The sequence below is a fragment of the Ranitomeya variabilis genome, chromosome 4 (assembly GCF_051348905.1).
Source record: "Ranitomeya variabilis isolate aRanVar5 chromosome 4, aRanVar5.hap1, whole genome shotgun sequence".
NCBI lineage: Eukaryota > Metazoa > Chordata > Amphibia > Anura > Dendrobatidae > Ranitomeya > Ranitomeya variabilis.
The window spans coordinates 219,347,895-219,597,746 of NC_135235.1; the positions used below are offsets into that span (position 1 = coordinate 219,347,895).

General features: G+C 45.0%; 5 protein-coding genes across 6 annotated transcripts; 3 read left to right on the forward strand and 2 right to left on the reverse strand.

Moving 5' to 3' along the window:
* Positions 1-29,354: 29,354 nt before the first annotated feature.
* On the reverse strand, positions 29,355-78,245 carry LOC143768665 (phospholipase A2 inhibitor and Ly6/PLAUR domain-containing protein-like). The gene is made up of 6 exons (XM_077257308.1): positions 78,102-78,245; positions 71,220-71,336; positions 69,004-69,159; positions 68,722-68,865; positions 32,647-32,774; positions 29,355-29,805 (listed from the first exon to the last, which is right to left on the reverse strand). Exons 1-6 carry the CDS (start codon positions 78,148-78,150, stop codon positions 29,785-29,787), a joined length of 615 nt encoding a protein of 204 aa, XP_077113423.1. The 5' UTR covers positions 78,151-78,245; the 3' UTR covers positions 29,355-29,784.
* A 1,241-nt stretch (positions 78,246-79,486) lies between these two features.
* On the forward strand, positions 79,487-90,096 carry LOC143768666 (phospholipase A2 inhibitor and Ly6/PLAUR domain-containing protein-like). Its single transcript, XM_077257309.1, has 5 exons — positions 79,487-79,511; positions 86,294-86,413; positions 87,765-87,920; positions 88,558-88,704; positions 89,608-90,096. The coding sequence occupies exons 3-5, from the start codon at positions 87,836-87,838 to the stop codon at positions 89,745-89,747; spliced, it is 372 nt and encodes a 123-aa protein (XP_077113424.1). The 5' UTR covers positions 79,487-79,511; positions 86,294-86,413; positions 87,765-87,835; the 3' UTR covers positions 89,748-90,096.
* Positions 90,097-104,389: 14,293 nt separating this feature from the next.
* On the reverse strand, positions 104,390-121,360 carry LOC143770406 (phospholipase A2 inhibitor gamma subunit A-like). 2 transcript variants are annotated; one of them, XM_077260017.1, is made up of 6 exons: positions 121,264-121,360; positions 115,147-115,263; positions 113,384-113,536; positions 109,210-109,362; positions 105,462-105,598; positions 104,390-104,736 (listed from the first exon to the last, which is right to left on the reverse strand). In XM_077260017.1, the coding sequence occupies exons 1-5, from the start codon at positions 121,355-121,357 to the stop codon at positions 105,465-105,467; spliced, it is 651 nt and encodes a 216-aa protein (XP_077116132.1). In that variant the 5' UTR covers positions 121,358-121,360; the 3' UTR covers positions 104,390-104,736; positions 105,462-105,464. The 2 variants fall into 2 exon arrangements, with proteins under 2 accessions (XP_077116132.1, XP_077116131.1); XM_077260016.1 differs by lacking the exon at positions 104,390-104,736 and having other exon boundaries at positions 104,921-105,598.
* LOC143770407 (phospholipase A2 inhibitor and Ly6/PLAUR domain-containing protein-like) lies at positions 114,648-170,821 on the forward strand. The gene is made up of 6 exons (XM_077260018.1): positions 114,648-114,899; positions 160,406-160,593; positions 161,630-161,749; positions 163,570-163,719; positions 163,860-164,006; positions 170,495-170,821. The coding sequence occupies exons 2-6, from the start codon at positions 160,542-160,544 to the stop codon at positions 170,635-170,637; spliced, it is 612 nt and encodes a 203-aa protein (XP_077116133.1). The 5' UTR covers positions 114,648-114,899; positions 160,406-160,541; the 3' UTR covers positions 170,638-170,821.
* A 23,398-nt stretch (positions 170,822-194,219) lies between these two features.
* Positions 194,220-211,931, forward strand: LOC143768667 (phospholipase A2 inhibitor and Ly6/PLAUR domain-containing protein-like). The gene is made up of 5 exons (XM_077257311.1): positions 194,220-194,388; positions 198,287-198,406; positions 199,870-200,019; positions 200,175-200,321; positions 211,674-211,931. Exons 1-5 carry the CDS (start codon positions 194,334-194,336, stop codon positions 211,796-211,798), a joined length of 597 nt encoding a protein of 198 aa, XP_077113426.1. The 5' UTR covers positions 194,220-194,333; the 3' UTR covers positions 211,799-211,931.
* The last annotated feature ends 37,921 nt before the right edge of the window (positions 211,932-249,852 follow it).

Consider the following 249,852-nt stretch of genomic DNA (forward strand, 5'->3'; position numbering starts at 1 on the left):
TGGATATAGCTATCCCTCTAAAAAAACAATTACAAGTACGTTCTGCGCATGTCTCATCCTGGTAATATGGCCGAGGCACCAAATTAGAATGTATACTGCAGCTTCAGGACTACAGTTATGCGCAGGCGCGGATGTAATGTGTCCACACAGCCATCCGTAGTTGATATTTGTTCTGCGCATGTCAGGCTGTGTGAATGCGGCTGTAGCGCTAGATAGCTATATATTCTTATTTGCCCGATTGGCGCGACTTGCGCTATGCGTACGCAATATGATCACATGGCTACTCACTCCCCCTGTTCCCGATCACATGGCGCTGTCTCCTATGCGACGCATGGGGCCCCATGTGTTCTTTTAGGAGCGGCGCTCAGGTGTGCTGGGTGCAGGGTGATTGGGCGCTGTGAGGTGATTGGCTAGCCCATTGCTCACACACCCACCAGAGTGTGCTGTTTTTTAGTATTTAGTGAACCCAGCGCTATGCTTATGCACCCCTTGAGAAAGGCGATAGCCGAAAAACGCGTCGGGGGATACAGGGGGGAAGTGCCAATCCACGCTGTGACTTTTTTCCACATTATCTGGTATGTATAATATTATATACTTAGTATGAAGTGTACTTGTTAGCTATTTTTGACGGACCTATGTGTCCAATGCAGGCTCCTTTGAATCTTATGCACAGTCACTTGAATCTGTTGTTATACCAGTCTCGGTTATAATGTGGACATATGTATGCTGCCCTGTTCTTGCAGGTGCGTGCTGAGTACAGCACGGGGACCATTTCCCTTTGTTCATTTTAAACCTGGAATAAATGTTAATAAAGTTTGTTTATATATTTATCCGGACTCTATGCTGCTTCTTTTTTTCTTTTGGTTTTTGATCAATTTAAGGCAGTGGTCCTATATGTTCCTGCTTTTGGTCCCAGTCTTTTTGTACTGAATATACCCTATCTGGGTTTTACATACTATGTTGGTGACCTTCCATTGTTCCACCTTTGTGCTTTACTGGTACACTTTATAGTTCACTTCACCAACTCTTTCCATGACCTCAAAGGGGCCCTGCCATTTCGCCAGAAATTTACTATCCACTGTAGGGATTAGGACCAACACCCTATCCCCGGATGCAAATGTACGGACCTTAGCGCCTCTATCATAACTTTGCCTCTGGGCTCCCTGGGCCCGTAACATATGGTCCCTAACCATGGGCATGACAGCGGCAATACGGTCCTGCATTTGTGTTACATGGTCGATCACCGTTTTAAAGGGAGTGACTTGACCTTCCCAGGTTTTTTTGCAACGTCCAACAGTCCCCGGGGACGTCTGGCGTATAACAGTTCGAAAGGCGAAAACCCCGTGGAAGACTGGGGAACCTCCCTAATGGCAAACAGTAAATAGGGTAGCAAGTAATCCCAGTTCTTCCCATCTTTGTCTATCGCCTTCCGGAGCATCTGTTTTAAGGTTTTGTTGAACCGCTCAACCAGGCCATCTGTTTGAGGGTGATAGACAGACGTACGCAACTGGTCTATTTATAAGAGCCTGCAGAGCTCCTTCATCACCCTTGACATAAAGGGAGTCCCCTGGTCGGTGAGTATCTGTTTTGGAATTCCCACCCGACTAAACACTTGTACCAACTCTTTGGCGATCGTTTTGGTAGCAGTGTTACGCAAAGGGATGGCTTCTGGGTAACGAGTGGCATAGTCCATGATGACGAGGATATGTTGATGCCCACGTGCGGACCGGGGAAGGGGCCCAACCAGATCCATCCCAATTCTCTCAAAAGGGACCCCAATGATAGGGAGGGGTACCAAAGGGCTACAGAACTGAGTTTTAGGCGCAGAGATTTGGCACTCTGGACAGGACTCACAATAGTTACGCACATCGTTATGTATTCCGGGCCACACAAAACAATGCGATATCCTTTCTGTGGTTTTCTGTACCCCCAGATGTCCCCCCATTATATGTCCGTGGGCCAGGTCCAGTACCTTCCACCGATAAGGTTTGGGTACCACTAACTGATGTACAATATCTTCCCCTTTTTTCTCTACCTGGTAGAGCAAATCATTTTCAAGAACCATGTACGGGTACGCTAGCCTAGTGTCAGGTTCTACGGGTACCTCATCTATCATTTTTACATTTTTCCTAGCCGGAGTCAGGGTAGGATCTCTCATTTGCTCGCTGTGGAAGTCATCCAACTGGACTCCCAAATCTGGTAGGCAGGGTGCTGGATGGCTGTCTGCCTCCGCCTCTCACTGAGTTTCCTCAGTTTCCTCAGTTTCCCCCGCCATAACTGAGAAGGGGAACTGAAGGTTAGATTCAATAACCTCCCCAGCAACGTCTGCCTGTGGGACCTCCTCTAGGAGTTCGGGACCTCCAGATGGTATGGGGGAAGGTTCACAGCTACCGTGAAGGAGCAACTGATTCTCCCATAACTGCCAGAAATGGGGGAAATCCCTACCCAGGATTATATCATGTAACAATGCGGGAACGAGTCCCACTTTGTGTTGCACAGACCCATAGGGAGTGGAGATCGGTATGACCGCTGTTAGGTTCCTTCACCCGTAGTCGCTGGAACAGTCTTACCGGTTCCACGAAGAGAAGGCACAGACCTGGTGCCAGTGGTTTCGTCGGGAAGTCCTTCTGCCACGGAATAACGCTCGACCAACTCCACAAGTTGATCCGCTGTCGTGGGATTTCCTTGGCTTACCCACCTTTTCAGCGCTGGAGGTAGCACTCTCAGATACTTGTCCAAGACAACCCGCTGAATTATTTCTGGGGTTGTCAGTACCTCGGGTTGCAGCCATATCTTTGTCAAGTAGATCAGGTCGAACATCTGAGACCGCGGCGGTTTATCCGGCTGGTAGGTCCACTGGTGTACCCTCTGCGCACGGACAGCCGTCGTCACACCTAGCCGGACCAGGATCTCAACTTTCAGCTTCTCAAAGTCCTGAGCGACTTCCGGGTCTAAGTCATGGTAAGCTTTTTGGGCCTCGCCGGAGAGAAACGGAGCAATCAAATCGGCCCATCGTGCCTTCGGCTACTTCTCCCTCAACGCCGTCCCCTCGAACGTTGTCAGGTATGCTTCGACGTCATCTTCTGCAGTTAACTTTTGCCAGTACCGACTCACATGGATCCTTCTGGACTCTGCTTCCGGGTCTACCTCAGGCATGCTCACCAGGCGCTGCGCCACCTGTTGGAGAAGCTGGCGGTCTGCAACCGTCATGTCCAATAACTCCTTCAGCTGTGCGGCCATCAAGCGATTAGCTTCATGCTGTGCAGCAGTGGCCTGCTGCTGTACAGCAGTGGACTGTACTAGGGCTTTCACCACGTCTTCCATACTGTCGCCTGTGCCACGCGATGCCCGCGTTCTCCACCACAATGTAACAAAACACTCCGGGATCGCCTTTGCTGGGGTCAAAGGTCACGTGGTTTGTGCATTGAACTCTGAGGCGTACAGCAGGTTTCTGAGTAGACTGACCTCCGGTCAGATTTATTAAAGTGAAAGCAATACAAATGAAAACAAAACATAAAAATAAGTCCTAGCCTGTCCGGCGCTAACTAAACAAATACGTTCCTATCTAACAACTGGGGGGGCTTCTCCCTCCCAGCTAACATTACACAGATCATGAGCTCAGCTCTCACTCACGTTTGTCTCACACAGACAGGCATTCTGTGTGCCCCAGGCTGACACCTGAAACCTCCAGCTGGTCAGCCTTTATTCCTGCACTTATTAACCCCTCGGTATCCTGAAGATACTGAGCGGCCTAATTCACATAGGACAAATACCTGGGCGAGATATACCTGCCCCCGACTACCAGACCGACATGACTCTTACAATATGTTGGAACGGTTATGTGAGCAGCAGCAAGCTGTAATGGAGTACCAGCTGCATCAGGCGCAAAGAAGTCGCACTACGCGCCGTTCAGACTTCACAACCACAGAGTGGGCCACTATGAAGGACGTCTGCCAGGTTTTGCGACCCTTCGATTATTCCACGCGGATGGCGAGTGCAGATGATGCACTAGTCAGCATGACTGTCCCCCTTATCTGCCTGCTTGAAAAATCACTGCAAGCGCTAAGGGATGATGTTGTGGAAGAGGTGGAGGATGAGGATTCACCATTTCCATCATCTTCTGGACAGTCAGCGCCACGTGGTTCCTCACAAATGCGTAGGCAGGGGACACTTTGTGAGGAGGATGAGGAGGAGTCAATGGAGGAGGAAGACATCTGTCCAGAGGAGGGAGTTACACAATTGTCCAGTACTCAGTGTGTACAGCGAGGGTGGGGTGATGATGAGCGGGCAGAGATCACGCCTCCAGCAGGGGACAGCGTTTCTTGGCCAGTTGGCAGTCTGCAGCACATGGTGGATTACATGCTGCAGTGCCTGAGAAACGACTGCCGCATCGCCCACATTCTCAACATGTCTGATTATTGGGTGTTCACCCTCCTCGATCCTCGCTACCGGGACAACGTAGAAAGCCTCATCACACCGTTGAACCGGGAGCGAAAAATGCGGGAGTACCAAGACACACTGGTGAATTCCATCATCTTCTCCAGTCCAACTGAGAGAAGTGCTGCTAGTGCATTACAAAGCAGCTCATTGCGTCCAGGCAGTGGAGGAGGCTCTGCAAAAAGAGGGAGCAGAAGCAGTGCCTCTGCCCAAGGCAAGACCAGTATGGCCCAACTGTGGCACAGTTTTTTGTGCCCGCCACAAAAGTCTACACCATCACAGACGGCTCCAGTCAGCAGGAGGCAACGGTTCCGTCAGATGGTGACAGACTACATGTCCTGCCCTCTTGCTGTACTCCCAGACGGCTCTTCCCCTTTCAAGTTTTGGGTCTCAAAGCTGGATACATGGCCAGAGCTAAGCCAGTATGCATTGGAGGTGCTGGCTTGCCCTGCGGCTAGTGTATTATCGGAACGCCTCTTTAGTGCTGCAGGTGGTGTACTAACTGACCGTCGCATGCGACTATCCTCCGATAACGTTGACCGGCTTACTTTCCTGAAAATGAACAAGGCCTGGATCTCGCAGGAATTTGCCACTCCTCTTCCTGATTAAATAATTAGGTGACTGTCTACTGTATCCAGGTCTCCTGTTGTGTTCATCTTTCTACCACCTGAACTTTAATTCCTGGGCTCCAACACCGCCAGTTGAGGCTCAGAAGTGCCGTCTGCACAGTCAAAACATACGACCCAGTGTTATTGGGTTTCAGTAACGTCAGCTGATCCCCAGCTGTGTAGCCGGCAATGTGTCCTGCGACCGACACGCTGACACAACTGAAATGTAAGGGAACCTGTCCCCCCCCCAAGGCTTTTGTTACTGAAAGAGCCACCTTGTGCAGCAGTAATGCTGCACAAGGAAAAGGTAGCTATTTTTGTTTAGCTCCTTGCACACGCAGAACTTTTCACTTATAAAATGTGTCCACTGATACCGTAAAACCGTCCCGGAGGTGGGACTTTCCTTCGTAATATGACGCAGCACAGCTGTCATTCCTACCCCCTTGGCGCCGTTCCCCGGCTCCTCAGCGTTGTTTGATTCCGTCCCGGAGCCTGCGCTGTTATGTTATCCCTTGGCCAGGCACACTTAGCGCTGCCCCTCATCTCACATCATTTGGTGTCAAGCTGACTGCGCCTGTGCGGCCGCGCTGGCCGAGAGCCCGCCTCGCAGTGTCTTCTGATTTAATCCAACTAGGGGCCTGAGATCCATGGACATGCGCAGTGCATATCTGAACCTCCGCCTCTCACTCATCTCCCTATGCCTTCTTTAGACTGTGCACCGTCAGCTGATCCCTAATAGCATGCCACGGCCGTGACGCCGCACAGTCTGAAGAAGCCGTAGGGAGGGTAGTGAGAGGCGAGGATATGCACTGCGCATGGCCACAGATCCCAGGACCGCGGTGGGATTACATTTGACGTCACTGCGAGGCGGGCTCTCGGCCAGCGCGGCCGCACAGGCGCAGCCAGCCTGACACCAAATGATGTCAGAAGATGGGCAGCGCTAAGTGTGCCTGGCCAAGGGATAACATAACAGCGCAGGCTCCGGGACGGAATCAAACAACGCTGAGGAGCCGGGGCACGGCGCCAAGGGGGTAGGAATGACAGCTGTGCTGCGTCATATTACGAAGGAAAGTCCCACCTCCGGGACGGTCTCACGGTATCAGGGGACACATTTTATAAGTGTTTAGTTCTGTGTTTGCAAGGAGCATAATGAAAAGAGCCACCTTTTCCTTTTGCATCCTTTGTGCTGCACAACCTGGCTCTTTCAGCTACAAACGCCTTGGGGGGGTTAAAGGTTCCCTTTCGACTTTCTCCAATCAGGCTTCGGCCTACACTGTGTTCCTCTGCTCCTCCTGCTGTCCCTGGGCTCCAACACCGCTAGTTGTTGCCTGGTAGTGCTGTACGCACAGTCAACAGTCGCTCCTGTGTTCTTGGGGTTCAGTAACGTCAGCTGTTCCCCAGCTGTGTGTGTGGCAATCCCTCCTATCTCCTCCACCTCCTCCTCCTGCTGTCCCTGGGCTCCAACACCGCTAGTTGTTGCCTGGTAGTGCTGTACGCACAGTCAACAGTCGCTCCTCTGTTCTTGGGGTTCAGTAACGTCAGCTGTTCCCCAGCTGTGTGTGTGGCAATCCCTCCTCTCTCCTCCACCTCCTCCTCCTGCTGTCCCTGGGCTCCAACACTGCTAGTTGTTTCCTGGTAGTGCTGTACGCACAGTCAACAGTCGCTCCTCTGTTCTTGGGGTTCAGTAACGTCAGCTGTTCCCCAGCTGTGTGTGTGGCAATCCCTCCTATCTCCTCCACCTCCTCCTCCTGCTGTCCCTGGGCTACAACACTGCTAGTTGTTGCCTGGTAGTGCTGTACTCACAGTCAACAGTCGCTCCTCTGTTCTTGGGGTTCAGTAACGTCAGCTGTTCCCCAGCTGTGTGTGTGGCAATCCCTCCTATCTCCTCCACCTCCTCCTCCTGCTGTCCCTGGGCTCCAACACCGCTAGTTGTTGCCTGGTAGTGCTGTACGCACAGTCAACAGTCGCTCCTCTGTTCTTGGGGTTCAGTAACGTCAGCTGTTCCCCAGCTGTGTGTGTGGCAATCCCTCCTATCTCCTCCTCCTCCTGCTGTCCCTGGGCTACAACACCGCTAGTTGTTGCCTGGTAGTGCTGTACGCACAGTCAACAGTCGCTCCTCTGTTCTTGGGGTTCAGTAACGTCAGCTGTTCCCCAGCTGTGTGTGTGGCAATCCCTCCTATCTCCTCCACCTCTTCCTCCTGCTGTCCCTGGGCTCCAACACCGCTAGTTGTTGCCTGGTAGTGCTGTACGCACAGTCAACAGTCGCTCCTCTGTTCTTGGGGTTCAGTAACGTCAGCTGTTCCCCAGCTGTGTGTGTGGCAATCCATCCTATCTCCTCCACCTCCTCCTCCTGCTGTCCCTGGGCTACAACACCGCTAGTTGTTGTCCAGAAGTGCTGTCCGCACAGAGCCAAACACCTCGCCAATGTGTTAGTGGGGTTCAGTAATGCCTGCTGCTCCCCTGCTGTGTATACGGCAACGTGTCATGCGACCGCCACGCAGGCACAACAACTTAAATTTAAGGGAACCTGTCCCCACCCCAAGGCGTTTGTTACTGAAAGAGCCACCTTGTGCAGCAGTAATGATGCAAAAGGAAAAAGTGCCTCTTTTCGTGGTGCTACTTGCACATGCTGAACCTAACACTTATGAAATGTGTCCCCTCACACCGTTAAACCGTCCGGTAGGTGGAACTTTCCTTTGTCATTTGACGCAGCACAGCCGTCATTCTTACCCCCTTGGCGTCGTGCACCGCCTCCTCAGCGTTGTTTGAATCTGTCCCAGAGCCTGCGCTGTTAGGTTACCCCTTGGCCATGCACACATTTTGCGCTGCCAGTCTTCTGACATCATTTGGTGTCAGGCTGGCTGCGCCTGTGCGGCCGCGCTGGCCGAGAGCCCGCCTCGCAGTGTCTTCTGATTTAATCACACTGGGGGCCTGAGATCCATGGACATGCGCAGTGCATATCTGAACCTCCACCTCTCACTCATCTCCCTACGGCTTCTTCAGACTGTGCGGTGTCAGCTGATCCCTAATAGCATGCCACGGCCGTGACACCGCACAGTCTGAAGAAGCCGTAGGGAGGGGAGTGAGAGGCGAGGATATGCACTGCGCATGGCCACGTATCCCAGGCCCGCGGTTGGATTACATTAGACAACACTGCGAGGCGGACTCTCGGCCAGCGCGGCCGCACAGGCGCAGCCAGCCTGACACCAAATGATGTCAGAAGACGGGCAGCGCAAAATGTGTGCATGGCCAAGGGCTAACCTAACAGCGCAGGCTCCGGGACAGATTCAAACAACGCTGAGGAGGCGGCGCACAGCGCCAAGGGGGTATGAATGATGGCTGTGCTGCGTCACATGACAAAGGAAAGTTCCACCGACCAGACGGTTTAACGGTGTGAGGGGACACATTTCATAAGTGTTCAGCATGTGCAAGGACCATAATTAAAAGAGCTAAGTTTACCTTTTCCGGCATTAGTGCTGTACAAGATGGCTCTTTCAGCTACAAACGCCTGGGGGGGGGGTTAAAGCTTCCCTTTCAACTTGCTCCAGCGCAGGCTTCGGCCTACACTATGCTCCTCCTGCTGACCCTGGGCTCTAACACCGCCAGTTGGCGCCCAGATGTGCTAGCTGCACAGAGAAAAACACCAGCCAATGTGTCAGTGGGGTTCAGCAACGCCAGCTGTACCCCTGCTGTGTAGCCGGCAACGTGTCCTGCAACAGCCACGCAGACACAACAGACCTAAAGCTGCCGCCTGTGCAGGCTTCGGCCTACACTCTGCTCCCTCTCCTCCTGCTGACCCTGGGCTCTAACAACGCCAGTTGGGGCCCAGAAGTGCTAGCTGCACAGAGAAAAACACCAGCCAATGTGTCAGTGGGGTTCAGCACCGCCAGCTGTTCCCCTGCTGTGTAGCCGGCATCGTGTTCTGCAACAGCCACGCAGACACAAGAACTGAAATTGAAGGGAACCTGTCCCCCCTCCCCCAGGCGTTTGTATGTTTCACAGCCACCTTGTACAGTAGTAATGCTGCATGTGTGCAAGGTGGCTCATAAACTTATTCCCCTTGCACATGTGGAACTGAACACGTCTAAAATGTGTCCTCTGTGACCATTAAACCGTCCCTGAGGTGTGACTTTCCTTTGTAATGACATGCTGCAACCCCCTTGGTAGCGCTGCCCGTCTTCTGGCATCACTGTTTGGCTGGCTGCGCCTCTGCGGCCGCCCTGCCCCACACAACGCCCCTCGGTGTCTTATTTATTTTGACTGCGAGGGTGTGATTGACGGGCATGAGCAGTGCATATCTTCGCCAGGCTGTCCCTCATCTCCTTCCGCCTTCTTCAGACTGTGCGGCTTCATGGCCGTGGCATGCGATAAGGGATCAGCTGACGCCGCAGTCTGTGGCAGGTGTAAGGACACGAGCGAGAGGCGAACATATATACTGCGCCAGGCCATGAATCCCAGCCCCGCAGTGTGAAACACTGTAAAGACACTGCGGGGCTGGGATTCATGGGCATCGCGAACCGCACCAGCCGACATGAAATGATGTCAGAAGACGGGCAGCGCATGGCCAAGGGATAACGCAACAACGCAGACTCCTGTACAGCAAAATGCGATGCTCAGGAGGCCGCGCCAAGCACCAAGGTGGTATTTTTGCCAGCTGTGCTGCGTCTCATTACAAAGGGAACTCCCGCCTCCAAGACAGATTGACTGTATAAGGGCCAAAATGTTGTACGTGTTTCATTCAGCTTGTGCAAGGAACAAAATTAAAAGAGCAACCTTTGACTTGTGCAGCACTACTGCTGCATAAGGCGTGGCTCTTCTAGTTTGTAACACCTGAGGGGGGGTTAAAGGTTACCTTTAAAATTGGTTCAATTAGGCTTCGGCCTACACTCTGCTCCCTCTCCTCCTGCTGACCCTGGGCTCTAACACCGCCAGTTGGGGCCCGGTACTGCTAGCTGCACAGAGAAAAACACCAGCCAATGTGTCAGTGGGGTTCAGCACCGCCAGCTGTTCCCCTGCTGTTTAGCCGGCAACGTGTCCTGCAACAGCCACGCAGACACAAAGCTGCTGCCGGTGCAGGCTTCGGCCTACACTCTGCTCCCTCTCCTCCTGCTGACCCTGGGCTCTAACAACGCCAGTTGGGGCCCAGAAGTGCTGGCTGCACAGAGCCAAACACCTCGCCAATGTGTCAGTGGGGTTCAGCACCGCCAGCTGTTCCCCTGCTGTGTAGCCAGCATCGTGTTCTGCAACAGCCACGCAGACACAAGAACTGAAATTGAAGGGAACCTGTCCCCCCTCCCCCAGGCGTTTGTATGTTTCACAGCCACCTTGTACAGCAGTAATGCTGCATGTGTGCAAGGTGGCTCATAAACTTATTCCCCTTGCACATGTGGAACTGAACACGTCTAAAATGTGTCCTCTGTGACCATTAAACCGTCCCTGAGGTGTGACTTTCCTTTGTAATGACACGCTGCAACCCCCTTGGTAGCGCTGCCCGTCTTCTGGCATCATTGTTTGGCTGGCTGCGCCTCTGCGGCCGCCCTGCCCCACACAACGCCCCTCAGTGTCTTATTTATTTTGACTGCGAGGGTGTGATTGATGGGCATGAGCAGTGCATATGTTCGCCTGTCCCTCATCTCCTTCCGCCTTCTTCAGACTGTGCGGCTTCATGGCCGTGGCATGCGATAAGGGATCAGCTGACGCCGCACAGTCTGAAGCAGGTGTAAGGACCCGAGTGTGAGAGGCGCCAGGCCAGGAATCCCAGCCCCGCAGTGTTTTAACAATGTAAAGACACTGCGGGGCTGGGATTCATGGTCATCGCGAACCGCACCGGCCAACATTAAATTATATCAGAAGATGGGCAGCGCTAACAGCGCAAGGCCAAGGGATAACACAACAGCGCAGACTCCTGTGCAGGAAATAACGACGCTCAGGAGGCCGCGACCAGCACCAAGGTGGGATTTTTGACAGCTGTGCTGCGTCACATTACGAAGGGAACTCACGCCTCCAAAACAGTTTGACTGCTTAAATGTTATACGTGTTTCTTTCTGCGTGTGCAAGGAGCAAAATTAAAAGAGCAACCTTAGACTTGTGCAGCATTACTGCTGCCCAAGCTGTGGCTCTTGTAGTTTGTAACCCCTGAGGGGGGGTTAAAGGTTACCTTTGAAATCGGTTCAATTAGGCTTCGGCCTACACTCTGCTCCGCCTGCAGAGCCCGGGCTCCAACAACGCTAGTTGCTGTCCGGAAGTGCTGGCTGCACAGAGCAAAACACCCGCCACTCTGTCAGTGGGGTTCAGCACCGCCAGCTGTTCCCCTGCTGTGTAGCCGGCAACATGTCCTGCAACAGCCACGCAGACACAACAGACCCAAAGCTGCCGCCAGTGCAGGCTTCGGCCTACACTCTGCTCCCCCTGCTGACCCTTTGCTCCAACACTGCTAGTTGGGGCTCTAGGAAGACAAGCTTGAATAGGTCCCCATCCTGGTTCCAGTACCGTCAGCTGGTTCTCGGCAGTGTCTTTTGCTCTTTTACCTTCTGCTCCCCATCCTGGTTCCAGTACCGTCAGCTGGTTCCGGGCAGAGCCTTTGGCTTAGGTGCCTCCCTCTGGGTATCCGAGTTCCACCAACGTCAGGTGGTCCTTGGTAGTGCTTTCAGGCACGGGTACCTCCTGCTTAGTAACCGGGTTCCAGTAACGTCAGCTGGTCCTCGGTAGTTCCATTGGCTCTTGGACCTTCGGCTACCCATCCGGGTTCCAGTACCGTCAGCTGTTTCTCGGCATTTTCTCAGCCTTCTTGTACCTTCTGCTACATTTCCAAGTTCAAGAGACTAAAGACGATGACCCGGAAGACAACCCCTAAGATGACGACGACACCAGAGACGAAAACCACTGAGATTACGACGACCCTGGAGACGATGACCCTGAAGACCACCCCGATGACGACGACCCCGGAGACGACGACCCTGGAGACGACGACGACCTGGAAGACCGAGAAGCAGAAGAACTAGAGGCTGCAGAACAAAGAGCAGAAGAACATTAAGCATAAGACTAAATATCAGAGCAAAAGATATTATCTAAATTATAAGCAGAAGAAGACTAAGCAGTGTATGGGGGTGAGTCCGTTCCTCCTCGTGGTGCCCCTGGATAAAGCCTGATGCTGCAGGCCAAACTGAACGCGGACAAATGTAACTCTTTTGTGACAGGCAGAACGGAAGGTGTAATCTTCAAACTTTTATAGATAACAACTACGGGAATGCCTGTCACAAATAAGAATATGATGAAGAAGTTGAATATGGAGAAGATAATAGTAAAATAAAAAGAATATGAACAATGTAACAAAAAAAATAATAGGTAGAAGATGAAGAAGAAGATGAATAAGGTGAAGAAGTTGATGTCAAAGAAGCTGATGATGAGGATAATGAAGAAGAAAGTGTGGGAGAAGTAAAAAAGAAGGTGAAGGGCGTGGAGGTAGTGAAACATCAATATCTGACAAAATAAAAAAAAAATTAACATAGTCAAAATCTTTCTAACGCCGAACGTCATAAAAAAAAATAAAATTCCTGCTATTCTATTTGATTGGGCTAAACCTCTGTGACTTTAATGTCTCCGCCACCTCCCCCAATACATCCTACATTATTCTTAGTTGTTTTCCTTCATGTAGAATGAACCTACAAGGAAAGAAAGGGGAAAGGGTTTATTTTAATTCCGATATTTTCGTCCCATTGACTTGCATTGGGATCGGGTATCGGTATCGGATTAGATCCGATACTTTGACGGTATCGGCCGATACTTTCCGATACCGATACTTTCCGATATCGGAAGGTATCGCTCAACACTACCCAGAAGACATACAAAAGGTTACAAAAATTTTTTTTTTTTACTGTTGGGCGAGTATGCACATTTAGGGAAAAAGAGCAAAAAGGCAAAATACACGGTAACTGTATAGACATCACCCCTAGAAAACAGATCAGGAAAATCTCTCCGCTAAAATGCGTTGATCCAAAACCTGTCAGCCTAACCAGAAATCTGCTCCTTATCTCTGTCTACCACCCTACCTATCCTCTCCACAGCACTGCACAACCCTCCATCTCTTCATTCATCTCTGCCTCTATCAGATTACTCAATCTTTCCACAGTGATGCACTTCCCTATATCTCCTCCGCTTTTCTCTCTAGAACCCTTCTGAAACTTTTCATGGTTCTACACAACCTTACATCTTGCAGGCATCATTGTATAAGAAAAATGAGTTCTCCACTCAATGATATCTGTGAAAGCGCCACCTATGCCGATGACAACGTCATTTTATATGCTGACCAACACCAACTGGGAATTCAATCTGTACTCACGCCACCCATGACAATAATGATGCTGGTGCAAGATTTGAACCAGACCAGGCAGGTCAATGAAGAAGCAGTTGCCTGCCATTCAAAGACCGGAGGTAGGTGGAGGGTAGGGGAATCACAGACACTGATGAGAAGATCCAGCGCACTGTCCAGCCCCTGTGCACCAAAGTCTAATTAGCAGAAATCTTCAAATTATGAAAAAAAAATAACAAAGTGGATTTCTTCCCCAAACATATTAATTTAATGAGTATTAAAGCGTCATTACTGCCATATCATTATTATACACTATAAAATTGTACTGACATGATTTCTTAAAGTTAATTAGCACCAATTAACACAGCATAACAGGGCTGAGCAAGAAAGAGACCATGCATTTATTTTCTTCTACGTGATAGGAGACATGGTTGCATTTTACCACTACAATTATGGATCGTTTATACACAAGCTTCTTGTGTCCCTCACTTCCGTGTAGCCTTGCTATTGCATGGCTTCTTTAGTGTGTAGCATCTTGCCACTAGAATTGAGCTAATATGTGTTAGGAGTCAAGTTCCTGCCTCTGCACAGGGGGAATCTCGGGCCATCTCCGCTGCGGTCTCCCATTCTGCTCCTGCCGCAGTGGAGTCTGCTCAGCGGAGATGTCGGTCCCAGCGTCTCGCTCAGTCTGACTCTGCGCAAAGGGTTACTGCTGCCTTTCCAGCTTCTGCCATAGTAGCCAGTACTGGGCAACGGCGAGCAGATGTTTTTGGGACTAAGTCCTACTTTTCCCCTTCTAAGCATGCCCAAGGTAAGATCTCTCGTTGAAGATCAAGGGTCACATGCTTACATACTGCAGCTAATCCCATTGGTCCTCTAGGAAGTTCCTGAAGATGCTCAACTTCTGTGGCAGCCTCCCATTGGTCCTTCTGGGAAGGTCCTGTACTTGCTGCAGCTATAAAAGCTTTGCATGACCGCAAGGCCATGCGCTAGTATCAATCCAAGTTATGTGCTTTGCACCAGTGTGGTTATGTGTGATTGTATTCAGGGACCCAGCTGAAATAAACCCCTAGAATACCGGCACCTCCAGTGAGGAGATTGTGTGATTGTATTCAGGGACCCAGCTGAAATAAGCCTCTAGAATACCGGCTCCTCCGGTGAGGAGATTGTGTGCTTGCATGACCACTGACTGCTATCAGTTCGGCAGTTAGCTTTTGCTCCTGTGAGTCTAACAGGGCGCAGTGCTTTCCTTTCATGGCTACTCTGTGAAGTAACAGAGCTAGCCTATACCACCAAATAGTGCCACCATTCACTAGCAGCAGGTTCCTCCTGCACGGTGGACCCCGGGCAGCGAACGTACCAATAATAATAAACATCTATATCTACTCGGTGCGTTCCGCTAGCCCTAACAGAATACTAGCACCAGGGTCTGGCTAGTAAATGGCGGACAATCAGCGTCTACAGCGGTACATCCAGCAGCTGGAGGGTAGGTTGGCGGCTCTAGAATGCACAACCTCAGCTGTGGATGTTACCACAGTCGCTGTTCAGGCTGCAAGTGTAGCTGCAGCCAGATTGTCCTCTGCCACCCCTGCTCAGACTTTATCCCGTCTCCCGCTTCCAGACAAGTTTGCTGGTGACAGTAAGCTATGTTGGGGATTCGTGAGTCAGTGCTCAATACATCTAGAGCTCCTGGCTGCACGTTTTCCTACGGAACAGGCGAAAGTGGGATTTATAGTATCCCTGTTGTCGGGCAGCGCGCTTGAAAGGGCAACGCCGCTGTGGGTGCATGATGATCGTGTGGTGCAGAGTGCTCCTCTCTTCCTGGACGCTCTGAAACAGGTTTCTTTAGGACCTCGTGTCACCCTCGATACTGCGCTCCAGTTGTTGGCAATTACACAGGGTTCGTCCATGGTCAGCCAGTTCGCCGTCCAATTCCGGACTCTGAGCTGGAGTGGCCAGATAAAGTCCTTATTCTGGTGTTCTGGAAAAGACTGGCAGAACATGTGAAGGACGCCTTGGCCAGCAGGGAGATTCCCGCCACACTGGAAGAGCTCATTTCAATATCCACCCGCATCGACCTCCGTTTTAACGAGTGGAGGTTAGAGCGGACCCAGTGTAGGCAGAGGTTTCGGCTGGCTCCCACCTTCGCCAGACCTCTAGAATCTTCCGTTCAGGTATCCGACTCCCATGAGGCCATGGAGGTTTCTCGAGCGGGACCAAAGTCTCGGACCGCTCGAGTACCCGTAATTTGTAAAAATTGCCAACAGCTAGGACATTATGCCAATAAATGTCCACGGCGGTCAAGAAAACGATCGCGTCTAGTAACCATTGGAGGAGGTTCACTAGACACAGCCGCATTTTCCTCCAAGCTGTCCTTTAAAGGGACAATCACGTTAGGCTCATCCACTCTTACAGTTGAGCTTTGTGTGGACTCTGGAGCAGAGGGGAATTTCATGTCCTCTGCTTTTGCTCTGCGCCATGCAATACCTCTGGTGATGCTCGCCAAACCGATGACTGTTAGAGTAGCGAATGGGTCGACACTTCCCTCACAAATCACACACCAGACTGTCCCTTTCACGTTATCCATGTTCCCTTCCCACCAGGAGATTATTTCCCTTCTTGTCCTTCCCGAGGGAATGAACGAGATTCTGCTGGGAATACCCTGGCTCCGTTTCCACTCCCCACATATTGAGTGGACCTCTGGGAGGATATTGGGTTGGAGTGAATTATGTAAGGGCAGATGTGTGAGGGAGTGCATTCAGGTTTCCACTACCGAGATACCCACAGATCTTTCTTCCTTTCCCAAGTGCTATTGGTCGTATGCAGATGTGTTCTCCAAAAAGGCTGCGGAGACCCTTCCGCCTCACTGCCCCTATGACTGTCCTATTGATCGCATGCCTGGAGCAGAACCTCCTCGGGGATGGGTCTATCCCCTCTCTCTCCCGGAAATGGAGGCTTTGTCCCAATACATCCAGGAGAATTTGGCAAGAGGGTTCATTAGGAAGTCAGTGTCACCTGCAGGGGCGGGGTTCTTCTTCATGCAGAAGAAGAATGGAGAATTACGTCCATGCATAGATTACAGGGGTCTTAACGCCATCACAGTTAAGAATAAGTACCCGTTGCCCCTGATTTCTGAGCTCTTTGATAGGCTATGGGGAGCAAGTGTATTTACCAAATTAGATCTGCAGGGTGCTTATTACCTGATTCGCATCCGTGAGGGAAGCAAATGGAAGATGGCTTTTAATAACAAGGAGGGGCACTATGAGTATCTGGTGATGCCCTTCGGGCTCTGTAATGCCCCAGCCATTTTCCAAGACTTTGTTAACGATATCTTCCGGGATATGCTTCCACCTCGGTCATAGTCTATCTGGATGATATTCTCATCTTCTCTCCAGATATTGACTCCCACCGGAGAGATGTTGGCAGAGTCTTCGACCTCTTACGGGCAAATTCCCTCTATGAAAAGTTGGAGAAGTGTGTGTTTGAGCAGGATTCTTTACCTGTCCTGGGCTATATCATCTCCGCCCAGGGATTGGCTATGGATCCTGCCAAACTACAGGCTGTGATGGACTGGCAAGAACCCTGTTGTGAATTCCGTTCTCGGGCTCCCTCCTGTGGTCATGAGTGGTACTGTGTGAGTTTGTTCTTGGGCTCCCTCTGGTGGCCTTTAGCGATATGGCTGGTCTGTGACTGGGCTCAGCTGCTTCATTTCCTGCTATGCTGTTCCTATTTAACTCACCTGGACCTTCACTTGTTGCCTGCTGTCGTTGTACTCAGTCCAGATTTTGATCTCTCCTGGATCTCCCTTGTGACCTGTCTCCTGCTGGAGAAGCTAAGTCTTGCTTGTTCATTTTGCTCATTATTTCCTTGAAAACGTTTCTCAGTATATGATGAGTTCAGTCCAGCTTGCTTTAATGTGATTTTTCGCTTGCTGGTTAGTTCTGGGGTGCAGAGTGCGCCCCTCACATCGTGAGTCGGTGTGGGGGTTCTTGTCTTCTCTGCGTGGTTCGTTTTTGATAGTTTTGTACTGACTGCATAGATTCCTATCTATCTTCTGTCTATCTAGTGTAAGCGGGCCTCATTTGCTAAACCTGTTTCATTTCTACATTTGTATTTTCCCCTTAACTCACCGTTATTATTTGTGGGGGGCTGTCTTAAACTTTGGGGTTATTTCTCTGAGGCAAGTGAGGTCTTTGCTTTCTCTCTAGGGGTAGTGTTGTGAATTGGATTTTTTGGCTCCCTCTTGTGGTCACTAGCAACATGACACTTTGAGTTTCTTTCCTCAGCTTGGTACCCACCTGGCTCGTTAGTCCAGGGGTGTTGCTATTTAAGCTTCCTGGATTTTCAGTCTGGTGCCTGGCATCGTTGTAATCAGTTCCTTTCTGTTTGCTCCTGTCTGCTGGTCCTGGTTCTTGCAAAATAAGCTAAGTCCTGCTTCCTTATTTTTTGGTTATTTGCATTGCTCTTATTTTTGTCCAGCTTGTACTAAATGTGATTCCTGATTTTGCTGGAAGCTCTAGGGGGCTGATATTCTCCCCCCGGGCCGTTAGACGGTTCGGGGGTTCTTGAATATTCAGCGTGGAAATTTTGATAGGGTTTTTGCTGACCGTATAAGTCATCTTCCTATATTCTGCTATTAGTCAGTGGGCCTCTCTTTGCTAAAAACCTAGTTCATTCTTACGTTTGTCTTTTCTTCTTACCTCACCGTTATTATTTGTTGGGGGCTTGTATCCAACTTTTGGGGTCTTTTCTCTGGAGGCAAGAAAGGTCTATCTTTTCTCTTCTAGGGTTAGTTAGTTCTCCGGCTGGCGCGAGACGTCTAGAACCAACGTAGGTACGTTCCCCGGCTGCTGCTATTTGTGGTGCTAGGATCAGGTATACGGTCAGCCTAGTTACCACTGCCCTATGAGCTGGTTTTTGTGTTTGCAGACTTGGTAATAACTTCTGAGACCCTCTGCCATTGGGGTCATAACATTGTAGCCAGTTTCTCAGGCTGTGATGAGGCGTCTAGGTTTTTAGGAACGCTCCACGGCTGCCTTTAGTGTGTTTGGATAGGATCAGGATTGCGGTCAGTATAGCTTCCACATCCCCAGAACTTGTCCTCATACTCTGGTTATATGACAGGTCAGTTTTGTAATCCTACCACCGGATCATAACAGTACAGCAGGCCCACAAAGTGTTAATGCACCGCCGAAAAGGGAGAAGAGCAGTCCTGAGATCATTTTTTTTTCCTCTGCTGTGTGTCTAGCCTCTCTCCTCCCCTTAATCTCTGGGTGGTTCTGAATTCAGCTGCAGATATGGACATTCAGAGTCTGTCTTCTAGTGTGGATCATCTCACTGCAAGGGTACAAGGCATTCAGGATTATGTAGTTCGCAGTCCTATGTCAGAGCCTAAAATACCAATTCCTGAGCTGTTCTCCGGAGACAGATCTAGGTTTTTAAACTTTAAGAATAATTGCAAGTTATTCCTTTCTCTGAGACCTCGCTCCTCTGGTGACTCTGTTCAGCAAGTTAAAATTGTTATTTCTTTGTTGCGTGGCGACCCTCAAGATTGGGCATTCTCTCTGGCGCCAGGAGATCCTGCATTGCTAAATGTGGATGCGTTTTTTCTGGCGCTCGGATTGCTCTATGAGGAACCTAATTTAGTAGACCAGGCAGAAAAGATTTTGCTGGCTCTCTCTCAGGGTCAGGATGAAGCAGAGGTTTATTGTCAGAAGTTTAGGAAGTGGTCTGTGCTCACTCAATGGAATGAATGCGCCCTGGCAGCGATTTTCAGAAAGGGTCTTTCTGAAGCCCTTAAGGATGTTATGGTGGGGTTCCCCACGCCTGCGGGTCTGAATGAGTCAATGTCTTTGGCCATTCAGATTGATCGGCGTTTGCGGGAGCGCAAACCTGTGCACCATCTGGCGGTATTTTCTGAGCAGAAACCTGAGCCTATGCAATGTGACAGGATTCTGACCAGAACTGAACGGCAAAATCACAGACGTCAGAATGGGTTGTGCTTTTACTGTGGTGATTCTGCTCATGTTATCTCAGAGTGTCCTAAGCGCACAAAGAGGTTCGCCAAGTCTGTCACCATTGGTACTGTACAACCTAAATTCATTTTGTCTGTTACTTTGATTTGCTCTCTGTCATCCTACTCAGTTATGGCTTTTATGGATTCAGGTGCTGCCCTGAATTTGATGGATTTGTCATTTGCCAGGTGCTGTGGTTTCATCTTGGAGCCTTTACAATTCCCTATCCCACTAAAGGGAATTGATGCTACACCATTGGCCAAGAATAAACCTCAGTACTGGACTCAAGTGACCATGTGCATGACTCCTGCACATCAGGAAGTGATTCGCTTTCTTGTGCTACATAATTTGCATGATGTTGTTGTGTTGGGTCTGCCATGGCTGCAGGTTCATAATCCAGTCCTGGATTGGAAAGCAATGTCTGTGTCAAGTTGGGGTTGCCAGGGGATTCATGGCGATGCTCCTTTGGTGTCAATTGCTTCTTCTACTCCTTCTGAAGTCCCTGAATTTTTGTCGGACTACCAGGATGTATTTGATGAGCCCAAATCCAGTGCCCTACCTCCTCATAGGGATTGTGATTGCGCTATAAATTTGATTCCTGGTAGTAAGTTCCCTAAGGGATGACTTTTTCATTTATCTGTACAAGAACATGCCGCTATGCGGAGTTATATAAAGGAGTCTTTGGAGAAAGGGCATATTCGTCCATCCTCGTCCCCTTTGGGTGCGGGGTTCTTTTTTGTGGCCAAGAAGGATGGTTCTCTGAGACCCTGTATAGATTATCGCCTTCTAAATAACATCACGGTCAAATTTCAGTATCCCTTGCCACTGTTGTCCGATCTGTTTGCTCGGATTAGGGGGGCCAGTTGGTTCACCAAGATAGATCTTCGAGGAGCGTATAATCTTGTGCGCATAAAGCAGGGCGATGAATGGAAAACTGCATTTAATACGCCCGAAGGCCATTTTAAGTACTTGGTGATGCCTTTTGGGCTTTCTAATGCCCCCTCTGTGTTTCAGTCCTTCATGCACGACATCTTCCGAGAGTATCTGGATAGATTTATGATTGTGTACCTGGATGATATTTTGGTCTTTTCTGATGATTGGGAATCTCATGTGAAGCAGGTCAGGATGGTATTTCAGGTCCTGCGTGCCAATGTCTTGTTTGTGAAGGGCTCTAAATGTCTCTTCGGAGTCCAGAAGGTTTCCTTTTTGGGCTTTATTTTTTCTCCTTCTACTATTGAGATGGATCCAGTCAAGGTCCAGGCTATTTATGACTGGACTCAACCTACATCTGTGAAGAGTCTTCAGAAGTTCTTGGGTTTTGCTAATTTTTACCGTCGCTTCATCACTAATTTTTCTAGTGTGGTTAAGCCTTTGACGGATTTGACCAAGAAGGGTTCTGATGTGACGAATTGGTCTCCTGCGGCCGTGGAGGCCTTTCAGGAGCTGAAACGTTGGTTTTCTTTGGCTCCTGTTTTGTGCCAGCCGGATGTTTCTCTTCCCTTTCAGGTCGAGGTTGATGCTTCTGAGATTGGAGCAGGGGCTGTCTTGTCGCAGAAAAGCTCTGATGGCTCTGTGATGAGACCATGTGCTTTCTTTTCTAGAAAGTTTTCGCCTGCCGAGCGGAATTATGATGTTGGTAATCGAGAGTTGTTGGCAATGAAGTGGGCATTTGAGGAGTGGCGACATTAGCTTGAGGGAGCCAAGCATCGTGTGGTGGTCTTGACGGATCACAAGAATTTGACTTATCTCAAATAATTTGACGGTTGAGTCCTAGACAGGCTCGATGGTCGCTGTTTTTCTCTCGTTTTGATTTCGTGGTTTCATATATTCCGGGTTCGAAAAACGTGAAGGCTGATGCTCTTTCTAGGAGTTTTGTACCTGACTCCCCGGAAGTTTCTGAACCGGCTGGTGTCCTCGGAGAGGGGGTGGTTTTGTCTGCTATCTCTCCTGATCTGCGACGAGTGCTGCAGGAGTTTCAGGCCAATAGACCTGACCGTTGTCCACCAGAGAGACTGTTTGTCCTGGACAGATGGACCAGTAGCATTATTTCTGAGGTTCATTCTTCGGTGTTGGCGGGTCATCCTGGAATTTTTGGCACCAGGGATTTGGTGGCGAGGTCCTTTTGGTGGCCTTCCTTGTCACGGGATGTGCGTTCCTTTGTGCAGTCCTGTGGGATTTGTGCTCGGGCCAAGCCTTGCTGTTCTCGTGCCAGTGGATTGCTTTTGCCTTTGCCTGTCCCAAAGAGGCCTTGGACGCATATTTCCATGGATTTTATTTCGGATCTTCCTGTCTCTCAGAGGATGTCTGTCATCTGGGTGGTTTGTGATCGTTTTTCTAAAATGGTCCATTTGGTGCCTTTGCCTAAGTTGCCTTCCTCCTCCGATTTGGTGCCGCTGTTTTTTCAGAATGTGGTTCGTTTGCATGGTATTCCAGAGAACATTGTGTCTGACAGAGGATCCCAGTTTGTGTCCAGATTTTGGCGGTCCTTTTGTGCTAAGATGGGCATTGAATTGTCTTTTTCGTCGGCCTTCCATCCTCAGACGAATGGCCAAACCGAACAAACTAATCAGACCTTGGAAACTTATTTGAGATGTTTTATTTCTGCTGATCAGGATGATTGGGTGACCTTTTTGCCATTGGCTGAGTTCGCCCTCAATAATCGGGCTAGTTCTGCTACTTTGGTTTCACCTTTCTTTTGCAATTCTGGTTTTCATCCTCGTTTTTCCTCAGGTCAGGTTGAGCCCTCTGACTGTCCTGGGGTGGATTCTGTGGTGGATAGGTTGCAGCAGATTTGGAACCACGTGGTGGACAATTTGACATTGTCACAAGAGAAGGCTCAGCGCTTTGCTAACCGCCGTCGCTGTGTGGGTCCCCGATTTCGTGTGGGGGATTTGGTATGGTTGTCTTCTCGTTATGTCCCGATGAAGGTTTCCTCTCCTAAGTTCAAGCCTCATTTCATCCGTCCTTATAAGATTTTGGAAATCCTCAACCCTGTGTCATTTCGTTTGGACCTCCCAACATCGTTTGCCATTTATAATGTGTTCCATAGGTCATTGTTGCGGAGATATGTGGTGCCTGTGGTCCCTTCTGTTGATCCTCCTGCTCCAGTCTTGGTTGAGGAGGAGTTGAGTATGTGGTGGAGAAGATCTTGGATTCTCGTATTTCGAGACGGAAGCTTCAGTACTTAGTTAAATGGAAGGGCTATGGTCAGGAGGATAATTCCTGGGTTGTCGCCTCCGATGTCCATGCGGCCGATTTGGTTCGTGCCTTTCATTCGGCTCATCCTGATCGGCCTGGGAGCTCTGGTGAGGGTTCGGTGACCCCTCCTCAAGGGGGGGTACTGTTGTGAATTCCGTTCTCGGGCTCCCTCCTGTGGTCATGAGTGGTACTGTGTGAGTTTGTTCTTGGGCTCCCTCTGGTGGCCTTTAGCGATATGGCTGGTCTGTGACTGGGCTCAGCTGCTTCATTTCCTGCTATGCCGTTCCTATTTAACTCACCTGGACCTTCACTTGTTGCCTGCTGTCGTTGTACTCAGTCCAGATTTTGATCTCTCCTGGATCTCCCTTGTGACCTGTCTCCTGCTGGAGAAGCTAAGTCTTGCTTGTTCATTTTGCTCATTATTTCCTTGAAAACGTTTCTCAGTATATGATGAGTTCAGTCCAGCTTGCTTTAATGTGATTTTTCACTTGCTGGTTAGTTCTGGGGTGCAGAGTGCGCCCCTCACATCGTGAGTCGGTGTGGGGGTTCTTGTCTTCTCTGCGTGGTTCGTTTTTGATAGTTTTGTACTGACTGCATAGATTCCTATCTATCTTCTGTCTATCTAGTGTAAGCGGGCCTCATTTGCTAAACCTGTTTCATTTCTACGTTTGTATTTTCCCCTTAACTCACCGTTATTATTTGTGGGGGGCTGTCTAAAACTTTGGGGTTATTTCTCTGAGGCAAGTGAGGTCTTTGCTTTCTCTCTAGGGGTAGCCAGTTTCTCAGGCTGTGATGAGGCGTCTAGGTTTTTAGGAACGCTCCACGGCTGCCTTTAGTGTGTTTGGATAGGATCAGGATTGCGGTCAGTATAGCTTCCACATCCCCAGAACTTGTCCTTATACTCTGGTTATATGACAGGTCAGTTTTGTGATCCTACCACCGGATCATAACAGAACCCCATTCTCTTAAAGCGGTGCAGCGCTTTATGGGGTTCATTAATTACTATCGCCAGTTCATTCCCCACTTCTCAACTTTGGTAGCTCCCTTGGTAGCCCTCACCAAGAAGGAAGCAAATCCCAAATTGTGGTTTGAGGAGGTCTCCAAGGCTTTCTCTTCTATTAAGTCTCATTTTGCTAGCGCTCCCATCCTACATTGTCCCGATGTTGATAAGCCATTTATAATGGAAGTGGATGCCTCATCCATGGGTGCTGGAGCATCCCTCTTCCAAAAGGATGCTCAAGGTCAGAAGCATCCTTGCTTCTTCTTCTCCAAGACCTTCACACCAGCGGAGAGGAATTATTCCATCAGGGACAGAGAGTTACTAGTAGTGTTGAGCATTCCGATACCGCAAGTATCGGGTATCGGCCGATACTTGCGGGTATCGGAATTCCGATACCGAGATCCGATACTTTTGTGGTATCGGGTATCGGTATCGAAACAACATTAATGTGTAAAATAAAGAATTAAAATAAAAAATATTGCTATACTCACCTCTCCGACGCAGCCAGGACCTCACCGAGGGAACCGGCAGCGTTCTTTGCTTAAAATGCGCGTGTTTCCTGCCTCCCGTGACGTCACGGCTTGTGATTGGTCGCGTGCCGCCCATGTGGCCGCGACGCGACCAATCACAGCAAGCCGTGACGTAATTTTCAGGTCCTGAATGCCTAATTCTAGGCATTCAGGATTTTAAAATTACGTTCCGGCTTGTGATTGGTCGCGTCGCGGCCACATGGGCGGCACGTGACCAATCACAAGCCATGACGTCACGGGAGGCAGGAAACGCGCGCATTTTAAGCAAAGAACGCTGCCGGTTCCCTCGGTGAGGTCCTGGCTGCACATTAATATGGATCCCAGGGCCTGAAGGAGAGTTTCCTCTCCTTCAGACCCTGGGAACCATCAGGGATACCGTCCGATACTTGAGTCCCATTGACTTGTATTGGTATCGTGTATCGGTATCGGATTAGATCCGATACTTTGCCGGTATCGGCCGATACTTTCCGATACCGATACTTTCAAGTATCGGACGGTATCGCTCAACACTAGTTACTAGCAATGAAGTTGGCCTTCTCGGAGTGGAGACATCTTTTGGAGGAGGCTCGCTTTCCCTTCCAAGTCTTCACGGACCACAAAAATTTGGTTTATTTACAAACAGCCCAGCGGCTAAATTCTCGTCAGGCCAGATAGTCCTTGTTCTTCTCCCGGTTCCACTTCAACCTCCATTATCTCGTTGGGGAGAAGAACATTTGTGCTGACGCCCTCTCTCGCTCCGTTGTGTCTTCTGAGGAGGAGGAAGGGGAGCCTCGACTTATTGTCCCTTCTGAGAGCCTGAGAACCGTAGCTCCGGTTTCACTAGAGTCAGTGCCTCCGGGCAAGACGTTTGTACCTATTAACTTGCGACCGGAGGTTCTCTCTTGGGCTCATTCGTCCAGGGTGGGTGGACATTTTGGGACAAAGAGGACATCTGAGCTGCTGGCGAGGACGTACTGGTGGCCGCATATGGTCCGTGACATTGGAGATTATATTTGGGCGTGTGTCTCCTGCGCTAAAAATAAGTTTCCTTGACAACGGCCAGCTGAGTTACTTTATCCCTTGCTGGTGGCAGACAGGCCCTGGGAGATGGTCGGGATGGACTTTGTGGTGGGCTTGCCCAAGTCTCGTGGCTGTACCATCATTTGGGTTATCACCGATCATTTTTCTAAAATGGTGCACTTTTTGCCGCTTCCACGGCTACCTTCTGCACGGGCCTTGGCAGCATTGTTTATAAAACACATCTTTCGCTTACACGGTATGCCAGACAAAATAATCAGTGACCGGGGTCCTCAGTTTGCGTCTCGGTTCTGCAGAGAGCTTTGTCGTCTTCTCAGCATTGAGTTGAATCTCTCTTCTGCATATCATCCCGAGACGAATGGGTTGGTAGAGAGGGCCAACCAGACCTTGGTCACATATCTGTGACATTTTGTCTCAGCCATTCATGATGACTGGGCATCCTTGCTATCGTGGGTGGAGTTTGCGCTGAACAACGCCGTAGCCGACTCCACTAGACAGACCCCATTCCTCCTTAACTATGGTCAGCATCCGCGGATGCCTGTGCCTATGACTGTGTCTTCCGCCGACTCTAGGGTGGCAGACTGGGCTGTGGAGGCACGGGACATTTGGGACCGCACTCAGGATGCCATTCGGGCCTCTAAGGAGAGAATGAGGTCCTCCGCCGATGCACATCGGTGCCCCGCTCCGACCTTTGCTCCTGGCGACTTAGTGTGGCTCTCCGCCGGTAACATCAGGCTGCGAGTTGAGTCCACTAAGTTTGCACCTCTCTACTTGGGCCCTTTCCAGGTCCTCGAACAGGTTAACCCTGTGGTCTACTGTTTAGCCCTTCCGCCATGCCTGGGTATCACCGACACCTTTCATGTGTCCCTCTTGAAACCCGTATACATGTCCCAATTTTCCGAGTCATCCGGGACATCGGGTTCATCTATGAATGATTACGAGGTGAACGCTATTTTGGGGTGCAAGGTTGTACGCGGCAAAAAATGTATTTGGTGGACTGGAAGGGTTATGGTCCTGAGGACAGGTCCTGGGAGCCTGCTGAGCACATTCAGGCTCCGCAGCTCATTGCTGCCATCGAGCGTAGCGAGGTCCAAGGAGGGGGGCCATGTTAGGGGTTGAGGTCCTGCCTCTGCACAGAAGGAATCTCAGGCCATCTCCACTGCGGTCTCCCATTCCTCTCCTGCCGCAGTGGAGTCTGCTCAGCAGAGACGTCGGTCCCAGCGTCTCGCTCAGTCTGACTGTGCAAAGGGTTACTGCTGCCTTTCCAGCTTCTGCCATTGTAGCCAGTACTGGGCAGCGGTGAGCAGACATTTTTGGGACTAAGTCCTGCTTTTCCCCTTCTGAGCATGCCTAGGGTAAGATCTCTCGTTGGAGATCAAGGGTCACATGCTTAGATATTGCAGCTAATCCCATTGGTCCTCTAGGAAGGTATTGAAGGTGCTCAACTTCTGTGGCAGCCTCCCATTGGTCCTTCTGGGAAGGTCCTGTACTTGCTGCAGCTATAAAAGTTTTGCATGACCGCACGGCCATGCGCTAGTATCAATCCAAGTTATGTGCTTTGCGCCAGTGTGGTTATGTGTGATTGTATTCAGGGTCCCGGCTGAAATAAGCCCCTAGAATACCGGCACCTCCGGTGAGGAGATTGTGTGCTTGCATGACCACTGACTGCTATCTGTTCGGCAGTTAGCTTTTGCTCCTGTGAGTCTAACAGGGCGCAGTGCTTTCCTTTCACGGCTACTCTGTGAAGTAACAAAGCTAGCCTGTACCACCAAATAGTGCCACCATTCACTAGCAGCAGGTTCCTCCTGCACGGTGGACCCCGGGCTGCGAGCGCACCAATAATAATAAACATCTATATTTACTCAGTGCGTTCCGCTAGCCCTAACAATATGTTTCGACACAATCGCCGAATCCAAATTTGCCATATTCGTGCCATTTTTGTACCCTATTTATGCTGAATTTATGTTTGATGATTGGTTCCAACCAATTCGCAATTCCAGTCCCAATGACTCTATTGACATTCGGCTGTCATTGAAAATACAACATTCTCCATCGATCGTAATCCGAACCAAATTTTACAAAATTCACTCAACTTTACTAGGCACACACCAATTTTGTTCTTCTATATTAACTTCGTTCTCTAGTGCCTGTTAGGCTGTCATCCTGGAAATTTCACTAAAGTTGCGTGGGCTCATGAGTTTTTGGCCTTGCTTAGTGAATGATTTCTCCTCTATCCAGTGCTTACTTGCCGGGCAACAGATTCTTCAGATCTTTGAGTTAGTCTTCTTTAGACGTAGGGTGTTTCTTCTTCAGACTGGCTACAGTTTATGAGTCTTTACTTAAAGAGGTTGTCCACTACTTTAGCATTGATGACCTATCCTTGGGATTTCTAGCTCCCAAAAACTCAAGAAGTCCAGGCACAAGATTTTTGATACCTTTCAGAAAATCACAAATGCAAGTCTATGGGTTTCTGAGAAAATTGAACAGTGCTTGGATGCCATCTGTAAACAGTATGTTTACCATGGACTATTTAATGGGGGAAGCACCATCAGTTTTTTTTAATCTAAGAAAATTTGATGAAAGTCTGACCAAACTCCAAAGGTAAAAACTGACCAAGAGAAAAAAAAAGAGACAAAAATCATCAGTTCACCAAAATGCTGCAAAGGACGTATAAATTCTGAGATGATCGATGCTCAGTTCCTCAGGGGCAGTATCCACGAATAAATTATGTCCTTTCTCATCTCACTGTCCGAAACGCGTAAGGATTTTCTTCTGTCCTGGAGTTTTCCATTTTATTCCATGTAATGAATAAAAGTTAGCACTTTTAATATTTTTCAGGGCTGGATTGCAAACTTCTCACTTCACTTTGGTAAAGACTGACGCTAACTGAACTCTGATGACATCGGTCGAAAACCCTGATGGAACCTGGACCGGTTTTTGGCTTCTTATAAAATTTCTGAATGAAACCTTAATAAATTCCTATTGCTGCTCTTTTATGCCGTGTTAATTGGTGCTGACTAACTTAATTGGCATGTAAAGTATGTGTTTTATGACTTCTTAGTAATATTTCTTTTATCAAAAGTATTTGTCTACCGTCAACCCATTATGTGCTACCCGCGGACTCCAGGAAATAAAAATATCATGTAAGTAAATTCTATTCTTTCAGTGGAGACGATTCTCATATCTGTAAAACTGAGAGCCAGATCACCTCCATGGATCATCCATAGTGAGAAAGAATAATTAATGCCATTATGGGAGGACATATAATTATTAGTAGTGATGAGGGAGTATACTCGTTGCTCGGGTGACCTCCGAGTATTTATGACTGCTCGGAGATTAAGTTTTCATTGCCTCAGCTGAATGATTTACAGCTACTAGCCTGCTTGATTACATGTGGGGATTCCCTAGCAACCAGGCAACTTCCACATGTACTCAGCCTGGCTAGTAGCCATAAATCATTCAGCTGCCATGATGAAAACTAAATCTCCGAGCAGTCATACTCGGAGGTCACCCGAGCGTGCTCGGGAAAACCCGAGCAACGAGTACACTCGCTCATCACTAATAATTAGTAATATTATCTTAGAAAAAGATAATTTATTTATATTTTTAATTATAATTCTGTAATGTAAGATATGTGTAACACCCCTTTAACCCCTTCACCCCAAGCTACATTCGGACTATAAGATGCACCCCCATTTTTCTCCCAAATTTGGAGGAAAAAAATCTCTTATGGTCCGGCGCATCATATAGTTCGCAAAATATGGTAAGTAAGTTTTTGTCTTTGAGTGGTCTAAGTGGTCTAACCAGACGACCAAGGTTTCTACACCTTCTAGGTCATTCTAATAGGCAAATTGTCAATATCGACTCTTTAATGAGCCTTGTCATATGACTTAGGATAAAAGCCAAATCAGAATCTTAATTTGCAGACATGGTGTTTTTAGGATCGCTGCTTTCAATAGGTGGCTCTAGAGTTCTAGTACTCTTCCTCTGTGAAGAGACAATTTCTATATTTATTTTCCCAGAGGAGCATGCATGGCTTAAGTCTCCTCACTCTGAGATGCCAGGCTTGGCTTGTCACTCTCCACAAGGAGAAACGTTACCCCTTATACCCTAGGTCAGTCTGACAAAGACATCTTTTTTTATAAGACAGAAAAATGAAGACATGTAAATGAAAATATATACTAATAAGAATATAATATTGTAATTCATCAATTGGAAAAAAAAAATGATAAGCTAGTGGACCCTTTAAAAACATTTTCTTAAACATGACCTGTATGACAGGACAACATTGCCATGGTCAACATGAAAGGAAATAAAAAAAATATTTTAATGATGTATTTGAAGGAGGGTTCAACGTTTTGTCCCCCGACTACTTGGTTGAACATAACGATGGGGGTCTCCACCCAGTACAGGGAGAAAACTATAAAATTCAGCAAAAATCCCTAAATTTTTAAACTTTAATATGTAAATTAAAAAAAAATTATAATTTGCTTTATATTTCATTGCAATATTAAATGAATGGAAGATTTACAAATAATACATCAGGAAAAGTCACTAATAAATCTAACAGTCTCAAATAAAAAAATCAAGATGATATTTTTCTCCAAAATATTATTTAATTTACACACTGGAATATATCTGTGAATATCTTCATTATCTTTCCTTCAGGTCTTCAATTTTTGCCCTCGTTGTTCTGTAAAAAAGACAAAAATAATATGATATTGTAATGTCCAAAAAGTAACGTATTCTCATTAATTAATTGGAAAAAGATGAAAAAAAAGTGGCTGTAGCAGAGCTGGGATTATCACTTGACAATATTTTTTGATATTCATTTGCCCCTCTCCCTGAAGATTTAGGGTTGTACAACATTATTTTTTTTGTTTATGCACTGAAACATAAAATAGTAACTGAAGGAATTGCAAGCTGCACAAATAATTTAATGGGCAATATATTTTTTTATTATTAATATTATAATTTATATTATTATTATTATTATCTGCATAATAGTAGTACTATTAGTAGATTGATCATATATTTATTTTTAACTATTATTTATATTATAATAATTTTATATTAAATTTATTATTATTAACTACTACTAACAATAATAATAATAATAATTGTTATTTTTATTATTACATTTAGTTTACTATTATTATCTATATAATAATAGTTCAGGCATACATTTATTTTCAATTTTTATTTTATATATTAATAAATATGCTATTTTATAAGTATTTAATTGCCATCCATATTACATATTTATAAGTATTATAAGTATGTGTAATATTATTATCTGCATAATAGCAGTACTAATAATAGTTAGATCATACATTTATTTTTTACTATTATTTATATTATAATAATTTTCTATAATACTACTACTACTAACAATAATAATAATTATTATTACATTTAGTTTACTATTATTATTATTATCTATATAATAATAGTTCAAGCATACATTTATTTTACATTTTTATTTAATATATAAATAATAAATATGTTATTTTATAAGTATTTAATTAGCATCCATAAAACATATTCATAAGTATGTGTATTATTATTATTATTATTATTTTATATTACTCTGTAGATCATATTGGTTCTGGTTTTCATCCCTCCCCCACCCTTCAGATTTGATTGTGCAGCAATGATTTTTTTTTTTTTTCATGTGTTGGAATATTAAGCTTTAACTGAAGGTATCAAAACCTATAAAAGTAACAGGTTGATGCCCAAATTTATTCTTATTCTTATTACTATTATCTGAATAATAATAGTTTGATCATTAATTTATTTTAATTTGTAAATAAATATTCAGTTTTATACTATTTTTATTACTGCATATGATACAAATTAATGCCAAATTTGCCACAACTATATATCCCTATCATTAAAAGTTGTGAAATTTCTATGAAAAGTTGCATCTTGATATAGAGATAGATTTACTTACAATTTATCTTAGTCAATTATGTTAGTGCACGATAGAAATTGTTAGATGACAAACACAACTCTTCCACATTTATATGTTCTTAGAGCTCTTGAAAAACCTGTTGGGTCACTGCTGGGAGTTCATCATTTTTTGGGAGGACACATTTGTAATTCCAGAAGGAATCAATGTTTCCTCAGGCATGAGGAATCACAATGAGTCTAATGTACGTGATATATGTGGTTTTGTGCCACTGCCTCCAGTAATAAAAAATAAGGAAATTATAGGGAAGAAAACTTTTCTGACATTGGATAAAAAGATTCCTTTAAGAGGAAAAATAGCAAAAACATCTAAATTATTTTAATTATTTATATTTGAAATAGCAACTTTAATATATGGAAGCATAAAACAGCCTTGTAAATTTTTATCTCATAGTTTATTAGTCATATAAACATATTCTAAGTAAGTCCAACTGAGAAATGGGAGAGGTTAAAGAGAATGTACAACCATAATGCATGAACTAATCTGTCCTCCAGATTCTAAGTGTTGATAAACAGGATCTACATGCAGAATAAAAACCACTTCGTACATTTCTAGCATTTAGCATTGCCCAATTTTATTTTAGTTGCAATACCATATCTGACCACAAGGTGTACCATAACTTAGCATGCGCTACAGCACACCATGAGGTCGCGATTAGTATTGCAATCATAAAATTTGTTGGAGTGTGAAATAATTTAACTGAAGAGTAAAAAGGACTAAAATAAATTGTGTTCAGAGACAAATAGTGATAGAGCAGAATGGAATTTACAGAATAAAGGAGGATCTGTTATAATGAATAATAACTATAGAATGGCCAATTACAAAAAATCCACCCAAAACTAGTGGGTTTTTATTTATATAGAAAAGGACCACAAAAAGCAGAAAATCGTAGAATCATAGAATGTTAGAGTTGGAAGAGACCCCAAGGGTCATCGTGTTCACTAAACCATCTCAGACAGATGTTCTGTCCAGCCTGTGATTGAAGACTTCCATTGAAGATGAACTCACCACCACTTGTGGCCTGTTCCAAAAGCAGTATACTTGAATAAATTAATTACCGTATATACCTGAGTATAAGACGAGTTTTTCAGCACTTTTTTTGTGCTGAAAACGCCCCCTCGGATTATAATCAAGTAAGTGTCTCAGAAGATGGAGAGGAAGCGGCAGTGGGTCACAGGAGGCAGAAGCCAGCTGCGGCACTGGCAGTGAATACTCATTTCTCTGTAATAGTGGGCACAGTAGTCACAGTCGCTGGCTTCCTGCAGTGGTCAGGCGATCACGTGTGCCCACTACTTAAGAGAAATGAATATTCACTTCTCTCCACTCAAGTGATCACCCGGCCACTACAGGAAGTTGGCGGCTGTGGCTGACACTGTGCGTCCTACTAAATAGCAATGAATTCTTACTGCCCTCCATGCACATAGTTCTGGCGTGGGGAGCAGTAGGTATTCCGGCAGCTGAGCTCTGCTTGTAAGCAGCGCATGACATCATTGTAGAGACGGTAAGTAGAATGGTTAATTTTTTTAATGTTTTTTATGGGGGCCATGCATACTTACGAGTCACCATGGCATTACTGCATTCATAGCTTATCTTCATTTGACCAGTGGTGCTTGTTGTGGCATGGCCATCGTAGTTGGAGCACATGTTTTCGGTAGCACATCCTGCCATGGCCAAGATTGGTTCTGAAGGGTCTAAAAAGAAAACACAAAGAAATTTAGTATTTACATTTCATGCTTATAAATTTCTTTAAGGAGAACCTGTCAGCAGGATTTTGCTACGTAAGGTACAAACATGGTCATATTGGATGCGAGTGAGCATGCGCCAACCACAGTACTATTGTATTGGAGACCTAATGCAAATTGTCATATTATTTGAGAAAAACTCAGTTCCACTCAGATACAGTGATGAGCAAAAGGATAACAGGTTCCATATCTCACCATCCACTTCTGCTTTGATCGTGACACTACCATCATTTTATAGACAATCATCTTGGATATATCATACATGGCTTCGGGCCATTGTCCTGCTGGAACACTATGTCGTCCTTTTCATACCCATAGTACTTGAGTGTACAAAGTAACTCATCTTGTAGGATACTCACATATAGTTTAGCATTGAGACCACCGTCGATCCTGGTCAGGTATCCAACGCCTTTAGCTGTGAAACAACCCCATATCATCAGTCTTCCTAAAGATAAACTTGACAGGTCCTTCAATTTCTCAATCCATTAGACTCTTTTCCCTTGTTTCTTCCAGACCCATTTGCACCCATCAGAGCCTAGTCTATCGACTTTTATCTCATTGCTCCAAATCACCAGTTTCCAGTCTTCAACTGTCCACTTTTTGCACTTTTTTTCAAACTTGAGCTTACATTTCTTATGACGATATTGAAGTCGAGACTTCACCTCTTTTCAGGCCACCATTCCAGACTTGTGTAATGTGTCTCACACAGTGCTTGCATGGACGTCTGTGATCTCATTATTATGAAGCATACAAACCTTTTCCAGAACTGATAGACCTAGTGATGAGGCAACTTGTTGACTCCGATATTTTGTCTGGATGTCCACCTCTTGGCTTTTGAATGGATTGATGGACTTCATTTCGTATTCTTCCAACTGAGATGGCACTAACAAGATGCAGTTTGGCAATTTTCTTGGCTGAAAGATGGCTATCGATGAGCTGAATGATACTCTGACTCTTTTTTTGTTAAATCTTCTTGGCTCCCCCCTTCAAACTAGTGACCTTTCACTTGGGAATCAACCTAATAACACACTGAGCTATTAGGCAATGTGAGACCAAACTAGTGTAAAGTAAAGTAAAGTAAAGTAGTAAAGTAGTTTCTTGTAGTATATAGGAAGAAAAATATTTTTCCACCACCAGGATCAAAACAGTAACAATACAGTGACATGACGAGAATCTGCATAACTAATCATATGCTAAATAGGTGCAAGTCAATTTTATGTATGGGATATTCAAGATAATTGTCTATAAAATGATGGCAGTCTCATGTTCAAATCCATAGTAGTTGGTGAGATATGGAGCCTGAAAGTCAAAAGTTTAAAACATTGTTACCCTTTTGCTTCTCACTATATTCCCTCAACTGTAGAAGACAGATATTAAAGATTTGACACCACTCAACTGAAGACAACACTCAACTGAAACTGCCCTAACTAAAGTGACCAATGACCTACTAACCACCAAGAGCAAGCGACATTACTCTGTCGTCCTCCTCCTCCTGGACCTGTCTTCTGCCTTCGACACTGTGGACCACTCCCTCCTGTTACAGATTCCCTCATCTCTTGGCATCACAGACTTGGCCCTATCCTGGATCTCATCATATCTAACAGACCGGACATTCAGTGTCTCCCTCTCCCACACCACCTCCTCATCTCACCCTCTCTCTGTCGGTGTTCCCCAAGGCTCAGTTCTAAGACCCTGGGTTCTGGGACAGCTCATAGAATCCCACGGTCTACAATATTATCTCTATGATGATGACATGCAGATCTACCTATCTGGACCTGATTTCACTACCTTACTGACCAAAATCCCACAATGTCTGTCTGCTATTTCATCTTTCTTTTCTGCTCGCTTTCTAAATCTGAACACGACAAAACAGAATTCATCATCTTTCCCCCACCTCACTCTACCCCTCCACCCGATCTATCCATTAATGTCAGTGGCTGCTCACTTTCCCTGGTCCCGCACGCTCGCTGCCTCGGGGTGATCCTTGACTCTACCCTGTCTTTCAAGCCACATATCCAAACCCTTGCCTCCTCTTGCTGGTTCCAAAACATTTCCCAGATCCCTGCATTCCTTGACCATGAAACCACAAAAACACTAGTGCATGCCCTTATCATCTCTCGCCTCGACTACTGCAACCTCCTACTCTCTGGCCTCCCCTCTAACACACTGGCATCACTCCTATTCATCCAAAACTCTGCTGCCTGACTATTCCACCTGTCTCCCCATTATTCCCCAGCCTCTCCTCTCTGCCAGGCCCTTCATTGGCTTCCTATTGCCCAGAGGCTACAGTTCAAAACTAGTGTTGAGCATTCCGATACCGCAAGTATCGGGTATCGGCCGATACTTGCGGTATCGGAATTCCGATACCGGGATTCCGATACTTGCCGCGTATCGGATACCGGAATCGGAAGTTCCAAGATTCAAAATGCAGAAATTCAGCCAATGAGAATGATTCCAAGTGTGGGCACATCCTGTTTAGCATGGAGGGCATGAAACTACTGGCAAGGCTGTGATTGGCTGCTGAAATGATGTAATGATGCAGTTTAAAAGTCGCTGGCGCCATTTTGCGATCACTCTGCTGTGAATTCAGTTAGTGACAGGACGCTGTTTGCTGACTGAGGGACAGTTTAGAGATAGCGATTTGCTTCTTTGTGCTTTCCAAAGGCTAATTTAGCAACCGCTGTGTTCACCTACTATTCACCTTGCTTTTGCCTTGTAGCGCTGTTTTCACAGCGATCTGCAAGGTCTGTGTGTGTGTGTGTGTGAGTGCAGCCCACTCTCTAGTCTGAGTGCAGCCACATAGGCCATCCATAGCTGGTTGTATTCAGTTCAGGGAGGGTGGTTCATTGCCTCATACTGTTCTTTTTTTTTTTTTTTTTCAAGTAGTGTAGTCTGCTGCTAATTTATTCAAAAAAATCCTATTAGTGTCTTTCCACCCGTCTCCAGCTAATTTGTGGAAAAACACTACATAGGATAACGTAGAGGAGGGTTTTTGGGCCTTGCAGCGCCGTTTACGGCTGTCTGCACAGTCTCCGTGTGATTGCAGCTCGCCCTGTAGTCTGTGAGCAGCCATAGCCTGGTTGTCTCCAGCTCAGGGTTGTTCACTGCGTCATACCGCCAAATCAATTTTCATTTTGTTTTAAGTAGTGCAGGCTGCTGCACATTTTTTCAAAAAATTCCTATTAGTGTCTTTCCACCCGTCTCCAGCTAATTTGTGGAAAAACACTACATAGGATAACGTAGAGGAGGGTTTTTGGGCCTTGCAGCGCCGTTTACGGCTGTCTGCATGGTCTCCGTGTGACTGCAGCTCGCCCTGTAGTCTGTGAGCAGCCATAGCCTGGTTGTCTCCAGCTCAGAGTTGTTCACTGCGTCATACCGCCAAATCAATTTTCATTTTGTTTTAAGTAGTGCAGGCTGCTGCACATTTTTTCAAAAAATTCCTATTAGTGTCTTTCCACCCGTCTCCAGCTAATTTGTGGAAAAACACTACATAGGATAACGTAGAGGAGGGTTTTTGGGCCTTGCAGCGCCGTTTACGGCTGTCTGCACGGTCTCCGTGTGACTGCAGCTCGCCCTGTAGTCTGTGAGCAGCCATAGCCTGGTTGTCTCCAGCTCAGGGTTCTTCACTGCGTCATACCGCCAAATCAATTTTCATTTTGTTTTAAGTAGTGCAGGCTGCTGCACATTTTTTCAAAAAAATCCTATTAGTGTCTTTCCACCCGTCTCCAGCTAACTTGTGGAAAAACACTACATAGGATAACGTAGAGGAGGGTTTTTGGGCCTTGCAGCGCCGTTTACGTCTGTCTGCACGGTCTCCGTGTGACTGCAGCTCTATCCGTTGTCAGTTCAGCCCCCCAAAAATAAATAAATAATAAAGTTCACCAAACACACCAGTTACACCACTTTACATTTGTGTAGGCCACATTAGCTCATATTAAAGTCTAGTCCACACTTTAGAAAATTAGTTTCTTATACCTGTTAGGAGGAGTTGCTCAGGAATAAGCACACAAAGCCGTTAGTACTTTTCTGCTTATCTTTATCAGTCAACCAAGATGAAGAAGGCAGTGAGTAAGGCACGTGGGCGTGGGCGTGGGCGCGGAGCAGGGAGGGGACGTGGGGATTCTGTGCCTGCTGCGGGCACCGGTGACTCATCAGCACCCACTTTCACCAGGCAACAGTCATTCATGCGCAGCTTTGTGTCAGAGCGCCGTACACCGCTGCTGCGTGAAGAACAAATTGAAGCCGTTGTCGGATGGATGGCAGCTAATGCATCAACTTCAATTAGTGCCACATCCTCTCAGACACAGAGCACTGGAGAGCAGCCATCTGTCTCTTCACCACCTGCCAAATTGCCCAGGCAGACAGAGAGCCCAGGACAGGAGCCGTCTCTACTTCTGTTCTCTGAATCTCTTGGCTTGGAAACAGGGGGCCAGCCAAGCAGCATTGGAGAAATGGAAGAAGAGGCAGGGTGCAGTGATGCCCAACAGCTTTTTCTCTCTTCCTCTGAAGAGGCGGGTGGGCCAGTGGCTCCGGTCACCACATCGCAGGCCGCATCAGCTGATGATGACACTCAGGTGCCACTTACTGGTGCGTGCTCTGCTGCTGAGACTACCCAGGAGGAGCAGTTGGGGGCAGAGGGTAGTGTAGATGATGAGGTCCTTGACCCATCTTGGCGTGAGGGACAGGAAGGTGGTGGGAGCAGCTCTGAGGAAGAGATTCCCCGTACGGCCCAAAGAGGGAGAGGGAGGGGGAAGACTGCGGATCCTGCAGCCTCCGCTTTGGCACCCGTTAGGAGCATGTCTCTTCCAAAAGCCAAAAAGGGCGCTCCCAAGACTTGCAGTGCCTGGTCCTTTTTTGACACAGTTGCAGATGACATTTGCTATGTCAGATGCAAGGTGTGTCATCAAAAAGTCAAAAGAGGTCGAAATGTTAGCAACCTCAATACCTCCAACATGTGGAAACATGTGCGCAACAGGCACCCGGCGGAGTTAGAAAAACACACTGAAGAGCTAGGCCAACCAACAGCGGCAGCTACCACCTCTTCAGCTCGTGTTGCCTCTTCCTCTAGCTCACACCCAGCTGGTTCGGCTTCCTCCCAGGATCGCCGTGGAAGAACCTCTGGCCCTGTTGTCCAGAGACCCGCTGTAATTCCACCCGCAGCACCACTTTCCCAGTCATCCACACACTCCCAGCCCAGTCTACAGCCATCGGTAGTACAGGCATGGGAGAAAAGGAGGCCTTTCTCGTCAAACCACCCACGAGCACAGGCTCTGACTGCAGGCATTGCCAAACTTCTGTCACTGGAAATGCTGTCATTCAGGCTGGTGGAGACTGACAGCTTCCGTGACTTGATGTCATTGGCAGTCCCACAGTACAATGTGCCCAGCCGCTTTTACTTCAGCAGGCAAGCCGTCCCTGCCCTGCACAAGCATGTGGAGGGACACATAAAACACGCGCTACTGAACGCCGTCAGTAGCAAGGTCCACCTCACCACCGATGCGTGGACCAGTCAACATGGACAGGGGCGATACCTTTCCCTCACTGCCCATTGGGTTAATGTCGTTGAGCCGGGTACAGACCGTGCGAGTGGCGCAGGACGTGTCCTGCCCACTCCAAGGATTGCAGGAATCCATTCTGTACGCATTGACTCCTCCTCTTACACCAGTTCCTCAGAATCATCGCTGCAGGAGCCGTCACAGTCCACCTCCACATGGACCCGTGATGAACGTGTACCTGTTACGACCGACATGAGCACAGCCGTGGCCAAACGTCAACAGGCCGTCTTGAAATTAATTTTTTTGGGGAATCGTAGCCACACAGCGCAGGAGCTCTGGAATGCCATCAAGCAGGAGAGCGATGTGTGGTTTGTGCCAGCGAATCTCCAGCCAGGCATGGTAGTGTGTGATAATGGCCGAAATCTGGTGGCAGCTCTGGGCCTCGGCAACCTCACTCACATCCCATGTCTGGCACATGTACTCAATTTGGTCGTGCAGAGCTTTTTGAGGGACTATCCGGATCTTGATGCAGTGCTGCACAAGGTCCGCCTAGAGTGTGCTCACTTGCGGCGTTCCAGCACGGCAAAAGCGCGCATTGCGGCTCTGCAGCGCCGACACCGCCTGCCGGAACATCGCATCATATGTGACCTACCTACCAGGTGGAATTCCACGTTACATATGTTGGAGCGGTTGTGTGAGCAGCAGCAAGCTGTAATGGAGTACCAGCTGCTTCAGGCGCAAAGAAGTCGCAGTCAGCGCCGTACAGACTTCACAACCACAGAGTGGGCCACTATGAATGACGTCTGCCAGGTTTTGCGTCCCTTTGATTATTCCACGCGGATGGCGAGTGCAGATGATGCACTAGTCAGCATGACTGTCCCCCTTATCTGCCTGCTTGAAAAATCACTGCAAGCGCTAAGGGATGATGTTGTGGAAGAGGTGGAGGATGAGGATTCACCATTTCCATCATCTTCTGGACAGTCAGCGCCACGTGGTTCCTCACAAACGGCAGGGGACAGTTTGTGAGGAGGATGAGGAGGAGTCAATGGAGGAGGAAGACATCCGTCCAGAGGAGGGAGTTACCGAATTGTCCAGTACTCAGTGTGTACAGCGAGGGTGGGGTGATGACGAGCGGGCAGATATCACGCCTCCAGCAGGGGACAGCGTTTCTTGGGCAGTTGGCAGTCTGCAGCACATGGTGGATTACATGCTGCAGTGCCTGAGAAACGACCGCCGCATCGCCCACATTCTCAACATGTCTGATTATTGGGTGTTCACCCTCCTCGATCCTCGCTACCGGGACAACGTAGAAAGCCTCATCACACCGTTGAACCGGGAGCGAAAAATGCGGGAGTACCAAGACACACTGGTCGATTCCATCATCTTCTCCATTCCAACTGAGAGAAGTGCTGCTAGTGCATTCCAAAGCAGCTCAGTGCGTCCAGGCAGTGGTGGAGGCTCTGCACAAAGAGGGAGCAGAAGCAGTGCCTCTGCCCAAGGCAAGACCAGTATGGCCCAACTGTGGCACAGTTTTCTGTGCCCCCCACAAAAGTCTACACCATCACAGACGGCTCCAGTCAGCAGGAGGCAACGGTTCCGTCAGATGGTGACAGACTACATGTCTTGCCCTCTTGCTGTACTCCCAGACGGCTCTTCCCCTTTCAAGTTTTGGGTCTCAAAGCTGGATACATGGCCAGAGCTAAGCCAGTATGCATTGGAGGTGCTGTCTTGCCCTGCGGCCAGTGTATTATCGGAATGTGTCTTTAGTGCTGCAGGTGGTGTACTAACTGACCGTCGCATGCGACTATCCTCCGATAACGTTGACCGGCTTACTTTCCTGAAAATGAACAAGGCCTGGATCTCGCAGGAATTTGCCATTCCTCCTCCTGATTAAATAATTAGGTCACTGTATACGTTATCCAGGTCTCCTGTTGTGTTCATCTTTCTACCACCTGAACTTAAATTCCTGGGCTCCAACACCGCCAGTTGAGGCTCAGAAGTGCCGTCTGCACAGTCAAAACATACGACCCAGTGTTATTGGGTTTCAGTGATGTCAGCTGATCCCCAGCTGTGTAGCCGGCAATGTGTCATGCGACCGCCACGCTGACACAACAACTGAAATGTAAGGGAATCTGTCCCCCCCCCCCCAAGGCGTTTGTTACTGAAAGAGCCTCCTTGTGCAGCAGTAATGCTGCACAAGGAAAAGGTAGCTATTTTGGTTTAGCTCCTTGCACACGCAGAACTTAACACTTATAAAATGTGTCCACTGATACCGTAAAACCGTCCCGGAGGTGGGACTTTCCTTCGTAATATGACGCAGCACAGCCGTCATTCCTCCCCCCCCGGCGCCGCGCCCCGGCTCCTCAGCGTTGTTTGATTCCGTCCCGGAGCCTGCGCTGTTATGTTATCCCGTGGCCAGGCACACTTAGCGCTGCCCGTCTTCTGGCATCATTTGGTGTCAGGATGGCTGCGCCTGTGCGGCCGCGCTGGCCGAGAGCCCGCCTCGCAGTGTCTTCTGATTTAATCCCACTGGGGGCCTGGGATCCATGGACATGCGCAGTGCATATCTGAACCTCCACCTCTCACTCATCTCCCTATGGCTTCTTCAGACTGTTCGGTGTCAGCTGGTCCCTAATAGCATGCCACGGCCGTGACACTGCACAGTCTTAAGAAGCCGTAGGGAGGGGAGTGAGAGGCGAGGATATGCACTGCGCATGGCCAGCGCGGCCGCACAGGCGCAGCCAGCCTGACACCAAATGATGTCAGAAGATGGGCAGCGCTAAGTGTGCCTGGCCAAGGGATAACATAACAGCGCAGGCTCCGGGACGGAATCAAACTACGCTGAGGAGCCGGGGCGCGGCGCCGGGGGGGGTAGGAATGACGGCTGTGCTGCGTCATATTACGAAGGAAAGTCCCACCTCCGGGACGGTTTCACGGTTTCAGGGGACACATTTTATAAGTGTTTAGTTCTGTGTTTGCAAGGAGCATGATGAAAAGAGCCACCTTTTCCTTTTGCATCTTTTGTGCTGCACAAGCTGGCTCTTTCAGCTACAAACGCCTTGGGAGGGGGGTTAAAGGTTCCCTTTCGACTTTCCCAGGCTTCGGCCTACATTGTGTTCCTCTGCTTTTCCACCTGTCCCTGGGCTCCAACACCGCTAGTTGCCGTCCAGAAGTGCTGTCCGCACAGTCCCAACAGTCGCTCCTCTGTTATTGGGGTTCAGTAACGTCAGCTGTTCCCCTGCTGTGTGTGTGGCAATCCCTCCTACCTCCTCCACCTCCTCCTCCTCCACCTGTCCCTGGGCTCCAACACCGCTAGTTGTTGCCTGGTAGTGCTGTACGCACAGTCCCAACAGTCCCTCCTCTGTTATTGGGGTTCAGTAACGTCAGCTGTTCCCCTGCTGTGTGTGTGGCAATCCCTCCTACCTCCTCCACCTCCTCCTCCTCCACCTGTCCCTGGGCTCCAACACCGCTAGTTGTTGCCTGGTAGTGCTGTACGCACAGTCCCAACAGTCCCTCCTCTGTTATTGGGGTTCAGTAACGTCAGCTGTTCCCCTGCTGTGTGTGTGGCAATCCCTCCTACCTCCTCCACCTCCTCCTCCTCCACCTGTCCCTGGGCTCCAACACCGCTAGTTGTTGCCTGGTAGTGCTGTACGCACAGTCCCAACAGTCCCTCCTCTGTTATTGGGGTTCAGTAACGTCAGCTGTTCCCCTGCTGTGTGTGTGGCAATCCCTCCTACCTCCTCCACCTCCTCCTCCTCCACCTGTCCCTGGGCTCCAACACCGCTAGTTGTTGCCTGGTAGTGCTGTACGCACAGTCCCAACAGTCCCTCCTCTGTTATTGGGGTTCAGTAACGTCAGCTGTTCCCCTGCTGTGTGTGTGGCAATCCCTCCTACCTCCTCCACCTCCTCCTCCTCCACCTGTCCCTGGGCTCCAACACCGCTAGTTGCCGTCCAGAAGTGCTGTCCGCACAGAGCCAAACACCTCGCCAATGTGTTAGTGGGGTTCAGCACCGCCAGCTGTTCCCCTGCTGTGCAGCCGGCAACGTGTACTGCGACCGCCACGCAGGCACAACAAGTTAAATTTAAGGGAACCTGTACCCCCCCCCCCAGGCGTTTGTTACTGAAGGAGCCACCTTGTGCAGCAGTAATGATGCAAAGGGAAAAAGTGCCTCTTTTCGTGGTGCTCCTTGCACATGCTGATCCTAACACTTATGAAAAGTGTCCCCTCCTACCGTGATACCGTACGGTTGGTGGAACTTTCCTTTGTGATGTGACGCAGCACAGCCGTCATTCTTACCCCCTTGGAGCCGTGCGCCGCCTCCTCAGCGTTGTTTGAATCAGTCCCGGAGCCTGCGCTGTTAGGTTAGCCCTTGGCCATGCACACATTTTGCGCTGCCCGTCTTCTGACATCATTTGGTGTCAGGCTGGCTGCGCCTGTGCGGCCGCGCTGGCCGAGAGCCCGCCTCGTACTGTCTTCTGATTTAATCCCACTGGGGGCCTGAGATCCATGGACATGCGCAGTGCATATCTGAACCTCCACCTCTCACTCATCTCCCTATGGCTTCTTCAGACTGTTCGGTGTCAGCTGGTCCCTAATAGCATGCCACGGCCGTGACACCGCACAGTCAGAAGAAGCCGTAGGGAGATGAGTGAGAGGTGGAGGTTCAGATATGCACTGCGCATGTCCATGGATCTCAGGCCCCCAGTGGGATTAAATCAGAAGACAGTACGAGGCGGGCTCTCGGCCAGCGCGGCCGCACAGGCGCAGCCAGCCTGACACCAAATGATGTCAGAAGACGGGCAGCGCAAAATGTGTGCATGGCCAAGGGCTAACCTAACAGCGCAGGCTCCGGGACTGATTCAAACAACGCTGAGGAGGCGGCGCACGGCGCCAAGGGGGTAAGAATGACGGCTGTGCTGCGTCACATCACAAAGGAAAGTTCCACCTACCGGACGGTATCACGGTAGGAGAGGACACTTTTTATAAGTGTTAGGTTCAGCATGTGCAAGGACCATAATTAAAAGAGCTAAGTTTACCTTTTCCAGCATTAGTGCTGTACACGATGGCTCTTTCAGCTACAAACGCCTGGGGGGGGGGTTAAAGTTTCCCTTTCAACTTGCTCCAGTGCAGGCTTCGGCCTACACTCTGCTCCCTCTCCTCCTCCTGCTGACCCTGGGCTCTAACACCGCCAGTTGGGGCCCAGATGTGCTAGCTGCACAGAGCCAAACACCAGCCAATGTGTCAGTGGGGTTCAGCACCGCCAGCTGTTCCCCTGCTGTGTAGCCGGCAACGTGTCCTGCAACAGCCACGCAGACACAAGAACTGAAATTGAAGGAAACCTGTCCCCCCTCCCCCCAGGCGTTTTTACGTTTTACAGCCACCTTGTACGACAGTAATGCTGCATGTGTGCAAGGTGGCTCAGAAACTTAATCTCCTTGCCCATGTTCAAGTGAACACGTCTAAAAATGAGTCCTCTGCGACCATTAAAACGTCCCTCAGGTGTGATTTTCCTTTGTATTGACACGCAACAAGCTCCTTGGTAGCGCTGCCCGTCTTCTGATATCATTGTTTGGCTGCCTGCGCCTCTGCGGCCGCCCTGACCCACACAACGCCCCTCGGTGTCTTATTTCTTGGGACTGCGAGGGTGTGATTGATGGGCATGAGCGGTGCATCACTTCGCCTGTCCCTCATCTCCTTCCGCCTTCTTCAGACTGTGCGGCTTCATGGCCGCGGCATGCGATAAGGGATCAGCTGACGCCGCACAGTCTGAAGCGGGTGTAAGGACCCGAGTGCGAGAGGCGAACATATGTGCTGCGCCAGGCCATGAATCCCAGCCCCGCAGTGTTTTAACAATGTTAAGACACTGCGGGGCTGGGATTCATGGTCATCGCGAACCGCACCGGCCGACATTAAATGAGGTCAGAAGATGGGCAGCGCTAACAGCGCTAGGCCAGGGGATAACACGACAGCGCAGACTCCTGTACAGCAAATAACAACGCTCAGGAGGCTGCACCCAGCACCAAGGTGGGATTCTTGACATCTGTGCTGCGTCTCATTACAAAGGGAACTCGCGCCTCCAACACAGTTTGACTGTATAAAGGGCTAAATGTTATACGTGTTTCATTCAGCGTGTGCAAGGAGCAAAATTAAAAGAGCAACCTTTGACTTGTGCAGCACTACTGCTGCATAAGCTGTGGCTCTTCTACTTTGTAACCCCTGAGGAGGGGTTAAAGGTTACCTTTGAAATTGGTTCAAGTAGGCTTCGGCCTACACTCTGCTCCCCCTGCAGAGCCCGGGCTCCAACACCGCCAGTTGGGGCCCGGTACTGCTAGCTGCACAGAGCCAAACACCAGCCAATGTGTCAGTGGGGTTCAGCACCGCCAGCTGTTCCCCTGCTGTGCAGCCGGCAACGTGTCCTGCAACTGCCACGCAGGCACAACAGACCCAAAGCTGCCGCCAGTGCAGGCTTCGGCCTACACTCTGCTCCATCTCCTCCTCCTGCTGACCCCGGGCTCTAACACCGCCAGTTGGGGCCCGGTACTGCTAGCTGCACAGAGAAAAACACCAGCCAATGTGTCAGTGGGGTTCAGCACCGCCAGCTGTTCCCCTGCTGTGCAGCCGGCATCGTGTCCTGCAAAAGCCACGCAGACACAAGAACTGAAATTGAAGGGAACCTGTCCCCCCTCCCCCAGGCGTTTGTACGTTTTTAAGGCCACCTTGTACAGCGGTAATGCTGCATGTGTGCAAGGTGGCTCATAAACGTATTCTCCTCGCACATGTGGAACTGAAAACACGTCTAAAATGTGTCCTCTGTGTGACCATTTAACCGTCCCGGTGGTGTGACTTTCCTTTGTAATGACACGCTGCAACCCCCTTGGTAGCGCTGCCCGTCTTCTGGCATCATTGTTTGGCTGCCTGCGCCTCTGCGGCCGCCCTGACCCACACAACGCCCCTCGGTGTCTTATTTCTTGGGACTGCGAGGGTGTGATTGATGGGCATGAGCGGTGCATCACTTCGCCTGTCCCTCATCTCCTTCCGCCTTCTTCAGACTGTGCGGCTTCAAGGCCGCGGCATGCGATAAGGGATCAGCTGACGCCGCACAGTCTGAAGCGGGTGTAAGGACCCGAGTGCGAGAGGCGAACATATGTGCTGCGCCAGGCCATGAATCCCAGCCCCGCAGTGTTTTAACAATGTTAAGACACTGCGGGGCTGGGATTCATGGTCATCGCGAACCGCACCGGCCGACATTAAATGAGGTCAGAAGATGGGCAGCGCTAACAGCGCTAGGCCAGGGGATAACACGACAGCGCAGACTCCTGTACAGCAAATAACAACGCTCAGGAGGCTGCACCCAGCACCAAGGTGGGATTCTTGACATCTGTGCTGCATCTCATTACAAAGGGAACTCGCGCCTCCAACACAGTTTGACTGTATAAAGGGCTAAATGTTATACGTGTTTCATTCAGCGTGTGCAAGGAGCAAAATTAAAAGAGCAACCTTTGACTTGTGCAGCACTACTGCTGCATAAGCTGTGGCTCTTCTACTTTGTAACCCCTGAGGGGGGGTTAAAGGTTACCTTTGAAATTGGTTCAAGTAGGCTTCGGCCTACACTCTGCTCCCCCTGCAGAGCCCGGGCTCCAACACCGCCAGTTGGGGCCCGGTACTGCTAGCTGCACAGAGCCAAACACCAGCCAATGTGTCAGTGGGGTTCAGCACCGCCAGCTGTTCCCCTGCTGTGCAGCCGGCAACGTGTCCTGCAACTGCCACGCAGGCACAACAGACCCAAAGCTGCCGCCAGTGCAGGCTTCGGCCTACACTCTGCTCCATCTCCTCCTCCTGCTGACCCCGGGCTCTAACACCGCCAGTTGGGGCCCGGTACTGCTAGCTGCACAGAGAAAAACACCAGCCAATGTGTCAGTGGGGTTCAGCACCGCCAGCTGTTCCCCTGCTGTGCAGCCGGCATCATGTCCTGCAAAAGCCACGCAGACACAAGAACTGAAATTGAAGGGAACCTGTTCCCCCTCCCCCAGGCGTTTGTACGTTTTTAAGGCCACCTTGTACAGCGGTAATGCTGCATGTGTGCAAGGTGGCTCATAAACGTATTCTCCTCGCACATGTGGAACTGAAAACACGTCTAAAATGTGTCCTCTGTGTGACCATTTAACCGTCCCGGTGGTGTGACTTTCCTTTGTAATGACATGCTGCAACCCCCTTGGTAGCGCTGCCCATCTTCTGGCATCATTGTTTGGCTGCCTGCGCCTCTGCGGCCGCCCTGACCCACACAACGCCCCTCGGTGTCTTATTTCTTGGGACTGCGAGGGTGTGATTGATGGGCATGAGCGGTGCATCACTTCGCCTGTCCCTCATCTCCTTCCGCCTTCTTCAGACTGTGCGGCTTCATGGCCGCGGCATGCGATAAGGGATCAGCTGACGCCGCACAGTCTGAAGCGGGTGTAAGGACCCGAGTGCGAGAGGCGAACATATGTGCTGCGCCAGGCCATGAATCCCAGCCCCGCAGTGTTTTAACAATGTTAAGACACTGCGGGGCTGGGATTCATGGTCATCGCGAACCGCACCGGCCGACATTAAATGAGGTCAGAAGATGGGCAGCGCTAACAGCGCTAGGCCAGGGGATAACACGACAGCGCAGACTCCTGTACAGCAAATAACAACGCTCAGGAGGCTGCACCCAGCACCAAGGTGGGATTCTTGACATCTGTGCTGCGTCTCATTACAAAGGGAACTCGCGCCTCCAACACAGTTTGACTGTATAAAGGGCTAAATGTTATACGTGTTTCATTCAGCGTGTGCAAGGAGCAAAATTAAAAGAGCAACCTTTGACTTGTGCAGCACTACTGCTGCATAAGCTGTGGCTCTTCTACTTTGTAACCCCTGAGGGGGGGGTTAAAGGTTACCTTTGAAATTGGTTCAAGTAGGCTTCGGCCTACACTCTGCTCCCCCTGCAGAGCCCGGGCTCCAACACCGCCAGTTGGGGCCCGGTACTGCTAGCTGCACAGAGCCAAACACCAGCCAATGTGTCAGTGGGGTTCAGCACCGCCAGCTGATAGAATTAATAATATTCAAAGATTTTTCCATCGGGAAAGATAGAATTAATAATATTCAAAGATTTTTCCATCGGGAAAGATAGAATTAATAATATTCAAAGATTTTTCCATCGGGCATACCAACCAATAACCCCTAAATCAACCAAGGAGAATATCACTCCCATTAGAGAATCACTAAAAATTCTTGAACAACTATTACTTAAAGAAATGCGTGATTTGTGGGAAGTGGCTACGCTAGAGAGATACATTGCTTTTGACTGTATCCCAAGAGGTTTGGAGGTTCATAAAGCTCTCTCAGGAGACATTGGAGATCCCGAGACACTATTCCAATGGAACAACATGTTCAAAGCTTTTTCGAAACAAGCGGTGGAATTTATTATAGAAAAAAGAAAACAACAATTGGTAGCTAGTAAACAGAAAATTTCAAAATTATTTGACACTATTAGACCATATAAGGAACATCCTGAGATTATCAAACTATCTACCAGTATCCGAATGAGAATTAAAAATAAAGAACTAGAAATCATTAATAAAAAAAAGAAGAAATTTGGTAGAGACGCAGTACCAGAGTGTGCATTTGGAGATAGTTCTCAAGTTGAGTCTACGTTTGAAACTATTGATCAAGTGGAAAATAGTAATTTAGATTGCTCCGCTGTTTCTGAAATATTCTCCATATATCCTACTTCCCCCTCTCTGTCTCAACCAGATGTACAACCAAATGACCTTAACGTAGAGGGGGATGCTAATCCACCCGTACCAGTGACACCGCAGACACCATGTGCCAATACCCAGAATCGTTTTCAAGCTTTGAGTAATTATCCTGAGTCACCTATGGAGGGAACAAGTCATTCTAGAAGGGGTTATACTAAAAAATTCCCAAATAAGTCGTTGCCCCCCACAGGAAATCAAGGAGCTGAATCTAGGATGGGGGCAAAATGTACCAAAAAACCATCTGCCAAACCAACTAAACATCCTTTTTTTCACATGGCCCCAAAAAAATCCGTAAAAGGGGGTGCAGAGGTGGGAAATTCACCCAAAAAACGAAAAGGTCATTAAAAAATTCAAAAAATATTGATGTGTCGATGATCTTTAACTTGAGCAAACGCAAATTAAATAAGGACCAGTTATCCCTACTGTCCAAAGGCCTAAAATATGCCCCGGCTAGTAAATTTAATACATTTGAATCATATATTGGCATTAAACTCTTTATGAGGAAATTGGCCATTCGGAGACATTTTTTAAAAAATCCAATCAATAAGGATCAGGATGCTATATCCGACAAAACCTATGTGCATACTAACCTTAGGAATAAATCCCATTTCCATCCATATAATGAGTATTCCGAACAGATGGAGACTTTTCAAACTAACGTAATAGAAGATTTACGTAAAATTAATGAGAAGCGATGTCACAAATTTAAATATAATCTGACACGTAGGGAAAAGAATGCTCTAAAAGTTTTACAGAAGAAAAATAATCTTGTTATCCGTCCAGCTGACAAGGGGGGGGGGGATTGTGATTTTAGATCACGATACTTACCACAAGGAATCAATACGTTTGTTAAGTGATTCCCGGACGTATAAAAAATTAAAAAATGACCCCACCAAAGAATATATGAGAGAAATGAAACTATTGACCACTAGAAGTCTCGATATTGGATATATAAACCAACAGGAGTTTGAGTTTATCAATGATGGGCCTCCCAGGTTGGCGGTATTTTACCACCTACCTAAGATGCACAAAAACAGAAATGATCCACCTGGGAGACCCATAATATCAGGTATCCAATGCTTGACAGCGAATCTGTCCAAACTAGTGGATTGTCACCTTCAAAAGGTGGTACCACTTTTACCGGCATATTTAACTCCTTAAGCCCCGAGGGTGGTTTGCACGTTAATGACCAGGCCAATTTTTACAATTCTGACCACTGTCCCTTTATGAGGTTATAACTCTGGAACGCTTCAACGGATCTTGGCGATTCTGACATTGTTTTCTCGTGACATATTGTACTTCATGTTAGTGGTAAAATTTCTTCGATATAACTTGCGTTTATTTGTGAAAAAAACGAATATTTGGCAAAAATTTGGAAAATTTCGCAATTTTCCAACTTTGAATTTTTATGCCCTTAAATCACAGACATATGTCACACAAAATACTTAATAAATAACATTTCCCACATGTCTACTTTACATCAGCACAATTTTGGAACCAAAATTTTTTTTTGTGACGGAGTTATAAGGGTTAAAAGTTGACCAGCAATTTCTCATTTTTACAGCACCATTTTTTTTTAGGGACCACATCTCATTTGAAGTCATTTTGACGGGTCTATATGATAGAAAATACCCAAGTGTGACACCATTCTAAAAACTGCACCCCTCAAGGTACTCAAAAACACTTTCAAGAAGTTTATTAACCCTTCTGGTGTTTCACAGGAATTTTTGGAATGTTTAAATAAAAATGAACATTTAACTTTTTTTCACACAAAATTTATTTCAGCTCCAATTTGTTTTATTTTACCAAGGGTAACAGGAGAAAATAGACCCCAAAAGTTGTACAATTTGTCCTGAGTACGCTGATACCCCATATGTGGGGGTAAACCACAGTTTGGGCGCATGGCAGAGCTTGTAAGCAAAGGAGCGCCATTTGACTTTTCAATGCAAAATTGACTGGAATTGAGATGGGACGCCATGTTGCATTTGGAGAGCCCCTGATGTGCCTAAACATTGAAACCCCTAACAAGTGACACCATTTTGGAAAGTAGACCCCCTAAGGAACTTATCTAGATGTGTGGTGAGCACTTTGACCCAACAAGTGCTTTACAGAAGTTTATAATGCAGAGCCGTAAAAATAAAAAATCATATTTTTTCACAAAAATGATCTTTTCACCCCCAATTTTTTATTTTCCCAAGGGTGAGAGAAGAAATTGGACCCCAAAAATTGTTGTGCAATTTGTCCTGAGTACGCTGATACCCCATATGTGGGTGTAAACCATTGTTTGGGCGCAGGGCAGAGCTCGGAAGGGAAGGAGCGCCATTTGACTTTTCAATGCAAAATTGACTGGAATTGAGATGGGACGCCATGTTGCATTTAGAGAGCCCTTGATGTGCCTAAACATTGAAACCCCTAACAAGTGACACCATTTTGGAAAGTAGACCCCCTAAGGAACTTATCTAGATGTGTGGTGAGCACTTTGACCCAACAAGTGCTTTACAGAAGTTTATAATGCAGAGCCGTAAAAATAAAAAATCATATTTTTTCACAAAAATGATCTTTTCACCCCCAATTTTTTATTTTCCCAAGGGTAAGAGAAGAAATTGGACCCCAAAAATTGTTGTGCAATTTGTCCTGAGTACACTGATACCCCATATGTGGGTGTAAACCATTGTTTGGGCGCAGGGCAGAGCTCAGAAGGGAAGGAGCGCCATTTGACTTTTCAATGCAAAATTGACTGGAATTGAGATGGGACGCCATGTTGCGTTTGGAGAGCCCCTAATGTGCCTAAACATTGAAACCCCCCACGAGTGACACCATTTTGGAAAGTAGACCCCTTAAGGAACTTATCTAGATGTGTGTTGAGCACTTTGACCCAACAAGTGCTTCACAGAAGTTTATAATGCAGAGCCGTAAAAATAAAAAATCATATTTTTTCACAAAAATGATCTTTTCACCCCCATTTTTTTATTTCCCCAAGGGTAAGAGAAGAAATTAGACCACAATAGTTGTTGTGCAATTTGTCCTGAGTACGAGGATACCCCATATGTGGGGGTAAACCATTGTTTGGGCGCATAGCAGAGCTCAGAAGGGAAGAAGCGCTATTTTACTTTTCAATGCAAAATTGACTGGAATTAAGATGGGATGCCATGTTGCGTTTGGAGAGCCCCTGATGTGCCTAAACATTAAACCCCCCCACAAGTGACACCATTTTGGAAAGTAGACCCCCTAAGGAACTTATCTAGATGTGTTTTGAGAGCTTTGAACCCCCAAGTGTTTCACTACAGTTTATAACGCAGAGCCGTGAAAATAAAAATTATTTTTTTTTTTCACAAAAATGATTTTTTAGCCCCCAGTTTTGTATTTTCACAAGGGTATCAGGATAAATTGGACCCCAAAAGTTGTTGTCCAGTTTGTCTGGAGTACGCTGATACCCCATTTGTGGGGGGGGGACCACTGTTTGGGCGCATGACAGAGCTCGGAAGGGAAGGAGCGCCATTTGGAATGCAGACTTAAATGGATTGGTCTGCAGGCGTCACATTGCATTTGCAGAGCCCCTGATGTACCCAAACAGTACAAACCCCCCACAAGTGACCCCATATTGGAAACTAGACCTCCCAAGGAACTTATCTAGATGTGTTGTGAGAACTTTGAACCCCCAAGTGTTTCACTACAGTTTATAACGCAGAGCCGTGAAAATAATTTTTTTTTTTTTCACAAAAATGAAATTTAGCCCCCAGTTTTGTATTTTCACAAGGGTATCAGGATAAATTGGACCCTAAAAGTTGTTGTCCAATTTGTCCTGAGTACGCTGATACCCCCTATGTGGGGGGGAACCACTGTTTGGGCGCATGACAGAGCTCGGAAGGGAAGGAGCGCCATTTGGAATGCAGACTTAAATGGATTGGTCTGCAGGCGTCAAGTTGCATTCGCAGAGCCCCTGATGTACCCAAACAGTACAAACCCCCCACAAGTGACCCCATATTGGAAACTAGACCTCCCAAGGAACTTATCTAGATGTGTTGTGAGAACTTTGAACCCCCAAGTGTTTCACTACAGTTTATAACGCAGAGCCGTGAAAATAAAACATATTTTTTTTCCCACAAAAATGATTTTTAGCCCCCCAAATTTTTATTTTCCCAAGGATAACAAGAGAACTTGGACCCCAGAAGTTGTTGTTCAATTTGTCCCTAGTACGCTGATACCCCATATGTTGGGGTAAACCCCTTTTTGGACGCACGGGAGAGCTCGGAAGGGAAGGAGCACTGTTTTACTTTTTCAACGCAGAATTGGCTGGAATTGAGATTGGACGCCATGTCGCGTTTGGAGAGCCCCTGATGTGCCTGAACAGTGGAAACTCCCCAATTCTACCTGAAACCCTACCCCTAACCTCACCCCTAACCGTTTACTGAACATTTTCTGACAGTCATAAGTGCCACGTATATAAGTGCCACGTATATAAGTGCCACGTATTTAAGAGCCACGTATTTAAGTGCCACGTATTTAAGTGCCACGTATTTAAGTGCCACGTATTTAAGTGCCACGATATTTCAGTGCCACGTATTTCAGTGCCACGTATTTCAGTGCCACGTATTTCAGGCACTGAAAAATACGTGGCACGTAAATACTTCAGTGCCACGATATTTCAGTGCCACGATATTTCAGTGCCACGTATTTCAGTGCCACGTATTTCAGGCACTGAAAAATACGTGGCACGTAAATACGTGGCACGTAAATACGTGGCACGTAAATACGTGGCACGTAAATACGTGGCACTTAAATACGTGGCACTTAAATACGTGGCACTTAAATACGTGGCACTTAAATACGTGGCACTTAAATACGTGGCACTTATATACGTGGCCACTGAAATATCGTGGCACTTATATACGTATATACGTATATAAACGTATATTTCAGTGCCACGTATTTCAGTGCCACGTATTTCAGGTTAGGGGTAGGGTTAGGGGTAGGGTTAGGGTTTTTTGTTTTTTTCTTGTTTTCTTGTGTTTTTCTATAAAAACGCATGCGTTTTACCGCGTTTACATGCATTTTTTCACACATGCGGTTTTTTTAAAAAACGCATGCAGATAAAAACGCAAGTGTGAAACCAGACTAAAAGACGCTTTTTATAGCAAAAAAGTTTTTGCGTCTCCACATTTTGAGACCTATAATTTTTCCACATTTTGGTCCACAGAGTCATGTGAGGTCTTGTTTTTTGCGGGACGAGTTGACGTTTTTATTGGTAACATTTTCGGACACGTGACCATTTTTTATCACTTTTTATTCCGATTTTTGTGAGGCAGAATAACCAAAAACCAGCTATTCATGAATTTCTTTTGGGAGAGGCGTTTATACCGTTCTGCGCTTGGTAAAATTGATAAAGCAGTTTTATTCGTCGGGTCAGTACGATTACAGCGATACCTCATTTATATCATTTTTTTATGTTTTGACGCTTTTATACGATAAAAACTATTTTATAGAAAAAATAATTATTTTGGCATCGCTTTATTCTGAGGACTATAACTTTTTTATTTTTTTGCTGATGATGCTGTATGGTGGCTCGTTTTTTGCGGGACAAGATGACGTTTTCAGCGGTAACATGGTTATTTATATCCGTCTTTTTGATCGCGTGTTATTCCACTTTTTGTTCGGCGGTATGGTAATAAAGCGTTGTTTTATGCCTCGTTTTTTTTTTTTTTTTCTTACGGTGTTTACTGAAGGGGTTAACTAGTGGGCCAGTTTTATAGGTTGGGTCGTTACGGACGCGGCGATACTAAATATGTGTACTTTTATTGTTTTTGTTTGGTTTTTTTAGATAAAGAAATGTATTTATGGGAATAATATTTTTTTTTTATTATTATTTATTTAGGAATTTTTTTTTTTTTTTTTACACATGTGGAAATTTTTTTTTTTACTTTTTTACTTTGTCCCAGGGGGGGACATCACAGATCGCAGATCTGATAGTGTGCACAGCACTCTATCAGATCCGCGATCATACTTTAATCGGAGCAGGCTGCAGCTTTCATCTGCAGCCTGCTCCGACCCGGAAGTGCTCCCTGCAGGACCCGGATACAGCCCCTCGGCCATTTTGGATCCGGGGCCTGCAGGGAGAAGACGTTCGGTACGAGGTGAGTACATCACCTTGTACCGATCGTCTCAGGGAAGCCCGCAGGGAGCCCCCTCCCTGCGCGATGCTTCCCTGTACCGCCGGTACACCGCGATCATGTTTGATCGCGGTGTGCCGGGGGTTAATGTGCCGGGGGCGGTCCGTGACCGCTCCTGGCACATAGTGCCGGATGTCAGCTGCGATATGCAGCCGACACCCGGCCGCGATCGGCCGCGCTCCCCCCGTGAGCGCGGCCGATCGCGTATGACGTACTATCCCGTCACCGGGAATTAAGGCCCACCCCACCTCGACGGCATAGTACGTCATACGGGCTTAAGGGGTTAAAGGACAGTGCCCATATTTTAAAATGTTTGGAAACAATCAAATGGGAAGATCATTATATCCTTGGTACACTGGATATTGCTTCCCTTTATACAGTGATTGACCACAGCAAGGGCTGTGATGCTGCTAAATATTTTTTAAATAAATATTCAAACATTCCTGGAGAACAAATTAATTTTTTAGGTGAATGTATGCACTTTATTTTAACCCACAATTATTTTATGTACCAGGATAACTACTACTCCCAGCAGTGGGGTACTGCTATGGGGACCAGGTTCGCGCCCAGTTACGCTAACCTGTATGTTGGCAGGTGGGAGGAAACCGCCATATACCAGCAGGGGGGTGTGCTGCGCGCGGACCTGGTCCTCTGGCAACGTTTCATTGATGATGTGATTTTTATTTGGTCGGGGGGTCAGGAGTCCCTAAACCAGTTTTTAATTAATTTAAATAAAAATGAATTCTTTTTAAATTTTACAAATAACATCAGTGCACATCAGATCAATTTTTTAGATTTAACTATTTTTATTGAGGAAGGCACTATCCAAACTCGAACCTTCAATAAACCAACAGACACTAATAGTTTTATCCCCCTAAATAGTTGTCACCTCCCACAATGGCTTTTAAATATTCCTAAAAGCCAATACATGCGACTTAACAGGAACTGCTCTAAATCGCAGGATTTTGAGGTTGAAGCGGAGGCTCTCACTACAAAATTTGTGGAAAAAGGGTATAGCTTAAACGTGTTGAAGGAATCTAGGGATGCAGCTCTCTTGAAACCACGTCATGAATTGATATACCCTACTCCTAAAATAAAAAATAACAATTTGGACTGTATCCCAATAATTACCCAGTATAATGCTAATTCAAACATACTGCGCAGAATAGTGAGAAAACACTGGGATCTATTGAAAAAAGATAAAATCCTGGGGGGCAGCATTACGGAGGTACCTCGCTTTATTTATAAGAAAAGTCGTAATTTAGGTACGTATATTGCTCCCACAGTACAAAATAGATCAGTATCTATTCAAACTACCCTCTCACAGAGTGTTCTAAAAGGTTTTTTTCCCTGCAAAAAATGCAATATGTGTAAAAAAACTCAAACACATAAACAAACGAAAATTGGCAATACCGAATTGGGGATTGAAGAATTTATAACGTGTTCATCTACAGGGGTGATTTACACCATTACTTGCCCCTGCAACAAAATGTACGTTGGACGTACTAAGAGACCTCTACAGGTTCGAATAAACGAACACACTCGTAATATCAATAATAAATTCCTGGGTCACCCACTCTCGAAGCATTTTATTGAAATACATGAGGGAAAGGCAAAATGTATGAAGGTTGTGGGAATTGAAAGGGTACACCCACATTGGAGAGGAGGAAATTTCATCAAATCCATGTCAAGATCAGAAACCAAATGGATCTTCACTCTAGACACCCTTATTCCTAAGGGTTTGAATTGTGGGATAGAACTTTTCGGGTTTCAATAATTAATGGTACGGCTGGCGTCTATATAAGGACTACTATTTGGAGGTATGGACCATACCTGAAGAAGGAGACAGGCGTCTCCGAAACGCGTTGTACTTTTTTGGTCCATATCGCCACCCGTACCTTACCCTCTGTCACGTGTGCGGTCACATTGCGTACTACGGCTCACAGGTCCTGCGCAGGCGCCGATCGCACTAACCGCACCGAGGGGGTTCGTGACTTCTCCTCTGAAACTTTTGCCGTGTTACCTATAAGGACATTATGCATTGTTACCTGTACGGCCAGTGAAGCGACATCCTGGGACTTTCTCTGACAGCAGATCCTCATCCAGGATCGCCCACATCCTTCCCACGGATTTGCGGTAAGGATGAGAACGAACTTTCTTTTTTTCTGACCAGGAAAGCCGGTTGGTCTGTTTATCTGCAATATTGGACATTGCAGTTTGCCAATACAGTTCTCTATGTATATTATCTCAGAGTGGTTGTCAGTGTAGGAGATGTTTGCCGACAGGCAGTTATACCAGCGCAGGTTCCTGATGTAATCATTTTTATGTGATCATCTCTTTACTTCATTTTTACTACTACAATCCCTTGTGGTGATTGTTTTCACCTGCGGCAGGCAAACTGCTTTGTGCTCCATAGCGCCACTCATATTGATTTATTAACCTTTGACTTGTGCAGCACTACTGCTGCATAAGCTGTGGCTCTTCTACTTTGTAACCCCTGAGGGGGGGTTAAAGGTTACCTTTGAAATTGGTTCAAGTAGGCTTCGGCCTACACTCTGCTCCCCCTGCAGAGCCCGGGCTCCAACACCGCCAGTTGGGGCCCGGTACTGCTAGCTGCACAGAGCCAAACACCAGCCAATGTGTCAGTGGGGTTCAGCACCGCCAGCTGTTCCCCTGCTGTGCAGCCGGCAACGTGTCCTGCAACTGCCACGCAGGCACAACAGACCCAAAGCTGCCACCAGTGCAGGCTTCGGCCTACACTCTGCTCCATCTCCTCCTCCTGCTGACCCCGGGCTCTAACACCGCCAGTTGGGGCCCGGTACTGCTAGCTGCACAGAGAAAAACACCAGCCAATGTGTCAGTGGGGTTCAGCACCGCCAGCTGTTCCCCTGCTGTGCAGCCGGCATCGTGTCCTGCAAAAGCCACGCAGACACAAGAACTGAAATTGAAGGGAACCTGTCCCCCCTCCCCCAGGCGTTTGTACGTTTTTAAGGCCACCTTGTACAGCGGTAATGCTGCATGTGTGCAAGGTGGCTCATAAACGTATTCTCCTCGCACATGTGGAACTGAAAACACGTCTAAAATGTGTCCTCTGTGTGACCATTTAACCGTCCCGGTGGTGTGACTTTCCTTTGTAATGACACGCTGCAACCCCCTTGGTAGCGCTGCCCGTCTTCTGGCATCATTGTTTGGCTGCCTGCGCCTCTGCGGCCGCCCTGACCCACACAACGCCCCTCGGTGTCTTATTTCTTGGGACTGCGAGGGTGTGATTGATGGGCATGAGCGGTGCATCACTTCGCCTGTCCCTCATCTCCTTCCGCCTTCTTCAGACTGTGCGGCTTCATGGCCGCGGCATGCGATAAGGGATCAGCTGACGCCGCACAGTCTGAAGCGGGTGTAAGGACCCGAGTGCGAGAGGCGAACATATGTGCTGCGCTAGGCCATGAATCCCAGCCCCGCAGTGTTTTAACAATGTTAAGACACTGCGGGGCTGGGATTCATGGTCATCGCGAACCGCACCGGCCGACATTAAATGAGGTCAGAAGATGGGCAGCGCTAACAGCGCTAGGCCAGGGGATAACACGACAGCGCAGACTCCTGTACAGCAAATAACAATGCTCAGGAGGCTGCACCCAGCACCAAGGTGGGATTCTTGACATCTGTGCTGCGTCTCATTACAAAGGGAACTCGCGCCTCCAACACAGTTTGACTGTATAAAGGGCTAAATGTTATACGTGTTTCATTCAGCGTGTGCAAGGAGCAAAATTAAAAGAGCAACCTTTGACTTGTGCAGCACTACTGCTGCATAAGCTGTGGCTCTTCTACTTTGTAACCCCTGAGGGGGGGTTAAAGGTTACCTTTGAAATTGGTTCAAGTAGGCTTCGGCCTACACTCTGCTCCCCCTGCAGAGCCCGGGCTCCAACACCGCCAGTTGGGGCCCGGTACTGCTAGCTGCACAGAGCCAAACACCAGCCAATGTGTCAGTGGGGTTCAGCACCGCCAGCTGTTCCCCTGCTGTGCAGCCGGCAACGTGTCCTGCAACTGCCACGCAGGCACAACAGACCCAAAGCTGCCGCCAGTGCAGGCTTCGGCCTACACTCTGCTCCATCTCCTCCTCCTGCTGACCCCGGGCTCTAACACCGCCAGTTGGGGCCCGGTACTGCTAGCTGCACAGAGAAAAACACCAGCCAATGTGTCAGTGGGGTTCAGCACCGCCAGCTGTTCCCCTGCTGTGCAGCCGGCATCGTGTCCTGCAAAAGCCACGCAGACACTTGCTCTTGTACCTTCTGCTCCCCATCCTGGTTCCAGTACCGTCAGCTGGTTCTGGGCAGAGCCTTTGGCTTAGGTGCCTCCCTCTGGGTATCCGAGTTCCACCAACGTCAGGTGGTCCTTGGTAGTGCTTTCAGGCACGGGTACCTCCTGCTTAGTAACCGGGTTCCAGTAACGTCAGCTGGTCCTCGGTAGTTCCATTGGCTCTTGGACCTTCGGCTACCCATCCGGGTTCCAGCACCGTCAGCTGGTTCTCGGCAGTGTCTTTTGCTCTTGTACCTTCTGCTCCCCATCCTGGTTCCAGTACCGTCAGCTGGTTCCGGGCAGAGCCTTTGGCTTAGGTGCCTCCCTCTGGGTATCCGAGTTCCACCAACGTCAGGTGGTCCTTGGTAGTGCTTTCAGGCACGGGTACCTCCTGCTTAGTAACCGGGTTCCAGTAACGTCAGCTGGTCCTCGGTAGTTCCATTGGCTCTTGGACCTTCGGGTAGCCATCCGAGTTCCAGTTCCATCAGCTGGTTCTCGGCATTTTCTCAGCCTTCTTGTACCTTCTGCTACATTTCCAAGTTCAAGAGACTAAACACGATGACCCGGAAGACCACCCCTAAGATGACGACGACACCAGAGACGACAACCACCGTGATGACGACGACCCTGGAGACGATGACCCTGAAGACCACCCCGATGACGACGACCCCGGAGACGACGACCCTGAAGACCACCCCGATGACGACGACCCCGGAGACGACGACCCTGGAGACGACGACGACCTGGAAGACCGAGAAGCAGAAGAACAAGAGGCTGCAGAACAAAGAGCAGAAGAACATTAAGCATAACACTAAATATCAGAGCAAAAAATATTATCTAAATTATAAGCAGAAGAAGACTAAGCAGTGTATGGGGGTGAGTCCGTTCCTCCTCGTGGTGCCCCTGGATAAAGCCTGATGCTGCAGGCCAAACTGAACGCGGACAAATGTAACTCTTTTGTGACAGGCAGAACGGAAGGTGTAATCTTCAAACTTTTATAGATAACAACTACGGGAATGCCTGTCGCAAATAAGAATATGATGAAGAAGTAGAATATGATGAAGATAATAGTAAAATAAAAAGAATATGAACAATGTAACCAAAAAAATAATAGGTAGAAGATGAAGAAGAAGATGAATAAGGTGAAGAAGTTGATGTCAAAGAAGCTGATGATGAGGATAATGAAGAAGAAAGTGTGGGAGAAGTAAAAAAGAAGGTGAAGGGCGTGGAAGTAGTGAAACATCAATATCTGACAAAATAAAAAAAAAATTAACATAGTCAAAATCTTTCTACCGCCGAACGTCATAAAAAAAAACAAAATCCTGCTATTCTATTACATTGGGCTAAACCTCTGTGCCTTTAATGTCTCCGCCACGTCCCCCAATACATCCTACATTATTCTTAGTTGTTTTCCTTCATGTAGAATGAACCTACAAGTTTATAAAGGGTTTATTTTAATTCCGATATTTTCGTCCCATTGACTTGCATTGGGATCGGGTATCGGTATCGGATTAGATCCGATATTTTGACGGTATCGGCCGATACTTTCCGATACCGATACTTTCCGATATCGGAAAGTATCGCTCAACACTATTCAAAACACTAACAATGACATACAAAGCCATTCACAACCTGACTCCTCCATACATCTGGGACATGGTATCCCGGTACCTACCTTCACGCAACCTTCGATCATCTCATGATCTCCTTCTCTACTCCTTTCTCATTTCTTCCTCCCACAACCGCATCCAAGACTTCTCCCGTGCTTTCCCTATACTCTGGAACTCTCTACCCCAAAACATCAGGCTCTCGCCTACCACGGAAACCTTCAAAAAGAACCTGTAGACTCACCTCTTCCAACAAGCCTACAACCTGCAGTTATCCTCAGTCTACTGAACCCCCGCATGACCAGCTCTAGCCTCTCCGAGTGTATCCTCACCTATCCCCTGCAGACTGTGAGCCCTCGTGGCAGGGTCCTCTCTCCTCCTGTACTTGTGTGTGCCTTGTTTTACTCATGTTTATTGTACTTGGATCGCCCCCACTGTCGCAGGGCCGAGGGGTACCCGGTACCGGGCCTCTCTGTCTCGATTTGGGGATTGTCACGGTGGCTAGACCCGGTCCGTGACCCTGCTGGGGGGCGTCCAGTAAAAGTTGAGAATGATGTGGTGTGGTGCAGGTCGCGATGAATAACGAGGGCACCAGTGTTATGACCCCAGTGGACAGGGTCTCAGAGGAACGTGTAAGTCTGCAAGATACAAAAATCCAGCTCATAGGGCTGTGGTAACTGGGTTGACCAAATAGCTACTCCTAACGCCAACACTAGAAGTAGCCGGGGATCATGCCTACGGTGATCGCTAGATGACTCGCGCCAGCCGGAGAATCTAACTACCCCTAGGAGAAGAAAACAAAGACCTCTCTTGCCTCCAGAGAAAGGGACCCCAAAGCAAGATACAAGCCCCCCACAAATAATAACGGTGAGGTAAGAGGAAATGACAAACACAGAAATGAACCAGGTTCAGCAAAGAGAGGCCAGCTTACTAATAGCAGAATATAGCAAGATAACTTATCTGGTCAACAAAAACCCTATAAAAATCCACGCTGGAGATTCAAGAACCCCCGAACCGTCTAACGGTCCGGGGGGAGAACACCAGCCCCCTAGAGCTTCCAGCAAAGGTCAGGATACAGATAGGAACAAGCTGGACAAAAATACCAAACAAAACAAAAGCAAAAAGCAAAGAAGCAGACTTAGCTTGAAAAACAGGAACCAGGATCAGAGGACAAGAGCACAACAGATTAGCTCTGATTTCAACGATGCCAGGCATTGAACTGAAGGTCCAGGGAGCTTATATAGCAACGCCCCTGAACTAACGGCCCAGGTGAGGATATAGGAAAAGACAGACGCTCCAGAGTCAAATCACTAATGACCACTAGAGGGAGCAAAAAGCAAAATCACAACAGTACCCCCCCCTTAGTGAGGGGTCACCGAACCCTCACCACGACCACCAGGGCGATCAGGATGAGCGGCGTGAAAGGCACGAACTAAATCGGCCGCATGAACATCAGAGGCGACCACCCAGGAATTATCTTCCTGACCATAGCCCTTCCACTTGACCAGGTACTGAAGCCTCCGCCTGGAGAGACGAGAATCCAAGATCTTCTCCACCACGTACTCCAACTCGCCCTCAACCAACACCGGAGCAGGAGGCTCAGCAGAAGGAACCACAGGCACAACGTACCGCCGCAACAAGGACCTATGAAACACGTTGTGGATAGCAAACGACACAGGTAGATCCAGGCGAAAGGATACAGGATTAAGAATTTCCAATATCTTGTAAGGACCAATAAAACGAGGTTTAAATTTGGGAGAGGAAACCTTCATAGGAACAAAGCGGGAAGAAAGCCACACCAAATCCCCAACACGTAGTCGGGGACCCACACCGCGGCGGCGGTTGGCAAAGCGCTGAGCCCTCTCCTGTGACAACTTCAAGTTGTCCACCACAAGATTCCAGATCCGCTGCAACCTATCCACCACAGAATCCACCCCAGGGCAGTCAGAAGGTTCCACATGACCCGAAGAAAAACGAGGGTGGAAACCAGAGTTGCAGAAAAACGGCGAAACCAAGGTGGCGGAACTAGCCCGATTATTAAGGGCAATCTCAGCTAACGGCAAGAAGGTCACCCAATCGTCCCGATCAGGAGAGACAAAACACCTCAAATAAGCCTCCAAAGTCTGATTAGTTCGCTCCGTCTGTCCATTAGTCTGAGGATGGAAAGCAGACGAAAACGACAAGTCAATGCCCATCCTACTACAAAAGGATCGCCAGAATCTGGAAACGAACTGGGATCCTCTGTCTGACACAATATTCTCAGGGATGCCGTGCAAACGAACCACGTTCTGGAAAAACACAGGAACCAGATCGGAAGAGGAAGGCAGTTTAGGCAAAGGAACCAAATGGACCATCTTGGAGAAGCGATCACATATCACCCAGATAACAGACATGCCCTGAGACACCGGAAGATCAGAAATGAATTCCATGGAGATATGTGTCCAAGGTCTCTTAGGGACAGGCAAGGGCAAGAGCAACCCGCTGACACGAGAACAGCAAGGCTTAGCTCGAGCACAAGTCCCACAGGACTGTACAAATGACCGCACATCCCTAGACAAGGAAGGCCACCAAAAGGATCTGGCCACCAGATCTCTGGTGCCAAAAATTCCTGGGTGACCTGCCAACACCGAGGAATGAACCTCGGAAATGACTCTGCTGGTCCACTTATCAGGCACAAACAGTCTGTCAGGTGGACAAGAATCAGGCCTATCAGCCTGAAATCTCTGCAACACACGTCGCAGATCAGGAGAAATAGCTGACAAGATAATACCATCCTTAAGAATACCAACAGGTTCAGCGACTCCAGGAGCATCAGGCACAAAGCTCCTGGAAAGAGCATCGGCCTTCACATTCTTTGAACCTGGTAAATACGAGACAACAAAGTCAAATCGGGAGAAAAACAATGACCAGCGGGCCTGTCTAGGATTCAGGCGTTTAGCAGACTCGAGATACATCAGATTTTTGTGATCAGTCAAGACCACCACACGATGCTTAGCACCCTCGAGCCAATGACGCCACTCCTCAAATGCCCATTTCATGGCCAACAACTCCCGATTGCCCACATCATAATTTCGCTCCGCAGGCGAAAACTTCCTAGAGAAAAAGGCGCAAGGTCTCATAACAGAGCAACCAGGGCCTCTCTGCGACAAAACGGCCCCTGCTCCAATCTCTGAAGCATCCACCTCAACTTGAAAGGGAAGCGAGACATCAGGCTGGCACAAAACAGGCGCCGAAGTAAACCGACGTTTCAACTCCTGGAAAGCCTCCACGGCAGCAGGAGCCCAATTAACCACATCGGAGCCCTTCTTGGTCATATCCGTCAAAGGTTTCACAATGCTAGAAAAGTTAGCGATAAAACAACGGTAGAAGTTAGCGAAACCCAAGAACTTCTGAAGACTCTTAACTGACGAGGGCTGAGTCCAATCAAGAATAGCTCGGACCTTGACTGGGTCCATCTCCACAGCAGAAGGGGAAAAAATGAACCCCAAAAAGGGAACCTTCTGTACACCAAAAAGACACTTTGAGCCCTTGACAAACAAAGAATTTTCACGCAAAATTTTAAAGACCATCCTGACCTGCTCCACATGCGAGTCCCAATTATCAGAAAAAACCAGAATATCATCCAGATAAACGATCAGAAATTTATCCAGATAGTTCCGGAAAATGTCATGCATAAAGGACTGAAAAACTGAAGGGGCATTAGAGAGCCCAAAAGGCATCACCAAGTACTCAAAATGACCTTCGGGCGTATTGAATGCGGTTTTCCATTCATCCCCTTGCTTAATGCGCACAAGGTTGTACGCACCACGAAGGTCTATCTTGGTAAACCACTTGGCACCTTTAATCCGGGCAAACAAGTCAGACAACAGCGGCAAAGGATACTGAAATTTGACAGTGATCTTATTTAAAAGCCGATAGTCAATACAAGGCCTCAAAGATCCGTCCTTTTTAGCCACAAAAAAGAATCCCGCACCAAGAGGGGAAGAAGACGGACGGATGTGTCCTTTCTCCAGAGACTCCTTGATATATGAACGCATATCGGTATGTTCAGGTATCGACAGATTAAACAGTCTTCCCTTAGGAAATTTACTGCCTGGAATCAAATCTATTGCACAGTCACATTCCCTATGAGGAGGCAATGCACTGGACCTGGACTCGCTAAAGACATCCTGATAATCAGACAAGTACTCCGGAACTTCCGAAGGCGTAGAAGAAGCAATAGACACAGGCAGGGAATCCTCATGAATACCACGACAGCCCCAACTAGACACTGACATAGCCTTCCAGTCAAGGACTGGATTATGGGTCTGTAACCATGGCAGCCCCAAAACAACCAAATCATGCATTTTATGTAGAACGAGAAAACGTATCACCTCGCGGTGTTCAGGAGTCATGCACATGGTAACCTGTGTCCAATACTGCAGCTTATTTTCTGCCAATGGCGTAGCATCAATACCCCTAAGAGGGATAGGATTTTCTAATGGTTCAAGAATAAAACCACAGCGCTTAGCAAATGAGAGATCCATAAGACTCAGGGCAGCACCCGAATCTACAAACGCCATGACAGGATAAGATGACAGTGAGCAAATCAAAGTTACAGACAGAATAAACTTAGGATGCAAATTACCAACGGTGACAGGACTAACAACCTTAGATATACGTTTAGAGCATGCTGAGATAACATGTGTAGAATCACCACAATAGTAGCACAAGCCATTTCGGCGTCTATGAATCTTCCTCTCATTTCTAGTCAGGATTCTATCACATTGCATCAAATCAGGTGTCCGTTCAGACAACACCATGAGGGAATTTGCGGTTTTTCTATCACATTGCATCACATCAGGTGTCTGTTCAGACAACAACATGAGGGAATTTGCGGTTTTGCGCTCCCGCAACCGCCGGTCAATTTGAATAGCCAGGGACATGGTATCATTCAGACCTGTGGGAATGGGAAAACCCACCATAACATTCTTAATGGCCTCAGAAAGGCCATTTCTAAAATTAGCGGCCAGTGCACACTCGTTCCAATGTGTCAGCACGGACCATTTCCGAAATTTTTGGCAATACACCTCAGCCTCGTCCTGGCCCTGAGACATAGCCAGCAAGGCTTTCTCTGCCTGAATCTCAAGATTGGGTTCCTCATAAAGTAAACCGAGCGCCAGAAAAAACGCATCAATATCAGCCAATGCCGGATCTCCTGGCGCCAACGAAAAAGCCCAATCCTGAGGGTCACCCCGTAAGAATGAAATAACAATTTTTACTTGTTGAGCAGAGTCTCCAGACGAACAAGGTTTCAGGGACAAAAATAATTTACAATTATTCCTGAAATTCCTAAACTTAAATCGGTCTCCTGAAAACAGTTCAGGAATCGGAATCTTGGGTTCAGACCTAGGATTTCTGGTAACATAATCTTGTATACCCTGCACACAAGCGGCAAGCTGGTCCACACTTGTAATCAAGGTCTGGACATTCATGTCTGCAGCAAGCTTAAGCCACTCTGAGGTAAAGGGGAAAAGAAAAAAAAAAATGAGAGAGGGAAAAAAAAAAAACTCAAAATTTTCTTTCTTATAATCCCACTTCTGCAATGCATTAAACATTTAATACTGGCCTGGCATACTGTTATGACCCCAGTGGACAGGGTCTCAGAGGAACGTGTAAGTCTGCAAGATACAAAAATCCAGCTCATAGGGCTGTGGTAACTGGGTTGACCAAATAGCTACTCCTAACGCCAACACTAGAAGTAGCCGGGGATCATGCCTACGGTGATCGCTAGATGACTCGCGCCAGCCGGAGAATCTAACTACCCCTAGGAGAAGAAAACAAAGACCTCTCTTGCCTCCAGAGAAAGGGACCCCAAAGCAAGATACAAGCCCCCCACAAATAATAATGGTGAGGTAAGAGGAAATGACAAACACAGAAATGAACCAGGTTCAGCAAAGAGAGGCCAGCTTACTAATAGCAGAATATAGCAAGATAACTTATCTGGTCAACAAAAACCCTATAAAAATCCACGCTGGAGATTCAAGAACCCCCGAACCGTCTAACGGTCCGGGGGGAGAACACCAGCCCCCTAGAGCTTCCAGCAAAGGTCAGGATACAGATAGGAACAAGCTGGACAAAAATACCAAACAAAACAAAAGCAAAAAGCAAAGAAGCAGACTTAGCTTGAAAAACAGGAACCAGGATCAGAGGACAAGAGCACAACAGATTAGCTCTGATTTCAACGATGCCAGGCATTGAACTGAAGGTCCAGGGAGCTTATATAGCAACGCCCCTGAACTAACGGCCCAGGTGAGGATATAGGAAAAGACAGACGCTCCAGAGTCAAATCACTAATGACCACTAGAGGGAGCAAAAAGCAAAATCACAACACACCAGGTTGCAGTCTCTTTACCTCTTTACTGAAGGCTTCAGGATCCTCAATCCGGAGTACGGTTAACAGGGCTGTCTGAGACCGGCCGGTCCGATGGCACCTCCAGAGTTCCCTTTGCAGGTGGAAATCTGTGCCTACCTTCTAGCTCTTGTGTGTTGTAGTCCTTCCCTGCTTAGCACCACGGGATAGTCCTCACAACTGTTGTGTCTGTTTCTGAAGTTCCCTCACAACTGATTCTGATGTTCTTCTCCGTCCCCCCAGATGATATGGCTAGGACGCACCCGTATGACGGGTAGGCCTGGAGTTCTTCCGGGACCCTAGAGTCGCCCCTCTCCAACTGTTGCCCCCTATGTCTGCTTAGGTGATTTAGGTGAGACAGCCCGCCTATAACTGACTGTCCTGTCGTAGGTTTGAAGTAAGGCTTGGAGCTCAATACTTCCTCGGCGTTTCCGGCCACCGGCTACGCGCCTCAGTAGGATGTTGCCTCGGTCTTACAGCACGACTCCTAGTGGTGTTATCTCCTTGTTGCATTGATCTCGTTTCTCACTCTTCACAATAAACCTCGCTTCTTGTCCTTTCTTGGGGTACCGCCGCAATGAAGTGCAGGCGCGGTCCCGTAACGTTCTTTCTGTTCGCTAGGCCTCTGTCAGGATCCCACCCCTGACAGGGACCCCCCTGAATCTTCCCCTGCAACACCCTCTGCCACAGAATGTTGCCTGGTTCCAACCCAGTCAGCTTCTCTGTCTAACTTCCTATCTAACCCCCAGTTTTACCAGATTGTGAGGAGTGGCCTAATACATAGCACCCTTAGCTCCCCCTGGAGACCAGACTGTGAAGTGTATTGGTGTCTGTGATACCTGGTCAGGTGAACTCCTTCAGTGCCATCAGACGTACCAACACCCCCCTTAGCGGCGGAGCATCAGTACTGCAACAACCAGGACTCTGGGGCGCTGCATACTTGTCTAAATTTGCCCCATTCACATGTAAAGCACCATGGAATAAATGGCGCTATAAAAAATGTATAATAATAATAATAATTTGTGGGTACCTTAATACTTATCAGATAAAGGTTTTGCATGTGGATCACCCCCAGGTTAGGGCAATGGGGTACTCGGTGCCGGGTACTTGCGGTTCGGGAGATGTCACGGTGGCTGACCCGGTCCGTGGCCCTCAGGGGTGTCCAGTAAAAGAGTATATATATGGGCAAGGTGCAGTAAAGAACGAGGAGACAGGTTTGCAGTCTTTTACCTTGTTTACTGAAGCCTTCAGATGGTATCCTCAGCCCGGAGCGCCAGATGACAGGGCAGGCAGAGTCCGATCGGTCTGAAGGCAATTCCAGAGTCCCCATATCCAGGTGGAAATCAGTAGCCTTCCTCTAGTGCCTGTGTGTTGTAGTACCTCCCTGCTGAGCTTCTCGGTAAGGTCCTCACAACTCTTGTAGATGTTCTAGATGTTGTTTCTTTCTCTCTGCCCCCCAGATGGTATGGATAGGACAAACCCGTATGACTGATGGCCTGAGGCTTGTTTATAGGGACCCTAGAGACGCCCCGACCCCCACAAGTTGCCACTGTGTCTTCCTAGGTATTAAGGTCGGGCAGCCATCTTGGAATTGACTGTCCTGCCGGTCTCTGGAGCAAGGCTTAGAGACAGTTGCTCCCCCGGTGTTCCTGGCTACCGGCTTCTGCGCCCCAGAAAGGAGCAGCTTGTTCCTGGCTTATCTCCCTCTGATATTCCTCTCCTGTGCTCTGCTTTCCTGCACACTCTCTGCAATAGGCTCACTGTTTAGTGTCTTTTCCCAGGAGTTGCAGCACTTCGTGCCAGCAGAGCTCCTCTTCTTCTGTCTGCCTCACAGGAACTGAACTCTTTTCTCTCCAGATCAGGATGTTAAATAGGGGAGTTCACCCTAAACAGGCTTAGAGATCCCCCTTCTGGTCTGGAGTGTGAACATGTTGCATGTGTGTGATACCTGAATGTGGTTGTCTTTCATTGCCTTCAGACTTGACATCACTTCTCCCCTGAAAGGATAATGACATCACTGCGACGACCAGGACACTGGGGCGCCGCACATGCCTCATTAAATAATGTAGAGTAATGGACTCTGTTGAATTTTAGTTGTAATACCGCATATGCCCATTGTATTTGCTGCTTTTAGAAAGTATACATATCATTTTTGTTAGTACTTACCAGTGGCAGTGCTGATTGAGTATGATGTGCACCGGTTTTCATTTCCAGTGCACTGAATTTGGGTATCTGGTTTACATGTTGAAGATGTTATTGTAAAACAAGAAGGGCAAGCCAGACCATTTGTATCCTTTTTTTCAGATAATACTAAAATGAGAGTGAAAATATAGAGATTAATCATTTTTTTAATTTAAATATTAACTATAAAATTACAAAATATTAAATTGCATAGTATAAAGTTAATACAAGTACTGGATTAAAAATTCTGAAAAAAATGTGAAATACCTATTGGTGCAGTCGGGGTACATTCATCAGTTTGGCAGCAGAGAGTATTTAGATCTATGGAAATAAACTGATTACTCAGACTCTTCGGATTATTGCAGTCGGACGACTGTCCACATCCTCTCACATGGGAGTAAGTTGCTAGTCCCAACATGGTCACTAAGGAAAATAAAAGATTTTTAATAAATTAATACAAAAATATCTCTAATTAGAACTTCCAACTTTCTGTAAGAAGTTCAAAACATAAGATAAAAATAAAAAGAAGAAAGAGTGATAGAATGGAGTGAGAGAAAAAGGAAAAAAGAGTATAAGAGGGGAAACTAAAAAGGGAAGGAAAGGAAAGGAAAGGGGGAGGGAATGGGTAGGAAGAAAATTATAGGGAAGGGATGGAATGGAAAATAAACGGAAAAGAAGGGAATGAAAAAGAAATATGGAATGAAAGGAATTGAAAATTAAATAAAAAGGAAAGGACATGTGAGAGAATGGTAGGATACAAATGAAATATAGAGGAAGTGGTCTGGTAGGAAAGGAAATAAAAGACGAGAAGGAAAGTCAAGGGATAGACACTGATAAGGATGGAATGCAATGTTAGGAAAGGTAAGTAAAGGGAATGAATGAAGGAAAGAATAGGAAAAAAAGGATTGGAAAGGAAAGGGAGAAGGCTAGGAAAATAATAGGGAACGGATAGAAAGGAAATAATGAAATTAAATGGGGAAGATGGAAAGGAAATTAATTAAATAAAGTTAGGAGAAAAGGAAAGGATAGGAAAGAAAATGAAAGAAAATGATAGGAAAGCAAAGAAAAGGAAAGCTAGCAAAGGGAAGGATAGGAAAGGAAATGAAAGGATAGGAAAAAATGGAAAGGATTGGAAAAGAAAGAAAAGGAAAGAATAGGTAAGGAAATGAAAGGAAAAAAGGAAAGGATAGGAAAAAAAAGGAATTATAGGAAAGGAAAGGAAAGGAAAGGAAAGGAAAGGAAAGAAAAGGATAGGAAAGGAAAGGAAAGAAAAGGAAAGGAAAGATAAGGAAGGGAAATGAAAAGAAAGGGAAGCAAAGGAAAGGGAGAAGTCTAGGAAGATAATAGGGAAGGGATAGAAAGGAAATAAGGAAATTAAATGGGGAAGAAGGGAAGGAAATTAATTAATTAAAGTTAGGAGAAAAGGAATGGATAGGAAAGAAAATCAAAGGAAAGGATAGGAAAGGGAAAAAAAAGAAAGGATAGAATAGGAAATGAAAGGAAAGAAAATGAAAGGATAGGAAAGGAAAGGAAATGAAAGGAAAGGAAGTAAAGGAAAGGATAGGAAATGAAAGGAAATAAAAAGAAAGGATAGGAAAGGAAAGAAAAAAGGAAAGGAAAGATAAGGAAGGGAAATGAAAAGAAAGGAAAGCAAATGAAAGGGGGAAGGCTAGGAAGATAATAGGGAAGGCATAGAACGGAAATAAGGAAATTAAATGGGGAAGAAGGGAAGGAAATTAATTAATAAAAGTTAGGAGAAAAGGAAAGGAAGCCTAATGGGTGTTGCAAAAGGAATTGAAAAGGAAGAATGGATAAGAAAAACATAGCAGAAAAAGAAAGAAAAGAAAAGGCAAAAAAAAGTAGAAATAGACAAGGGATGGAAAGAGATACATTTAAAAAAATAAAAGGAGAAGAGGAGCAGCAAGAAAAAGATTTACATTAAATTGAGTGGAATACAAAAAGATGGATTAGAGAGAGCATAGAGCAAACACATAGGAAAGAGAAGGGGAAGCAGAAAGATCAATAACATGGGAGAGGATAACAAGAAAAGGGAAAGCAAAAGAGAAGAGAGGAGAAGTAAGGAGACAGAGGAGGATTGAAAGGAAACGTAAAGAGATTCCAAGGAGTGCAGGAGGGGAGAGAAAAAAAAATGAAAGAGCAAGAAGAGGAGGAGAAAGTAAAACGTGAGCTTATTAAGAGAACAGCGTTAATGTGCGAGGGATAGCAAAAAGAAGAGGAAAAGCTAAAACATGGCAAGTGAGGGAGAAGGAAGGAAGAAAGGGAAATTAGATGACAAGGAAGAGAAAGAGAAAGGGAGAAAAAGAGAGACAGAAGAATAGAGAGAACAGTGAGGAGAAGAAAATAAGATCACATGAATTTCGGAGAGAGAAATAGGGAACGAAATGAGGAAGTATTCCCATTAGGAGTAGTGGTCCTGTGTGACCAATCACTTAGGAGTTGATTACAAGATGCATGACTCGTACTTTTGGTTTCGGTGTAGATGGAGGTGCAGACGTCTTCGTTGGCCGCACATGTGACTGCAGTCCCAGTGCATGGAGCTTGATCTGCGCCGGTACAACTTATACATGAGAGAGAATAGCCTGCAAAACATTCAGAAGAACAGTAACAAGACATCACTTGGCTACTCGATAAATTAATCTCGAAAGTTAACAGCTCCAATTCTCAATCTTCAGAAGCTGATAACACTGAGCTTATAATACACTGCTCACACATCCAGTGTCGGAGAGGGGTACCTAGGGCTCACCAGTAACCAACTTCAGGACCCCACTTTTCAGCTACATGTAAATATGACATGTGCCAAGTACTGCTCATATAAGAATGTGGTGGCCCACCAGAGGTTTCTCCTGTTCTCCAGTGGGCCAGTCTGTCATGAATCCCCAATGGCTAGGGATAGCACAGGACAAGCAAAGTACAAATAATTAACGGACGAGCTCTAGGGTGATGGAACCTGGGCTGACCGCTGCCCTACGCCTGACAAACGCAACTAGAGATAGCCAGGGAGCGTGCCTACGTTGGTTCTAGACGCCACGCACCAGCCTAAGAGCTAACTAGTACTGCAGAGAGAATAAGACCTCACTTGCCTCCAGAGGAATGAACCCCAAAAGATATAGTTGCCCCCTCACATGTATTGACGGTGAAATGAGAGGAAGGCACACACATAGAGATGATATATATAGCTTTAGCAAATTGAGGCCCGCTGTAAACTAGAAAGCAGAAAGATACAAAAGGGGACTGAGCGGTCAGCAAAAAACCCTAATCAAAAATACCATCCTGAGATTACAAGAACCCATGTGCCAACTCATGGCACATGGGGAGAACCTCAGTCCACTAGAGCTACCAGCTAGCATAGAGACATAATAAGCCAGCTGGACAAAAAAACAAACAACTGAAAATCAGCACTTAGCTTATCCTGAAAGATCTGGGAGCAGGTAGGCAGGAACCAAACAGAGCACATCTGAATACATTGATAGCCGGCAAGGGAATGACAGAAAGGCCAGGTAAAATAGGAAACACCCAGCCTCTGATGGACAGGTGGAAACCAAAGGCCGCAACCCACCAAAGTCACCCAGTACCAGCAGCAACCACCAGAGGGAGCCCACAAACAGAATCCACAACAGTACCCCCCCCTTGAGGAGGGGTCACCGAACCCTCACGAGAACCCCCAGGGCGATCAGGGTGAGCTCTATGGAAGGCGCGGACCAAATCAGTCGCATGAACATCGGAGGCGACCACCCAGGAATTATCCTCCTGACCATAACCCTTCCACTTAACCAAATACTGGAGTTTGCGTCTGGAAACACGAGAATCCAAGATCTTCTCAACAACATACTCCAATTCTCCCTCCACCAGCACAGGAGCAGGAGGCTCAACCGAAGGAACAACGGGTACCTCATACCTCCGCAACAACGACCGATGGAACACATTATGAATAGCAAACGATGCTGGGAGATCCAAACGAAAAGATACAGGGTTAAGAATCTCCGAGATCCTATAAGGACCGATGAACCGAGGCTTGAACTTAGGAGAAGAGACCTTCATAGGGACAAAACGAGAAGACAACCACACCAAATCCCCAACAAGAAGTCGGGGACCCACGCGGCGACGGCGATTAGCAAACTGCTGAGTCTTCTCCTGAGATAACTTCAAATTGTCCACCACCTGATTCCAAATCTGATGTAGCCTGTCCACCACCACGTCCACTCCAGGACAATCCGAAGACTCCACCTGACCAGAGGAAAAACGAGGATGAAACCCCGAATTACAAAAAAAAGGAGAGACCAACGTGGCAGAACTAGCCCGATTATTAAGAGCAAATTCGGCCAGTGGCAAAAAAGCAACCCAGTCATCTTGATCAGCAGAAACAAAACACCTCAAATAAGTTTCCAAGGTCTGATTAGTTCGCTCCGTCTGGCCATTCGTCTGAGGATGGAATGCAGACGAAAAAGACAAATCAATGCCCATCTTGGCACAAAACGTCCGCCAAAATCTAGACACAAACTGGGATCCCCTGTCAGAAACGATATTCTCCGGAATCCCATGCAAACGAACCACGTTCTGAAAAAATAAAGGGACCAACTCAGAGGAGGAGGGCAACTTAGGCAAGGGCACCAAATGAACCATCTTAGAAAAGCGGTCACACACAACCCAGATAACAGACATTTTCTGTGAAACCGGGAGATCAGAAATAAAATCCATGGAAATGTGCGTCCAAGGCCTCTTCGGGATGGGCAAGGATAACAACAACCCACTGGCCCGAGAACAGCAAGGCTTAGCTCGAGCACACACTTCACAAGACTGCACAAAGGTACGCACATCCCTAGACAAGGAAGGCCACCAAAAAGACCTGGCCACCAAGTCTCTAGTACCAAATATTCCAGGATGACCAGCCAACACAGAAGAATGGACCTCGGAGATGACTCTACTGGTCCAATCATCCGGGACAAACAGTCTTTCTGGTGGACAACGATCCGGTTTATCCACCTGAAACTCCTGCAATGCACGTCGCAAGTCTGGGGATACGGCGGACAATATTACCCCATCCCTAAGGATACCAGTAGGCCCAGAGTCTCCAGGAGAGTCAGGCACAAAACTCCTGGAAAGAGCATCTGCCTTTACATTCTTTGAACCTGGCAGGTATGAAACCACGAAATTGAAACGAGAAAAAAACAACGACCAACGAGCCTGTCTAGGATTCAAACGCCTGGCAGACTCAAGGTAAATGAGATTCTTGTGATCAGTCAAGACCACCACACGATGTTTAGCACCCTCAAGCCAATGACGCCACTCCTCAAATGCCCACTTCATGGCCAAAAGCTCCCGATTACCCACATCATAATTGCGCTCGGCGGGCGAGAATTTTCTAGAGAAGAATGCACATGGCTTCATCACCGAGCCATTAGAACTTCTCTGCGACAAAACCGCCCCCGCTCCAATCTCGGAAGCATCAACCTCAACCTGAAAAGGAAGTGAAACATCTGGTTGACACAACACAGGAGCAGAAGAAAACCGGCGCTTAAGTTCCTGATAGGCCTCCACAGCCGCAGGAGACCAATCAGCAACATCAGCACCCTTTTTAGTCAAATCAGTCAAAGGTTTAACAATACTGGAAAAATTAGCAATGAACCGACGATAAAAATTAGCAAACCCCAAGAACTTCTGAAGGCTCTTAACAGATGTAGGTTTTGTCCAGTCACAAATAGCCTGAACCTTGACGGGATCCATCTCAATAGTAGAAGGAGAAAAAATGTACCCCAAAAAAGAAATCTTCTGGACTCCGAAGAGACACTTTGAGCCCTTCACAAACAGAGAATTGGCCCGCAGAACCTGAAACACCTTCCTGACCTGTAGAACATGAGACTCCCAGTCATCAGAAAACACCAAAATATCATCCAAATACACAATCATAAACTTATCCAGATATTCACGGAAAATATTGTGCATAAAGGACTGAAAGATTGATGGAGCATTGGAGAGTCCAAAAGGCATTACCAAATACTCAAAATGGCCCTCAGGCGTATTAAATGCGGTTTTCCACTCATCACCCTGTTTTATCCGCACCAGATTATACGCACCGCGAAGATCTATCTTAGTGAACCACCTAGCCCCCTTAATGCGAGCAAACAAATCAGTTAATAATGGCAATGGATACTGATATTTGACTGTAATCTTATTCAGAAGGCGATAATCTATACAAGGCCTCAGGGAACCATCTTTTTTAGCCACGAAAAAAAAACCTGCTCCCAGAGGGGACGAAGATGGACGAATATGTCCCTTTTCCAAGGACTCCTTAATATAATTCCGCATAGCAGTATGCTCTGGCACTGACAGATTAAATAAACGACCCTTAGGGAACTTACTGCCAGGGATTAATTCTATAGCACAGTCACACTCTCTATGAGGAGGGAGCGAATTGAGCTTAGGCTCCTCAAAAACATCCCTATAGTCAGACAAAAACGCAGGGATCTCAGAAGGAGTAGATGAAGCAATTGAAATCGGAGGTGCATCACCATGAACCCCCTGACATCCCCAGCTTAACACAGACATTGTTTTCCAGTCCAGGACAGGATTATGAGTTTGTAACCATGGCAGACCAAGCACTAGTACATCATGTAAATTATACAGTACAAGGAAGCGAATCACCTCCTGATGAACGGGAGTCATGCGCATGGTCACTTGTGTCCAGTACTGCGGTTTATTCATAGCCAATGGTGTAGAGTCAATTCCCTTCAGAGGAATAGGAACTTCCAGAGGCTCCAGACTAAAACCGCAGCGTTTAGCAAATGACCAATCCATAAGACTCAGGGCAGCGCTCGAATCCACATAGGCATCGACGGAAATGGAAGACAGTGAAAAAATCAGTCACAGACAAAATGAACTTAGGCTGCAGAGTACCAATGGCAAAAGATTTATCAACCCTTTTTGTGCGTTTAGAGCATGCTGATATAACATGAGCTGAATCACCACAATAAAAACACAATCCATTTTTCCGCCTATAATTTTGCCGTTCACTTCTGGACTGAATTCTATCACATTGCATAGTCTCAGGTGCCTGTTCAGAAGACACCGCCAACTGGTGCACGGGTTTGCGCTCCCGTAAACGCCGATCAATCTGAATGGCCATAGCCATAGACTCATTCAGACCTGTAGGCGTAGGGAACCCCACCATAATATCCTTAATGGCCTCAGAAAGACCATTTCTGAAGTTTGCAGCCAGGGCGCACTCATTCCACTGAGTAAGCACCGACCATTTCCGAAATTTTTGACAATATATTTCCGCTTCATCATGCCCCTGAGAGAGGGCTAATAAAGCCTTTTCAGCCTGAATCTCCAGGTTAGGTTCCTCATAGAGCAATCCCAATGCCAGAAAAAACGCATCCACACTGAGCAATGCAGGATCCCCTGGTGCCAATGCAAATGCCCAATTCTGAGGGTCGCCCCGCAGGAAAGATATTACAATCTTGACCTGTTGAGCAGGGTCTCCAGAGGAGCGAGATTTTAAAGAAAGAAACAATTTACAATTGTTCCTGAAATTCAGGAAGGTAGATCTATCTCCAGAAAAGAACTCTGGAATAGGAATTCTAGGTTCAGACATGGGAGTGTGAACAACAAAATCCTGTATGTTTTGAACTTTTGCTGCGAGATTACTCAGGCTGGAAGCCAAACTCTGGACATCCATGTTAAACAGCTAAGATCAGAGCCATTCAAGGGTTAAGAGGAGGTAAGAAGCAGCTAGACAGCAATTAAGGGCTAGGCAGCAAAACTCTGAAGGGAAAAAAAAAAAAAAAATTTTTCCCTTAAACACTTCTATTTCTCCTGCTTCAGCCCAAAATATTAACACTTTGTGGGCCGGCTATACTGTCATGAATCCCCAATGGCTAGGGATAGCACAGGACAAGCAAAGTACAAATAATTAACGGACGAGCTCTAGGGTGATGGAACCTGGGCTGACCGCTGCCCTACGCCTGACAAACGCAACTAGAGATAGCCAGGGAGCGTGCCTACGTTGGTTCTAGACGCCACGCACCAGCCTAAGAGCTAACTAGTACTGCAGAGAGAATAAGACCTCACTTGCCTCCAGAGGAATGAACCCCAAAAGATATAGTTGCCCCCTCACATGTATTGACGGTGAAATGAGAGGAAGGCACACACATAGAGATGATATATATAGCTTTAGCAAATTGAGGCCCGCTGTAAACTAGAAAGCAGAAAGATACAAAAGGGGACTGAGCGGTCAGCAAAAAACCCTAATCAAAAATACCATCCTGAGATTACAAGAACCCATGTGCCAACTCATGGCACATGGGGAGAACCTCAGTCCACTAGAGCTACCAGCTAGCATAGAGACATAATAAGCCAGCTGGACAAAAAAACAAACAACTGAAAATCAGCACTTAGCTTATCCTGAAAGATCTGGGAGCAGGTAGGCAGGAACCAAACAGAGCACATCTGAATACATTGATAGCCGGCAAGGGAATGACAGAAAGGCCAGGTAAAATAGGAAACACCCAGCCTCTGATGGACAGGTGGAAACCAAAGGCCGCAACCCACCAAAGTCACCCAGTACCAGCAGCAACCACCAGAGGGAGCCCACAAACAGAATCCACAACACCAGTCCAAGCCTGCACAAAGCTCACCAGAAATCACTCCTGTTTAGCACTAATCTAATGAGCCAGGGGTGGCAAATAGTGCTTTAAAACCAGATGCAAATAAGCCTGGATTGTCATTGGGGGTGTCTCGAACCACTATCCATAAACTCCTATTACAGCTGCATGATGGATATTCATGGGATGTTCTGACAATGCGCAAGCTGGATGGAAATTGTTTGCTAAGGATATATTTTTGATATTTTTGCCTGTTTCATTGTCACACTGTATCTTACGTCGGTGATCTGATATTGCTTAGGTTACCACAATGGTCATACTATGCTGTACTCTAAGTGCTGCCGATGTATATATATGGATTCATTATACCTGCCTTTCCTGCAAACAAAGAAGGGGCAATGTTATTACACTGATGTCTATGTGTCATGTAACCTCAGATAACTCAACCGGGTTACACACCTGGGCACAAACATGTTATTTCTGACCCCTCCGAAAAATAGTACATTTTAAAAATATATCTTGGCATTTCTCTTTGAGATATACCTCTACTCTACTCTCCACTTATGGAAAAACAAGTTTACAAAAAACTAAAAATGTCCCACTGCCTATGTGCAGACCACTACAATACAGATCTACAGACCTAAGGGATTACAAGGTTGTAGACTACAAAAAATAAACGTCTGACAGTCACAAATCTATCTATCTATCTATCATGAAGAGTTAAAATGAAATTAGGATTCTTACCTTTTGATATTGTGGATAGAAGGAAGATGATGGCTAAGAAGAACTTCATGGTTGAAGACCAAGTTACACAAGACGCTGACAGGTGTGAGGCTTATGAATGATATGGGACGGACTGTATAGAAATATGTTTTAATCTCAGAAAAAGGTGCAGCAGAGTCTAAAGGTTGAACTCTATTCTTTAAATACAAGGGTGTGAGCAATATGTGTAAGTCATATGTATCTGGAAATAAATACTGAAGTCATAGTATGGAGCCACAATAGCTTGAAGTCACTTTTTAGGAAACTATGGAAGCCACTACATAGCATTATGACTAGTGACGGGTGGACCCGAGGATGTTCGAATCCGTTGGGTTCAGCCAAACTTTTAACAAAGTTTGGTTTGGGTGACTGAACGGTACCAAAAATCAAACCCAAACCCAGACCCCATTAAAATGAATGGGAAGCCCAAACAACTGGTGGTTCCCATTATGTCATCTTTGTGATTCACCATTTCTGAGGCGACTGAGAGTTGATGTTATTAGTCTGGGAGGGGGACAAGATCTCCTTCCTAGGCTATTAATATCAGCCTGCAGCAGTCTATTTATCCTTTGCTAGTTAGTAAATATAGACGGGACCCAACGTCATTTTTGGTGGGTCTCCTTGACAATTACCAGTAAAGGTTACTCAGACAGCTATAGGCTGATATTAATAGCCTAGAAACATTCATAGTATAGTATAAAATAGTGGCCCCTTCCCAGAATAATAATACCAGTGCCCAGCTGTCCACTTTTCCTCAGCTGGTTAATAAAAATATCGGTGTGACAGCATAGGAACCGCAGCTCTCTGACCGATGGTAACATGGAAGCTTATCATCTGTCAGACCACCGGACAGTTGTGTGGTGCCTGTATGGTCCGCAGTCTGGTAATGACCGATAACAACAACATCCCACAGCAGAGAGCCAGCTGTAAATCAGCATGACATCAGCAGTGATATCCCATCGACAGAGCAAAGCAGAAAAGAATGAGCTACTCTGTCAAAGACATCATAGGAAGCAGGAGAATCGCTGGTGGGCGCAAGTCTGTGGCTGCTATGATCTGCGAGAGGTAGTGACAGGGCAGGAGAGGCAGGTAGTTAGCAACTAACTGCCGATAAGTGCTTAGCTCTCTATGGTGAAAAAAATGTCCCACAGTAAATCTTTTATGGGAATACACCTTATACATATTAGACCATCACAAAATACAACAAACGATAAAATATAGTAATTGGCTTTGAAATATATAGTATGTGATATATAGTCTGACATTTGACCATACTTCTTAGTCATACAGGGTGTGCTACTAAATCAACATTCTTTACTATTATTTTTCTAACAATAGCCTAATTCTATAGAGGTGAGAAACTGGTGAGTCACTTCTGGACATCAAATCACAGTAAGTACCGTAGGTGTTTTTCCTTTATTATTATGATTCCATTCATAAATTTACAAGTTTATGGTAAAAAAAAGAGCTACATCTGATGTCAGTGATGTCAGGGGTGAAGGTATAGAAGGTGTGGCGATAGCAGTGTCACTGGGCCCCTGTCACCATGTAGAGCTGAAATCCAATCTAGCTTAAAAGAAGATTCCAGTATTCTAAATTCTTCATAGTAGGTGAATGGCTCAGTTACTGACCTTTTGTTAGGGTCCAGGTTCTGTTAAGCCTCCATACACTTTTCATAGCTGTTGGCTGAACCATCATTCGCCCGGTAGCTATCTTGTCAGACTCTCCCATACAGAGGAACACTTGGTCTATCGTGGGCAAACTTCCAGGACCTCCACAATCCAGAGAAGCAAAACCTCCAAGTCAGCAACTGATGTAGAAAGTCCATCACAACCTCTTTCTCTTGATCAGAGTGGTGGCCTTTTCATTCTGAGGATAGGTTGGTGACCTGCTGAAGAAATTTACAGTCGGGAACAGACTGCGATATAAATACACTTGGAGAGTGTTAGGAATCTTACCAGCATGTTGTGCTTCTAAAGATACATAAAACCTTGAAATTTGAGTTTGAAGGAATCCTAAAAATTGTAGATATGTGAAAGATTCAAAGAAAAAAATATTTTTAAGGAAAAATTTGGCCACGTATGATACATGTAAGTCAGAAGTTCTCGTAATCACAAGTTTGTGACAAGATCACCGTGGAGTTCCTCTACTATTGGCAGTCATTTTTCATTAAGTTTAATGAAAAGTAAGTATGGGGTTAACATCATGTTGGAGTCATTTCAGCTTTTTTTTAATACTGTGAAAATGTTAACGGCTAGATATAGAATTTTCTGTACAGTAAATTTAATTTTGGCAATGAGCCCAGAAGACCGGTTTAACATGCATGCCTTTTTGTGCCGTCACCTGTAGTAACCTATCCTTATGAAAAGAACTCCTAATGTGCTCATGTTGAAAGCACCTCAGCTATTCCAAGTCAAGATCTTCACAGACTTTAGACTTTTTTTGTTCGATTAGGTCAATTATCGTATCTGGTTCTACCAATTGTTGCACCAATCACAATCAAATTAGCTCGCTGGATCATCGTAATGGACAAAACCATGCATGACTAGTCAGGGACACTAAAATGGATCAATTTCGTTGCACGCAGATTTAGAAGAAGAGTGCAGTCAACTGGATATTTCAGCTCAGGTCCTTCAGTGAAGCGATATCAGGTATTAGAGACTCAGATGAATGGATAGTTTAAAATTCAAATTTGCCATCTTTATCAAATTCACCAAAACGGCACCCAACTGTCCCACACTGGGACCTGCTGATCTCTGATAACCCAGGAACTGGCCAACAAATTACAAGGTATGATAATTTGGTCGAGAAACTAGTATAAACCATGTGATGTCATAGCTGTGGGATATTTTTGGGTAAAACGTCGTTAGACTGTTCTGTGATGGTTCAGAAGTGTGGAAAACAGTTCCTAGCAAGTTTTTCTTTTTAAGATTCTTACAAAGCGAATCTCAAAGTGTTTGGATACATGTGGAACCACATATTTGAGGAAATTCAACTCAAAGTCGATCCTCCTCGTATTGATCTGTTCATCTCTAGATATATTAAGTCAGTTAAAGCTTAAATTAGATTCAAGTGCTTGGTTCTGCCTATTCCTTTATACATATCAACACAGGTTTAATAAAAATAAGACAGAGAATTCTGTAGTAAGACCAGACTCTAACACAATTTTGGGCTCCAAAAGATTTATCCATAGACAACCCCATTTGGAGATGAGTTTGGAGGCAACCACTCATATATATCCTACTAGATTTTTATCTCATAAAGGTAGAAATGAGAGCTCATGTGTTAGGGCTGGCGGAATGCACCAAATAATATTAAGGAAGTTATAAGGTGCGTTCACAGCGATGTGCAGAGATGACACCTGCTGCTTGGTAATGGCGGACAGTATATGGCGGTATAATGTGAACACACACGGGTTAGCTTCACCTGGTATGTAAGGAGGTGAACCCTGTTGCGTTACAGGGCCACAATACCGCAGAGTGAAAGATAGTGTTTTGGTCACAGGACTCTGCCCCAAGGACACGGGGTTAGAGTCCCTCTAGACCCACTAGCGTTCAGCACCACAACTGCGGTGCCAGGGAGAGCTAAGCTAAAGATTTACTGCATCAGGTGCGAGCAGCACCCCTCTGGTGGACGCCACTAACCACCCTAACTTGGGCCTGGAAAGCGCACTAGTTGTGCACAGCGCTGCACTGGCGAACGCTGCTTTATTGATGCTGTCTGCTCGTGCCTAGTGCTGAATGGCCCAATGTGGCGCTAGTCAGGTCAAACACCAAACACTCAACCACATGCAACAACACTAGGGAGGGGGTTGATTAGGAGCTTTCACCAGATATCTAACACACATCCACACATACACGATATTAGTTTATACTAGCGCATGGCCGAGCAGTCATGCAAACCTTTTATACTTGCAGCCTTTTGGGACCTTCCAGGTGGTCCAATCAGAGCCACTACAGGATCTGTGCATGTGACTCCTGACCTCCAATGAGAGGCCGTCCCATGGGCATGCTCAGTAGACGAAAAGCAGGACTTAGTCCCTAGAGCATCTGCTCACCGCTGATCAATGCTGGTTAGAATGGCTGAACCTGGGACAGCAGCAGTAACCAGTCGCACAGTATCAACTTGAGCAAGACGCTGGGACCGAAGTCTCTGCTTAGTAGGCTCCTCTGTGGCTGGGGAAGTATGGGAAACCACAGAGGACATGGTTCGAGGTTCCCCTGGTTCCCCTGTGCAGCAGCGGGAACTCGACCCCTAACATCATGTCTCAGAATTATTTTCTTTGGTAGGACCAGAGTAGACACCAGTTATGTTGAACCGTGTAAAAGGAATTCCACCATTGATAGAGCTATTAGTCATGTGGTTACCCAAGCAAATTACGGTGGTTACCTAAGCAAAATAGGGAGAACTTAGTGTTACTAGTTGTTACAGTGGATATCCCATGCCATACACAATCAGTGGGTGAAGTTAAAGTAAATCTCCAGTTTTCAAAAAAAAGTTAACACAACATATATTGTAGAAAGTGTAGTTGAAGTACCGGTTACCCTAATCTTTAGTCCATTTGTGACAGATCTGATAATTTTTTAATCCCACTTCAATAATTTACAATGACTGTCAGGTTCCTAGCTTGTGCTTTAGTTACTTCGGAAGTCTAAGACAATCCCCCCTGTTGCCGAATTGACCAGCACTCACTTATAAACTGACTCTGTTTTACTCTCTGGAGTTCTAAGGAAAGTAGACATTTTAGGTGGTAGCTGCAGTAAATATAATTGTTTTTTGGGGATGATATAAAGGCAGGAATAAAAAAGGATTTGCCCGAAACTTATACGTAACCTATGATGATACATGGCACAAATATAACAAGGTTTGAGATTTGTACCCAATTATTCTTCGAAGGAACACATCATTACAATTTTTATCTAAGGAACCAGTGATAAAACTTGACTTTGAAGAAGCTAAAGTCTAAAATTGAAAGACAACCCAAAGTTACTTCTGGCAATATGTAATATACAACAGTGAGTAATATCTACAAGTATTTTCTTTTTTACTCAAACATTGGCAGCAGCTACAAAACCTCATGCCAGGTAACTCACATAAAGATTAATATTCAGCCCAATTTAAAGAATTTTTGTAGTTGCTATCCAAAAACCCTCCCCCGAATAAAAGCCACAACCTGGGGAAATTACCATTGTAAGACAGAAGAAGCTTACAGATTGTCAACATGGCACGGTCCGCACCTGTTCTCACCATTCTCTTTGTTTTCATTGTTACAGGTGAGGTTTATTTTAGTATATTTTTGGGAGTAAATATTTTTGAATATTTTAGTTAATTTTAGGATTTATTGGGCTCAACAATATTTTAAAGACCATATAATTTTAAATTTGTAAATTAACAAATTATTGAAAATACTGATTCTGCTTGTACCGGGGCTATCACTGTCGGAGTCCAGGTTCTGCATTGGATCTCTGTTTGCAAAAAAAAACAATTGTGTTGGTCTTCTGGACATCACATAAAGCCACTTTAATTTTAGTCATAGTTTAGAAAGGACAAACTTACAACACCTGCATTTAATTCATCCTAAATGGAACAAAATAACAATCCATCCATAAAAAAAATGTTTTTTGATGATTTAACCCATGTGATTAAAAAGCACAAGAAAGACATAAGAAATTAGGACACAGACGCGTTTCGGAATGAAACTTTGAAAAAGGATATATACCGTATTTCGCGGACTATAAGACGCACCGGACCATAAGGCGCACCCCAAATTTGGGGTGAAAATTGCAGAAAAAAAGATTTTTTATAAGATGGGGGTCCGTCTTATTGTCCGAATTTACAGTATCTTACCTGAGGGCTGGTGGTGGCAGAGCAGGGTCACAGGAGGCATGGTGTCGGCAGAGGTGGGGTGATGCGGTACGGCGTGCACCTGAGCAGGGTCCCTTCCTGCTTAGGTGGGCGACGCCACGGCCTGGTGTCCATGGGAGGGTGGCAGCAGTGGTTACCGACAGGAGCTGGGATGAGGAGGCACAGTGAGAGGTATGGCGTGGGCAGGGTCCCTTTCCCCGGTGAGGTGATGGAAGGATCTCGTGGGCACATGGACTGGAGATGATGGAGGTAGTGGTGTACATTGTGAAGCGAGTATTCCACAGGAGCTCAGATGTCTGAGTCCTTGCCGCTTCCCGGCGATCCTCAGCGCAATAATTATTTCAGAAGCCGGTAATAAGTGAGGAGCTCCGCTACCGAGACACAGCCGCCATGACCGGACACTGCGGGAAAAGCGCCTCTGTACTGCTGGAGGCAGAGAGCCGGCTGTGCCATGCGGTGCTGAGGAGCGCCGGGAAGCGGCAAGGACTCAGACATCTGAGCGCCTGTGGAATACTCGCTTCACAATGTACACCACTACCTCCATCATCTCCAGTCCATGTGCCCACGAGATCCTTCCTGAACCTTGCTGCACCCATCCTGGGAAGCAAAAGGATGGAGTATACAGAGTCCAAAGTCCCGGTGAGGTGATGCAATAGTCGCAATGCAGGCTTACCGTGGCGGCAGAGGTGCGGCGGCAGAGGTGTGGCGGCAGAGGTACGGAGATGAGGAGGCGCAGTGAGCGGGGTCCCTTTTCCTGGTGAGGTAATGCAGCAGCCCGGTAATGCAGCAGAGCCGGGTGAATCCTGTTGATATCGGTGGGCGCGGCCATCTTCCTGAGGCCGCGCGTTCGCAGATGGAGCTCTGCTGCCCGGGGCTTCAGGAAAATGGCCGCCGCGATCCCCATCTGCGCACGCGCGGCATCCCGCGGCCATTTTCCTGAAGCCCCGGGCAGCAGAGCTCCATCTGCAAACGCGCGGCCTCAGGAAGATGGCCGCGCCCACCGATAACATCAGGATTCACCCGGCTCTGCTGCCTTACCGGGCTGCTGCATCACCTCACCAGGAAAAGGGACCCCGCTCACTGCGCCTCCTCATCTCCGTACCTCTGCCGCCACACCTCTGCCGCCGCACCTCTGCCACCGCACCTCTGCCGCCACGGTAAGCCTGCATTGCGACTATTAGACGCACCCCCCATTTTCCCCCCTTTTTTTGGGGGGAAAAAGTGCGTCTTGTAGTCCGAAAAATACGGTAATTCTGACACGCGACAGTTGTCTGAATATCTGATTTTTTGGTGTTTTTAAGCACACAGATTACTTAAATAATATACTTTTAAAGGAGGATGTAGTGCCATTTTTTCCATTTAGTTTTACTCTTAGATAAAGTCATCATTAGTCTCGAAGAACAGACTTGGAAGGGTCTCATACTTGCTCTGGGAACAAATAATGTCTTAAGGTTTTATACTACTTCCCGTAACTGTCCTATAGAGAGACATTGATATATTGTTGAGAAAAGGGAAGTAGTTGCTTATAAGGACCAGTAATATTGAAGTTCTTATTGAGGCCTCTCCTGCTGCACAGCACGCCGGCATTTTGTAACAGCATGTCTCAAGGTAAGTTAGGACTTCTTTAAATGATGCACACACTCATTGTAGTTGCTTGGACCTGTTACATCTGCTTTGTATGTCCATTTTTTCTGGTTTAATACTTAAGCGCTTAATGTCATATTCACTGACTACAATTTTATGGATTGATCATGCTCTTGTACCATGCAGCTTTTTGCCCTAATCAGTTTTATTCAGTTATGATCAAATCCATTATGAGTATATAACACCTGCCAGTGTGCTGTCCCAGCAGGGCTCCCTTATCCGGATTCATTTGTGTCCTGTTCCAGTATTACTTTTTACCATCTGTTCATACTGGACGTTTTCTATTGTTGTTCTTCACTCACCACCATGTGTCTGTATATGTCATATACGTACTTTTTTGATATGCTTTGATACCCTAATAAATTATATTACTATTTATGATACCTCTATTTGTTGGCGTGGATTTTTGGTTATAGTTTATTCGTGAATATTATATAACTAGATCCTTTGGACATTCATCATTGTCCTTTAGCCATACGTAGCTTTATAGGTTTACATACTTCCCGTAACTGTCCTATAGAGAGACATTGATATATTGTTGAGAAAAGGAAGTAGTTGCTTATAAGGACCAGTAATATTGAAGTTCTTATTGTCAAAAGGATCTCGTTGGCTAACATTGAAGTGTTATCCTGGCTGTATTTCTGCAATACTTTTTTTTCCAACAGGGAATTCTCTTAAGTGTCGAGAATGTACCACTACCTCCAAAGGCTTTTGTAGGGGTAAACTCCTCGAATGTCCATCCAGATCAAAAAGTTGCATACAATCTCTCGGACTAACAGTCATTGGTGAGTTTGCGCTTTTTATTTGTTTTCCTGGGGAATATTTGATCCACCTTTAATCTATATAGCATAATAAATATTTGTTAGTAAGTATGCATTAATTGGAAAAAAAATTACAACAGAATTTTTTTTGTGAAATGCAAATTACATGTCTAATAAAAGTTGTTCCCATCTTCAATGAATGAAAGCACATAAAATAGTAGACCAAACAAAATATTTGATTATATTGACCAAACAATCAGGTTCGATCATGGTCAGCCTTGTTTCTAGAAATCAAGACACCACAAAGTGGTAACAAAGACAAGATGTGGCAATGTAATTCTAGATGAAAAATTTAAATATATTCGAATGGAAAAAGCTAAGAAGATATTTCAAGGATTATGGACAACATGGAACCCCAACAAAAACCATCATTGCAATATTGGAGAATATTTGAAACATTTTCCAAATTTTGAAAGTTTGGTTAACCTCACATAATGATTAAAAGTGGTGAAAAATCAACAAGAATGTTGCAACATATCTTAATAGAACCACAGAAGAACTAAAAGCATCCTATCATTAGAGAATCTTTAGAAAAATAATGGATGGACAATATGATTATATGGACCAAACAATCAGTTTCGATCAAGATTAGCCTTGTTACTATAAATCAAGAACCGCCACAGAGTCGTAGCAAAGACATAATGTAGAAAATGACATTCTAGAAGAAACATTGACTGATATTCGAATAGAAAGAGTTATCAAGACATTTCAAGCACTTTGGATCACATGGAACCACAACAAGAACCATCATCCCTACATTTGAGAATTCTTGTAACATTGGTCAAGACACAAAAATTTGGCCAAGTGCCCAAAATTATTAAAATTGTTAAAAAAAATCATCAAAATATCCCAATAGAATCATAGAAGAACTAAAGACATCCAATCTTAAGAGAATCTTTTGAAAAATAATTGCTGAAAATAATGGCATAAAAGATAAGTAAAGTGGCCACCATATTTATTCAAAAGTAACATCTCTTCACTTCTTAAACCCACCCTTAAAAACTATCTACATTTTCTGCAGGATAGAATATAGACAGCCTAGACAAAAGTGGAACTTTGTGGTCATTTATGTTTAAGGTACTCATGTAGATCCATAGGCTTCTATATTCCAAGCAGACATCAATATGTGTCTTCTGGGATAAATCTGGATGAAATGGGTATGCTTACCTTTTTATATGAATGTGTTTGAAAGTTCGAGATGCAAGGGGTCACGTTTTTATTTCAAGTCAGTAAGTACACTAACTGCAGAAATGTTTGGCTTAGAAAAACCAAAGCAGCTCAAAAGTGATTATTTTTTTAACCTTTCTTCATGTAGGTAATGATGTTTACAAATCGTTTTCACGTGACTGCAACGACGACGACCATTTATGTAACCAGGATTTTGTCATGAATAGTGGCCATGGGAATAAACAGGCGTGCATTATAACCGAGTGCTGTGCGTCAGATGACTGTAATAGATGCAAGATGAAGAGTAAGTGCTCAATCTCATGGAAAAATTGCTTAAAAATAATAAGAAGGAGAAATTCTGTAGCATCTACGGTCATACCACCGTGTTTTCTCTCATCTGATAGAATGGGAACGATTATGAGAATCACACTCTAATCAGATTTTGATCAGAGTGTGATCAGAGTGTCTTTAAGGCTGGGTTCACATTGCGTTAATGTGTGCACGCTAACGGACAGCGTTGCACGGCGAAAATGTCGCAATTAACGCCGTGCAACGGGGCCGTTAGCGTGCCCATTGACAGCAATGTCAATTTCTCCTGCAGCGCATCACTAGCGCGTGCCTTTTTCGGCTCGCGCTAGTGATGTGCCGTTCTTCTGTGACGCGCCTCGGACGCTGCTTGCAGCGTCCGCGGCGCGCCCGAGGTCCGTTCCCCGCTCTCGCAGATCGGGGATCTGCGAGAGTGGGGACGTTAACGCGACCCCTAACACGGCCCCTAAATAAACATTGCGTTAGCGCAATCCGCTAGCGCTAGCGCTAAACGGATTGCCCTAACGCAATGTGAACCTAGCCTAAGAGGGTAAAACTTTGATGGGAGGAGTGGGTCTTTAGTAGAAATATTACTTATTGTACTTGTGCTCACGTGATACTGTCTTTACTCTTAGTACCTCCATATAATTCAACACTAAACGGTTTCATCTGCCCTGTCTGCTACTCATACAATTCCTACGACTGTATGCACAAAGGCTACATTGAATGTAGAGGAAACGAACTGGAATGTATTGACTTTGCGGCAACACTTCATAAAGAAGGTAACAACCTCCAATATGTAGATAATATAGCAAAACCAATGCATTACAGACAAGATGCTCCCTCAATTGAGTCGTGGTTATGGGCCAAGACATGTTCATGTTCAAGACATAGTCATGTCTACTTAGTGGTCTATTTCATCCAAACCCTCAAAAACTTGATGTTTTAGTTGACCCCTTTTGGGATTTTGCAACTTAGGTGTTATAACATAGGACCCTTTTTCTGTATCACATTGTTCTTAAAGGGAATCTGACCGGTCCCCCATGCCCTCCAACCAACCAGCATTAGACTATTTGTAGATAAATACCTTGCTTAACCAATATATTGTTTAACACCCATATTTTAAAAAAGGCTTTATAAACTTTGTATCCCATAAGCTAATAAGGCCATTGACAAGTTGTCGGATCCTTTGTTTTCCCCAGACTAGTTGTCTATCTCTGCATGTAATCACAACTTTCTTCTCCTACATAATTGCTCCTCTGAAGCTGGGTGTTCGCTTCCCGGCTTCGGAGGTGTATTGGAAGTGTCTTCCTAACAAGCTGGTAATTCTCCTGCTTCCTGTGATGTCACGTTGAGCAGTTTCTTCTCTTCTGATCTGCTCTTCTGCACTGTCAACGTCATGTTGATTGAAAATCAGCTTAGCCTAACACAATATTTCTTTGATGCTTCTTTAGGTCACTCCCTTAGAGGGAATATGAACTCCATAGAGTTGAGTTTCACAGTTGGGATTCCCTCTATGTGCCGATAACATCAGCTTATATGGTATTGTCCATGTACAACACCGTTGACCTTTCATCTGAATGACCAGCATGTACTATTACATTTACGGTCCAATGATATACCAAATAGTGTTCTTTAACTTTAAGATTCTCACTAATTGTATTATTTTTATTATTATTTGACAGGCTATCCAAATTTCAAGTTTGCTCTCATGGGATGCATCACTCAAGGAGGTTGTTCTTTGGGATCAAAAATTATACCTGGGACCAAAATAGTAGATGTAAAACGTTTGTCGTGTAAAAGCGCAAGACCAATTACCCACTAGTAGGAGTTTCTGCTTTGACTCCAACCTCAGCTTGTTCCAATTAAAGACTAGGCCACTTCTTACTGTAGACAGAGGAGTTGTCTGATAATTTTCGCATTATACTCTGAGTAGCATCAAAACCAACAGGATGGATTTATAGCTGGGCAATGTGGAATAACAATGTCTATTCTGTTATAAATTGCTAGTACAAAATCAAGGAACCCATGATCACATAGGGACCGAAGAGCTTAAAGGTACAGTACCACTGCAAAGTTATACCTACCCATCTAAATGTGATATACACTTGTTGATTGTTATAAGCACAAAATGTCTATCTATCTATTATCTAGCTATATATTATCTATATATTATCTATCTATTATCGGAGAGGTGGGGATAGCGATGTTTTTTGTTTTGGTTCTTTCTTTTACACATTTATATGGTTCCCAGGGCCTGAAGGAGAGTTTCCTCTCCTTCAGACCCTGGGAACCATCAGGAATACCGTCCGATACATGAGTCCCATTGACTTGCATTGGGATCGGGTATCGGTATCGGATTGGATTCCGATACTGTGACGGTATCGGCCGATACTTTCCGATACCGATACTTTCCGATATCGGAAAGTATCGCTCAACACTACTCACGAGCAGGGTCGTCTTATTTTGCTTTATTGCTGTATTGTTAACATTGTTACCTATGACTGTTGTGTTTGAAACTGTTAAACTGTAAAGCGCTGCGGAATATGTTGGCGCTATATAAATAAAGATTATTATTATTATTATTATTATTATCTATTATCTATCTATACAGAAAAAATGTTCTTAGTGCATAAATTGGCCAATTCATGTGTGCCAAACAACCACGGCAAGGTGACCTCCCTCTGATGGGTCCTATTTCTTCTGTACATGCCACTCTTGAGCTATCAGCCCACAGTTAAATGCACAAACCTGTCTCTCTAGCCATGAGCCTGCAGTTCAAATGGGCAAGTAGAACTGATTCCGATCACCTGCAGGTCAATAGGAGGAGTGCAGAGTCAGGCTGGAGGCAGTCACACGTCCCATTGACCTGCAGGTGATTGAAATCAGTTCTACTTGCCTACTTGAACTGCAGGCTCATGGCTCAAGAGAGACAGGTTTGTACATTTAACTGAAGGCTGATAACTCAAGAATGGCATCTATTCTCTATCTATTATCTATCATCTATCTATTTAACTCTGCAATAGTAAGATTTGCTCGGGCTCATGGAAAAGTCCATCCTAAATTCCCATCTGTAACCTCCAAATGTTCTAATATGGAACAAGGCTGTGACCCTATAACGATTTTTAAGGATGTACAATGTACAATCCTTTTTTACTTACATCTACTCTTACTTTTGTCCACCAAAAAGAAAGCATAGCTTAAAAAAAGTAGATAACAGTCACCTAGGCAAGTTTCCCAGCTCAGACTGGCCCACTGGGGAACATATAAAATTCCCTGGTGGGCCCTACAATGACTACATGAGCAGTTGTAGGCACAACTTCACTTTATACAGACATGGGAAGCATCTCATCATTAATTTAAAAAAACAACCTCGTTTATACAGAAGCTGAGATAAATTTGTGAATGAGGGTAATGTAATATTTGCATGTAGCTGAACAGTGGGCCACCAGACTCAATATTTTTGGTGGGCCATTGGCATCCCAGTCCATCTCTGGAGTGACCTATCAATGAAACCGAGCTTAGCAGTGTGAGGCTGGCAAAGAGTCTAAGACCCATATGGCTATATGACTTTTCTTGATGTGCCTGATAGGTTCCTTCTCAGTTATTCTATGTGGAGGAGAAACAACCTAGATGCATCAAAAACAAGGCAAGCCATAGATAATGTAACTTTATTTTTTTCCTAATTATCATTATTGTTATTGTGTTTCTCCAAAAATAAGACAGGGTCTAATACTATGTTTTGTGTCCAGAAATGGGTTAGAGCTTATTTTCAGAGGATGTCTTATTTTTTTTCCATGAACAACTATCCACATTTATTATTCAACTATAATCACACACCACACATACGTGAATATATATATATAAACACACTACATACTAGCCTCTTTCCTCTTCAGTTTCTCTAGACTCTCACATTTAAAAGGACCTTTGGTGATATCATGGTCACATGACCATGATGTCACCAAAGGTCCTGACATCATGGTCACATGACCATGATGTCACCAAAGGTCCTTAAGCAGTCCTAACCTCTGGGAGGCCATAAGAGAGCGGGGGCCCTAAGTAATTATCCAGTTTCCCACCAATGCCGTCTCTAATTGTAACTATGGCTTATTTTTTATAGTATTGATTATATTTCAAGCATACTCCAAAAATCCTGTAAAATCATGCTAGTGCTTGATTTCGGGGTAGGTCTTATTTTTGGGGAAAATAAGAGTGATGGTAATGCTGACGCAGCCGTGCACATTTTATTCCAAATTTCCATGTGTATTCATAGATCCTGACCATAAATATTCATTTACACTGGGTGTTAGGCCAACAATCTTGTTGAATAATCTTGTAATGATTGTTCATGGATAAACAATCTTTCATATGATTTTCCTAAAAGAATCAAACACGGTCGACCTAATTTCAATTGATGACTGACTGTGGTCAGTCTGTTAAGGCAATCATTGATTCTAAAATTGGATTTTGGGGGGGATTGCGTTCCTGTTATTTATATTTTGCATAACCAAATTTAGTGTGTGTGCTTATAACAATCAATGATCGTAGATGTTGCATTTAACGTTTAGGGCCATGGTGTCATAAAATCCATCCGTATTTAACTTGACATAAACTGAAACAATCAAGAATGTATTGGCTGCATTTGTAGTTCTCTTATTCAGAAGCAGAAAATAAAAAATCAAGCATTCAGCGGTCCTAGGCCACTTTTCTTTCCTATGCAGTGTTACCGCCTCCAATGAGGTCACTTTGCTTAGATATTAGACGTAAAAGCTGAATATTTGTGTTCTGATAACTGATTTAGGAGAAGGCAGAGTTCCTTTGCAGGAAATATGTACACGATGAGTGTTTTCTGTATTTGTAACTTGGTGCGATGAGTTGGCATTGATGTGGAAAGCTTAAGCAGAAGCTCGAAAGGTTTCACATGCTTGCCAGTCGATAGGACACAAGGGCACACAACCAGCGTGTGTTAGTGTATGGGCTTGTCTGGTCTCAAATGCCCGGTTAAAAGTTTTTCTTACAACTTTAAAGATATGAAAAGGAGTATGGCTCTACATTATCTAAGGAAGAAGGTATTTTAATTGGGAAATTATAGATTCTGCAGAAGTCCTTGAAACTTCTTCCTATGCCTTCTTTAACAAACAAAGCTTAACCTCTAAGACACCTCTATATCGGAGGCAATGCCCTGTGTTATTGCTTTTATGAAAAACACTTATAAAGCTAATTTAAAAAAATATTAAATTATCAAAGAAATGTAAATTGTCTGAATGATAATCAAAGCAAAGTATAAATATTTACCGTAACAGCATCAATCAGCTTCCCGAAGAATAAGCCAATTCTATGACATCAAAAGGAGCAAACTAATTACTTTTTTATTAAAAAGTCAATATACTTCAATGAAGCCATTAAATTTGTCATTGATTAGCAATGTTTTGTGTTGCCAAAATCGTAGTTCATCTCTTAGCTTCCAAGGACTCATGTTGGATGGATTGTTCCTTTTTTTACGTGGATGATATTTCAGAATTTGGCAAATCTTCGGCACCTGGCAATCATTCAATGACAAAACCGTCTCTCCAGTACATTCTTAAATATTCCGAACAGAGCATTAATGGAAATACAACATAATTTACCCTTTGCATTGAATATTGCAAATTTAGATGGGAAAGTATTTACAGGTCAAAGGCTCCCCAAGTACAGGTAGGGGTACTATCCATTTAAAAGAATAAGGACAAGTTTTAAAAGGAAGTAAGTTGCAAAGGAAAAACCCCCAAAAATTGATGTATGAAGGCTACTTTAATTTTTTAGCATAATTGGTGCTATTCAAATGTTCAAAATGTTGTCTATTTTGCTCCCATACCTAAAAATGGTTTTCTTTATTTAGTCTTCAAAGCTCCTGTACTACCACCCTGAAATGCCTGATATCTGTCATGCCGCAACAATGCAGGTAGATGCACACTCCACTAGATGGCAGTAGAGTGGAGGGAAGACTGCAACACTTGCCAGAGCAGACCTGCAGCACTGCAGCGAGGCCACCACCAGGTGGCAACAAGGTAGTCAAATAAGCTGCATCAAAACCTGGAGAGTAATGTAGTACAAAGGGGAAAATCAACTCAGAGTCAGAGACGTGCCCGAGGGTCAATACCAGACAGAAGCAGAAGTACCAGGAGCAAAAGACAGAGTCAGGTCAGAGACAAAGCCGAGTCAAATACCAGAGAGTCCAAACATGAAGGGAAAACACTGAGTCGGAATGGGGGAAGGGGAATGAACAAACACGGGAACAGTCAGGAATCGCAGCAGGACAAATCAGGATATACACAGAGTCAGCTACTCACGCCATAGGCAGAAGCTATAATTGACACCGCCTGCAGGATGCAGAAGAGATAAATAGAAAACCTGAGACCAGACAGAGGCTGAGAAAAGTTAACCCCTGACATGATCATAGCAGGAAAATGGAAGACAGGACTCAAAACCCGGTCTGGATCATGCCAATATCATTATTGTCTTTCAAAGCTTTCCTAAATTCTTCTTCCATCACTTATTCTGGAATGTTTCTCATTATTTATTCAAGCTTCTCTTGCGCTGCACTTGGGTAACGGAATTCTTCTTGCTGTGCATGTCTTTAATTCTTTCCTGTTCCGCTTCTATAAAATTGACTTGCATTGATAATTTCAAGAGTGTAACCAGCAATAGTGTGGCCCATTAGCAAAACATTAAAATGATTGTCTGCTACTTGGACAACTCCTTCTTTAATACTATAATCCCCAGTGTAAAATAAAAAAAAAACAGATACTTATGTCCAGAACCCTAAGTTATAGCCGTATCTCCAGGGGCTTGCTGGACATCATTATGTCACATGAGCACTGCATCCAATGAGATGTTGCTAATGAGCTTCTTTGCTCACTCCTCCTTTGCGCAAACCTCAGATGTCTTAAGAATGTTTGAGAACTTCAGCCAATTAGAGATCCCTGATTGGCTGCAGTGCTTGTTGCATAATCATCAAAGTCAGCATATGGCGGTCATGTAGGAGCACTGAGGAGGCAGCCCAAAGGATGAAAAAAGTGTCGAGTACGGCTGCAGCTCCAGCCGAACACCTCCAAGGGAGGAAGGAAGCAGGATCTGGGGATGGGAATCGGTCACAGGAGCGCTGAAAGGAAACTCTGACACAGGATAGAGTTTAGCCACAACGCGTTTTTGACGGACGTGCCATCTTCATCAGTTGGGAGTTTTAGTTTCAAAACTCCCACCTGATGAAGACGGCACGTCTGTTGAAACGTGTTGTGGCTAAACTCTATCCTGTGTCAGAGTTTCCTTTCAGCGCTCCTGTGACCGATTCCCATCACCAGATCCTGTTGCATAATCATGTCACACAAGACCCAAGGAGTCCTGACATTAACATCGCTAGGTTCGGGAGGCGAGTATATGTTGCTTTATGTTACACTGGGGAATAGGGTATTTAAGAAGGGGTTGTCAAAGTGGTAAAACTCCTCTAGGACCCCAATTTTTAATTAATATTGTCTGCCATTTTATTCAGTTTGCTGCAAAGTCTATAATCCAAATCTGAAAGATATTATAAAAAATAATTAAAAGAAGGCAGCAGATCAGCTCTTATATGTATTTTGAAGAAAAAGGTTTCAGATCATTCAAGTCTGTTCTGGTTTTCCTCCAACCCATTTTGATCTCAGGTCTTTCACGGTATGAGCTAGAAATGGCTCCATAAAGATCAATACTTGGCGGTTTGTAAGTGGAGCACCGGCAATAGTCCCAGGAAGGGGAAGGTAGATGGCTGTGTCCCCGCAGCTCCAGCCGGGCACCCCCGATGGAGGATATAATGACAGGTTATAGAAGAGAAAGCCAGTCCTAGGAGCGCAGAATGAAGGACTCTGACACCAGGTTAAGTTGAGCCACTCCCCGTTTCAACGGCATACACCGTCTTCTTCAGGTGGTCCACCTAAAGAAGATGGTGTATGCCGTTGAAACGCGTAGTGGCTCAACTTAACCTGGTGTCAGAGTCCTTTATTCTGCGCTCCTAGGACCGGCTTTCTCTTCTACAACCAGAAATGGCTCCATGACCTTCTATTCCATTAGTTATGCCCAGGCACCACTCACGTTCGGTGTATGGGAAAGTCTTGACACTCCTTGACAGAGATAAGGTAGTTGGGGTGGTACAAATAAGCTACTGCCAGAGTTGTCTATCAGAAGCTTGGCAAAAAATAAATATGGCTGGACTTTGGTGATGACTCACACTTATAATATGGCTGGACTTTGGTGATGACTCACACTTAGTCCTATTACTGGAGATAATGGGCGTCACTGCACATTGAATTATTAGCAGTGTCGGGAGAGGTTCCTTCTCACACACTTATTGTGTTTGCGGTAATATTGACTTTTTAGATTAAGTAAATTAAAACTAAAACTTTTAAATAAAATTAATTGCTTCTTAGGTTGTTGCTGCCAAATGGTAAATACATAGTTCCGCATGTTCTTGTAATACAGGAACTGAGATACCTCATCATCATCTTGTACAATACAATACAAAATAGAGAACAAAGGGTATATCCATCATTACGTCCATGATAGGTAATTAAAAGCAGAACTCTTTATTAGGCCGTTTTAAAAATTCAATAGATAAAATTCCATGGAAAAAAAAGAGTAAGGTATGAACAGAGAAGGACCTTACGCATTTCGGACACACATGTTCTTAGTCATAGAACAATTCCCTCTGTTGAATGACTCGATTTTACAACAAAGTAAGAGGAAATGACATTTGTGGTCCAAAATCTGGAGAATGAATGGCATAATTAAAAATAATAACTTAATGAATATACATGAGGTCAGAGCTAATATTCATCTAATATTCACTACATACCGCCGGCCAATCAGAGGCCGGCAGCCAACGACATCGTTCCTGTGACTGGTGGTGCATGACAGTGACATCATGCGCTTCCCATCGCTTGCACTCTCAAATCAAATCAGCTGCCGGCTATAGAAGAGGACACCACGTGGTGTTGGAGTGGGGGCAAGGTGAGTAGAATCTTTCATTTTTTTATGCGGTAAAAATCAGCGGAAGAATGGGGGACATGTATACCAGGATGGGCCCAGGATGTGGAACATATATACCAGGATGGGGGGGCATACTGTATATACCAAGATGGGGACGTATATACCAGGATAGGGAACATATATATTGGGATGAGGCCATAAACATCAGGATGGTCCCAGAATGGGGAACATATACTGTATACCAGGATGGCCCAGGATAAAGAACATAAATAAAAGTATAGGGGACATAAATACCAGGATGGGGGGATATTTATACCAGGATGGACCTAGGGTGGGAGACAGATATAGCAAAATGGGGGACATACTGTATATACCAGGATGAGGGGCATATATACCAGGAAGGGGCCCAGGATGGGGGACATGCAGCGCCCCAGAGTCCTGGTCGTTGCAGTAATGTCGCTCTTCCACCAGGGGGAGTGATGTTACGTCTGATGGTACTAAAGAGTTCACCTGACCAGGTATCACAGTCACACACTACACTTCACACTCTGGCCACCAGGGGGAGCAAAATGTCCTATCTATTAGGCCACTCCTCACACACGGGTAAAACTGGGGGTTGGATAGGAAGTTAGGAGAGAAGCAGACTGGGCTTCGACCAGACAGCATCGAGTCAGGAGCCGCCTGGGTTAGACCCAGAGAGGTCCTGTCAGGGATGGGATCCTGACAGCGGCCTAGCACGAGATAGAGTGTTACGGAGCTGCGCCTGCACTTCATTGCGGCAGCATCCTAAGAAAGGACACGAAGCGAAGTATGTTGTGGACAGTGAGAACCGAGATCACAGCACAAGGAGATAACACCAGAGGGAGTTCTGCCTTAAGATCGGCAACATCCTTCTGAGGCACGTAGCCGGTGGCCGGAACACCGAGGGAGTACTGACTCTACGCATTACTCCAAGCAGGACAGTTAATTCCAAGTTAGCTGCCCAACCAAAATACCTAAGAAGACACGGAGGCAATTGTGGGAGAGGGGCGTCTCTAGGGTCCCTATAAATTAACTCCAGGCCTACCCTGTCATACGGGTTGTCCTATCCATACCATCTGGGGGACAGAGAGAGAGAACATCAGAAACATCTACAAAGGTTGTGAGGACTTTCCCGTGGTGCTCAGCAGGGAGGTTCTACAACACACAGACGCTAGTAGGAAGGCTACTGATTTCTTCCTGGATAAGGGAACCCTGGATGTACCTTTGGACCGGCCGGACTCAGCCAGCCCTGTGAACAGTGCTCTGGACCAGAGGTGTCAAACTGCATTCCTCGAGGGCTGCAAACAGGTCATGTTTTCAGGATTTCCTTGTATTGCAATTGACAATTTAATCACCTGCACAGAATGATTCCAGCACCTTGTCCAATGCTAAGGAAATCTTGAAAACATGCATGGTTTGAGGCCCTCGAGGAATGCAGTTTGACACCTCTGCTCTGGACTGTGGACGCTGAAGTCTTCAGTAAAAGGTAAAGAGACTGCAACCTTGTGTCCTCCTTATTCACCGTACCTTACATCGTCCACCATCATCACCTACACATCTGGGAAGCCCTGGGGATATACTTCACCTGTGGGAAGGTATACCATCTAGCTGCTATAACATCACCCCAGTGGACCCCTAGGCAGCGTCAGTCACCCTGACCGAATGCCACAGGTGGCGTCACGAACACCGTACAAACTACTCCTTTAATTTGGGCGCCCCTCAAAGGGCCACGGACCGGGTCGGGCCACCGTCACATCCCCAGAAGAGAGACAGAGGGACCCGGTACCGAGTACCCCATTGCCCTTACGCGTGGGGGGCGCTCCAGACATATATACCAGGATAGGAACATATATACCAGATAGGGGGGACAAGTATACTAGGAAGGGGGACATGTGTACCAGGATGAGAGACATATATACAAGGAAGTGTATCAGAATGGGAGACATATATATGAAGGGAACCAGAGGAACATATGTATCAAAAAGGAGGACACATATACCATTATAGGGGACAAATACACCAGGAATGGGTCCTACATGGGAGACATACAGCATGAACCAAATTTTGCATCAAGGCTCTCCGGACTCTAGTTATGCTACTGGTTACAGGTTCTCCTCTTGCCCTTTTTAGTTTAGCCTTTCTCATTAACTGCTCGGTGCTCCTGTCCTCACAATGGCTGCTCATAGATGAGTATTTGATCAGTTCTGTCCATCAGCCTCCTGGAACCAAAATAATTGAAAATGAACACATAAAATCTAATTTTCAGTTGGAAAAGGCCAGGCACAAATTTGGTCACATATTCCTCCAGCATTGTGTTATTCTTTTAAGCCATGAAGAAGCTGAAAGTCAAAATTTTAAATATTATGTATGCTTTAAGTGACCTTGTAGGGTCAATCTCAGAAGTTCACCAGGTCTCATGGTCATCACACCTCCCTAAAAAGATTTGTAAAAAGTTATTAAAACATCATATGTACCCTAAATTGGTATCAATAAAACCACCAGCTTGTCCTGAAAAAAGCCGTCACACAGCTCCATTGATGGAAAACTAAACATGTTGCAGATCTCGGTAAAAGGCAACATAAACCCCAATTTTATATTAGTTTTTTTTTTTTAACAAAATTCCAATTTTTTCCCCACTATTTAAAAGAAAAAATCTGTACAAGTTTGGTATTCTTGTAATCATACTGACCTGGCAAATCATGCTGCCAGGTAATTTTTACTATACAATGAAGGCTATAAAAAAATCTGTTGCAGCATTGCATATTTTTCATTATTCCATCCCACTTGGAATTTGTTTCAAATTTTTTTTATACATCATATGGTAAAATGGATGCAGTCATTTGAAACGACAACTCGATCGACAAAAAAAGGGCTTTGGCTTTATAGACAGAAAAATGGAAAAAATAATTACAGCTCCCGAAACAATGGTAGAGAAAACTGGAAACGGAAAAAAAGGAAAATTTGCTGCGGAGTCGAGCAGTTTAAGAAATTTTTCATGATCAGAATATTAATGACAAAGACAGGTTATCATTCAATGTTAGTTTAGCTGAGGAATGAGTGTTGTCATCACTGCTGATCAACAGTTGGAAGGGGTAGAAGAATACCCTTTCTGAGGGCTTGAGCAGACAACCAAAGTTTTGGTCTAAGTGCGATCTGTTAAAACATCGGCTTGCACTCGGACCAATGTTATGCAATCAGGCAGTGCACATGTCCAAATTTTTTCTTGGACAGAGTGGTCCAAGGAAAAAAAATCACAGCATTCCCGATTAGCTTCCGATAATTAGGTGGCACCAACCCACCCATGTCTACGAGTCCGCAGAAAACGTTGGACCGCACTTGAATGATGTCTGATCTTCACGGATAGAATTAATGGAGAACATGGTGAAACATCTTTTTTAAGTCTTTGCGTCCAAGAAAGTTGGATCTCACTCCGACCAGGACCGTTATTCTTTGATGGAGAACATATGGTCACCTGCACCTGCCCTTACATCAGGCATGGATGTACAATGTCTGTTTGGTGTTGTTGTATGGAGGATCTGAGCCAACACCACACATGGCAGATGGCAGATACTTTATATTTCACGGCACGTTGGGTGCCTGCTTCATACACCTGCACCCAACACATCATGTACTGTAATGGGTACCATGGTGGCTTAGTGGTTTGTACTCTTGCTCTGAAACACTGGGGTCCTGGCTTCAAATCTCACCAAGAAGTTTTCATGGTTTTCCTTCGGGTTCTCAACTGTGCAAAAATGTCAGTCTAGTCTATAAAAATATGCCACCTTTTTGCCCTATCTGTAAACATTTTTTTAGGCACCTGTGATTTTTTGTTCAAGCTGAAGAAACTTCTATAGATTATTTTGACTGTAATTATCATCACATTACATATCACAATTATGGACTGTAGCCATGTATCACTTATAATCATAACGATTTATTATAGTTTTCCAATGTGTCTGTAAAAAATATTGTGTCAATGATTTTTACTGTCCAGAAAAAATAAAAAGTAAAATTTGCAAATCTGAATCCAGATTCCTTCCAAACTCCAAAGACACACTGATAGGAGAATTTAGATTGTGAGCCCCCTAATAAAGATAGTGTACTTACTTTAAATATCCATGTTATTGCATGATATACTGCTCAACGTTGAAATTTTAACACAAAGAAGAAAAAGTCATAGAATTATAGAAATCACAGGCTGAAGACATTACTGGGTTACAAATGATGAAAAAAATGGAAGCAAAATTTTGAAATCCTCTCAATTTATTCAGCCTGGAGTATGAGTCGCGTGCAGGAATCCCCGCACATATAGCCTCGACTGCTATCAATGAGGTTATTAATGGTCATCTGTGGAAGGTTATAAATGCCCGCAATGCACGGACTGGTCATGGACCTCCTGACTAGAGAGTGACAGCCTCATAGAAATTTATGAAGCTGCCATGCTCCGGTTGGTAGACACGCAGCTATTCCGTCCATTGCGGTTCATGATCAGACTGAGATTCATGGATATCTGCATCAACCCTAAGGTAAACTGTTTCTCATACACATTTTTTATGTCAGAGGCAGATTAAGAGTAACCAGGGCCCCGGTCAGTTTAGAATGTGTGGCCCTCCTAGTCCCCGATGTATCATATGGCTTGTCACATGATCTCCTTTGATAGATCATATGACAGGTCATGTGATTAGCACACTGGCGCTCTTGTGTACGCCTGTAGATTTAAAATGACAGAGACATCTCCACACACCTAGCGCTATACATAATAGAAAAGGGGTGGGATATTCGTTTTCCAAAGGGGCCACATGAGAGACTGTGGCTGTTGTGAGGGCTGAACCAATGGGATGAAATTAATTATGTTCAATATTAATATTAACATATTAATTCTAACTATTATTTTATAATAATAATTGAGCAGAATTAAATATGTTGACATTTTCGTGTATACCATATGAGCCAACACATACCCCCTCTATATACAGTATGAGCCCTCACATAGCACCACTATATAAAGTATGAACTACAACATAGCATTGTACATACAGTATTTGCACTCACATAGCCCCCATGTACAGAATGAGCCTCTATATAACCTTGTATATACAGTTTGATCCCTCACATAGCCCCCTATATAAAGCATGATGAATCACATAGCCTTTATTAATGCAGTTTGAGCCCCTACATAGCCCCAATATACAAAATGAGCCCTTGCATAGCCCCAATATACAGTATGAGTCCCCACATAGCATCCCAATATACAGTATGAGCCCCCACATTGCTTCATATATACAGTGTGAGCCCCCACGTCACCACACCATATGCAATATGAGCCCCACATAGCCTCTTTATAAAGTACTAGACTGTGGCCCGATTCTAATGCATCGGGTATTCTAGAATATGCATGTCCCCGTAGTATATTGACAATGATGATTCCAGAATTCGCGGCAGACTGAGCCCGTTGCTGATTGGTCGAGGCAACCTTTATGACATCATCATCGCCATGGCAACCATTATGACATCTACGTCGATACTGTGCCCGTCGCTGATTGGTCGAGGCCTGGCGGCCTCGACCAATCAGAGACGCGGGACTTCCATTATGACATCATCGTCGCCATGCTGTGCCCGTCTCTGATTGGTCGAGGCCTGGTGGCCTCGACCAATCAGAGATGTGGGATTTCCAGGACAGACAGACAGACAGACAGACAGACAGACAGACGGAAAAACCCTTAGACAATTATATATATAGATGAGCCCTCATATTGCCTCCTTATATACAGTATTAACCTTCACATAGTTCTTAAATGCAGTATGACCTACCATATAGCTTACTATATACAGTATGTGCTCCACAAAGCTTCTTAAATACAGTATGAGGTATGAGCCCTCACATAATCCCCTATATACAGTGTGAGCCCCCACATTTCACCCTATATACAGTATGAGCCCCCTCATTGCTTCTATATATACAATGTGAGCCTCATATAGCCTCTATATATGTGCTGTGAGCCCCTCCATAGCCTACTATATACATTATGTGCCTCCAACATAGCCTCCTATATAAAGTATGAGCCCTCATAAAGCCTTCTAAATACAGTATAAGCCCTCACATGGCTTTTTCTGTATACAGTACAAGATCCCACATAGCTTCTTTCTATGCATTGTGAGGCCCATATAGCCTCACTGCATATGATGTGAGCCCTCACATACCACCTATATACAGCGTGAGCCCCCACATAGCTGCCTACATACAGTATGAGCCCTAACATAGCCTCCTATATAGTGTGAGCCCCCACATAGCTTCCTATATTCAGTATGAGCCCTCACATAACCTCCTATATACAGTGTGAGCCCCCACATAGCTTCCTGCATACAGTATGAGCCCTCACATAGCCTCCTATATACAGTGTGAGCCCCCACATAGCTTCCTATATACAGTATGAGCCCTCACATAGCCTCCTATATACAGTATGAGCCCCCACAATAGCTTCTTATATACAGTGAGAGCCCCCACATAGCTTCCTATATACAGTATGAGCCCCCATATAGCCTCCTATATAGTGTGAGCTCCCACATACCCTTCTTTATATACACTGTGAGCCCCCACATATTATCTCTAGATACAATGTGAACCCTCAAATAGCCGACTGTATACAAAATGAGCCCTCAAATTGCCTACTATATGCAGCAAAAGCCCCTACATAGCCTCTTATATAAAGCATGAGCCTCCATATATCTCCTATAGACAATATGAGCCCTCATAGCCTCTCTATATACAGGGATCTATTTCTTCTTGTGGCTAGCTTGTGTGCATGCTGGCACCAGCACGATGACGTCTTTGCGCCGACACATCATAGAAAATACGGTGGGGGCTCCCCTGGAGTTGCACTGCCATTCTGTATTGTCAGCAGCAGAGCTTCAGGAAAGCTCTATGCCCAAAGATTAGCGCACAAGCCATTATAGTGAGGGTACTCTGGCCATGGACCCTCCCGGAGTCACGTGCCCCAGGCGGTAGCCCAGATTGCCTTTATAGTAATTTACGTTTGATAACATCATCCACCAATCACCACCTTCAACATCTTCTTCGATGCAGTCTTCAGTGCTGCAAATCTTGCATAAGTGAAAGCTTAGTGTATGATTTGTGAGAGTACACAGTATAGGAAGCTTTGATGATCAAAGAGGACATCACCTTTGAAAATCCAGTTATGGTCCTAAAGATGATGTGCAGGTCACAATTTCTGTGTAATGTAAACCTTGCCCAACACAGGCCTTCAGTAGTGTGAAATCCATTTTCTGACTGTCAAACTCAGCAAATAATACTGCTCTGTCACTTTCCCGTGTTTTAACCTACAGATCAGTTTTTTCTTATTTGCTGCTAAATATTAACAGGTGCCCTCCAAAACCGAACCAGATTTATTGAAGGTTTTTAATGGAACCATACATGAATTTGATCTTTTCCACTCCATGAAATTTTAAGAAATTAATGAAATACACAATGCTGTTAAACACTTTATTAATAAGCAGTAGACGATTCATGGCACTAAAGCTGTTCATATGTTACTAATATTACTGAAATCATTATCAGGCTATGTTCACACTGAGTTTTTTGATGACCAGAAACCGCTTCAGAATACTTTTCCTTATTTTAAGAGGGAATTTTTGAGGAGTTTTTTTTTTCAGAAGATTTTCCTTGGGAAGTATTGAAAAGTTTTGGAAGACTTTTTTCCTTCATTGTGTCGTTTATTTTTTGCATTAATTTGATTGGACAGTGTCTGTCTTGAAGAGTTTTCCTTCAGGATCTCCTTTAAAGAAGTGACATGAATGTTCATTTTTTTTCTACCATACATTTTTCAAAGCCAACTAAATAATGTTGAAACGTACGTCGGGGTCTGAGAAGAAGGCTTATGTGACACATTCTACTATTATGTAACTTTATCTCTTCACTATTGATATTATTTTTGTACATTAAATTGAACCAAAGCTCTATATATCTAACTCACTGAATTGCATTATAGTTACCTTTGTGGATATTCATTATATCTCTGTTATCATCCCTGTTATCATCATTTCTTGGCTGCATTCTGCAATCTATTGCCTACCCTTTCTATTGTTTTCTTGCTTTAATTATTTTATGTCTCTCATTGGCCTCCCCCTGCTTTCATTGTAACTTGTTTTTATTTTTAACTTTTAGATTTTTTTTTACTGTGTAGTTGAGCATTTTAATAAAATATTTATTGCATGTATCCTTTTGTCTAATTTGTGATTAAATTGGAGTAACACATATATTTTTCAAAGCCTCTTCTGAAATTAATGCTAAAAAACCTCATCTGAGCAGCAAATTGGATTTCCCATAATAAATGAATAAGAAGAGTTTTCAAAAAAGATTTTGAATGGATCCACTACAAATACTCTTCAAAAACTGTGTGTCCACTTAGCCTTATGCTACTTAAAGTTACCAAAGCCACTCTTATAATTAACCTCCATGCATCAATTAAAGGGATATTGCACGTATTTGTTGAGTGATTACATTCTAAATGGTCTTTGCTTTTTCACAGATGAAGTGATCTCTGTCAATTTCACGAACTCCTGGAACAGGCTTATATTCATATTTGCAGCCAAGTTCTGTAATGCAACCTTGTACAGACATCCCCACAGTCTGTCCATCTATAAGACACAGTAAAAAAAATAAAAACTCCATTAAATGACTCAGTGAAGTAGGGTATGTCATAAAACTCCACAATAATAATCATCTAGAAGTGTGAAGATTAATGTAGAGTTAAAACCAGAATTGACCAGAAGGGAACTGAAGATAAACTGGCCAGTTACTGTAAACAATGTTTCTGTTTATTTTCACTTTCACCCCTATAATCCTTCACTTTCTGCTAACTCCTCTAATCCCTACACCAAGTAAGGAACTGTTAATCTCCTCTTCAATCCTCCCCATCCATCTCACCTCCTCCTCAGAACTGCTCCTTAACATACAATCCTCTGTCTCCAAGCACAGACAGCCACCTCATGCCCTCTCCTGCTCCCACCTGCTAACACTTTCTCTGCTCCTTCTCACTGCTGGTAATATCTCTCCAAATGCTGGTCCTCCTCACCACATCCCCACAGTCAGTTATACCTCCCATCCACGCTCTATCACAAATTTCCGTAACCTCTCTAACCTTATACCCATTCGCCCAGCCCCCACCTCCCCAGTCCCACTAAGAGGAGCTTTATGGAATGCTCGCTCTGTCTGCAACAAGCTTTCCTACATCCATGATCTTTTTATTACTAACAAACTTTCCTTCTCGCCATCATCGACACCTGGCTCACCCCTTTTGACAAAGCCTCTCCTGCTGCACTTTTGTATGGTGGCTTTCACCTTTCTCACACACCCCAACCCAGCAGCAAGCATGGCGGAGGAGTTGGTTTTCTCCTGTCAGATAACTGCTCCTTCACCCCAATCCCACTGCCACCCTCTGTTACCCTCCCTTTCTTTGAGGTGCACTCTGTGTGCATCTACTCCCCTTTCAACCTTCAACTGGCTGTCATTTACCGCCCCCCAGGGCCAGCCACCACCTTCTTTGACCACTTCACCACCTGGCTACTTAATTTCCTTTCTGCGGACATCCCCACTATCATCATGGGCGACTTCAACATACCCATTGACACTTCCCTCTCAGCAGCCACTGAACTTCTATCTCTCACTTCCTCCTTCAACCTCACTCAATGGTCTTCTGCAGCCACTCACAAAGATGGTCACACACTGCACCTCATCTTCACCCGCCTCTGCTCCCTATCTAACCTCTCTAACCCACTTCTTCCTCTTTATGACCACAATCTACTTACATTCTCTTCCCTCTCCACTCCTTGTCTACAATCCCCACCCCACAAACTTGCACACCCTCACAGAAATCTTAAACACCTTGATCTACACTCACTCTCTAAATCCCTCCTCCCTCTCACAGACATAAATTCCCTACATAATGCGGATGACGCTGCCGCTCTATATAACACCACAATAGCTGTAGCTTTACAATCTCTTGCCCCTCTCACACATACCAAAGCTCGCAAAATCAACAGACAGCCCTGGCACACCAGCCTGATCAAAGAACTGAGGCGAGCTTCCAGGGCTGCTGAGTGGAGATGGAAAAGATCCCACTCCAACGAGCACTTCATCGCATTCAAACAGTCCCTCACTACTTTCAAGACCACACTCGCCACAGCAAAACAAACCTACTTCTCATCTCTCATATCCTCCATGTCTCACAACCCTAAACAGTTATTCAACACCTTCAACTCTCTCCTCCATCCCCCAGCACCTCCTCCCTCCCCACTCATCTCATCTGAAAACTTTGCCTCATTTTTCAAGCAGAAAATTGACAACATCAGAGACAGTTTTAGTCAACAACCCCCAGAGCCCTTCCTCCCAAATACCCAGCCCTCAACCTCCAAAACCAACTTCTCCACCATTACAGAAGATCGACTCTCCACTCTACTCTCAAGATCGCATCTCAACACCTGTGCACTTGACCCAATCCCTTCCCACTTCATCCCAAACCTTGCCACAGTCTTCATCCCAACCTTAACCCATCTCTTCAACCTATCACTAACAACTGGTGTTTTCCCCTTAAGGTTTAAACATGCCTCAATCACACCTATCCTCAAAAAGCCCTCTCTTGACCTAACCTCTGTATCTAGCTATCGCCCTATATCACTTCTCCCCTATGCCTCAAAACTACTGGAACAACATGTCCATCTTGAACTGTCCTCCCATCTATCTTCCTGCTCCCTCTTCGACCGCTTACAATCAGGCTTCTGGTCACACCACTCCACTGAAACTGCCCTAACTAAGGTCACCAATGACCTATTAACTGCCAAGAGCAAGCGACACTACTCTATCCTCTTCCTCCTGGACCTGTCCTCTGTCTTTGACACAGTGGACCATTCCCTGTTGCTGCGGACCCTCTCATCCCTTGGCATCACAGATTTGGCCCTATCCTGGATCTCATCATACCTAACTGACCGGACATTCAGCATCTCCCACTCACACACCACCTCCTCAGCTTGCCACCTATCTGTCGGAGTCCCGCAAGGTTCAGTTCTAGGGCCCCTGCTCTTCTCCATTTACACTTTTGGCCTGGGACAGCTCATAGAATCTCATGGTTTTCAGTATCATCTCTATGCTGACGACACACAGATCTACATCTCTGGACCAGATATCACCACCCTACTAACCAGAATCCCTCAATGTCTATCCTCTATTTCATCCTTCTTCACTGCTAGATTTCTAAAACTTAACATGGACAAAACAGAATTCATCATCTTTCCCCCATCTGATGCGACCCCCCAACGAACCTATCCATTACAGTAAATGGTTGCCCACTCTCCCCAGTCCCACAAGCTCGCTGTCTCGGGGTAATCCTTGACACTGATCTCTCCTTCAAAACGCATATCCAAGCCCTTTCCACTTCCTGCCGCCTTCAACTCAAAAATATTTCATGGATCTGTACATTCCTAAACCAAGAATCTGCAAAAACCCTAGTCCATACCCTCATCATCTCCCGCATCGACTACTGTAACCTCCTGCTCTGTGGCCTCCCCTCTAACACTCTCGCAACCCTCCAATCAATTCTAAACTCAGCTGCCCGACTAATCCACCTGTCCCCCCGCTATTCCCCGGCCTCTCCCCTCTGTCAATCCCTTCACTGGCTCCCCATTACCCAGAGACTCCAGTACAAAAGCCTAACCATAACATACAAAGCCATCCACAACCTGTATCCTCTATACATTTGTGACCTCATCTCCCAGTACTTTCCTGCACACAACCTCCGATCCTCATAAGATCTCCTTCTCTACTCCCCTCTTATCTCCTCTTCCCACAATCGCATACAAGATTTGTCTCACGCATCACCCCTACTCTGGAACTCTCTACCCCAACATATCAGACTCTCGCCTACCATCGAAACCTTCAAAAAGAACCTGAAGACCTACCTCTTCCGGCAAGCCTACAACCTGCAGTAACCACCGATCGACCAAACCACTGCACGACCAGCTCTATCCTCACCTACTGTATCCTCACCCATCCCTTGTAGATTGTGAGTCCTCGTGGGCAGGGTCCTCTCTCCTCCTGTACCAGTTGTGACTTGTATTGTTCAAGATTATTGTACTTATTTTTATTATGTATACCCCTCCTCACATGTAAAGCGCTATGGAATAAATGGCGCTATAATAATAAATAATAATGATAATCTAAGGCAAAACTTAAAAAGAAAACAAAAATGTCTTACTCGACAGTTGAAGAGTTCCGCCATATCTAAAACACTTGGTTTCGGTTCCGCCGCAGATCATCTCTCCTTCGGCTGTACATCCTTTGGTAGTGTTGGTAAGAAAACAGCTTGGACACTTATATTTATTTAGTGGCAACGGATCCTCGCAAATTTCTTGTAAAAAAACAAATAATACAATAATAAGCCCTTAACAAGTACCGTATTTCGCGGACTATAAGACGCACCGGACCATAAGACGCACCCCAAATTTGGGGTGAAAATTGCAGAAAAAAAGATTTTTTATAAGATGGGGGTCCGTCTTATTGTCCGAATTTACAGTATCTTACCTGTGGGCTGGTGGTGGCAGAGCAGGGTCACAGGAGGCATGGTGTCGGCAGAGGTGGGGTGAGGCGGTACGGCATGCACCTGAGCAGGGTCCCTTCCTGCTTAGGTGGGCGACGCCACGGCCTGGTGTCCATGGGAGGGTGGCAGCAGTGGTTACCGGCAGAGGTGTTGGGATGAGGAGGCACAGTGAGAGGTATGGCGTTAGAGGGGTCCCTTTCCCCGGTGAGGTGATGCAGCAGCCCGGTAATGCAGCAGAGCCGGGTGAATCCTGTTGTTACCGCGGTGGCAGAGGTGTGGAGACGAGGAGGCGCAGTGAGCGGGGTCCCTTTCCCCGGTGAGGTGATGCAGCAGCCCCGGTAATGCAGCAGGGCCGGGTGAATCCTGTTGTTACCGTGGTGGCAGAGGTGTGGAGATGAGGAGGCGCAGTGAGCGGGGTCCCTTTCCCCGGTGAGGTGATGCAGCAGCCCCGGTAATGCAGCAGGGCCGGGTGAATCCTGTTGTTATCGGTGCGCGCGGCCATCTTCCTGAGGCCGCACGTTCGCAGATGGAGCTCTGCTGCCCGGGGCTTCAGGAAAATGGCCGCCGCGATCCCCATCTGCGCACGCGCGGCATCCCGCGGCCATTTTCCTGAAGCCCCGGGCAGCAGAGCTCCATCTGCGAACGCGCGGCCTCAGGAAGATGGCCGCGCGCACCGATAACAACAGGATTCACCCGACCCTGCTGCATTACCGGGGCTGCTGCATCACCTCACCGGGGAAAGGGACCCCGCTCACTGCGCCTCCTCATCTCCACACCTCTGCCACCACACCTCTGCCGCCGCACCTCTGCCGCCACGGTCCACGGTAAGCCTGCATTGCGAATATAAGACGCACCCCCCATTTTCCCCCCTTTTTTGGGGGGGAAAAAGTGCGTCTTATATGCCAAAAAATACGGTAATTATTAATACATAAAAGAAATAAAGACATAAACTGTATCATAAATAACAAAATAAATAATCAAGGAAATTAATAAATAAGGTCTAAAGAAATGAAAAATGTAATGATTAATTAGTTGAAGGAGTACATGAAAAATGAGAAAATGGAAGCAAACAAAACAATGAATGAACAAATAAATGAAAAAAGTAAATAAATTAATTAAGTAATTAATTTAAATAATTTGTTGAAATGACATAATTAGATCCATGCATTGAAATACTAGTGGAGTATCTAAAGATGACACGACTACAAATGGTGCACACAACAAAATGATTTCCACCATGTTCCTGCAATCTGCATTACATGTATATAAAGCCTCAATCAGAAGTCCCTTCTTCACGTATGTGTTCTACCATGGTTTTCACAGATAGAACATGTACATGTTAGTTTATATGGCAGTGTTCCCCAACCCCAGTCCTCAAGGCCCACCAATAGATCACGTTTTCAGGTTTTCCTTAGTACTCCACAATATCTCTTAGTTAATACTAAGGGAATCATGAAAACACAACCTGTTGGTGGTCTTTGAGGACTTGGATTGAGGAACACTGGTCTATGTTCCTGTTAACATGTATTTTTTTTTGCATTTTTTTCAGTCTAGAAAGACTTCTGTGAACTAAGTAATGAAGTAATCTAAGACTTAATTCTGTGTTGCCGTATGGAAGAATAGAAGAGAGCAATATTCAGGAAAGCAGATTATTGGTCAAAGCTTTTCGAAGTTCCAAACTTCTTTATCAAGACAAACTACAGTAACACTGTGGTTTGTCCTGATGAAGAAGCTTGGAACTTTGGTCTCCCCATTGTGACTCGGATAAAACCTTATTTGCCCTTTATTTTTACTCCAGATTTTCCTTATGATTAAGTACAGCAGTAACATGAACATGTTCCCTATCTAGCACTCAGATAACCCGCACTCAGGTTGACTTCACATGCCCTACATTCATTTTCTGAGAGCAGATGAGGTCTCGTGAATAGGGATGAGCAAATAAATGTTTAGTGGAATTGAATTTTCCTTTTATTTTACAAAGATCTGCTTTCTCCGCTGGCAGCCATTGTTCTGAACCATTATAAATTGCCAAAAGGTTGAAAAAAAAAATTAAATCCACCTCACCACTCACCTTTTTGTCCCCTTCTCTATTCATCCATCCTGTCCTCTTCTGATCTCCACCGCTCATGATGAAATCTTCGGTTCTCTTGCACTGTGAAGGATTTCAGGGTGTCCAAAAGGGTTATGAGTAGTGTTGAGCGATACCGTCCGATACTTGAAAGTATCGGTATCGGAAAGTATCGGCCGATACCGGCAAAGTATCGGATCCAATCCGATACCGATACCCGATACCAATACAAGTCAATGGGACTCATGTATCGGACGGTATCCCTGATGGTTCCCAGGGTCTGAAGGAGAGGAAACTCTCCTTCAGGCCCTGGGATCCATATTAATGTGTAAAATAAAGAATTAAAATAAAAAATATTGCTATACTCACCTGTCCGACGCAGCCTGGACCTCAGCGAGGGAACCGGCAGCGTTGTTTGTTTAAAATTTGCGCTTTTACTTGGTTACGTGAAGTCCCGGCTTGTGATTGGTCAGGGCGGCCATGTTGCCGGGACGCGGACCAATCACAGCAAGCCGTGACGTAATTTCGTCACGGCTTGCTGTGATTGGTCCGCGTCCCGGCAACATGGCCGCCATTAACCAATCACAAGCCGTGACGTCACTGGAGGCTGGACACGCGCGCTTTTTAAAATACGCGCATGTCCAGCCTCCCGTGACGTCACGGCTTTTGATTGGTTAATGGCGGCCATGTTGCCGGGATGCGGACCAATCACAGCAAGCCGTGACGTAATTTCGTCACGGCTTGCTGTGATTGGTCCGCGTCCCGGCAACATGGCCGCCCTGACCAATCACAAGCCGGGACTTCACGTAACCAAGTAAAAGCGCGAAATTTAAACAAACAACGCTGCCGGTTCCCTCGCTGAGGTCCAGGCTGCGTCGGAGAGGTGAGTATAGCAATATTTTTTATTTTAATTCTCTCTTTTACACATTATTACATTAATGTTGTTGCGATACCCGATACCCGATACCACAAAAGTATCGGATCTCGGTATCGGAAATTCCGATACAGCAAGTATCGGCCGATACCCGATACTTGCAGTATCGGAATGCTCAACACTAGTTATGAGCAAGTGCATGAAAGGTCAGAGCGCATGTCATGTTGTCATGATGCTGCTAACCTCTCATGCTTCCATGCAGAAACCTCCCAGACGCCATGAATCCCAAAGTCCAGAACAGTGCGAGAAGACCAAAGACTTCAACATGAGGGTATCAGAAGATGCGATGAGGACTTGATGAGTGATAGTGAGTTGCGGAGGGGCCAAGCTGAGCGATAAGATGGGTATAATGAAATTCCTTTCTATTCAAATATTACCTTTATTATGCTCTGGGGTCTTGAGAGATCTTAGAGTATAATTAAGGACATTCAATTCGCAAAGAATAACTCGAATTTCCCAGGAAAACTAGTGGGAACTTTGACTTATGCTCTCACTCTTGACCCAAATTCAACCGCCTCTTATATGTTTAAGAGGCTGTTGAGCTTTGTTCAGGAGATCTATGGCCAGCATGGACATTGTGGTCTGTACTTACAATATTTCTATAAAGCCGACTCCACGTATCTGACATTAATAGTTTGAGTACAGACCACAATGTCCATGCCGGCCATGACTGTCCTGAACAAAACTCAACGACCTCAATCCGATCAGAAGGACTCGATCAGCCATCATTCTCAATGGCAGGATATTATTTAGAAAATAACTCAAAATATTTATTGGTAAATGTAGAAACTGGGAGAAAGAAGAGAAAATAGAGAAATATTTATACTCACTTTTGAAATTCAGATCAGCATTGCTACGTTCTCCGTCTCCACATTCATTACTGACTCGCAGCTGGAATCCATGGATGTTGGATGCAGAGTAGCAGACACCGCAAAGCTCTTCTATTGCACAGGTTTTCTGCATTGTGTTGAATTCTACACCCTCTTAATTTAAATGTATAAAAGTTGATTTAAAGAATAATTAATTTAAAGGCTTCATAAATAAATTGCATGTGGGGATATACAAAAAATATATGTGAATAAAGTAAATTTGCTATGATGTCTTCCATACACTGCACACAAAGACATAAGTGATTCCTACTCTACTGTATCTGTGATCTGAAACAGCAGCAGCATTAGTAACATTATGGAGCAGAACTGAACAGAGTAGCTGTGAATCCAGCATAAATAGATGTCTGATTGGCTCTAGATTTGTTCTGCAGCATGAAAATGATCCCAACCATCCAGCCAATGTCATTAAGAACTATTTTAATTGTAAAGAAGAAAAATAAGCGATTCCTACTCTATTGTCTCTGTGATCTGAAACGACAACAGCATTGGTAACAGTATAGAGCAGAACTGAACAGAGTAGCTGTGAATCCAGCATAAAGAGATGTCTGATTGGCTCCAGATTTATTCTGCAGGAGGAAAATGACCCCAACCATCCAGCCAATGTCATTAAGAACTATTTTTAGTGTTAAAAAGAACAAGAATTCCTGGAAGTGATGATATGGCCCTACAGAGCCCTGATCTCACATCATCCAGTCTGTGTCATGTCGGACACTGTTCACACTAGGGCGTCCGACAGATAGCGGTAATTCCTTGTTCATCCACTATATGCTCAGTGGCGCCGGCTAGATTGATCCAGATTTTCCGGTGTTAATCTGGCTGGTACTCGGGTTGGAGGCTTAGTCACGCCCACTGCCTTTAAATAGTTTTGCTGGGCTTTAGGCGTCGCCGATTATAGCTTGTGTCTTGTGCCTGGTGATCTCGGTTCGGAGTGGTGGTCTTGGAGAGGAAATATCATATCTGGTGGTGTATTATCCTTTGTCATATTTCTCCTTCCTATATTTGTGTTTTGTTTTGCCCTGTGCACATTATATTGTGTTCCTTAGTGTGTATGCCGCATGTTGCGTATTTACTTTTCCCTGTCTATGCTTTCTGTAGGGGTTGGTGTGAGGTCTAATTACAGGGAGGTGGGTGGAGGTTTCAGCTTAGTTCTGAAGCAGGAATCAGGGAGAGGCCTGGCGGCCCAGACATGCACACCTTCAGTGTAAACTCTGGGAGAGGGACAGACAGGGTTTCCCTAGCCTGAGGGATATTGCAGGGGACCGGGTAATTAGTTGTAGTGTACCCAGATTCCCCGTGACAGTCTGTCTGGGATCACATGAAGAGACAGAAGGATCAGAACAAGCCTCATACACAGAAGATCTGTGGTCTGTTCTCCAAGATATTTGGAACAATGTCCCTGCTGAGCTCCTCCAAAATCTGTATGCAAGTGCAAGAGTACCTAAAAGACCTGAAGAAGGTAAAGAGCAGCCATCAAATATTGATTTGATTTAGATTTATCTTTTGTGAATTTACATTTTGTTAATTCATTAAATTAAACAATTAGCACTTCTAATTTTGGAAGCATTCTTTGCAGTTTTTTTCAACACCTGCCTAACATTTGTATAAAATAGGGTACATTCTTTTAGTCTGTTAATAGATTTTTAGAGTGAGCCACTGATGCTCTATTACATAACCATGACTTATTTTGTAGAAGTCACACTTACTGCATTTACAATATTCAGAAACCGTCATACACTTAGATCCAGGGCAGTCAATTTCTTTTTCGTTGCAACATTGCGTGTAGTCATTAACCCAGCATCTTTTGCACTTGATGCCGTGAGCTGAAATAGAGGTAACATTTTTAGACAGAAGGATAGATAATAGATAGATAACAGATATACAGATAATAGATATAGATGATAGAGAAACAGATCGATAGATTGATAATAAATAGATTATAGATAATAGATAGATAGATAGATAGATAGATAGTATATAGATGGATATATAGATGGATAATAGATAGATAAAAGAAAGATAGATAGATAATAGATAGATGATAGATAGATAGATAGATAGATAGATAGATAGATAGATAGATAGATAGATAATAGATAGATAGACAATAGATAAATAGAGAATAGATAGATAATAGATAGATGGATAGATAGATAATAAACAGATAGATAGATAATAGTTAGATAATAGATAGATAATGGATAGATTAGATAGATAATAGATAGATGACAGATAATAGATAGAGATGGATGATAGATAATAGATCTATTGATAGATAGATAGATAGATAGATAGATAGATAGATAATAGATAAATTGATAGATAGATAATAGATAGATAGATAGATAGATAGATAGATAGATAATAGGTAGATAATGGACACATGATAGATAATAGATAGATAATATATAGATGATAATAGATAGATGATAGATAGATGGATAATAAATAGATAATAGATAGATAATAAATAGATAATAGATAGATAATAGATAGATGATAGATAATAGATAGATATACAATAGATAAATAGATAATAGATATATACCAGTTAGGTCCATATATATTTGGACAGAGACAACATTTTTCTAATTTTGGTTATAGACATTATCACAATGAATTTTAACCAAAACAATTCCGATGCAGTTGAAGTTCAGACTTTCAGCTTTCATTTGAGGGTATCCACATTAAAATCGGATGAAGGGTTTAGGAGTCTCAGCTCCTTAACATGTGCCACCCTGTTTTTAAAGGGACCAAAAGTAATTGGACAGATTCAATAATTTTAAATAAAATGTTCATTTCTAGTACTTGGTTGAAAACCCTCTGTTGGCAATGACTGCCTGAAGTCTTGAACTGATGGACATCACCAGACGCTGTGTTTAATCCTTTTGGATGCTCTGCCAGGCCTTCACTGCAGTGGTTTTCAGTTGCTGTTTGTTTGAGGGCCTTTCTGTCTGAAGTTTAGTCTTTAACAAGTGAAATGCTGCTCAATTGGGTTGAGATCAGGTGACTGACTTGGCCTTTCAAGAATATTCCACTTCTTTGCTTTAATAAACTCCTGGGTTTCTTTGGCTTTATGTTTTGGGCCATTGTCCATCTGTAGTATGAAGCAACGACCAATCAGCTTGGCTGTATTTGGCTGGATCTGAGCACACAATATGTCTATGAATACCTCAGAATTCATTCGGCTGCTTCTGTCCTGTGTGACATCATCAATAAACACTAGTGACCCAGTGCCACTGGCAGCCATGCATGCCCAAGCCATCACACTGCCTCCGCCGTGTTTTACAGATGATGTGGTATGCTTTGGGTCATGAGCTGTACCAAGCCTTCGCCATACTTTTCTCTTTCCATCATTCTGGTAGAGGATGATCTTGGTTTCATCTGTCCAAAGAATGTTCTTCCAGAACTGTGCTGGCTTTTTTAGATGTTTTTTAGTAAAGTCCAGTCTAGCCTTTTTATTCTTGATGCTTATGAGTGGCTTGCACCGTGCAGTGAACCCTCTGTAGTTACTTTCATGCAGTCTTCTCTTTATGGTAGATTTGGATATTGATACGCCGACCTCCTGGAGAGTGTTGGTCACTTGGTTGGCTGTTGTGAAGGGGTTTCTCTTCACCATGGAGATTATTCTGCGATCATCCACCACTGTTGTCTTCCGTGGGCGCTCAGGTCTTTTTGCATTGATGAGTTCACCAGTGCTTTCTTTCTTTCTCAGGATGTACCAAACTGTAGATTTTGCCACTCCTAATATTGTAGCAATTTGTCAGATGGGTTTTTTCTGTTTTCGCAGCTTAAGGATGGCTTGTTTCACCTGCATGGAGAGCTCCTTTGACCGCATGTTTACTTCACAGCAAAACCTTCCAAATGCAAGCACCACACCTCAAATCAACTCCAGGCCTTTTATCCGCTTAATTGAGAATGATATAACGAAGGGATTGCCCACACCCGTCCATGAAATAGCCTTGGAGTCAATTGTCCAATTACTTTTGGTCCCTTTAAAAACAGGGTGGCACATGTTAAAGAGCTGAAACTCCTAAACCTTTCATCCAATTTTAATATGGATATCCTCAAATGAAAGCAGAAAGTCTGAACTTCAACTGTATCTGAATTGTTTTGTTTAAAATTCATTGTGGTAATGTCTATAACCAAAATTAGAAAAATGTTGTCTCTGTCCAAATATATATGGACCTAACTGTAATAGATAGATGAATAGATAGATAATAGATAGATAATAAACAGATAGATAGACAGATAGATAGATAATAGTTAGATAATGGATAGAAAGATAGATAGATAGATAGATAGATAGATAGATAGATAGATAGATAGATAATAGATATATTTATATAGATGGATAATAGATAGATAATAGATTTATAAATAGATAGATAATAGATAAATGGATAGATAGATAATAGATAGATAATAAATAGATAATAGATACATGATAGATAGATAATAGATAGATAATATATAGATGGATAATAGATAGATAGATGATAGATAGATGGATAATAAATAGATAATAGATAGATAGATAGATAGATAGATAGATAGATAGATAATAGATAGATAATAAAGAGATAATATATAGATAGATAATAGATAGATATGCAATAGATAAATAGATAATAGATAGATAATAGTTAGATAATAGATAGATAATGGATAGATAGATAGATAATAGATAGATAGATAGATAATAGATAGATAATATATAGATGGATAATAGATAGATAATAGTTCTATAGATAGATAGATAATAGATAAATGGATAGATAGATAATAGATAGATAATAAATAGATGAAATATAGATAGATTAATAGATAGATAATGGATAGATAAATAATACATAGATAATAGATAGATAATAGATACATGATAGATAATAGATAGATAATATACAGATGGATAATAGATAGATACATGATAGATAGATAGATAGATAGATAGATGGATAATATATAGATAATAGATACGATAGATAGATAATAGGTAGATATATATTTGATAGATAATCTACTATATAATTGTCTAAGGGTCACTTCCGTCTGTCTGCCTGTCTGTCAGTCTGTCACGGAAATCCCGCGTCGCTGATTGGTCGCGGCCCGAGGCCGCGGCCAATCAGCGACGGGCACAGTCCGGTCACGAATTGGCCACTCCCTCCTCCCCTGCTGTCAGTGCCCCCTCCCTATTCCCCCCCAGTCAGTCATGTAAGGCAGTCCATTAACGCTGCCATTAACCCTGTGTGTGACCAACTTTTTACTATTGATGCTGCCTATGCAGCATCAATAGTAAAAACATATAATGTTAAAAATAATTAAAAAAATAAAAAAATCATTATATACTCACCCTCTGACGGCCCCCGGATCCAGCCCAGGCCTTTCCCACTCCTTGCGCGCCGCTCTGGTCCCCAGAATGCATTGTGGCAATGACCGGAGATGAAGTAGCAGTCTCGCGAGACCGCTACATCATCACGTGTTATTGCCGCTTGGGACCGGAGTGGCGCGCGAGGAGCGGGAAAGGCCTAGGCTGGATCCGGGGGCCATTGGAGGGTGAGTATATAACTATTTTTTAAATTCTTTTTTTTAACAGGGATATGGTGCCCACATTGCTATATACTGCGTGGGCTGTGTAAAATACTAAGTGAGCAGTGTTATATACTGCGTGGGCTGTGTTATATACTACATTGGCTGTGCAATATAATACGTGGCTGTGCTATATACTACGTGGGCTGTGTAATATACTACATGGCTGTGCTATATACTGCGTGGGCTGTGCTATATACTGCGTGGGCTGTGTTATATACTGTGTCAGCTCTGCAATATACTGCATTGGCTATGCAATATACTACGTGGCTGTGCTATATACTACATGGGCTGTGCTATATACTACGTGGACTTTGCAATATACTATGTGGCTGTGCAATATACTACGTGGCTGTGCAATATACTACGTGGGCTGTGCTACATACTACATGGCTGTGCAATATACTACGTCGGCTGTGTTATATACTACGTGGCTGTGTTATACACTATGTGGGCTGTGTTATATACTGCATGGGCTGTTATATACCACGTGGGCTGTGTAATATACTATGTGTGTGTGTAATATACTGCGTGGGCTGTGCAATATACTACGTGGCTGTGCTATATACTACGTGGGCTGTGTTATACACTACGTGGCTGTGTTATACACTGCGTGGGCTGTGTTATATACTACGTGGTTGTGTTATATGCTATGTGGGCTGCTATATACTACGTGGCTTTGCTATATACTACGTGGCTGTGCTAAATACTACTTGGCCGGTCGTGAACAATCAGCAACAGGCACACTCCGGCCACGAATTGGCGCAGGATTTGAACCACGCTTCGATAATTGGTCATGCCCGGCCAGCTGAATTCTATGCATTCATTCTATTATTTTAAAATCTTCATAAATAAACTACATATATATTCTAGAATACCCGATGCGTTAGAATCGGGTCACCATCTTGTAGATAGATAATAGATAATAGATAACAGATAGATAGATAATAGCTAGATAATAGCTAGATAGATAATAGATAGATAGATAATAGTTAGATAGATAATAGCTAGATATGTGATAGATAGAAAATAGATAGATAATAGAAAGATGATAGATTGATAGATAACAGATAGATCGATAATAGATAGATAGATAGATAGATAGATAGATAGATAATAGATAGATTGATCAGCATCTACATTGCTAGTAGAGATATTCAAAACTATTCCAACCACCCTGGACTGGTATTTAGTTCAATTGTTGAAGGCAGTTGGACCAGGGCAGTGTTCAGTTGCGCCTAGTAATCAGCAAAGGCAGCCAAGATGCCGAGCAAAAATTTGTCGGTGCAGAAGTGAACATTGCCCTGATCCAACTGCTACGGAGAATCCAAATGAATGCCGCTTGAGAGTAATTTAAATAATTTTGATCATCTCTATTAGATATACAGTTGGTTTCAGTAGAGTATACACATACATCAGCAAATTCCCTTGGATATATTGTTCGTTAAATCTGAACTATGTTGTTGGCTTTAAAAAAATTGCAGTATGACCACGATGTTTAGCTCATAGGTTTTCCATTCGGGAAGGGCATGATTTACCATGGTGGACAGATCTATCGGTGTATATAGCTGCACTTTTATTGGCCACACAATGGCCCCAATTAATCAAAATCTTAATCAAATCTTGCATAAAACATTGAAAAATTGCAAAATTTTGGAGTAGTGCAATGTTCTGAAAAATATTTCAACTTGCCATTTTTGCATCTGTTTAGGCTTGTTTTGCCAAAATAGGTGTAGCTGGTGAGGGAAGGGAGAAAACTCATCTAATTTAAGATAAGTTGTGGTGTAACTTAATGACTGGAGTAAGATTGTTGATAAAGTGCACAGAGTAGCTGCCACCTTTAAGACACGCTTGATTCTTTAAGCGGCATGCACCTCTTAATAAATCAGGTGTCTCAGGCTCTACTATGCCCCCTCATATATACTGGCATAAGCAACACCGGTCTTGATGAATTGGGGCCAATTTGTCACATTTTACTATAGGAAATATACTTTATAAAGGAATCTAACAAAATCAAATCTGTAGAGTCTATAATTAATATAGAATGGGTGTCTATCAGTAAAATGAGTAATGGGAGGCTAATGGTGATTGTGGTGGAGGATTGGATGGCTACATGTCACTATACATGAGTAGCCAGCTAACTTTCTTCTATTTCTAAGGCTTTTAGAAATCTTTAAGGCTATTTTGCAAAATATCATAAAATTATGTACTTGTTAGTCTATGGATCAACTCACCAGCACCAATAAGAGCAATGAAGAAAAGAGTCAAGTAAGTTTTCATTTTCATGGAATTACTCTTGGTCTTTGGGTTTTCTCCTGTCCTTCTCATCCTTATATCTAGCATGCTGCTAATCTCCATCCTATGACATGATGCTTTGGGGAAATAACAACATTATGTCCCATCCAAACCTCATTAGTGAAGAAACTGGCTATGTGCCTGGATACCTGGGAGGCTTAGATGCCAAATATTTGACATTTGGACCAAAATAACTTTGGCAATGTAGACAGATAAAAATATGTTAATATTTAGAATTCAGATTAGTCCACAAGCTAATTAGATAACAATCATTTGAGCGTTTTTTTCATTTACCTTGGGTTAAACCTTATATTTAGTTTGGGAAATTGAGTTTTGGAACATTAATTATTAATCATTCTTTCCAATTAGTGGCCATCAAGATAGAGATGGCTTCAATTTTGCCATTAGATCAGTCTTTTCTCCTCTTGAAGGACTTTCCACTAGATACTGGAACATGGCTCTGGTCATGCTGGCTTATTGGTGCTAAGGATATGTATTTGATTCAAGATATCCAAAATGAATCCATATATATAAAATGCATTATGAATCAAAGAGACTGATGATGTGTCTATGTACTACAACAAATCATACCTGTCAGTAGTTGTAGAACACTTATGTGGACTTTGATATGATAGCGTGTCCACTTTATATTAATAGAGAATTAAGTAATGCTTAGGAAAAGAACAGAATCATAAAGCCAATGAATATTGACTACAGTCCTCCCGAGTGAGGAAAAATTAGGGGTTTTTACTAATGATCGGTATGATAAGTGATAATCTATTCTGTACCTTTTCCAGAATAATAAATCAGATTTTCTGCTTGTGACTGTGTGTTTAATCCCTTGTAGTTTTTCTCTGTGTACACTTAAATCTCTCTGATATACAATTTGGCCACAAACAATTAAGCTTAGTGTGACTCTAAGGCCATGTGCACACGTTGCGGATTTCTTGCAGAAATTTCCTGAAGAAAACCGGAAATTTTCTGCAAGAAATCCGCATTTTTTTTTTGCGTTTTTTTTCCGTTTTTTTCGCGTTTTTTTAGCATTATGCAAGCGTAATTAGCTTGCAGAATGCTAAAGTTTTCCAAGCGATCTGTAGCATCGCTTGGAAAACTGACTGACAAGTTGGTCACACTTGTCAAACATACTGTTTGACAAGTGTGACCAACTTTTTACTATAGATGCAGCTTATGCAGCATCTATAGTAAAAGATAGAATGTTTAAAAATAATAAAAAAAATAAAAAAATGCTTATACTCACCCAGACATCTCATAAGCGGCGTCCGTTCGTCTTCCTATAGCTGGTCTGTGCGCACAGGGCCTTCCGTGACGTCACGGTCACGTGAGCGGTCACATGACCGCTCACGACCAATCACAGGACAGTGACGTCATCGGCAAGGTCCTTCGCCGCACACCAGCTACAGGAACCGAACGGCAGCGTGCAGCGGTGAGGCGGGAACACTGCGCGGGACATCGAGGGTGAGTATAGGACTATTTTTTATTTTATTTCTTATTTTTTGACCAGTTATATGGTGCCCAGTGCGTGGAGGAGAGTCTCCTCTCCTCCACCCTGGGTACCAACCGCACATAATCTGCTTACTTCCCGCATGGTGTGCACAGCCCCGTGCGGGAAGTAAGCAGATCAATGGACTCCTAGGTGTGCGGAATCCCTGCAATTCCGCATTTTTAATGAACATGTTGCTTTTTTTTCCGCTATGCGATTTTTTCGCGGAAAAAATCGCAACATTTGCACAAAAAATGCGGAATACCTTGTAAATAATAGGAGGCATATGTTAGCGTTTTTTTCGCGTTTTTATCACGTTTTTATAGCGAAAAAACGCGAAAAAAACGCTAAAAATCCTGAACGTGTGCACATGGCCTAACAATATAATATGCACATGTTGGACCAATGTCCGTTCATCTCTGGGACACAGAACCAGTCTCCTTCCTGAGCTGTATGATGGCTAGACATTCCCATCTTGTTTGTACTTGTGTGTAATTGTTTGTAAAGATGAAAGAGGAACCTTCAGGTATCTTGAAATTGTGCCCAATGATGAGACCGACTTGTACCCAAGGATGAGTCAGACTTGTACCCAAGGATGAGCCAGACTTGTACCCAAGGATGAACCAGACTTGTACCCAAGGATGAGCCACACTTGTGCAAATCCACAATTCTCTTCCTGATATCTTGGCTGATTTCTTTACACTTTCCCATGATGCTACACAAAGAAGCTGTGTGTTTCATTAAAATACATCCACAGGTGTGACTCTAACTAACTCAAATGTTGCCAAAAAACCTACCAGAATCTTCCAAGCAGATGACATCATCATATGGGCAGACCAGAATTGTTTAAAGGCATAGTAATCTTAGTGTATGTAAACTTTTGACTTTGCAGTAAGTAATAAAAATGCTTAACCCCTTCCCGACTTGTGACACAGCGTATGCGTCATGAAAGTCGGTGCCAATCCGACCTGTGACGCATATGCTGTGTCACAGAATGATCGCGTCCCTGCAGATCGGGTGAAGGGGTTAACTCCCATTTTACCCGATCTGCAGAGACAGGGGGAGTGGTACTTCAGCCCAGGGGGGGTGGCTTCATCCCCCCGTGGCTACGATCGCTCTGATTGGCTGTTGAAAGTGAAACTGCCAATCAGAGCGATTTGTAATATTTCACCTATGAAAATGGTGAAATATTACAATCCAGCCATGGCCGATGCTGCAATAGCATCTGCCATGGCTGGAGACCCCGATCTGCCCCCACCCCACCGATCGCCTCCCCAGTCGTCCTTTTTGCCCCGATCTCCGTTCCGCTCCCCTCCTCCCTCCTGTCGGCTCCCCCGGTCCTCCTGTCCGCTCCCCAGGTCCTCCGATCCCCCCCCGTGTTCCGGTCCCACCCCCCCATACTTACCTAGCTCCGATGTCCCTCCCTGTGTCCGGCCGTCTGCTTCATGGGCGCCGCCATCTTGGAAAATGGCGGGCGCATGCGCAGTGCGCCCGCCGAATCTGCCAGACGGCAGATTCGTTCCTGCACATTTTGGTCGCTGTGATAAGTTCTATCACAGCGATCAAAATAAAAAAAATAGTAAATAAATCACCCCCTTTATCACCCCCATAGGTAGGGACAATAATAAAATACAGAAAATATAATTATTTTTGTTTTTCCATTAGGGTTAGGGTTAGGGGTAGGGTTAGGGGTACGGTTAGGGGTACGGTTAGGGGTAGGGTTGCACTTAGGGTTGCACTTAGGGTTGCACTTAGGGCTAGGGTTGCACTTAGGGTTGCACTTAGGGTTGCACTTAGGGCTAGGGTTGCACTTAGGGCTAGGGTTGCACTTAGGGTTGCACTTAGGGTTGCACTTAGGGTTGCACTTAGGGCTAGGGTTGCACTTAGGGTTGCACTTAGGGTTGCACTTAGGGCTAGGGTTGCACTTAGGGTTGCACTTAGGGTTGCACTTAGGGCTAGGGTTGCACTTAGGGTTGCACTTAGGGTTGCACTTAGGGCTAGGATTGCACTTAGGGTTGCACTTAGGGTTGCACTTAGGGCTAGGGTTGCACTTAGGGTTGCACTTGGGGCTAGGGTTGCACTTAGGGCTAGGGTTGCACTTAGGGCTAGGGTTGCACTTAGGGCTAGGGTTAGAATTAGGGTTAGAATTAGGGTTAGAATTAGGGTTAGGGATGGAATTAGGGTTAGAATTAGGCTATGTGCACACGGTGCGGATTTGGCTGCGGATTCGTATCAGTTTTCCATCACGTTTACAGTACCACGTAAACCTATGGAAAACCAAATCCGCTGTGCCCATGGTGCGGAAAATACAGCGCGGAAACGCTGCGTTGTATTTTCCGCAGCATGTCAATTCTTTGTGCAATTCCGCAGCGTTTTACACCTGCTCCATAATAGGAATCCGCAAGTGAAATCCACACAAAAAACACTGGAAATCCGCGGTAAATCCGCAGGTAAAGCGCAGTGCGTTTTACCTGCAGATTTTTCAAAAACTGCGGAAAAATCCACACAAATCCGCAACGTGAGCACATAGCCTTAGGGTTGGAATTAGGGGTAAGACTAGGGTTAGGGGTGTGTTGGGGTTAGGTGTTGTGAATTTGGATTTTGGGCTCCCCCGGTGGCTACTGGTGGAATTGAACTGGTGTCTTCATCTTCTCTGTTCACCTGTTCCCATCAAGATGTGGGAGTCGCTATATAACCTTGCTGCTCTGTTAGTTGCTTGCCGGTCAACAATGTTATCAGAAGCCTCTCTGTGCTTGTTCCTGCTCCTAGACAACTACTAGATAAGTTGGACTCTTGTCCATGTTTGTTTTTGCATTTTGTTCCAGTTCACAGCTGTAGTTTCGTTACTGTGTCTGGAAAGCTCTTGTGAACGGGAATTGCCACTCTGGTGTTATGAGTTAATGCCAGAGTTTTAAAGTAATTTCTGGATGGTGTTTTTGATAGGGTTTTCAGCTGACCATGAAAGTGTCCTTTCTGTCTTCTGCTATGTAGTAAGTGGACCTCAAATTTGCTAAACCTATTTTCATACTACGTTTGTTATTTCATCTCAACTCACCGCCAATACATGTGGGGGGCCTCTGTCTCCTTTCGGGGTATTTCTCTAGAGGTGAGCTAGGACTAATATTTTCCTCTGCTAGCTTTATTTAGTCCTCCGGCTGGGCTGGGCATCTAGAATCAACGTAGGCATGCTACCCGGCCACTGCTAGTTGTGCGTTAGGTTTAGTTCATGGTCAGCTCAGTTCCCATCTTCCAAGAGCTAGTTCCTATATATATGCTGATGCTATGTTCTCTTGCCATTGAGATCATGACAGTTTGACCGGCCCACAAAGTGTTAATTGTTTGGGCTGAAGCAGGAGAAAAAGAAGTGTTGAAGGGAAATTTATTTTTTTTTTTTCCCCTCAGAGTTTTGCTGCCTAGCCCTTAATTGCTGTCTAGCTGCTTCTTACCTCCTCTTAACCCTTGAATGGCTCTGTGTCCACCTGTTTGTAATGGATCTTCAGAGTGTAACTGCAGGTTTGAATAATCTCGCCACGAAGGTACAAAATTTGCAAGATTTTGTTTGTCATGCACCTGTATCTGAGCCGAGAATTCCTTTGCCGGAATTTTTCTCGGGGAATAGATCCGGGTTTCAGAATTTTCGAAATAATTGCAAATTATTTTTGTCTCTGAAATCTCGCTCTGCCGGAGACCCTGCACAGCAGGTCAGGATTGTGATTTCCTTGCTCCGGGGCGACCCTCAAGACTGGGCTTTTTCATTGACACCAGGGGATCCTGCGTTGCTCAATGTGGATGCGTTTTTTCTGGCCTTGGGGTTGCTTTATGACGAACCTCATTTGGAGCTTCAGGCAGAAAAAACTTTGATGTCCCTATCTCAGGGGCAAGATGAAGCGGAAATTTACTGCCAAAGATTCCGTAAATGGTCTGTGCTTACTCAGTGGAATGAATGCGCCCTGGCGGCGACTTTCAGAGAGGGTCTCTCTGATGCCATTAAGGATGTTATGGTGGGGTTCCCTGTGCCTGCGGGTCTGAATGAGTCCATGACAATGGCTATTCAGATCGATAGGCGTTTGCGGGAGCGCAAACCAGTGCACCATCTGGCGGTGTCCACTGAGAAGTCGCCAGAGAGTATGCAGTGTGATAGAATTCTGTCCCGAAGCGAGCGGCAGAATTTTAGACGGAAAAATGGCTTGTGTTTCTATTGTGGTGATTCTACTCATGTTATATCAGCATGCTCTAAGCGCACTAAAAAGCTTGGTAAATCTGTTTCCATTTGCACCTTACCGTCTAAATTTATTCTATCTGTGACCCTGATTTGCTCTTTGTCATCTATTACCACGGACGCCTATGTCGACTCTGGCGCCGCTTTGAGTCTTATGGATTGGTCCTTTGCCAAACGCTGTGGGTATGATTTAGAGCCTTTGGAGACTCCTATTCCTCTGAAGGGGATTGACTCCACTCCATTGGCTAATAATAAACCACAATACTGGACACAAGTAACTATGCGTATTAATCCGGATCACCAGGAGATTATTCGCTTTCTGGTGCTGTATAATCTACATGATGATTTGGTGCTAGGATTGCCTTGGCTGCAATCTCACAACCCAGTCCTCGACTGGAGAGCTATGTCTGTGTTGAGCTGGGGATGTAAGGGGGCTCATGGGGATGTACCTGTGGTTTCCATTTCATCATCCATTCCCTCTGAAATTCCTGAGTTCCTGTCTGACTATCGTGATGTCTTTGAAGAATCCAAGCTTGGTTCGTTACCTCCGCACCGAGAGTGCGATTGTGCCATAGATTTAATCCCGGGTAGTAAATACCCAAAGGGTCGTTTATTTAATCTGTCTGTGCCTGAACATGCTGCTATGCGAGATTATATAAAGGAGTCCTTGGAAAAGGGACATATTCGTCCATCGTCATCTCCCTTAGGAGCCGGTTTTTTCTTTGTGTCAAAAAAAGACGGCTCTTTGAGACCATGTATTGATTATCGGCTTTTGAATAAAATCACTGTTAAATATCAATACCCATTGCCGTTGCTGACTGATTTGTTTGCTCGCATAAAGGGGGCCAAGTGGTTCTCTAAGATTGACCTTCGTGGGGCGTATAATTTGGTGCGAATCAGGCAGGGGGATGAGTGGAAAACCGCATTTAATACGCCCGAGGGCCACTTTGAGTATTTAGTGATGCCTTTTGGTCTTTCTAATGCTCCGTCAGTTTTCCAGTCCTTTATGCATGATATTTTTCGCGATTATTTGGATAAATTTATGATTGTGTATCTGGATGATATTCTGATTTTTTCGGATGACTGGGACTCTCATGTCCAGCAAGTCAGGAGGGTTTTTCAGGTTTTGCGGTCTAATTCTTTGTGTGTGAAGGGTTCTAAGTGTGTTTTTGGGGTACAGAGGATTTCCTTTTTGGGATATATTTTTTCCCCCTCTTCCATTGAAATGGATCCTGTCAAGGTTCAAGCTATTTGTGATTGGACGCAGCCCTCTTCTCTTAAGAGTCTTCAGAAATTTTTGGGCTTTGCTAACTTTTATCGTCGATTTATTGCTGGTTTTTCGGATATTGCTAAGCCATTGACCGATTTGACTAAGAAGGGTGCTGATGTTGCTGATTGGTCCCCTGATGCTGTGGATGCCTTTCGGGAGCTTAAGCGCCGTTTTTCCTCTGCCCCTGTGTTGCGTCAGCCTGATGTTGCTCTACCTTTTCAGGTTGAGGTCGACGCTTCTGAGATCGGAGCTGGGGCAGTGTTGTCGCAGAAAAGTTCTGACTGCTCCGTGATGAGGCCTTGTGCCTTCTTTTCCCGTAAATTTTCGCCCGCTGAGCGGAATTATGATGTTGGGAATCGGGAGCTTTTGGCCATGAAGTGGGCTTTTGAGGAGTGGCGCCATTGGCTTGAAGGGGCCAGACATCAGGTGGTGGTATTGACTGACCACAAAAATTTGATTTATCTTGAGACCGCCAGGCGCCTGAATCCTAGACAGGCGCGCTGGTCATTATTTTTCTCTCGGTTTAATTTTGTGGTGTCATACCTACCGGGTTCTAAGAATGTTAAGGCGGATGCCCTTTCTAGGAGTTTTGAGCCTGACTCGCCTGGTAATTCTGAGCCCACAGGTATCCTTAAGGATGGAGTGGTATTGTCAGCCGTTTCTCCAGACCTGCGGCGGGCCTTGCAGGAGTTTCAGGCGGAGAGACCTGATCGTTGCCCACCTGATAAACTGTTTGTTCCTGATGATTGGACCAGTAGAGTCATCTCTGAGGTTCATTCTTCTGCGTTGGCAGGTCATCCTGGCATTTTTGGTACCAGGGATTTGGTGGCAAGGTCCTTCTGGTGGCCTTCCCTGTCACGAGATGTGCGAGGCTTTGTGCAGTCTTGTGACGTTTGTGCTCGGGCCAAGCCTTGTTGTTCTCGGGCTAGTGGATTATTGTTGCCCTTGCCTATTCCTAAGAGGCCTTGGACGCACATCTCGATGGATTTTATTTCAGATCTGCCTGTTTCTCAGAGGATGTCTGTCATCTGGGTGGTGTGTGACCGTTTTTCTAAGATGGTCCATTTGGTTCCTCTGCCCAAGTTGCCTTCTTCTTCCGAGTTGGTTCCTCTGTTTTTTCAAAATGTTGTTCGTTTGCATGGTATTCCTGAGAATATCGTTTCTGACAGAGGGACCCAATTCGTGTCTAGATTTTGGCGGGCATTCTGTGCTAGGATGGGCATAGATTTATCTTTTTCGTCCGCTTTCCATCCTCAGACGAATGGCCAGACCGAGCGGATTAATCAGACCCTGGAGACATATCTGAGGTGTTTTGTGTCTGCTGACCAGGATGATTGGGTTGCTTTTTTGCCATTGGCGGAGTTCGCTCTCAATAATCGGGCCAGCTCTGCCACTTTGGTGTCCCCGTTTTTCTGTAATTCGGGGTTTCATCCTCGATTTTCCTCTGGTCAGGTGGAATCTTCGGATTGTCCTGGAGTGGATGCTGTGGTGGAGAGATTGCATCAGATCTGGGGGCAGGTGGTGGACAATTTGAGGTTGTCCCAGGAGAAGACTCAGCTTTTTGCCAACCGCCACCGTCGTGTTGGTCCTCGGCTTTCTGTTGGGGATTTGGTGTGGTTGTCTTCTCGTTTTGTCCCTATGAGGGTCTCTTCTCCTAAGTTTAAGCCTCGGTTTATCGGCCCGTATAAGATATTGGAGATTCTTAACCCTGTTTCCTTCCGTTTGGACCTCCCTGCATCCTTTTCTATTCATAACGTTTTTCATCGGTCATTATTGCGCAGGTATGAGGTACCGGTTGTGCCTTCCGTTGAGCCTCCTGCTCCGGTGTTGGTTGAGGGTGAGTTGGAGTACGTTGTGGAGAAAATCTTGGACTCTCGTGTTTCCAGACGGAGACTCCAGTATCTGGTCAAGTGGAAGGGATACGGCCAGGAGGATAATTCTTGGGTGAATGCATCTGATGTTCATGCCTCCGATCTGGTTCGTGCCTTTCATAGGGCCCATCCTGATCGCCCTGGTGGTTCTGGTGAGGGTTCGGTGCCCCCTCCTTGAGGGGGGGGTACTGTTGTGAATTTGGATTTTGGGCTCCCCCGGTGGCTACTGGTGGAATTGAACTGGTGTCTTCATCTTCTCTGTTCACCTGTTCCCATCAAGATGTGGGAGTCGCTATATAACCTTGCTGCTCTGTTAGTTGCTTGCCGGTCAACAATGTTATCAGAAGCCTCTCTGTGCTTGTTCCTGCTCCTAGACAACTACTAGATAAGTTGGACTCTTGTCCATGTTTGTTTTTGCATTTTGTTCCAGTTCACAGCTGTAGTTTCGTTACTGTGTCTGGAAAGCTCTTGTGAACGGGAATTGCCACTCTGGTGTTATGAGTTAATGCCAGAGTTTTAAAGTAATTTCTGGATGGTGTTTTTGATAGGGTTTTCAGCTGACCATGAAAGTGTCCTTTCTGTCTTCTGCTATGTAGTAAGTGGACCTCAAATTTGCTAAACCTATTTTCATACTACGTTTGTTATTTCATCTCAACTCACCGCCAATACATGTGGGGGGCCTCTGTCTCCTTTCGGGGTATTTCTCTAGAGGTGAGCTAGGACTAATATTTTCCTCTGCTAGCTTTATTTAGTCCTCCGGCTGGGCTGGGCATCTAGAATCAACGTAGGCATGCTACCCGGCCACTGCTAGTTGTGCGTTAGGTTTAGTTCATGGTCAGCTCAGTTCCCATCTTCCAAGAGCTAGTTCCTATATATATGCTGATGCTATGTTCTCTTGCCATTGAGATCATGACAGTTAGGGTTGTGGTTAGGGTTGGGATTAGAGTTAGGGGTGTGTTGGGGTTAGTGTTGGAGTTAGAATTGAGGGGTTTCCACTTTTTAGACACATCAGGGGGTCTCCAAAAGCGACACGGCGCCACCATTGATTCCAGCCAATCTTGCGTTGAAAAAGTAAAATGGTGCTCTCTCCCTTCCGAGCCCCTACGTGTGCCCAAACAGTGCTTTACCCCAACATATGGGGTGCCAGCGTACTCAGGAGAAACTGATCAACAACTTTTGGGGTCCAATTTCTCCTGTAACCCTTGGGAAAATAAAAAATTGCGGGCTAAAAAATTATTTTTGAGGAAAGAAAAATGATTTTTTATTTTCACGGCTCTGCGTTATAAACTTCTGTGAAGCACTTGGGGGTTCAAAGTGCTCACCACACATCTAGATAAGTTCCCTTGGGGGTTTAGTTTCCAAAATGGGGTCACTTGTGGGGAGTTTCTACTGTTTAGGCACATCAGGGGCTCTGCAAACGCAACGTGATGCCCGCAGAGCATTCCATCAAAGTCTGCATTTCAAAACGTCACTACTTCAATTCCGAGCTCCGGCATGTGCCCAAACAGTGGTTTACCCCCACATATGGGGTATCACCGTACTCAGGAGAAACTGGACAACAACTCTTGGGGTCAAATTTCTCCTGTTACCCTTGGGAAAATAAAAAAATCAGGGCTAAAAAATTTTTTTTTGAGGAAAGAAAACTTATTTATTATTTTCACGGCTCTGCGTTATAAACTTCTGTGAAACACTTAGGGGTTCAAAGTGCTCACCACACATCTAGATAAGTTCATTTGGGGGTCTAGTTTCCAAAATGGGGTCACTTGTGGGGGGTTTCTACTGTTTAGGCACATCAGGGGCTCTGCAAACGCAACGTGACGCCCGCAGAGCATTCCATCAAAGTCTGCATTTCAAAACGTCACTACTTCCCTTCCGAACCCCGAAGGGGTTCAAAGTGCTCACCACACATCTAGATTAGTTCCTTGGGAGGTCTAGTTTCCAAAATGGGGTCACTTATGGGGAAGCTCCAATGTTTAGGCACACAGGGGCTCTCCAAACGCGACATGGTGTCCGCTAATGATTGGAGCTAATTTTCCATTCAAAAAGCCAAATGGCGTGCCTTCCCTTCCAAGCCCTGCCGTGCACCCAAACAGTGGTTTACCCCCACATATGGGGTATCATCGTACTCAGGACAAACTGGACAACAACATTTGGGGTCCAATTTCTCCTGTTACCCCTGGGAAAATAAAAAATTCTGGGCTAAAACTCATTTTTGAGGAAAGAAAAATTATTTTTTATTTTCACGGCTCTGCGTTATAAACTTCTGTGAAGCACTTGTTGGTTTAAAGTGCTCACTATGCATCTAGATAAGTTCCTTGGGGGGTCTAGTTTCCAAAATGGGGTCACTTGTGGGGGAGCTCCAATGTTTAGGCACACAGGGGCTCTCCAAACGCGACATGGTGTCCGCTAATGATTGGAGCTAATTTTCCATTCAAAAAGCCAAATGGCGTGCCTTCCCTTCCAAGCCCTGCCGTGCACCCAAACAGTGGTTTACCCCCACATATGGGGTATCATCGTACTCAGGACAAACTGGACAACAACATTTGGGGTCCAATTTCTCCTGTTACCCTTGGGAAAATAAAAAATTCTGGGCTAAAACTCATTTTTGAGGAAAGAAAAATTATTTTTTATTTTCACGGCTCTGCGTTATAAACTTCTGTGAAGCACTTGTTGGTTTAAAGTGCTCACTATGCATCTAGATAAGTTCCTTGGGGGGTCTAGTTTCCAAAATGGGGTAACTTGTAGGGGAGCTCCAATGTTTAGGCACACAGGGGCTCTCCAAACGCGACATGGTGTCTGCTAGCGATGGAGATAATTTTTCATTCAAAAAGTCAAATGGCGCTCCTTCCCTTCCGAGACTTACCATGTGCCCAAACAGTGGTTTACCCCCACATGTGAGGTATCAGTGTACTCAGAAGAAATTGCCCAACAAATTTTAGGATCCATTTTATCCTGTTGCCCATGTGAAAATTAAAAAATTGAGGCTAAAATAATTTTTTTGTGAAAAAAAAAGTACTTTTTCATTTTTACGGATCAATTTGTGAAGCACCTGGGGGTTTAAAGTGCTCACTATGCATCTAGATAAGTTCCTTGGTGTGTCTAGTTTCCAAAATGGGGTCACTTGTGGGGGAGCTCCAATGTTTAGGCACACGGGGGCTCTCCAAACGCGACATGGTGTCCGCTAAAGATTGGAGCCAATTTTTCATTCAAAAAGTCAAATGGCGCTCCTTCCCTTCCGAGTTCTGCCGTGCGCCCAAACAGTGGTTTACCCCCACATATGAGGTATCAGCATACTCAGAACAAATAGGACAACAACTTTCGTTGTCCAGTTTCTCCTTTTACCCTTGGGAAAATAAAAAAATTGTTGCTAAAAGATCATTTTTGTGACTAAAAAGTTAAATGTTCATTTTTTCCTTCCATGTTGCTTCTGCTGCTGTGAAACACCTGAAGGGTTAATAAACTTCTTGAATGTGGTTTTGAGCACCTTGAGGGGTGCAGTTTTTAGAATGGTGTCACTTTTGGGTATTTTCAGCCATATAGAACCCTCAAATTGACTTCAAATGTGAGGTGGTCCCTAAAAAAAATGGTTTTGTAAATTTTGTTGTAAAAATGAGAAATCACTGGTCAAATTTTAACCCTTATAACTTCCTAGCAAACAAAATGTTGTTTCCAAAATTGTGCTGATGTAAAGTAGACATGTGGGAAATGTTATTTATTAACTATTTTGTGTCACATAACTCTCTGCTTTAACAGAATAAAAATTCAAAATGTGAAAATTGCAAAATTTTCAAAATTTTCGCCAAATTTCCATTTTTTTCACAAATAAACGCAGAAATTATCGACCTAAATTTACCACTAACATGAAGCCCAATATGTCACGAAAAAACAATCTCAGAATCGCTACGATCCGTTGAAGCGTTCCCGAGTTATTACCTCATAAAGGGACACTGGTCAGAATTGCAAAAAACGGCAAGGTCATTAAGGCCAAAATAGGCTGGGTCATGAAGGGGTTAAAACATTCTCTCTCATTATTCTGGAATTTGGCAAATATTAATAATTATGGTAATACTAATTGACTTAAAATGGGAAAGGTTTATTCTAATTTCATGTCAGATATTGATAAAAACATGCAGATGTGTCTTTTTATTTAGTGGATGAAAACTTCTGGTTTCAACTGTACATATTTGATCATAAAAGAAAGTACTACACAGATATAGTAAAACAATTGGATGTCGGAAACATAGGTGAGTGGCTTGAAAGTTGCATGATATCCTCAAAGGTTTTGCCTTATTCAAACTGAATATTTTCACACTCACCACGCTCGTCCCATGACCACTCCATGTATGCTGCACACTTATAATGACAAGCTTATAGTTTACATAATGTGCATATCCATGTCTGCCATATCTTCAGAAATGGATGGGATTGACCCCATGTGTTATGATTCGGTGACCTAGGAGCTGCATGGAACTTTCTCAGGAGAAGTGGAATCTGTACTGACCGCAAACCCTGAACTTAACACCGCAACTAGAAGTAGCCGTGGAGTGTACCTAACCAACCTAGACACCTCGACACAGCCGGAGAACTACATAACCCTGTAGATGGAAATGGGAAAACTAACTCGCCTCAGAGCAGACCCCCAAAGGATAGGCAGCCCCCCACAAATATTGACTTTGAATAGGAGAGAAACGACACACATAGGCAGAAAACAGATTTCAGCAAAAGAGGCCACTCTAACTAAACAGGGAAAGATAGAACAGAATACTAAGTGGTCAGTATTAAAAACACTCCAAAAAATACCCACAGCAGAAAATACAAAAAGGTTCCACAAACTAACTAAAGTCATGGAATGTACATCTGCATCTCCTGAGAATCCAACAAGACTGTGAAAACACTGACACAATCAAAGCTGGACAGAAAAACACTGAAAAGCACTGAATCATAAAGCATACAAAATGTATGCAGAAAAGAAACCAGAACTTATCTTTGCAGACTTGGCAGTAAGACAGAAGGGACCAGGCATGGATGAAACCTCCAAAAACAATGGACAACTGGCATGGACTAATGAATCCTGCAAACCTAAATACTCCAGTCAGGACTGCAATTAGTAGATTCAGCTGCCCAGGGCTGCAAACCAGGAACCACTGCATTACCATCTACAACCACCGGAGGGAGCCAAAAAGCAGAATTCACAACAGTACCCCCCCCCCCCTTGAGGAGTGGTCACCGAACCCTCACCAGAGCCCCCAGGCCGATCAGGACGAGCCAGATGAAAAGCATGAACCAAATCAGCAGCATGGAGATCGGAGGCAAAAACCCAAGAATTATCCTCCTGGCCATAACCCTTCCATTTGACAAGATACTGAAGCCTCCGCCTCGAAAAACGAGAATCCAAAATCTTCTCAACCACATACTCCAACTCCCCATCAACCAACACAGGGGCCGGATGATCAACAGAGGGAACAACAGGTACCACATATTTCCGCAATAAAGATCTATGGAAGACATTATGAATAGAAAAAGAGGCAGGAAGCGCCAAACGAAAAGACACCGGATTAATAATCTCAGAAATCCTATGAGGACCAATAAACCGAGGTTTAAACTTAGGAGAAGAAACCGTCATAGGGACATGACGGGAAGACAACCAGACCAGATCCCCAACCCGAAGCCGGGAACGAACACCCCGACGATGGTTAGCAAAACGTTGAGCCTTCTCCTGAGACAACACCAAATTGTCTACCACTTGAGTCCAAATGTGCTGCAACCTGTCCACCACAGAATCAACACCAGGACAGTCAGAAGGCTCAACCTGCCCAGAAGAAAAATGAGGATGAAAACCAAAATTACAAAAAAAGGCGAAACCAAAGTAGCCGAACTAGCCCGATTATTAAGGGCAAACTCGGCCAATGGCAAAAAGGTCACCCAATCATCCTGATCAGTAGACACAAAGCATCTCAAATAAGTCTCCAAGGTCTGATTAGTTCGCTCGGTCTGGCCATTTGTCTGAGGATGAAATGCAGAGGAAAGGGATAAATCAATGTCCAGCCTAGCACAAAAGGCCCGCCAAAACCTAGAAACAAACTGGGAACCTCTGTCAGACACAATATTCTCCGGAATACCATGCAAACGAACCACATGCTGAAAAAACAACGGAACCAAATCTGAGGAGGAAGGCAATTTAGGCAAAGGCACCAAATGAACCATCTTAGAGAACCGGTCACAAACAACCCAGATAACCGACATCTTCTGGGAAATGGGAAGATCAGAAATAAAATCCATAGAAATATGCGTCCAAGGCCTCTCAGGGACCGGCAAAGGCAAAAGCAACCCAAAGGGAACAACAAGGCTTGGCCCGAGCACAAGTCCCACAGGACTGCACAAAAGAACGCACATCACGCGACAAAGAAGGCCACCAAAAGGACCTACCAACCAAGTCTCTGGTACCAAAAATACCAGGATGACCAGCCAACACAGAACAATGAACCTCAGAAATCACTCTACTAGTCCATCTGTCAGGAACAAACAATTTCCCCACTGGACAGCGGTCAGGTCTGTCAGCCTGAAATTCCTGAAGAACCCGTCGTAAATCAGGGGAAATGGCAGAAAGAACAACCCCCTCTTTCAGAATGCCGACCGGTTCAAGGACCTCAGGGGAATCAGGCAAAAAATTCCTAGAAAGGGCATCAGCCTTAACATTCTTAGAACACGGAAGATACGAGACCACAAAATCAAAATGAGAAAAAAACAAAGACCATCGAGCATGTCTAGGATTCAACCGTTTGGCAGACTCGAGGTAAATCAGATTCTTATGATCAGTCAGAACCACAAAACGGTGCTTAGATCCCTCAAGCCAATGTCGCCACTCCTCAAACGCCCACATCATAGCCAACAACTCACGATTGCCGACATCATAATTGCGTTCAGCAGGTGAAAATTTACGGGTAAAGAAGGCGCATGGTTTCATCAAGGAACCACTAGGATCCCTCTGAGACAAAACGGCCCCTGTGCCAATCTCAGAAGCGTCAACCTCAACCTGAAATGGAAGAGAAACATCTGGTTGACGCAACACAGGAGCGGAAGTAAATTGACGCTTAAGCTCTTGAAAGGCAAATACCGCCGCAGAGGAACAATTCGCCACATCAGCGCCTTTCTTTGTCAAATCGGTCAAGGGTTTAACCACGCTAGAAAAGTTAGCAATGAAACGGCGATAAAAACTTGCAAAACCCAAAAATTTCTGAAGGCTCGTTACGGACGTAGGTTGAATCCAATCATGAATGGCCTGAACCTTAACTGGATCCATCTCAATAGATGAAGGAGAAAAAACAAAACCCAAAAAAGAAACCTTCTGCACCCCAAAGAGACACTTAGACCCCTTCACAAACAAAGCATTGTCACGAAGGATCTGGAACACCAACCTGACCTGCTGCACATGAGACTCCCAATCATCAGAAAAAAATCAAAATATCGTCCAGATACAGTATATAATCAAGAATTTATCAATATAATTCCGGAAGATATCATGCATGAAAGATTGAAAAACAGATGGAGCATTACAGAGCCCGCACGGCATCACAAGGTATTCACAATGAATTCACAACACCCATGTGCAGTGAGTAGGAAATAGGAGAATGCTGTGTTACTACAAGGGACAGTACAGTCAGGCAGGTCGCTCACCTCGTGGCTACTTACTGTAGGGGTGGAAGACTCTAAGTCTGGGGCGAAGCAGATGGGAGTAAGCCAAAACGTGGCAGAGCTGAACAGGGAGAACGCTGAGGAACTGAGTGAGGCAGTTCATCCCGGGGACGTGCTGTGTAATAGCTAAGAGAGTGTAGAAAAGTAAAAAAGAGCATGTACGTGAAAACTGCTGTTGATGATGTGACCACTAAAGATGTGCTGTGTAACAAAGCCAGTAATGAAGTTATGATGAAAATTAATATGGACTGTGTGTCATTCTGTATAAAACCATGGGGAGAGATTCCTCAGCAAAGCAGAGAAAATCCGGATGATGCAGAATCGTGGACACAGGTGTGCTGAACCATGGACATGTTTTTCATGTATTGGGAGACCAGGGCACAGATATATCTGGGTGGCGATGACTACTGCCCTGGTCCAGACCCCTATATTTGTAATGCGGAGAAACCGTGAAAAGAGAAGATGATGATTTGTATGCCACTGTTGTGACCAGAGAGAACAGTGATGAAGAATTTGTGGATGCTTTTGAAATATCGGATGCGATTCACGAACTGGACTTGTCTTATACCGTGAAAGAGACTGACATTGTGGTGGCCAAGATGGCTGCCATGAAGATGGTGGGAAATGACGCCAAAGAAGAGGTTCACAACGTGGACCTCACCCTTTGTGGGCGTTTCAGTGCAGTAAAGGTGCCAAGATCCACCGAGAGAACCCGACCCGGCAGACCATGGGAGGGCATCGCAGGGGTCTCAACTTACCAGCTTGCAGAGAGACCTTTGGCGCAAGTGCAGCATCCAGAGCTAGAAGGGCATGCGGAACCAGAGGAGCCAAAACAGCGGGCGGAAACCGTGTCTCGGCGCCAGGAGGAGGAACCTCATCAACCGGAAACAAAGTTGTTTGCTCAGTGGGAGCTGGAAGGGGCGACCGCCCCAGAGGAACCACTACCAAACACCGAGGATGGGCTGGAACTACATCTTGCAGCCGCACCTGCGGATGGATTCAGTGTTTCCGGGACTGGCTCAGCTCCTGGATGGGTGAGTGCACCTCAACCCTCGATAACGGAGGGATGGTACTTACCCTGGGCAATCATTCACCCCGTGTACAGGAAGGGGGGTCTGCTAATCATTCCTGTCCCTTGGAGGCCCAGCCCATCTCCAGCTCTGCTATGGCCCTTTCCCTACTCCCGGGTAGGCGGCCTGGAATGAGGGCATCATAAAGCTGAAGAAACAGTGGGAGCAAGAGGTCTGGGCTGAGTTGCGCCAACCTGGAGGGGGTGCTATGGCCGGCCGACGCACCCCCGTGCAGTTGGTTTAAACTGATATAGGAAGAGGATACAGATTTATCCGTGAAGACGTGATGGATGCTAAGATATACGTCAATGTAGCATCTGTGAAATTCGGGAAGCCTTTGTGGGAGGGTGACCGAGCCACATTTTTTAAGAACTGCCTCCAGGGGTATTATGCCGTTGTAGTCACCCTTGAGGCGGTGGGTGACCAGGGACACTGTCCGGGCCCGGAGCTGGCTCAACCTGCACCTGACACCCAGGCTGCTGCAAGGCTTGGTCAGTTCTCCACTACTTCATGGCCATCCATGACCCCTGCGGCTGCAGGGTCATCTTCAGCCCAATACCAGGCATGGCATTCAGCAATGTGTGCAGTGGCACAAGATACACGCTGCTGATTTTGTGTTTTGCTTAATAAGAGTAACAAGTGTGCCCTTTGGAATCCACGGTCTGTATGTAACAAGCTTCCTTTCCTGCACAACTACTTTCTGAACAACTCTCTCAATCTGTTGGCCCTCACTGAGACCTGGATCCAGGACTCTGACACTGTCTCCCCTGCTGCCATTTCCCATGGTGGCTTACAATTCTCCCATTCCCCAAGACCCACAAACAGACCTGGTGGTGGAGTTGGCATACTCTTGTCCCCACAATGCACATTCCAGGTTATACCCCCAGTTCCATCACTCTCATTCCCTTCTTTTGAGGTCCACACCATCAGGCTCTTTCGTCCCCTCTCCCTCAGAGTAGCGGTCATATACCGGCTCCCAGGCTCACCCACCCACTTCCTGGATCACTTCTCAGCCTGGCTGCCGCACTTCATGTCCTCAGATCTCCCAACCCTTATCCTGGGAGACTTCAACATTCCCATTAACAGCCCCACTTCCACTTCTGCATCCCAGCTTCTATCACTAACCACTTCCCTAGGCCTCTCACAGCTCTCAACCTCTGAAACACACAAAGACGGTAACACCCTGGACCTGGTCTTTGTCCGGCTCTGTTCAATCTCCTACCTAGACAACTCACCGCTTCCCCTCTCTGACCACAACATTCTCTCCTTCACACTCACAATTCCTCGCCCACCCCAGCACCCTCCTACCTACCATTCAGCCAGAAATCTACAAGCCATTAACCCTCAAACACTTTCAGACTCCTTACACTCATCACTGTCCCCAATCTCTTCTTTTTCCTGTCCTGATCTGGCTGTACACCACTACAATGACACTCTTAGAAGCACCCTAAACCAAGTAGCTCCCCTCACCCGCAGAACCTCCAAACACAGAGTGAAACAGCCCTGGCTCACATCGCAAACCCGATTTCTCCAGCGATGCTCTAGGTGTGCTGAACGCTTATGGAGGAAAACTCGCAGACCAGAAGACTTCATCCACTTCAAATTTATGTTAAGGACCTATAACTCTGCACTTCACTTCACCAAACAGTCCTACTACACCACCCTGATCTCCTCACTATCCAACAACCCCAAGAAACTTTTTAACACCTTTCACTCCCTCCTCAGGCCAAAAGCACAAGACCCTATCACAGACATTTGTGCTGATAACTTGGCCTCCCACTTTATAGAGAATATAGACAATATCCGTCAGGATATCCGCTCCCAGACACCCAGTGCAATGACTCCCATTCCTCCCTGCATCTCCCCTGGCTCACTCTGCATTCGATCCCATCACAGAAGAAGAAGTCTCAAAGCTCCTCTCCTCTTCTCGTCCGACTACATGCACCACCGACGCCATTCCCTCACACCTCCTCCAGTCTCTCTCTCCAGTTGTCACAACTCACCTAACCACAATCTTTAATCTCTCCCTTTCCTCTGGCATTTTTCCCTCCTCCTTCAAACACTCTATCATTACTCCATTACTAAAAAAACCTACCCTTGACCCATCATGCACAAACAACTACAGACCGGTCTCCAATCTCCCCTTCATCTCAAAACTTCTGGAGCGCCTAGTCTACTCCCGCCTTACCCGTTACCTCTCCACTCATTCCCTCCTAGACCCTTCACAGTCTGGGTTCCGCCCCCTACATTCGACAGAAACTGCACTCATCAAGGTGACCAATGACCTACTGACAGCAAAATGTAATGGTGACCACTCTCTGCTCATTCTCCTCGACCTTTCTGCAGCCTTCGACACTGTTGACCACCCTCTCCTACTCTCTAGGCTCCAGTCAGTAGGCATTAAAGGGAACCTGTCACCCCTTTTTTCCATATGAGATAAAAATACTGTTAAATAGGGCCTGAGCTGTGCATTACAATAGTGTATTTTGTGGACCCCGGTTCCCCACCTATGCTGCCGAAATACGTTACCAAAGTAGTCGTTTTCGACTGTCAATCAGGCTGGTCTGGTCAAAAGGACGTGGTGTCTTCCCCCAGATCTTGCTTAGTTTTCCGTTGGTGGCGTAGTGGTGTGCGCATGCCCAAGTCCAGAATCCACTGCACAGGGGATGGAAAATAGCGCGACCTGCAATATTCCCCTGTTGATCGGTGGGCGCGGCCATCTTCCTGTGGCCGCGCGTTCGCAGATCGAGCGCTCTGCTGCCCGGGGCTTCAGGAAAATGGCGCATGCGCAGATAGAGATTGCGGCGGCCATTTTCCTGAAGCAGAGTTCGCATCTCTGCTTCAGGAAAATGGCCGCCGCGATCTCCATCTGCGCACGCGCGGCATCCCGCGGCCATTTTCCTTTCTTCGCCAGTCGTTACACTGGCTGCCCATTCACTACAGGATACAATTCAATAAAAATCTAATATAATAATAAACTAATTCTCCAGTAAATGTGCAATAAATGTAATCAGTTTTGGTTGGTTTGGTTATGTCAAATTTGGCATCTACCTATACTTCACAAATGTAATGTGCCTTATCTAAAAAATTGGAACCCTTTGTTTTTAAAATGTTGTTGTTTAATAAAAATTTTTTCTAAGTTTTCTACCCTGCTTCAAAGAACAAATTTATACCATACCATATTTATTTGTTTGTCAGATCGCCGTGTATCGTTGTTTTTGACAGCAAAAGCAACGATACCAGCGATGTTTTACAATGGTAACCAGGGTAAATATCGGGTTACTAAGCGTAGGGCGGCGCTTAGTAACCAGATATTTACCCTGGTTACCAGTGTTAAATGTAAAAAAAACCCCAGTACATATACTCATGTTCGCGTCCCCCGGCGTCCGCTTCCTGCAGTGACTGAGCGCCGGCCGTAAAGTGAATGCACAGCACAGCGGTGATGTGACCGCTCTGCTGTTAGGGCCGTCACTCAGTCAGTGCAGGGAAGCGGATGCCGGGGGACGCGATTGTGAGTATATGTACTGTTTTTTTTTTACATTTAACACTGGTAACCAGGGTAAACATCGGAAGCGCGGCCCTGCGCTTAGCAACCCAATGTTTACCCTGGTTACCCAGGGACCTCGGCATCGTTGGGCGCTGGAGAGCTGTCACACAGACAGCTCTCCAGCGACCAAATAGCGACGCTGCAGTGATCTGCATCATTGTCTGTTTCGCTGCAGCGTTGCTTAAGTGTGAAGGTACCTTTAGGGTATGTGTTCACGTTCAGGATTGCATCCGGATTTTGTCAGGATTTTCCATCAGTATTTGTAAGCCAAAACCAGGAGTGGAAAAATTAGAGGAAAAGTAGAATAGAAACATATGCTCCACTTCTGTATTTATCACCCACTCCTGGTTTTAGCTTACAAATACTGAATCAAGACCAAATCCTGATGCAATCCTGAGCGTGGACACATACCCTTAGTGTTTGTAAACACCTCATACAGCAATGAGAGACACCCAAAAAAAGGCAAAATAAAAATTGTAAAAATAGTGTCTGACATTGCATATATGAGGTGTTTGAGGCACAAAATATGTGTATACGGCGCACGGCGTTAATTGCCGAGAAGTATACTGGAAAATAAGAACAAATATTTTTGTTTTATATCAAACAATTTTTATTGGGGGGAAACAGAAAAAAAAAAGGGGAAAGAAACTTAGGGGGTATCAACCTCCGCTACCAGCGGTGAATGGAAAGTCTCTGGTGTTTGGGAATGGGGAGAGGAAGAGGATGCTGAGCCAGAGTCCAGGAGGCTAGATGGCAGGTCCAAACCCTCCTCTGGGTATACTGGGGATGACACCGCCACATCTGTAGGGGAGGGAGGAGGCAACACAAGCCTTTGAAAGGTTCTTGGTTGGCCCTGGCTGCTCCTGCTGCGGCTAGAGCCCCGACGCGCACTTGGTGTCTGTATTGGAGCAGCCAGAGCCTCCGTGTGTGTCCTCTTGCGTTTTCTTTTCCTCTTCTCTCCCGCGGCAGCTCCCCCAGAATGACGGCTACGGGAGGATGAGGGCCTGGCAGGAGCAGGAGTCGGCGGCACACTGCTATGGTGCCTGTGGTGGCGTCGCTCGGCACTTGGACCTCGGTGGGGTGGCTGGAGTGGCTCTGCAGCAGGAGTCGGAGTCATGCTAGCCAGCGACGGCACTACGGGCATTGTCGCTGACTGCATGACCCGAGCCTGCTGCAGAGCCCTCACGTAAGCAGTGTTGCAGGCCTGCATCACCGAAATCTGGAGTTCCGGCGTAAGGTGTTCCACCATGCCCTTAGCAATGGTACTAAAAAAATGTTTGGCCGGACTCGAGAGCTCGGATTCCATAGTTTCAAGGCGCTGGTCGATATTGGACAGACGAGTGTCCATTTTATCGCTCAACGCCTTGAAACAGTTCTGGAAAAACGTGCTCAAATGCAAAAATTCGGGCATGGCTGGCCTGTCCGAGGCCCGCTGGCGCTGTCGGTAATTCCCGAACGAAGGTGCGCCAGAGGCCTCGGGCAGGGGAACACCTGATGGACCGGCTGCCGGTTCTCCAGATGGTGGTGCAAGCCTGCTGTCGCTGTGGGAGGGCTGTGACGGGTCAGATGGTGATTCATGAAGGTCCGCTCCTGCGGGGCAAACTCGCTCGAGGGTGCTGCTGTGTGTCCTGTGAAAAGATAAGGGAAAAATTAGTCTTCAATTAATAACCTATCACATACGCCAACTCCTGTAATAAAATTAACATTACATTACACAACAATACAAATCCTCTGTCTCTCAGTCTGTGTGGCCTATAATAAATTGCTGATTGTTATCGCCAGCTGACCGTTATGGCTGACGATAACAATCATGGACATACCAACGGCTGAAAATTAATGTTCATTCCCGCTGCCAAAGCCTTTTGACCGCATACCACTGTCATGGGTAAAAATATTTTTTGTCTAAAACTCTTTCTTGACGCTGCCTATGCCGCAAAAATAGTCTAAAATTTAACGTCAAGATAAAAAGTAAAAAAAAAAAAAAAAATTACACAGTGACTTTGCTGATCTGATCGCAGGAACGGGCATGACGTTAGGATCATGTGATCGAGACGTCATCATTATTCCTGCGATCAGAACTACCCTGACTCCGAACATAACCTGTCATGGACTACAAGGACTCACGCTAGAAACACAAAAAATTACTAATGAGCTATATACCATTCCACTAGGGAAAAAGTTACGTGGATTGTCAAAATGCTACGCTGACTACATGGATGGCCAATACACTATGTGCATGGGAAATATACTATGTTGATACGTGGCTAGAACGTGTACTATGTGGCTGCGATATAGTGGCCTGGCAATATACTATGTGGATGCACAATGTACGTGGCTGGGCAATGTACTATGTGGCTGTGCAATATGCTATGTGGCTGGGCAATGTACGATGTGGCTGTGCAATATGGTATGTGTGCAAAATACTTACTGTCGGCGGCCAAGGACCGGTCTTAAAAACTGTAGTGCCCTGTGGTACTTGTATGGCACAGACTTGGCCGCAGCAGCACCACTGCGAGCTTGCTCTTCCTCAGCACGGATCCCCTTATAGAAACGGTCCTTCATGGATCGCCATCTGGTCCTCAACTTTTTAACTGTGAATGCAAAGAAAAAAACAAGGTTACATATTTAGCATTTTAAAAGGATAAAACAACCGTGTGCGATACAAAGTTTAGGCGTTGATCGCATCACACACGGTTGTGTTTATCCTGGCAAGATGGGTCATAGCAGCGTATCAGCAATACTCACGAAAGTTGCCTTTGTCTGTGCTTGAAGCGCTGTCAAAGCCATCCCACAGCGACTTTTCCACCTCTACCCACAAACGCCTCAACACCACCTGGTCCATGCGCGGGTCACGGCTGTCCCACAACGGGCCACGCTCCTGGATGCTGGAGATCAGGAGGTCCACATCAATTCCGGTATCTCCTTGGTCACGTTGTGAAACCTAGAAGAATTAGAAAACAAAAAGGTTACAAATATGCAAATATTAACAACCACCAGCACCTGTTATGATATGTTCCTTTGCCCTATCCTTTGCCATCTGATGTATGTATATTGATGGTTTCTACACCTGTATTTTCGAATTTTTTTGTGCAGGGAGTTCAACTTTATGTTACCTTCCCCCAATACTTGCTGCCCTGAAAAGCTATAAAGCTAACATCCCTAGTGAAAGCAGGATGCTACTCAAATGTAATGTTCCTCACAGCAGGATGCTACTCAAAAAAAAAAATGTAAAAAAAAAAATAAAAAATACTCACTCGCCGGCCTGACGCCACACCTTGGCCCCGACCTCTCTGCTCCCGCTGTGTGCCTTCTCCCTCACTTGAAGAAGCCTGTAAAAATTGTATAGAAAAATTATTGTCAATGCTACAAATGGCAGTGAATAGTAAGCAACTGGGCATAATTACTCACCGCACTCCCCCGCGCCGATTGGCCAGATGCTGATGAACTTGGCATTCTTGCAAGTTTGTTCTGCAATGAAAAAATGAGCAAAAAATCACATCCAACGCTAACAATGACACATACAATAAAATAGGCCAAAAAAATTAAAACAACCACAATTGACTGTTGACTGATAGGACAATGCAAACTCAACAAGCGACACCACAACGCCATACATTGCAAGAGAAGACAATAGAAGAAACAATACAAGAATAGACCCAAACAAAATTAAGCAAAAATAGACACCTATGTCCAAATTTTTAAATATAAAAACTTACAAAAAAAACATTACAGGAAAAAAAAAGGCACAATGAAATAGCAAACTAATGAACGCCATAATTTACAAACAAGACATGATCCAAAACAACACCATCTGGTGACATCTAACCACAGAAATACATCAGAAAAAGGCGATAAATACCATTCTAGATAATAAGCAATAAACATTACGGGACAACCTCTGTTACAAAATACAGCAACCCAAAAGATAAACCATAGTCAAATAGAAAAGAAAACACATGAAATAAAAAAAAAAGGGCCCCACCAAAAAAAAAAAAAAAAACCCATTATACTACACACTTGGCAATGCAAACAGTCAAGGAAGGAAGATATATGCCATACGGAAAACGACGTAAAACCATCAGAGATAAAAAAAAAAAATTAAAAAAAAGGGAAAATACAATTGAAAATAGAATGGCATAGCAGCACGGAACAATACAATACAAATGAAACATCATAAATGTAGCCCCCCCACCAGCAAGAAAAGACACTCAAGGAAAGAAAAAAAAATGCCAACAGCATAATAAAACACAGCAAGACATGAGCCAAGAAAACGCCATACGGTTACCCCCAACAATAGAAACCAGAAAAAGACATGCACCAGAAATTTAACAAGAAAAAATCAGCCAAAAAAAAGACATTGAACAACCGCATGACACCAGAACAACCCAAAACCAATCCAATACCAAGCAAGGCCGAAGACAATAAATGCCATCATAACGCCAGAAGTACATCAGAACCAGATTAAAAAAAACAATTTTTCAATAACAACCCACAGTGCCATAACCGTAACATAGCACAGACCAAACATTGCACAAATTAAATAAAAATCAAGAAATAAAACACAGAATAAAAAATATGCAAAGAGAAATATATACTTACAGGTTTGGAAAGCAGATTCTCCTCTCAGTCTTTTCTCTCTGGAATAGCCTTGTGAAAGACAATGCCAAACCCCCTTTTTTATATATATATATATATATATATATATATATATATATATATATATATATATATATATATATATATATAGTGTTTTTTTAGTGTCTAGACAAAGTGTAGACAATGTTTTGCATTTTTTATTGGAAAACGCATGCGTCGTACAACGCACCACGACGCAAGTACTTGCGTCGTCTGCGTTGTCAATACAAGTCAATGGGGAAAAAGGCGCATCGACGACGCAAACACGACGCAAACACGACGCATGCGTTTTTTAAAAGGTCGGCGCCACCCGAAAAATGCAACATGTTGCGTTTACCGCGCCCTGACAGGTGCGCCCTAACGCCGCATGCGGCGTACAACGCAACACAACGCATGACAATGCATGTACATGCGGCCCCATGCGGCGCCAATGTTAAAGATAGGGCCGCACGACGCATGCGTTTTGTTGCGGCGACAATGCTGCGGCGCACACCGTAAATGTGAACGTAGCCTTAACCCATGACTGTTGTGTTTGAAACTGTTAAACTGTAAAGCGCTGCGGAATATGTTGGCGCTATATAAATAAAGACTATTATTATTATTATTATAATAAGAGTAGTGCACGTTGCACCTTGAAAGATGGGACTGTTCTGCGTCCCTAAAAAATGGGACTGTTCTTCATCCCTGCGGGCGATGGAGCCCTGGAGCACCGTAAGAAATGGATGTAGTACGGCCAGACGGCTTGAGAAAATAATAATTTAATTTTTGTTGCGCTTGTTGCGCCCTTTGTGCTGGAAAGCAGGAACTGTCTTCCTTTGACTCTGATATTCCCAGATGGGAAAAATGGCTGGACTCAATGAAACAGGACTGTGCGCTCCTTAAGGGAAGGAGAGAACATCTACAGAATCTGCAGACCCAATATAAGGGGTCACACTTTAAAGAATGTGTGTTTTTAATCCCACCTGGAGGGACCGTGCTCTCTTCAAGGTAAGGGGGAGCTCATCCCCAAGGACTACAGACCTCTCTTAGGGGTCATGCTGTGAATAAATGTTTTATTGCGCAGCATAAAACTGTATTCGGTAGACTTCACCTGGAGGACTGTGAGCCAGGATTATGTTCTTACTGCACGGACTGTGGTGCATCATTTAATGGACACAGCTCGCGTTGAGTCAGTTGCAGTCAGTAGTGAATGGACTACCTCATGTTGCCTCCCTGTGTGTAGTATTATGTGCAAAAATAAAAAAAAAGTTATTGCGGTACTAGGTCGGGACGAACAAGTTAAAGGGAAGGGGGAATATAAGGGGATTGAAAAAATGTTGCTGTTTTACCTTTCCTCCTTAATATATCCCGCTACCGTATGTTCTAGGGTAATTTAAGTTAGTGTGTATTTGCTGTAATATTTTGGTACTGCTGCATGATTCTATATATTACCGCTTATAAATAATGGTACTGCTACACTAATATGTGTATTGCCATTCCCTGCAAAATGTATATATATTCTAATTTCTTATATACTGTAATGCATATGCATTTGTACTCATTATAGGGAAAGTGTAGTGGCCATGTTTGGCCACTAGATGGGAGGCATTATAGTGGGAAGAGCTTTCACCTAGTGTGAAGTATAGGGAACAGTTACTGTAACAGAGGGGGGGTTTACTGGAGTAAGTCAGGAGTAGCTTCCTGGATCCAGTCAGTTGGGACAAGAGCGCTCATACAGCTCGGGTGGGCATCTGAGCCAAAGTTCCCCAGGGGCCCCACAACACTTATCAAGTGGGAGCCCAGTCATCCTTAGAAGAAAGGATAAGGCAGCATACACAAGCAGCGGTGTTGAGACTAAGGACACACAGCTATATTCAGAATGTGGCAGCTTGTGGCATGGGCTGACATCTTTCTGTGAAAGCAACACTGATTGACAATCAATTTCACATGCTGTTGTGCAAATGGAATAGACAAGATGGTAATTATTGGCAATTATCAAGACACCCTCAATAAAGGAGTGGTTCTGCAGGTGGGGACCACATCTCAGTACCAATGCTTTTTGGCTGATGTTTTGGTCACTTTTGAATGTTGCTTGTGCTTTCACATTAGTGGTGGCATGGGATGGACTCTATAAACGACACAAGTGGCTCAGGTAGTGCAGCTCATCCAGGATGGCACATCAATGTGAGATGTGCCAAGAAGGTTTGCTGTGTCTGTCAGCGTAGTGTCCAGAGGCTGGAGGCACTGCCAGGAGATAGACCAGTACACCAGGAGATGAGGAGGGGGCCGTAGGAGGGCAACAACCAAGCAGCATGACCACTACCTCTGCCTTTGTGCAAGGAGGAACAGGAGGAGCACTGCCAGAGCCCTGCAAAATGACCTCTAGCAGGCCACAAATGTGCATTTGTCTAGACAAACAATTAGAAACTGACTCCATGAGGATGTTCTGAGTGCCCGACGTCCACAGATGGGGGTTGTGTTCACAGCCCAAAACTGTGCAGGACATATGGCATTTGCCACAGAACACCAGGATTGGCAAATTCGCCACTGGCGCCCTGTGGTCTTCTCAGATGAAGGCAAGTTCACACTGAGCACATGTGACAGATGTGACAGAATCTAGAGATGCCATGGAGAGTGATCTACTGCCTGCAACATCCTTCAGCATGACCGGTTTGGCAGTAGGTCAGTAATAGTGTGGGGTGGCATTTCTTTAGAGGGCCACACAGCCCTCCATGTGCTCGCCGGAGGTAACCTGACTGCCATTAGGTACCGAGATGAGATACTCAGACCCCTTGTGAGACCATATGCTGGTGCAGTTGGCCCTGGGTTCCTCCTAATGCAGGACAATGCCAGACCTCATGTGGCTGGAGTGTGCCAGCAGTTCCTGCAAGTTCCTGGCTCACATGAGGACCGCCCCAGGAAAGGAAGACCAAGAGCCGCCTCCGTTTCTGAGGATAAGTTTATCCGAGTCACCAGCCTCAGAAATCGCAGGTTAACAGCAGCTTAGATTAGAAACCAGGTCAATGCCACACAGAGTTCTAGCAGCAGACACATCTCTACAACAACTGTTAAGATGAGACTTTGTGCAGCAGGCCTTCATGGTAAAATAGCTGCTAGGAAACCACTGCTAAGGACAGGCAACAAGCAGAAGAGACTTGTTTGGGCTAAAGAACACAAGGAATGGACATTAGACCAGTGGAAATCTGTGCTTTGGTCTGATGAGTCCATATTTGAGATCTTTTGTTCCAACCACCGTGTCTTTGTGCGACGCAGAAAAGGTGAACGGATGGACTCTACATGCCTGGTTCCCACCGTGAAGCATGGAGGAGGAGGTGTGATGGTGTGGGGGTGCTTTGCTGGTGACACTGTTGGGGATTTATTCAAAATTGAAGGCATACTGCACCAGCATGGCTACCACAGCATCTTGCAGCGGCATGCTATTCCATCCAGTTTGCGTTTATTTGGACCATAATTTATTTTTCAACAGGACAATGACCCCAAACATACCTCCAGGCTGTGTAAGGGCTACTTGAGCTTGACTGCAGAGTGAAGGCAAAAGGGCAAACAAGTGTAAGCATCTCTGGGAACTTCTTCAAGATTGTTGGAAGACCATTCCCGGTGACTACCTCTTGAAGCTCATCAAGAGAATGCCAAGAGTGTGCAAAGCAGTCATCAAAGCAAAAGGTGGCTTTTGAAGAACCTAGAATATAAGACATAATTTCAGTTGTTTCACACTTTTTTGTTAAGTATATAATTCCACATGTGTTAATTCATAGTTTTGATGCCTTCAGTGTGAATGTACAGCTTTCATATTTATGAAAATACACAATACACAAAAATCTATAAATGAGAAGGTGTGTCCAAAATTTTGGTCTGTACTGTATATATATATATATATATATATATATATATATATATATATATATATATACAGTAGATGATTTTTAGATTCTTGGTGCCAAGACAAATTATACGTATATCGTAAAGTTTTTATATGTGTAAACTAGTGTTACCTAACTTCAGTCCTCATGGCCACCAACAGATCATGTTTTCAGAATTTCCTTAGTATTGAACAGGTGAGGCATTATTAAAGAAAAACTATACCACCTCGCCACTCACTTGTCCTACTGCCGCCCAAACTTCCAATTCAGTTTTCTGCAAATCTCCATCAAACCTCCTTTTTCGTATGCATCTGATGTCCCCTTACGCCATCTTCACCCTTTGCTGGGGCTTATGGCACTGAGGAAGCTTGATGTCCTGGTACAGAATAAAGATATCAGAAGAGGACAAGGTGCATCGATGAGAAAAAAGGCTGAATGGAGCTTTAGTGGACATCTAATCGAAGGACTCTGGCAGTGAGCTGGGAGGTTTTTATTTAACGGCTTTCCTGGCCATCTGCAAATCAGTAAAATGGTGGTAGGCGGGCTCAATTTTTACTTTATTTGTATAAAGAGAATGACAAAAATATTGAGATTAAAGTGAATCCATTTTTTTTTTTTTTAATTCCGAGCATATTCAATTCTCCTTGTACCGATTTTCTCATCTTTACTAATGAGGCACAGGGTTCATATTCAACAAAAAAAAGTAATGTTTTAAAAGTGTCAGGCTTTTATCGACATTAATACTCAATGTGGAGTCTAAAGTGGAGCTGATGACCACAAATTTTAGGAAAAATTAATAATTTTGATTTTTTACTCATGAGATCATTCATTTGAGCCACAACAACCCCTCGGGTAGTTTCATAGCACCTGCGATGTAAAAAAACAATATTGTATGTTCTGTTGACTTCCAGCAAATATTTCTGCACCTGGTAAATGTTAGTGTTTCATACAGTACTGCCAATGATAAAATAGCAGATAATATCATAAACCAATGTTTTCCAACCTTTTGGGCATCCTTAGTAAAAACAAATCTAAACTTGGAGAATCAGTAAAAATATTTTTTTTGCAAACGTCCAAAAACACCTAAAAACATAACACACAACGCCTATTATTCACTCTTAGAATAAAAATGTGACATTAAAATTGAAAAAAGTAGGTTTCCCTCTTCAGTGACACCTGGGCTTCCTTCATCTTCCACAAGACTTGAAACTGAGACTTGAACACGGAATAATACGTGTACAGGGTGAGACCTGATAGTCAATGGCAGTGGGCGGGAATAGGCTTCCGGGGGCCCAACTATTGGACTAGTAATAATAATAATAATAATAATAATAATAATTTTTATTTATATAGCGCCAACATATTCCGCAGCGCTTTACAACTTATAGAGGGGACTTGTACAGACAATAGACATTACAGCATATCAGAAATCACAGTTCAAAACAGATACCAGGAGGAATGAGGGCCCTGCTGCTCGCAAGCTTACAAACTATGAGGAAAAGGGGAGACACGAGAGGTGGATGGTAACAATTGCTTTAGTTATTTGGACCAGCCATAGTGTAAGGCTCGGGTGTTCATGTAAAGCTGCATGAACCAGTTAACTGCCTAAGTATGTAGCAGTACAGACACAGAGTGCTATTAACTGCATAAAGTGTATGAGAACACGATGCGAGGAACCTGATTATGTGTTTTGTTGTTTTTTTTTCTATTTTTAATAGGCCACACAGGGATAGTTAGGTTAATGCGTTGAGGCGGTAGGCCAGTCTGAACAAATGCGTTTTTAGGGCACGCTTAAAACTGTGGGGATTGGGGATTAATCGTATTAACCTAGGTAGTGCATTCCAAAGAATCGGCGCAGCACGTGTAAAGTCTACTACGTGACTATTTCCAACTTTTATAGTATGTCTCTGAAATGCTGCAGCATTTCCTTTAATATAATGTGCTCCCTGAATCTAAAATTGAACATATTCCTCTGACTGAATATATAATTTATATATTGTGCCTCTTGAACATTAAAAAAAAAACCATAAAATAAGTAAATATATGTATATTTAGAGTGGACAACACATTTGTTTTATTATTATTTATTTATATAGCACCATTATGGTGCTGTACATGAGAAAGGGGTAACGTACAGAGTTATAGATATCATTTACAGTAAACAAATTTACAATGACAGACTGGTACAGAGGGGAGAGGACCCTGTCCTTGCGGACTTACATTCTATGGGATAATGGGGAAGAGACAGAAGGTCAGGGGAGCAGCAGCTCTGGTGGTGGTGAGGCGGCAGCTCTGGTGGTGGTGAGGCGGAAGCTCTGGTGGTGGTGAGGTGGCAGCTCTGGTGGTGATGAGGCGGCAGTTCTGGTGGTGGTGAGGTGGCAGCTCTGGTGGTGGTGAGGCAGCAGCTTTGGTGGTGGTGAGGTGGCAGCTCTGGTGGTGGTGAGGTGGCAGCTCTGGTGGTGGTGACACAGCAGCTCTGGTGGTGGTGAGGTGGCAGCTCTGGTGGTGGTGAGGTGGCAGCTTGGGTGGTGGTGAGGCAGCAGCTCGGGTGGTGGTGATGCGGCAGAATAGTTATTGCAAGCTGTAGGCTTTCCTGAAGAGATGGGTTTTCAGGTTCCGTCTGAAGGATCCGAGGGTAGTGAATAATCGGATGTTTTGAGGCGTGGAATTCCAGTGGATGGGGGATATTTGGGAGAAATCTTGGAGGCGGTTGTGTGAGGAACGAATAAGTGTGGAAGAGAGTAGGAGGTCTTGGGAGGATTGAAGATTACATGAGGGAAGATAATGGGAGATTAGTTCAGAGATATAGGGAGGAAATAGGTTGTGGGTGGCTTTGTAGATCAGTGTTAAGGTACCGTCACACATAACGATATCGTTAATGATATCGTTGCAACGCCACGCTTTTTGTGACGTAGCAACGATCCCGCTAACGATCTCGTTATGTGTGACAGTGACCAACGATCAGGCCCCTGCTGGGAGATCATTGGTCGTAGCCGTAGGGAATGATCAGGACCTTTTTTTGGTCGCTGATCACCCACTGTCATCGCTGGATTGGCGCGTGTGACGCCGATCCAGCGATGTGTTCACTTGTAGCCAGGGTAAATATCGGGTTACTAAGCGCAGGGCCGTGCTTAGTAACCCGATATTTACCCTGGTTACCATTGTAAAAGTTAAAAAAAAAACGCTACATACTCACATTCCGATGTCTGTCACGTCCCCCGCCGTCAGCTTCCCTGCACTGACTGTCAGCGGCAGCCATAAAGCAGAGCACAGCGGTGACGTCACCGCTGTGCTCTGCTTTACGGCCGGCGCTCACACAGTCAGTGCGGGAAGCTGACGGCGGGAGACGTGACAGACATCAGAATGTGAGTATGTAGTGGTTCTTTTTTTTAACTTTTACAATGGTAACCAGGGTAAATATAGGGTTACTAAGCGTGGCCCTGCACTTAGTAACCCGATGTTTACCCTGGTTACCCGGGGACTTCGGCATCGTTGAAGACAGTTTCAACGATGCCGAATTCGTTCCCCTGATCGTTGGTCGCTGGAGAGAGCTGTCTGTGTGACAGCTCCCCAGTGACCACACAACGACTTACCAACGATCACGGCCAGGTCGTATCGCTGGTTGTGATCGTTGGTAAGTCGTTTAGTGTAACGGTACCTTTAGTAGGGAGCACAATATGTTAATATATGTACAGTACAGACTAAAAGTTTGGACACACCTTCTCATTTAAAGATTTTTCTGTATTTTCATGACTATAAAAATTGTACATTCACACTGAAGGCATCAAAACTATGAGTTAACACATGTGGAATTATATACTTAACAAAAAAGTGTGAAACAACTGAAAATGTCTTATATTCTAGATTCTTCAAAGTAGTCACCTTTTGCTGTCATGACTGCTTTGCACACTCTTGGCATTCTCTTGATGATCTTCAAGAGGTCATCACCGGAAATGGTTTTCACTTCACAGGTGTGCTCTGTCAGGTTTAATAATTGGGATTTCTTGCCTTATAAATGGGGTTGGGACCATCAGTTGTGTTGAGCAGAAGTCTGGTGGATTCACAGCTGATAGTCCTACTAAATAGACTGTTAAAATTTGTATTATGGCAAGAAAAAAGCAGCTAAGTAAAGAAAAATGAGTGGCCATCATTTCTTTAAGAAATAAAGGTTAGTCAGTCTGAAAAATTGGGAAAACTTTGAAAGTGTCCCCAAATGCAGTTGCAAAAACCATCAAGCGCTACAAAGAAACTGGCTCACATGAGGACCGCCCCAGGAAAGGAAGACCAAGAGTCACCTCTGCTTCTGAGGATATGTTTATCCGAGTCACAAGCCTCAGAAATCACAGGTTAACAGCAGCTCAGATTAGAGACCAGGTCAATGCCACACAGAGTTCTAGCAGCAGACACATCTCTACAACAACTGTTAAGATGAGACTTTGTGCAGCAGGCCTTCATGGTAAAATAGCTGCTAGGAAACCACTGCTAAGGACAGGCAACAAGCCGAAGAGACTTGTTTGGGCTAAAGAACACAAGGAATGGACATTAAACCAGTGGAAATCTGTGCTTTGATCTGATAAGTCCAAATTTGAGATCTTTGGTTCCAACCACCGTGTCTTTGTGCGAAGCAGAAATAGTGAACGGATGGACTCTACATGCCTGGCTCCCACTGTGAAGCATGGAGGAAGAGGTGTAATGGTGTGGGGGTGCTTGGCTAGTGACACTGTTGGGGATTTATTCAAAATTGAAGGCATACTGAACCAGCATGGCTACCACAGCATCTTGCAGCGGCATGCTATTCCATCCGTTTTGCGTTTAGTTGTACCATCATTTATTTTTCAACAGGACAATGACCCTAAACACACCTCCAGGCTGTGTAAGGGCTATTTGACCAAGAAGGAGAGTGATGGGGTGCTACGCCAGATGACCTGGCCTTCACAGTCACCAGACCTGAAACCAATCGAGATGGTTTGGGGTGAGCTGGACCGCAGAGTGAAGGCAAAAGGGCCAACAAGTGCTAAGCATCTCTGGGAACTCCTTCAAGATTGTTGGAAGACCATTTCCGGTGACTACCTCTTGAAGCTCATCAAGAGAATGCCAAGTGTGTTAAAAGCAGTCATCAAAGCAAAAGGTGGCTACTTTGAAGAACCTAGAATATAAGAAATATTTTCAGTTGTTTCACACTTTTTTGTTAAGTATATAATTCCACATGTGTTAATTCATAGTTTTGATGCCTTCAGTGTGAATGTACAATTTTCATAGTTTTGAAAATACAGAAAAATCTTTGAATGAGAAAGTGTGTCCAAACTTTTAGTCTGTACTATATGTGTACTAAATAATAAGATATTCAGATTAGATATTAGAAAAAACTTTTTGACAGTGAGGGTGATCAATGAATGGAACAGGCGGCCACGAGAGGTGGTGAGTAGCGATGAGCGAATATACTCGTTACTCGAGATTTCCCGAGCACGCTCGGGTGTCCTCCGAGTATTTTTTAGTGCTTGGAGATTTAGTTTTCCACACCTCAGCTGAATGATTCACATCCCTTAGCCAGCTTGATTACATGTGGGGATTCCCTAGCAACCAGGCAACTCCCACATGTACTTATGCTGGCTAACAGATGTAAATCATTCAGCTGCGGCGATGAAAACGAAATCTCTGACCACTAAAAAATACTTGGAGGACACCTGAGCGTGCTCGAGAAATCTCGAGTAATGAGTATAATCGCTCATCACTAGTAGTGAGTTCTACTTCAATGGAAGTCTTCAAACGGAGGCTATACAGATATCTGTCTGAGATGGTTTAGTGAATCCTGCACTGAGCAGGGGGTCAGACACGAGGACCCTGGAGGTCCCGTTCGAATAATATTCTAGGATTCTATGATATATATATATATATATATATATATATATATATATATATACAGTATAAATATATATGTATGCATATATATATATATATGATATTCAATTGTACCCACGCTTTGAAGATATGGAGGTAATTAAATATGTTAGCGGCTTCAGAAAGCCAAGGTGAGGAACAGCAGTCCATCTTGCCAAATACAGTTTGCCAAGAGAGGGTCAGGATAGAAAAATAGGAGATAGTAGAGGCTTTTTCCACTTAGTAAAGAATGCATCCGCCATTGGTAGACTAGCAGAGATAAAGGTGAAAATTATCCACAGCAGAGGTAGAGTATCACACCAATGGAGTCTGTATTTTGGTGCTTGAAACTATGAGTGAAGAGATTTGCCAACACTGAGATACAGAAGAAAGTCATGCTTGACTAAGAGAGACTGATACATGGTAACTGTGTAAGCAGAAGTGCACAAGATTACAAGAACTGCAATAGTAGAGCAATGCTAACAAGAGGGGTAACCAAGCGGAGCCATTGCTACAAAGCCCTGGCACTGAGAGCGCTGTATTCCAGAGATTTGATCCAGGAGACATTAGGCAGTCATCCAGCAAGTGCAAACTAACTGCTGTGCAGGGATGTAATGATCACGGTAACGGTCAGCAGGCCTGTGTGGGTGGAGGGCCTGCCGACGTTAACGCCTACTTCAGCTTGATGTGTATCCAGCCAAAGTGTATTGCAGGGCAGTGACCCTACGGGCACTCAACGGCCAACAGTTGAATTGGCGTGCCAGGCATTGGCATCACATGACAGTGATGTCATGAATCGCCAAGGCAGGCATGTTGATATTAGCTGCCGGCCTCGGTGCTGGCTGCGGAAGAGGAAGCCGCTCATCAAGGGACCGGAAGAAGGTGAGTTGAAATTTTTTTTATATTTAGGCAGAGTGGGGAATATATAAATGACTAAGGTGCTCAGGATTGAGGACATACAGCTCTGGCAAAAATTAAGAGACCACTGAAAATGTTCAGTTTGTCTGATTTTTCTCTTTAGAGGTATATTTCTGAGTAAAATGTAAATTGTTCATTTCTTCTATAAACTTCTGACAACGTCTCCAAATTTCCAAGCAATAAATTGTTGTTTTTTTTCTGAAAAGGAGAAATAGTCCAAATTAAAAAAAAAATCCAGTGCTTTCAGACCTCAAATAATGCAAAGAAAACAAGTTCAGTCATTTAGAAACAACAATACTAATGTTTTAACTCAGAAAGAGTTCAGAAATCAATATTTTGTGGAATAACAATGATTTTTAATCACAGCTTTCATGCTTTCCACCAGTCTTTCACACTGCTTCAGGCGCAAAGATGTAAGCAGTTCTTCTTTGATGGCTTGTGACTATCCATCGTCCTCTTGATTACATTCCAGAGGTTTTCAATGGGTTCAGGTCTGGAGATTGGGCGGCACATGACAGGATTTTGATGTGGTGGTCTCTTAATTTTTGCCAGAGCTGCATATACCAGAATGGGCCCAGGATGAGGAACATGTATACAAGGTTAGACTGGGCTATCTGGGGCACAGAAGGAATTTGACACTAGGGGCCCACTCTACAGCTACATGCAAATTCCTGTAAGCAGTTATCCGTGTTATAGTGGAGCATCGACTGTAAAACACAGGTGGCTCCTGCACATGTACTGAGCACATAACATAACTGGGATGTACAGTTACGGAAATTTACATTAAAGAAGTTGTCCACTACTTGAACAACTTCTTCTCATACTCTTGGTCCAAATAAAATAATAAAATTTATACCGACCACTAAGGTTGATCGAATAGCTTTGGATAAGTGCTTATCCGAATAGCTATAGCGCTTACCGAATAGCTACATCGGTAACCCGGATAACTGGAACGCTCCCGATAAAGTTATTCTTTGATGAAAACAAGTTATCACCTATCCACAGATTAGGTAAGCGATAACTTATTGATTGGTGTAATCTGAGCACTGGAAACCGCACTGATCGGAAGAATGGGGAACTTTTATCCATGATAGGGGCACTTTTATCCCCTTATTAAAATGCAGTGACAGGTCAGATTTCTCACCACTGCTCCACTCATCTTCTTTGGGGCTTTCAGAAAAAGGCAAGTACATCATGCAGCCACGTAGGGAATGAATGGATCAGTGACCAAAGAGAAAATGCCAATGCCACTTCACATTAATGGGGATAAAAGGTCACATTTTGCCTATCGGTGTGGGATCCACACCAATGAATAACTTATGCTTAGGCTACGCTCACGTGCTGAGTATATGGTCAGTATTTTACAAATTGTCTCTTCAGAGAGGAAGAGAACTAGAACTCTAGTGCCACCTATTGGAAGTATGACCGGGATCCAAAAAGTATTGTTTCTCCTTGCGGAGAATGACATGTTAATCATGTCGAGATGAGGAGACTTAAAGCCACAATGCTCCTCTGAGAAATATGCAAATTGTCTCTTCAGAGAGGAAGAGGACTAGAACTCTAGTGCCACCTATTGGAAGTAGCAATCCTAACAGTTAATGTCGACCCTTTAATGAGCCTTGTCACATGACTTAGAATAAAAACCAAACCAGAATCTCAATTCGCAGACACTGTGTTTCGTGGTGCTGCCCCTCGTCAGTGCAAAGTCTGAGATCTGATTTGGCTGAGTGAGAGGTGTCTGACCGGGATCCAAGAAGTATCGTTTTTCCTTGCGGAGAGTGACATGTTAATCATGTCGAGATGAGGAGACTTAAAGCCGCAATGCTCCTCTGGGAAATATGCATAACTTATTTGTAAGCCAAAATCAGGAGTGGAACAATCAGAGGAGAAGTATAATAGAAACATGTCACCAGCTCTGCATTTTATTTCACTCATGTGACTTGTTGTTTTTCACACGTATTTCCAGACAAATATATGGCGGGTGCTAGTGTTTTATCTTGGGCACTCCCATACATAATACAATCTCAGCTCAATTTCAGTGTGGTCATAAATTAGCATATAGGAGCTCAGAATTACAGATAAGAACTATAAACCCCAACAAACTTACTCATAGATTTTCATTCAGCTCATTCTGCATCCAGAAATGTAAATGTAAAGTGAAGCAATGATACACACTAAACTGTTCAAATGTTTTAATAAAAAAAAATAAATTTTGAACTTAAAATATATTAAGTTAATAAAAGAAATGTCACTGAAGAGGTCCATATCGTTAAATGTCTAAGAAGTCAGGTTTTGTTAACTTGAAGCCTAATGTTGATCTGATGACCACAAATTTTAGAACAAACCTTTAGTGTGATTCTTCATGCAGACATCTTGACTGACTGCCTTACAGTGTTGACATCTTAGGGCGTCACCTTAGAGAAAATTTGAAGACAATGGTTCCTCATGAATCCCAACAATCCCTAAGGTAGTTTCGAACTACTTATAGAAACAAAGCAAAACAGAGATATACTGCTGACTTCCAGCAAATAATCCTATGCTGAGTAAATGTTAGTTATTTGTACAGTACAGCCAACATTAAAATAGCAAATAACATATTTTATTACTATGTTACATAATAGATCAGCTTGTGCCAAAAGAAGCTACCAAGTACAGTATAAAGGTCTCTCTACTAACCAGTCAAAATACAACCAACCAAACTTATCGTGTAGACTTGTCATCTAGTTACCTTCAACTTGAGCTTCAGATTCATCGACAATGAAGTGCTTCCTTGTCTACATGGTCTTTTCCATTGGTGTGATCACCATGGGTAAGAGAATAATATCGGTGCATATTACCTTGTACTTTTGATTAACGTTCATTATTTTTTGGTCAATTTATTGACTTTTCTCAACCCACCAAAATCTAGAACGGTAAAATGGAAGAGATTGAATTATTGTTTCTAACTAAAACAAATGAAAAATTTTGTACTGAACTATGTCATAACATATCACACAAAAAAAATAAAGTAGACCAATTTGGTCAAAAACATGATATTAGGCTGCACTGATATAATAAAGAATCCTAAGGGCCAAGATGAGTTGATTGGTTTTCATTTCGACAACACGTTTCAATGCTGAATTACCATCTTTTTCAAGTGAAAAAAACAAATGCATCTTTTTTTTTCACTTGAAAAAGATGATAGTCCAACGTTGAAACGTGTTGTCAAACTAAAAAACGTTCAACTCATCTTGGTCCTAAAGATTTTTTATTACAGCGGCATAGCACCATGTCATGTTATCGTCAAAATTGGTCAACTATCTTGGAGGAGAGCCACGAGGCAGCATTAGCTCATATATTCAGGTGTTCATATCAGTTGTGCCTGCACAAAACCTTCTCAGGTGAGCACCTTCCTATTACTTTCCTAAATGGATATCACCCAATGGTCTTGTGGGCTTTTGTTTCCCAACAGTTTTTCTGCTATAAAAGGGTTGAGCAAATTTGTTACCCACATGTTGTAGGATGGTTAATAAGAACCTCAAGGTTCTTCTGTTTCCTTTGTGGAGGTCCATGATAGTTCATGTGTTAGACTCCATTTTCTGGTTTTGGAATTATCTTATTATCCATTGTATTATCCTGAAGTTCTTCAAAGTTAGTATGATTGAAAAAAGACTTATGTCCTTCAAGTTCAATAGAGGAATGGAAGATGGCATTGAATGAAGGGAAAAGGTATAGGTCCAACTGTCTTTTTAACTCTTTGTTATAGACCTTAATATTGAATGAAGTAATTGCTGATATTAAATGTTTGTGATGGCCAAAGTCACTGCGTAGTCACAGCCTTAATTTTTCTTCAAACTTTCTCTTAGGTAATGCCCTAAAATGTCGACACTGTAAGGCAGTTGGTGAAAAAGACTGCTCAGGACCCTCACTTGAGTGCAAAAATGAAGATGACGTTTGTGTTCAGGGAATTGAACACAACATTCTCGGTAAGTTGGACCAAATGAAAACTAAATTGTACATATTGGTTAATTAAATGTGCATAAACATCACTATTTGTGAACAGCATGACACATTTCTTATAGGATTGATTCAGGTACACAGTTCACTATTTTGAAATACTGTTCGTTTCCAGATATTTTTCATTTTCAGTTTCTTTCATTTCCAGTCTCTTTATGTGTCACGTTTGTTACAGAACCCCCCAGCACCAAGAATATGTTATGCAGTATATGTATATATACCGTAATAGTTTCCATGTGAAATGCATCAGTCCACAGGCTGCGCCCCTGGACAAGATATTTTCCTTCTGACCTCCCCCACCTTCACCTTTGTAATTCCCCCAGTAAATATTGGCAGGCTCCGGCCCCCTGCAGCTATTGTAATGTATGTCTGGCCTGTTTTTCTATTGGCCTGCCCTGTGTATCTGTGTTATATATTCTGTGGGCTGTGAATAAAGTGTGTTCTTAGACTGGAAATACGTGGAGAAGCAGTCAGCTTTTATATGCTCTCATGTAATCAAGAAATTCCTGCCAGAGTCCTTCATTCAGACTCCAGCCAAAGCAGAGTGGACCTCTTGACCCATGGGGTGGAACGGAAAGCGGTACTACAGCACAGAAGACCCCGTTACAACGTTATAACTATCTTTATTCCCTTATCAGTTTTAAGTCCTAACAAGGACAGCCAAAGGCTAATTAGACAAGTTTTTATCTGGATTAGGCATTCAGTAGATGACCTCTTCGTCAATTATCAGCTTGTGTAAACTTGTAGTCAATCACTCAAACAACTAGCAAAACTCTCATTCGTTGGATGATTGAATACTTCATGTTGGCATTAAAATCATTGTTATCGGCAGCACATGATCCTTGTAGACAGTAGATGTTCTGCCGAGAGCAATGATGTTCTATACGATCAGAGATCATAAGTAATGAGTGTTCTGTGCCATAGGATTCTGGTTAGTATGTCCAAACAGGCCAATAAATGACCACAGATTGGCTTGTAAATGGCCAATTGGTAGTCATTTATGGGATGGAGATGGCAGGCGTACATTAACTTAAAGAGTTTGCAAGACATATAAGATTTTTTTGTCTGTACTATTGGTTTTAAATGAGTGGGTATGGCTTCCCCTGATGAGTGAATAAACTGGTGTGGTTCCTGGGTGGTTCTTGGGCCCAGGAAGAAGCACCTGCTAGATGTGAAATGACTATTATCCATACATAGGAGTATGCTATTCACTACCACGCTGTTACTTTTCTATATCTGGAAATAAAGCTTCTGAGATTTATGCATGGGTGAGTGCTGCTATTTCCTCTCTTCTACAATACTATTGGACTTTCTATGTATTTATTGCTTGGCACCATCAAAAGTGAACGAGATAACATTATTTTGTGGAGTGCCAATATTTTGTCTTTTCATTGGCTCCTTAAACAGGTGTTATGAAAATAAGCAATTTTCACCTTACTTCTTATTGAAAATCTCAAGAATGGAGGTATTTTTAACTTGATACTTTATTGTTCTGACTAGGTTACCAACCACTTCCGTAGTCTGTTAGTGGTGGCCATTTTCCTAGACAAGAAGCATAATGCTTCCAAGCTCATTCCAATAAAGCTTTTACAAACTGCTAGGAAGCTGGCCTCTGGTCCAAACTGTCCATCATTATGCCCTTTGGCAAGCAAGGAGCCAAAAAGGGGAGCGACGAGTTCCTGAAAATCAGTAGTGAGACAACCTCATTTCCTTAGGAACAGAATGCAGTTGAGAACACTGCTATAAACATTCCGGCTTGAAAATATCTTAATATTCTTACTTTTTCTAGATGGTGATAAGAGACCCACTGCCCACAGAGGATGTTTTAATTTTACGATGGTGTGCGACCAAATTGTCATTTTGAATACAGGGCGCTTCCAGCTGAATTTTTACAACAAATGCTGCAAAACTGACGACTGTAATTCCGATCCAATTGAAAGTATGTAAAATAAAACCACCAACATATGTCATATAATGTGTATTTTGAAATCTGAAGCTGGCAGCATGTAGATGCCAGGGTTTGACTATCTAAAGAAACATAACTATTTATAATGTTCCCTTTCTCTTACAATATTCTAGTGCCACCACCGAATAACACAAAAAATGGACTCTATTGCAAGTCATGTTTTGCGGAGGGAAGCTACAAATGTGAGAACTATGAGTCTGTTCCGTGCACTTGTAATCAGGGAGATTGCATTGAGTTTACTGGAGATGCAACTCGTCCAGGTAACACTTTCCTGTTTAGGAATTTTATTACTATGTAAAATGTCTTGATGTACAGTTAGCTGGTTGGCAGATAATTAACATGTGACAGATAGAGTCTCTTGATTATTATCTCTGAAATTAGTAGAAGCTTGTGGACTTGTGCTGTTTTAAGAAGTTGTTGTCGTGACATCTAGGGTGTCACTGGCACTGCCTAGGGGGCGCTATCAGGGGGGGCACAAATAAACATAGTGAGTGCAGAAACAAGTCACACTGAACTCAAGTACCTTACTCTAATGTAGTGAGCACAGGACCTGGTACAGAGCAGTCATGTGACCCAGGGGGCGGAGCCACAGCACGTGAGTGTAGGGAAAGACACTGAACACACAGTGTTAAGGGCTCAGACAGAAAGGTTAGTCAAATAGAGCCAAAGGTCAAAGCCAGGAGGGAGTGAAGTACCTTAGGGATAAGACAAAGAGTAAGGGTACCGTCACACAGTACCATTTTGATCGCTACGACGGTACGATTCGTGACGTTCTAGCGATATCGTTACGATATCGCAGTGTCTGACACGCAGCAGCGATCAGGGATCCTGCTGAGAATCGTACGTCGTAGCAGATCGTATGGAACTTTCTTTCGTCGCTTGATCACCCGCTGACATCGCTGGATCGTTGTGTGTGACAGCGATCCAGCGATGTGTTCACTTGTAACCAGGGTAAACATCGGGTAACTAAGCGCAGGGCCGCGCTTAGTAACCCGATGTTTACCGTGGTTACCAGCGTAAACGTAAAAAAAACAAACAGTGCATACTTACATTCCGGTGTCTGTCCCCGGCGTCTCAGCTTCTCTGCACTGTGAGCGTCTGCCAGCCGGAAAGCGAGCACAGCGGTGACGTCTGACGTCACCGCTGTGCTTTATGGCTATGGCGCTTACACAGTGGAGAGAAGCAGAACGCCAGGGGACAGACACCGGAATGTAAGTATGCACTGTTTGTTTTTTTTACGTTTACGCTGGTAACCAGGGTAAACATCGGGTTACTAAGCGCGGCCCTGCGCTTAGTTACCCGATGTTTACCCTGGTTACCGGGGACTTCGGCATCGCTCCAGCGCCGTGATTGCAACGTGTGACCGCAGTCTACGACGCTGGAGCGATAATCATACGATCGCTGCGACGTCACGGATCGTGCCGTCGTAGCGATTAAAATGGTACTGTGTGACGGTACCCTAAGGCCTCTTTCACACTAGCGTTGTGCACTGCACGTCGCTATCCGTCGTTTTGCAGAAAAAACGCATCCTGCAAAAGTGCTTGCAGGATGCGTTTTTTCTCCATAGACTATCATTAGCGACGCAGTGCGACGCTTTGCCACACGTCGCAACTGTCGTGCAACGGTTGCGTCGTGTTGCCTCGGTCCGTCGCCACCAAAAAACGTTGCTTGCAACGTTTTTTTGGTGCGTAGTGAACGTCTTTTCCGACCGCGCATGCGCGACTGGAACTCCGCCCCCGCTTCCCCGCACCTCACAATGGGGCAGCGGATGCGTTGAAAAACAGCATCTGCTGCACCCGTTGTGCGGCGCAGACAACGCTAGCGTCGATGCTAGTGTGAAAGTAGCCTAAACAGGGACAAGCCAAGGGGTCTGATAACCAGGAGAGACAGAGCAGTACAAAGCAGAATGCAAAGATGGAAGTCAGAGAACGAAACCGAGTCATACACAGGAAGGCACACTAGCATAGAGAGGCACAACCTTTATGGACGAGAACCTGGGTCAGCAATCACAAGCCAAATATACGGGAGCATCACCGACACACATTTCAGGAACTGCCAACATTAAACAGCCGCCCCAAAACCAAAGAGAGGTGGACTAAACTTAACTTTGACCTGACCAGGATGGAGGTGGCATCATCCTGTCCAGAGTCATCACAATTGTTTCATCATATACTTCCCCCTTATCTCAGAGCCACTAAGAAAATTAACTGATATCTATCACGGCAATTTTTAAAGAATGGCTTTGTTAGGGACAATATCTGTCACCAGGTTTTCCCATATAAAGTGGGGGCAGCACCTGTAAACCCTTATATATAAAATTCTAGAATGATGTATTTTTGTCCGCAACATAGGGTGCGATACAGTCCGATGGGCGTCAAACTTCTTGATCCAGCACCTCATCTCTTCTTATTATTTCTATTTTGCTTCACCTGGATGACACATCCTACGTCATCCACAGTGTCCTCCATCACGCTCTTGCATAGGTGTACTTCTCTTTGCACTGCCGAGGGCAGAGCACAGTAATGTGGCCAAATATCGCCGATGTATGCCCTCTACAATGCTTTGCTCTGCCATCGGCAGTGCTGAAACGTGCACGTAAGCAGGAGAGCAATGAAGGACACTGTGAGTTTGACGCATCCTATGTCAAGAAGGACAAAAATCGCAAGAAGAAAGGAGGCACCAGATCAATAACCAGCTTCGCCCAGTTGATCGGTCGGACTTCGTCATCTGCGAGTATAATAAAAGCCATCTTTTTGTGCCTTCTAGAGCATATTGGGAACATATCTAATAAGCTGTAACAAAGGGCTTATAGTTTCAGGACCTATGTTATATGGGAAAAATCTGGTGGCAGGTTCCCTTTAGTATCTAAAGCCAATTTTAGTTTTTGGTTAAATTACTTTTTTTATTTTTCTTCATTGACAAAGATGTATGGGGGCTTTCTACTGCACAAGTCGTAGTTTTGAAAGACAACATATATTTTAACATTTAGTGTATGGAAAAATTGGGGAAATTCCAAGAAGGGTCACACACTGTAGTTTATTTTTATTGCATTTTTTTGTGAAAGATAACACACAAAAATAAAATATAAATTTCGGAAATGCATTTTTTTTTTTTAAATTTACTATACGGGTTAAATAGTTATATATTTTGATATATATAACTCGTATTTAATACGATTAATCCCCAATCTCCACAGTTTTAAGCGTGCCCTAAAAACTCATTTGTTCAGATTGGCCTACTGCCTCAACGCATTAACCTAACTATCCCTGCGTGGCCTAATAAAAAAAAAACAAACCATAATCAGGTTCCTCGCATCATGTTCTCATACACTTTCAGCAGTTAATAGCCTCTGCGTCTGTACTCCTAGATACTTAGGCAGTTAACTGGTTTATGCAGCTTTACATGAACACCCGAGCCTTACACTATGGCTGGTACAAATAACTAAAGCAATTGTTACCATCCACCTCTCGTGTCTCCCCATTTCCTCATAGTTTGTAAGCTTGCGAGCAGCAGGGCCCTCATTCCTCCTGGTATCTGTTTTAAACTGTGATTTCTGTTATGCTGTAATGTCTATTGTCTGTACAAGTCCCCTCTATAAGTTGTAAAGTGCTGCGGAATATGTTGGCGCTATATAAATAAAATTATTATTATAAAATTATTATTATATATTAGCCTTTTATAGGCTTGGTAATCCTAATATGCACGTTGTTTTATTTTTTTCACTTCATTATATTTTATGCAAAAAAAGGGGAGGGAGTCAAATTTTTATGTTTTTGTAAATTTAAAATACAGTATTTTTGAAAAAAAAATGTTTTTTACTTGTATTTTCAGTTTCTCTAGTAGAACTGAATCTGTGAACATTTGATTGCTTGTACTATATATTGCAATATTGGGGATTTTGCAGTATATAGTAAAAAATTATGGTTTCTTATGAAGCCCAGTCACAGGAGAACCAATATAGCAGAAATGGATGACTTCAGTTGACTCATGGCTAGGATGACAACCCATTGGTATCCCAAGACCATGATACTAGGGTGCCGATGGAAACACTAAATGGACTCCTGAGAAATATTGTAGTGTTAGGAATACCTTCCGTGGACGCAATCGTCCTCCTCTGGTTTCCAGACTTCCCTGCTGGTGTGTCCATGCTGGGGGCAGTGTTTCTCATGTGTGGATGTGGTGAGTGATGTGGAAACATGGACTGCTGCGCTTCCCACTTGTTTTGAGGTCCGAGAGACATGTGACGCTGTGTCAAGCAACGCAGAACAATGCCTTCTCTGGTGTTAGCCAATGGTGGAGATGGGTGCCCCCTGCTTTACAGGTAAGCAGGGACTGGCTGGGAGGAAAGCATCACCTGATTTTTATCTTTAGCATTGGGTTAGATATTTAAAGCCTGTAATCAATGGTCAATTCTCATGGGACATTATTCACATACAAAAAATTGTAGAGTAATAGGGAAGGGGAAAGAGAAAAAGAGGGGTGTGTGAATAAAAAATAACTTTTATTGATGTGTTAGATAATAATATGTTTTAACCCCTTAGTGACGGAGCCAAATTTTTGAAATCTGACCAGTGTCACTTTATGTGGTAATAACTCTGCAACGCTTCAACAATTCCCAGTGATTTTGAGACTGTTTTTTCGTGATACATTATACTTTATGATAATGGTAAATTTAGGTCAATATGTTTTGTGTTTATTTATAAAAAATATCAAAAATTTGAGAAAAAAGGTAAACAAATATCAATTTTCTAAATTTGAATGATTATTTCTTTAATCCAGATGGTCATACCACAGCAAACCATTAATAAATAACATTTCCCACATGTCGGCTTTACATCAGCACCATTTGTAAAATGTTATTTTACTTTGTTAGCATTTTAGGAGGTTTAAAAATGTAGCAGCAATTTTTCATTTTTCCAAGGAAATGTACAAAATTTTTTTTTTTAGGGACTTATCCATGTTTGAAGTGACTTTAGGGGTCCTATATATTGGGAAACCCCCAAACGTGATACCATTTTAAAAACAGCACCCCTAGACATATTGAAAACTGCTGTCAGGTAGTTGATTAACCCTTCAGGTGCTTTACAGGAATTAATGCAAAGTGGTATGACAGAAATGCAAATGTGTATTTTTACCACCTAAATGCCTCTAACTTCTGAACAGATTACTAGAGCTGTCAGACTCTAAGGCTGCTATTTGGTCATGAACTGACATGGCAAACATCAGGACCACAAAATCCTGACCTGAGGGCACCAGTTTGGATAAAGAGGAGGCCCCCACACCCTATTAACAGTTTATAATGGTGTAGTCACTATTGACAGCAGCATCTAAGGGGTTAAACAGATATGTACGGTGACAACACTGATCGTGGCTGATACAGCAAGTTGTCAGCTATAGTGTAGTCAACAACTGCTGGATTGTCACCTGTATGGGGAAGCTATTCTCTTATATTTCAGGTCAGTTAAAAGACGTATTGGCTGTCATTAAGGGGTTAAAAAACATTAAGTTCACATACATCCAAATGAGGTCGAATATTGGGTCATAGTTGAATGGGTAGTTGTGGGATTATCACAAGCTGTAACTTACTAAAATCCTGATATAGAGCCTGATTGCAGAGATATAATTATTTATGCAAGTCTTGGGGAAATATATGTGACCCTTTAAGAATATAGTACACAATTTCCATGGGTGGTCCTGTGGTTTACCTTTTAGGGATGGTGAAAGGAAAGAAAGGGTCTATAGGAGACTGTTTGGAAACAACTTTTAAGCACCATTTCAGCATTTATTTTAATTGCAACTCTGAAGTGGTGTTATTAATCTATGATCCTTGACCCTAGTCTCATACTTACCTGCTGCACTCTTCACCTTCTATCAGCACCACTCCGGTCGGTCTTCAGGAGGTTGTGACCTGTTGGATCGCTCCAGGGTTTGTATAAGGAGCGAGATGAGGGCACTTTTCAATGTAAGACTGAAGAATGTTTTACATTTAGCGCTTTTGATCATTACCTCTGACTTCCGGTCAGTCAAAAGTTGGATTCACAAGATGGAGCCGCGGAACTGGAGTGACGCCAATAAAAGGAGAAGACAATGGTGGGTAAGTATAAAACTATAGCCTGGACCTTAAAACCAGTAGCACCACTCAAGTGCTGTAAACTAAACCTTGCTTTATTCACGAAGAGGAAAAGTCGTACAAGTTCATCATTCTTGATGGACTGAATAATCTCACAATAGGCTTGTAATCTACAGATCTTGGGTAGGTAATCTGGTAGAATCTCCACCATTAACCTTGACAAGGTGATAACTCTTCTTAGCCAACAAAGTTATGACAATAAATTCAAGAGGCATAAATCCTTAATAATGCAGGTGGATACAGGGGTAGACTCATTTTCCAACCTCTTAGAAGCTAATCACAAAGTGTCACCTTGCTCGAATTTACGGTGGTCAGTTATAATTTTGGGGGATACCTGTTTTTAAGTGTTTATTTTCTCTGCAGCACCACCACAGGGGAAATAAGTCATGGGTATTCCAATACGTCATTTCTATAGAACCTCACAACATTTCTAATTTCCATTCTAAGAAACTCAACCCTTCCATTGGCCATAATGGTAGCCATATTAGTTGACATCTACTTGTTCTAGAAGAATCTGGACAAAAAGCCTTGTCCACAGATACAGACATGTGAATATGTATTTTACTAAGCTGCATATGAATGTTAATTTGCAATCCTTTGCCTTACTTTTGCATTTAGGCGATGTGGAGAAGAAATATGCATTCGCTGGCTGCGCTACAAAAGGAGCCTGTGTTATTGGATATAAAATACTACTTGGGACCTCAGTGGGAAAAGTTGAAAGCCTGCGGTGCCCAATGGAAAACATCATATCTGTTAAATAATAATTGCTCTCCGAGAGCCAGAAAATACAGATGAAAATCAAATGAAACTATGCATTGCTTTCTGCATAAGTTCAAAAATCTTATAAAATACTAAATAAAATAAAATCAATCTATGCATTGCTTTAAGCATATGTTAAAAATTCTCTTAAAATACTAAATACATTTTCTTGCAAATTAAAAAAAATTCTTTTGTGTATTTTTAAGTATTTCCACACATTTCTAGCTACTCTATATATTTATGGCACACTATCTAAACCTGACACCCAGTCCATGTCTTTTATGGGCTAGAGTCACCAGTATGATATCCATTCCATCTCAGACCATTAAGTTCAAATTAAAGTTCAGGTCCATCTAGCATTCGATAGTACAGGAATCATGAATCACAAGCCATAACTCATGCCCCAAATATTTTTTAGTAAACCGATGTGACGGTGAGTCTTCTTTAGAGAATAACAAATGGATTTGATGCTTATCAAATCTGTATCAAATTTTATGAAATTTTGGCAAATTTGAAAATTTGTGATTCGATTGCGGCAAATCACCAAAAATTGCTTCTGCATTTTTACACATTGAAAGTTATTGCATTAGCCACAGAGGCACCCATGTGAGAAAACCAATCAGTTTAGCATCTTCCCACTACAGGTCTCTGGTTGATTGCTTTACTGACCAATCAGATGAGGATCCTCCCAATAGGAGCCAGTATCTGAGTTAAGTATGATCATACCAATGTTGGATAAATTATTTAATCGATATGTAGCTGCTTTCTGATTGGCTGCCATGAGGCCATCTTTATTTGCGATCTTTTTGAGATGCCAGAATAGGACACAGAGACTACTGTCAAAAGTGATCTGTACCTAATTTGTTTTGAAGACAATATGATAAACCTCCACTGTCCGCTGTGACTTGACTAAAGAGAAATCTAAGGGTGAAGTGTCTGGAGAAACTGAAGAGAGTGGGATCTGAAGTGAGACTGCAGATACACTCCAGAGAGGGAAGCTTTTGGAGATTGCAGAGAGATCCCTGAGATGAGAACACCAACTGTGAAAACTGAGTAGTCTGTTTGGCATGTCACCGGCGTCTGACGTCATTGTCAGTTGCGGGCGAGTGCACGCTTCAGCTGCGTGTAGAGAGCAGAAGCGCGGCAGGTAAGCAAAACTTGTCTTTTTTTTTTTATTAAGAGCGGCGATCCGGGGGGGCCAGGGCAGAATGCTGGACACGGGGCAGAAAGCTGGACACAGGGGCAGAAAGCTGGACGCAGAGGCAGAACACTGGACACAGAGGCAGAATGCTGGACACAGGAGCAGAACGCTGGACATAGGGGCAGAAAGCTGGACACAGAGGCAGAACGCTGGACACAGAGGCAGAAAGCTGGACACAGGGGCAGAAAGCTGGACACGGGCAGAACACTGGACACAGGGGCAGAAAGCTGGACACAGGGATAGAAAGCTGGACACAGGGGCAGAACGCTGGACACAGGGGCAGAATGCTGGACACAGGGGCAGAAAGCTGGACACAAGGGCAGAAAGCTGGACAGAGGGGCAGAACGCTGGACACAGTGGCAGAACGCTGGACACAGGGGTAGAACGCTGGACACAGGGGCAGAATGCTGGACACGGGCAGAAAGCTGGACATTGGGGCAGAACGCTGGACACAGGGGCAGAATGCTGGACACAGGGCAGAATAGAGATACGGGGCATGATTGGAGACACAGGGGGCAGGATGAAAGGCATGGGGGCATGACTGGAGACACTGGGGCATGACTGGAGACAGATGGGGCAGGATTGGAAACAGATGGGGCAGAATGGAGACACAGGGGGCATGATTGCAGACATGGGGGCATGATTGGAGATGGTGCAGAATGGTGATACAGGCATGATTGGAGACACTGAGGGCAGGATTGGAGACAGATGGGGCAAGATAATGGGGCAAGATGGATACGATGGAGACAGATGGGGCAGTGTTATGATCTGGTGGCCTAGGAGCAGCATGAGACGTACTCTGGAGAAGGTGGTACCTGTACTGACCGCAGACCCCGAACTTAACACGCAACTAGAAGCAGCCGTGGGATGTTCCAACCAATCCTAGACACCTCGACACAGCCGGAGGACCAAATACCCCCATAGATAGAAAAGGGAAAACTATCTTGCCTCAGAGAAAATCCCCAAAGGATAGACAGCCCCCCACAAATATTGACTGTGAAAGGAGAGGAAAAAACATAGGCAGACTGAAAACAGAATTTAGCAAAGGAGGCCACTCTACCTAAATAGAAAGGAAAGGACAGACTATTGTGCGGTCAGTATTAAAACACTAGAAAATATCCACCACAGAAAATACCAAAATCTCCACCTCTAACTAAAGATATGGAGGGGTAGATCTGCATCTGCAAAATCCCAAGAATTATCCTCCTGGCCATAACCCTTCCACTTGACAAGGTACTGAAGCTTCCGCCTCGAAAAACGAGAATCCAAAATTTTCTCAACCACATACTCCAACTCCCCTTCAACCAACACAGGGGCAGGAGGATCAACAGAAGGAACAACGCGCACCACATATTTCCGCAACAAAGATCTATGGAAAACATTATGGATGGCAAAAGAGGCCGGAAGGGCCAAACAAAAAGACACTGGGTTGATAATCTCAGAGATCCTATAGACAACCAGACCAAATCCCCAACCCGCAGCCGGGAACCAACACACCGACGACGGTTAGCAAAACGCTGAGCCTCCTCCTGAGACAACACCAAATTGTCCACCACATGAGCCCAAATCTGCTGCAACCTGTCAACCACAGAATCCACACCAGGACAATCAGAAGGCTCAACCTGCCCTGAAGAAAAACAAGGATGAAAACCAAAATTACAAAAGAAGGGCGAAAACCAAAGTAGCAGAACTAGCCCGATTATTAAGGGCAAACTCGGCCAATGGCAAAAAAGCCACCCAATCATCCTGATCAGCAGACACAAAACATCTCAAATAAGTTTCCAACGTCTGATTAGTTCGCTCAGTTTGGCCATTTGTCTGAGGATGAAATGCGGAAGAAAAAGACAAATCAATGCCCAGCCTAGCACAAAAGGCCCACCAAAACCTAGAAACAAACTGGGAACCTCTGTCGGACACAATATTCTCCGGAATGCCATGCAAACGAACCACATGCTGAAAAAACAACGGAACCAAATCAGAGGAAGAAGGCAATTTAGGCAAAGGTACCAAATGAACCATCTTAGAAAACCGGTCACAAACCACCCAGATAACAGACATCTTCTGGGAAACCGGAAGATCTGAAATAAAATCCATAGAAATATGCGTCCAAGACCTCTCAGGGACCGGCAAAGGCAAAAGCAACCCACTAGTGCGGGAACAGCAAGGCTTGGCCCGCGCACAAGTCCCACAGGACTGCACAAAAGAATGCACTTCCCGTGACAAAGAAGGCCACCAAAAGGACCTACCAACCAAATCTCTGGTACCAAAAATTCCAGGATGGCCAGCCAACACAGAACAATGAACCTCAGAAATCACTTTACTAGTCCATCTATCAGGAACAAACAGTTTCCCCACTGGACAGCGGTCAGGTTTATCAGCCTGAAATTCCTGAAGAACCCGTCGTAAATCAGGGGAGATGGCAGAAAGAACCACCCCTTCCTTCAGAATACCGACAGGTTCAGGGACCCCAGGAGAATCAGGCAAAAACCTCCTATAGAGGGCATCAGCCTTAACATTCTTAGAACCCGGAAGATATGAGACCACAAAATCAAAACGGGAGAAAAACAGGGACCATCGAGCCTGTCTAGGATTCAGCCTTTTGGCAGACTCGAGGTAAATCAAATTTTTATGATCGGTCAAGACCACAATACGGTGCTTGGCTCCGTCAAGCCAATGTCGCCATTCCTCGAATGCCCACTTCATAGCCAACAACTCCCGATTGCCAACATCATAATTGCATTCTGCAGGCGAAAACTTTCGAGAAAAAAAGGCACACGGTTTCATCAAGGAACCATCAGAATTCCTCTGAGACAAAACGGCCCCTGCCCCAATCTCAGAAGCGTCACCCTCAACCTGAAATGGAAGGGAAACATCTGGCTGACGCAACACAGGAGCAGAAGTAAATCGGCGTTTAAGCTCCTGAAAGGCAGAAACAGCCGCAGAAGGCCAATTCGTCACATCAGCGCCTTTCTTGGTCAAATCGGTCAGGGGTTTAACCACACTGGAGAAGTTGGCAATGAAACGGCGATAAAAATTAGCAAAGCCCAAAAATTTCTGAAGGCTCTTCACGGACGTGGGCTGAACCCAATCATGAATGGCCTGAACCTTAACCGGATCCATTTCTATAGATGAGGGAGAAAAAATGAAGCCCAAAAAAGAAACCTTTTGCACTCCAAAGAGGCATTTAGACCCCTTCACAAATAAAGCATTATCACGAAGGATCTGAAATACCATCCTGACCTGTTTCACATGAGACTCCCAATCATCGGAAAAAATCAAAATATCATCCAAATATACAATCATGAATCTATCAAGATAACTCTGGAAGATATCATGCATGAAAGACTGAAACACAGATGGAGCATTAGAGAGCCCGAATGGCATCACAAGGTATTCAAAATGGCGTTCGGGCGTATTAAACGCAGTTTTCCATTCGTCACCCTGCTTAATACGAACAAGATTATACACCCCTCGAAGGTCAATCTTAGTAAACCAACAAGCCCCCTTAATCCTAGCAAACAAATCAGAAAGCAAAGGCAAAGGGTATTGAAATTTGACCGTGATCTTATTCAAGAGGCGATAATCAATACAGGGTCTCAAGGAGCCATCCTTCTTGGCAACAAAAAAAAACCCGCTCCCAATGGTGAAGAAGATGGCCGAATATGCCCTTTCTCCAAAGACTCCTTAACATAACTCCGCATGGCAGCATGTTCTGGCACCGACAGGTTGAAAAGTCGACCCTTAGGGAACTTACAGCCTGGAATCAAGTCAATAGCACAATCACAGTCCCTATGCGGTGGAAGGGAACTGGACTTGGGCTCATCGAATACATCCTGGAAATCTGACAAAAACTCAGGAATTTCAGAAGAGGGGGAAGAGGAAATTGACATCAAAGGAACGTTATTATGAACCCCCTGACAACCCCAACTAGTCACAGACATAGATTTCCAATCTAACACCGGATTATGTACCTGTAACCATGGAAAACCCAGCACAATAGCATCATGCAAATTATGCAACACCAGAAAACGACAATCTTCCTGATGGGCTGGCGCCATGCACATGGTCACCTGTGTCCAAAACTGGGGTTTATTTCTAGCCAAAGTTGTAGCATCAATGCCCCTCAAAGGAATAGGGCTCTGCAAAGGCTGCAAGGGGAAACCACAACGCCTGGCAAATTCTAAGTCCATCAAGTTCAAAGCAGCACCTGAATCCACAAATGCCATGACAGAAAATGACGATAATGAGCAGATCAAGGTCACAGATAACAGAAATTTAGGTTGTACAGTACTGATAGTAACTGAAATATCGATTCTCTTTGTACGCTTAGGGCAATCAGAAATAACATGAGCAGAATCGCCACAGTAAAAACACAACCCATTCTGGCGTCTGAGTCCTTGTCGTTCAGCTCTAGACAAAATCCTATCACACTGCATAGGCTCAGGACTCCGCTCGGAGGACAACGCCATATTGTGCACAACCCTGTGCTCGCGCAAGCGCCGATCAATCTGAATAGCCAGAGACATAGAATCACTCAGACCAGCAGGCGTGGGGAACCCCACCATAACATCTTTAACGGCTTCAGAAAGGCCCTTTCTGAAAATTGCCGCCAAAGCATCCTCATTCCATTTAGTCAGCACAGACCATTTTCTAAATTTCTGGCAATATGATTCTGCTGCTTCTTGACCCTGACACAGGGCCAACAAGGTCTTCTCAGCATGATCCACTGAATTAGGTTCATCATACAATAATCCAAGCGCCTGAAAAAAACCGTCCACATTAAGCAAAGCCGGATTCCCCGATTCCAAGGAAAATGCCCATTCCTGAGGATCACCACGTGGCAGGGAGATGACAATTTTAACCTGCTGAATGGGATCACCAGATGAACGGGGTTTCAGAGCAAAAAACACTTTACAATTATTTTTAAAGCTCAAAAATTTGGACCTGTCCCCAAAAAACAAATCAGGAGTTGGAATTCTAAGCTCTAAAACCGGAGTCTGAACAATATAATCGGAAATACCCTGTACTCTAGCAGCAAGTTGATCCACACGAGAAACCAATCCCTGAACATCCATACCAGCGCCTAACTCCTGAGCCACCCAGAGTAAAAGAGGAAAGATCAGACTACAGAAAAAAAATGGCTCAGCACTTTTCTTCCCTTCTTCTGAGATGCGTTTAACTCAATGTTGGCCAGTTGTACTGTTATGATCTGGTGGCCTAGGAGCAGCATGAGACGTACTCTGGAGAAGGTGGTACCTGTACTGACCGCAGACCCCGAACTTAACACGCAACTAGAAGCAGCCGTGGGATGTTCCCACCAATCCTAGACACCTTGACACAGCCGGAGGACCAAATACCCCCATAGATAGAAAAGGGAAAACTATCTTGCCTCAGAGAAAATCCCCAAAGGATAGACAGCCCCCCACAAATATTGACTGTGAAAGGAGAGGAAAAAACATACGCAGACTGAAAACAGAATTTAGCAAAGGAGGCCACTCTAGCTAAATAGAAAGGAAAGGACAGAGTACTGTGCGGTCAGTATTAAAACACTAGAAAATATCCACCACAGAAAATACCAAAATCTCCACCTCTAACTAAAGATATGGAGGGGTAGATCTGCATCTCTCAGAGATACCAGCTTGGCTGAACAAATTCTTACACAGACTAAGCTGGACAAAAACATGAAATGCACTGAACTGTAAAGCCCACAGCATGTGGGCTGCAAAAACAATAGCCAGAACTTATCTTTGCTGATTTGGGCAGCAGAGCAGGAGAAAACAGGCAGAGATGTGAATCCTCCAGGAACAATGGACAACTGGCACTAACTAAAGGATCCAGCTGGACTAAATAGCCCAGTCATAATTGTAATAGGTGGACACACCTGATAAATGCTGTGATCCAAAGACAGCAGCAGTACCACTTATAACCACCAGAGGGAGCCCAAGAGCAGAATTCACAACAGGGCAGGATCAGGAGATCATATGGGGCAGAATGGATACTCATTAGGGCAGGATGGGAGAACATATGGCTGACGCCAGGAATGAGATACACGGGGCTAGGATGGCGAATATTATTACCATAGGGGCTAATTAAGGGATATTATTACTGCAGTGATGTATTTATTTTATTTTTTGAGTATACTGTTTTAAATGGAGGGGCGGTCCTATTACTGTGTAGAGTGATACTATGTTGCCATCTTCATGTGGTGTAATGTAGAAGTTGGGAAAATTAAGTAATGTGTTCTGCAAGCGGAACTCGAGATAACGGTGTTATTTCCTGCAGAGAAGAGTCCTGGCTGGATGAAGTGATGGCGGTCTGTGCTGAATGAAAGATGAAGGACTTCACCTAGAGATGTCACTTGTGAGTCAGTGTGTTACCTATACACTTGCACTATACACTGTATATGGAGCGCCCCCACGTTAAAGGGAACCTGTCACCACGTTTTTGGAAGATGGGATAAAAATAGCGTTAAATAAGGGCAGAAGTGGGCATTACATTAGTGTGTTTGTTATGCGTTTATTACCCACCTAAGTTGCCGAAATACCTTTGCAAAGTCTCCGTTTTCGCCTGTCAATCAGGCTGGTCTGGTCAAAAGGGCGTTGTCTTCCCCCAGATTTTGCGTAGTTTTCCGTTGGTGGCGTAGTGGTGTGCGCATGCCCAAGGTCCCGAATCCTCTGCAAGGGGATTTAAAAGAGCGCGCTGTTCGTTTTCATTGGTGATCGGTGGGCGCGGCCATCTTCCTTTGGCCGCGCGTGCGCAGAAGCGGCGCTCTGCTGGCCGCGGCTTCAGGAAAATGGCCGCCGCGATATCCATCTGCGCACGCGCGGCATCCCGCGGCCATTTTCCTGAAGCCGCGGCCAGCAGAGCGCCGCTTCTGCGCACGCGCGGCCAAAGGAAGATGGCCGCGCCCACCGATCACCAATGAAAACGAACAGCGCGCTCTTTTAAATCCCCTGGCAGAGGATTCAGGACTTTGGGCATGCGCACACCACTACGCCACCAACGGAAAACTACGCAAAATCTGGGGGAAGACAAGACGCCCTTTTGACCAGACCAGCCTGATTGACAGGCGAAAACGGAGACTTTGCAAAGGTATTTCGGCAACTTAGGTGGGTAATAAATGCATAACAAACACACTAATGTAATGCCCACCTCTGCCCCTATTTAACGCTATTTTTATCCCATCTTCCAAAAACGTGGTGACAGGTTCCCTTTAAGGGCAATGGGGTACTCGGTACAAGGTCCTTCGGTTTGGGGGATGTCACGGTGGCCTGACCCGGTCCGTGGCCCTTTGAGGGGTGTCCAATAAAGGGAAAGTTTGTATAATGTTCATGACGCCACCTGTGGTATTCGGTCAGGGGGACCGACGCTGCTTAGGGGTCTGCTGGGGTGATGTTATGGCAGTTAGATGGTATACCTTACCACAGGTGAAGTGTATCCCCAGGGCTTCCCAGAAGTGTAGATGGTGATGGTGGATGATGTGAGGCGCAGTGAATAACGAGGACACAAGGTTGCAGCCTCTTTACCTTGTTTACTGAAGACTTCAGCATCCACAGTCCAGAGTGCAGACCACAGGGTTGGCAGAGTCCGGCCGGTCCGAAGGCAAATCCAGAGTCCCCTTATCCAGGTGGAAATCAGTAGCCTTCCTACTAGCACCTGCGTGTTGTAGTCCCTCCCTGCTGAGCAACTCGGTAAGGTCCTCACAACTTTCGTGGATGTTCTAGATATCTTTCTCTCTGTCCCCCAGATGGTATGGATAGGACAAATCCATATGACTGATGGCCTGAGGCTTGTTTATAGGGACCATAGAGACGCCCCGACCCCCACAATTTGCCACTGTGTCTTCTTAGGTAATTAGGTCGGGCAGCCAACTTGCAATTGACTGTCCTGCCGGTCTCTGAAGTAATGCGTAGAGTCAATTACTCCCTCGGTGTTCCGGCCACCGGCTACGCGCCTCAGACGGAGGCAGCCTATTGCAGGGCTGAACTCCTCCCGGTGTTTTCTCCTTGTGCTGTGACTTCGTTTCTCACTCTCTACCACACAGTTCTCTTCGTGTCCTTTCTTAGGATGCTGCCGCACGTGGGGCAGGCGCAGCTCCGTAGCTTTCTATCCTGCTAGGCCTCTGTCAGGATCCCACCCCTGACAGGGACCCTCTGTCTGCAGCTCAGATGTTCCTCCTTTTCCCCCTGTCTGCCTGACAGGTACTCACTGGGTCAAACCCAGGCAGCGTCTGACTAACTTTCTATCCAAACCACCAGTTTTACCCTTCTGTGAGGAGTGCCCTACTAGATAGGAGCATAGCTCCCCCTGGTGGATTGGAGTGTGAAGTGTGGTGTTTGTTTTGTGATACCTGGTAGGAAGATCTCCTTTATTACCTTCAGATGTAACATCACTCCCCCTGGTGGAAGAATGACATTACTGCAACGACCAGGACTCTGGGGCGCTGCATATACTATACAGTATACAGCGGTCCTGTGTATAATGTCACCAATGATCACTGTATTACCTATACACTATATGCAGAGCTCCTGTGTATAATGTCACTGGTGATCACTGTATTACCTGTACACAGACACTGCATACTAAGTACAGATCTCCTGTGTATAATGGCACTGATGGTGATAGTATTGTGGGGGGGTTATTACTGATCAGTATTGTAGTATTCAGTCACTATGTGGTGGTAATATGTGGTCTGGTCATGGTGTTGTGGTATTTGTTCCTTGTATTTGATATTATTCGATCACTGTGGTGGTAATATGTCATCTGGTCATGGTGCTGTGGTATTTGTTCCTTGTATGTGGTATTATAGGTCATTTTAAAAATTTAAAAATAAATAAAAATATACCTAAATTGTATTGCATATTTTAACAAATACTGTATTTAATAGGTTACAGAAGAGTAGGGCCTGGCCAAAAGTGTCTACCTTGTCATTTTGGTGGCTTAAAAAATCTTTTGGACAAAACAAAAGCTGCCGGCTATATGGTGATCTGGTTATGGGAACTGTCAATGTGTGATCGGTGAGAAGTGGAGATTTTCCAAGAGAGAGCGGTGGGACTGTAGACAGTTCGAGGGGTGGAGCGGGGAGGTGGGGCTGGGGTGGAGCCTGGGCGGAGTCTCAAGGGGGCCCCGAAAATTTTGCCAGCATGGGGCCCCGAAATTTCTAGTGGCAGCCCTGGTCAACACTTGGGTGGATATGGTGTGACCACTGGTAAGAGAAGCACGAAGCAAAAATGAGGCAAAAATACTGTAGAGTCAGGAGCATGCCGTCCTGGTAAGCCAAGCAAGAAGTAAAATTTTAGACACGTTTGTGGTTGTGTAAGGAGCACATCGCCCTGGACAGGTTGTTTTGCTTTCTATAACAAAGGAAAGCATATTTTCATATTTTGAGAGTAAACAGAATCAAAAGTGCATGACTGGAGCACCATGGATACTTAACTATTTCATTAGCAATCATAGGAACTTTTTAAGTTCTTGGTAGACAACTTTTAGCCATGTCCTTTAAGTGGGATATTTTTCTTCCTTATAACCATGCCCCATTCAGACCACACTACTTTTTGGATGTTCAGCACTTCTTTGACGCCTCCAATGCTTCTTTCATCTGCTTGATGAGCTGATGTACTATCTAATGAAAAAGCATCTTGGTTTCACGCACGGTAAAACTTTCAAAAATGCAGTTTACCTGGAGGTCTTAATGGTACCCATGACATTTTTCAACTCTTGCGGAAGTCCGGGTCAATTCTTTTCTTAAAGAGCCTTATGGATCTTCTCGGAGGGTAAATATATCTCTGATTGGGGCAAACTAGGCACAGTGACTATGTTAGGGTACTTTAGATAAGTTCAGATGTCAGTTGTTTGGTCCATTTTCAAAACTGATTCTGAAGGACAATTCTCACAGAGACAGGAAATAGGGAAGAACAGGGATTCCTTTTGGAGGCTTGAAGATCCCTCTGCCCCAAAAGATGGACCTTAAGAGTTATAATATAATGGTCTTTTACATAGTTTTCATTTTGATTGTTTTCTGATTTTGGACACTTTGTCCTATGGAGTAGGGTTGAGCGACTTTTATTTTTATAGGATCAGGCCGGGTTTCATGAAACCCGACTTTCTCAAAAGTCGGGTCGAGTGAAATCGGCCGATCCTATAAAAAAGTCGGGGTCGGGGTCGGCCGAAACGCGAAACCCAATGCAGTGCAATGGGATACTATGGTTCCCAGGGTCTGAAGGAGAGGAAACTCTCCTTCAGGCCCTGGGATCCATATTTAAGTGTAAAATAAAGAATTAAAATAAAAAATATTGATATACTCACCCTCTGACGCGCCCTGGTACTAACCGGCATCTTCTGTTCCTAAGAATGGCGCTTGAAAGACCTTTCGAATGCTTCACGGCTTGTGATTGGTCGCGGCGGCCCACGTGACCGCTCAGCGACCAATCACAACAAGCCGTGACGTAATTCTCAGGTCCTAAATTCCTCATTCTAGGAATTTAGGCCATGAGAATTACGTCACGGCTTGTGATTGGTCGCTGAGCGGTCACGTGGGCCGCCGCGACCAATCACAAAGCCGTGACGTCATTTCACGCGCTAATTCTTAAGAAGAAAGGCTGCCGGAAAGAAGCCGAGGGTGAGTATATTCCTATTAGGTATATACTCACCCTCGGACGCACACCCTGCTTCTTTCCGGCAGCCTTCCTTCTTAAGAATTAGCGCATGAAGGGCCTTAGATGACGTCACGGCTTTGTGATTGGTCGCAGCGGCCCACGTGACCGCTCAGCGACCAATCACAAGCCGTGACGTAATTCTCATGGCCTAAATTCCTAGAATGAGGAATTTAGGACCTGAGAATTACGTCACGGCTTGTTGTGATTGGTCGCTGAGCGGTCACGTGGGCCGCCGCAACCAATCACAAGCCGTGAAGCATTCGAAAGGTCTTTCAAGCGCCATTCTTAGGAACGGAAGATGCCGGTTAGTACCAGGGCGCGTCAGAGGGTGAGTATATCAATATTTTTTATTTTAATTCTTTATTTTACACTTAAATGTGGATTCCGATACCGAGTTCCGATATCGCAAACATATCGGAACTCGGTATCGGAATTCCGATACCAGATTCAGAAGATCGCCGACCTCATGGCCGACCCCACACAGGGGTCGGGTCGTCTTTCATGAAACCCGACTTTGCCAAAAGTCGGCGACTTCTGAAAATGGCCGACCCGTTTCGCTCAACCCTACTATGGAGACATTGGTGAAGGAACCATCTTGTGTCCCAAATGAAAGTTGGATCAACATCTTCTTCAAAAAAATGGAAACACCTAGGATTAGGGTTGAGTGACTTTCATTTTTTTAAGATCAAGTCGGGTTTTGCGAAACCCGAATTTGTCCAAAGTCGAGTCGAGTGAAGTCGGCCGATTATCGCGAAAAGTCAGGGATTGACCGAAACATGAAACCCAATGCAAGTCAATGGGGAAGCATAGTCGGCAGTGAGTGGAGGCCAGGAAAACACCTACAGTGCCCATTTTAATGCCAAAAACATCCATTCTTGTTTCTGAAGCTTGTCAATCTTTATTAACTTTATAATAATAGTTGGGCATTGGAAATTGGGGTCATTTGGCTAAAGTTGTGGGGGGTAGGGCTGGTACAAGGTTTAGTGGGCCCAGGAAACGTGGACTACGTCACGGCGGTGGAGCAGTGAGAGGTAAGTATTTCAACTTTGCAAGTGCTGTGATCCTGAGCAAGCAGGGAGACCCACTCGTTCGCATTGGCACTGGCACAGGGCCCCTCAAAGTACGGCGGTGTGTTTGCATGGTGGGGCGCCTCCCACCGGCAGCGACATTTTTGCGTACTCTGAGGGGCCCTGTGCCTGTGACGTCGCCAACGAGTATGCCCCCCTACCTGTTGAAGAAACCTGCACTTTCATCTGCACCTTCCTCTTTGTCCCTGTGTAAGGTGGTATAGTATGCGGGAAGGGGAACCTGACTTTCAGCAGGGTCAGATTGTGACTGTGTAGCGTGCAAGGGGAATGTAGTGGTCTGGGTCAAAGTACCACAAGACTCATCTAGCACCGGCTGGGCAATGGGCAGGATGAGGCGGAAACACTGATATAGGCCCAAATAATAAAGTGGGTAAAATGCAGTTCAAAATTGGTAACAGGACTAACCAGGTGACATTGCTTAGTTCAGTGGAGTAGAAAACCCAGGAGCGGCACACACCGTTAGTAGGCCCCAACCACCAATTTTTAAAAACAACTACTTAATGAGAGCCTGAAGGTTGAAGCTCAGACAAGGAAACCTGGAGGAGAACACCCAGGAGGAGGAGAACACCCAGGAGGAGGAGAACAGCCAGGAGGAGGAGAACACCCAGGAGCGGCACACACCGTTAGTAGGCCCCAACCACCAATTTTTAAAAACAACTACTTAATGAGAGCCTGAAGGTTGAAGCTCAGACAAGGAAACCTGGAGGAGAACACCCAGGAGGAGGAGAACAGCCAGGAGGAGGAGAACACCCAGGAGCGGCACACACCGTTAGTAGGCCCCAACCACCAATTTTTAAAAACAACTACTTAATGAGAGCCTGAAGGTTGAAGCTCAGCTTTATACAGTGGAGGACAACACCAGGGAGCGGCACACACCGTTAGTAGGCCCAACCAAACTAGTAGCCCCACTGCATTTTTCAAATTCCTATAGGCTGAAAACCTGACAACTGAAGCTCAGTTTTTTTCAGAGGAGGACAGCTTTATTGAGTGGCGCAGACAGACACAAGTAGTAGGGCTTAAACAAAAAAGTTGGCTCAATGCAGTTTAAAAAAGGTTACAGGGGTACACAGGCAGCATTTGTGTGGTCAGCGGAGAACAATTTGAATTAGGGACTGCAGACAGACTTAGTAGGCCTAAAATAAAAAAAGGAGGCTTTATGCACTTTAAAATAGGTTCCAGGGGTACACAGGCAGCATTGGTGTGGTCAGTGGAGGACAATTTAAATTAGGGACTGAAGACACACTTAGTAGGCTGTCCCCTGTGGACCATGCATCCACCACATTAACCCATTGCGCCGTAATGGACACGTAACCTTCCGTGGCCATGCCTACAGGTCCATGCGTCTGTTGTCAGGTGCACCTTTGTACTCACAGATTGCCAGAGTGCATGGACAATGCGGTCTTTTACATGCTGGTGGAGGGCTAGGATGGCTTTTCTCGCAAAAGAAGTGTCGACTGGGTAGCTCGTAGCGTGGTACAGCGGAGTCCATCAGGCCTTTATTAATATTAAATAAAATAAATAAATAGCCTCTATGAACTTTAAAATAGGTTCCAGGGGTACACAGGCAGCATTGGTGTGGTCAGCGGAGGACGATTGCAAGGAGGGACCGCAGACAGGCTTACTAGGCCTAAAATAATTAAAAATAGGCTCAAGGCACTTAGAGTTATCTCGCAGGGGTACACAGGCAGCATTGGTGTGGTCAGCGGAGGACGATTGCAAGGAGGGACCGCAGACAGGCTTACTAGGCCTAAAATAATTAAAAATAGGCTCAAGGCACTTAGAGTTATCTCGCAGGGGTACACGGGCAGCATTGGTGTGGTCAGCGGAGGACGATTGCAAGGAGGGACCGCAGACAGGCTTACTAGGCCTAAAATAATTAAAAATAGGCTCAAGGCACTTAGAGTTATCTCGCAGGGGTACACGGGCAGCATTGGTGTGGTCAGCGGAGGACGATTGCAAGGAGGGACCGCAGACAGGCTTACTAGGCCTAAAATAATTAAAAATAGGCTCAAGGCACTTAGAGTTATCTCGCAGGGGTACACAGGCAGCATTGGTGTGGTCAGCGGAGGGCAATTGCAAGGAGGGACCGCAGACAGGCTTACTAGGCATAAAATAATTAAAAATAGGCTCAAGGCACTTAGAGTTATCTCGCAGGGGTACACGGACAGCATTGGTGTGGTCAGCGGAGGACGATTGCAAGGAGGGACTGCAGACAGGCTTACTAGGCCTAAAATAATTTAAAATAGGCTCAAGGCACTTAGAGTTATCTCGCAGGGGTACACAGGCAGCATTGGTGTGGTCAGCGGAGGACGATTGCAAGGAGGGACCACAGACAGGCTTACTAGGCCTAAAATAATAAAAAATAGACTCAAGGCACTTAGAGTTATCTCGTAGGGGTACACAGGCAGCATTGGTGTGGTCAGCGGAGGACGATTGCAAGGAGGGACCGCAGACAGGCTTACTAGGCCTAAAATAATTTAAAATAGGCTCAAGGCACTTAGAGTTATCTCGCAGGGGTACACGGGCAGCATTGGTGTGGTCAGCGGAGGACGATTGCAAGGAGTGTCTGACACAGTTAGTACTCCCAAGAAATAAATATATGTTAATGTCTCGCAAAACAACAAAACAAAAAAACAAAAGTGTGGCATACTTAGGTACAGGGGTGGGCTCCTCTGCTGAGTTTCAGACATAGTAATTTGGCACTAAGTATTTACTGGTGGTGTCAATATAGGACACTGACCCTGACTATTTTAACTAGCATCATACATGTCAACAAATTGCTATTGTCAGTGCCAGGCATTGAATGATGTCAGCGCATAGACTAAACATTGGTGGAGCTGTGAGAGATAATTTTGCACATGGTAGAGCACAGTTTGAGCTGGGGGGGGGACTCTCTTGTGGCCGGCGGTACCGTCCCAGGGCCCCTCATGTTACAACGGTGTGTCTGACGTTGGGTGCGCGCCACCACCGCCAGAGACACTTTATTGTACTATGAGGGACCCAGTGGCAGTGCCGTCGACCAAAAGCGGGCACACCCACCTCTTCAGACAAACGGCACTCTAACGGGTGCTTGCACCAAGTGGCGAGACCACGGCCCCGTGGGGGGAGTTTTCCCATTGAGGGAGGTGTAAACATGTCGTATGCTGGACAAACAGCTGCTGCAAATTAAGAGATTGGAACACTCAGTAACACCAGTCCACAAGCAAGACCTTTTTATAGGAAAGCTAGGTGTCAGCCGGGAAAGGTGGGGCAAAATAATTTGAAATCCAGGAGTGGTTCATTTTAATGAAGGTTAGATCATCCACATTTTGGGTAGCCAGACAAGTCCTTTTTTCAGTTAATATTGAACCAGCAGCACTGAATACTCTTTCTGATAGCACACTAGCTGCTGGGCAAGCAAGCTCCTGCAATGCATATTCTGCCAATTCAGGCCAGGTGTCTAATTTGGATGCCCAGTAATCAATGGGAATGACGGTTGAGGGAGAACATCGATACGGGATGAAAAATAGTTTGTAACCATACTGGACAATTGTTGTCTCCTGTCACTTTGAATAGATGCTGCAGTACCTGTCCTGTCTGCGGTCATTGCGAAATCACTCCACAACCTGGTCAGAAAACCCCTGTGTCCAACGCCACTTCTGATTTGTACATCTCTAACACCTCTGCCCTGTAGCCCCCTGCATCTCGTGTGAGAACCATCACCGGCGCTGTGTGCTGGGAATGCCTGAATCAAACGTTCTACGATAGTTGCTTGTTTGTTTGCTAATATTTGTTCGAGGTTCTCATGGGTCATAATATTTTGCAATTTGCCTTTATAGCGAGGATCAAGGAGGCAGGCCAACCAGTAATCGTCATCGGTCATCATTTTAGAAATGCGTGGGTCCTTTTGGAGGATACGTAAGGTGTAATCCGCCATGTGGGCCAAAGTTCCAGTTGTCAAATCTGCGGTTGTGCTGGTTTGAGGGGCAGTTACTGGCAAATCTACGTCACTTGTCTCCCTTAAAAAACCAGAACCCGGCCTTGCAACGCCACTAATTTCTGTTGGCCCAGGAGAAGCTTCCTCATTAAAAAAGTACTCATCCCCATCATCCTCCTCGTCCTCCTCCTCCTCTTCGCCCGCTACCGCATCCTCTACACGGCCCTGACCAGACAGTGGCTGACTGTCATCAATGCTTTCCTCTTCCTCGGCTGCAGATGCCTGCTCCTTTATGTGCGTCAAACTTTGCATCAGCAGACGCATTAGGGGGATGCTCATGCTTATTATGGCGTTGTCTGCACTAACCAGCCGTGTGCATTCCTCAAAACACTGAAGGACTTGACACAGGTCTTGTAGCTTCGACCACTGCACACCTGACAACTCAATGTCTGCCATCCAACTGCCTGCCCGTGTATCCTCCCACAAATACATAACAGCACGCCTCTGTTCGCACAGTCTCTGAAGCATGTGCAGTGTGGAGTTCCACCTTGTTTCACCTTATCGATGATTAGGCGATGCTGGGGAAGGTTCAAAGACAGCTGATAGTTCTGCATACGGCTGGAGTGTACGGGCGATTGGCGGATATGCAAGCAAAGTCTGCGCACTTTGAGGAGCAGGTCGGGTAACCCCGGATAACTTTTCAGGAAGCACTGCACCACCAGGTTTAAGGTGTGAGCCAGGCAAGGAATGTGTTTCAGTTGGGAAAGGGCTATGGCAGCCATGAAATTCCTTCCGTTATCACTCACTACCTTGCCTGCCTCAAGATGTACAGTGCCCAGCCATGACTGAGTTTCTTTCTGCAAGAACTCGGACAGAACTTCTGCGGTGTGTCTGTTGTCGCCCAAACACTTCATTGCCAATACAGCCTGCTGACGCTTGCCACTAGCTGTCCCATAATGGGACACCTGGTGTGCAACAGGGGCAGCTGCGGATGGACTGACTGTGCGACTGCGGTCTGTGGACGAGCTATCGCTTCTGCAGGAGGACGAAGAGGAGGATGAGGAGGGGGGGCGAACGCCAACAGACAACTGTTTCCTAGACCATGGGCTAGGCAGAAGTGTCCCAATATTGCTGTCCCCTGTGGACCCTGCATCCACCACATTCACCCAGTGTGCCGTGATGGACACGTAACGTCCCTGGCCATGCCTACTGGCCCATGCATCTGTTGTCAGGTGCACCTTTGTAGTCACAGATTGCCTGAGTGCATGGACGATGCGGTCTTTAACATGCTGTTGGAGGGCTGGGATGGCTTTTCTCGAAAAAAAGTGTCGACTGGGTAGCTCGTAGCGTGGTACAGCGTAGTCCATCAGCGCTTTGAAAGCTTCGCTTTCAACTAACCGGTAGGGCATCATCTCTAATGAGATTAGTCTAGCAATGTGGGCGTTCAAACCCTGTGTACGTGGATGCGATGATGAGTACTTCCTTTTCCTAACAAGAGTCTCATGTAGGGTGAGCTGGACTGGAGAGCTGGAGATCGTGGAACTAGCGGTGGTGCCGGTGGACATGGCAGACTGAGAGAGGGTTGGAGATGGTATTCTTGCTGGTGCCCTACATGCAGTGTTTCCTACTACGAACCTGGTGATTCCCTGACTGCTTTGGCTTGGAGACGAAAGCTGCACAGATACTGCAGGTGGTGCGGGAAATGGTGGGCTTACAGTGAGGGAAGGGATGTAGCGTTGCTGACTAGCTTCATTGGCCGAGGGTGCTGCAACCTTTAGGGACGTTTGGTAGTTAGTCCAGGCTTGCAAATGCATGGTGTTTAAATGTCTATGCATGCAACTTGTATTTAGACTTTTAAGATTCTGACCTCTGCTTAAGGTAGTTGAACATTTTTTACAGATGACTTTGCGCTGATCATTTGGATGTTGTTTAAAAAAATGCCAGACTGCACTCTTTCTACTATCGGATACCTTTTCAGGCATTGCAGACTGAGCTTCTTTAACCGGATGGCCACGCTGTCCTCCAACTGGTTTTGGTTTTGCCACGCGTTTTTGGCCAGATACGGGCCCGGCAGATGGAACCTTTTGTGATGTTGATGCCTGCTGCGGCTCCTCCTCCTCCTCCTCCACTTCAGAACTACTGCCGCCTGCACCCTGTTCCCCCAATGGCTGCCAATCGGGGTCAACAACTGGGTCATCTATGACCTTCTCTTCTATCTCGTGTGCAACTTCGTCTGTGTCACCGTGTAAGCCGGTGGTATAGCGTTCGTGACGGGGCACCATAGTCTCAGCTGGGTTTGATTCTGGCTCAGTACACTGCGAGGGCAATGTTCTGGTCTGAGTCAAAGGAACAGCATAGTAATCTGGCTGTGGCTGTGCATCAGTGCACTCCATGTCCAATTCAACTTCTAATGGGCATGGCCTGTTAACTGTTTCACTGCTAACCCAGGAACGGTATGTGTAAAGAGCTCCATGGAGTAACCCGTTGTGTCGCCTGACGCATCATTCTCTCTTGTTTTGGGTGAAGAAGACAAGGAAGCGACTTGTCCCTGACCGTGAACATCCACTAACGACGCGCTTTTACATTTAGCACTTTCAGAAGAGGAGGCAAAAGAGCTAGAGGCTGAGTCAGCAAGGAAAGCCAAAACTTGTTCTTGCTGCTCCGGCTTTAAAAGCGGTTTTCCTACTCCCAGAAAAGAGAGTGTTCGAGGCCTTGTGTAGCCAGACGACGAACCTGTCTCAACAACTCGAGACTTAGGTGCTGTATTGCTTTTACCACGACCACCTGATGCTCCACCACCACTACCATCATTACCAGCTGACAATGACCGCCCACGGCCACGACCTCTTCCACCAGACTTCCTCATTGTTTGCAAAACGTAACCAAAGTAACGGTATCTGTTACTGTAAAACAACTTATAAGGTGAACTCAAACTTCTGTAGGATTTATATATACCTTTATAGGTGGCTGACAATGAAAGGAAAATCAGGCCCAATTTTACACACTAGGTTTTATGTGCCCCAATAATTTGAGACAGATGGCACACACAGGAACGGCACTCAAGCACAAATGCCAATCTTAATCTCCCACTATGGTTTTTTTTTCAGGGAGAATTTAAAAAAAATAAAAAAATTCCCAGTATGACACACTAGGTTTTATGTGCCCCAATAATTTGAGACAGATGGCATACACAGGACCGGCACTCAAGCACAAATGGCAATCTTAATCTCCCACTATGTTTTTTTTTTCAGGGAGAATTTAAAAAAAATAAAAAAATTCCCAGTATGACACACTAGGTTTTATGTGCCCCAATAATTTGAGACAGATGGCACACACAGGACCGGCACTCAAGCACAAATGGCAATCTTAATCTCCCACTATGTTTTTTTTTTCAGGGAGAATTTAAAAAAAATAAAAAAATTCCCAGTATGACACACTAGGTTTTATGTGCCCCAATAATTTGAGACAGATGGCATACACAGGACCGGCACTCAAGCACAAATGGCAATCTTAATCTCCCACTATGTTTTTTTTTTCAGGGAGAATTTAAAAAAAAATAAAAAAATTCCCAGTATGACACACTAGGTTTTCTGTGCCCAATAATTTGAGACAGATGGCACACACAGGACCGGCACTCAAGCACAAATGGCAATCTTAATCTCCCACTATGTTTTTTTTTTCAGGGAGAATTTAAAAAAAATAAAAAAATTCCCAGTATGACACACTAGGTTTTATGTGCCCCAATAATTTGAGACAGATGGCACACACAGGACCGGCACTCAAGCACAAATGGCAATCTTAATCTCCCACTATGTTTTTTTTTTCAGGGAGAATTTAAAAAAAATAAAAAAATTCCCAGTATGACACACTAGGTTTTATGTGCCCCAATAATTTGAGACAGATGGCATACACAGGACCGGCACTCAAGCACAAATGGCAATCTTAATCTCCCACTATGTTTTTTTTTTCAGGGAGAATTTAAAAAAAAAAATAAAAATTCCCAGTATGACACACTAGGTTTTCTGTGCCCAATAATTTGAGACAGATGGCACACACAGGACCTGCACTCAAGCACAAATGGCAATCTTAATCTCCCACTAGGTTTTTCTTTTTCAGGGAGAATTTAAAAAAAAAATAAAAAAATTCCTAGTATGACACACTAGGTTTTCTGTGCCCAATAATTTGAGACAGATGGCACACACAGGACCAGCACTCAAGCACAAATGGCAATCTTAATCTCCCACTATGTTTTTTTTTTTTCAGGGAGAATTTAAAAAAAATAAAAAAATTCCCAGTATGACACACTAGGTTTTATGTGCCCCAATAATTTGAGACAGATGGCTCACACAGGACCGGCACTCAAGCACAAATGGCAATCTCAATCTCCCGCTGTTTTTTTTCAGGGAGAATTTAAAAAAAATAAAAAAAATTCCCAGTATGACACACTAGGTTTTATGTGCCCCAATAATTTGAGACAGATGGCACACACAGGACCGGCACTCAAGCACAAATGGCAATCTTAATCTCCCACTGTTTTTTTTTTCAGGGAGAATTTAAAAAAAAATAAAAAAATTCCCAGTATGACACACTAGGTTTTATGTGCCCCAATAATTTGAGACAGATGGCACACACAGGACCGGCACTCAAGCACAAATGGCAATCTTAATCTCCCACTGTTTTTTTTTTCAGGGAGAATTAAAAAAAAAATAAAAAAATTCCCAGTATGACACACTAGGTTTTCTGTGCCCAATAATTTGAGACAGATGGCACACACAGGACCGGCACTCAAGCACAAATGGCAATCTTAATCTCCCACTAGGTTTTTTTTTTCAGGGAGAATTTAAAAAAAAATAAAAAAATTCCCAGTATGACACACTAGGTTTTCTGTGCCCAATAATTTGAGACAGATGGCACACACAGGACCGGCACTCAAGCACAAATGGCAATCTTAATCTCCCACTAGGTTTTTTTTTCAGGGAGAGTTTAAAAAAAATAAAAAAATTCCCAGTATGACACACTAGGTTTTCTGTGCCCAATAATTTGAGACAGATGGCACACACAGGACCGGCACTCAAGCACAAATGGCAATCTTAATCTCCCACTAGGTTTTTTTTTTCAGGGAGAATTAAAAAAAAAAATATAACAGTATGTCACACTAGGTTTTCTGTGCACCAATTATTTGAGACAGATGGCACACACAGGAGTGGCACTCTAGCAGAAATGCCAATCTTAATCTCCCACTACTTTTTTTTATTCAGGGAGAATTTTAAAAAAATTTCACAGTATGACACACTAGGTTTTCTGTGCCCCAATTATTTGAGACAGATGGCACACACAGGAGTGGCACTCTAGCAGAAATGCCAATCTTAATCTCCCACAATTTTTTTTTTTCAGGGAGAATTAAAAAAAAATGTATATAACAGTATGACACACTAGGTTTTCTGTGCCCCAATTATTTGAGACAGATGGCACACACAGGAGTGGCACTCTAGCAGAAATGCCAATCTTAATCTCTCACAATTTTTTTTTTTTCAGGGAGAATTAAAAAAAAAGAAAAAAAAAGAAACTGTCCTACAATTACTATCTCCCTGCAGTAATCTCAGCCAGGTATGGCAGGCAGCAATAACAAGGAGTGGACAGCTGCACAAAAAAAAAAAGTGTGGACAAACAAACAAGATAGCTGTGCAGAAAGGAAGGAACAACAGGATTTGTGCTTTGAAAAAAGCAGTTGGTTTGCACAGCGGCGTACACACACAGCAACGCGGCTATCAGGGAGCCTTCTAGGGCAGCCCATGAGCTACAGCGCTGAGGAAAAAAAATGTAGCCTCCACTGTCCCTGCAAACAAAAGGTGGTGTTGGACAGTGGAAATCGCTACAGCACAAGCGGTTTGTGGCTTTATGTACCCTGCCTATCACTATCCCTGCTTCTGACGAAGCGGCAGCAACCTCTCCCTACGCTCAGATCAGCAGCAGTAAGATGGCGGTCGGCGGGAACGCCCCTTTATAGCCCCTGTGACGCCGCAGAAAGCAAGCCAATCACTGCAATGCCCTTCTCTAAGATGGTGGGGACTGAGATCTATGTCATCACGCTGCCCACACTCTGTGTCCACCTTCATTGGCTGAGAAATGGCGCTTTTAGCGTCATTGAAATGCGACTTTGGCGCGAAAGTCGCGTACCGCATGGCCGAACCCACACAGGGATCGGGTCGGGTTTCATGAGACGCCGACTGCCAAAAGTCGGCGACTTATGAAAATAAACGATCCGTTTCGCTCAACCCTACCTAGGATTAGCAAGAAACAGCATTTGTGCCAAATTTTAATCAAAGTAGTTTATATGGGTCCTTCTGTATTTTAAGCCTTCCAGCCAACACACAACATATTGATTTTAATTTCATGTATTCTAGATTAATTTTAGACCTTTATGTACACGGCATTGCAGTAGCTTAAGTTTCTATGGTTACGAGTCCGACCACTCATATAGTGACAGTTAGCTGTTAATGGTCATATCCATGCATAAGAAAGTTGCAATGCCCGGCACATGGGATAAGCAACATAGTAAATCAGTAGAACTATACCACATTTATAATATTATTATTTTTATTAAACCTTCTACATATTGGTATAGGATATTGAAGATGGGAATACCACTTTAAGTTAGCAGCTTACAAACAATGGCATGAAGTTTGACCTGACATATAGAAGACGTTGACATGATTGTTAATTAAACAGAAACAGTGACACAGCCCACATGTGAGCATATAAATGCTTTAGTCGTTAGGCTCCCACATAAAAAAAAATCAGATTTAATACTGCCCAGAAAACCTCCTTGATTTTGAACATGATTAGGATCTTGATTGTCTCTTTTACTATCTTCTGGGCCATTTTATGGACAGGTAAGATCTTTTAAAAGTATTTATAATTTTAAGATGAATTTTCGATATCTGTAACACTAAAAAGAAGACCACATGATTTCAAGTGAAGACAAGGCGGCAACTCAAGTAAAGTAACAGTCCAGCAGGTCTAAAATGTTATCCTGACCTGAAGACAAGAATATGGAGCTTGTTCTCCTGGAAGAACCACTTTGATGATTTCTCGTAAGAGGATAGTCCTCCTGTTAGATATTTTTTATGTCCTTTATTTGATGTAGGTGTGAAAAGGTTCTAAAATATAATAATAGTACTGGATTAAGATAAATGATCTGTCTGCCTAGTCTTGGCTCTTAAAGAGAACTAGGATCAGGCATGTTAAACTAAATGCATGGGCATAAAGGAGCTGTCCTACCGGTTTATCAAAGAATCCTAGAATGTTAGAGTTGGAAGGGACCTCCAGGGTTATCGTTTCCAACCCTCTGCTCAATACAGGACTCACTAAACCATCTCAGACAGATGTCTTTCCAGCCTCTGTTTGAAGACTTACATTTCCAAAATCGATTCAAAAGGACAATTTTGACAGAGATAGGAAACAGCCAAGTACAAGGATTTCTTTGGAGGCTTGAAGATCCCTCTGCCACAAACGAGGGACCTTAAGGGTTATAATTAGTGATGAGCATCTAGTGATGAGCTAACATCTGTTAGCCAGCATAAGTACATGTGGGGGTTGCCTGGTTGCTAGGGAATCCCCACATGTACTTATGCTGGCTAACAGATGTAAATCATTCAGCTGCGGCAATAAAAACTAAATCTCCGAGCACTAAAAAATACTCGTAGGACGCCTGAGCGTGCTTGAGAAATCTCGAGTAACGAGTATATTCGCTCATCACTAAAAGTTATAATATAATGGTCTTTCATATAGTTTTACTATTTATTATTTCCTGATTTTGAACACTTTGTCCTGTGGAGACAATGGTGAAGGAACCATCTTGTGTCCTAAGTTAAAGTTGGATCAACATCTTCTTTTAAATAGACACACCTAGGATTGGCAAGAATCAGTATTTATGCAAAAATTTTATTTAAGTCTTTAATATGGGTCCTTCTCTATTTTAAGAGTTCCAGCCAACATACAACATACTTATTTTGAGGAAATAAATTCCAGATTAACTTTAGACCTTTATGTACACAACATTGCAGCCGATGAGGCATTTATGGTTACGACCACTCATATAGTGACAATTAGTTAGTTGTTAGTGGTCGGAACCATGGATACCTTAGTTACTGCAATGTCCTGACATGGGATAAGCAATATTGCAAATTAGAAGAAAAATACTAAGTGCCACTGCAACTCAGAAGAACTATAAAAGGTGCCTTCCCTGTAAAAATCTAAACCATGGTTAATCTTTAATTATCTTTGGAATTTTGTGTGCAATAAGCTGTTCGTGCATCAGAACGAGACTGTGATTGGAGTATTTGGCTCTATGCAGGCCCTTCAGCTGCCTCTGGTGTCAGTATATTTTTACTGTTTTAAATTTCACGCTTGTGCGGTTTTGTCCCATTACATCTGACGTAGAAGTAACACAGCATTTCAGAAAAGGAACATTATACCAACATTAAAATATAGTGGTGGTAGTATGATGGTCTGGAGCTGGTTTGCTGCTTAATGACCTGGAAGACTTGTCGTGGTAAATGGAACCATGAATTCTGCTGTCTACCAAAAAATCCTGAAGGAGGTTGTTGGCTAAAATCTTGGGATATATGACTCCATTCATCTTTCCTTCAATACGGTGCAGTCGCCCTGTCCTCTTTAGAGAAAAGTACCCCTAAAGTATGATGTTTTCTCCACCATGCTTCACAGTTGGGATGGTGTTATTGGGGTTGTACTCATCCTTCTCCTCCAAACACGGCTAGTGTTGTTGATACCGAAAAGTTCTATTTTGCTGCCATCTGACCTCATGACCTTCTCCCATGCCTACTCTGGATCATCCTGATAGTAATTGGTGAACTTCAAACGGGCCTAGACATGTGCTGGTGTGAGCAGGGGGACCTTGTGTGCCCTGCAGGATTTAAATCCATGAGGGTATTGTGCCTTTCTAATTGTAATATTTAGCCTGTGGTCCCAGCTCTCTTCAGGTAATTGACCAGGTCCTCCCATGTAATTCTGGGCTGATTCCTGACCTTTCTCCAAATCATCCTTCCCCCACGAGGTGAGATCTTGCATGGAGCCCCAGACTGAGGAAGATTGTCAGTCATCTTGTGTTTCTTCCATTTTCTAATAATTGCACCAACAGTTGTTGCCTTCAAGTTCTCACTAAGCTGCTTGCCTATTGTCCTATAGCCCATCCCAGCCTTGTACAGGTCTACAGTTTTCTCCCTGGCGTCCTTAGACAGCTCTTTGGTCTTGGCCAAGGTGGAGAGGTTGGAATGCGATTGATTCTATTATCTACCTATCTATCTATCTAGCTATCTTATTATCTATCTATTTATCTATTATTTATCTATTATCTATCCATTATTTATTATTTATCTTTCTATTATCTATCTATTATCTATGTATCTATTATCCATCTATTATCTATCTATTATCTATTATCTATCTATCTATTATCTATCTATTGTAATAGTTATAAATAAATAAACAGATAAATAATTATTTATCTAGTATCTATTATCTATCTATCTATCTATCTATCTATCTATCTATCTATCTATCTATCGATCTTTATATAAGATTGATTTATTCGTTTTGTAAACTAGCCGTAAGTTACATAGAGTATTATGATGTGTAGAAGGTGATGTTAAAAACGATTTGCATAAGATGCTTAGCGAGGAAAAAATCGCACACTTGCATTGCATTTGTATAACATACGGAGTGACATTCTCATGACTTCCGTCCAACTTTTTGTGATGAACATTGGAGTGATTTTTAATATGTTGATGTGAGCGAATGCTAAGGTCACATTCACACGTTCGGTATCTGGTCAGTATTTTGCATCAGTATTTGTAAGCCAAAACCAGGAGTGGGTGAAAAATGCAGAAGAGGTGATGCTTTTCTATTAGACTTTTCTTGATTGTTCCACTCTTGGTTTTGGCTTACAAATACAGATGTAAAATACTGACCAAATAATGAACATGTGAACGTGGCCTAAAGGTCTCTCTCCTAACTAGTCAAATTACAACTAATCAAACTTATCGTGTAGACTTGTGGTCTAGTTACCTTCAACTTAAACTTTAGATTAATCCACAATGAAGTACGTCTTCATCTTTTTGGTCTTTGCCACTGGTGAAATCACCGTATGTAAGAGAAAAATATTAGTTTATATTATATCTTACTTATGATTAACGTTCGTTATTTTTGGTCACTTTATTGACTTTTCTTAGGTTACCACCCACAGACCACATAAGAATCTAGAACACTAAAATGGAAGAGATCGAATCATTGTTTCTAACTAAAGCAAATTAAAACTTTATACTGTTCTGTGTCACGGCATATCATTAAAAAAAAGGGTTGAGACTGAGAGCATATTTGTTACTCACATGTTGTAGGATGATTAATGTGAACCTCAAGGTACTCCTGTTACTTTTGTGGAGGTCCAGCTCACATGTTGACATCACAAAATTGATAGCTATTGTGTTAGGCTCCATTTTCTGGTTCTGGAATGAACTTATCATCCATGATATGATCCTGAAGTCCTTCATAGTTAGTAGGATTGAAAAAAGACATATGTCCTTCAAGTTCATCAGAGGAATGGAAGAAGACATTGAATGAAGGGAAGAGGTATACAGTAGGTCCAACTGTCTTTTGAACTCTTTGTTATAAACCTTAATATTGAATGGCATAATCACTGATACTAAATGTCTGTGATGGCTAAAGTCACAGTGTAGTCACAGCCTTAATTTTTCCCTTCAAATATTTTCTTAGGTGAGGCCATAAGATGTCAACAATGTAAGGAAATTGGTGAAGAATACTGCTCAGGACCCTTTGTTGAATGCGAAAATGAAGATGCTGTTTGTACTACAGCAAAGGAATACAGCAGTATTAGTAAGTCGGACCAAAGGAAAAAAAAAGTACATATTAGTTACTTATATATGCATAAATATCACTATTTTTGTGCGATATGACAAATTGTTCTTATAGGACTGATTACACAAGTACCCGGTTCACTATTTGGAAACATTGTTCTCTTCAGTCAAGGTTTTATCATTCCCTATAGCCTAGGGACACTGTGAATGACAGCTCAGCCACCCTATAAGATCTGGAGCGACTGGACTGCCAGTATTGTGAGTGACAGCTAAATCTTATTCTGGGGCTGGCTGGGCTGCCAGCATTTTGATTGACAGCCGTGCTGCTCAATCTGGCCTACTCTAAGGGCATTCCTCTGGGTGTCTCCCGTTCCTGATTATTTGCTAGCTATTTAGCTGGCTACTTTTGAGCTGATCATTGTCAGCTCTAGCATTGCTCTGTGATGTGTGTGCTTGGCTTTGTGTCTGATTTCCTGATCTTGTTGCCAGACCTAAGATTTGTTGTGACTATTCGTGTGTTATCCCTTTTGCTCTTGACGCTCTATGACCTCAGGTACCTGATCCCGGACTTGGCCACTGACCATCCGTTTCTCTTATCCCCTTTAACTTGATGTACTCTCCTGGCATTGGGCCCCATGACTGTTACATGATCATATCCTTGTATTGCCTCTCTAAACTACTAGTTCTCCTGGTATCTGACTCAGACCTTCTGACTACCCTGTCTCATGGCTTGCTACTGAGACTCACAGCCTCCAGATATTTTTCATTTTCTGTCTGTTTTTTTTTTGTCTGTACTTTTATTTTTAAATGTGTGGTTATGGCTTCCCCTGACAAGGGAATAAACTTGTGTGCTTCCTGGGTGGTTCTTGGGACCAGGAAGAAGCACCTGCTAGATGTGAAACGGCTATTATCATACATAGGAGTATGCAATTTACTATCACGCTGTTAATTTTAACTATTTGAAAATAAAGCCTCTGAGATGCATGCAATGCAGGTGCTGCAATTTCCTCCCTTCTACAATACTATTGGACTTTCTATATATTCATTGCTGGGCACTATCAAAAGTGAACGGGGCAACATGATTTTGTGGAGTGACAATATTTTGTCTTTCTATTGGCTCCTTAAAGAGTTCTTATGAAAACAAGCAATTTTCACCTTACTTCTTATTGAAAATCCTCTCAATTCTCAAGAAAGGAGGTATTTTTAATTTTATACTTTATTGTTCTGCAGTCTGTTAGTGGTGGCCAGTTTCCTAGACAAAGAGCACAATGCTTCCAAGTTCATTCCAATAAAGCCTTTACAAGCCACTGGTCCAAACTGTCAATCATTATGCCATTTGGCAAGCAAGGAGCCAAAAGGGGGCGATGAGCTCCTGAAAATCAATAGTGAGACAAACTAATTTCCTTATTAATAGAATACAGTTGAGCACACTGTTATAAACATTCCGGCTTAATAATATCTCTATATTCTTACTTCTTCTAGATGGCGAAACTGAGGTCACGGCCTTCAGAGGATGTTTGGATTCCTATATGAAGTGTAACCAACTTCTGACTATGAATGCAGATGTCTTCAATATGACATTTTACTACGACTGCTGTGACAGTGATGACTGTAATAATGGTACAATTGTAGGTATGTAAACTAAACCATCAACACACAGTATGTCATATAATGTGTGGAATAAAATCTGAAGCTTGCAGCATGTAGATGCCAGGGTTTGCAGGACCCATTGCAATCTGAAAAAACCTAACTATTTATATTGTTGCCTTCTTCTTATAATATTCTAGTGCCACCACTGAATACCACAGAAAATGGAGTCATTTGCCCACATTGTTTCAAGGTGGGAAGCTACCAATGTGAGGAGTATGATTATATTGCCTGTACTGGTAATCAGAGAGCTTGTATGGAGTTTGGTGGAGATGCAACCCGTGCAGGTAACACTGAAGTCTGTTTAGGAACTTTATTACTATACAAAATGTGTTGTTGTATAATTTGCTGCTTGGCTGTTAGTTAATGTGTGACAGATAAAGTGTCTTGTTCACAGGACCGGCGTTAGGATCAGGCAAACAAGGCAAATGCTTAGGGCACAACCCACAAAGTGGGCTCACTGCTTCTGCAGCCCCTTTATGAAGTACACAGAGGGTGTAAAGCATTAATTATAGTAAGGGCTGGCTTTAGGGGTAGGGGTAGGGCAAACAAGGCAAATGTCTAAGGCCCCACTGACAAAGGAGGTCCCCTTCTTCTGCAGCCCCTTTATGAAATGAACAGAGGGTGTACAGCATAGCTCACAGTGAATAATGCTCTGTAGTCCCTGCCCGTGCCTCTCTCCTCTTACTCTGGCAGTGTCGGGTTGGAAACTGAGAGTGAGGGGGAGGGGCTGTCTCACAGCACCGCAGAGGTCAGACGCTAGGGGCAGGAAGCTACCTGCAGTCCTGTCTGTGTCTGTGTCCCCTCCTACTCGTCGTGGCTGCTGCTAAACCATATATATATATATATATATATATATATATATATATATCTGTATTTGTGTGTACATGTGCACAGTATACAGTGTGTGTTTCTGTATATGTGTATATAGTATGTGTGTACATATATACAGTGTACAGTATGATTGCGTATATCTGTGATGTGTGTATATATATATATTTATATATATATATGTACATATAATATATAGTATGTGTGCATTGGTATATATTTATTTTATATATATATATATATATATATATATATATATATATATATATATATACACACAGTACAGACCAAAAGTTTGGACACACCTTCTCATTTAAAGATTTTTCTGTATTTTCATGACTATGAAAATTGTAAATTCACACAGAAGGCATCAAAACTATGAGTCAACACATGTGGAATTATATACCGTATATACTCGAGTATAAGCCGAGAATTTCAGCCCATTTTTTTAGGCTGAAATTGCCCCTCTCGGCTTATACTCGAGTCATGCCCAGGGGACGGCAGGGGAGGTGGAGTGGCAGCTATCTAAGCATACTCACCTGCTCCTGGCGCGGTCCCTGGTTCCCCGATGCCGGCAGCTTCTTCTTGTAGTGAGCGGTCACATGGTACCGTGATAATGAATATGGACCCCACTCCACTCCCACAGGGGTGGAGCCGCATATTCATTACCGTAATGAGCGGTACCATGTGACCGCTCACTACAGGAAAAGCTGCCGGCGGCGGGGAAGCAGGGATCGTGCCAGGAGCAGGTGAGTATAAGCAGTGTGTGATATTCACCTGCTCCCCATTCCACCGTCTGCTTCTTCTGCATCCTCTGCACTGATGCTTGGGTCAGAGGGTGTGGTGATGTGATTAGTGTGCGCTGCCTTCTGCCTGAGCAGTCAGTGCAGTGGATGGGGAACATAGCGGCGGCTGGCAACGGTGGAACGCGGAGCAGGTGAATATAGGAAGTGCCGGGGGCCTGAGCAACGAGAGGTGAATATGTGATTTTTTTTTATCGCAGCAACAGCATATGGGGCAAATGACTGTATAGAGCATTTTATGGGGCCATAAACAGCATTTATGGAGAATTACATGGGGCACATGACTGTATGGAGCATCATATGGGTCCATAATCAGCATTTATGGAGCATTACATCGGGCAAATGACTGTATGGAGCATCTTATGGGGCCATATTCAGCATTTATGGAGCATTATATGGGGCAAATGACTGTATGGAGCATCTTATGGGGCCATAATCAGCATTTGTGCACCATTATATGCGGGAAAATGTTTGTATGGAGCATCTTATGAGGCCATAATCAGCATTTGTGCAGCATTATATGGGCAAATGTCTGTATGGAGCATCTTATGGGGCCATAATCAGCATTTGTGCTGCATTATATGGGGCGTATTTTGTATGGAGCATCTTATGGGGCCATCATGAACTGTATGGAGCATTATATGGGGCTCCTGATTCAATATGAATATTCAAAAACACTTAACCTACTGATGTCTCAATTCATTTTGCTTTTATTGATATCTTTTTATTTTTGAAATTTACCAGTAGCCGCTGCATTTTCCACCCTAGGCTTATACTCGAGTCATTAAGTTTTCCCAGTTTTTTGTGGCAAAATTAGGGCTCTCGACTTATACTCGGGTCGGCTTATACTCGAGTATATACGGTACTTAACAAAAAAGTGTGAAACAACTGAAAATATGTCTTATATCTTAGGTTCTTCAAAGTAGCCACCTTTTGCTTTGATGACTGCTTTGCACACTTTGGCATTCTCTTGATGAGCTTCAAGAGGTAGTCACCGGGAATGGTTTTCAATTCACAGGTGTGCCCTGTCAGGTTTAATAAGTGGGATTTCTTGCCTTATAAATTGGGTTGGGACCATCAGTTGTGTTGTGCAGAAGTCTGGTGGATACACAGCTGATAGTCCTACTGAATAGACTGTTAGAATTTGTATTATGGCAAGAATAAAGCAGCTAAGTAAAGAAAATCAAGTGGCCATCATTACTGTAAGAAATAAAGGTCAGTCAGTCCGAAAAATTGGGAAAACTTTGAAAGTGTCCCCAAGTGCAGTGGCAAAAACCATCAAGGGCTACAAAGAAACTGGCTCACATGAGGACCGCCCCAGGAAAGGAAGACCAAGAGTCACCTCTGCTTCTGAGGATAAGTTTGTCCGAGTCACCAGCCTCAGAAATCGCAGGTCAACAGCAGCTCAGATTAGAGACCAAGCCAATGCCACACAGAGTTCTAGCAGCAGACACATCTCTACAACAACTGTTAAGAGGAGATTTTGTGCAGAAGGCCTTCATGGTAAAATAGCTGCTAGGAAACCACTGCTAAGGACAGGCGACAAGCAGAAGAGACTTGTTTGGGCTAAAGAACACAATGAATGGACATTAGACCAGTGGAAATCTGTGATTTGGTCTGATGATTCCAAATTTGAGATCTTTCATTCCAACCACAGTGTCTTTGTGCGACGCAGAAAAGGTGAATGGATGGACTCTACATGACTGGTTCCCACCGTGAAGCATGGAGGAGGAGATGTGATGGTGTGGGGGTGCTTTGCTGGTGACACTGTTGGGGATTTATTCAAAATTGAAGGCATACTGAACCAGCATGGCTGCCACAGCATCTTGTAACGGCATGCTATTCGATCCGGTTTGTGTTTAGTTGGACCATCATTTATTTTTCAACAGGACAATGACCCCAAACACACCTCCAGGCTGTGTAAGGGCTATTTGACCAAGAAGGAGAGTGATGGGGTGCTAAGACAGATGACCTGGCCTCCACAGTCACCAGACCTGAACCCAATCGAGATGGTTTGGGGTGAGCTGGACCACTGAGTGAAGGCAAAAGGGCCAACAAGTGCTAAGCATCTCTGGAAATTCCTTCAAGGTTGTTGAAAGACCATTCCTGGTGACTACCCCTTAAAGCTCATCAAGAGAATGGCAAGAATGTGCAAAGCAGTCATCAAAGCAAAAGGTGGCTACTTTGAAGAACCTCGAATACATATGTTCAGTTGTTTCACACTTTTTTGTTAAGTATATAATTCCACATGTGTTAATTCATAGTTTTGATGCCTGCAGTGTGAATGTACAATTTTCATAGTCATGAAAATACAGAAAAGTCTTTAAATGAGAAGGTGTGTCTACACTTTTGCTCTGTACTGTATATATATATATATATATATATATATATATATATACATATATATATATATATATATATATTGTAAGATTGCTCTTACTGAGTGTATTGGGGATACTCGCTTGGCCGCGATATTCAGCACATGGGCACGGTTTTTTCAAACAAAGCAGTCCATACGGTTTACTAAGCCTCATAAACCATATCATGAGCAGTCCATTTACACACTGAACCAGGTCATCACATTAAGTTTCAGAACCTTAGTCTGTGGTATCTAAACACGCTGGACCTCACTGACCAGTTGCCGTGGGTTACCACACAGTTCATGATACAAGCACCAACAGTTTATGGCGGTACCTTACGGGAGCTCCTGCTCCATCTGCTGACTCCTTGTCAGTCGTCTTTTCCGGGTAAGCTGCCTCACAGGGATCACCAACTTGCCTGGGCGGCATATCTTAGTCAGTCCAGACCCTCCGGAGGACCGTAGCTTCCCCACACAGTAGCTGTGCGCTGCTCAGGGATCCAGTCCTACTCCCAGGACCACCCACGCTGCTCAGGGATCCGGTCCTACTCCCAGGACCTCCCAACACCAGCATGTGCTTTCCAGGAAGCCTAATCCCAGGTCTTCCAACACAGGAACATACACAGGGACCTGTGACCCACACCCTGGTCACATTATGTACCTTGTAACCACACCACATAGGTGAGGTATATCACATGGGCTGATCATGTGATCATGACATCACTGCAGGTCCTCATACTCCTGCAGGGAAAAAGGTACAGTGAGTGCCCTCACCCAGTGGTGAGGTATGTGGGTAGCCAGACCCTCCCATCTCTCATAGCTACCCGCAACCCGGACCCAGGTGCGCTAAATGACATCTTCAGTGCTTACGTGCTCTAATGACAAGATACACCGGGTTGCATCGCAGGGAGCATCCATCCCTGTGACACATACCTCCCATTAACCACAATGCTGGACACTGTCTCACTACCACATCCATGCATACCCATGACCTCAATATGCCTCCGTGCGTATACTGGAGAGACCATGCAGCGCCCCCTACCTGTTACAGGGGTCACTGCATCACAATATATATAGTGGGTATGGAAAGTATTCAGATCCTTTTAAATTTTTCACTATTTGTTTCATTGCAGCCATTTGGTAAATTCAAAAAAGTTCATTTTTCTTCTCATTTATGTACACTCTGCACCCCATCTTGGCAGAAAAAAACAGAAATGTAGTATTTTTTGCAAATGTATTAAAAAAGAAATACTGAAATATCACATGGTCATAAGTATTCAGACCCTTTGCTCAGTATTGAGTAGAAGCACCTTTGAGCTAGTACAGCCATGAGTCTTTTGGGGAATGATGCAACACGTTTTTCATCCCTGGATTTGGGGATCCTCTGCCATTCTTCCTTGCAGATCCTCTCCAGTTCCGTCAGGTTGGATGGTGAACGTTGGTGGACAGCCACTTTCGGGTCTCTCCAGAGATGCTCAGTTGGGTTTAGGTCAGAGCTCTGGCTGGGCCAGTCAAGAATGGTCACAGAGTTGTTCTGAAGACACTCCTTTGTTATTTTAGCTGTGTGCTCAGGGTCATTGTCTTGTTGGAAGGTGAACCTTCGGCCAAGTCTGAGGTCCAGAGCACTCTGGAAGAGGTTTTCATCCAGGATATCTCTGTACTTGGCCGCATTCATGTTTCCTTCAATGACAACCAGTCGTCCTGTACCTGCAGCTGAAAAACACCCCCATAGCATGATGCTGCCACCACCATGTTTCACTGTTGGGATTGTATTGGGCAGGTGATGAGCAGTGCCTGGTTTTCTCCACACATACCGCTTAGAATTATCACCAAAAAGGAATATCTTCATCTCATCAGACCAGAGAATCTTATTTCTCTTAGTCTGGGAGTCCTTGATGTGTTTTTTTAGCAAACTCTGTGTGGGCTTTCATATGTCTTGCACTGAGGACAGACTTCCGTCACACCACTCTGTCATAAAGGACCGACTGGTGGAGGGCTGCAGTGATAGTTGACTTTGTTGAACTTTCTCCCATCTCCCTACTGCATCTGTGGAGCTCATAGTGATCTTGGGGTCGTCTCTTTACCTCTCTCACCAAGTCTCTTCTCCCACGATTGCTCAGGTTGGCTGGACGGCCAGGTCTAGGAAGACTTCTGGTGGTCCCAAACATTTTCCATTTAAGGATTATGGAGGCCACGCAAATGTCACAATTTACCAGTGGCAATAATTTTCCTTAGTCTGCTGTTGCCGTGTGTCAGCAAGTGGTTTGACCAAAGGGAATACTTGGTCAACTGTTCCGCTGACCCCCCCACTCGGCTAGATAACAGGCCAAAGGTGTTTTGCTTCCCTGTATGGCAGTTTTTTTCTGAAAGTCCTTCAGAAAAAACAACTGTAATTTGCATCATCTGCCAAATCAAGTTAAGAAGAGGTAAGAACACTGCCAACCTGAGCACTATCAGCATGCAGAAGCACATAGCATCCAAGCACCCCAGTAGGTGTGCGGAACATCTGGGTACAAAATCTGTGTCTGATGATGAAACCCCTGGCCCTTCCCCTGTGTTATGCCCTTCTCAATCCACTGTCCAGGAAGGAGGCACTGAGGCCTCCTGTTCACAACCTGTGGTTGCACAGACACAACAGTCAGCAACCACATCCAGTTTGTTGTCCCAGCGCAGCGTTCAGTTGTCCCTTATCAGCATATTTGTCTGTTCACAAATTGTTAGTTAGATAGGGCATACATATTCGTTACCACTTTACATTGACTGATGCAGGACAAAGACCATTGCTGACTTTTCCAGGATCCTAAATGAGACTTGTGTCTCTTTATTAAACTGTCCCTTCCCCTAAGGCTATGTTCACACAGTGCAGATTATTTGCGGTTTTTTAGCGTTTTTGCGCTATAAAAACGCTATAAAACCGCAAATAATCTGCATACATTAAGCATCCTATCATTTTTAATGAAATCCGCAATTTCTGTGCACATGATGTGTGTTTTTCCGCATGAAAAACGCATTGCGGTAAAAAAACGGACATGCTCATTAATTTTGCGGTTTTTTCGTGGTTTTCCCACTGTCTAATGCATTGGGAAATGTTTGGGAAAAACCGCGTCAAAAACGCGTCAAAACCGCGTCAAAACCGCGTAAAAAAACGCGCTAAAAAACGCATGCGGTTTTCATGCGGAAATCCGGCAGAAATGTCAGGATTTTCACAGGAATTTTCTGCATCAATTCCTGAACATGTGTATGGGGCCTAAATTTTCTAAATTTGGGTCGTAAAAAAATGGTGGTGGGGTATTGACCTAGTTTTTGTACATTTTAAGCATGTCTAAGAGACTGGGTTAATACGCTCCACAGACCTATTCAGGCCGCAGCCTCACACATATTGGAACATGGTCATTGCCACACTAAGGCTTTAACCTGAGCTCTGTAGCACTGCATGTCACCTGAGTAATACACTCCACAGACCTCGTCACTCTCTGGGACATATCCTGCAATTACTCCATTGTTGCTCAAAACCATGCAAAAGATACATTCTGCCTAGTTGGGTAGTTTCCAGAAGTAGTGCTGGGGCTTGGGCAGATTGGTCAATGGCACTCCCGTCTCTTTCCTTTGAGGAGGCTGCTTCCAAGTAAAATGAGGCTTGTACATGTATCTGACATGGGTTTCAGGCCTGACTGACCACAATACAGGCCCTTGCTTGCATACACTGTATTCAGAATTTTATTCTAATGTTTTTGGTGTCTGGTAGAATCCAATTTCCTGACATTGATCATACAGCTCACCCAACTCCTGTATTATATTCACCTTACAGTGGCTCCATTGGAATCTGGTGGCAAAAATGAACTGTGGAGCTTATAAAACTCAGGTTTGACTGCACCTGGTGGCCCTCTGAAAATGACAAGCGAGGGCTGCATAATGACATGGCGGTGGACATGGTGGTGGTGGAGGTGCAGCGGCCCAGAGTCCTGGTCGTTGCGGTACTGATGCTCCGCCGCTAAGGGGGGCTATGGTACGTCTGATGGCACTGAAGGAGTTCACCTGACCAGGTATCACAGACACCAATACACTTCACAGTCTGACCTCCAGGGGGAGCTAAGGGTGCTATGTATTAGGCCACTCCTCACAATCTGGTAAAACTGGGGGTTAGATAGGAAGTTAGACAGAAAGCTGACTGGGTTGGAACCAGGCAACATCCTGTGGCAGAGGATGTTGCAGGGAAAGATTCAGGGGGGTCGCTGTCAGGGGTGGGATCCTGACAGAGGCCTAGCGAACAGAGAAAACGTTACGGGACCGCGCCTGCACTTCATTGCGGCGGTACCCAAGAAAGGACAAGAAGCGAGGTTTATTGTGCTGAGTGAGAAACGAGATCAACGCAACAAAGAGAATCACCAGTAGGAGTCGTGCTGTAAGACGAGGCAACATCCTACTGAGGCGCGCAGCCGGTGGCCGGAAACGCCGAGGAAGTATTGAGCTCCAGGCCTTACTTCAAACCTATGGCAGGACAGTCAGTTATAGGCGGGCTGTCTCACCCAAAATCACCTAAGCAGACACAGGGGGCAACAATAGGAGAGGGGCGACTCTAGGGTCCCGGAAGACCTCCTAGCCTACCCGTCACACGGGTGCGTCCTATCCATAGCATCTGGGGGCCGAAGAAGAACATCATAATCGAGTTGTAAGGGAACACGAGAAACAGACACAACAGTTGTGAGGACTATCCCGTAAGCACAGCAGGGAAGGACTACAACACATAAGCGCTAGAAGGTAGGCACAGATTTCCACCTGCAAAGGGAACTCTGGAGGTGCCATTGGACCGGCCGGACTCAGGCAGCCCGGTTAACCGTATTCTGGACTGAGGATCCTGAAGCCTTCAGTAAAGATGTAAAGAGACTGCAACCTGGTGTCCTCATTATTCACCACGACCTGCACCACAACATCATCACATTCTCAACTTTCACTGGACGCCCCTCAGCAGGTTCACGGACCGGGTCTAGCCACCGTGACAACCCCAGAACTGAGACAGAGAGGCCCAGTACCGGCTACCCCTCGGCTCTGCGGCAGTGGGGGCGCTCCAGAGGCAAAACCCCTAATTCAATTGGGCATGTTTTAGCTGGCATTGTAAAGGTATGGGGAATATGTATTCCACTATTTTGCTAACTATTTGGCATGAGAGAGGGACCTCCCAAATGTTGGAGTGAGAGCCCTCACAAATGTAAAAGGAAAAACTAAAGCCAAAACGCTCCTTGTGAACATATGTAAAGGGGTGGTTTAATTTTTTTTTTTTTTTGCATTATATACAAGTAATTATGAAGGAAAAAATGTTTCTTAGCATGTTTCCCTTTAAAAAAATGTAGGTTTGATTTAGTAGGTCTTCTTATAAATCCTTAAAACTGGTGCAATAGTCTGACAACATTATTCCCAGATACCATACGTAAGTCAGAAAGGCATGCAGGCATCTTCTCCATGCTGTTCCCATTTAGTTTTAGCTCTTTCCTGTCCATTTCAGCATTTCAGCTTTTTTTCCCATGCCCCCAGACCCGTTAGTTGGGTCCAGTACAAAAATATTCGGCTTTCCCATTGACTTGAATTGGATTCGTTATTCGGTACGAATACGCGGATATTAGAAATTATTTGTGCCAATTTTCCTGAACCCGAATATTTCACTATTCGATCAACACTAGTCTTTTCTTCTCTTTTGTGGTGTTAATGTCCAGGTAATACATGGAGTTGGGATTAATTTTGGATGCAAATTTAAGACCCAATTCATTAAAGGGAACCTGTCACCTGAATCTGGCGGGACAGGTTTGCGGTCATATGGGCGGGGTTTTTCGGGTGTTTGATTCACCCTTTCCTTACTCGCTGGCTGCATGCTGTCCGCAATATTGGATTGAAGTTCATGCTGTGTCCTCCATAGCACACGCCTGCGCAAGGCCCTTATGACCGCAAACCTGTCCCGCCAAATTCTCCCCCACTTTGATGTCCTCTAATTTAAGCAAAAGTTGTCACATATACTGTATAAGTTGGTAATGCTGTAACAAATTGTCTTTATAACTTATCATTATAAATCCCATAATTTTTGGAAATACAGTCTTTGCCTGAAACTATTGACCGGCCTTTCAACAGGATAAACCCCCACTCCTTACAGTGGCTGAATAGGGTGGTGGTGGTGTGATTTGGTTTTATTCACCATTGTCTGATTATAACATGTAAACTAATCAATAAAAGTTAAGTACAGAGTTTTCTACTGTGAGAAAAGTCTGGGGGGACAGCTTACTGCTGCACTGAGATGAGGAAATGTGCGTAATTGCTGATGTTGGTTGCGAATGTCCAATGATAGGGGCAGGGCAGGAGGCACCGACACCTGCATCCTTGACATGGGATTGGCAAGCATGTAGCACAGGCACAGAGGCAGTGGGGTCACTTATTGTTGACCCAGGCCCACCTAGTGGCATGCTTGGTTGACATGTGCCTGAGCACTGAGCATGCTGGTGGTGGTCAGGCCTGTAATGCACTACTATCCATTCTCCAGCATCTTTTCCTACACTAAATACCGCTAACAAAGGTATTTGTAATGAATAGAATAGATGTAACCCTGAAAAGTACTTTTGGTTATAGGTTTCAGCAGCAAGGATTGTAAGGCTATATAAACCCTGCCTAGAGGCCTGTAATTCATTACAATCCCTTCTTCCAATAGGTGGTACTAGAGTTCTAGTCGTCTTCCTTTCTGAAGAGACAATTTGCATATTTCCCACAGGAGCATTGCGGCTTTAAGGCTCCTCATCTCGACATGCTTAACATGTCACTCTCCGCAAGGAGAAAGGATACTTCTTGGATCCCGGTCAGACGCCTCTTACTCAGCCAAACCAGATCTCCACTTTGCACTGATGAGGGGCAGTACCCCGAAACACAGTTTCTGCAAATTGAGATTCTGGTTTGGCTTTTATCCTAAGTCATGTGACAAGGCTCGTTAAAGGGTCAACATTGACTGTTAGGATTTGCTACTTCCAATAGGTGGCACTAGAGTTCTAGTCCTATCCCTTCTTCAGCAGCTATCCCTACTCTGTTTCCCGGGTACAGTGTGGTAAACATTGTGTCACCCAATGATGTGTTGCAGCCGATCAATCACAGTAGTGCCAGTTGCCAACATGGCTATGGCATTATCGCGATTGTCAGGCAATCTCCGCATGTTTAGTGGCTGAAAACGCACAGCAAAAAAAAGACCACGCGCGTCAGGGGCGTGAGCATGTGGTCGAGCAATCGAGATACTCGAGTATTAAGCATGCCCGAGCATCCTGATGCTCGAACAAGTATCAAGCAGTGCTGAGCACGTTCGATCATCACTGGTGGTCAGTTACAATTTGTTGGGAAATGTGTTGATAAGCTTTATTTTCTCTGCATCACCGCAAGGGAAATCTTACATGGGTTTTCCTTTACATCATTTCTAGAGAACCTCATGACATTTCTCATTTCCATTCTAAGAAACTCAACCCTTCCATGACCCGGAATGGTAACCACATTAGTTGACATCCACTTTTTCTAGAAGACTATACAACAAAAAGCCTTGTCCATAGATACAAAAATGTACAGTAAATGTGACTTATAGAAATGTTAATTTACATCCCTTTGCCTTACTTTTGTTCTCTTGCATTTAGGCCACGAGGAGGGCAAATATGCTTTCGCTTGCTGCGCTTCAGGAGATGTCTGTCAAATTGGATATGATATACTAATTGGGTGCAGTGTGGGAGATTTTAAAAACATGAATTGCACCGTGCATTAACAATATCTGTTAAAGACTAAGTGCTCTTCAAGAGTCAGAGAATAGAGATGAAAATCGATTAAAAACTATACATTGATTTCTGCATATGTTAAAAATTATCTTAAAATACTAAATAAATTTTCTGCAAATTTACAAAAAAAAACCTCTTGTGTATTTTTTTGTATATGTAGCCACCCCATATATTTATGGCACGCTATCTAAACCCAACACCCACTCCATGACCTTTATGGACTCGAGTTACCATTATGATATCCATACCATCTCAGACTATTGAGTTCAAATTAAAGTTCAGGTCCATCTAGCATTCGATAGCACAGGAATCATGAATCACAAGCCATAACTCATGCCCAAAATATTTCTTAGTAAGCAGATGTGACAATGAGTCTTCTTTTGAGATTAATAAATGGATCTGATGCTAATCAAATCTAGGTCAAAGTATATGAAATTTGCAGGTCCTGGCAAACTTGAATAATTTGCGATTCAATTGTGGCAAATCACCAAGAAAAGTTCTCCTGTATTTTTCTACTTTGAAGGCTATTGGATTATCCACAGAAGGCATGCATGACCTCAGATGCGACCACACAGCCTTTCGTTGCAGCTATCACATGACATGAGAAAGGAAACCCATCAGTTTGGACTATTGTAGCCTGTATAAAAGCCAAGGCAGGGAATTTAGCAGCTGTTTTATTCTGATTTATGATAGTGAATAGTAAAAGCACATCAAAGCTCACAGACCAGTGGAGCACCTGCTAGGACCATGGGGTACTTGGGCCGGGTCTGTTGGTTCTTAAGGGGGATGTCACGGCAGCAGTTACTCGGTCCGTGGCCCTGGGTGTCCAATAAAAGTAATGAAATGAAGGGGAAATAGAGTCTATAGGGGGGTTAGTTCATGATGCCACCTGTGGTGTTCTGCAATGGATGGCCGACGCTGCTTAAGGGGATCGGTGGGGCTGATAGTGACGCAGCTGGAATGGTTCTGCTCCCCACAGGTGGAAAGGGGCTCCAGGGTTACCGGTATAGTTGGTAACGGATTGTAGATGATGGAATGCAGGACTGATGGTGCAGGTAATGACTGATGGACACAAGGATTGCAATTTCCTTACCTTTATGTAACAACCCTGCTGGCATCACTGCATGGCCTTCCATTCCCCACCTGCCTGATACATCAACTCACTCACCCCGGGCCATGCTGTGAGTTCTGTCTGCTGCCGGCTCCAAACGGTGTGCCTCATTGCTGCCTGTTCTGTGTACACTTCCTGGCTGTGTGCATAGGGGGGCGGCGCAGGCAAATCCAGATTCTTATTGAGACTGGGTGCACCTCCCTATGGTATCCTGTTATGATCCTTAATGGTTGAGGATCACAAATTACTCCAGCTAAGAACTAAACATAGGACAAGCTCTAGGGAGGTGGCAAACTGGACTGACCGCAAATCTGAACCTATCCAAACACACTAGAGGTAGCCGGTGAACGTGCCTAAAATCCTAGACGTCTCGAGCCAGCCTGAGGAACTAACTACCCCTAGAGAGAAAGAAAGACCTCTCTTGCCTCCAGAGAAAACCCCAAAGATATAGAAGCCCCCAACAAATATTAACGGTGAGGTAAGAGGAAGGCACATACACAGGGGTGAAAACAGATTCAGCAAATGAGGCCCACTAATACTAGATAGCAGAAAATAGCAAAGGGGTCTATGCGGTCAGTAAAAAACCCTTACAAAATATCCACACTGAGATTTCGAGAACCCCCACACCAACTAACGGTGTGGGGGGAGAAACTCAGTCCCCTAGAGCAACCAGCAAGCGAGGGAATCACATTTTAGCAAGCTGGACAAAAAACATGATGAATGCTGATAACAAACAAAAACTTAGCTTGTCTTGGAGAGACTGGGAGCAAGATAGTCACAAGGAATCTGAAGAGCACTGAAAACATTGATAGCAGGCAAGGAACTGAATATCCAGGTGAGCTAAATAGGAAACCAACCAAGGATAACAAACCAGCTGATGCAGCAACCTGCAGAAAGACAACACTACACAGTACCGCTTGTGACCACCAGAGGGAGCCCAAAAATAGAGTTCACAACAGTACCCCCCCCTTGAGGAGGGGTCACCGAACCCTCATCAAGACCCCCAGGGTGATCAGGATGAGCAGCGTGGAAGGCACGAACCAAATCGGCCACATGAACATCACAGGCGACAACCCAGGAATTATCCTCCTGACCATAGCCCTTCCACTTAACCAAATACTGAAGCCTCCGTCTAGATATACGAGAATCCAAAATCTTCTCCACCACATACTCCAATTCGCCCTCGACCAGCACCGGAGCAGGAGGCTCAACAGAAGAAACCACAGGCACCACATACCTCCGCAACAAGGACCTATGGAATACATTATGAATGGCAAACGATGCTGGGAGATCCAAACGAAAAGACACCGGGTTAAGGATTTCCAAGATCTTATAAGGACCGATGAAGCGAGGCTTGAACTTAGGAGAGGAGACCTTCATAGGAACATACCGAGAAGACAGCCATACCAAATCCCCAACAAGAAGTCGGGGACCCACACCGCGGCGGCGGTTGGCAAAGCGCTGAGCCTTCTCCTGTGACAACCTCAAATTGTCCACCACATGGTTCCAAATCTGCTGCAACCTATCCACCACAGAATCCACCCCAGGACAGTCAGAAGACTCAACCTGACCCGAGGAAAAACGAGGATGGAAACCAGAATTGCAGAAAAAAGGCGAAACCAAAGTAGCAGAACTAGCCCGATTATTAAGGGCAAACTCGGCCAATGGCAAAAAAGTCACCCAATCATCCTGATCAGCGGAAACAAAACATCTCAAATAAGTTTCCAACGTCTGATTAGTTTGCTCGGTTTGGCCATTAGTCTGAGGATGGAAGGCCGACGAAAAAGACAAATCAATGCCCATCTTAGCACAAAAAGTCCGCCAAAACCTGGACACAAACTGGGATCCTCTATCAGACACAATATTTTCAGGAATGCCGTGCAAGCGAACCACATTCTGAAAAAATAGAGGAACCAAATCGGAGGAGGAAGGCAACTTAGGCAAGGGCACCAAGTGGACCATCTTGGAAAAACGATCACACACCACCCAGATGACAGATATTTTCTGAGATACTGGAAGATCCGAAATAAAATCCATGGAAATGTGCGTCCAAGGCCTTTTCGGGACAGGCAAAGGCAAAAGCAAACCGCTGGCACGAGAACAGCAAGGCTTAGCCCGAGCACAAATCCCACAAGACTGCACAAAGGAACGCACATCCCGCGACAAGGAAGGCCACCAGAAGGACCTAGCCACCAAATCTCTGGTACCAAAAATCCCAGGATGACCCGCCAACACCGAAGAATGAACCTCGGAAATAACTCTGCTGGCCCATCTATCCGGGACAAACAGTCTCTCTGGTGGACAACGGTCAGGTCTATCCACCTGAAATTTCTGCAGTACTCGTCGCAAATCTGGGGAAATGGCAGACAAAATCACTCCCTCTCTGAGAATACCAGCCGGCTCAGCAACTCCCGGAGAGTCAGGCACAAAACTCCTAGAAAGTGCATCAGCTTTCACGTTCTTCGAACCAGGCAGGTATGAGACCACGAAGTCGAAACGGGAGAAAAACAACGACCAACGAGCCTGTCTAGGATTCAGGCGCTTGGCAGATTCGAGGTAAATCAGATTTTTGTGATCAGTCAAGACCACCACACGATGTTTAGCTCCCTCGAGCCAATGTCGCCACTCCTCAAATGCCCACTTCATAGCCAACAACTCCCGATTACCAACATCATAATTCCGCTCGGCAGGCGAAAATTTTCTTGAAAAGAAAGCACATGGCTTCATCACAGAGCCATCAGAGCTTCTCTGCGACAAAACAGCCCCTGCTCCAATCTCAGAAGCATCAACCTCAACCTGGAAGGGGAGAGAGACATCTGGCTGACACAAGACTGGAGGTGAAGAAAACCGGAGCTTCAGCTCCCGAAAGGCCTCCACGGCCGCAGGAGACCAATTAGTCACATCAGAACCCTTCTTGGTCAAATCCGTCAAAGGTTTAACCACGCTAGAAAAATTAGCGATGAAACGACGGTAAAAATTAGCAAAACCCAAGAACTTCTGAAGACTCTTAACAGACGTGGGCTGAGTCCAGTCATGAATAGCCTGGACCTTGACTGGGTCCATCTCCACAGTAGAAGGAGAAAAAATAAAACCCAAAAAGGAAACCTTCTGTACTCCGAAGAGGCATTTTGAGCCCTTCACAAATAAAGCATTAGCACGCAGGACCTGAAACACCATCCTGACCTGCTTCACATGGGACTCCCAATCATCAGAAAAGACCAAAATGTCATCCAGATAAACAATCATAAATTTATCCAGATATTCTCGGAAGATGTCATGCATGAAGGACTGAAACACAGAAGGAGCATTAGAGAGTCCAAAAGGCATCACTAAGTACTCATAATGGCCTTCGGGCGTATTAAATGCTGTTTTCCATTCATCTCCCTGCTTAATGCGCACAAGGTTATACGCACCACGGAGATCTATCTTGGTGAACCAACTGGCACCCTTAATCCGAGCAAACAAATCAGACAATAGTGGCAAAGAATACTGAAATTTGACTGTGATTTTATTCAGAAGACGATAATCTATACAAGGTCTCAAAGAACCGTCCTTCTTGGCCACAAAAAAAAATCCTGCACCAAGAGGGGAAGAGGATGGGCGAATATGTCCCTTCTCCAAAGACTCCTTTATATAACTCCGCATCGCGGCATGCTCTGGTATAGACAAATTAAAAAGTCGTCCCTTAGAGAATTTACTACCAGGAATTAAATTTATAGCACAGTCACAATCCCTATGAGGGGGCAGGGCACTGGACCTGGGCTCATCAAATACATCCTGATAGTCAGACAAAAACTCAGGGACCTCAGAAGGAGTGGAAGAAGCAATAGACACCAACGGAGTATCGCCATGAATTCCCTGACAACCCCAACTTGACACTGACATAGCTTTCCAATCTAAAACTGGATTATGAGCCTGCAGCCATGGCAGACCCAAAACGACAACATCATGCAAATTATGCAGAACAAGAAAGCGAATCACCTCCTGATGTACGGGAGTCATGCACATTGTCATTTGCGTCCAATACTGAGGTTTATTCTCAGCCAATGGCGTAGCATCAATTCCCCTCAGAGGAATAGGAAATTCCAAAGGCTCCAGGACAAAACCACAGCGCCTGGCAAACGACAAATCCATCAGATTCAGGGCAGCACCCGAATCCACAAAAGCCATAACTGAGTAGGACGACAAAGAACAAATCAAAGTAACAGACAAAATAAATTTATGCTGTATGGTACCAATGGTGACAGGTTTAGTGATTTTTTTTAAGCGTTTAGAGCATGCTGAGATAACATGAGTAGAATCACCACAGTAAAAGCACAACCCATTTTGACGTCTATGACTTTGTCGCTCAATTCTGGTCAGAGTTCGATCACATTGCATAGACTCAGGTCTCTGTTCAGAAAATACCGCCAAAGGATGAGCAGATTTGCGCTCCCGCAAACGCCGATCAACCTGAATGGCAAAAGCTATAGAATCACTTAGACTTGTAGGGGTGGGAAACCCCACCATAACATTTTTAATGGCTTCAGAAAGACCTTCTCTGAAATTTGTAGCCAGGGCACACTCATTCCATTGAGTAAGCACCGACCATTTCCGAAATTTTTGACAATACACCTCTGCGTCATCCTGACCTTGAGAGATAGCCAGCAACGCTTTTTCTGCCTGATTCTCAAGATTAGGCTCCTCATAAAGCAGTCCAAGAGCCAGAAAAAATGCATCTACATTAAGCAATGCAGGATCTCCTGGCGCCAGAGAGAAAGCCCAATCCTGAGGGTCGCCACGCAACAAGGAGATAACAATTTTAACTTGCTGAGCGGAATCACCAGAGGAACGAGGTCTCAGAGATAGAAATAACTTACAATTATTCTTAAAATTCAGAAACCTAGATCTATCTCCAGAAAAGAACTCAGGAATGGGTATCTTTGGTTCTGACATAGGGCTATGAATAACAAAATCCTGAATACTTTGCACCCGTGCAGTAAGATGATCCACACTAGAATTCAGAGTCTGAATGTTCATGTCTGCAGCTGAGCTCAAAACCACCCAGAGTTCAAGGGGATGAAAGAAGCTAAACAGACTGCAGCAAAGGAAAAGCGGGAGGAGAGAAAAAAAAATGTACTCAGGTCTTCTTTTTATCCCACTTCTGCGATGCATTAAACACTTTTGGCCTGCTATACTGTTATGATCCTTAATGGTTGAGGATCACAAATTACTCCAGCTAAGAACTAAACATAGGACAAGCTCTAGGGAGGTGGCAAACTGGACTGACCGCTAGGGTTGAGCGACTTTCATTTTTTTCAGATCGAGTAGGGTTTTGGGAAACCCGATTTTGTCCAGAGTCGAGTCGAGTGCATTCGGCCGATTATCGCTAAAAGTCGGGGATCGACCGAAACACGAAACCCAATGCAAGTCAATGGGGAAGCATAGTCGGCAGTGAGTGGAGGCCAGGAAAACACCTACAGTGCCCATTTTAATGCCAAAAACATCCATTCTTGTTTCTGAAGCTTGCCAATCGTAATTAACTTTATAATAATAGTTGGGCATAGGGAATTGGGGGTCATTTGGCAAAAGTTGTGGGGGGAGTAGGGCTGGCTCAATTTTTTCGTGGGCCCAGGAAATGCGGACTACGTCACGGCGGTGTTGCAGGGAAAGGTAAGTATTTAAACGTTGCAAGTGCTGTGATCCTGAGCAAGCAGGGGGGGGCCCACTCGTTCGCATTGGCACTGGCACAGGGCCCCTCAAAGTACGGCGGTGTGTTTGCATGGCGGGGGCGCCTCCCACCAGCAGCGACACTTTTGCGTACTCTGAGGGGCCCTGTGCCAGTGACGTCGCCAACGAGTATGCCCCCCCCACCTGATGAAGGAACCTGCACTTTCATCTGCACCTTCCTCTTTGTCCCTGTGTAAGGTGGTATAACATGCGAGAAGGGGAACCTTACTTTCAGCAGGGTCAGATTCTGGCTGTGTAGAGTACAAGGGGAATGTAGTGGTCTAGGTCAATGTACCAGCAGACTCATTTAGCAGTGGCTGGGCAATGGGCAGGATGAGGAGGAAACAGATATAGGGCCAAAGAATAAAGTAGGCTAAATGCAGTTCAAAATTGGTAACAGGACTAAACAGGCGGCATTGCTTTGTTCAGTGGAGTAGCAAACCCAAGAGCAGCAGACACTGTTTCAAGGGCCTAACCACACTAGTAGGCCAAATGCAGTTTAATATCTGATAGTATAGGGCGAAAGGCAGAATGTGGAAGCTCAGCTTTGTTCAGTTGAGGACAACACCAGGGAGGGGCAGAAGCCGTTAGTAGGCCCTATCCACCATTTTGTTTTTTCAAAACCACTTAATGATAGCCGGAAGGTTGAAGCTCAGCTTTATTTAGTTGAGGGCAACACCAGGGAGGGGCAGAAGCCGTTAGTAGGCCCTATCCACCATTTTGTTTTTTCAAAACCACTTAATGATAGCCGGAAGGTTGAAGCTCAGCTTTATTTAGTTGAGGGCAACACCAGGGAGGGGCAGAAGCCGTTAGTAGGCCCTATCCACCATTTTGTTTTTTCAAAACCACTTAATGATAGCCGGAAGGTTGAAGCTCAGCTTTATTTAGTTGAGGGCAACACCAGGGAGGGGCAGAAGCCGTTAGTAGGCCCTATCCACCATTTTGTTTTTTCAAAACCACTTAATGAGAGCCGGAAGGTTGAAGCTCAGCTTTATTTAGTTGTGGGCAACACCAGGGAGGGGCAGAAGCCGTTAGTAGGCCCTATCCACCATTTTGTTTTTTCAAAACCACTTAATGATAGCCGGAAGGTTGAAGCTCAGCTTTATTTAGTTGAGGGCAACACCAGGGAGGGGCAGAAGCCGTTAGTAGGCCCTATCCACCATTTTGTTTTTTCAAAACCACTTAATGAGAGCCGGAAGGTTGAAGCTCAGCTTTATTTAGTTGTGGGCAACACCAGGGAGGGGCAGAAGCCGTTAGTAGGCCCTATCCACCATTTTGTTTTTTCAAAACCACTTAATGATAGCCGGAAGGTTGAAGCTCAGCTTTATTTAGTTGAGGGCAACACCAGGGAGGGGCAGAAGCCGTTAGTAGGCCCTATCCACCATTTTGTTTTTTCAAAACCACTTAATGATAGCCGGAAGGTTGAAGCACAGCTTTATTTAGTTGAGGGCAACACCAGGGAGGGGCAGAAGCCGTTAGTAGGCCCTATCCACCATTTTGTTTTTTCAAAACCACATAATGAGAGCCGGAAGGTTGAAGCTCAGCTTTATTTAGTTGTGGGCAACACCAGGGAGGGGCAGAAGCCGTTAGTAGGCCCTATCCACCATTTTGTTTTTTCAAAACCACTTAATGATAGCCGGAAGGTTGAAGCTCAGCTTTATTTAGTTGAGGGCAACACCAGGGAGGGGCAGAAGCCGTTAGTAGGCCCTATCCACCATTTTGTTTTTTCAAAACCACTTAATGATAGCCGGAAGGTTGAAGCTCAGCTTTATTTAGTTGTGGGCAACACCAGGGAGGGGCAGAAGCCGTTAGTAGGCCCTATCCACCATTTTGTTTTTTCAAAACCACTTAATGATAGCCGGAAGGTTGAAGCTCAGCTTTATTTAGTTGAGGGCAACACCAGGGAGGGGCAGAAGCCGTTAGTAGGCCCTATCCACCATTTTGTTTTTTCAAAACCACTTAATGATAGCCGGAAGGTTGAAGCACAGCTTTATTTAGTTGAGGGCAACACCAGGGAGGGGCAGAAGCCGTTAGTAGGCCCTATCCACCATTTTGTTTTTTCAAAACCACATAATGAGAGCCGGAAGGTTGAAGCTCAGCTTTATTTAGTTGTGGACAACACCAGGGAGGGGCAGAAGCCGTTAGTAGGCCCTATCCACCATTTTGTTTTTTCAAAACCACTTAATGATAGCCGGAAGGTTGAAGCTCAGCTTTATTTAGTTGAGGGCAACACCAGGGAGGGGCAGAAGCCGTTAGTAGGCCCTATCCACCATTTTGTTTTTTCAAAACCACTTAATGATAGCCGGAAGGTTGAAGCTCAGCTTTATTTAGTTGAGGGCAACACCAGGGAGGGGCAGAAGCCGTTAGTAGGCCCTATCCACCATTTTGTTTTTTCAAAACCACTTAATGATAGCCGGAAGGTTGAAGCTCAGCTTTATTTAGTTGAGGGCAACACCAGGGAGGGGCAGAAGCCGTTAGTAGGCCCTATCCACCATTTTGTTTTTTCAAAACCACTTAATGATAGCCGGAAGGTTGAAGCTCAGCTTTATTTAGTTGAGGGCAACACCAGGGAGGGGCAGAAGCCGTTAGTAGGCCCTATCCACCATTTTGTTTTTTCAAAACCACTTAATGATAGCCGGAAGGTTGAAGCTCAGCTTTATTTAGTTGAGGGCAACACCAGGGAGGGGCAGAAGCCGTTAGTAGGCCCTATCCACCATTTTGTTTTTTCAAAACCACTTAATGATAGCCGGAAGGTTGAAGCTCAGCTTTATTTAGTTGAGGGCAACACCAGGGAGGGGCAGAAGCCGTTAGTAGGCCCTATCCACCATTTTGTTTTTTCAAAACCACTTAATGATAGCCGGAAGGTTGAAGCTCAGCTTTATTTAGTTGAGGGCAACACCAGGGAGGGGCAGAAGCCGTTAGTAGGCCCTATCCACCATTTTGTTTTTTCAAAACCACTTAATGATAGCCGGAAGGTTGAAGCTCAGCTTTATTTAGTTGAGGGCAACACCAGGGAGGGGCAGAAGCCGTTAGTAGGCCCTATCCACCATTTTGTTTTTTCAAAACCACTTAATGATAGCCGGAAGGTTGAAGCTCAGCTTTATTTAGTTGAGGGCAACACCAGGGAGGGGCAGAAGCCGTTAGTAGGCCCTATCCACCATTTTGTTTTTTCAAAACCACTTAATGATAGCCGGAAGGTTGAAGCTCAGCTTTATTTAGTTGAGGGCAACACCAGGGAGGGGCAGAAGCCGTTAGTAGGCCCTATCCACCATTTTGTTTTTTCAAAACCACTTAATGATAGCCGGAAGGTTGAAGCTCAGCTTTATTTAGTTGAGGGCAACACCAGGGAGGGGCAGAAGCCGTTAGTAGGCCCTATCCACCATTTTGTTTTTTCAAAACCACTTAATGATAGCCGGAAGGTTGAAGCTCAGCTTTATTTAGTTGAGGGCAACACCAGGGAGGGGCAGAAGCCGTTAGTAGGCCCTATCCACCATTTTGTTTTTTCAAAACCACTTAATGATAGCCGGAAGGTTGAAGCTCAGCTTTATTTAGTTGAGGGCAACACCAGGGAGGGGCAGAAGCCGTTAGTAGGCCCTATCCACCATTTTGTTTTTTCAAAACCACTTAATGATAGCCGGAAGGTTGAAGCTCAGCTTTATTTAGTTGAGGGCAACACCAGGGAGGGGCAGAAGCCGTTAGTAGGCCCTATCCACCATTTTGTTTTTTCAAAACCACTTAATGATAGCCGGAAGGTTGAAGCTCAGCTTTATTTAGTTGAGGGCAACACCAGGGAGGGGCAGAAGCCGTTAGTAGGCCCTATCCACCATTTTGTTTTTTCAAAAGCACTTAATGATAGCCGGAAGGTTGAAGCTCAGCTTTATTTAGTTGAGGGCAACACCAGGGAGGGGCAGAAGCCGTTAGTAGGCCCTATCCACCATTTTGTTTTTTCAAAACCACTTAATGATAGCCGGAAGGTTGAAGCTCAGCTTTATTTAGTTGAGGGCAACACCAGGGAGGGGCAGAAGCCGTTAGTAGGCCCTATCCACCATTTTGTTTTTTCAAAACCACTTAATGATAGCCGGAAGGTTGAAGCTCAGCTTTATTTAGTTGAGGGCAACACCAGGGAGGGGCAGAAGCCGTTAGTAGGCCCTATCCACCATTTTGTTTTTTCAAAACCACTTAATGAGAGCCGGAAGGTTGAAGCTCAGCTTTATTTAGTTGTGGGCAACACCAGGGAGGGGCAGAAGCCGTTAGTAGGCCCTATCCACCATTTTGTTTTTTCAAAACCACTTAATGATAGCCGGAAGGTTGAAGCTCAGCTTTATTTAGTTGAGGGCAACACCAGGGAGGGGCAGAAGCCGTTAGTAGGCCGTAACCAAAGTTGAAGGCCAAATGCAGTTTAATTTCTGATACTATAGGCCGAAAGCCAGAAGGTGGAAGCTCCGATTTAGACAGTGGAGGACAATTTGAATTATGGACTGCAGACATACTTAGTAGGCTGTCCTCTGTGGACCATGCATCCAACACATTAACCCATTGTGCCGTAATGGACACGTAATCTTCCGTGGCCATGCCTACAGGTCCATGCGTCTGTTGTCAGGTGCACCTTTGTACTCACAGATTGCCAGAGTGCATGGACAATGCGGTCTTCTACAAGCTGGTGGAGGGTTGGGATGGCTTTTCTCGCAAAAGAAGTGTCGACTGGTTAGCTTGTAGCGTGGTACAGCGTAGTCCATCATGGCCTTATTAATAGTAAATAAAATATATAACTAGGCTCTATGAACTTTTAAATAGGTTCCAGGGGTACACGGGCAGCATTGGTGTGGTCAGTGGAGGAGTATTGCAAGTAGGGGCCGCAGACAGGCTCACAAAGGCCTAAAATAACAAACAGTAGGCAGTCATGGCAGTTTTACATCGGTTACATGGATACACAGGCAGGCACTCCAGGCAGCATTGTGGTCAGTGGAGGAGTATTGCAAGTAGGGGCCGCAGACAGGCTCACAAAGGCCTAAAATAACAAACAGTAGGCAGTCATGGCAGTTTTACATCGGTTACATGGATACACAGGCAGGCACTCCAGGCAGCATTGTGGTCAGTGGAGGAGTATTGCAAGTAGGGGCCGCAGACAGGCTCACAAAGGCCTAAAATAACAAACAGTAGGCAGTCATGGCAGTTTTACATCTGTTACATGGATACACGGGCAGGCAGCTTGGTGGTGAGTGGAGGAGTATTTAAAGTAGGGACCGCAGACAGGCTTCAAAGGCCTAACATAATAAAATGGGCTGGCTGTAGGCACTTTAAAATTGGTTCCAGGGGTACACGGGCAGCAGTGGTCTGGTCAGTGGAAGCCTAGTGGAAGGAGGGACCGCAGACAGGCTTCGAAGGCCTAACACAATAAAATGGGCTGGCTGTAGGCACTTTAAAATTGGTTCCAGGGGTACACGGGCAGCAGTGGTCTGGTCAGTGGAGGCCTAGTGGAAGGAGGGACCGCAGACAGGCTTCGAAGGCCTAACACAATAAAATGGGCTGGCTGTAGGCACTTTAAAATTGGTTCCAGGGGTACACGGGCAGCAGTGGTCTGGTCAGTGGAGGACTAGTGGAAGAAGGGAGCGCAGACAGGCTTCGAAGGCCTAACACAATAAAATGGGCTGGCTGTAGGCACTTTAAAATTGGTTCCAGGGGTACACGGGCAGCAGTGGTCTGGTCAGTGGAGGACTAGTGGAAGGAGGGAGCGCAGAAAGGCTTCAAAGGCCTAAAATAACAAACAGTAGGCAGTCATGGCAGTTTTACATCGGTTACATGGATACACAGGCAGGCACTCCAGGCAGCATTGTGGTCAGTGGAGGAGTATTGCAAGTAGGGGCCGCAGACAGGCTCACAAAGGCCTAAAATAACAAACAGTAGGCAGTCATGGCAGTTTTACATCGGTTACATGGATACACAGGCAGGCACTCCAGGCAGCATTGTGGTCAGTGGAGGAGTATTGCAAGTAGGGGCCGCAGACAGGCTCACAAAGGCCTAAAATAACAAACAGTAGGCAGTCATGGCAGTTTTACATCTGTTACATGGATACACGGGCAGGCAGCTTGGTGGTGAGTGGAGGAGTATTTAAAGTAGGGACCGCAGACAGGCTTCAAAGGCCTAACATAATAAAATGGGCTGGCTGTAGGCACTTTAAAATTGGTTCCAGGGGTACACGGGCAGCAGTGGTCTGGTCAGTGGAGGCCTAGTGGAAGGAGGGACCGCAGACAGGCTTCGAAGGCCTAACACAATAAAATGGGCTGGCTGTAGGCACTTTAAAATTTGGTTCCAGGGGTACACGGGCAGCAGTGGTCTGGTCAGTGGAGGCCTAGTGGAAGGAGGGACCGCAGACAGGCTTCGAAGGCCTAACACAATAAAATGGGCTGGCTGTAGGCACTTTAAAATTGGTTCCAGGGGTACACGGGCAGCAGTGGTCTGGTCAGTGGAGGACTAGTGGAAGGAGGGAGCGCAGACAGGCTTCGAAGGCCTAACACAATAAAATGGGCTGGCTGTAGGCACTTTAAAATTGGTTCCAGGGGTACACGGGCAGCAGTGGTCTGGTCAGTGGAGGACTAGTGGAAGGAGGGAGCGCAGAAAGGCTTCAAAGGCCTAAAATAACAAACAGTAGGCAGTCATGGCAGTTTTACATCGGTTACATGGATACACAGGCAGGCACTCCAGGCAGCATTGTGGTCAGTGGAGGAGTATTGCAAGTAGGGGCCGCAGACAGGCTCACAAAGGCCTAAAATAACAAACAGTAGGCAGTCATGGCAGTTTTACATCGGTTACATGGATACACAGGCAGGCACTCCAGGCAGCATTGTGGTCAGTGGAGGAGTATTGCAAGTAGGGGCCGCAGACAGGCTCACAAAGGCCTAAAATAACAAACAGTAGGCAGTCATGGCAGTTTTACATCGGTTACATGGATACACGGGCAGGCAGCTTGGTGGTGAGTGGAGGAGTATTTAAAGTAGGGACCGCAGACAGGCTTCAAAGGCCTAACATAATAAAATGGGCTGGCTGTAGGCACTTTAAAATTGGTTCCAGGGGTACACGGGCAGCAGTGGTCTGGTCAGTGGAGGCCTAGTGGAAGGAGGGACCGCAGACAGGCTTCGAAGGCCTAACACAATAAAATGGGCTGGCTGTAGGCACTTTAAAATTGGTTCCAGGGGTACACGGGCAGCAGTGGTCTGGTCAGTGGAGGCCTAGTGGAAGGAGGGACCGCAGACAGGCTTCGAAGGCCTAACACAATAAAATGGGCTGGCTGTAGGCACTTTAAAATTGGTTCCAGGGGTACACGGGCAGCAGTGGTCTGGTCAGTGGAGGACTAGTGGAAGGAGGGAGCGCAGACAGGCTTCGAAGGCCTAACACAATAAAATGGGCTGGCTGTAGGCACTTTAAAATTGGTTCCAGGGGTACACGGGCAGCAGTGGTCTGGTCAGTGGAGGACTAGTGGAAGGAGGGAGCGCAGAAAGGCTTCAAAGGCCTAAAATAACAAACAATAGGCTCATGGCAGTTTTACAGCGGTTACATGGATACACGGGCAGGCAGCTTGGTGCTGAGTGGAGGAGTAGTGCAAGGAGTGTCTGTCCCAGTACTCCCAAAATATAAATAGATGTTAATGTCTCGCAAAACAACCAAAACAAAAAAAAAGGTGGCATACTTAGGTACAGGGGTGGGCTCATCTGCTGTGTTTCTGACATAGTAATTTGGCAGTAACTATTTAATGGTGCCAATATAGGACACAGACACAGACTACTTTAAGTTGCATCATAGATGTCTACAAATTTGTATTGTCAGTGCCAGACATTGAATGATGTCAGCGAATAGACTAAAGATTGGTGGAGCTGTGCGACATAATTTTGCACGTGGTAGAGCCCAGTTTGAGCTGGGGTAGGGGGGAACTCTCTTGAGGCCGGCGGGACCGCCCCAGGGCCACTCATGTTACAACGGTGTGTCTGACGTTGGGTGCGCACCACCACCGCCAGAGACACTACATTGTACTATGAGGGACCCAGTAGCAATGCCGTCAACCAAAAGCGAGCACACCCACCTCTTCAGACAAACAGCAGTCTCACGGGTGCTTGCGCCAAGTCGCGATACCACGGCCCCGTGTGGGGAGTTTGGCCATTTAGGGAGGTGTAAACATGTCGTATGCTGTACAATCTGCTGCAGCAAATTAGACATTAGAAAAGTAATTCACAGGCAAGAGCTTTTCATAGGAAAGCTAGGTGTCGGCCGGGCAAGGTGGGGCAAAAGATTTTGAAATCCAGTTGTGGTTCATTTTAATGAATGTTAGATCGTCAACATTTTGGGTAGCCAGACGAGTCCTTTTTTCGGTTAATATTGACCCTGCAGCACTGAATACTCTTTCTGATAGGACACTTGCTGCCGGGCAAGCAAGCTCCTGCAATGCATATTCTGCCAATTCTGGCCAGGTGTCTAATTTGGAGGCCCAGTAATCAAATGGGAATGACGGTTGAGGGAGAACATCGATAAGGGATGAAAAATAGTTAGTAACCATACTGGACAAATGTTGTCTCCTGTCACTTTCAATTGATGCAGCAGTACCTGTCCTGTCTGCGGTCATAGCAAAATCACTCCACAACCTGGTCAGAAAACCCCTCTGTCCAACGCCACTTCTGATGTGTGCACCCCTAACACTCCTAGTCTGCTGCCCCCTGGAGCTCGTGTGAGAACGATCACGTGCGCTGTGTGCTGGGAATGCCTGAAGCAAACGGTCAACAAGAGTTGATTGTTTGGTTGCTAATATTAGTTCCAAGTTCTCATGTGGCATAATATTTTGCAATTTGCCTTTATAGCGTGGATCAAGGAGGCAGGCCAACCAGTAATCGTCATCGTTCATCATTTTCGTAATGCGTGTGTCCCTTTTTAGGATACGTAAGGCATAATCCGCCATGTGGGCCAAAGTTCCAGTTGTCAAATCTCCGGTTGTGATTGGTTGAGGGGCAGTTGCAGGCAAATCTACGTCACTTGTGTCCCTCAAAAAACCAGAACCCGGCCGTGACACGCAACCAATTTCCTGTGCCCCCGTGAAAGTTTCCGCATTAAAAATATACTCATCCCCATCATCCTCCTCGTCCTCCACCTCCTCTTCGCCCGCTACCTCGTCCTGTACACTGCCCTGACCAGACAATGGCTGACTGTCATCAAGGCTTCCCTCTTCCTCTGGTGCAGACGCCTGCTCCTTTATGTGCGTCAAACTTTGCATCAGCAGACGCATTAGGGGGATGCTCATGCTTATTACGGCGTTGTCTGCACTAACCAGCCGTGTGCATTCCTCAAAACACTGAAGGACTTGACACATGTCTTGTATCTTCGACCACTGCACACCTGACAACTCCATGTCTGCCATCCTACTGCCTGCCCGTGTATCCTCCCACAAATAAATAACAGCACGCCTCTGTTCGCACAGTCTCTGAAGCATGTGCAGTGTTGAGTTCCACCTTGTTGCAACGTCTATGATTAGGCGATGCTGGGGAAGGTTCAAAGACCGCTGATAGGTCTGCATACGGCTGGCGTGTACAGGCGAACGTCGGATATGTGAGCAAAGTGCACGCACTTTGAGGAGCAGGTCGGAGAACCCAGGATAAGTTTTCAATAAGCACTGCACCACCAGGTTTAAGGTGTGAGCCAGGCAAGGAATGTGTTTCAGTTGGGAAAGGGAGATGGCAGCCATGAAATTCCTTCCGTTATCACTCACTACCTTGCCTGCCTCAAGATCTACTGTGCCCAGCCACGACTGCGTTTCTTGTTGCAAGAACTCGGACAGAACTTCCGCGGTGTGTCTGTTGTCGCCCAAACACTTCATAGCCAATACAGCCTGCTGACGCTTGGCAGTAGCTGGCCCATAATGGGACAACTGGTGTGCAACAGTGTCATCTGCCGATGGAGTGGTTGGCCGACTGCGTTCTGTGGAAGAGCTGTAGCTTCTGCAGGAGGACGAGGAGGAGGAGGAGGGGGTGCGAACGCCTACAGCCAACTGTTTCCTAGACCGTGGGCTAGGCACAACTGTCCCTAAATTGATGTCGCCTGTGGACCCTGCATCCACCACATTCACCCAGTGTGCCGTGATGGACACATAACGTCCCTGGCCATGCCTACTGGTCCATGCATCTGTAGTCAGGTGCACCTTTGTACTCACAGATTGCCTAAGTGCATGGACGATGCGCTGTTTAACATGCTGGTGCAGGGCTGGGATGGCTTTTCTGGAAAAAAAGTGTCGACTAGGTAGCTCGTATCGTGGTTCAGCGTACTCCATCAGGGCTTTAAAAGCTTCGCTTTCAACTAAACGGTAGGGCATCATCTCTAACGAGATTAGTCTAGCTATGTGGGCGTTAAAACCCTGTGTACGCGGATGCGAGGATAAGTACTTCCTTTTTCTAACCAGAGTCTCATGTAGGGTGAGCTGGACTGGAGAGCAGGAGATCGTGGAACTTTCGGGTGTGCCGGTGTACATGGCAGACTGAGAGACGGTTGGAGACGGTATTGTTTCCGCCGGTGCCCTAGATGCAATATTTCCTCCTACTAAACTGGTGATTCCCTGACCCTGACTGCTTTTGGCTGGCAAAGAAACCTGCACAGATACTGCCGGTGGTGCGGAAAATGGTGGCCTTACAGTGACGGAAGGGACGTTGCGTTGCTGACTAGCTTCATTGGCCGAGGGTGCTACAACCTTAAGGGACGTTTGGTAGTTAGTCCAGGCTTGAAAATGCATGGTGGTTAAGTGTCTATGCATGCAACTAGTATTTAGACTTTTCAGATTCTGACCTCTGCTTAAGCTAGTTGAACATTTTTGACAGATGACTTTGCGCTGATCAGTTGGATGTTGTTTAAAAAAATGCCAGACTGCACTCTTCCTAGACTCGGATCCCTTTTCAGGGATTGCAGACTGAGCTTTAACCGGATGGCCACGCTGTCCTCCAACAGGTTTTGGCTTTGACACGCGTTTTGGGCCAGATAGGGGCCCGGCAGATGGAACCTGTTGCGATGTTGATGCCTGCTGCGGCCCCTCCTCCACCTCCGCTTCTGAACTACTGCCGCCTGCACCCTGTTCCCCCAATGGCTGCCAATCGGGGTCAATAACTGGGTCATCTATTACCTCCTCTTCGAGCTCGTGTGCAACTTCGTCTGTGTCACTGTGTCGGTCGGTGGTATAGCGTTCGTGGCGGGGCAACATAGTCTCATCAGGGTCTGATTGTGGATCTGTACCCTGAGAGGGCAATGTGGTGGTCTGAGTCAAAGGAGCAGCATAGTACTCTGGCTGTGGCTGTGCATCAGTGCACTCCATGTCAGAATCTACTTGTAATGGGCATGGCCTGTTAAATGTTTCACTTTCTAAGCCAGGGACGGTATGTGTAAAGAGCTCCATGGAGTGACCCGTTGTGTCGCCTGCTGCATCCTTCTCTCTTGTTGTAGTTTTTGCTGAGGAGGACAAGGAAGCGACTTGTCCCTGACCGTGAACATCCACAAGCGACGCGCTGCTTTTACATTTACCAGTTTCGGAAGAGGAGGCAAAAGAGCTAGAGGCTGAGTCTGCAATGTAAGCCAAAACTTGCTGTTGCTGCTCCGCCTTTAAAAGCGGTTTTCCTACTCCCAGAAAAGAGAGCGTTCGAGGCCTTGTGTAGCCTGACGACGAAACTGGCTCCACAGCTCCAGACTTAGGTGGAATATTTTTATCCCCACGACCACCTGATGCTCCACTATCACTACCATCATTACCAGCTGACAATGAACGCCCACGGCCACGACCTCTTGCACCAGACTTCCTCATTGTTTTAAAAATTAACCAAAGTAACTTTATTTGTTGCTGTCAAACAACTTACACGGTGAGCTATAACTTCAGTATGATTTCAATATCCCTTAACAGGTTGGTGAGACCACAAGGAAAATCAGGCACAATGTTACACACTCTGTTTTCTGTGACACCAAATCACAGAGATGACACACACGCAGGACTGTCACTCAAGCACTAATGTCAATATTAATCTCCCACCTAATTTATTTTTTTTTTTTTCTCTGTGAGACTTTAGAAACCAAATAATATTTAAAAAAAAAAAATAAAACAAGGCTTTCTATGGCCCACTGAATGAGAGGGACAGAGGTGGCACACCCAGGAGTCAAGACTGGCACACAAGCTGAAATGGCAATATTACTCTCCCACTGTTTTTTTATGTATTTTTTTTTTATTTTCAGGGAGACTTTAGAAACCAAATAATATTAAAAAAAAAAACAAAAAAACAAGGCTTTCTATGGCCCACTGAATGAGAGGGACAGAGGTGGCACACCCAGGAGTCAAGACTGGCACACAAGCTGAAATGGCAATATTACTCTCCCACTGTTTTTTTATGTATTTTTTTTTTATTTTCAGGGACACTTTAGAAACCAAATAATATTAAAAAAAAAAAAAACAAGGCTTTCTATGGCCCACTGAATGAGAGGGACAGAGGTGGCACACCCAGGAGTCAAGACTGGCACACAAGCTGAAATGGCAATATTACTCTCCCACTGTTTTTTTATGTATTTTTTTTTTATTTTCAGGGAGACTTTAGAAACCAAATAATATTAAAAAAAAAAACAAAAAAACAAGGCTTTCTATGGCCCACTGAATGAGAGGGACAGAGGTGGCACACCCAGGAGTCAAGACTGGCACACAAGCTGAAATGGCAATATTACTCTCCCACTGTTTTTTTATGTATTTTTTTTTTTATTTTCAGGGACACTTTAGAAACCAAATAATATTAAAAAAAAAAAAAACAAGGCTTTCTATGGCCCACTGAATGAGAGGGACAGAGGTGGCACACCCAGGAGTCAAGACTGGCACACAAGCTGAAAGGGCAATATTACTCTCCCACTGTTTTTTTAGGTATTTTTTTTTTATTTTCAGGGAGACTTTAGAAACCAAATAATATTAAAAAAAAAAACAAAAAAACAAGGCTTTCTATGGCCCACTGAATGAGAGGGACAGAGGTGGCACACCCAGGAGTCAAGACTGGCACACAAGCTGAAATGGCAATATTACTCTCCCACTGTTTTTTTATGTATTTTTTTTTTTATTTTCAGGGACACTTTAGAAACCAAATAATATTAAAAAAAAAAAAAACAAGGCTTTCTATGGCCCACTGAATGAGAGGGACAGAGGTGGCACACCCAGGAGTCAAGACTGGCACACAAGCTGAAAGGGCAATATTACTCTCCCACTGTTTTTTTAGGTATTTTTTTTTTATTTTCAGGGAGACTTTAGAAACCAAATAATATTAAAAAAAAAAACAAAAAAACAAGGCTTTCTATGGCCCACTGAATGAGAGGGACAGAGGTGGCACACCCAGGAGTCAAGACTGGCACACAAGCTGAAATGGCAATATTACTCTCCCACTGTTTTTTTATGTATTTTTTTTTTTATTTTCAGGGACACTTTAGAAACCAAATAATATTAAAAAAAAAAAAAACAAGGCTTTCTATGGCCCACTGAATGAGAGGGACAGAGGTGGCACACCCAGGAGTCAAGACTGGCACACAAGCTGAAATGGCAATATTACTCTCCCACTGTTTTTTTATGTATTTTTTTTTTTATTTTCAGGGACACTTTAGAAACCAAATAATATTAAAAAAAAAAAAAACAAGGCTTTCTATGGCCCACTGAATGAGAGGGACAGAGGTGGCACACCCAGGAGTCAAGACTGGCACACAAGCTGAAAGGGCAATATTACTCTCCCACTGTTTTTTTAGGTATTTTTTTTTTATTTTCAGGGAGACTTTAGAAACCAAATAATATTAAAAAAAAAAACAAAAAAACAAGGCTTTCTATGGCCCACTGAATGAGAGGGACAGAGGTGGCACACCCAGGAGTCAAGACTGGCACACAAGCTGAAATGGCAATATTACTCTCCCACTGTTTTTTTATGTATTTTTTTTTTTATTTTCAGGGACACTTTAGAAACCAAATAATATTAAAAAAAAAAAAAACAAGGCTTTCTATGGCCCACTGAATGAGAGGGACAGAGGTGGCACACCCAGGAGTCAAGACTGGCACACAAGCTGAAAGGGCAATATTACTCTCCCACTGTTTTTTTAGGTATTTTTTTTGTTTCAGGGAGACTTTAGAAACCAAATAATATTTTTTAAAAAAAATAAATAAATAGGCGTTCTATAGCCCACTGAATGAGAGATAGCACACAGCAGTGGCACACAAGCCCTGACTGAGGCCAATATTTTTCTCCCACTGATTGATGTAGTGTTTTTGTGTTGAGGTAGATTTTAGAACACAAATGAAGGAAAAAATAAATAGGCTTTCTATGGCCCACTCAGTGAGAGATGGCACACACAGGGATGGCACTCTAGCAGAAATGCCAATCTTAATCTCCCACAAAAAAAAAAAAAAAAAAAAAAAAAAACAGGGACTGTCCTACAATTACTATCTCCCCTGCAGTAATCTCAGCCAGGTATGGCAGGCAGCAATAGGAGTGGACTGATGCACAAATTAAATAAAAAGTGTGGACAAACAAAAAAGATAGCTGTGCAGAAAGGAAGGAACAAGAGGATATGTGCTTTGAAAAAAGCAGTTGGTTTCCACAGTGGCGTACACACAGCAATACAGCTATCAGGGAGCCTTCTAGGGCAGCCCAATGAGCTACAGCGCTGAGGGGAAAAAAAAAAAAAAATAGCTTCCACAGTCCCTGCACACCGAAGGTGGTGTTGGACAGTGGAAATCGCTGCAGCACAAGCGGTTTGGTGGTTAGTGGACCCTGCCTAACGCTCTCCCTGCTTCTGACGAAGCGGCAGCAACCTCTCCCTAAGCTCAGATCAGCAGCAGTAAGATGGCGGTCGGCGGGAACGCCCCTTTATAGCCCCTGTGACGCCGCAGACAGCAAGCCAATCACTGCAATGCCCTTCTCTAAGATGGTGGGGACCAGGACCTATGTCATCACGCTGCCCACACTCTGCGTTCACCTTCATTGGCTGAGAAATGGCGCTTTTCGCGTCATTGAAACGCGACTTTGGCGCGAAAGTCGCGTACCGCATGGCCGACAAGCACAGGGGTCGGATCGGGTTTCATGAGACGCCGACTTAGCCAAAAGTCGGCGACTTTTGAAAATGATCGACCCGTTTCGCTCAACCCTACTGACCGCAAATCTGAACCTATCCAAACACACTAGAGGTAGCCGGTGAACGTGCCTAAAATCCTAGACGTCTCGAGCCAGCCTGAGGAACTAACTACCCCTAGAGAGAAAGAGAGACCTCTCTTGCCTCCAGAGAGAACCCCAAAGATATAGAAGCCCCCAACAAATATTAACGGTGAGGTAAGAGGAGGGCACATACACAGGGGTGAAAACAGATTCAGCAAATGAGGCCCACTAATACTAGATAGCAGAAAATAGCAAAGGGGTCTATGCGGTCAGTAAAAAACCCTTACAAAATATCCACACTGAGATTTCAAGAACCCACACACCAACTAACGGTGTGGGGGGAGAAACTCAGTCCCCTAGAGCAACCAGCAAGCGAGGGAATCACATTTTAGCAAGCTGGACAAAAAAACATGATGAATGCTGATAACAAACAAAAACTTAGCTTGTCTTGGAGAGACTGGGAGCAAGGTAGTCACAAGGAATCTGAAGAGCACTGAAAACATTGATAGCAGGCAAGGAACTGAATATCCAGGTGAGCTAAATAGGAAACCAACCAAGGATAACGAACCAGCTGATGCAGCAACCTGCAGAAAGACAACACTACACAGTACCGCTTGTGACCACCAGAGGGAGCCCAAAAATAGAGTTCACAACAGTATCCCTGGCCAAATGCCTAGAGGCCTCTGATACTTAAGCTGTCCTCACCCATTGGAGGAGACATAAGTAAACTATTTCCCTCAATTAGTATTTGCTACTGAGCTGCCAGGTCATGTTCTGTCATTGTCTCTGAGGGCTGCAATACGCAGGCCTATATCTGTGTCCAGTTCTATTATCCATGTCTGTTTCTGTCTAAACTCTGGTCTATGTCCGTTCCTGTTGTTTCTTTGTTTGTTTGCCATTCCCACTCTACTGTGTGTACCTCTATGTTCACTCCCTCTGCTCGCCACTACCTGTGGCTCTGCACCTCTCTGCTCTGCTCGCCACAACCTGTGGCTCTGCACCTCTCTGCTCTGCTCGCCACAACCTGTGGCTCTGTGCCTTCTGGCTCCTGGCTCCGCCTCCAGCTGTACTGCTCTTGGCTCCACCTCCAGCGGTTCTGCTCTTGGCTGCGCCTTCTCCTTCTCTGCTCTTGGCTCTGCCTCCTACGTTTCTGCTCCTAACTCCATCTCCTGTGGTTCTGCTTTGCATCCGTGTCATGATCTCTGCAGGCAGAGATCATAGCAAGCCTATAGAGGGACAAGCTCTCGGAAGATGGAACTATACTGACCATGAACTAAGCCTGCCGCGCAACTAGAAATAGCCAGGTAGCATTTCCTATTTAACGCTAGATGCCCAGCTCTGGCCTAAGACCTAAATAGCTAGCAGAGGGAAATATAAGACCTGGCTCACCTCTAGAGAAATATTCCAAAGAAGACAGTAGCCCCCCACATATAATGACGGTGAGTTCAGATGAAACAACAAACGCAGCAGGAAAATAGTCTTAGCAAATTTGAGGTCCGCTTACTAGATAGCAGAAGACAGATAGTATACTTTCATGGTCAGCAGAAAAACACTAACAAAACACCATCCAGAGATTACCTTAAACTCTGGCATTAACTCATAACGCCAGAGTAGCAATCCCTGATCAACGAGAGCTTTCCAGACACAGTAACAAAACTTCAGCTGTGAACTGGAACAAATAGGCAAAACAAAACATGGACAAAAGTCCAACTTATCTAGTAGTAGTCTAGAAGCAGGAACAAGCACTGAGAGGCATCAGATAACATTGTTGACCGGCAAGAAACCACCAGAGAAATGAGCTTAAATAGCGACACCCACTACTGATGGAATCAGGTGAAACAGGAAAGAGGATGACAAGTCCAATTCCACAAGCGGCCACCGGGGGAGCCCAGAATCCAAATTCACAACAGTACCCCCCCCTCAAGGAGGGGGCACCGAACCCTCACCAGATCCACCAGGGCGACCAGGATGAGCCCTATGGAAGGCACGAACAAGATCAGAAGCATGAACATCAGATGCATTGACCCAAGAATTATCCTCCTGGCCGTAACCCTTCCAGTTGACCAGATACTGGAGTTTCCGTCTGGAAACACGAGAGTCCAAAATTTTCTCCACAACGTACTCCAACTCACCCTCAACCAACACCGGAGCAGGAGGCTCAACTGAAGGTACCACAGGTACCTCATACCTGCGCAATAACGACCGATGAAAAACGTTATGAATGGAAAAGGACGCAGGGAGGTCCAAACGGAAAGAAACAGGATTAAGAATCTCCAATATTCTATAAGGGCCGATGAACCGAGGTTTAAACTTAGGAGAAGAGACCCTCATAGGGACAAAACGAGAAGACAACCACACTAAATCTCCAACACAAAGCCGAGAACCAACACGACGATGACGGTTGGCAAAACGCTGAGTCTTCTCCTGGGACAACTTCAAATTGTCCATAACCTGCCCCCAAATGTGATGCAATCTCTCTACCACCGCATCCACTCCAGGACAATCCGAGGATTCCACCTGACCGGAGGAAAATCGAGGGTGAAACCCCGAATTACAGAAAAACGGGGACACCAAGGTGGAAGAACTGGCCCGATTATTGAGGGCGAACTCTGCCAATGGCAAAAAAGCAACCCAATCATCCTGGTCAGCAGAGACAAAACACCTCAGATATGTCTCAAGGGTCTGATTAGTCCGCTCGGTCTGGCCATTAGTCTGAGGGTGAAAAGCAGACGAAAAAGACAAATCTATGCCCATCCTAGCACAGAATGCCCGCCAAAATCTAGACACAAATTGGGTACCTCTGTCAGAAACAATATTCTCAGGAATACCGTGCAATCGGACAACATTCTGAAAAAACAGAGGAACCAACTCAGAAGAAGAAGGCAACTTGGGCAGAGGAACCAAATGGACCATTTTAGAGAAACGGTCACAGACCACCCAGATGACAGACATCTTCTGGGAAACAGGCAGATCTGAAATAAAATCCATCGAGATGTGTGTCCAAGGCCTCTTAGGAATAGGCAAGGGCAACAGCAGTCCGCTAGCCCGAGAACTACAAGACTTGGCCCGAGCACAAACGTCACATGACTGCACAAAGACTCGCACATCTCGTGACAGAGAAGGCCACCAGAAGGATCTTGCCACCAAATCCCTGGTACCAAAAATTCCGGGATGACCTGCCAATGCAGAAGAATGTACCTCAGAGATAACTCTGCTGGTCCAATCATCCGGAACAAACAGTCTATCAGGCGGACAACGATCCGGTCTATCCGCCTGAAACCCTTGCAAGGACCGCCGCAGATCAGGAGAAACGGCCGACAAAATTACTCCCTCCCTAAGGATACCTGTGGGTTCAGAATTACCAGGAGAGTCCGGGTCAAAACTCCTAGAAAGGGCATCTGCCTTAACATTCTTAGAACCCGGTAGGTATGACACCACAAAATTAAAGCGAGAAAAAAATAAAGACCAGCGCGCCTGTCTAGGATTCAGGCGTCTGGCAGTCTCAAGATAAATCAAATTTTTGTGGTCAGTCAATACCACCACCTGATGTCTAGCCCCCTCGAGCCAATGGCGCCACTCCTCAAACGCCCACTTCATGGCCAAAAGCTCCCGATTCCCAACATCATAATTCCGCTCTGCGGGCGAAAATTTGCGAGAAAAGAAGGCACAAGGCCTAATGACGGAGCAGTCGGAACCTTTCTGCGACAACACTGCCCCAGCTCCGATCTCCGAAGCGTCAACCTCAACCTGAAAAGGCAGATTCACATCAGGCTGACGCAACACAGGGGCAGAGGCAAAACGGCGCTTAAGCTCCTGAAAGGCCTCTACAGCATGAGGGGACCAATTAGCAACATCAGCGCCTTGTCTGGTCAAATCAGTCAGTGGTTTAACGACATCCGAAAAACCAGCAATAAATCGGCGGTAAAAGTTGGCAAAGCCCAAAAATCTCTGAAGACCCTTAAGAGAGGAGGGCTGAGTCCAGTCACAAATAGCTTGCACCTTGACGGGATCCATCTCAATGGAAGAGGGAGAAAAAATATACCCCAAAAAGGAAATTTTCTGGACCCCAAAAACGCACTTAGACCCCTTCACACATAAAGAATTAGACCGCAGAACCTGAAAAACTCTCCTGACCTGCTGGACATGAGAGTCCCAGTCATCAGAAAAAATCAGAATATCATCCAGATATATTATCATAAATTTATCCAGAAAATCGCGGAAAATATCATGCATAAAAGACTGGAAAACTGAAGGGGCATTAGAAAGACCAAAAGGCATGACCAAATACTCAAAGTGGCCCTCGGGCGTATTAAATGCGGTCTTCCACTCATCCCCCTGCCTGATCCGCACCAAATTATACGCCCCACGAAGATCAATTTTAGAGAACCACTTAGCACCCTCTATACGAGCAAACAAATCAGTAAGCAATGGCAATGGGTATTGATACTTAACAGTGATCTTATTCAGAAGCCGATAATCAATACATGGTCTCAAAGAGCCGTCTTTTTTTGAGACAAAGAAAAACCCAGCTCCCAAGGGAGAAGAAGATGGACGAATATGTCCCTTTTCCAAAGACTCCTTTATATATTCCCGCATAGCAGCATGTTCCGGCACAGACAAATTAAACAAACGACCCTTTGGATATTTACAACCCGGTATCAAATCTATGGCACAATCGCACTCACGGTGCGGAGGTAACGACCCAAGCTTGGGTTCGTCAAAGACGTCTTGATAATCAGAGAGGAACTCAGGGACTTCAGAGGGAATGGACGACGAAATAGAAACCAAAGGTAAGTCCCCATGAATACCCTTACATCCCCAGCTCAACACAGACATTGCTCTCCAGTCCAAGACTGGGTTGTGAGACTGCAACCATGGCAATCCCAGTACCACATCGTCATGTAAATTATACAGCACCAGGAAACGAATAATCTCCTGGTGATCCGGATTGATACGCATGGTTACTTGTGTCCAGTATTGTGGTTTATTATTAGCCAATGGGGTGGAGTCAATCCCCTTCAGAGGAATAAGAGTCTCCAAAGGCTCTAAATCAAAACCACAACGATTGGCAAAGGACCAATCCATAAGACTCAGAGCGGCGCCAGAGTCAACATAGGCGTCCGTGGCAATGGATGACAAAGAGCAAATCAGGGTTACAGACAAAATAAACTTAGACTGAATGGTGCTAATGGAAACAGACTTATCAAGCTTCTTTGTACGCCTAGAGCATGCTGATATAACATGAGTAGAATCCCCACAATAGAAACACAATCCATTCTTCCGTCTAAAATTCTGTCGCTCGCTCCTGGACAGAATTCTATCACACTGCATACTTTCTGGCGTCTTTTCCATAGACACCGCCAGATGGTGCACCGGTTTGCGCTCCCGCAGACGCCTATCAATCTGAATAGCCATTGTCATGGACTCATTCAGACCTGCAGGCAAAGGGAACCCCACCATAACATCCTTAACGGCATCAGAGAGACCTTCTCTGAAAGTTGCCGCCAAGGCGCACTCATTCCACTGAGTAAGCACAGACCATTTACGGAATTTTTGGCAGAAAACTTCAGCTTCGTCTTGCCCCTGAGATAGTGCCATCAAAGTTTTTTCTGCCTGAAGTTCCAAATGAGGTTCCTCATAAAGCAAGCCCAAGGCCAGAAAAAACGCATCCACATCGCGTAACGCAGGATCCCCTGCTGGCAATGAGAAGGCCCAATCTTGAGGGTCACCCCTGAGCAAGGAAATCACAATCCTAACCTGCTGAGCAGGGTCTCCAGCTGAACGAGACTTCAGGGACAAATAAAGCTTACAATTATTTCGGAAATTCTGGAAGCTAGCTCTATTCCCTGTGAAGAACTCCGGCAAAGGAATTCTCGGTTCAGATACCGGAGCATGTACCACAAAATCTTGTAAATTTTGTACTTTCGTGATGAGATTATTCAAACCCGCAGTTACACTCTGGAGATCCATTATTGTCAGGTGCACACAGAGCATACAGAGATTAGGAGGAGAGAGAGAGAAAAGACTGCAGCAAGGCAGACTGGAGGAAAAAAAAAAAAAAAAAATTTCAGCAGACTTCTTATAACTCTCCTTTCTCAACCTGGGTCTTTAACACTTTATGGGCCGGTCAAACTGTCATGATCTCTGCAGGCAGAGATCATAGCAAGCCTATAGAGGGACAAGCTCTCGGAAGATGGAACTATACTGACCATGAACTAAGCCTGCCGCGCAACTAGAAATAGCCAGGTAGCATTTCCTATTTAACGCTAGATGCCCAGCTCTGGCCTAAGACCTAAATAGCTAGCAGAGGGAAATATAAGACCTGGCTCACCTCTAGAGAAATATTCCAAAGAAGACAGTAGCCCCCCACATATAATGACGGTGAGTTCAGATGAAACAACAAACGCAGCAGGAAAATAGTCTTAGCAAATTTGAGGTCCGCTTACTAGATAGCAGAAGACAGATAGTATACTTTCATGGTCAGCAGAAAAACACTAACAAAACACCATCCAGAGATTACCTTAAACTCTGGCATTAACTCATAACGCCAGAGTAGCAATCCCTGATCAACGAGAGCTTTCCAGACACAGTAACAAAACTTCAGCTGTGAACTGGAACAAATAGGCAAAACAAAACATGGACAAAAGTCCAACTTATCTAGTAGTAGTCTAGAAGCAGGAACAAGCACTGAGAGGCATCAGATAACATTGTTGACCGGCAAGAAACCACCAGAGAAATGAGCTTAAATAGCGACACCCACTACTGATGGAATCAGGTGAAACAGGAAAGAGGATGACAAGTCCAATTCCACAAGCGGCCACCGGGGGAGCCCAGAATCCAAATTCACAACACATCCGCTCTTGCGGTCATGCTCTACGTCAGTTCTGCAACTTGCCAAACAAGTCTCTACCTGTTTCCTTATATCCTCCAGTCCGAACAGGTTCCTACCTGTTTCCACATACCTGCCTGTATACCAGTTCCTACCTGTCCAGCCAGAGTATCAGCCCTGTCCGCCTGCCAGAGTGCCAGCCATGCCTGCCTGCCTGGCAGTGTCTCAGCCGTGCCTGTCTGCCCGCCATTGTCTCTGCCGTACCCGTCCATCTGTCAGTGTCACTGTCGTGCCTGCCTGTATTCTGTCCCCTAGTGGGATCAGCAGCCACAGCTAGACACCACCCTGGACTTTTTTTTTTTTGCAAACTTTGGAATTTTTTTTCACCACTTAGATAAAAAAGAACCTAGACATGTTTGATGTCTGCGAACTTGTAATGACCTGGGGAATCCTATCGGCAGGTCGGTTTTAGCATTTAGTGAACATGGTAAAAAACAAAAAACAATTGTTGAGTTGCACTTTTTTTGCAATTTCACATCATTTGGAACTTTTTTTTCCCATTTTCCAGTACATGATATGGTAAAATTAATGGTGCCATTCAAAAGTACAACTCGTCCCACAAAAAAGCAAGCCCTAATATGGCCATATTGATGGACAAATAAAAAAGTTATAGCAGTGGGAAGAAGGGGAGCAAAAAAGGGAAACGCAAAAACGGAAATACCCTTGGTCCTTAAGAGGTTAAAAAAGCCGAATTAGAGATGTTGATGTGGCGCCCCTAGGGGTATTTGCCACAAAAATAGTTATTGACACCAAATACAAATACTAGAATAGCAAGACTGCACTACCATCTCTGGCCAGAAGGGGGAGCTCCAGAGACTCCCCTTGATCTATTCTGGTCTGAGAAAAGGACTGGCAGTTGGGTTGAGGAGCTGAAAGTGAGAGGTCATATAACTGAACTCCTAACAGCCGTATGACGGATTATAGACCTGTAATACCCACAGTAGGAAAAGAGGAATAGAGAAAAAGGACATTGTGAGAACCGGGTAGCAATAACCTCTACCCAGAAGAGGCGCAGAGACGGATACCGGATCCGTGGCTATATTCATTATATATAATACAGCAACCGGAAGGAAGTGAGGTGATATCGACTTCACCAGGGTAAGACGCAGCAACAGACACAGAGTTCAGCGGTACTCCCAAAGGGGGTAAGCTGACAAAAAGGACTCGGGTTGTCCGTCGAACCAGAGCACAGAAGAGACAGATTGGGTCGGCATTCAGTTCACATACAGCAGCAGGGCCATACAGAAACTGCGCATAATAAGAGGTGGAAATCCTGACAGGGTCAAAGTAATTCAGAGTTCTTATACAGACTCCGGTGACAGTATTAGTTGCAAATCCCTTTTTGTTGAAGTAAACTGGTTAAACGTTTCAGCGCCTCAGTCTTTCATTTGGACAATAGCCATCGGTCCAGGATCGGGGTCATCACAGCCGAGAGGACCTGCTGCTGATCAAGTAAGTGTCTGTTCCTTCATGATATCCCTTACATTGTGCATTGCCTGAGGCCACAGCACTGGGTCAAGCCACTAGTGACATCCCCCTCAAGAGACGGACCTCATTGATCTGGTGCTGGGTACCTCGGTCTCCCGGGCGTCACAACTGGCGTCACGAACAGGATTGGGCCAGCCAGTACACCGGGTATTGTGTGCCGTAATTGGAGTCTGAAACTGTGAAAATTTGGATGAAAAATCTTGGATATTGACTTTGTTAAAGAAAATCCCGTTCCCCATTGAAAACTATTGAAAGTGACTTTTCTCCATTGGTTATAATGGGGTAAAAATGGCCACCATCCCCTGATGTAACCATCTCATAACCATTAGGCACAAAACTGTTAATCGAGCTAAGTCATTACCCAAGCCCCAGTCTAACTGAAAAACTTCAAAATCCACCATCACAGAGCGTGCGGCAGTTAGAGGCAGCAGGGGGCGTGTCATTGTCATCCGGCTGCACAGAGGAACGAATCTACATTATCTAGACGGAAGCTGGGACCGGAGGGGTCTGGATTAACTAAGGAGGTACAGTATGTCGCAGCACGGAGACGCCGCAGCACCCGGCGACGCTAATGCAGCTGAAATACAGAGTGTCGATAGAGAGCCTGGCAGCGCAGCAGTGCAAGGAGTGGCGCCCATCATGCCGGTGTTGATGCCATATACCCCGGGTGGCCCGTGGCTTCCAATGTATGAAGGTGAACCTAATACCCTTGACGATTTCAGGAAAAAGATGCTGGCTCATTTTGATATGTTCCCCGTGGGTGAAGCTCAGTGTGTTAGTCTCCTGATGATGCAGTTAAGTGGCCATGCTAAGCGAGAAGTCACGGCATGGGCAACTGATCTAAATGGTACTGTTGAACGCATATTTGCTGGATTAAAAGCTACATTTGAAACCACTGCTAGCAGCAAAGCTAAAGTACGATTCTTTAATTGCAAACAAAAAGCTAATGAGGGCATGAGAGATTTTGCCTTAAACCTGCAGGAAGCCCTTAAATCACTTACACTGGCTGAACCCATTTTTAACACTGGAGCGGATAAACTGCTAAGAGACCAATTTATTGAGGGACTCTACACCCTGTTGTGAATTTGCTTTTTGCTCCCTCTAGTGGTTACTAGATTTTTGACTCTGGTTTTTCTGTCATTCCTTTTATCCGCACCTGGGTCGTTAGTTAGGGGTGTTGCTATATAAGCTCCCTGGACCTTCAGTTCTATGCCTGGCAACGTAGTTATCAGAGCTAATCTGCTGTGCTCTTGTCTACTGATCCCGGTTCCGGTTATATCAGCTAAGTCTGCTATTTTGCTTTTTGCTATTTGTTTTGTTTTGTATTTTTGTCCAGCTTGTTCCAAATCTGTATCCTGATCTTTGCTGGAAGCTCTAGGGGGCTGGTGTTCTCCCCCCGGACCGTTAGACGGTTCGGGGGTTCTTGAATTTCCAGTGTGGATTTTGATAGGGTTTTTGTTGATCATATAAGTTACCTTTCTTTATTCTGCTATTAGTAAGCGGGGATCTGGAATCATGTGGTGGACAACTTGAAGTTGTCACAGGAGAGGGCTCAGCGCTTTGCCAACCGCCGCCGCGGTGTGGGTCCCCGACTACGCGTTGGGGATTTGGTGTGGCTTTCTTCTCGCTTTATTCCTATGAAGGTCTCCTCTCCAAAATTTAAACCTCGCTTCATTGGTCCTTACAAGATATTGGAAATCCTTAATCCTGTATCTTTTCGTCTGGATCTTCCTGTGTCGTTTGCTATTCACAATGTATTTCATAGGTCCTTGTTGCGGCGGTACATTGTGCCTGTAGTTCCTTCTGCTGAGCCTCCTGCTCCGGTGTTGGTTGAGGGCGAGTTGGAGTACGTGGTGGAGAAGATCTTGGATTCTCGCCTCTCCAGGCGGAGGCTTCAGTACCTGGTCAAGTGGAAGGGCTATGGTCAGGAGGATAATTCCTGGGTGGTCGCCTCCGATGTTCATGCGGCCGATTTAGTTCGTGCCTTTCATGCCGCTCATCCTGATCGCCCTGGTGGTCGTGGTGAGGGTTCGGTGACCCCTCACTAAGGGGGGGGTACTGTTGTGAATTTGCTTTTTGCTCCCTCTAGTGGTTACTAGATTTTTGACTCTGGTTTTTCTGTCATTCCTTTTATCCGCACCTGGGTCGTTAGTTAGGGGTGTTGCTATATAAGCTCCCTGGACCTTCAGTTCTATGCCTGGCAACGTAGTTATCAGAGCTAATCTGCTGTGCTCTTGTCTACTGATCCCGGTTCCGGTTATATCAGCTAAGTCTGCTATTTTGCTTTTTGCTATTTGTTTTGTTTTGTATTTTTGTCCAGCTTGTTCCAAATCTGTATCCTGATCTTTGCTGGAAGCTCTAGGGGGCTGGTGTTCTCCCCCCGGACCGTTAGACGGTTCGGGGGTTCTTGAATTTCCAGTGTGGATTTTGATAGGGTTTTTGTTGATCATATAAGTTACCTTTCTTTATTCTGCTATTAGTAAGCGGGCCTCTCTGTGCTAAACCTGGTTCATTTCTGTGTTTGTCATTTCCTCTTACCTCACCGTTATTATTTGTGGGGGGCTTGTATCCTGCTTTGGGGTCCCTTCCTCTGGAGGCAAGAGAGGTCTTTATTTTCTTCTACTAGGGGTAGTTAGATTCTCCGGCTGGCGCGTGTCATCTAGAATCAACGTAGGAATGATCCCCGGCTACTTCTAGTGTTGGCGTTAGGAGTAGATATATGGTCAACCCAGTTACCACTGCCCTATGAGCTGGATTTTTGTATCTTGCAGACTTCCACGTTCCTCTGAGACCCTCGCCATTGGGGTCATAACAACACCCCTTCTCACCGGGGGCATGTGAGCATGCTTGTTTTTAAGAACCCTGAATTGACATTTGCCCAATTAAAGGAGAGCGCTATACGTCTCCAGTTGGCAGAGGCACCTCGGGATCAGGATCTCACACAACCCATGGCAGATACACTTCAGCAACGGGGAATGCCAGTGACATCAGCTACGTCCGGTGCCAGTGCTAAGTCCCTGGGGCCGATTACTAATGAGGCTCTTCAGCAAAAGCTTGACTCTTTAACTGATGTTATTGCTTCAATGGCTAAAACCATGCAGGAGATGAGAGAACCCAAGATGGAGTTGGCAAACCGTAGAGAGGATGTTCCATGGATGAGGTCCCGGAGATACCCGACATGGAGGGGACGACCCCGTGACCGCTACCAACCGGATGGACAGCCCATTTGCCGCCGTTGCCAGCAGCCAGGCCACTTTGCACGAAATTGTGATTTAAACGGGAATCCCCTGGGAATGCGGGCCGCTTCGCAGGAATGAATTTTCAAGGCCAAACAACCTGGCACGACAGGTACATCGGAGGACGACCCATCATCCCTATCGTGCTGGATGGAATTCCCCTCAACGCTTTGCTGGATACAGGTTCCCAGATTTCATCTATACCATATATCCTTTATAAGAGGTACTGGGCTGAGGTAGATATTGATAAAGGACCCTCTGATGTTGAACTAGATATATGGGCCAGTAATGGTAAGTTGGTACCGAAACTAGGATTCAGGGAGATGACCATAAAGATTGGTAAAGCAGAATTGAAGAAACAGGGTATAATTGTCGTTGATGTTGACCGACAGAACTGTGAACTAACTGTATTGATAGGAATGAATGTGTTAGAGAACTGCTTTTCCGAAGTTATTTCTGTCTTACAACAAATTGCTGAAACTGCCCGATCCTGCCAGCAGAGAGTTCTCTGGAGGGAAATAAAAGTATTAATGTTAAGGCAACAGATAGAAGTTGCAGGTGGAGAAATCGGCAGTGTGAGGGCGAGTGATCCAACGTCTATTGTAATCCCACCAAAAACAGAAATGCTGGTATGGTGTAGAGCGGCCATTGGTACTAAAGGACGAGACTATCAAGCCTTAATAGAACCAGCGTACACCGACACAGGCCCACTAAACTCACGGCATGAGGGGTGGTTGAGGTACACCGGGGACGGGTGCCGGTACGACTTTTGAACTGTGGAGAGGAAGAGGTCACTTTGCCAAGGTACGCTACAGTGGCAAAGTTATATACTGTTGACAACAATGCCATCACAACCATTGAGCCCTTAGAATCGACCTGTCAGGTGGAAAATAACGGCTCAGATGGAGAATCGGAGGATTGGTGCCAACAGCTAGACGTGGGTGTAGATTCAACACCTACCCATCAAAGACAAGGGGTGTATAGATTAGTGACGGAATATGAACAGGTCTTCAGTAAACACCCATTGGACTTCGGACGGACAGAAGGGGTGGAACATACAATCCCCACCGGTGCCCATCGCCCGATAAAAGAAAGATATCGACCTATACCGCCCGCTCACTATCAATGCGTGAAGGACATGCTGAGGGAGATGAAACAGGCCGGGGTAATAAGAGATAGCTGTAGCCCTTGAGCGGCCCCTCTGGTGATTGTCAAAAAAAAGGACGGAACCATGAGAATGTGCGTAGACTACCGGCGGATTAATAACATCACCCATAAAGACGCCTATCCCTTGCCTAGGATAGAAGAGTCCTTGACTGCTTTGAAATCTGCTAATTATTTTTCCACCTTAGACTTAACAAGCGGGTATTGGCAAGTCCCTGTGGCTGAGAGAGATAAAGAAAAAACGGCATTCACCACACCAATGGGTCTAAGCGAATTTAATCGCATGCCGTTCGGACTCTGCAATGCATCCGGTACTTTCCAGCGACTGATGGAATGTTGCCTCGGACACAAGAACTTCGAGACCGTCCTCCTGTACCTAGATGATGTGATCGTCTACTCAAAGACTTACGAACAGCACTTAACAGACCTGGCAGAGGTGTTCGAAGCCTTATCCAAGTATGGTATGAAAATCAAACCATCCAAATGTCACCTTCTCAAGCCAAAGGTGCAATACTTACTCGTGAGTTCGGAGGGAGTAGCACCGGATCCCGAGAAAATAACTGCCATAAGGGACTGGCTAAGACCTACCAACGCAAAAGAAGTGAGGCAATTCTTGGGATTAGTGGGTTACTATCGTAGATTTATAAAAGGATTTTCCAAATTGGCAGCGCCCTTGCAAGATGCTTTGATAGGGCAGACGAAGAAACCTTCAAACCGAAACCCTCCTTTTCAGTGGAACGACGAAAGAGAAGACTCCTTTGAACAACCAAAGAAGGCACTAACCGGAGAAGAAGTTCTGGCGTACCCGGATTACCATCAACCTTTCATCCTCTACACCGATGCCAGTAATGTGGGATTGGGAGCGGTGCTGTCACAAAAGCAAGAAGGTCGGAAGAAAGTCATCGCCTTTGCAAGCAGAAAACTCCGGCCTACTGAAAGAAATTCTGAAAATTATAGCTCCTTCAAATTGGAGCTACTGGCAGTAGTTTGGGCTGTGAGTCTGTGACTGAACGTTTCAAACACTATTTGACCGGTGCAGAATTTATTGTCTATACTGACAACAATCCATTGACCCACCTAGACACGGCTAAATTAGGTGCTTTAGAACAGCGATGGATAGCCCGGTTATCTAATTACAACTTCGTGATCAAGTATCGAGCAGGTCGCAAGAATGGAAATGCCGATGCCCTATCCCAGATGCCACACTTGAGAGATGTAGAAGAAGAAACGGGGGAGCTTGAAGAAATTGAACTGCCAGCCTTTCATCAGCCCAAGGTAAAACATCGTCAGTCAAATACCTATCAGAAACAACAAGAAGTGAATTTTAATCCGTTAGCACACCATAGATGGGCTGACACCCAAGATAGCAATCCGGCTGTGAAGCTAGTGAAGGAACTATTGACTGAGCAAAGTGCATATCCCGATGAGGATGCCCCAGAAGAGACACATCAACTCTGGAAAGAGAGAGGCAAAATGTTCCTCTATCAAGGGAAACTCTGTAGAAGATACACCAATCTGAAAACACATGAATTGGTTTGGCAGATTATCGTGCCTAAACAAGATGTGAGGATGGTCCTCGAGGCTTACCACAATGGTGCTGGTCACTTTGGTTGGAAAAAGCTAGAAGTACTTCTGAGAGAAAGATTTTATTGGGTCGGGATGAGAAAATCAATCGAACAGTGGTGTAGAAACTGTGGCCCGTGCAACCTCAGAAGGAACGATCAAAAGAGCCAAAGAGCACCACTGCAGCCCATAATCACCAAACAACCACTTGAACTTGTAGCCATGGACCACGTGAAGTTGACACCGAGCAGGTCCGCTTACGTCTATGCCTTGACCATCGTGGATCATTATTCGCGCTTCTTGGTAGTAGTACCTGTAAAAGATTTGACTGCAAAAACAGCAGCCAAAGCGTTCCAAACATACTTTTGTAGACCCCATGGATATCCGGAACAGGTTCTCACTGACCAGGGTACAGCCTTGGAATCAGAGATCTTCAGAGAATTCTGTAATATGTATGGTTGCAAAAAGATCCGGACGACGGCCTATCATCTGCAAACAAACGGCTTATGTGAGAAGATGAACCATATTGTGATAGACCTACTAAAGACTACCTGAAACGGAAAGGAATCTATGGCCAGAGAAATTGCCTGACTTGGTGGATCTGTATAATCATGTCCCGGTGAGCTCTACCAACTGCACTCCAGCTTATCTTATGCGTACAAGACCCGGCCAATTGCCAATAGATCTAGAAATGGGAATTCTGAAACCAGACGCAGAAGTTCAAGACTCCAATTGGGATGTCGTACGGCAAAAGCAGTATTGCCAAGTGCAAGAGAGTGTGGAAAGAAGCCTCCAGCAAACCAGAGAAAGACAAGAGCGAACTTTCAACCAGAATGCTCTAGCAACTCCATTAAGACCGGGTGACCAAGTACTCAAGAGGAATCGTCGAACCAATAAACTGGATAATCAATGGGAAGCCGTACCTTACACAGTTTTACCAACAAGAATGGATAATCCTAAAATGTGTCTCATTAGCAAAAATGGACATTTAATATCTGTACTAGTGTCAAGAGACAATCTTAAATTATGTCCGGAAACGTTGAAAGAGCCAGAAGCTGTCCAGCCAGAATCAGAAGTTATTAAACCTATACAGGTTCAACCAGTAAAGGAAAAAGAGGAGGAAATGTATCACACCTGTATAGGAGACTTTCCCAAAACCCTACTAACATACCATGGTGCAGTAGTGGTTCCCATGGTGGCCTTTTATCCAACACCGAATCCAAAATTAGAAGTCCCAAGACAGGAAGAGGCTGACCCCGTACTACAAGAGGTTCCAGGTCAGGAAGAACAGATTCCTGATCAGAGTGATCCCATTCACAGTGGACTTGCCAACCCCATAGTGGTGGAATTATCTTTAGCAGAGAGGGCAGATACTATATCCGCAGTAGACAGTAGTACACCACATAAAGAGACACCGCTATTACGTTGATCCCAGCGTAGTACCCAGGGTCAATTGCCGGCCAGGTATGCGGATTACCAACTATATGACTATAGTCATTGTTATCGTTCTGTAACGTTTAAGCCCAGTACCTACAGAGACTTACCTGGATGAACTTTTTGCATATTCTTGAACTTTTTATCAGCCCGGAAACACTAAATCAAAGCTCCGGAAAGACTGCTTTGTGAACTTTGCTTCCTAGTACCTTCAAGGATAGAACTGTATTAATGGACGCTATTTGAAGTGACTTTTTACAGAATTCCATTTTTTTTTGTTTCT

Excerpts from the sequence above, each read along its gene's own strand:
- LOC143770407 (XM_077260018.1), top strand. The coding sequence starts at position 160,542 with ATGAAGTGCTTCCTTGTCTACATGGTCTTTTCCATTGGTGTGATCACC. Across the intron at positions 161,750-163,569 it reads AATTGAACACAACATTCTCG|ATGGTGATAAGAGACCCACT; the intron begins GTAAGTTGGACC and ends TACTTTTTCTAG. Across the intron at positions 164,007-170,494 it reads TGGAGATGCAACTCGTCCAG|GCGATGTGGAGAAGAAATAT; the intron begins GTAACACTTTCC and ends TTTTGCATTTAG.
- LOC143768665 (XM_077257308.1), bottom strand. The coding sequence starts at position 78,150 with ATGAAGTTCTTCTTAGCCATCATCTTCCTTCTATCCACAATATCAAAA. Across the intron at positions 69,160-71,219 it reads CATCTACACCGAAACCAAAA|TGACCATGTTGGGACTAGCA; the intron begins GTACGAGTCATG and ends TATTTTCCTTAG. Across the intron at positions 68,866-69,003 it reads TACCCCGACTGCACCAATAG|TATTATCTGAAAAAAAGGAT; the intron begins GTATTTCACATT and ends CTCTCATTTTAG.
- LOC143768667 (XM_077257311.1), top strand. The coding sequence starts at position 194,334 with ATGATTAGGATCTTGATTGTCTCTTTTACTATCTTCTGGGCCATTTTA. Across the intron at positions 198,407-199,869 it reads AAAGGAATACAGCAGTATTA|ATGGCGAAACTGAGGTCACG; the intron begins GTAAGTCGGACC and ends TACTTCTTCTAG. Across the intron at positions 200,322-211,673 it reads TGGAGATGCAACCCGTGCAG|GCCACGAGGAGGGCAAATAT; the intron begins GTAACACTGAAG and ends TCTTGCATTTAG.
- LOC143770406 (XM_077260017.1), bottom strand. The coding sequence starts at position 121,357 with ATGAGAAGGACAGGAGAAAACCCAAAGACCAAGAGTAATTCCATGAAA. Across the intron at positions 115,264-121,263 it reads CATTGCTCTTATTGGTGCTG|CTCACGGCATCAAGTGCAAA; the intron begins GTGAGTTGATCC and ends CCTCTATTTCAG. Across the intron at positions 109,363-113,383 it reads TGCTGATCTGAATTTCAAAA|AAATTTGCGAGGATCCGTTG; the intron begins GTGAGTATAAAT and ends TTTTTTTACAAG.
- LOC143768666 (XM_077257309.1), top strand. The coding sequence starts at position 87,836 with ATGAATAGTGGCCATGGGAATAAACAGGCGTGCATTATAACCGAGTGC. Across the intron at positions 87,921-88,557 it reads TAATAGATGCAAGATGAAGA|TACCTCCATATAATTCAACA; the intron begins GTAAGTGCTCAA and ends CTTTACTCTTAG. Across the intron at positions 88,705-89,607 it reads GGCAACACTTCATAAAGAAG|GCTATCCAAATTTCAAGTTT; the intron begins GTAACAACCTCC and ends ATTATTTGACAG.